A 248,526-nucleotide genomic window follows, 5' to 3' on the forward strand; every position below is an offset into this window, starting at 1 on the left:
TGCCAGATATTAGGTGCTGAAGGGAAGGGAATTCAGACTTTGGCATTTCAACATGCTGTGCCAACACTTTGTTCTCATTATTATAGACTTTTTAGAATAAACAATGCCTGATGAAAGGTTCTTAGTTGGAACCATAACAGTTGTATTATTGCACTAAACAGGAGGCTAGACTTGATGACTTAAATGGTGTCTTCCAAACCCTTCATGCTTTGAAATTAAGATGTGAACAATTGTTTTGCCACTTTAATAGGCTTCAGGAAACTGAGCAAAACTCAATCCATGCACAGAAATGTATAAATTCCAACAAAATTATCTGTATTCAGACCAAATTGCTTTATTGCTCACCCTCATAATATTTTATGTACAGGAAAGAAACAATGCTCTATTTAAATTAGAACTTTAAATACTAAGAATAATTTAGTATCACAATTTCCCAAATCCAAACTATAGATTAAGGCAATATATTGTTGATTTTAAAACTTATTTTAAATATTTTTTCCCAAAAGTTCATCTTCTCATAAAAAACATCGAAAAGCAATTCAACCAGTTGTGGAAGTAGTTTCCATTTATCCACAGATAAACCACCTAAAGGGAAAAGGGAAAAAATATAAGAAACTGTTTACCATTTATCTATATACTACTAAAACTCTCAATCCTGTAAGCTTTAATTGGAGGAAGAAGTGCAGCACAAGGCAACAATTTCTGAACCATTTGAGATACAGCAAATGGGTTAACTTACAGAATGCATCCCCAATCCAGGACCCATAACTCCCATGGAATTAAATATGGCAATTTTTATAAAACATTTTATAACATAAAATTGACTATAAAAGAGTTTATGACATTACAAAATGTCATAAAATATTTACTGTGCTGATGTTTGACTGTGCTATACAGTTCAACATGGGCTATTTTCAAGACAGAAAGATCTGTCAATGTATACCAACTTTTCCAGTGAAGGCAATACATTAGAAGTTCTGTCATTGTTGAAGCCATTGAGGAACCTTGTAATGAAATATTTCTGAAAGGATAACCCAAAAGGTCACCAATTCTCTAGTAATAATTATAGTTAACTAGGACAGTGGTGGCAAACCTTTTAGAGACCGAGTTCCCAAACGGCAACCCAAAACACACTTATGCATCACCAGGTGGGTGCAGCCTAGTGAACGTGGCTATGGTAGTCATGGCAGTGTGGGAGGCGTCACCACCTCGATGTTGCTCATGGGGGGGATGCCTGTGGGGGCCGGGCATGGTTGGGGGAGATCCAGGGGTCTCTGGTGGGTGGGACGGTGGGCAGGAGGCTCGTCCTGTGAGGTGAGGCAAGGCGAGGTGAGGCAGGGGGCAGGGCAGGGGTGCCATTTCCCCCCCCCTCCCACCACCATGCAGGGTAGGTTTGCCAGGCCCGCCCCCGCTCAGATGCTAACCTGGCTTTCAGCTGCATTCCATTTCTCTGTTTGCTTCTCAGCCTTCGCCGCTTGTGGGACTATCGGTTAAAAAAAAAGTTCCATCAGACTGACTTCTTGAGGTCTTGTGAGAAGTTAGAAAATTGCATGGATCTTTTTTTGTCCCACAAACACATGGCAAAGGCTGAGAAGCAAATGGAGAAACAGAATGCAGCTGAAAGCAGGTTAGTAAAAAAAACACTTGGGGGAGGTGGGGGCATCTGGGCAGGGGCAACCTACCCTGCGTGGCTTTGCAGATGTCTGGCAGGGAGAGGGAAGTAACTGGTCTACCACCATGCTAGCGCTTCTCCACCCCATGCACAGGCCCTGCCCCACTCTTCACATGGAGCGCACTGCTGTCGCTGCTCCCCCTACCCCGTGGCACCTTCTTTCCAGCTCCGACGCGCCACTTCCTCTGCCGCTAAAAGTTCAATCAAGAATTCCAACTTTTTTTTGCACATGGTAGCGGAGACCTAGGATTGGGGTGACGGCACACGTGCCCATAGAGAGGGCTCTGTGTGCCACCTGTGGCACGCGTGCCATAGGTTCGCCACCAGTGATCTAGGACTTAACAATAAAAAATAATAATTTGGACTATGTGTGTGAAAATTATTCCAATTAATTCTATTATGCAAGCCTTGATCTTAGAAGCAGTATACAAATGCTTGTAGCAGACAAAAATATATAAGCTGAACTATTTTCTAGATAGTAGAAAATATGTATTTCAAATTTCTTAGCAAAAAGATGGTAACAACTAAGGGAGCTGGACTAGAAGACCTCCAAGGTCCCTTCCAGTTCTATTATATTTTATTATAGAGGCCTGTCTTTATATTAAAAAAGATAACAGGAGATTGGTCCTGCAGTTCCTTCAACAGAGAAAGGAAAGTAGGAGTCCTCTGACAAGCCAAAAATCACAGTTAATTTCGGAAACGACTAGCACGCATGTGCGGGGGAACTTTACCTTTACCTTTATCAATTAGTTAGAGTTAAAATAGAACAAAGACCACAGAACACTGGGGACCTGCTTCACAAATAGATCCTACACGTTCGTTATTTTATTCCTTTAAGATTAATATATTTTCAGATTTTTCTAAATTCACAAATCAGCAGCAGGATGTGAATCCTATGGTGGGGTTACTACATGTTACTAGATATGTGTAGGACAATCAGTTATAAGGGTCTTTTCATTTTGTTGTTGATAGAAATTAAAATGAGAATACTCTGTTATTGGGAAATACATAGCTTTTAAGGAAATAACATTTTTGGAACATATCTCCTGCAGACAAAAAGTGACAAAGTTCATTGATTCTTAAACCCAGGTTATATCCCTAAAGTGTATATTAAAAGTGATTCAATCTGTGAGGATGCAGCCAATGTATCCTTGATAGTAACCTTCAATTCATACATGCATTATTAAGTAGAACGTGTATAATTAAAGTATAAAATTATACTACCCTCCAAAAATAACTTTTTGTCTTAGTAAGACTACTTGGTTCAAGTCCTATTTCCAAGTAGAAATAGAGCAGATAAAAGGAAAGGAGCTATTTCATCCATAAATTGGGATATTTATATCTGGAGAAATTAAAGAGTTTTAGGGGAAATAAGAAAGACTGCTAGAAAATACGATTAAGAAAAATTATTTCACTTTCACTGCAGCAAAACAAGGATGTTTTATTTTTTCAAACTAAATAAAATTTTCAAAACACATTTGAATGACAAATTGGAAACAGGAAAATGCAATAGGCATATTATAGATTATGCATGCTTCGCATCTCACAAAAATGTCTATATTCACAAATGCAGTGGTAATTGCTAGGAAATTTTTGATTAAGTCATGTTTTGATAAATTGCAATTTAGTTACCTACCTATGAAAGATTCCAATATATGAGTCATCTTGTTCATATCTTAAAGCCCAAAGCTCTCATGCACTCCTTGTGAGCTTCAATAAGATGGCCACAGTTTTCTTCTCCTTTTTCGATGATGCTGCAACACAACATTTCCCCTTTAAGTGATTTCACAAATTAAGTCCTCAACTAAGGCCTTCGACTTCAGTGTTGACTAGCTGTAATACTCCTATGTTACCAAGTTCTCCTCCTTCCCTTATCCAGGTCATTTAATATAGTCAGATCTTATTTGAATTGCTTTACTGGCAAATAAAAAACACTGGTGATTCTTTCCCCTTTCTTATTCAATCTGTATGCTGAAATAATCATGAGGAAGCTAAATCCTGAAGAAACAAAAATCAGAGTAAAGTTTGGAGGAAGAAATACCAACAATCTTCAATATGCTGATGATACAACTCTCAGAAACCAAAGAGGGTCAGGAACGTCTGATCAAGAAAATTAAAGAAGAAAGTGAGAATTTTGGTCTCTTTCTAAACATCAAAAAGACCAAGCTCATAACCACTACAAGGAATGGAAACTTCAAAATAGAAACTGATGATGAAGCGATAGAATGCGTGGAAAAAACACTTCATAGTCTATGTCAAGATAATGATTAGAATCAGCTTGTATAATGTGAGATGAATGATGCAATGTTAGGAATGACTCAGCAGGAGTCTTGTATCCCTTTAAGAGCTTGAGTATAAAAGGGAAGGCTTGGCAGTTTGCCAACAGTGCTGTTATGGACACTTGGAGGATGGCTCTCATCCTCCACATCCAGTCTCGCATCACTGGGGGGTCCTAAAAGGGCTGAAGAGTCACCCTGGAGGGGCGACCAGCAAGAAGGGGCTTTTGCAGAAATGCGGGGGAGCTGCAACTCTCCCGTTAACGCTTGCATTCCCTTCGAACCAGCGGATGAAAGACCAGCCATAGCAATATGGCCGGTCACTAGGTTGCAGACAGCTGAAGCCACACTTACCACCAGGCAACATTAAAGCAGCGTGGAAGAGACCATGTAAGATCAACCTCTCTTATACTCCAATCTTCTTCTTTCCACATAAAGAAGCTGCTTACTTTGCCCCCTGTGGAGAGGGAGGCAGGATTTCAACTGTCCCTTCAGAATCAGTGGCAACTGAACCTCCAGGGGTGATTTAAAAAGAAACGTTGAAAAATTGAACCTCAACTAGAACTTTATTCCTTTAAAAAAAACTCATGGACTAAAAGCTTTTGAGTATTTATTCTTTACTTCCTATCCTTATTTGAAAATTTGGCTCTGTTCTTCTAAAACAGAAGAAACAATTGAAAAGAGATTAACAGGCAGTTTCCCTAAAAGAAAAGAAACGAATTTTCCAAGTACTTGCAAGCTGATACTCTGAGAGAGAGAGAGAGAGACAGACAGACAGACAGACAGACTTGGCTGACACTTTAGAAAACAAGATAAGACTAACCTTGAACACCAGATGTGAGAGTCCACCATGGAAGAAATACAAAAACAAATTTATGCTATGATGAAAATAACCTGCCAAACTTATCAGTTCCTTTCCGCAGCCGGTGATGAAATAAGAGCTTTTGGAAAAAAACTAGAAAGGGTCTAGTTGTGACTATAACTAACAATTTATCAGGATAGAACATAACAGAAGAAATTGAACAATTAGAAGATTTAACTACTCAACAAGCACAGACAAGAGAAAATTTGGAGGAAAACCTGACAAAATGGATGGAGGAAAAATTTGTTACATAAAACAGAAGGAATTTGAAGATCAAAATGAGAAACAGATGGAAGAAAAAATAGACAGTCCAGGACAATTATGCCAAGAGGAGAAAATAATGAGAAGATTTAGTATCTTTATAAGACCCCTCAACCCTTCAAAAATAGAGATTGGAGGGTCACTTCAATATGATACTACAACACAAGAACTCTTTGATGACCCTGAAGCAAAGAAATGGAAAATGATATGGCAAAGGAAAAAAGCCAGAATAAGATTTAAGAAGAATGGATATATTTAAGAGGCCTGAAACGGAAAATATCTAAATAGACAGGATTGTACTAGGATTATGAGAAACTGTTTTGATATGCAGATAAAAATATTGGCTAATTAAAAAATTTCTATGTAAATTGAAATATTGAACTGTTTAAATGAAATTGATTAAAATGTTTTATGTTAGGAGTGATATAATGTAACTAATATACTTGGATGTAGTGACAAAAATAAAATTATAAGTCTAAGCATGAGAGAGCAGATATAAAGGAGAAAAGATGTATTAAATGTTGAAATGGGAGAAACTTTGGTTATTGAATTTACAGTATGTGGAAATTATAATGAAAATAAGAATATTATATTGTAATTAGCCTGTTGATATGGAAATGAGATAGATAGGGTGTGTATCTAGATTATTAGGAATTGGAGAGAATTGTAATAAAGGGAATTGGGGTCACCTAGAAATATGAAAATGAGAAACTTCAAATGCTTAACTTTAATATTAATGCAAATTAAAGCTGGGAAAATTTATAAGGTGATTGATGTCTTAAAGATGAAATGTTGAAATAAATAAAATATATGAAAATATTGACAAATGTAAGGAAATCATTAAATAATTGATAGATAAAATAAGAAGTATGTTAATTTAGATAATATGTATTAAAAGAAAAGAGAGGAAATATTGGCTACAATAAATTGGAGATTTGTAATAACATGTACCTGTATGAAATGGAACTATTGTAACCCAGACACCATGTTACTTTTCAAAGATATGTGTAATATTGGAAAATCAATAAAAAATTATATTAAGAAAAAAAGGGAAGTCTTGCTGGAGTCTTTCTCTCTAGTCCTTTCCTGTTATAACTGCTGTGTATTGAAGTTTGCTGAATGACCATGTGTATTATAGTTTGTTCCTAGTGTATATTTGTAGATAGTGTGTAATATAAACCACATTTAATACAAACCACTGTTTACTGTATTTACTCCTGGGTTACCACAGCGCAATAAGACTGTGCGTGCTCTGACAGTCTATGACTGAAGCCAAACATATTTTGTATGTATCTAAAGTGCCACAATAAATTTCAATAATAATGTGATTTTATTGCTTTCCAGGCAGTCTTTTCCAATAAATCATTTGTACTAGCACTGGTAAGGCTTCATTTTTAAATGTTTGAAAAGGGAGTTTAAAACATTTAACAATAGTCTTTCAAGTTTAGAAATAAGCTCCTTTATTTTCTGATATCACCATTTCTACCCAGGAAGAAATACACAAGTTCATTTAGAACAAGAAGCGGAACTATTTTTACGAGTTAATCGAGAAACAGCACACCTCTGCTGCTCCAGCAACGAGGGGCGCTTTCTCTTATCACGGAATAACTGGGACAAACGTTCTACTAGCCATTTCCCGACTTTGGTCCAGTCTAGAAGAAGCGCTTAAAAACACCCTGGGAAATAGACTTCTGAGGTTTGGCTAAGTTCTATACCATTTGCCGAGGCGCAAAACTGTCCATGGCGCCCTAAGCCTACGCATGTCACAGCGCGGTTCCTAATTTGCTCACGTGCCCTTTCTCCCGTAACCCCCGTTACCCACCAGGCGTCGCGCGCCTGCTTCGTCTCGGGGCAGGCACAACACGGCTTCAGCGAAGGCGGCGGCTTTTGCTCCGCCTGAGCTGGGGCTTGGAGACCCGCCGGATCACAGGAGGCTAGGTTCGACATCCCTTCTGCTTTGCGCATGCGCTCAAGCAGCCAGGACGCAGGCCCATGGGGAAGGACAGTTTCGTTCTCGGATTTCCGCCGTCGCCACTAGGTTACGGTACTCCCAGCTGTTTGTGACGTCACATGCGCCATGTTCTATATCGGGTCTTCAAACTCGGCCCTTTTATGACTCATGGACTTTAACAGCCACGCTGGCTGAGGAATTCTGGGAGTTGAAGTCCATCAGTCATAAAAGGACCGAGTACACCTGTTCTATATGCAAACCTTGTCTTGGAATAATCGAAGATCGAGCAGAGGATGTAGAAGTTTCTCAAGAAAATGCGGCGATGCTTCTTCTGATGGAGGACAACGAGGCATTTAAGACTACCGGCCGACTTTTTTTACTGCGGACTGTGTCTAATGGCCCCCGAAGTAGCCGAGCCGCAAATAAATCCTTTTAGTTTTGAGATCATTATTTTTTAATTTTAAGATCATTATTCCTTTTGATCTACAATATGAATTTTTTTACCGTTTTTCCCTACGTTTTTCCCCCTACATTCTCTAAGGAGCTGTCAACTAGGTCAGGTGGACTTTCGAACTACTGTATACTGTAGTTTTAAATAGTAGTTTCGTTGTTTATTTTGAATTCTTAAAATAAATGCTTTTATTGAGGCAATGCCCGTAAAGCTCTACTAGATGGCAGCAGAATGTTATAAGCAACGTCGGATGTGATCAGAACAGAGAAGGCAATCCCAGGACATAGGGGGTAAACAAAGAAAACAAAACATGAAAGACAATAAGTGGATACGTCCGTGAAGTTACAAAAGTCGACTAAAAGCAAATTCGTCCATCCACGCCCATAGATGTTATACAAATGGCTCATTAGATTGGAATTTATAATACCCGATGGCTTCTCTTCAGTTTTCCGGGTGACTAGTTTGAATTTTCGAGACAAATTTTCCCAAAAATATATTCTTAACGGAAATGCTCTTTTCCTAACTCGCCCAAATGTGAAAAAGAAGCCTTGTTGATAATGACGCATTTCTCCTTTTTTCTGCCCAAAGCGTCAAGAAAAGACACCAAGCAACATAGCGGCTGGGCGATTTGCACTCCAATTCCCGCTCTATGGTATCGCTCCAGGAAATGACATGGCGCCTTTTTAGTTCGGCTCTGTTGCTGTGGAAACCGTTGCTATGTGGACGGCGCCGACAACCATCCGAAGCGGCGGCTGAGACCAAGGTGGCCGCAAGATGAGTCAATCGGTGACCGTTGTTCGGCCGCTGGACCACAAAGGGATGCGGTATCGGAGGAAGATGGCTCCCAACCGGGCTTTTGATTTCCTTTATGGTAACCAAGGAGATGGGGCTTGCTTTTCTATAGCGGCCGGGAAAGTGAACTTTCGGGAATCGACTGGCTTGATTTGCAGGGCACACTGAGCCACAAACCAGCCAGCCAATTTTAGTCCAGTTTCTGAAGTAATTCTGTGGTTCAGTGTATTCTGGACTAAGAAAATTGGATTGGTCATCTTAAACTAAGTGTAGGTAAAAAGGTAAAGGTTCCCCCGCACATGAGTGCTAGTCGTTTCCAACTCTAGGGACCGGTGCTCAATGGAGAATTTCAAAGCCGAAGAGCCAGCACTTGTCCGAGGACGTCTCTGTGGTCATGTGGCCGGCATGACTAGACGCCAGAGGTGCACGGAACGCTGTTACCTTCCCACCGTAGTGGTCCCTATTTTTCTACTTGCATTTTTTACGTGCTTTCGAACTGCTAGGTTGGCAGAAGCTGGGACGAGTAACAGGCACTCACTCTGCTACGCGGCACTCGGGATTCTACCCGCCAAACTGCCGACCATCTGATAGACAAGCTCAGCGTCCTAACCCACTGAGCCACCACATCCCTAAGTATAGGTAAACACATCCTGAAATCAGCATCACTGATAATTGCTGGATATAAAATCCAGCTCAAGAGCATATAATCCCAATGGGAACCTGTACAATAGAGGAGAAAGGACAGTTGTGGTTTTGAATGGAAATAGGACCAGAATTAGTATGGACTTTTCAGCCCATCATAGGTATATGTATTCACAGTTACAACAGTACTGAAAAAAGTGTCTTATGACCAGTTTACACACTTATGACCATTGACATGGTCGTGTGATCAAAATTAGGGTGCTTGACAAGTGGCATGTATTTATGACAGATTGTCCTAGGGTCATGTTACCACTATTTGTAATCTTCCCCGCTGGCTTCAACAAGCAAAGTCAGTGAGGGGAGCCAGATTCACTTATTGCATTATTCACTTAGCTGTGGCACAAAAAGTCATAAAATGGAGCAAAACTCACTTAACTGTCCTGCTTAGCAATGAAAATTTGGGGCTCAATTGTGGTTGCAATTTTAGGACTATATGTAGTGTAATTGTTATAGACCATTCACACTAAAAATTAATCTATGTAATAGGTACTGATCATTATTTTGACTTTATATGATTGTTATGGATATCATAATTATAATTATCTTGATGGTGATGGTACTTCTTAAAAATGTTTTCATGACAAACTGAATCACAAATTTTTCATCCTAACATTCATTTGAAAATACCTAGAGTAATTTTAACTTGCTTTTTGTATGCATTGTTTACTGTTTCACTGAATGACTTGATTGCTTTTGCATTTCTCTACTCTACCTCATTTATAAAAAACAAATAAATATAAATAAAAGCTATTGAAAATTCCCAAAGTATCATCACAGTTAATTTCCCATACCCACTTCTTACATCAGAATTTATACCAGAGCATACAAGATAGTTTCACTCTTAAACTCGAAGCCCGATTAGAAAGGATGTAAGCTATGAATAAATAGATGCTTAACAGGATTGTTTAGCCTAATATATTTTGTAAAATTTATTAAAATGTTTCCATTTCTGTATATGTATTTTAGATCCATTGTATGAGGTATCAAGTGAGAAAGATCATGCACAGGCAAATGTCCAAGCTCATCTTATTCATGATGAAATGGTACGTGATTATAGTCTAAAACTATTTTTGAGAGTACTTGTATTTCTGTGAAAAATAACTTGCTGTTGCTAAGTATTTTGAAATCTATTTCACAGGAAATATAACTTTAAAAATAATGCATTAATTGTACCTATATCTACACATCATATAGATTGTTCCATAATTTCTTTTAATAATAGTTTGAGATGCTTATTATGAACAGAAATTTCCAAACTTTTTAGCACACAGAAATATAGGTAGTCCTCAACTTACAAGTTCATTAGTTCATTTACTGACCATTCGAAGTTACAATGGCACTGAAAAAAGTGATGAAGGGATTTTATTATGCTTAAGGTTGATGTTAGTAATATATATATATATATATATATATATATATATATATATATATATATATATATATATATATATATATATATATATATATATATATATATATATGTGCAAGCAGCTTTGTAGGTGCTTTATATTGGGAAATTAGTTATATAAAAGCAAATGTTTCGTGCTTTAGGTACAGGTGATTGCTTACATGAAAAGAGCATGGTGAGGGGAGGGGAAAAAGGAGTTATGTTGGAGCCTGGGTTGTTGTGTATGAGTCATCATCTAGGAATTATTTTTCTGTACCTTTTGGTTCCTAGTACCAAGACCAGATCTCTTTGTTCTGAAGGGGTACAAAAGATGGAAGACATCTTTCCTGGTTGTTGCCTTCATCTCTCTACCAGCCACAAAGAGAGATGTGGCCACCCAACTCTATTTTGATTAAAATAAAAGTTGTTTGCTTGCTGAAACCTTGGCTCAGGAGTTTCTTTTGGCTCTTTTAAATTCCTGAGTAATGCTGGGGCAATTGTGAGGCTAAGTGTAAAACCTTACAGTGACGTATGACCATTTTTCACACTTACGGCCGTTGCCACATCCCCATGGTCACATAATCAAAATTCAGACAGTTGGTAACTGACTCATATTTATGGTGGTTGCAGAGCCCTATGGTCATGTGATCATCTTTTGCAATCTTCTAACAAGCAAAGTCAATGGGGAAGCCAGATTCACTTAAAAACCGTGTTACTAACTTAACAACTGCAGTCATTAACAATTTTGGCATGAAAGGTCATAAAATGTGGCAAAATTCATTTAATTGTCTTGCTTAGCCACAGAAATTTTGGGCTAAGTTGTGATCATGTCAAGCTACCTGAATAGTGGAATATATATGTATAGCCAAGTTAAATAAAATACTATTCACTATCCATGACTAATGCAATTCTTCAATAATTTTTACACTGTATACAGTAAAGCAGAAAATTAAATTTGACAATTTTAAAGGTACTAATTAGTATAGGTTTAGCTTACTTATAATGTTTTACTAAAAATAAAATTCTGTTTCACAAGCTGTTATTTCTGTCTGGAAGGTATGGTAAATCCTATACTGGCAGTTGAATATTTTAGTTATTTCAACAGTCTAAGAATAAACAAGTTCCAAAAGAAAAAACCCCACAAAAAAGAGAGTCCAAGTCTTAATATTTTCTTCATATACATGACTTAAAACAGTAGATTCCTAAAAAGTTTGACAATTATGTAGAATTATATTTGTATTTGTATATCGTAATTATATTTGTATGAAAAACTAATTATAAACAAATACAGATATAATTCTTATGATAATTGTCAATTTTTTTAAGACTTTGCTTGTTTTAAGTCATTTATATGAAGAAAATATTAAGACTTGGCTCTCATTTTTGAAGATGCTGAAGACACTGTCACAGATAGGATTCATTGGAAGAAATTTGCTGCCTTAGGCGCTTCACGCAAAAGGAACCAATAATGATGATGAATTATATTTGTATTAATTTTGTATTTAAGCCTTAGATATAACATAATATTTAATGTTGCACTTCTGTCTTTTTTCATATAAAAAGAGAAAAGTACCAGAATTTAAAGCCATGTTTAGTAATTTGATTCACTATCCATCGTACTTTGTGCAATTAGAAGAAAAAAATCCTGTTCCTCCATTCATTGATCGAAGATGGAGAGGAAGGGCACAGCAATGCTTTGAGATTTTTCAGCAGCTTGTGGTGTAAGTGTCCTTATCTTTTATATTTTTAAACAAAGTCAATGATGATTCATTTGCAATTGTTGTAAGTATTCCTGTACAGTGACCCAGGATATTGTTAGCAGATGTTACAACCATGAAGTCTGCAGTTCAAACTTGCTTTGAGTTATGCAATCTCTGTTAAAGCATGAAAAGCAGATCCCATTGAGGAAAGCTATGTAAATGTGGTCCAGCTACAAAAGTTCCTAGTATAGTTTGAAAAAGCTTCACCCTTGTCACTTCAAGGTCTTGTTGATAGTTACCTACAGACGCCCCACTAACTTTTAAAAACAAGCATCATAAAAAATTAGAATGTTACATTTCTCTGAAATATCAGATTACTAATAATTTGTGTATATTATTATTCTTTATAGAACCCCACCTTCACTTCAGGTGCCCAGAATTGAATATGAAGATCCTGAAGTTAGTGGAAGGAATCGCTGGAAATATTTTGAAAGGTGGGAAGCATATAAACTAAATTTCAGTGACCAAATTAATAGCTATTGCCAAAATACTTCCCAAAGTACTTTAGAAATAAAGATTTTTTCCTAATTTCAATTACGCGCATGCACACACACCCAAGTACCCAAGTATTTATAGGTTCAGGAGCATCTTGATCAGATGCCTTGGTTAAAGATAAATATGACATGGTATAAATTACAAGAGTTATTTATTTATTTATTTTATTGGATTTATATACCACCCTTTCCCGAAGGACTCAGGGCGGTTTACGGGGTATTTAAAACAAGGAATACAAAAGTTAAAAACAATTTAAAAATTACATCAATCCCTGAAAAAATAAAAACCCCAATTAAAATTAAAATTCTCAGCCTGGGCCAGAGAGCTCAAAGAGCCAGGTCTTCAGGTCCCGGCGAAATGAACGGAGGTCGGGGGCAGTCCTAAGCTCCACAGGCAGCTGGTTCCACAGGGCAGGCGCACCCACTGAGAAGGCCCTCCCCCTGGGTGTTATCTGCCGGCAATGTTTTACCGGCGGCACCCTGAGAAGACCCTCCCTGTGGGAGCGAACTGGACGAAGGGAACGAGATGCTGGCAGCAGGTGTTCCCTCAGATATCCCGGACCCAAGCCATTTAGGGCTTTATAGGTCATCACCAGCACCTTGAATCTCACCCGGAGGGCAACCGGGAGCCAATGCAGCTCGCAGAGTAGAGGTGTTACATGGGAGTATCGGGAAACCCCCATCACAACTTGCGCGGCCGCATTCTGCACCAGCTGAAGCCTCCGAGTGGTCCTCAAGGGCAGCCCCATGTAGAGAGCGTTGCAGTAGTCTAAACGGGAGGTCACGAGCGCATGAGTGACTGTACGTAGGGTGTCTCTGTCCAGATAGGGCCGCAACTGGCGCACCAGGTGCGTAGTTCCATGTGTGTTGTAAGAAACAATAGTTTCAATAGTTTTTCAACTGTTGAAAATATATTAGTCTCAAACTTGTCAAGAATAAGTCAAAAAGTTTGCAAAATTTTGACGTGTATATATACACATACATACATACACACATGCACTCATAAAAAGATTAGTAGCATGTTTGAAATGAAAAAAACATATTTCTGTAATAGCTAAGGGAGACTAGTTATTATTTATTTATTTCTTAAGCAAACGTTTATCCAACCACAATCAAGCAACTCTCAGCAGTTTACAATATATATAAAACAAGAATTAAAATATCCATAGACAGGTTCAAATCAGTTAGTTATTGAAAAGTAATCAGTTAAGTAATATGTTGTTGCTGTTGAAATAAGAGTCCTGGGGTTATAAGTGAAGAAATATCCTTTTTGTTTAATTGGTTTATTCTTAATTTTGTTTTCATTTTTAGACCTTTCATCCCATTTGATAAGCCAATTCCACTGAATGTTGTTTATGCAATGTCAAAGTAAGTAATAAACCAATATTAGCTAATGTTTAATCACTGAAATGATAAGAGATTAGTTTTTCTAATAATTACATTAAAAAGCATAAAAACAGTTTAGGAAGGCACACACAGATCCCCCTCAATACCTGGGATGCTCATATGAACTACACATGTATTTATATGTCTCTATGTCCTTTGGCGGGTCGAATCCCGAGTGCCGCGTAGCAGAGTGAGCGCCTGTTACTCGTCCCAGCTTCTGCCCACCTAGCAGTTCGAAAGCACGTAAAAATGCAAGTAGAAAAATAGGGACCACTCCGGTGGGAAGGTAACAGCGTTCCGTGCGCCTTTGGCGTCTAGTCATGCCGGCCACATGACCACGGAGACGTCCTCGGACAAGCGCTGGCTCTTCGGCTTTGAAACGGAGATGAGCACCGGCCCCTAGAGTCGGAAACGACTAGCACGCGTGTGCGGGGGAACCTTTACCTTTACCTTTATGTCCTAGGTGGAAGATTGGGAAAATGAATGAATTGTGTGTGTGTTGTGTGTGTGTGTTGTGTGTGTGTGTGTGTGTTGCATTAAGTTAATAACAGAATCCAAGGGCAAAAAAATAATGAAAATAATTTATAAAAGGAAATAACAAGATTAAGGTGGTTTAGGAAGGATGAAATGTAATATTTTTGAACCCTTTAGTAACACTGTGGAATAACAATAATAAAAGAGCATACTATAATGTGACATAACTAAAATCTTATTTTAATCATATAGGAACTTTTGAAAGATGTTGCTTGATTCCTTGCATATTAGGTCAGAGCTACAGACTCATCTCTCCAAATCCAAGGACAAACCAGCCTATCTCAATTCACGAACCGTGGAAACACAAACAGATTATCGGGATGGTGAAGCTCAGACAGACCCCTATAGCCCTGAATACATAGTACCTTCAGGTTCAATACCTGAATTGTTAACTCTTGCCACGCTGACTTGGGGTGAGTTTAGGAACTGATGAATATATGAGGCACACAGGGTACAATGTTTTTATGTAATACAGTTAAGCTCCCATGACATGACCTTTCATACCTTTGGCTGTCAAAGAAGAAACAACCTTGTGTCTATTACAAGGGCACGTAGGACTTTTAGCAATTCCAATAGTCAGGGTGCTTTACAAAGTTCACTGACTTACTGTAATTTGTGTCAGGAGCTCCATCCCTATAATTATAAAATAAAGGGGTTTCATACCTAAATTGCATAGCAGAGAGCAAAGGAAGACAAGGGTAGAACAAAGAAATTAGGATCTTATTTCACTTAATCATATTATTAAAACATTACTGTGAACAATATTAGTTTTGTACACAACTCCTCTTTAAAAATTCTTCGTAGAGCAAAGTGAGATTATACTCTTCAATTACGCCCCAAGGTGTATTAGAACCAGATCAGAGGAATCAGCAGAATAAAAAATTCCAAGAGAATCTAAGGAAGTTGATTTGTTTAAATTTTAAGATACTGGAGAAGGGATATGATAGCACTTTTCAAACATGTGTAAAGAATAAAATAACAGTTTTGGATTATAGGAAGGTAGAGTCCAATTTTCATATTATGAAAAGCTTAGTAACAGTAAAAAAAGGTTTGACGGGGATTATCAAATGTGGTGGTAAATGGGTGGATGTGTTTCTTTGGATTCCAGCATTGAGGAAGAGATTGGATATGATGGCTTAAAATGGCCTCTTCTAATCATTTATTTTTCAAGGGGTAGTTTTAGCTTTAGAATTTTGCTAGAATTTAAAATAATATTTTGGCTCATGCCTTACAATCCTGTGTTCTGAGCCGACTGTCTGTTTATTGTTTCCTGTTCTTTCAAGGTCATGGCCTTCCAGCAACTCAGGCAGAAGTGGAAGTAATTGAACGAGCCCGGGAGAAACGAGCCTGGGAGGCCACTCTTCCACCGCTGAATGATGCTGCACACTTTGCAAAACGGAGGAAAATGATGGAGGAAATGGAGAGAAAGGAGTGGGCCTTTCGGGAGGAAGAAATAGAAGAGTAGGTAGCTTTTATCTTCCTGTGTCCTTACCCTCAACCTTTGGATCTGCAGACTTGGTAATGGGATAAAGCAATATCTGGAGGGAAGACTGTGTGTTATCTGAATGCTACTTGGCCCCAAATGTCACTCGGTTCAAATTTGGTTTCTTGGATTTCTGATGGCCCCTTATTGCTCTTTGACTGTATTCTGCTAAACTGAAACACTAATATATAATTAGAATAAAATATCAAACAGGCGATACTTATAATATGTGTAAGTTTCTGAATTTCTTAAAATTCTTCAAGTGAACACTTAAAAGTAAAACAAGAATTTTTGGCTGGTTATGAACTGTCCATATACAATTCCAGTTTAAATGTTATCCAAGGCCTCATGGTAGAATATGTTGCTAACTTACAACAAGAGCATTCTATAAGGATTTTGGGAGGTACACAAGGCTTTGCATTTTTTTAACCTCCCATTTTTAAATCTAAATTTCAGCAACTAAAATCCACAGTTTTCAAATGAATTTTTGTCAGTTTTCATGTCAGGGCTTTTCAGAAGTGGTTTGCCATTGTCTCCTCCCTAGCAGGTGAGAGCAAGTGATTGGTCCAAGGGTTATCTACCTGGCTCTGTACCTAAGATGGGACTAGAACTCATAACCTTCTGATTTATAGCCTCATATCTTAACCAGTACACTAGTTATTTCTCTTGGTTACTGGAAACAGAAATAAGCTTGATAGTCTATATTTGTAGGCCTGAAAATGAATTTGTCAGCTAATATGTGTCAATCAAAATCAAACCCAATAATGATTATGGAAAGTCCTCTTTTCATATACAATATTCACTGTTGAGATTGTATGTTATATTGTAACATAACAATTTATAAGATTAAACCCTTAGCATAAGAGAGATTTGTGTTAAGCTACAGTATATGCAGTCTGCTAATGGTGCATTATCCTGTCAGATGTTTACTGATCTGCCTTTGGGTTCTGCAGTCTCAGAAAACAGCTTTTTTAAAGTTTTTGGCAATACATGGTTGGTGCTAGATAGTACTCTAGCAATTTGTTGTAGACATCTAAATTATGTTATTGTTAATTTCTTATATGCTATTTCCAATACCAGGTTTAGTAGAACTTCATATAAAGTTCTCTTGAGAATCTACTTTATATCTTCTACATAAAGAACTCATGATTATTCCTTTTAATAGATAAGGGATATAATAATATTTATATTTATAACAAATGGACATATATTTGCTCTTTTGAAGACTGCAAGAAGTGAGACTAAACCTTCTAAAGGGCTTGCTGATGAAACGAGAAGAGAAGCACAATGAATTAAATGTCAGTTGCTTAGATACACACTGGTTTAAACTCATGCAAGAGAAAGAAAAAAAAGTGAAAAAGATTCAACATGAACACATAAAAGGTATGGAACACAATTTTTACATAGTAAGTATACTCTCAATAGAGCTGAAATTCCTAGCAATAGAAGGCTTGTTGAGAAACAGAAAGAGAACACATACACCCCACACATCATTGAATAATTGACAGAGACTACGCATGCATTCATCTCTGGTAGTAACAACACTATTTACAAGTGTATTCCCTTGTCCTTTTGTTAGCTTTCACACCATTACTATGTAATTGAAAAGAGTCTGAACACCTACAAAACCAATGAATCTTCCAAAATAAAATGAGATTGCTTTTACATAAAGGATCTAAGACTAATCACGGTACTGATTGTTGAACACATCTTCAGCAATTAGCTGAATATTTTAATTTCTGTCGGTCAAGACATATAGATTGTGCCCAATATCCACAAAATAATTCCTAATTTCTGATCATAATTTTGAACCTATAGAAATATGATTGTGGATGCCAAGAAAAATTTTCATTGGCAAAAAGTCAAAGAATCTTGAAGTCTACAAATGTAGAGTCGTTTTTTTTGTTTCTGAGACTATTCTTCAACTAAATGGTTTAACACTAGGTATCTGCCAATTTATTCTCAGCACTAAATTAGTGTAAAAACTTCCAGTATAGATGCCTGGCATAGATTATATTAACACCTAAAGATCTGTAAGGACAATAATTGGTTAGAGCAGCAGTTCCCAATCTTTTCTATACCCCGCACACCTAGAACGCTTCTGATATATTCTTGCACCCCTTACAAAAGTTCTAAACGAATTATGCCTATACACTATAATTTTGAAACTTCTAAACCCAAGTTTTCACACCCCCTGGAATATCGTCTCGCACCCCTGGTTGGGAACCCCTGGATTACAGCTATCCATTTGGCCAGCATGATTTGATTCAAGCTTCAGAAAATTGATGCAACACAACATGGTTAGGGCTGCATCTTTAGAGTATAAATTCATTGTAGCTGATCATGTTTGTAATTGCCTGTTTATATTCTGCACATTCCTGCTCTGGGAAACTGGCTGCTAGCAAAAATGCAACAAGATGTTTCAGCATCCCATTCTTAGCAAATGGAAATAATAATAGCCAAATCCTAATCTTCAAGGAAATGAAGAGGTCAACTGATATATTTAAAATCAGTGTAATTTTATCTGCAATATATTTACAGCAAACAGAAGATTAATAGCCAAGGGAAAAAATGTGGAGGGAAAACTAGAGAGAAGAAATGTAATTAAGGAATACACTGAATATGAATCACAGCCTTATGCTCCATTATCAAGAATTGGCTACTTTCCAGATAATCACGCAGATCGTTATGTAGTGAAGAATTCCTTTCTCAACACCTATGAAGGTGAGTCAGGTTGAAATACATTCATTCATTCCAGGATCACTGTGTTACACAAAGCTGCATCCTGTGCACTAGTACTTTTGGAAGCTATGTTTCTCCATTAAAACGAATAGAGATACTCTTATGGATGAGAAAACTCCATTTATAAGGAGCCATCTTGGACAAAAGAGGTTAGTTCTCTTACATCAATGTTAAAACATATCTTCTAATCTCTATGTTCATCTTCCATTTTTCTTAGGATTACTTGAACTAGAAGCATTTCTTCCTAATTCCGTTACACAGCCCCAAACTGAAGCTCCAAAACCCAGAAGTTTAACCACAAAAGATGGATTCACTAAACGGTCTGCTAGACTAGAGATGGAATTAGCACAGGTTTACCAGGTATTTTATTCCTTCTGAGGCCATTTCAACTTTTGGTGCATGGCATCTGCAATATAAGTGGTCCTTTTGGTTTTGGGAATGTAATTTAAGTTATAGTAAGAAGTCAAGAACAATTACAGATTCAAAATATGCCAAATTGTTATTTATTCCTAGTTTTCAGAGTTATATTGTCTCCTTCTCTCCTTCTGTTTTCATTTCTAGTTCATACAGTCCTTTAAAGGGGGAAAGAATATTATTTTTTCTCCAGGTTCTCTCCTCCAAATTCCTTTTTATTAGATTGTAAAAATATAGGAATTTTCAAGGATCAGAAATTTTCTATAAATATAGTAAAATGTATGAACAATTTTATTTACTATGAACAAAGTACATAGTAAATAAGAAAATAATGTTGGGGTCAATTAGATATGGACTTATTTTTTATATTATACAACTTTTCCAGATACTGCAAGACAGGAAATATCATATTAAGGAGCCACGAAAGCCACTACGTTTTCTTCAGAGGTTATCAAAGATTTTGGCTCACCCACCCACTCCAGAACTGGAAATACCTTCATTAGTAGGTGCAGTTTTGACTGTTCTTAACAGTTTAGCTTAGTTCTAAAAACATTTATAAATGGAAGCTATTAATGCACAAGGATGCAAGTTAGAAGAACATAGATGAGATCATCATCAGGTTTCACATCAGGTATAAATTGAGACTGATAAGGAAGGATTAAAAACCAATAGCACAGGTGAGGTGGGGGAGGGGGTGTTCAAGTACAAAGAGAGGTCACAACCTGAAAAGATGACAGTAGTAATTAGGAGAAGGAAGCCAGAGAGTAGGCATTTCTCATGCCATAAAGAGGATGTTCAAATCAAAAAAGCTGGGTTGGTCCTTGGTTGCCTTAGTCCAAAAGGGAGTTGCAGCCCACCAAGAGTCAGATAATAGAATCCCAAAATCAGTGGGCTTCCAAATGAAATCTAGTTTGTTATATTTATGCTTCTTTTATTGCTGCCTCTTTTTCTTCCCAATGTCATGGTTCCGACAGATGAAACTCTTCAAAAGAACTTCAAGGCAGAATCTTTTATTTGAGAAACAAAGTATCGGCACTACATAGTTGAAACCAGAAACTAAATTCCCCTCCCCTGGATACAAAGTAACAAAGTGCAATTCCCTCTTCCAATAAACAGTCATAAATCACATTCCCCACAGTCATAAATCACATTCTCCAATTAGCTTGAAGCGCGGGCTTTCTCCCCAGCCCTCCAGCCTGCCAAAACACTATCAGCTCTGGGTCCAATGTCCTTGGGTTCCCATGACTAAGTTATTATTGTTATGACGAGCTGGACTCTCATCCCTATTCCCCCTCCCAGCATCAACTAATTGTAAAAGCAATAGAGAAAATGGCTGCATTTCCATCTGTTGTCAAAGCAAGAACATCCGATGTTAGCAGTGTTGACATCCGGCCCCCTTTACAAAAAGGACTAATCCTATAATGCAGACAAAATCATAGGTTAAGGGTTGCCTCTAGGTTTGTTAGGGTGTTTCTTGTAGAATCTATTAATGAGTCTTGTCAGCTTTTAGGATTTAGGATTTATTAAATTTATATGCCGCCCTTCTCCCCAAGGACTCAGGGCGGCTCACAACAATAAAAATTAAGAGACATAAAATACAAAAATTAAAAAAAATTAAACAATGAATATAAGAAATACGGGACAATTTACACAATAAAAACCAAATTAAAAAACCATGGTCAGTCCAGGCCTGCTTGTTGGAACAACCATGTCTTCAGGACACGGTGGAAGGATCGAAGGTCAGGGGCCGTCCACAGCTCCGGAGGCAGTTCATTCCAGAGGGTCGGCGTGCCCACAGAGAAGGCTGTCCCCCTGGGGGTCACCAGCTGGCATTGCCTGGCCGACGGAACCCTGAGGAGGCCGACTCTGTGGGAGCGAACTGGGCGATGGGAGGTTGACATTGGCAGCAGGTGGTCTCGCAAGTACCCCGAGCCTAAGCCATGTAGGTCTTTAAAGGTAATTACCAGCACCTTGAATCACACCCAGAGGGGAACTGGAAGCCAATGCAGCTCGCGCAGGAGTGGTGTAACATGGGAGTATCGAGATACTCCCATAAGCACCCGCTTAGCTTTTACATTGCTAGATTTCACCCAGGTGACTTCAGACAATGGATACCCCTTCCATTGCACTAAGTACTGCAATTTCCCTTTAAAAATTCTAGAATCAAGAATACACTTCACTTCATAATGACTCTGTCCTTCTACTACAAGAGGTCCAGGTACCTTCTTACGGGGAGGTCTTAAGGTGGAATCCCAAAAAGGTTTCAGCAGGCTACAATGAAATACAGGGTGAACTTTCCATAAGAGCCTGGGAAGTTTTAGTTCTACCGTGACCGGGTTAATAATCTTTGCAATGGGGAAGGGTCCTAAGTACTTCGGTCCTAGCTTCTTACTAGGTAACTTAAGCCACAAATATTTTGTGGATAAATAAACCTTTTCCCCACCTTGGAATGTCATTTGATGAGCCCTTTTTTGATCTGCCTGTTTTTTATATGTCTCGGAAACCTTTTCCAAAGCAGTTTTCGTGGTTTTCCAGACTTCTTCCCACCCCCTCACCCATTGATCAAGAGTTTGGGAAGTGGAGGGTCCCTGAGGATATTCAGGTATTGGGCTGAGTTCTTTCCCTGTGGCCACTTTAAAAGATGTGAAGCCGGTGCTGCTGGGAACATTGTAAGCCACCTCTGCAAAAGGGAGGAGATAAGTCCAGTTCGTGCTGTATAGCAAGATGTCATCAAGATACACCAAAACCCCTTTGTATAAATGGTCATGTAGTACCTGATTAATCAGCTGCATGAAGACAGCTGAAGCCCCCTGTAGTCCAAATGGCATGACTTCAAATTGGTAGCTCCCCATGGGACAGTTAAAAAGCAGTCTTCCACTCATCTCCCTCCTTTATCCTCACTTGGTAATATGCCTCTCTCAAGTCCAAATTAGTGAAGACACTCCCCTTTGCCAGGCGGCTTAGTAAGTCCTTCAGGAGGGAGAGGGGGTATTTGTTTTCCACGCTCACAGCGTTCAGTCCTTTATAGCAGGGCTTTTCAACCTTTTCACAGATTGTACCACTTTTAGGACATGACGATATTTCAGTACCACCAGTGCTTAGCAAGTTGTCAAAAACTAGATGACTAAAAAAGGGAGGGGGATTTTGAGTTTTACTGATTAGATTCATTTGTTGTTATAGAAATGGCTAGTTTATAATATTATGGAAAAGTAAAAAGTTGAGGTTCAATGTTAATGCTTCCTTATACTGCAACAGAGGAAGTCTGTTTTTCCCCCTCCCTTTTCCCTCCCCACTGTATCCTACTATTTGCTTTTGCATTTTTGTATTTTATTCTATAATCTAATAAAATATTACAAACTGTAGAAAAAAAGTAAAAAAGTACCGGTTTTAAAACAGAATATATCTATGTTTATTAATATGCACCACTACCAGCTAGCTCAGAGGTCTTCAAACTTGCATTTTTAAGTTGTGGACTTCAACTCCCAGAATTTCTCAGCCATCTTGGTGGAGCAGTGGGCTAATGCCTCCTTAAGTAATACCAGCTGCCTGCAATTAGTGCAGGTTCGCATCCCACCAGGCTCAAGGTTGACTCAGCCTTCCATCCTTCCGAGGTAGGTAAAATGAGGACCCAGATGGTTGGGGGCAATTAAGCTGACTTTGTAATAATGCCGCTTGGGGGGTGTATGAAAGCCCTAATAAGCAGGCATATACATAGAATGAAGGCTACTGCTAAGCTTGTAAGCCGCCCTGAGTCTTCGGAGAAGGGCGGGATATAAATGGAATTAAAATAAATAAAAATAAAATAAATTAGGAATTCTGGGAGTTGAAATCCACAGGTCTTAAAGTTGCTAAGTTTGTAGACCCCTGAGCTAGCTGGTCGGCCCTTCTTAGTTCTTCTCCTCCACAGTGTAGTAAGAATGCACCCCCTCAATCCCTTCCCTGTATCCTTAAAGACACAGGAATCAAGTGCAAAGCAAGAAAGGCTCACAAAATAAACACATAAACTCCAGGTTTGTTTTTTTCTTTAAACTGCATCCAGGGTGTCACAATGTTGTAGTCCCAGACTGAAATGCTCCAGCAATTGCAAAAAAAATTAGCTTTAAAATTAAACCTGTTTATCTTCAAAGAAAACTTTTTAAAAGCCATACACAGACTCAAGATAACGGGTGTAAAACTAATTACATTTGTTTAAAGGGATTAAGCCTATGGAAGTCAACACTCTGGATTCATTGCTAGCCTAAAATACAGACTAAAATATTCCAATAACCAAAGCACACAAAGGACCCTCTGAATTACAAAACGCTGTAAAAACTGTACAAAAATCCTTATGGTAACCCAATCAAGCTGCCAGCTGATCCAGAACTAAATAAAGCCACCTCCTTTCTGACATGCTGGCTTTTCATTTCATCAGCGCTGTTTGCATTCTCCTGGCTGGAGAAAATGAAACAGGACCTTTTCTTCCAGCAACAGCTGCTGCTTCTCTGTCCCTGTTTCCTCCCTGCTGGCTGACCTCTCCTTCTCTTTCCCTGTTGTCTTTTTTCTCCCTTTTCTGCCCAAACCATTTCCTTTTATAGTCTCTCTTCTGCTCCCCGCCCCTTTTCTTTAGTTCATCTCCAGCTCCAAGCTGCTTCCGGAAGCACCAATCAGCTGGAGCCAATCAGCTGGAGCCCTGCCGACTCCTGGGGCTTCTGCCGAGCCTAGACAGTCCTGTAGCTGCAGCTGCCTCTCCCTCAGGTTTGGCTCGCTTCAGCTCATTCCCCTCCCCTGCTACACTTGGCTAGCAGTCGCTTACCACCTGCCATGTGGCAAAGTACCACAGGTGGTACGTGTAGCACCGGTTCAAAAGCCCTGCTATAGATAACCTCACAGTCCTCATTCCCTTCTCCACCAGATAAATGGCTTCCATTTGTCTAACCAGGCTAGCCCTAGGATCACAGCCTCAGTCATTTTTGGAGCCACCATGAAAGGAATGAACGTCCAATGCTCACCTATTTCTAAGCGTAGGGGTTCAGTTAATTGCATGATTAAAATTCCTCCCATTAGGAAGCCATCGCTCAAACTTCACGGGTTTGGAGAGCAGCCTTGCTCATATGCCCATTTTCAGGGCAAGTGGCAAACTAATAACGCACCTGAGTCCACCAACACTTTAAGATCTACCTGTGCCCCTGTCTTAGGGATTATGAGTTTGGCAGGTAGAGAAAAAGGCGGAACGGGTCGACTCATCATCGGGTCATTTTCTCTTTCGTCATTGCTGTCGTAAGAGGGTAGAGCAGCAGCAGGTCCAGCTTGGGCCTCGGCACTCTCCTGCGTGGGGGATGTGACTTGGGCAACGGGTTCCTGCGTGATCCAGTGGATTTCTCTTTCGCTGGCTGCTGGGCTGGTTTCTTCCTTGCTGGTGGTCCCGGTCTATTCTGCTGTTGAGGGTAAGGGACTGGGCAACTCGCTGCTCAAATGTCCCTGTTGTCCACATCTGAAGCATTTAATCGGTGGACCTGCAGATGGCTTTTCAGTAGTCATGGCGGTTGGAGACTTTTGGGGGGATGGCCGTTTGGGTTGATCTGGCCTCGGCCCAGCTTCTTGCAGTGGGGGATTCTTATAGCAGGCAAGCTGGATATCCAGTCTTACTGCTGCCTGGTACCATTCTTCCAACTGATTTGGGACTGCATAATAGACACAAGCCTGGAGAGGTGGTTGTCCAATCCCTCCTTGAAGTGATGACCTAGAGATTGCTTGGGCCACCTCTCTATTCGGCCAGCTGTCTTGCGAAACGCATGTATTCCAGTGCAGTTGTGCCAGCTTGTCATATCTTATGGACTTGCTCCTCCACTTTGAGGGCAATCCTCGAATCTTGCTCTCAGTCCTAGGAGGAAGAGATGGAGGCCCCCAATTCAGGTGCTTGCTTGTTGTATAAATTGTTCAGCCACTCGGATGCTTCCCTTTCCAAGTTGGACGCAACCATGTTGACCATAGCGGCTGGGTTCGGGTAGAAATAGGCACAGCGTTTCATGTGGGAACGCACCTGGTTGAGGAAGAAGATCAGTTTCTCTGAGTCTCCATCAAAAGTTGCTCTGAGGGGTGGAGCCATCAGCGGTTGCTGTGCTCCCCAGGGAGCCTGTATTTCCAGTGGTTGCTGGCCTCCCCACTGTGGATGTTGCACCCCCAATGGTTGCTGGCCTCCCTATGATGGCTGCTCCATCCCCAGTTGCTGCATGCCACCCAGTGGTTGTTGCAAGTTCAGGGGCTGTTGCCACCCCCATGGCTGTTGCTGTGCTGCCAGCAGCTGTGGCATCCCCAATTGCTGTATGACTCCCAATGGTCTCAGTGGCTGCTGAAATGGCACCTCCCAGTGTTTGCTGCATGTTTGGGGGCTGTTGCCACCCCCACTGCTGCTGACCTACAGGCGGATGTGGTATCCCCAGCTGTTGTAGCCCCCTCTGCGGCCCCGGCGGTGGTTGTTGCAGGATCCCCAGTGGTTGCAGGCCCTTCACTGGTTGCTGCACATTCAGAGACGGCCAGTCCCACTGCTGCTGCTTCACCCCTAACAGTTGCTGGCCTTCCCATGGTGGCGGCTGCATCATCCCCGGTTGCTGCAAGGCCCCATCTGCTGCTGCACGTTTGGGGGCTGCGGCCAGCCCCACAGCTTTTGCTGTACCTCCAGAGGCTTTTGGCCTCCCAGCTGTGGAGGCTGCAGCATCCCCCATTGCTGTATGGGCCTCGGGCTGGGCACGTTGATCTGGGCTTCGGCTGTCCCGGTGACAGCTTGGGCTCTTGTCTCGCCGGTGGCAATCTGGGCTTTTGGAGGGGCGACGACTGGAGCTGTCTCTCTCCATGGGGCTGCAGGCCATGGTAGGTGGCTTCATTGACAGGGAATCTGCTTGACCTACACAGGTGGGGCTGGTGCTTCCCCTCGGCATGAGCTGATGGCTGCCTCACCAATCATCATGATTGCTTGCGTATGGAGAATGAGAAGGTTGTTCCCCACTTTTCATCTCTATCTCCTCAAATCTTTCCACCAACTTCTCCACTGATTGACTACGGACTGCAGAAGGTACTTCCACTCATCAGAGTCCTCAGCGGTAGTCAATTTCGTGGCTCTCCACCAGTCTAGGGAACGCGACTTGCGGGAAGCCCCTCTTTGCAGCTCGACCTCGTTCTCCTTCGAAGCACTTGATTGTGGCAAGGCTGTCTCGAGGTGTCTGGAGTCTCCACTGGGCAAGATCCATTCCAATGACCAGATCAGCTGTCCTTTCGGCTTGGGCCTTGCCCCCATCTGGGAGACCCGAAAAGGATCCTTCTCCACCAGCGTGCTGGCCTGTACTCCCTCCCCTGAAGTAGTAGCCACTGCCAGGGTGCTGGTTCCAGGCCTGCAACAAAGATGATTATAGGTCTGGAGACTAAAACATATAGGGAACGGTTGTTGGAATTGGGTATGTGTAGTTTAATAAAGAGAAGGGTGAGGGGTGACATGATAGCAGTGTTCCAATATGTCAGGGGCTGCCACAAAGAAGAGGGAGCCAAGCTGTTCTCCAAAGCACCTGAAAACAGGACAAGAAGCAACAGATGGAAACTAGTCAAGGAGAGAAGCAACCTAGAACTAAGGAGAAACTTCCTGACAGTTAGAACAACTAACCAGTGGAACAACCTGCCTCCAGAAGTGGTGAATGCTCCAACACTGGAAGTTTTTAAGAAGAGACTGGCCAGCCATTTGTCCAAAATGGTATAGGGTTTCCTGCCTGAGCAGGGGGTTGGACTAGATGACCTCCAAGGTCCCTTCCAACTTCTTCTTCTTCTTCTTCTTCTTCTTCTTCTTCTTATTATTATTATTATTATTATTATTATTATTATTATTATTATTATTATTATTATTATTCATTTCTAACTATCTCCTGTGAACTAAAACCAAATCTCATCTTCCCCTGGATTCTGCCATTCCCAAGGGGGGAGAGGGAACAGGCATGGGGCTTTATGGCTTTCACTTCCTCCATTAAACATAACCTTTGTTTATTCCGCCTGTCTGCTATCCATCACAATATAATCAATTGCTATCTTACTAGGCATTCCCTCTCAACTTATGGGCAACTAGAAAAGGGGGTGGGGTGGGGGAGAAATACAAGGTTTGTTTCTCCAAATGAAGTGTGAGGAGCGGTGGAAATGATCATGCTGCAAACGTACTGTTATCTCTCCTTTCCCACGATGGACTTACCACCTGGAGATTGGCTGATCTGGAACTGACCGAATGAACTGTGGGGTGGGGTTTGCTTGGGGACACTTTAAAAATATCAATCTATGAGGGAATTCCTCAGATCCTGTCTATTATGCCTTCTATCTCCTATTTCTTAATAAAAATTCCTGTTTGGAAAAACTTGTCTCCAAGAGTCCTATTTTCTTAAGATGTGGGTTGAGGTGGGTTCTGACAATTCCATTCTTGTATTACCAATTAAGGATGTAAAAATGAAGAGGTGGGGATATGGTATGATTATATCTTAGAGTTGTATTTTTACTTAAGAACATCAGCCTTCAATTTCCTTTTATTCCCTATTACAGCCAGGGTTTTTTGTTCTTTTGCTGAGGGCACCTTGTTTATCTACTGGGGGGGGTCTCTTTACAAATCACTCTACCTGATAGCCAGCCATCTTCTACTACCACACAAGGAAGCCAGCTTTCATTCTAGGAGTGTGCTGTTTGCTGCAACCAGCATGTTTGGCCTTATGATTTAACTGGAACATTGAGACAGTACATTGAGCCAATTAGGATTGCAGTTTAATGAGAGGCAGCAAATCAGCAAACAGCAGCTGATAAGATTTGCTTGTTTTGACTTACTAGAGGATCTGATAGTTGATTGGCCCACATCTCCTCCTGATCTGCTTCTTTAGCTTATTACTCTTAATTTTATTGCTTTTCTTTATGTCATTATTGTTTGAATTTCCACCTTCATTTGGATACACTAATTGTTTCTTTTCATATCTTATACCTGTAAGAATATGGGCAGCATACTGTAGCCAGAAACAATAAGCAAATTTAATGAAATATACCAAGTAATTTATCCAGAATCAGACAGGTCATAACCCTTGAAAACAGAAGTTTTAGCTTATTGCCATATTTCCCAAGGCTTTTGTTTTCTTTTACAGATAGATGAAGAGAGAGAATTGGCTATAACTATACTACAGAAATTAATACGAGGCAGAGCTATACAAAACATGGTAAGTTTTGTTTTGTGGCATCCATTAACTTGATGATTCTGTCACTATTTGTGTCTGTCTCCCAACTGTTTATATTAAATGATTTCAACAAGAAAAAAATTCACATCTGTATCCTAATCCATATGAATCATGTCCTTCCAATTGTTTTGAAGGCACTATAAACTATAGTAGGGTGTTTATGTCAACTAACATATCTCATGAAACTATATCTTATATATCCCCTATCTTCCCACAACATAACAAGAACTGTGTAAGAACATTATTCAAACCAGTACAAATGTATTGCAACCAGCCAGAATCCCAGAAAAAGGAAAATGATCACCTATATAATATCTTCCAACAAAATGGATACCCACTTTATCAAAAAGTGCCTAACCACTCAAACCCTACAGCCCAACCAAACTAGCTATGAAAAAATAACACTACCATATATCCAAAACATCTCAGAAACAACCAATAGACTTACAACCACTTGGCATTACCATAGCACACAAAGCAATTAATTAGGAGCCTTGGTGGAGCAGTGGGCTAATGCCTCCTTAAGTAACACCAGCTGCCTGCAATTGGTGCAGGTTCGCATCCCACCAGGCTCAAGGTTGACTCAGCCTTCCATCCTTCCGAGGTAGGTAAAATGAGGACCCAGATTGTTGGGGGCAATAAGCTGACTTTGTAATAATGGCGCTTGGGGGGGCCCAAAAGCCCTAATAAGCAGGCATATACATAGAATGAAGGCTATTGCTAAGCTTGTAAGCCGCCCTGAGTCTTCGGAGAAGGGCGGGATATAAATGGGATTAAAATAAAAAAAAATTAAAGCTCTCCAAAATATCTTAAGTAAATCAAATGGCCCAGTAGCCCAAGAAGAAAAAAACAAGTCATCTACAACATACAGTGTAAGAGTTGACAGTGACTATAACAACCACTGACACAATGAAACTGTTTAACCTCACAACACACGGACAGATTCAGTCTTCGGAGAAGGGAGGGATATAAATGGAATTAAAATAAATAAAATAAATAAAACTATAGTTTCAACTGGGAAACTGGACATCCTATACCAAACTAAATCCAAAAGAAATGCCTGAAAACATGGCATTCAGACAAATCAGGTATCAATGAACACATAGACATAAACCACATTTATATACCATTCAAAAGAGACAATAAAAAAAGCTAAGAAAGAAACAAAAAGACCAGAACACATCCTCTCAAACAAACAACATCCAGATAAGCAAGGATGAGCACTAGACAATCAAGCAGTAAACCCTAATCAGGAATTATCAAAGAGAAAACCATACTCCTACCCAATGCTTTTTTTGTAAAAGAAAAAGGTGCCGGAACTCACACATGTCATACAACCTGACTTGCCTAACCTACAAGGTTCCATCCAAAAAAGGTGCCGGAACTCCATTCTGAGCATTCTATGAGAAAAAAAGCCCTGCTCCTACCAATACTGGCAGGCAAGCTACTATATGTAAGCAGACAGCAAATCCACACACTCTAGCACTGATGAGGTTACCTAGCCAGGTAATAAAATATCTGCAAGCAAACAACTAAGCTCAAAGAATACCAAGGATTCCTTATTCAACCCTGAGCTACTTATGTTCCCTTCTATTGCAGCCATATTTTATACCACGGGTGTCGAACTCACCTCGTGACTTTTTTGCATTGCCGGAGTTGGGGTGGGCACGGCCTCCGTATGATGCAACTGGCCCATGGGCTGGCAGTTTGACACCCCTGTTTTATACTATTCAAATTCTAAATTGGGTCCAAACTTACAAAACTACAGAGGTAAATAATGATTTAACATTGTTAGTCTGTTTTAATTCCTTTTTCTTTTGTATTCCAAACTCTGTAGTAGCTTAAGGAGCAAAGAAGCAGGTATAAATGTTTTTTTTAGTTCAGTTACCATGACAAATCTTTACATTTTCATTTCTTTTTTTAAACAAGTTTTATTAGATTTTCAATTTACAACCTATATATTTAGAAAGCATCATGATACCTAGGCAGTCATCAATTGAATAACAGAGTTTTCAGTACATAGATCGGGTTCCATTATCATAACCTTCTCTATTTCCCTCAACATTCAATACAAAGTATTTAAACTAACAAATTTCTAGGAATAGCATGGTCAATTAAAGAAGATTTTGTCAATCCAATTTCAGTGAAGTATATCTATATCCTGTTACTAAATTTTATCTAATTTTGATGTTAATTATAGTATCCAAGTTTAACCTTTAATATCCCAAATAGTATTCACAACCCAAAATTCCCTTATTTTATTACACCAAAGATTGTATTATCTAACATACACCCAATAGTTAAATAGCTAGCTTCTACCTAATAAACATTGTTTGTTTCATATCCTAATACATCACAAGTTACCAATTGGAGAGCCTATATTTATCAATCTATTTCTACTTATACATAAACAAAATTTTAACATCAAACATAGAATCTATAAGCCAAATATCCATTATGTCAATATATAAATTTGTAATATTTGGAATAAGCCTAATAAGTACTTAAACACATTTTAATTCTATCTCATGTATATTTTCTATTTCAGATTCTAATAAGTCACTAATTACTAACAAAATGACCTATAATAATTCTCTAGGAATTCATTTTTAAACCTAACTCTAGGTTTCTTTTTTTGCCAGTCGGGTTTCCAGACCAAGGGCTTTAAATTGCCAAGTAGGTCTTCCTTTGCTCGCATGCATATTATTTGCACCAGAGGAGGCCATCCAACCATCAGCAATGTACAAAGGTTGGACCATTTATAGTCATTATATTGTTGCCATGTTAGTTCCACTCTCCTTATTTGCTCTAGCAACTCTGTCTGCAGTTCAGTCTGGGTTCTTCTTCCATCTGGATTGATCTGTTTTAAGTAGAAAATCTTATCCAGTTTTATAGTTAGTAGTTGACTGTCCAGGCTTTCCACAGGTTTTCTTTGTTGGTCTTCGGCGTCCTCTATGTTGGCATCACTATCTTGCATGTAGTGTACTTCTGAAGTTATAGGCTCTTTAGAAAGGGTCAAAGGTTGAGTATTAAGTTTTTCCCTAGTTTGTTGTTGGTTTTTAGGATTGTCTTTCATAGTAGTAATACCTTGTATTTTAAAAATTGTAGGTTCTTTGAGTAAAGTCAGGTTTTGGATATTAGTTTTTTCAGTACTTTGTTGTTGTTGCTTATATTCCTCTGTCTCAATAGTAGTATCTTCCAATTTTGTTATATTCTGAAGTGTAAATTCTTTAATTGCAGTCTGGGTTTCAGTTTGTGAATTAAAGTTGTCATGTAAATTATTTAATCTGGAGATAGACATCTTAGTGACTTTATAGATTGTTTCAAGTATAAGGTTATAATCAAGCGAGGTTTGTGGCTGATCCTTCTCCATTTTGTAGTAATTATAAATAGTCCTTAGGGTTAGGGTATTTTTCAAACGAAAATCAGTATGTGTCCACCTCCACAAGTCTAAGCCAAATTCATCTCCAGCTGTTTCAGGTTTTTATCTTAATACCAAGGTCAGTCCAAAATGTGAGCAAGCTTGTTTGCCAATAGTATTCACTTGCTGTAACAGACGTGGCCACTAGATGTCCCCAGAGTTCTTCAAATCCTTTTCAGACGGAGGCTTTTTAATTTTTTCTTTTTTCTTTTTTGTCCCCCTTTTCAGACTAATAGGTAGAATAGTCCATTTCTGTAAATATAGGAACTTTGGGCCAAAAGTAGAAAGGCGGTAAGTCCAATTAATCAGTATCATTTAGTTCAAGGCTTTTTCTTTTCTCTCCCAATGTAGATAGAGGCTGCCATTAAGGAGGTGGGGGGAAAATCCCTTCCCTCTCTCCTCACAACGGGAAACAAATTCAAAAAGCTTTTAGCAGAAAAAGTAGGCAATTAGGAAAAGAAGAAGGCAATTCTCACCCAGTTTTCAAGTGCTTTGTTGTGATTTTACTTTGGCAGGAAACGGTTAAACAATGGGCCATGGGAATGGCCAATCCTTTCTTCATCGGTTTGGAGAGTTGCTCCAAGCTGACGGGAGGGCCACCACCCTTCTACCGCCAACTGGAGAGACATCTCCCCCACTTGTCACCCCTCCAGGGTGACTTTCGGCCCCTTTACAGGGCCCCCCCCATGAAGAAATCCAGGCGATGCGAGGAACGATTCCTCGTACGTCTGGCCATGTCGTGATCCGGAACCGGAAGCCAGATTTTCATTTCTGATCATGGTTTGTTGGCCAGTAATATGCTCTGATTTATCCACAATAAACTTGGATAGATGTTGAAGGAAATAAAATAGTTTTGGAGGCAAAAACAAAGATATAAAAGCAACAACTGAAAACTATGTTTATTAGACAAAAAAGCAAGGTAATCAAATATGTAATGAGAAAGCCAGTATGATTGTATTGGAGCTCTCTGGTAAGGTTATACTTAGGACAAGAAGAAGGTGAAAAAAAGGGAAATATGGTACAAACCATATAAAGCTACACTGAATGAAGAATTAATTCAAAAAATTTAGAAGTTTGTCAAGGAATGGTTAACTAACGAGCTTCTTTGACTAAATAGGAAATTCATGGAAGGAGTAAGTATACATTCAACCTGGTGTAAAGAAAACATGATTTAAAAGAATACAGCCCTGAGGCACTTCACAAAATGGGCATTTCCATCACATGCAGGACAGTCTGCAAGCCATAGGAGCATATAATTTAAGATGTCCTAAAGCTATTTCAGAAGGCAGAAGACTTTGGGTCCATTCATAATCTCCCAGTTCAGTTTATTCCCATAGCAACCCAAAAGTGTAACTTATTCCTACAGGATTGCTATTGGAATAAACTGAAGAGAATAGTATAGTAAGCAGCCTTGAGCTGGTGGAGAAAAGATAGGGTATAAAACTTAAAAAATATAACAAATAAGCAAGCAAAGCTGGCAACTTCTTTTTGTTTAACCTTTGCAGTCTAAAGTACTTTAATGTCCAGATAATTTATTTATTTATTTATTTATTTATTAGTTTTTATAAACCGCCCTTCTCCCGAGGGACTCGGGGCGGTGTACAGAGGAAGGGAAGGTATACAGACCGAACAATAAAATAATAAGAAACACTAATGCACACAAACTGGGACCCCAATTAACGCTATCATGCCAGGCCAGCCTGCTGGAACAAAAAAGTTTTTAAGTCGCGACGGAAGGTACGGAGGTCAGGGGCCATCCGGATTTCGGTAGGTAAGGTGTTCCAGAGGGCTGGCGCACCCACTGAGAATGCCCTCCCCCTGGGGGCCACCAGCCGACATTCCTTGAGCGGTGGCACCCTGAGGAGGCCCTCTCTGTGGGAGCGCACAGGACGGTGGGGTGCTGACATCGGCAGAAGGTGCTCCCGTAGGTAGTCCGGACCCATGCCATGTAGGGCTTTGAATGTCATTGTTAGCACCTTGAACTTCACACGGAAGGCAACCGGAAGCCAGTGCAGCGCACGGAGGAGAGGTGTGATATGGGAGTATCGGGAGGCTCCCAAGAGTGTCCGTGCCGCCGCACTTTGCACCAGTTGAAGCTTCCGAGTGGATCTCAAGGGCAGCCCCATGTAGAGAGCGTTACAATAGTCTAGGCGAGATGTCACAAGGGCATGGGTGACTGTACGTAAGGAATCCAGGTCTAGATAAGGCCGTAGTTGGCGAACTAGTCGAACCCGGGAGAAGGCCCCCTTGGTCACAGCTCCAATGTGGTCTTCCAGGGAGATCTGCGAGTCTAGGAGGACACCCAGGTTGCGGGCCCTATCAGCCGGGGGAAGTAACTTGTCCCCAATGTTAAGCAGTGGGACGTTCTGACTCTCCTGGCTTGCCGGTACGTACAGCCATTCAGTCTTGTCCGGGTTCAGTTGAAGCCTGTTTCTCCCCATCCATTCCCGGACCGCTTTCAGGCAGCGGGACATCACGTCTAGGGCATCACTGATATTGTTAGGAGTTGAGATAAAAAGCTGGGTGTCATCAGCATACTGATGGTACCCTACTCCAAAACTGCGAATGATCTCACCCAGCGGTTTCATGTAGATGTTGAACAGGAGAGGCGAGAGGACCGACCCCTGAGGGACTCCGCAAGCGAGAGGCCTCGGGGTCGACCTCTGTCCCCCTGTCAGCACCGACTGCGAGCGACCCTGGAGAAAGGAGGAGAACCAACGTAGAACCGTGCCTCCCACTCCCAGTCCCCTGAGGCGTCGCAGCAAGATACCATGGTCGATGGTATCGAAAGCCGCCGAGAGGTCTAATAAGACTAGGACAGAGGAATGGCCCCTGTCCCGGGCTCTCCAGAGATCATTCATCAGAGCGACCAATGCCGTCTCCGTGCTGTAGCCCGGCCTGAAACCCGATTGGTACGGGTCTAGATAAACCGCTTCATCCAGGATCTGAGGAAGTTGGTGCGCCACCACGCTCTCAACAGCCTTCGCAAGGAAGCGAAGATTGGAGACTGGACGAAAGTTATTCAAAGAGGATGGGTCCAAGGTGGGCTTCTTGAGGAGAGGTCTCACCACCGCCTCCTTCAAGGCGGTGGGGAAGTGACCCTCACTCAGAGAAGCAGAGATGACCGCTAGGAACCAGCCTCGTGTCGCCTCTCGAGCTGTATAGGCCAGCCAGGAAGGGCACGGGTCCAGTAAGCATGTGGAGGAGCTCAACCTTCTCATAATCCTGTCCACTTCCTTAGGAGTTACAGGATCAAATTCTTCCCAGATGACGTCGACAAGACTGTCCATGTCTTGTTCTTCCATCTCAGCCCAGTTGGAGTCCAGACCAGTTCGAATCCGAGCGATTTTATCCAGCAGATATTGACCAAATTCCTCGGCTCGACCCTGCAAGGGTTCCTCCCTCACCTCTTGGTTTAATAGGGAGCGAGTCACCCTGAACAAGGCAGCCGGGCGATTATCTGCGGACGCGATGAGGGTGGAAAAGTAGTTGGATTTTGCCACCCTTATCGCAGCGAGATAAGACCTGGTGAGGATTCTTAGTCGCAATCGGTCGGATTCGGATCGACTGGACCTCCAACGGCTCTCTAGGCCCCGTCTCCGACGCTTCATCTCCCGGAGCTCCTCGGTGAACCATGGGGCTCGCTGGGATCTGCGCCGGGTCAGAGGCCGCAAGGGTACAACTCGGTCCAGAGCCTCCGTGGCTGCCTTTTCCCAGGCATCCACTAAGGCTTCTGCCGAGCTGTGAGCAGGGGGTGCATGCGAGTCCCTAAGCGCTGCCTGGAACTTATCAGGGTCCATTAGGCGCCTAGGGCGGTACCATCTGACTGGCACCGTGCACCCACGGTGGGGGGTGGCAAGGGGGAAGTCTAGCCGCAGGAGGTGGTGATCGGTCCATGACAGGGGCGTAATAGTTGTGGCACCCCCACCGACATCATCACGCCACCGTCCAGACAAGAACACCAAGTCTGGGTTGTGGCCTCTCTCATGAGTCGGCCCAGAAATTATTTGCAGCAGGTCCATGGCCGTCATGGAAGCCATGAACTCCCGAGCCAGTTCGGACGATCCTCCCAGGGACGGTAGATTAAAGTCGCCCAAGACCATGAGTCTTGGGAATTCAACCACCAACCCTGAGAGGACATCGAGTAGCTCGGGTAGGGCCGCCGCTGCACGATTAGGTGGTAGGTACGCCAGCAGCAGACCCAACTGCGCCCCTGGGCCGAATCTCAGTAGGAGAGACTCACACCCGACCATCTGAGGGACGGTGGTCTCTCGCGGGCTAAGGGATTCCCTGATGATAACTGCCACTCCCCCGCCCCTCCCATGAGCCCGGGGCTGGTGCAGTACCTGGAAACCTGGCGGGCAGAGGTCTACCAGAGGAACACCCCCCTCTGGGCCCAGCCAGGTTTCCGTGATGCAGGCCAGGTCCGCATGCTCACTCTCCACTAGGTCACGAATGAGGTGAGCTTTGTTAGCTGCGGACCTTGCATTCAGGTAGACCAGCCTTAGCATGGGAGGGTGCGCACCTTTGCTCCCGGGTCCTCCGGGGGAGAACAGAGGGTCGGAGCGTCTCACCGCCTGTACAGAGCGGAGATGACACTCCCGGTGACGATACGGCCCTCTGTCTGTGCACCTTCTGCCATTCCCCACCATCCTAGGGATGGGACGTTTGTCAGTACGCCACTGGGTGTTATCGGCGACTGGTCCTCGTTGTACGCCGTCGCGAACGGCCGTGGGCCTGGCATGCGTTATGGTGGCTGGAAGGCGTGCCTTTCCCGCACAACCATAGTCTCCTCCCTCCCCCCTCCCTAACCCCACAAAAAACTTAACTAAGAACTTAATCAGGGGCCTCTTGTTGGGCTTATAATCCTTGTTTAACAACCACAATTTTGAATGGCAACTTCTTTGCTTAGCGCTCATATTGCTAAACAAAAATTGCATAATTGTGATGAGCTTAAAACCTCACTACCCCTTCAGTTATTAAGCAAAGCATCATCATCATTAAGTGAAAGGCCACATGACCATGACTTACAATTTTACTTCTGCCTTCTTTATTAACTCTGTTTATCACAAGCTAGTTGTGAAGCGCACAAATACCAATTACTTGACTACAGGGTGTTTCTATGTTCATAAATGCAAAACTTTTTTACATCATTATTATTTTGAACAGTCACTAAATGAGGCAGTTGGTAAGTATGCTTTCTCCACTTTTGCGGTATAAACAAGAGTCTTAATTAATGCCTGTTAATTCATCCAATATGAAGAGCTAACTTTAAAAGTATGCATGATTATTTGTTGAGCATATGGCTTTCTTTCTCAATACAGATTGATAAATTGAAGGTGAAACAAATTAAAGTGTATTTTAAAATTTTGACACACACATGGCAGCATATTTACTTCAGAGCTGCTTCAGAGCTTTTTTATGTACCGTATATGGATTCCTCATTAAAGGAGCTGCCCATTAGGCAGCAATAAGAAAAAAAGTCATTTGTTGTAGTTGCTTTCTTTTCTTTCCAGCTCATAAGATATATGATGGAACATATGTATTTCTATACATTTCTGGAGTAGTCACATGCTGCATGAACAATTTAAATTCACTGCAAGCAACATATTCTGCTTCTTTCATTCATTTTATTTTTGTTTCTACCAGTACCACAGCTGCAAAACTGTAGCAGTAAGACTTTCACAGGTGTTGAGGGAAAATACCCAAAGCTACTCTTCTGTGGTTAGATTCTATCTATCCTGGGTATTCTGACATAAAATAGAAACCATATGAATAAGTTGCTCTATTTTATATATTTATGTGTGTTTTTATTGTCATTTCCTATGTAGATATGCTATAAAAATATTTCATTATAAATATTTGTTTAAAAATTAAGAAACAAATTTGGAAGTTGCCATTCACTGTGACTATCTTAAATCAACCATGTCCTTGGATTTGTCAATATTAAAACAGATGTTTGAAGGAAAGGAAAAGCGTCTAGAATTGATTTATGAGTTACGCACTACACATGCACTTCAGGAAGATGGACAGTTGTTGAAGAAGGCTGAAAAACAAGTGACTTTGGCCTTACAACGGCAGCGGGATTTGCATGAACATAAGGTTTGGTTATAAATGGAGGAAATTGATTTTATAGTAATTTATTTTTTGCAAAATATGTGTAACAGAAGCTGATGATGGTAACTTCCCATCTAGGGAAGAATACAGTATTCAGAGCAGAGTTTTCAACCAATTTCAGTCTTTGCTGTTAATTAGAATAGTTAGAAGGCTGTGATGAGTGTTAGGAAAGTTCATTCCTATAGTACTTTTATAATTTTACGTTCCTGGGAAATCACTTGTTTTGTTCAGTCAAAAGTGAAATACTAAAAATTAATAAATATACTAATGTTCTTCAACATCGTTATGCAAATGAAAGAGCAAGCACCTATGAAATACTTATAAAAACCACAACTAAAACTGAACTAACATTAAAATTTTAAAAAATGAAGCTAATGGTTAAACATATCAGAATGAGTCTCCAATTATTTTTCTTTGTAGTTGGATAAATAATGATTGCTGAGAACTCATTAGAGAACATAGAGCATTACTATCAAATTCTCTATGTTGTACCAGTATCTGATTTTTCTTGGTATATTATTCAGCACTTCTGAGGAAAACTTTGGAAGCCAATTGTTATATGTGAAAATATGTAAAGACTTGTATCATTCAGGAAAGCCTGGTTATTTTCATAATATCAGAAATAATATAATTTCAGTCCCCCCTCAGGGTTTGATTCTGGTGTCAGATTCTAGGCTTGGACATCAATCAATCTCATTAAAGATGATCTTGATGGAGTTATGACTCACACTTTAGTATAATGCAGAGGTTGTTTTAAACATTAGCCCTGAAAGGTACATATAATTGTTGAAATGATAAATACAGTACATTAAATAGAAAAAGGAATGAAATATTCCCGTACTCCCTTAGATGTCTATCATGGAAAAGCATTTGGCTCGTGTAGAAGGAAGAGTCCTTGCAAATATGTTGGATTTCCTCTCTAAAGAACTGATTCGACTACAGGATGAGCGGAGAATCCATGCTTTTGCTATGTTAGCAGAAAGGCAACGCCGAATGCGGGAAGCAGAGGAAAGTGGACGTCGACAGGTAGAGGAGAGACGCAGACGTGAAGAGGATGAGATCTTTAGACAGGCAAGTGTGGGAAATACTATTAAATAAGCTCAAGGAGGTTTAAGCTAGGTCTTGGCACAATTGCATTTGTTCAGATTACCTCAACAATATGCCTTAAACCTTTGTCCAATATGTGCAGAGGTAATATTTCTGTGAAGAAGGAGGAAGTAAAAGTGCCGAAAGTGGACATAGCTTACAACTGAAGTAGTATTGTATTATCATCTTCATCTCACATCATCCAGTTTTCCACTAAGTCCTTCTTTAGCCTCCTCATTGGAGGATTAAATCTGGATCATGCTCTGCATTTAATCACAATAGTGCTGGGGTAATTCAGAGAAGCTGATTAAAGTACAATTATTCATTTACAAATGAACGATAGGAAACATTACACCAGTAAGATCAATATGGAGGACTTACTTCATTTAGAGACATGGGAGTTGTCAATGGGTTAGTGTGGAATGGAGGCCATCTGGGAAGACCTCTTGGCTAGGCTGGGAAGGCAAAAAATATCCCCAAAGTGACAATCTTCAAGAACTTAACTCATATTGAACATGTTGGAGATGCAACAGTGTTGTACATTTTAAACAACTTTGCAAACTAGGTCTAGAAGCATTCATTAAAAGAATATTGAAAGGAACAGGAGTCTGATCTGGTAAATTATGTTATCCAAGCATACTATAAAAAGTAAGTGAATGAAGCAAGATAATTCCAAAGAAAAAGAATAGTGAAAAATGAGCCAAATAATAAATTATTCCCAAGATAAATATGCTTATACCAGTGGGGAAAAATAGTCTGATTTGGGTTTTTTTTTCAGGTTGTTAAAGTACACCAAAAAACAGTTGATTCTTATCTAGAAGATGTTATCTTGAACAGCATGGAGAGTACAGCTGAAGAACAATCTAGGGAAGAGATTCAAAGAATGGCTGTAGAAATCAATAATATTGCTTATGAAATGGAAACACGGTATGGGCTCCTGAGGAAATAGCAGCATTCATAAAGTGAACATAACAAAAGTGGTTACAGTACTATAAAGACTGATCTTCTTCTGGCCTAGAGCCCACTAATTGCATATAATAAGATAGTTTTTATAATACACAAAGTGAATGTTTTGCAATTTTTTTCTGTTTCTGTGTGTACAGTATGGGTATTCCAAACAAAATACCTCTGAATTTCAGACTCTTTGGGAAGTCTCTCTTTTCTGAACTTTCAAAGTCTGTTCTATTAACTCATGATTTGTGATTTGAGGTTAAGAGGATATCACATATACATTTTTAAAGTAATCTTCCCTCTCTCTTCATAGAAAAAAAAGAATGCAATTCAGTTTTTTCCATTTTCCTACAGCAATATTTTTTCTAATCATTTTTATACTTGTGCATGGAGATGAGATGTCACTGATCCTGAATTAGGATTGAAATAAATGTGGACCAAAGAGCATTTCTTTTTTTACCTGCATTATTTGAACAGATGGTGAGGTCTCATTGATTGGTATATGAATAACTAATGCTCTTGGTATGAAAGAGAAAAGAACAAAATGCCAAAAATGTAATCATTTTCATTTATCTGATTTTTTTCCCCTATAGCCAGAGTAATCTACAGTCTGAAGAGATTGTGGCAGAGTTAGTTTATAGCTTCCTGATCCCTGAAGTGAGAAAAATGACCATTAAGGAAAAAGGTGAAAAAAAGAGTGCCATGTTTACCTCTTGTGTTAATTTGTATTCTGGCTGCTTTGTTCAAGTATTCAGCTATGCAATGCTTTATCTATTGAACAATTCATTCAGTACATCATCAGTAAACCTGCAGCAAATAATGGGTAACTTTATAATATGGGTAACTTGGTATAATATGTTGTCCAAAATAAACTTAGCAAAGACAATAGAATCTATTGGATTCAGTCTGCCAATAATTGTGTAATGGGATTTATAACTTAACATTGTAGGGGTTTTTTTTATCTCTGCAATTGCACAACCAGGCTCTGTGCCAATACAAAGCACAAATCATTTGGATCATTCTAAAACTGAGTTTTTTCAGAGGGGCCTATTGTCACATCCTCTCTGTTAAGTATGGCAGTTAGATTCTCTTCCTGCTCATCATTTCTAAGCAGTCTCATGAAAACTGAATAAACTAATTGCAGAGAATTATAGAATAAAACCCAATGTGGATGAGCTTCTGTGTCTTAACATGCAGGATTCCTACCTTCAAGGTTTCAGAGTTTGAATTTTGGATTTCTTCCTCCCCACTTTTCAAGTCACTGGTTCTGTAACTTCTTGATGCCCAATCTAGAATGTTCTGTAATCTCCCTTATTTATTCTTTTTTTTCTGGCACAAAAAATCTGATCTTTTCAGCCTTATGCTGACCGCACATGAATAAAAATGGTAATCCCTGCTGTTTCTCTCAAATTTTCAAAACTAAAACTTTGAAACAGTAGTCAAGAAACTGATGATACAAGAAGGCAGATATAGGGCAGATAGACTAGAGTTGAGGAAAAACACAGGGAATTACTTGAAAAACCACAGTTAACAACAGATAACGTATCCCTCTGAGCTTCACATATGTACATAATGGAAAAAGTAAATTCTGGTTAAAGAAGACAGCAGCATCTATGCAAACCAACACCTTCGTGAAGCAAGAAATGAAATTTTCTACTGGTAGTCCAAAAAAGAAAAAGTACTTCCAAGTACTAGTGTGCAGCATATTTCTTGATTGCTTGTTCCTCTACTGTTGATGGTTGATCGTAAAAGCTAGACACTTCAATATCTTCATTGTCAATTTTAAGGTTGGTTGTTCTATCTGTTGTCATTACTTTGGTCATCTATATTTAATTTTAATCCCATTTTTTCACTTTGCTTTTTGATATTTAGTACTAGGGCTGGCATATCCCTTGACTTTAAAACCATGCTCATGTTCTTCCAACTCAGCTTCCAATATACAGTGTATTTGCATATAGGTTGAGTAACTACAGTAAGGGCAGAGAATACTGTCTTGACGCTCTCCTTTGCCAACCTGGAACTGTTTCACCATGTTTTGTCTATATTCGTGCTTCCTGACCTACATATAAGTTTCTCATGAGGACAATGAGATATTCTGAGATTCCCATTTTTCTGAACAATTTCCACAGTTTGATATGATCAATACAATCGAAGGCTTTTCTGTGATCAATGAAGTACCTACTAACTTCTTTTTGATATTCTTTGACTTTCTCAAATCATTTCCTTTAGTAGGAGAGTAACTAGAAATGACAAAGGTCTTCCCATCTGACCTAATTTTGAAGAAATGAATGGCAATGTATTTTTTCTTCCAGGTAGAGATGGTTCCTCCTATTTTACTGTTTGCAACAATAATGATATAATAATAACACCACCCTCTAAGATACACATTTGTAGGGATGGTATGATTCATAGAATCATAGAATCCTGGGGCTGGAAGGGACTTTGGAAGTCTTCTAGTCCAACCCAACCCTCTGTCCAAATAAGGAGTCCTTATTCCATCCCAGACAAATGGTTATCCAGTCTTTTCTTGAAAAACCTCCTGCAGTGGAGCACCCACAACTTCAGATAGCAAGCTGTTCCATTGGTTAATTGTTCTCACTGCCAGTAAATTTCTCCTTACTTTCAGGTTAGATCTCCCTTTGATAAATTTTCACCCATTGCTTCTTGTCCTGCCCTCAGGTGCTATGTAGAATGGATCATCCCCCCTCTTCTTTATGACAGCCCCTCAAGTGTTGGAAGACTGATGTTAGGTCTCAGGCTAAACATGCCTAGTTCCCTTAACTATTCCATCATACTATTTAGCCTCCAGACCCCTTATCTTTGTTGTTCATCTTTGTACTCTTTCTAGTACCTCAGCATCTGTTTTGTATTGTGGCCAGAATGCAATATTTCAAATGTGATGTTATTAGTGCAGTACAGAGTGCTGTTATCATTTGTTATAATCTTGATGGTATCCCTCTCTACTTTTTTGGCAGCTGCAGCACGCTGCCGACTCATACTTAAGTGGTGGTCCACTAGGACAGCTAAATCACTCTCACAGGCACTACTGTTGAGCCAAGTGCCACCTATTTTGTATTTGTGCATTTGGGTTTTCCTGCCTAAGTGCAAGGACCTTGGAAAGCATTAAGTTATGAAGCTAACTTTGATTTTCTTTGGTCCTAGGTGCTGACCTCCATCTTGAGGAAATAATTGTAATTCCATGCATTGGCAATTAGCTTTTAGTGATACTTGTTTACTCCATTTTGCATGCTTATCTCACTATTATATTCTATCTTTCAGATACCTTGGCTTGTGGCTCAATATAGAGAAATAATTTCTACTTTGTTAAGGGCCTGTTGGGACTTGTTTGATGAGAAAGAGTTCAGTCTCTTTCCCAGTTATGTCACATCTCTTGTAGTAGGAGAATGATTGGCACACCCTAAAAGGTTGGGTTTGTACACTATTAGAACCCCATATCACATTGAAATAGCTTTAGTTACAGTCCTGTGCTTTGGAAGACTGTTGTCTTCATATGTGCATTTCAATGGAGAGGGGAGGAAAAATGGGGGACTGAACTTTCCCAACCCATTGTTGGTCTCTCTCTCTCTTTTCATTCTTTTTCTCAAAACAGTGAGGCAGGCTCAGAGAAAGCATATTCACGCTGCTCATCAGATTATCCATGGAAACACAGAGACAGCAGTAGAACAGCTCTTTTCCCCAGGGTTTCAACAGGCAATCAGTGTAGCTGTTCCTCAGATTGGATTGCTTTCTGTTACACCTACTGGTCAAGATATTGCTGAGCCACCAGACAGTCAAAGCCAGCAAGATAAAATGCCTGAAGACAGCCATTGAATCTGCCAAGCCTCCTGAACAATGAAGCAAATATATGGTACATTTATACCAAGGTTCTTTCTTGCATTGCCTCCTTGAGGATACTACACTGTGTATCTAGCAAATGAATGCCTGTTAGTCAGCAACATTGTCAATAAACTACTGCTGCTTTAACTCTGAAATAGATGCAGTTTGATTATATGTGTGTAATTCTACAAGAAAATGTTTTGGGAAGAAGCAAATCTGGCTCCCACACTTGGGGCACAGGGATGGGAAAAGCTTCATTCTGATAGAGGTGGCTTGAATCATGTTCTCATGGGCTGAAAGAACCTGAACAGTTCTTCAGTGATGATTCTATGCTCCAGCCACTAGGATCTTGGAAATCAACCCATTGGATACCATATGTGCCATTCCCCCTGGGCAGACAACTGTATTTGTAAAATAAATAGGCGAACATAAATATTCTCAAGAAGGCAAAACCTGCATGATATTTAAATCAACTCACATATTCTTTTATTTTTAAAATTTCAGCAAGTATTCTGCCACTTTTAACTTAATTTTGAATGCTTTGCACAAGCAAATAGCTGAGACTCTTTAGGCTAAGTAAGTCTGCAGTTGGCAAAAAGAAAGAAATGAGCATACAAATCCTACTATGCCATCTTTAGGGAATGGCACTGGGCACATAAAATAATGCTCTGTCCTATGTGTAGTGGAGTCAGGGCTTTAATATTAATACAGTGAGGACAGTTGTAATGGTGCATCCTTAGTTTGACCAATAGAGATCATGGAACAGCTAAACATTTCAGAGACATTCCAAAGAAAAAGCAATGCTTCTGTTTTGAGGAGAGAAACTTTTGATCTGTTAAGCTTTCCAATGTTTTCATGCAAATGCAAATTTCATTTCAGTAGCCTGCAATTTTAGAAAATAAATATTTCTGTAAAGTTGCTAACAGCCAGCAATCATGGCAATCCTCATAAATTAATAAATAATATTGCATTCCTTATTGAAACAAACAGGAATAAATGCAAGATGTTGAAGGCTAATTTTGAAAGCATGTGAATTTGACACTACAGAGTAGTTCTTGACTTACCAGCCACAATGGACCCTGGAATTTTGGTCATAAGTCATTGCAGTTGTAAGTCAACCCACACACATGAGCACTTTGCTCAATGAGTACAATCCCACCACTCCTGATTGTAGTTGTTAAGCAGTTGCATGGGTCATTAAGTGGATGCCTCAGGGTGGTGGAAGTTGTGGGAAGCCTGGCACAGGCCACATACAAGCTGTGGTATGTGCTTTGGTGTGATGCAAAACCACAGCCACCTGCATTGCACTAGTCATTGGAGGTAGCAGTGAGCCTGGGCCTAAAGTACAGGAGACACCCAGGACACCAGTCCAAGAGTTAAAAGCATGAATCCACCAGTGCTCCTCCACCAGACTTCCAAAAGGTCAGGGTCAGGGCCAATCTAACTTCAGTTGCCAGGCACTGTCACAAAAAAGCTTCTTCTAGATCCCATCACATGACATTTCTTTATGGATGGAATGGGGAGCTGTAATTACAAATGGAATTAAAATTAAATTAATTGGGAGGAAGTAGCCCTCAAATAACCCAGCTCCATGCCATATAGGGCTTTATAGCTCATTATCAGTATCTTGAATTAAACCCAGAAGCAAACTGGCAACCAATGCAGAGGTGTAATGTGCATTGATCCAGGGTCACACATAACTTTTTACCCCAGGAGGATTTGCAGCTTTCCAGCTACTTTTCAAGGCAGTCCATGTAGAGCACAAATTCAGAAATCCATATGGGAAACTGGGGCATGAGTGACTGAGCATAGAGCCTTATGATCCAGGATTGATGTTACCACCAAAGGCCTTCCTACTCATGACTGATAGCTGTCCATCAAGCAAGAATAGTGAATCAAAAGAAACATTCAGATTATACATAGGACATCCACCACCAAACATGTTAAGTTTCCAGAACCTGAAAGCCCCCAAACCCAAAGCCACTCAATTTTGCCAAGGTTGTGCTGAGGACTGACGTTCCCCACCCAAACCACCACAGCCTCCAAATCCAGAGACAGTACATTGGTTTATTTGCCAGGGATAAACATGTATTCAGCATATGGATGGTACCTTACTCCATGTTGTCAGATGACAACAGAGAGAATACAGAACTTCATGGGATCCCACAAAGTAGAGGCCCAGGGAAGGACCTTTTGCCCCCAAACAACACTGACTGCAACTGACCCCAGAGGAAGGAAGAAAACCAGCACAGCCAACGCCACCCATCCCTAACCTTGCAGTCCATCCAGAAGGATACCATGATTAATGTCATTGAAGGCCACTAGGAAGTCAAGAAGAGCAACAATGGAAACACTACCCCATCAGTCTCCCTCCAAAGATAAAAAAAACATAACCAATGAGCACTACTCAGAAATTCAAATGAATGAACTTGACAATAGTCTAGCGAACAAAGTACAATATCTTTATTAAAAGAGGTGGAAGAACAAATAAAAATAGTTGGTATTTATCACAGCTCATTCAACTTAGGGGAAAAATTGGATGATGCTTTCCAAAACCCAACTGCAGATCTTTGAAAGAGGCTTGTAGGGGGCTTTAATTAAGTTGATATCTATTAGAGCAGGGGTCCCCCAACCCCTGGTCCATGGTCTGCAGCATGTCAGCAACCGGTCCGCACAAACACAAAGCCCCATCCGTGGGATGCAGGCAGCACACAAAACCATGCACCTCCAGTCCACGGAAAAGCCTCTCCACGGAACCGGTCCCTGATGCCCAAAAGGTTGGGGACCTCTGTATTAGAAGACATCACTAAAAAACATGGTTCTCATATCTTGATGTTAAATTTCTCCTTAAGAGACTGGAGGATATTATAATTAATGGAATGGAATGGAATGGAAAGGAACAGAATGGAATTAGGAATGGGAATAGAATAGGAATAGAGCTGGAAGGGACCTTGGAGGTCTTCTACTTCAGCCCCCTGCTCAAGCAGGAGAACCTACCATCTCAGACAAGTGACTGTCCAGTCTCTTCTTAAAAACCTGCATTGATGGAGTGCCCACGATTTCTGAGGGCAAGCTGTTCCACTGATTAATTGTCCTCATTGTTAGGAACTTTTGCCTTAATTCCAGGTTGCTTCTCTCTTTGATCAGTTTCCAGCCATTGTATCTTGTCCTGCCCTCTGGTGCTTTGGAGAATAATTTGACCCCCTCTTCTTATACAGTATTACAAATACTGGAATACTGCTATCATGTCACCTCTATTTCTTTTCTTTAGACTAGCCAAACTCAAGTTCTGCAGCCGTTCTTAATATGCTTTAGTCTCCAGGCCTTGGATCATCCTAGTTGCTCTTCTCTAAACTTTTCCCAAACTTTCAACATTTTTTTTGTAGTATGGTGACCAAAATTGGTTGCAGTATTCCAGGTGTGGTCTCAATAGGGTTTTATAATGTGGTACTAATACTTTGTGTGATCTTGATTCTATGCCTCTGTTTATGCAACCCAGGATTGTATTATTTATTTATTTATTTATTGATGGGATTTATATCCCGCCCTATCTCCCGAAGGACTCAGGGCGGCTAACAACAAAACATGTAATAAGTACAGAAATTAAGATAAAAATGAAATTAAAATCATCTGTGCAATAAATTAAAATTAAAAACTAAAAATAAATTAAAAATTGTAAATATAATTAATTAAAATGCCTGTCAGTCCAGGTCAGCCTGGTGGAAAAGGAGCGTTTTGAGGCCGCAGCGAAAGGATTGGAGATTTTGGGCCATCCGAAGCTCAGGGGGGAGCTGATTCCATAGGGCTGGTGCTCCCACAGAGAAGGCCCTCCCCCTGGGGGTTGCCAGCCGACATTGCCTAGCTGACGGTACCCTGAGGAGGCCTTCTCTGTGTGAGCGTACTGGGCGATGGGAATTTGTTCCCGGCAGCAGATGGTCCTGCAAGTAACCCGGGCCTAAGCCATGTAGGGCTTTAAAGGTAAGTACCAGCACCTTAAATCTCACCCAGAGGGCAACCGGTAGCCAATGCAGCTCACGCAGGAGGGGTGTAATATGGTAGTATCGGGGTGCTCCCATCACAACTCGTGCAGCTGCAGCCTCCGGGTGGTCTTCAAGGGCAGCCCCATGTAGAGAGCATTACAGTAGTCTATAAGGGAGGTAACGAGTGCGTGGGTGACTGTACGTAGGGCATCTCGGTCCAGAAAGGGGCGCAATTGCTATATTAGGCGAATCTGGGCAAATGCCCCCCTAGCCACAACTCCAATATGATCTTCAAAACTGAGTCGTGAATCTAGGAGGACGCCCAGATTGCGTGCTCTATCAATGGGAGGTAACATCTCTCCTCCTATAGTCAAAGATGGAACCTCTTGGACTAAACGAGATGACGGTATGTAGAGCCACTCAGTCTTGGCCGGGTTGAGTCGAAGCCTGTTTTTTCCCATCCAAATCTGTACTGCTTCCAGGCAACAGGACATCACATTGAGGGCATCACTGGGTTGGTTCGGGGTGGAGATGAATAGCTGGGTATCATCAGCATATTGATGATATTTCACCCCGAAGCCACGGATAATCTCTCCCAGCGGCTTCATATAGATGTTGAACAGGAGGGGCGAGAGCACCGATCCCTGAGGCACTCCACAACTAAGAGGCCTAGGGCTTGACCTCTGCCCCCCTGCTAACACCGTCTGCGAACGGTCCGAGAGGTAGGAGGAGAACCACTGCAGAACGGTGCCTCCCACTCCCAACCCCTCAAGACGACGCAGTAAGATACCGTGGTTGATGGTATCAAAAGCCGCTGAGAGATCTAATAGGACCAGGACAGAGGAATAACCTCTATCTCGGGCCCGCCAGAGATCATTTACCAGTGCGACCAATGCCGTCTCCGTGCTATACCCGGGTCTGAAACCCGATTGGTACGGATCCAGATATTCAGCTTCCTCCAGGTTCAAAGGGAGCTGTCGTGCCACCACGCTCTCAACGACCTTCGCAAGAAAGCGAAGGTTGGAGACAGGACGGAAGTTGTTTAAAATAGCTGGATCCAATGCCGGTTTCTTGAGGAGGGGCCTTACCACCGCCTCTTTCAAGGGAAGTACCCCTCACTCAGTGAGGCATTGATAACTGCTAGGAGCCAGCCTCATGTAACCTCCCGAGATGCATAGACTAGCCAGGAGGGACACGGGTCCAACAAACATGTGGCGGCACTTAGTTTCCCCATGATCTTGTCCACTTCATCCGGAGTCACAGGATCGAACTCTTCCCAAATGTTCTCGGCCAAATTCATCGTTTTCCTCTCGTCAGATACTGCCCAGTCAGAGTCCAGACCAGCCCGAATCTGAGCAATTTTGTCCACCAGATATTTACTAAATTACTCAGCCCGTCCTTTTTTGGCTGCTGCTGCATATTGCTGGCTCATAGTCAAGTGATCGTCCTCTAGGACCCCAAGGTCCTCCTCACAGTTACTGTTTTTTGAGCCAGGTCTCACCTAATTTGTACTTATACCTTTGATTTTTCCTGCCTAGGTGTAAAACCTTGCTTTTCTGCACATTAAATTTCATGTTGTTGGATATTCCAGTTTGTCAAGATCTTTTTGAATCCTGAGCTTATGTTCTGGGGTGTTGGCTATTCCTGCCAGTTTAGTGTCATCTGTAAATCTGATGAGTTCCCCTTCTATTCCCTCGTCTAAGTCATTGATGAAGATATTGAAGCCTAAGATGGAGCCTTAAGCCAGGGCTTTTCAACCAGTGGTATGGGTACCACCTGTGGTACATTGGCACCTGGCAGGTGGTACGCGACCATCCTAGAAAAGTAGCGGGGGAGGAGAATGAGCTGAACCGGTGGCAGCACCACACAAGCCTGAGCGTGAGATGGCTGGAGCTGCAGGGCTGTCAGAACTCATTGGAAGCACCAGGATCAGTCCTAGGCTCCAGCTGGAACTCAGCGCTGATCCTGGCACTTCTGCTGAGCCCAGACGAAGCGCCGATCAGCTGGAATGTTGCAGCATCTCCAGGGTCTTGTGATTTACATTCAGATGCTTGGCAACTGATTCATATTTATGATGGTCATAGTGTCCCAGGGTCATGTGAAGTGACCAGAACCTGTTGCAACCACCCAGCAGACATGGGTAATAAAAACCAAACACCCCCACCCCACCCCCGCTGCCAATCCTCAACAAAAATGCTCACAACAATGAAAACCTCGGACAGAAGGAAGAGCACCGCCAGGCAGGCAGGCAGGTGTCTTGCTCAGCTGTGGCTTGGGGGGCACTTTTTTCAGTGCCATTGTAACTTTGAACAGTCACTAGGCGAACTGTTGTAAGTCAAGGACTACCTGTACTTCATCACTTTTTTCCTTTATTTATTTTTTTGGTCATCAAGTTTTTAACACCTTGCTAGGTGACTGGTGGTACTCGGATGTTGCCATATCCTAAAAGTGGTACAATGGGTGAAAAGGTTGAAAAGCCCTGCCTTAGGGTACCCCTCTGCTTACTTTTCTCCATGTGGATGTAATACCACTGAGGACTACTTGTTGAGTACAGTTTGTCAGCCAGCTACAGATCCATCTGGTGGTGATTTTATCTATTCCAGGGCTTTTCAACCTTTTCTCAGATTGTACCACTTTTAGGACATGACAGTATTTGAGTACCACCAGTGCTTAGCAAGATGTCAAAAACTTGATGACTGAAAAAAGGGGGGTGGATTTGGGGTTTTACTGATTAGATTCATTTGTTGTAGTAGAAATGGCTAGTTTATAATATTATGGAAAAGTAAAAAGCTGAGGTTCAATGTTAATACTTCCTTCTACTGCAACAGATGAAATCTGCTCTTTTTCTCTTCTCCTCCCTTCCCCCCTTTTTCCTCCCCACTGTATCCTACTATTTGTTTTTGTATTTTTGCATTTTATTCTATAATCTAAGAAAATATTAGAAACTGTATAAAAAAGTACCGGTTTTAAAATCTCCGGTGGCTGTTCCTTTGTTGAATCACTTTTCCTTTGCACTGACAAATTATGACAAATTTATCCATGTTTATTAACATGCACCACTACCAGCTAGCTCAGGGGTCTTCAAACTTGGCACTTTTACGTCTTGTGGACTTCAACTCCAGAATTCCTCAGCCATCATGACTGGTTGAGGAATTCTGGGAGTTGAAGTCTACAGGTCTTAAAGTTGCTAAGTTTGTAGACCCCTGAGCTAGCTGGTTGGCCCTTCTTTCTGTCTCCCTCTCCTCTTCTTCCTCCCTGCCTTCTGAGCTCTCTTCCACAGTGTAATAAGAATGCACCCCCCCTCCCCCAGTTCCTTCCCTATACCCTTAAATACACAGGAATCAAGTGCAAAGCAAGAAAAGCTCAGAAAAGCCTCCCAGAATAAAGAAAGACTAAACTCGGGTGTTTTTTTCCTTTAAGCTGCCTCAGGAGTGTCTCAATTTAAACAATGTAGCAAAGGCTGGGCAGTTGCAAAAAGTGATAACCTTAAATTAAGCCTGTTTACCTACAAAGAAAACTTGATAAAAGCCATAGACAAACTCAAGATAAGGGGATAAAACTAATTAGCTCCAGCTCCAGCTGCCTCTTCCTCAGGCTTGGGTCACTTCAGCTCATTCCCCTCCCCCACTACACTTCTCTAGGATGGTCATGTACCACCTGCCACATGCCAAAGTACCACAGGTGGTACACATACCACCGGTTGAAAAGCCATGATCTATTCCACCTTTTTCTAGCTTACCAAGCAGTAGATTGGGGTCTACTTTGTTGAATGCCTTACTGAAATCTATGTATACTATGTCCACAGCATTTCACTAGTCTACTAATTTGGTCATTTCATCAAAGAATGAAATAAGATTGGTTTGGCTTGATCTGTTTTTGACAAACCTGTGCTGGCTACTAGTTGTAACTTTGCTTCCAGTTGTTCGCAGATCTGTTTTTTTAATTATCTTTTCCAGGATCTTCCCAGGTATTGATGTTAGACTGATTGGTATGTAGTGTCCTGGGTCTGGTTTTTTCCTTTCTTGAAGATGGGGACCACATCAGCCCTTTTCCAATCCTCAAGTACTTTCCCAGTGCTCCAAGATTTTTGAAAGATATGGTGCAATGGTTCTGAGATAATATCTGCCAACTCCCTCAGAACTCTGGGATGTAATCTGTCAGGTCCTGGTGATTTATATTCATCAAGGTCAGACAGGTGTTCTCTTACCATTTTCTTAATTATTTTAATTTTTGTTTCTAGTTTGTCTTTTGCAGTATTTTTGTGGTATGTTGTACTATAATTTCTTTTGTGTGAAGACTGATGCAAAGAATGAGTTAAGCAGCTCTGCTTTCTCCCTATTGCTTGTTACTTCCTTGCCATGTTCTCTCTTTACTGGACCTACAATTTCCTTAATTTTTTTCTTGTTATTAATATGTTGGAAGAAGCTTTATTATCCATGATTTCTTTTGCAAGTCTTTGTTCACTCTGAGCCTTTGCTTTCCTGACTTCGTCTTTGCATGTTCTGGCTGTTTGTTGATAATCAGCCTTAGTGTCAGAATCCATTTATATTTCATTTCTAGCTCCCTTTCTGTGCAACCCCAAATCTCACCCCCCTTACTGGATTCTGCCATTCCCAAGGAGGAAAGAGAAGACAAGGGAGTTTATTGCCTCATCTCTTTCTGTTAGATGTAATTTTTTGTTTATTCAGCCTGCCTGTTGGCCATCGCAAAAAGACCAATGAAAGGAACTCTCTCCCTCTGAACTTCGAACAACTAAGAAAGGGGGTGGGGAGAATTCTGGCTCTTGTCAATGAAAGGAATCCTCTCCCTCTCTGATTAACGAGCAAACAAGAAATGTGGTGGTGGGAATTCTGGCTTGTACCTACGGATGTAATGTGAAGGGGAGGAAGTAATTGTGTTGGCAAATGTTCTGATGGTTCTCCCTTTCCCATGAGGGGTTTGACACCTGAGACTTGACTGATCCGGTACTGACCAAATAGGCTGAGGGGTGGGGTTTTGCTTGGGGACACTTTAAAAATATTGATCTGTGAGACAGTTTTCAGATCCTGTCTATTATATCTCTGTCATCTATGTCTTAGTAAAAGTTCCTGCTTGGACAATCTTGTCTCCAAGAGTTTTTCTTTCCTAAGATGTGGATTGGAGTAGGTTCTGACATTAGACAGGATCTGTATTAAGAGTCAACCTGGAAGGAAGAACCTTACCGGGGGACTTTGCAAAAAGTACAATATTGAACAATGAGGTAAGGAAGGAGGGAAGCCCCATGGAAAGGGAAAGCTCACCAACTATCGGAACCTGAAGCATCGTATTCTTCTGGGGAAGAGGTGGTGGAGACGCACAACCGCAAACCACGGTGGTCGATGGGCGTTGGAAGGAAAAATGAGTGGGAAAAGGCATAGAAGAAAGTGACCCTGAGGCAGGGCGGCCACCAACCGGAATGGAAGCAACAGATGGAGAGCTCCCTGTGCGTCAGCGAAGAGGACAGGAGTTATGCACTACATGCAGAGTGGATCCTAGAGATAGCTATTGACCTGATGAAGAAAACCCTTAGCTCGCTAAGAGAGGAGAAACCTGAATACCGCAGCAGCACCTGGGGCTGCAGCTGGAGAGAAAGGGGGGGATCTTACTTACATGCCCTTCATGGCTGGTTTATTCGGCTCGGGAGGGAACACAAAGCTGGCTTCAGGCAGTGATATCTGCTTCCTTGAATGAAGGTTGTTTCCCCTCCGTCTTGAAGGAAGCGGTGGTGAGACCTCTCCTCAAGAAACCTACCTTGGACCCAGCTGTATTAAACAACTTTCGTCCGGTCTGCAACCTTCGCTTTCTTGCTAAGGTTGTTGAGAGTGTGGTGGCGCATCAGCTCCCTTCGGTCCTGGAGGAAACTGACTATCTGTACCTGTACCAATCGGGTTTCAGGCCCGGGCACAGCACGGAGACAGCATTGGTCGCCCTGGTGAATGATCTCTGGAGGGCTCGGGACAGAGGTTGTTCCTCTGTCCTAGTCCTATTAGACCTCTCAGCAGCTTTTGATACCATTGACCATGGTATCTTGCTGCAGCGTCTCAGAAGATTGGGAGTGGGAGGCACGGTTCTTCAGTGGTTCTCCTCCTACCTCCTGGGACGTTCGCAGTCGGTGTTGGCAGGGGGACAGAGATTGACATCGAGGCCTCTCGTTTGTGGAGTTCCTCAGGGGTCGGTCCTCTCGCCTCTCCTGTTCAACATCTATATGAAACCTCTGGGTGAGATCATTCGTGGCTTTGGAGCTTTTCATTTCAACCCCAAACCACCCCAGTGATGCCCTCGACGTGATGTCCCGTTGCCTGTAGGCAGTCCGGGTCTGCATGGGGAGGAACAGGCTTCGGCTCAACCCTGACAAGACAGAGTGGCTGTACGTGCCAGCATCTCAGGAAACTCAGATCATTCCATCTCTCACTATGGGAGGTGAGTTATTACCTCCCGTAGGTAGAGCTTGCAACTTGGGAGTTCTCCTAGATTCACAGCTTTCTTTAGAAGATCATATATTAACTGTGACTAGGGGAGCCTTCGCCCAATTGCGCCTGGTGTGCCAGTTACAGCCCTATCTAGACCGTAATGCCTTGCGTACAGTCACTCATGTGCACGTGACCTCTCGGTTAGACTACTGCAACACTCTCTACATGGGGCTGCCCTTGAGGACCACTCGGAGGCCGCGCAAGTTGTGATGGGGGTTTCCCGATACTCCCATGTAACACCTACTCCGTGAGCTGCATTGGCTTCCGGTTGCCCTCCGGGTGAGATTCAAGGTGCTGGTGATGACCTATAAAGCCCTGAATGGCTTGGGTCCGGGATATTTGAGGGAACACCTGCTGCCAGCATCAAGTTCCCTTCGTCCAGTGCGCTCGCACAGGGAAGGTCTTCTCAGGGTGCCGCCGGTAAAAGATTGCTGGCGGATAACACCCAGGGGGAGGGGTGTGCCTGCCCTCTGGAACCAGCTGCCCGTGGAGCTCAGGACTGCCCCTGACCTGAGGCTTTCTGAGAGGGTTAGGGTTAGGGTTAAGCTAATCCCCCTCTTAAAGTCAATATAGACCTGTTATCTTTGAACCAGGCATCAGTCTCTAACTTCTCCTTTAGTTCCTTTAACTATTGATCATCAGGACCCGCAGGGGGTCTCTCTGTGTGTGATCTGGTTGTTATTTCAGATGTGGCAAAGGAATAATGGAGTTAATCACTTCCTTTCTGTTGCTTTTAAACTGGGGCATTCTGGACAAGGCATCTGCCAGAAAGTTTTTGCCCCCAGGAATATATTTTAAGGTGAAATTAAAACGGTTGAAGTATTGAGCCCATTGCCTGGGGGATAATTTACGAGAGGTTTTGAGAGCCTCCAGGTTTTTGTGATCAGTCCACACCTCAAAAGGTAATTTCCCCCCCTCCAAGAAATGACACCATGTCAGCAATGGCCAACGAACTGCAAAAGTCTCTTTCTCCCAAACCACCCACCTCCTCTCAGTCTCAGATAATTTCTGGGAAGTGTAAGCACAAGGTTGTAATTCTCCCATGATTTTTTTGTAACAGAATAGCACCCATGGCCACGTCACTTGCATCACCTTGAATGATGAATTGCTGCCCAGGGTCAGGGTATTTAAGGATTGGTTCGGCTGCAAAGAGTCTCTTTAGGTTTTCGAGTGCCCCCTGGCATTCAAATGATCATAGCAATGGCTGACAAGGTTGGGGTTCCCTCCCCTCTTTGTCTTTTTTGAGAACGTCAGTGATTGGTATGGTCAACCTTGCAAAAGAAGGAATAGATTGATGATAAAAGTTGGCAAACACTAAAAAGCTTTGAAGCTGCTTATGAGTGTGTGGGGGTTGCCATTCCAAAACTGCTTTGACTTTGGCAGGATCCATTTCTATTCCCTCATTCGAAATCCAATATCCCAGGTAGTCAATCTGTGCCTGGTGAAATTTGCATTTTGACAGTTTTACATACAGTTTTGCTTTCAACAGTTTTTTTCAATACATCACAGACTAATTTGATGTGCTCATCTATGGTTTCAGCGTAGATAAGGATGTCATCAAGATAAACTAAAACCCATTTGTATAAATGATCATGGAGCACTTGATTTATCAGCTGCATGAATATAGCAGGGGCCCCTTGCAGTCCAAAAGGCATCACTTTAAATTGGAAACTCCCCAAAGGGCAATTAAAGGAGGTTTTCCATTCATCCCCCTCCCTAATCCGGATCCAATAATAAGGTTCTTTTAAATCCAGCTTGGTAAACTTTTTTCCTTTTGCCAGGTGGACTAACATGTCTTTCATCAGGGGGAAGGGGTACATATTTTTCATACTGACAGTGTTGAGAGATTTAAAATCAATGCACAATCTAAGAGAGCTTGGCTCAGATGCCCAGTTTCAGTACAGTGGGAAGATTTATTAGCCATCGAGAACACCCCAAGTCTTATTAGGAAGCTCAAGGTTATGCGAGCTCCGGTTTTGAGCGCTACTATTCTGGTGGGAATGGCAAAGGGGGGAATGGGTTGACTCACCATGAGGTCTTCCTTGCCTTCGTCACTGTCATACAGTTCCAGCATCTGTTGCACCTCGGCTTGGGGCTTGGCTTCAAGCTCACCGGGAGGGGAGTTTTTGACATCCGGACCTTGGCATGCCCAGTTGGTTCTCTCTCCCCCCACCTCTGGGAGCCCACTGGTTTTGCGGCAGCAACTGGCACACTCCTAGGTTGAGGGTGAGGAGCGGGGCACTCCACAGCTCAATGACCCATCTGACCGCACCAGTAGCACTTGATTGGAGCCTGGCTTGTACTTGGGAGAGGGTGGTGGTGGCAGAGGCTTGGGGACGTCAGCCATAGAGGCGTTTCCCTTGGCTGTGTGGTGGCCTGACTTCATTGGTGTTTGACTTTTTGGGACGATCCAATTCAACGTCTAGCACCATTGCCATATGGTAACACTCATGTAACAGATTAGGGAAACCTTGAATCATGCAGGCTTGAAGTAAGTTGCAATCTAGCCCTTGTTTGAAGTAATTGATTAGTGATCACTCAGGCCACTGTCCCAATCAATTAGCAATTTTCCTGAATTCACGGACGTACTCCTTTGTGGGGCGACCTCTCTGCCTCAGGCGGTGGATTTCTTTCTTGGCCATCAGAACTTGGGACTCATCTTCAAACTGACTCCTCAGTTGCTCCATGAATAGGTTAATGTCATTCAATTAAGGAGCCCCCTCATCATGGAGGTTGGTCACCGAGTCAGCAGCTTCCCCCTCCAAATTTGCTGCCACAGCATTCATCATCATATCCCCATCAGGTAGGCATAAGTGTAGTGATCCAAATGAACCCACACCTGATTTAGGAAGGTTAGCTTTTCAGGACCCCCATCAAGTGGGCTCGATGGGAGGTGGCTCAAATCTTGGCAGGGCCATTTGCGCCTGCTGTTGATTCTGGCGACCTTCTCCTTCAGCTGTTCAAGCAAGCTGTGGACTGCTGATTGAAATCTCCATTCTCTGGAGTCGTCCCATCCCATCAAGCCCTTTCCTTTCTTTCCATCCGCAGATGAAGAACCCTGGGATGGTAGCAATCAAAGCTCCCCTCCAGCAGTTACAGGACTGCTCCTGCGCTAAGGGGCAGCCTTGGCTTGGAAGAGGTCCACTAAGGCTGTACCAGTTTCCCAGGCTGGATTAACCTGGTTTTCTGCCAAGCCCCTGCCAGTGACACCTCCTCAGTGGCTAGAGTGCCAGGCTGCGTTTCGACAGCCAGAGTCCCGTTGCCGCTAGCAATGATTTCAACTTTCTCCTCCACCTCGAGTTTTCACCAGGTCTTTACCACTCTCCCAAAAGTGAGTGGGTAGGTGGCCAGGGCCCAGCACCCCGAGAAACAAAGTTTTATGAGACTTGGTTTAATGTCAAAATTCTGATTGACAAATAAAACAGAACTCCAAGGCTTGCAAATTCTTTAAAGAACATGTTAATTGATACAGAATATTGGTACATCAAAAGTGAAACCAAGTCTGAAGAGATGCATAACAATTCCCCAATACAAAGTTAAGAAATCTCATCCCCAAAACTGTGCAAGCAATTACGTTTCCCCACTCAACTTTTTGGTGGGCTTTTCATGAAATGCCCAGCCTGCAGTCTCAGGAGCAGCCAATGACCTTGGTTCCCATGAGAGAAAGTCTGAGAAAGTCTATTTTGTCTAGCGCAACACCTCCATGCTATCTGGCAAGTAGGAAAAAGATGGCTGCAACCATGCTCATTCTAAAGTTGACACCAGGCACTTTAAACCAGAAAAGGAAACTGTTTTCTATTTTCTCTGACTAAAAATGGATGGGTTATTTCATTTTAACATTGGTCCTCAGATAGCCCTTTCTTCATTCTTAAATGGATTTCATTTGTTGAGGAATACAGGACAGGTCAGATAGCATACAGCTTTCTTCTCTTCTTGCTACTCTTTTTCAGTAACTGCTTTGTAGATTACATTCTGGTTTTCTTTATTCAAGCCAGCCATGTGCTTCAGCAGCCAGAAGAGGTCCAACTGCATGTTTAGAAAACATGCTAAAAGGCAATCCTTTCAGTCTTTTCTTTAGATCCTTCAAATTCTGGAAAGTCCCTTTTCCTGAATCCTTGAACATCATCTGGAATCTCTCTAAGATTATGCCACATTTAGTCATTTATTCCCAACAAGAAGCAGCAGAATTTTAACTACATTTAGTCTCTTTATATCTCCTTTGAGTCTAAACATTCTTAGGGTTCCTGATTAGCCCAGCAATACATTCATAGCATCTCACTGTTGATACTATGTATGTTTCATCAAGGCCATAGAAGATTTGAGGCAATAATAACTATTGTAGTGCTTACTCTGAACGATTCCTTGTCAACCTGAGCTATCTTTTATGGAGATCCTCTTCAAAATCTTAACTAATGCTAGATTCTAGGATCCTTTAGAAATATAGTGCTGGATTTAGGGCATTTGCCAAATACTGAAGTGACTCCAACTCTCATGGATTGCAGGCAATCTAAGAATTTAGACCCAAGGATATTATGTTCTCTGTATTGCTAAATACCTATGTTGAAATATTTATGCTCTATTCCTGAGGGATTACTACTAGATGTTGAAATATTTATGCTCTATTCCTGAGGGATTACTACTAGGTAATCTAAACATCCTTCTCTAACTTGAGCTTCTTGTGAACTTGAATTCTCACAATTCTCTGGACAGAATGGCATTGCTGAGAGTTCTGGGTCTGGGTGCACACATCTGAAAAGGTATCTGGGACTCGGGACTTCCCGTTTAATGTCATTTCTCAGGAGCCATTGCTGAAGCCATGCCAATGTACTTTGTCCTTTGCTCACTGAATTCATGGACAATCTCTGGACTGGAAAATCTGCCTTTGAAATTCAGACCTGGTTGTGACACATACCTTTTGCTCAAACTGTATGAATATGATCCTGACATGATTTCTGACTTGAAATTGATTGATAGGATATACTAGCTATGAACAGGCTACTTGACAGTTTTGCTACTCTTGTACCAGGACATTATTCCTCTTGTGGACAACCGTTATGTAGTATGCGGCTTGTCCTGTTTTCTACTTTAAAATTTGCAATAAAACACATTCAACAAGCTATTTCAATAGGACGTAACAAAATTAAGGTCTTACAAAAGAGAACCATTTCCAGATGACAGTTTAGAAAATAAAAACTAATTCAAATCACATGACTGGGATTGTGCAAAATTTTGAAATATTCAGAAGTTAGGATGTCTGCAGCATCAGAGGACTAGCATAGCATATTTTCCATATTCTAAATCTGACAACAGCCCCCATATTTTTATAGCTGTACCTACCCAGCCTTCCAGGATTAACACTTAAGGCTGGTTAAGACTGACAAGAAGATGGCAGAGATCCTAGAGCATAGGTAGCGAGTGTATTTATAGGCATAATTTCAGGTGGAGGAGCTTATGTAAGATGGTGTCCTATTTGTTTAGTAGAATAGCTATATTGCCCATTTGTTCCACATCTGAGTGGCTACAGTGCAATAATCCAAGGAAGAATTGATAAAACCAGTGAAGAGTGGGATGCTCTGGTTCAGGATGAATCAATTTTACACACACGTGCACAGACACACAATTCTACTGTATAACTATTGATATTGTATTAACTATATCTTTTTAAAAGAACCTAGAAATCAATTGGACTGCAGCAGAGGATAAATGTAACTAATAAGACTTTTTTCTTCGTCATATTCTTTAGCATAGCCTTTTTTTTCCTGTGTTTGTCCTTGGGGTCCCAAGAATTGTTCTGTAAGTTCTGATTTGGTTTGTTTCGCAGCATCAGCATCCATACATCATACGTTTACTATGATTTTGAGAGAAAAAGGAAGATTTTAATAGCTTGAAACAAATAGCATGCAGCAATTTTAACAGAACGTTTTTTATTCTATGAATAAGCAAGCTGCTTAAAAGTTTAGAAAAAAGTTGATATTCTTAGCATCCACATAATTTTATTCAATTCACTAAAATACATTTTAAATTAAAGGAGTTGCTCCAGGAGTGAATGACATTCCTATGATCTCCATTAGTTACTGGCATGTGCTGCAATCTCTAAAGATAGTCTGCATTAGTGGCATCTTCAGTTCAGGAGTTGAAAGTCTCATTTTGGCATGGATCCCTTTCAGAGCCTGGTAAAACCTATGGACTTCTTAGAAACATGTTTTTAAATTCATATAAAGTAAAAGGGCAAAATAAAATGCATAAATCAAACATATTATAAAAGAAACCAATCAACACTGACTTAAAAGGCATGTGTATGTACATATTGGTAATTTCAGAAGATATTTTAATGAAAAGAATCAAATAATGCATACGTACACTTTTAGAATAAGATCAGAACTGGGCCATCAATCTACAAAGCAAGTTTGTAGTTTAATGGATTCATCTTGGCCAAGTGGATCAGCAGACTTGACATTTGTATTTTACCATGTAGTAGTACCATGTAGTAGTATCATGATGTAGTAGAAAGTATTATAACAAACCAGGTACTTCTGGTCTGGGCAGTGTGGAGAGTCAGGTTTGCTAAGAGAGAAATGCAAGGATCTATTAAGAAAAAAAAGGAAATTGACACAGAACTGGAATCAGTTAATGTTAACAGCAGAAAGGAAGCATAAGGTAGTGAATAACAGCAAAGAATTCATAGGAAAAAATGGGAAGTATGCAACAGTGGTCAGACGTGTGGAAAGGACTTAGTTTAATAGGATTTAAGGTATATTCCTGACTAGATTTCAGATTCCATTCATAAATTAGGCCCTGATCACCCCTTAAGTTCATTAACTGATTGCACAATTAACATGTTGCAAGCAACCTTGGCGAGATAATCTAATTTCCAAAAGAACAAATAAAATTGCATGATAGTCACCAGTTTAGCCATGCTCTTTACCAACATTGATGAAATTGTACTTATTCTCGATGATAGTTACTATAGATTAAAACACTTCTCTGCTCTAGAAAATAAGCATTGGGAAGAATGTGTATGCACACGTATACACACACACACTTGCAGTCAAGATGTGAAACTAAGAAAATATAGTGGAAAAGGGTCTCACATGAAAACCAGGACACAGAAAGGGAGGGGGAAGACAACATATCTAAGTAAGTTAGGAGAAATTAGAACAAGATAAATCATTTTAGGAGAAGCAAAATTTAAAAAAATGCAGCAAATATGCTATAGAAAAGCAGAGTGGGAGAGGAGGAGAGAAAACAATGAAGGATGTTTTTACTTCTGGCTCCAATCCATTTAGCTCACTGAAGCAGATGGCAGGAATCTGAAAATGAGGTTTTTATGCTTGTTTCAGTCAACTTCCTATACGTTCCAATCCCATTTTGTCCTACTCCAGCTAGCAAGTGCTTGTATAGTCAATAACAAATGAAGAATCTCTGGCAATATATTGGGTTTTTTTTATTGAAGCAGTAGTCACATGATAGTGCATCTAGCTTCCTAGAATATTGACAGAACAGATTTGAGTGGTCATCTGACCTAAATTTTTGCTTGTGCAAATAAACATCACATTTGATAATATATTATCAAGGACAAAAGATCGGTGCTGTTCCAGGAAAGGGTGCCTGATACGATAGGGTGCCCTCTTAGAACCAACACCTGATCTAAAGAATGCTTTAGAAAAGCCCTTAAGCCCACCCGCTGGGTGAAGAGATCAGTAGAGGCTATGATTTCCATGAAAGGCTTCCCTTCTTTCCCCACCAAAACAAACACAACACAGGACCTGTTTTGGCTTCTAATAACATCATCACTTAAAGAAAAGATGCCAATTCCTTGTCCTTTTATTATTATATTCTAACCCACCTTCTGAGTGGAGAAGAGGGACAGGTCTAGAAAAGAGGCCATAGCAAAGAGTGCAGGGTAATGGATAGGAAATATTTTGAAATGAAGACCACACACTGTAATTTTTAAATTTCATGACCAGGCTAACCTACATTTTATTTAATGCAAATTACAGTACCAGTTAACTATTTCCAAACCAAGTCACACAGAACATAATGTATTTACAAAGGAGCTGAAGGGAGGAGATAAAATAATGAACATTAAGCATACATACCACAAAAAAGTTTATACTTAAAATGAAAAAGTAATCAGTCACAGAGGCATTCAAGTAGTAATAACGTTATACATGTTTTGCTTCTTTGAATCAAGACAGCTTTGCGTGTGTATGCAACAGTTTGTATACAACCCACAGTCCATTATATATATATTTAGAACTCTGCTTTTAAGATGAAAGTGATCACGCTAATTGTGTGTACAAGCCCAAGTGATCAGCAACATAGTAACAAATGCAAATTTTACAAGCAAGCACATTATTTATATATATAAATGGTTTTTTGTATTTTTTCCCAAAAAACCAAGAACAAACAACACTAGAAAGAGACATATCTCAAGCTAACCCTTTAGGTACCAGTCATTTTGCTTTTATTGCCTTGTTGCAAAATGAAGCAAGGAATTAGTTCCTGTAGAAATATTAGGAATTAAAAGGAGTTCTGATGAGCACATCTGAAAAATATCAGTCATGGGCTAGACAACAAACTGTGCTTTTTATTACTGGCTTTGATCTCTAGAGGCTAAGATATTTAATGGAGAAAAATGCCGATAACATCTTTAATTAGGGGTTGTTTCAAATTAACACTAATTACAGACATCAACTATTTCTTGGCTTATTCATAGAAGGAAGCTTGTTCAAGCACCAGTTAGATGACATTAAAATAATATGTTTAAAAAATCCATAACATTGTTTGAAAGGACATACTTCAAAATTAAGATTACTAGTGCCTTTTTTCTGATTTTCAGTCAATGACACGGAGAATATCATTAATGCCATTTTAGGATTATGCACAACTGCAACACAGACAAAGGATAGATTGAGAGACTATACGGTACTTCATTTAAAAACAAAACATAAAATTTAAATTCCAAGTGGAATATCAGAAACAAAATATTTTCACTGACTTTTATGTCACCAGAAAAATGGCATCCTCTGTCTTACTGGAATGAACAGAAGATGGTTACAAAAAACTTTAAAAAAAGCAACCTTTGGTTTGATAAAAAGTTCCGCATTTTGTCATTAAAGAAAACCTCATGTAGAATATTAACAAGTTGAATATATATGAGCAGAGTTTTAAAAGCAAGGCCCTTGTGCTGAGCACAAAAATTAATGTTCATAAAAAAAATTGGCAAGTAAATGAGAACAGAGGTGCTAATCTATGGTATTAGACAGTTAATATCACAATTTTCTTTCTGTCCAAAAAGGCTTACAAGATTTTTAGATCTAAAATATACAGGTGTATGTATGTGATCCCATTACTTCCCTCCCCAGTTACAGCTGCTTACTTATTTTACAATCTCCAATTCTGTCTCTGAATAAGCAACATGACCAAGCAAAAGCTCTAAGCAGCAGTGATCCAACAAGACCTACCGAACAACATATTGGGCAAGAATCTGTAAAAGATAAACCTGTCATTTTGGATACCAAGGTGTTATCTATATAATGATACCAGTTATAGTGGGCATATGTTTAAAATAAGTGTGCAAAAATACTGGGAAAATGGTGGCTATCCAGATATTGTTGAGCTGTAACTCGTTGGTATCAATTCAGCAGGATGAACACAGCCATGGATGTTTGGACACATTTTCTTTTAACGCTGCTACTGACCATGAAATGGCTGAAAAAAGGGAAGCATATCTGCACATATGAGGCATCTGTTACAAAAAGGAAGAAAAAAAATCATGGAAGCAAAGGCACTCCAAACTATATAGATACACTATACATTGCTAGAGTTATTGTTACAATAATACAGGCCAGTTATCTACTGTACATAGTTAGAACTATATGGCTTTAAAAAGCTTGTCTACATTTTGTCTGATTATTAAAACAAATTAACTGCCCTGAATGGTAACATTTATTCATTAATAACAGTTCCTGTGTCCACGTATTTACATATAAAGCAATACAACTTAAAAGTTTAAGAACTAATGTACAAACTTGAATTTGGTGAGGAGCTTTTGTCAGTTTATTTACAAAAAATGAAACTGAAACACCTGGATCTAGATTTATATAAAATTTTGCTTGCAGTTCTGCCATGATCCTTAGGAAAAAAATCAGGATCCTAGTTTTTTTATATATATATACACAGAGAGAGACACACATATTAAAAAAAGTGTTAAAGCTTTTAATTTTTCTCTCCTATTATTTAAACCAATGAAAATAATACAAAACCTCCTAAGATCTCCTCTTCCTGAATTCAGACCACAAAATGGAGCTTTGACTATGATGGCCGCATGCTCAACGTGGAAGATGCCAGTGGGCTCAAGCCATGCAGCAAAAGAGTCTTCCAGGCCTCTCACCCATTGTGGATTCTTTTCTAGTTCTCTAGCTTTAGTTTTTGAAAGACAGCTTCCTGACTTGTGGCTCTTAAAAACAGTTTACATTGTGATGCGTATGGTCTTTAAAGTCATCTGATTTTTTTTAGAGAAGCCACCATTCCTTTCTGGGCATGCCCCATTCTCCATTTGAGACTCTACTTCTCTTCCCCCAATGACTTCACACCTAAGAAATGAACATAAACTACTTGCTCTCCTTGGTCCAAATCTAATTTCAAAAGGTTCACCAATGAAAGATATTGCAAGGAAAAGCAAATCTGATGTAAAGCTAAATAAGTACAGCTATCAATTCAAAGAGGAAGCTAGTCACAAGAATCCATTAGTGCTTTATGCATTAGTAATGGCATTCTTTCTCAAACTGTTCAAGGCATATTGCTTTCATGTCACAGAGACCTTTGGCCACAATTTAATTATCTAGAACAAAGATGTAGCAAACAGGCATTTCTGCTTCTAGATGTAAAAAATAATAGTGCTATATATATGCATGAATGCTTGTGTGCACATATAAAACACAAAATATATACATACACACATACTTGACACCTGGAGCAAGTGAACCTTTTTTCTACAGATTAATATTCTCCATTGTGACAAAAGCAACTTCTGAAAACCAGTAAACAAAGGTTAGAAAAAGAAGAGGCTGAAAAAGGTGAATTTAAATATAAATCAGGATTTAATTCTACCCGTTAAATAAATCTATCAACTTAAAAGCCCTGTATGCTATGAAAGTAGTATGTCCATTCACATTATATCCTTGCATCTTTCCCCCCAGTGTTCTTTCTCAAGAACAGAATCAATTTAGAATCAAAAGGAATGAAAAGACTGCAGGAGGATTTTTGTATTTTCTGGCATGCAGGAACATGTACACCTAACTCCCATCTACTGAGGTGTGGGTATAGATTAGTCAGGCTTTCTTCTATGTTTTCCAGACTTTTTTTTTAAAATAACCAACTCCTAAAACATTGGGATAGGTACATTCAAGCCAATAGTATAATGTCTGCAGAATTCTTCAGAGGGAAATGAAAATTTAAGGTGATTTGTTCCTTATTATGTCAAGCTTTTTTCCCCACACTGTTAACTTCCCCGCTCTCCTTCCTAGTTCCCTTTAGCAACTCAGCATAGTGTAGCACCTCATCTTGTTCTTCCTCCTCACCCAATATGAAGACATTTAATTCCAGCAAATAATACTCAAGATGAGCAACTTCTGTTAAACTCCTAACCAAATTCAAGTTGTGCACTACACCAAAAACTGAAAATCACTTAAAAATACAAGGCTTCAGCAGAATGAGGGGTTTCTTCCTTTCCTTTTTTTCTGATGATAGCAGTGATTGTTGGAGGGCATCAGATACGATTCCTGATTCTAAAGTACACAACAGCAATTATCTGAAATTAGAAGATTGTCATGGGAAGAGAAATTGGTGTTCTAAGAATCCATTTCCCTTTTCCCACCCCACTTATTCCCCTGCCCCAAACAGCCTGCAGAGTAAGTATACAATGAAACTGGTTTTTACAAGGTTAAATAAGAACAACAATTTTTAAAAATCCAACACTATAATGAACAGTTTTTCCCCTTCTTTTTACATTTTCTTTCCAAACGTGACCAGTATTGCTGAGTAAGACTCAAAATTACTGGTGATTGTTCCTGTACAAGTTGCTGCTTGAGATCATTTCAGGTGGAGTTGGAAGCTGATGTTGAAGCTACATTATTGATCTGAACTCGATCACCTGCACTGGCATCTGCAAATATAAGGAAAAAAATATGAAAGAGCTGGTTACATGTCAATAATATAAACTTTTATGGACAAGCTTCTTTTCTGCCTTTTGACTCAGGAGGAATAAATGAACTCAGGAAAGACCCAACTTGTCATCTAGAAATGGTGTATTACAGAGGGAATGGCATCGTTGGCATCAGAAGTTATAGTTCAGAATGTTTTTCATCTGCTATTGGACATGCTCCACACATTTTCTTTATTAAAGAGTAATAACAATGTTTAACATTGGGCTGGAGGCCAGTATGACAAAACTAGCAAAGTAACTACCATGATTATCTCTGTAAAGTTTTTATATAATTTAATTTAATTCTACGAATGAACTTAATATTGTCAAATGTAGAGGGAGAAATATTAGATATTAGAAACTTTCCTACCTTTTTTCCAACTCCTTTTTTGGAATTGGTATTACAGACAACTACTAAATAAGGAAAATTATTCAGCAAGAGGGAAGAGGCATGGTCCTGTTTCTCTGTGACAAGGCAATTTTTCAAAAGGCTCACAATGATTTTTTTAAACAAAGAGTTGAAAAAGGAAAATCTATTTGAGAAACCATTAGAAGATAAACCAAAAATAATAATCAAATAGATGCCGCATATTAACCAAATAAAGTACCAGAGAAATGGTCACCAACAGTAACTTCCCCCTATGTTCATTAATTGTCTAAAGTAGATAATGAATAAGAGAGTAAAGAGGGTTTTAACAATCTGGCTAGCTGCTGGTCTGCTTGCCATCTGTGGAAAAACTGAAAAGGTAATCAACAAACTCAAGACACAAGTAAATTATACTGATTTGCATTGGGCTTTTAGTTTATTTCGAAGACCATATAGGAGCCGTGATCAGGGGGGCTTTTGCCCAGCTCCGTCTGGTGTGCCAGTTGCGGCCCTATCTGGACCGAGATGCCCTACGCACAGTCACCCATGCGCTCGTGACCTCCCGGCTAGACTACTGCAACACTCTCTACATGGGGCTGCCCTTGAGGACCACGCGGAGGCTTCAACTGGTGCAGAATGCAGCCGCGCGAGTTGTTATGGGAGTTTCCCGATACTCCCGTGTAACACCTCTTCTCCGTGAGCTGCATTGGCTTCCGGTTGCCCTCCGGGTGAGATTCAAGGTGCTGGTAATGACCTATAAAGCTCTGAATGGCTTGGGTCCGGATTATCTAAGGGAACACCTGCTGCTGGCATCAAGTTCCCATCGTCCTGTGCGCTCCCACAGGGAGGGCCTTCTCAGGGTGCCGACGGTTAAGGAGTGCCGGTGGGTGATCCCCAGGGGGAGGGCATTCTCTGTGGGCGCGCCTGCCCTTTGGAATGATTTACCGGTGGAACTTCAGACTGCCCCCGATCTGCGTACATTTCGCCGGGATCTGAAAACTTGGTTTTTTGATCTATCAGGCCTGGACTGAAGGGGTTTTAGCTTTTAATATTGTTTTAATTGTTGGGCTTATGTAATTTAATCTATTTTAATTTATACTATTTTTATATCATATTTTATGTTGCCCTGTAAACCGCCCTGAGTCCTTCGGGAATAGGGCGGTATAAAATTTTAATTAATTAATTAAATAAATAAATAAAATAAATACTATGATAGTGAAACCACTTGAGACACCTTGATGGATTACCTCTGCTAGAGCTAGATACAGAGGACAAAGTGTTTATCCATTTTCTCCTCAATGAGTTTCAATACCAGTTGAATCAACAGCTTCACTAGCCCATTGTTTCTGGGCTCAATTCAGAGTTGCTTTTGGACTTCACAATCCTAAATGGCACTTAATATAATTGGATTTATATATTTTTTCTTGGAATTTGGGGACCCAAAAAGTTCCTATTCTTACTGGGATCTGCTATTTTATTTTTCTTGGAAAAAAGAACTTGAATTGGATAAGAACCTAGCCGGAGATCTGAAAAAGACTCTAAATGCTATCAGGGACATCTTGTGGTGAAGCTTGGTACAGCAATTTATTATTTCTGACAAAGAGACTTACTCACAGCCCAGACCTGACCTTGGTTTTATTTATGAGAGATTTAATGTTGAGAGAGCAGCTGGGCAGTGAAATTGGTCTCTAGGTGAACATTTACTGACTCTTGTTTAATAAATAGCCTTCACTAGAAAGACCATTTATAACTATGTCAGAAATGGAGAAGGGTCAACAAAAAATCTTGGGTATGTTAAAATCCTTACTTGAAAGTATTCTTGCAAACACCAAGAAACTCAAAGCTAACCTGAAAGACAAAGGTGCCAGCCTAGATCTACAAAACAAAGCCTTGATTGCAACTAAAGAACTAACAATTCAAAAAACAACAGGAGTGGAAGAAGTGAATACCAAGACAGAGGGCTTTAAAGATCAACAAGTACAGTTTACTGAAAATCCAGACAACAAAATAACAACTTCAAAACTGGAAATGATTTTCTACACAAACCAGAAGAAATCTGAGAAAGAAGACGACCAGACTGAATTGAAGTCAACTATATCAGAACAAATACGGGGATCTGGGTTACCAGGGCAACAACCTAATGATTGTAAATGGACCAGATCTTTCAGAAAATTGGCAATTAGATTGTCTCCTTCAATCCAAGTAACATATACAAGAATGAAGGGAGATCTATTCGATGATTTAAAAGCATTGGTATGGAAGCCTGGTTGGCAAAAGAAGAAACCTAGAATTAGGTTGAAAAACTGGGGCCTTTTGATTTACTAGAGAGGACCCTAAACTGTTAATTAGTGGGCTAAAGGGAAAATTTGAGACAAGGAGAAATTTGATTATTAGATTTAGAATAGTTGGAAAATAGTAAAAAAATAAGGGATTAATCTGTCTAATACTTAGATTTACAAGGGAAATGTAAACTAATTATTAGGAAATAGGTTTGAATTATTGATTAGCCCAGATAATATAGATGATGGATTTGAACTAACAAAGCATACTCTATTACTAAGGTGGTGATGTATTAGGGGAGAAATAGAAAATGTTTACAAAATAGAATAAGAATATATTTAAGTAACTAATATGTGTATTTTAGACATTATAATTTGCATGAAGTGAGATAAAGGAAATTTGGGTTACCTGAAAGTCAAATACTATGGATATTAAAGGTTAAACTGGAATACTGTAATTAATAATTAGGTAAAACTTAATAACAGGATATGGATTGTTCATTGAGATTTATTAAGATATGTATAAGCAAAAATGTATTCATAAATGCAATAATGAAGTTTTTACTGAGTTTGATACAATTAGAAATTTACTAGCTTAAATATGAAATAGCAAATGTTAAGGGAAACAGAGAAGAAATATTTGATGATGTAACCCGAGATATGTGTAAATTTTTTGGATTGCTAAAGGGAGACTAATATAGCTATTTCAAACTTATTTGTTCTCATCAGTCAGCCACACCCTTCTGAGATTCAAACCTGGGCTGATTGCACATTAGGCAATTCTTAGCTAACAAAGTGAGAAAGAGCCTGTGGCCTAAGGGTTAGAACAATTGCGGTGGCTCAGTGGGTTGGGACGCTGAGCTTGTCGATCAGAAGGTCGGCAGTTTGGCAGGTCAAATCCCGAGTGCCGCGTAACAGAGTGAGCGCCTGTTACTTGTCCCAGCTTCTGCCAACCTAGCACTTCGAAAGCATGTAAAAATGCAAGTAGAAAAATAGGGACAACTACAGTGGGAAGGTAACAGTGTTCCGTGCGCCTTTGGTGTCTAGTCATGCCGGCCACATGACCACGGAGACGTCCTCGGACAAGCGCTGGCTTTGAAACGGAGATGAGCACCGGCCCCTAGAGTTGGAAATGACTAGCACTTTTTTTCTCATTGAATGCTCAGAACGGCGTTCCGGAACCTTTTTTTTTTTTGCAAAAAAACAACAACAAACAAACAACCCAGCTCCCTTATTGGTTTTCCTAAGCCTATTGCAGGGCTAGCAATCTTGGCTCTTTTTTATGACTCATGGACTTCAACTCCCAGAAATCCTGAGCCAGCCATGCTGAGGGGAAAGAGAAAGGTTTCCAAGCTGAGTCATACTGGCTCAGGAATTCTGGGAGTTGAAGTCCTTGAGTCATAAAAGAGCCTGCACTAGAGGAGGACATTAAAATTATTTACAGGAGTACTTCTTTAGGAACTAAACTTTTAGAATCTAAAACAGCTAATTCAGAAAAGCCAACAGGAAATAACCTCACATTTTTCATCTGCTTCTGTCTTTTGGAAGGTAAAATTAGATAACAAAATAATCTATTTCTTATGTTAACATCTCTGCAATGAAATCAAAGGTAAAAGGAAAGAAATGAGAAACATTTTTCTCAATGTAATATGTCTAATTTAGCTGATTCTAGAAAAAAATAGTATCTTTTGTACCCTCTTGAAAACTATTTTGAATCTAAACAATTCTTAAGAATGAACTATTCTTAATTTGGACTTTACTTTTACTGTTTGGACTGTTGTGTGTTTTGAAAAATAGATTATTTAGAATCTAGTTATGTTGCACTTCAGTCTTTAAATAATTAACCTAGTATATACATAACAATATATGATGTTTTCCCTGGTGAGCTTAACATCAATAACAACATTTATTTAAAAAGCTAAAATAATTTCTGGGGGTATTATCTGTATAGTAAAATTTTGGACAAGCAGTGATCATGTTACATATGTGCATAAGTGTAGTCAGTAGCATATGCCTTTTTAAAAATATCAAACATGCAAAGAAACAAAAATAAGTCCAAAATATCTGTATTACATCCAGAAATGCCAACTTTGCAACCAATATTTCTCATCCATAACTATGGCACCCTAAGGATACCTGCATACATGCAAATGTATCTCTGGGATCAGTAACGCAACAGGGATTGCTTTTTCCTTCCAGTAACATATACCTAAAACCAGTTTATTGCATTTGGCAATTGTACTAAAAAAATCTCATTCAATTTGAAATCAAGTGAAAAATTGATTTAAATTATTTTATTAAAACAAATTAACGGCAATTCTTTTATAAAAAGTTGCCTCAAACAAAATGAGTTTGACATGCCTGCTCTAGATAGTTGAATGCTCCAAAATAAATTCTAGACCAGGCCTGTACATGCAGCTTACCAAGCACCCTTGGACAGAGCAGACTTTTTTTTTAAAGTAATAAAATCACCACCACTGCCCTGAAAGTCATGTTGCCTAGTGCCTCCATGGCTTACCATGACCACAAGCTCCAACACTGTAGATGCTCCTCTAGTCACCAAATCATTGATTAGTCCACTAGCATTCCTTTGCAGACCACAAAGATTTTTAATTTATCAGTGTGGGCCTTTCCTTTCTACAAAATAATAATAATAATAATAATAATAATAATAATAATAATAATAATAATAATAATAATAATAATAATAAGAAGAAGAAGAAGAAGAAGAAGAAGAAGAAGAAGAAGAAGAAGAAGAAGAAGAAGAAGAAGAAGAAGAAGAAGAAGAGTTAAAAGGGATCTTGGAGTTCATCTAGTCCAACCCCCTGCTCAGGCAGGAAACCCTATACCATTTCAGACAAATGGCTGGCCAGTCTCTTCTTAAAAACCTCCAGTGTTGGAGCATTCACCACTTCTGGAGGCAGGTTGTTCCACTAGTTAGTTGTTCTAACTGTCAGGAAGTTTCTCCTTAGTTCTAGGTTGCTTCTCTCCTTGTCTAGATTCCATCCATTGCTTCTTGTCCTGCTTTCAGGTGCTATGGAGAACAGCTTGGCTCCCTCTTCTTTGTGGCAGCCCCTGAGATATTGGAACACTGCTATCATGTCACCCCTCACCCTTCTCTTCATTAAACTACACATACCCAATTCCAGCAACCGTTCCCTATATGTTTTAGCCTCCAGTCCCCCAATCATCTTTGTTGCTCTTCTTTGTACTCTTTCTAGAGTCTCGACATCTTTTTTACATCGTGGTGACCAAAACTGGATGCAATATTCCAGGTGTGGCCTTACCAAGGCATTGTAAAGTGGTATTAGTACTTCACGTGATCTTGATTCTATCCCTCTGTTAATGCAGCCTAGCACTGTGTTGGCTTTTTTGGCAGCTGCAGCACACTGCTGGCTCATATTTAAGTGATTGTCCACTAGGACTCCGAGATCTCTCTCACAGTTACTACTATTGAGCAAGGTACCACCTATACTATACCTGTGCCTTTGATTTTTCCTGCCTAAATGTAGAACCTTACTTTTTTCACAATTGAATTTCATTTTGTTAGATAGTGCCCAGTGTTTGATCGAGTCTGTCCCGATCCTCCTGTATCTTAAGCCTATCTTCTGGAGTATTGCCTATTCCTGCCAGCTTGGTGTTGTCTGCAAATTTGATGAGTTCCCCGTCTATCCCCTCATCCAAATCGTTGATGAAAATGTTGAAGAGCAGCACAGACCTCTTCTGGATTTTCCTCTTGCCTTTCCGAGTTAACTCCTTGGTCTGTCATTGAGCAAGAATTGACTTTGTAGGGAAGCATATTATCATTTGATGTATATTTAACATATGTTCTACCTTTATTTACCAATTATATAATATTTGTATGCAATCCACGTGGCGAGGTTTGGGGAAACTTACAATAGAAAAAATATATTTTTAAAATCATAACATTAAAACATCGGCTGGCCCGCACCGCCTCCGCTGCCCGCATTGCGCAGCCCCGCCATATAGCAGCCCCGCCAGCTCTGGTCCCACGGAGGGGAGCCCGCCGCCAACACTCTTCACACCTGTGACTGCAGCAGCACCGCCTCCCCACCACCGCCAAGATGAGAGTTCCAGCACCTTTTTTTAAGAATATATATATATATATATATATATATATATATATATATATATATATATATATATATATGGATCCTTGGTTTTTCGGGTTTTTCCCCGCGTAGAACTAAAGGTGTAGGCGCAACGTTTCGACGGAATCCCATCCGTCATCATCAGGCTTTAGCTTCCTTCTTCTGGGAGAAGCATGTGGCTGTTTGTTCCTCTTTTTTAAACTGCCAGAGGGGGTGTGTTCTGTGGAGGTGTGCTCTGATTGGGTAGGGGACCAAGTGTGTTCTGATTGGGTGGGAGTGTGTTTTGAATGGAGGGTGTGTTCTGATTGGGTGGGGGGGTGTTCTGAGTGGATGGGCTGGTCTCAGCTGCCAGCTCCAGACCTGAGCTGGTGAGTTGTGCTGCTTTTGTTCGGCTTCGTGTTTGTGGTGGTGCCATGTTTTTATAGTGGGTGTCAGTTTGCTTATTGTGTGGTTTGGAGGGGTTTAAAGTGGCTGATGTTGCAGCTGTAGTTAGGTTTCTGTTTTGTGGTTGTGTGTCTTTATCGTGGTGGGTTCGGATTTGCTTTTTGAATGGTTGTGTGGTGGTGATGTCATGTGATGTTATCATGAGTTTGGGTCTGGTATCATTCTTGGTGGTTGGGCCTCGTCTGTCAATCAAGGCGGGTTTCCAAATGGCTGGTAGACGAGAGGTATCATCTCGTTTATTCATGCTGTGGGGGCGTTTTTCTATCTCAATGGCTTCTCTGATTATTCTGTTGTTAAAATGTTCAATTTTGGCGATAGTTTTGGTTTTTTTAAAATCAATTTCATGTCCCGTGGCTTCAAAGTGTTGGACCAGGGATGAAGTTTGTTCTCCCTTTCTGAGTGAGTTTTTGTGCTCTTCAATGCGTGCACTTATTCTTCTGTTGGTCTGTCCGATGTATGTGGTGGGGCAGGTGGTGCATGGGATTTCGTATACTCCTTGGTTTTCTAACCCAATTATGTCCTTGGGGTTTCTTAGGATGGTGGATATTTTTCTGTCTGTGTAGAATGCTGTTTTGATGTTGTGTTTTTGGAGGACCTTGCTGATTCTGTCTGTGGTCCCTTTTAAGTATGGGAGGAGGGCTTTGCCATTTTCTTGTTCTCTGTCTTGGGTTTTTGTGGGTGTCTCTCTTCGGATTAAGTTGGTGATCGTGTTTCTTTGGAATCCATTGGCTGTTAGTACATTAGTGAGAGTGTGTAGTTCAGTTTTTAGGTGTTGTTCGTCAGCTAGGTGTTTTGTTCTGGAGATGAGTGTCTTGGCTACGGAGTTGATCTGTGCTGGGTGGTGGTGTGAGAGTGCGTTCAGATAGCGGTTTGTGTGTGTTTTTTTATGGTAGATAGTGTGTCCTAGGGAGCCGTTGGATTTCTTGTAGACTAAGACATCAAGGAAGGGAAGTTGATTGTTAGCTTCTGTTTCCATGGTGAATTGTATTTTGGGGTGTAGGCTATTGAGGTGTATGAGGAAGTCATCCAGTTTTTCTTTGCCGTGTGGCCAGATTACGAAGGTGTCATCTACGTATCTGAGCCAGAGTTTGGGTTTGTGGTTGGATTTTTCTAGAGCGAGGGTTTCAAAGTGTTCCATGTAGAGGTTTGCGATGACAGGTGAGAGGGGTGATCCCATGGGTGCTCCTTCCATTTGTTTGTATCTTTGTCCATTGTAGATGAAGTATGTGTTAGATAGGCAGTGGTTGGTCAGATCTAGGATGTGTTTTGGGGGGTTGTATTTATTTAGGATAGCTGTCAAGGCTTCTTTGATTGGCACTTGGGTGAAGAGGGATACAACATCGAAGCTCACAAGTAGGTCACAGGGCTGTAAGTTTAGTTTTCTTATGATCTCTATGAATTGGAATGAGTTTTGTACGTGTGAGGTGATGGAATTTGCATAAGGCTGTAGTTGTTTGGCAAGAAATTTGGCTAGATTTTGTAGAGGTGAGCCTATGGAGCTGACTATGGGTCTGAGTGGGGTTCCTTCTTTGTGTATCTTGGGCAGACCATAGAGCTTAGGACATCTGGATGATTTTTCTCTGGGAATGATTGTTTTCTGGATCTCTTCACTGATGGGGGTGGCTTTTATTTTTTATTTTGTGGTTTTTTCCAGGTAGGTGGTGGGATCTGTCTTGAGGAGTTTGTATGTGGAGTCTCGGAGTAGGTTGGATAATTTGGTATGGTAGTCAGATGAGTTCATTACCACCGTGGCGTTGCCTTTGTCTGCTGGCAGAATGATTATGCTGGTGTCATTTTTTAGGTTAAGTAGTGCTGTCTGTTCCTCTTTGGGTAAGTTGCTTTTGGGTGGTTTGCTGGTGCAGAGGATGTTGGTAACTTCGAGTCTGATTTTGTTGGCGTCATCAGGGTTAATTTTGGTCAGGCTGGATTCAACTCCGCATATAATGGTTTCCGTGGGAATGTGTTTGGGAGCGACTGCAAAATTAAATCCTTTAGACAGGACGTTGGTTTCAGCTTTGGTGAGAATCCTATCTGAGATGTTGTGCACAGTTTGTTTCATGTGTTGCTGTGGGAGAGGAGGGGTTTGTTTCTGGCGTTCCTTTAGTCTTCGGAGTTTATTGGTGTGTGTGTCTGTTTTGTAGGCAGTCTCTGTTTCAGCTCTCCAGATGGCGATTTGTTTGAATTTGTCCCAAAGTGTGGGGTGGATCTTGTTGCTGAGTTTGAGGTGAAGTGTGAGGAGGTCTCTGTTGATTCGGTCCAGGAGGAATCTTTTTGTGTGTAGTTCGTTTCTGATTAGGGCCAGTTCTGTTCTTATCAGGATGCGTTTGATGGCTGCAGAGTTGGAGTGGAATTTCAATTGGAAGGATGTGGGGATTAAATTTTGATCTCGGCAGTTGCATAGGAATGTGAGGTCACACAGAATGGAAGCTCTTCGTACTTCAAGTTTTTCGTAGGTCTTGGTTAGCTGGTAGATTTCCTCCCCGTAGAGGTAAGATATTTGTTTTCTGAGGTTTTCGCGGGTGCCTGTATGTGGATCCTTGGTTTTTCGGGTTTTTCCCCGCGTAGAACTAAAGGTGTAGGCGCAACGTTTCGACGGAATCCCATCCGTCATCATCAGGCTTTAGCTTCCTTCTTCTGGGAGAAGCATGTGGCTGTTTGTTCCTCTTTTTTAAACTGCCAGAGGGGGTGTGTTCTGTGGAGGTGTGCTCTGATTGGGTAGGGGACCAAGTGTGTTCTGATTGGGTGGGAGTGTGTTTTGAATGGAGGGTGTGTTCTGATTGGGTGGGGGGGTGTTCTGAGTGGATGGGCTGGTCTCAGCTGCCAGCTCCAGACCTGAGCTGGTGAGTTGTGCTGCTTTTGTTCGGCTTCGTGTTTGTGGTGGTGCCATGTTTTTATAGTGGGTGTCAGTTTGCTTATTGTGTGGTTTGGAGGGGTTTAAAGTGGCTGATGTTGCAGCTGTAGTTAGGTTTCTGTTTTGTGGTTGTGTGTCTTTATCGTGGTGGGTTCGGATTTGCTTTTTGAATGGTTGTGTGGTGGTGATGTCATGTGATGTTATCATGAGTTTGGGTCTGGTATCATTCTTGGTGGTTGGGCCTTGTCTGTCAATCAAGGCGGGTTTCCAAATGGCTGGTAGACGAGAGGTATCATCTCGTTTATTCATGCTGTGGGGGCGTTTTTCTATCTCAATGGCTTCTCTGATTATTCTGTTGTTAAAATGTTCAATTTTGGCGATAGTTTTGGTTTTTTTTTAAATCAATTTCATGTCCCGTGGCTTCAAAGTGTTGGACCAGGGATGAAGTTTGTTCTCCCTTTCTGAGTGAGTTTTTGTGCTCTTCAATGCGTGCACTTATTCTTCTGTTGGTCTGTCCGATGTATGTGGTGGGGCAGGTGGTGCATGGGATTTCGTATACTCCTTGGTTTTCTAACCCAATTATGTCCTTGGGGTTTCTTAGGATGGTGGATATTTTTCTGTCTGTGTAGAATGCTGTTTTGATGTTGTGTTTTTGGAGGACCTTGCTGATCCTGTCTGTGGTCCCTTTTAAGTATGGGAGGAGGGCTTTGCCATTTTCTTGTTCTCTGTCTTGGGTTTTTGTGGGTGTCTCTCTTCGGATTAAGTTGGTGATCGTGTTTCTTTGGAATCCATTGGCTGTTAGTACATTAGTGAGAATGTGTAGTTCAGTTTTTAGGTGTTGTTCGTCAGCTAGGTGTTTTGTTCTGGAGATGAGTGTCTTGGCTACGGAGTTGATCTGTGCTGGGTGGTGGTGTGAGAGTGCGTTCAGATAGCGGTTTGTGTGTGTTTTTTTATGGTAGATAGTGTGTCCTAGGGAGCCGTTGGATTTCTTGTAGACTAAGACATCAAGGAAGGGAAGTTGATTGTTAGCTTCTGTTTCCATGGTGAATTGTATTTTGGGGTGTAGGCTATTGAGGTGTATGAAACCCAAGTGCCAATCAAAGAAGCCTTGACAGCTATCCTAAATAAATACAACCCCCCAAAACACATCCTAGATCTGACCAACCACTGCCTATCTAACACATACTTCATCTACAATGGACAAAGATACAAACAAATGGAAGGAGCACCCATGGGATCACCCCTCTCACCTGTCATCGCAAACCTCTACATGGAACACTTTGAAACCCTCGCTCTAGAAAAATCCAACCACAAACCCAAGCTCAGATACGTAGATGACACCTTCGTAATCTGGCCACACGGCAAAGAAAAACTGGATGACTTCCTCATACACCTCAATAGCCTACACCCCAAAATACAATTCACCATGGAAACAGAAGCTAACAATCAACTTCCCTTCCTTGATGTCTTAGTCTACAAGAAATCCAACGGCTCCCTAGGACACACTATCTACCATAAAAAAAACACACACAAACCGCTATCTGAACGCACTCTCACACCACCACCCAGCACAGATCAACTCCGTAGCCAAGACACTCATCTCCAGAACAAAACACCTAGCTGACGAACAACACCTAAAAACTGAACTACACACTCTCACTAATGTACTAACAGCCAATGGATTCCAAAGAAACACGATCACCAACTTAATCCGAAGAGAGACACCCACAAAAACCCAAGACAGAGAACAAGAAAATGGCAAAGCCCTCCTCCCATACTTAAAAGGGACCACAGACAGAATCAGCAAGGTCCTCCAAAAACACAACATCAAAACAGCATTCTACACAGACAGAAAAATATCCACCATCCTAAGAAACCCCAAGGACATAATTGGGTTAGAAAACCAAGGAGTATACGAAATCCCATGCACCACCTGCCCCACCACATACATCGGACAGACCAACAGAAGAATAAGTGCACGCATTGAAGAGCACAAAAACTCACTCAGAAAGGGAGAACAAACTTCATCCCTGGTCCAACACTTTGAAGCCACGGGACATGAAATTGATTTTAAAAAAACCAAAACTATCGCCAAAATTGAACATTTTAACAACAGAATAATCAGAGAAGCCATTGAGATAGAAAAACACCCCCACAGCATGAATAAACGAGATGATACCTCTCGTCTACCAGCCATTTGGAAACCCGCCTTGATTGACAGACGAGGCCCAACCACCAAGAATGATACCAGACCCAAACTCATGATAACATCACATGACATCACCACCACACAACCATTCAAAAAGCAAATCCGAACCCACCACGATAGACACACAACCACAAAACAGAAACCTAACTACAGCTGCAACATCAGCCACTTTAAACCCCTCCAAACCACACAATAAGCAAACTGACACCCACTATAAAAACATGGCACCACCACAAACACGAAGCCGAACAAAAGCAGCACAACTCACCAGCTCAGGTAGCTGGCAGCTGAGACCAGCCCATCCACTCAGAACACCCCCCCACCCAATCAGAACACACTCTCCATTCAAAACACACTCCCACCCAATCAGAACACACTTGGTCCCCTACCCAATCAGAGCACACCTCCACAGAACACACCCCCTCTGGCAGTTTAAAAAAGAGGAACAAACAGCCACATGCTTCTCCCAGAAGAAGGAAGCTAAAGCCTGATGATGACGGATGGGATTCCGTCGAAACGTTGCGCCTACACCTTTAGTTCTACGCGGGGAAAAACCCGAAAAACCAAGGATCCACATACAGGCACCCGCGAAAACCTCAGAAAACAAATATATATATATATATATATATATATATATATATATATATATATATATATATATATATATATATATATATATATATATATATATATATATATATATATATATATATATATATATATGTGTGTGTGTGTGTGTGTGTGTGTGTGTGTGTGTGTGTGTGTGTGTGTGTGTGTGTGTGTGTGTGTGTGTGTTTCAACTGTTAACTATTTTAGATTACCTTGCTAGGCCCCAAACATGGAGCCTATCTTGAAGGCCATCGAACAGGCTGTAGTCACACTGGACAGTTCATATATTTGTGTAAATTACTAACAAAGAATTTAAAGGGAAACTGAGATGCATTTCTAACTCTTTAGTCTGACTGATGAAGACTAAAGAGTTAGAAATGCATCTGTTTCCCTTTAAATTATTTGTAAGTAATTTACACACACACACACACACACACACATATATATATAGATAGATAGATAGAGAGAGAGAGAGAGAGAGAGAGAGAGAGAGAGAGAGAGAGAAGAGAGAGAGAGAGAGAGAGAGAGAGAAGTGGTTTGCCGATGCCTTTTCCCAGATATGCTATTTGCCTTTTAGATTAATTCATTCAAGATAAATTGCCTTTATACTGTTTATACTGTTAAAACAATATGACTATGCAGGCCCCTCCGTTCTTTTTGCTCCCATTCCAAGTCTCACTGATGATTTTCCTTAGGCTATAAAGAAGCCAGTGGGAGATCTGTTCTTTCACACTGGCAATTTCTGTTAATGTAGCCTGGCCATAAAGTACAATTAGCTCATCTGGTTGTGTTTCCTGTCTGGTCTACCTGGGAAAGCTGGCAGCTCCTCAGACTGGATGACGCTAAACATGTTACTGAGAACAGCTGAAAATTTTTCAGAATACTAATAAGAGTTTGTCAGCTCTGCCTGGTTTGGCTTGACACCTCACAGGCATCCTGCCATCAAACAGAAGGGAGAAGAAGGATGTAAAGGAGAAGGATGAAGGATGAAAGGGTAACAAAGTTTTGTGTGTTCATGATAGGCTATCAGGAGGGGGGGGAAATGACAGGTGACAAGGATCAGAGCAGCCAGATCCTGTTTGTACCAGCATCCCTTACACTGAGAAATATGCAGATTACCCCACCAATACTTCAAATTTCTGAAAACATCTTGGTGAGTTCCAGTTGGCTGGAAACAGACTGGTCATGGGGGGAGGGATGGGCTGGGGCCAAACCTACACTTTTTTTCAACTTAGTGAGCATGTAGATTTCAGAGCTGGCTTGACTTTACTATAACCAACATCCTTAGTAAAAGGATCCTTTGCTTTAACCAAATGGAGTCAAAGGCTTTTCTTTCCTAAGGGATTGGATTGGGGCAGACCTGACATTAAGCCAGCTCCGCAGTTGTGGACAACCCGGAGAGGAAACTGCCTCTACCATGGGGACCATGCAAATGATGTCGGCTCAAGGAACCAACCAGGAATGGAATGGAACAGAATAGAATCTGGAAGAGACCTTGGAGGTCTTGTAGTCCAACCCCTTACTCAAGCAAGAGAACATATACCATCTCAAACAAGTGACTGTCCAGTCTCTTCTTAAAAATTTCCAGTGATGGAGCGCCCACAATTTCTGGGGGTAAGTTGTTCCATTGGTTGACTGTCCTCACTATCAGTAAGTTTCTCCTTAAGTTCCAGGTTGCTTCTCTCTTTGATCAGTTTCCAACCATTGTTTCTCGTCCTTCCATCTGGTGCTTTGGTGAAGAACCTGGCCCCCTCTGCCTTGTGGCTGCCCCTCAGATACTGGAGTACTGCTATCATGTCTCCCCTATTTCTTCTTTTCTTTAGACTAGCCAAACCCAAGTCCTGTAGCCATTCTTCGTATGTTTTAGTCCCCAAGCCTTTGATCATCTTAGTTGCTCTTCTCTGAGAGCAACTAAGAGAGCAAGGCCTGGGGGAGAAGCATCTTCGAAATCCCCTCCTGGAGGGCTGGATCTATCCAGAGTGCTGGGAGAGGATGACCCATCTAGACCTCGATGGTCGGGAAAAAGAATGGAAAGAGAAATGCATGGGAGTAACATTCACCCATGGGGACCATGGCAGCTGCTGGCGAGAGACCCGAGTGGAGCTGCAGGAACTGGAGAAAGAAACGAGCGCAGACGAACTGGTGTGAGAGGACTAGATGCTGGAGCACGCCATAAGGTTCCTGGGGTGGGTTTTCGGTAGTCTCAAGGTTCGAGAAGTCCTAGCCCGAGCGGCACATCCTGCTGACCAGCCATCTCCAGCCATGGCAAGCAAGGGGGCAACTACCTCTGCCAGCTCAGCAGTGAGCCCCTTGGCAATCACAACTGTCCCAATGCCTGGCCCTGCAGCCTAGTCTGCACTGGCTGCAGGAGCACACCAGCAACACAGAGAGGGCACAAGACACCAGCCCTGGAATAAAGTTCAACAGAGACACTGAGCAATTGGGTTTCTTCCTGGCACAAGTTTGGACATACATGCAAGAATATGGTCCAGAAACAGCCACCAAAGGGGCTAAGGTGCTGTGCATGACCATGGTGTTAGAGGGGGCCATAGTTGAATGGATGGTTATCCTCCACAACAATGATACCCTGGAGCTGAGAAACCGCTTCGTGGCTGCACTTCAGAAGGGCTTCAAAGACTCCTTAGCTGATCGCAAAGCCAAAGATTGCATAAAGGGCGCAGGGAGCTGGCCAAGGGCACCCAGGAATTTCGCGACCTGCTTGCCAACCGACTAGCCAGAAGACATCTTTTTTATTTATTTTATTTTATTTATTTTAATCCCATTTATATCCCGCCCTTCTCCGAAGACTCAGGGCGGCTTACAATCTAAGCACAAATTAAATGTGCTTAGCAATAGCCTTCATTCTATGTATATGCCTGCTTATTAGGGCTTTCGCCCCCCCCCAAGCGGCATTATTACAAAGTCAGCTTAATTGCCCCCAACAATCTGGGTCCTCATTTTACCTACCTCGGAAGGATGGAAAGCTGAGTCAACCTTGAGCCTGGTGGGATGCGAACCTGCAATAATTGCAGGCAGCTGGTGTTACTTAAGGAGGCATTAGCCCACTGCTCCACCAAGGCTCTTGATCAGATGCTTCTGAGATGGGCTAAGTGATGAGGTCTACAACACCTGTATTTCCAGAGGTGTATTCCCTCCCCAACCTCTGTGGCTGGTATATCCTAGCAAAGATAGTGGAAATCAACCTGGTTTGATCCAAATACCGGCTGAGCCTTGGAATCGCGATGGGTGAAAAGAAAGAGGTCTCAAAATATGCACCTATGAGCAAAGCCCACTGAAAAATACACTGGCTGCTTCAGGTGTGGGAAGGAATTGCTGACTGCCGAGCTGCACACCCAGCCCAGAAGGCAACTCAGGGTCCTACCCAAAAAACAGTGTATACCCAGAAAACAGTGTAATCACAATAGCGAGCCCAAAACCACTCTGAAGGGTGTAGAAGTCGTGGAATTCACCTCATCTCCCAAAGATGGCTGGAGACCCGGTGGGTAGTCTGGTGGAAAGCGAGTCAGACTTTGACAATGATCCCTTGATTAGTTGCCTGGTCAACCCAGTGACCATCCCTACAGAACTGGTGGTTCAATTCTTGGAGTGAAAAGGGAGCCTAGTAGTCCTCCTGGACTTGGGGTGGACCAGATGCCTGGTCAACCCTGCCCTGGTCAAGAAACTCGGCATGAGACTCAAACAGTGCCCATAGCTTTTTGCCAGCTGGGATGGCTCAGTGGCGGGGTGGGTGGGTTTCCTGGCGATACTTGTTACCAAACCAATAGAGATGAGGATGAATGCACAAACAGAGACCCTGAGCTTCACTTTCCTGGAATGGAAAGGCTCCTTGTATTAGGACTGGCTTGGCTCCAGAAATGGAACCTCTATGTGAACTGGAGGAGAGGGCTGCTAAATATCTGGCTTGCTGGCTGTGAAGAGGGAGGGGGAAAGGGCTATCAAAAACCTATGCCAAACCTGCAGTAGGTGAAACCGAAAAGTGAGGTGGGAGTAGCTGCCAAAGTTCGCTCCCAGGGTGACCCTTGCATCCCCAAGGAGCCCTTTGACTTACAGGGCATCTTCAGTGAGAAGGGGTCAGACGTGCTCCTACCCCACCAACTGTTCCATCGAAATCCTACTGGAGGCCAAACTACCCAAACCTAAACTGTATTCCATGACCCCTAGGGAACTGGAGGAATTGTGGACTTTTATAGAGAAAAACCTGAACTGTGGATTCAACCAACCCGCCAGACTGCTCCGACACTCTTTAGGGAAAAGAAGGATGGTCTCTTCGTCTATGAGTGTCTTATTGTGGGCTCAATGTGGTGTGTGTGGAAAAAGTTTACCCACTCCCCCTCAAGAAGGACATGCTAGCCCAGGGGTCCCCAACTTGTGAGCCATGGCCCACTACCGAGCCATGGCCTATTGGCCACTGGGCCACATGAAAGGCTGGCCAGTGCACATGTACATGCACTTACCCTCCCACTCGCACCGAGTGTTGCATAGGTGCTAGCGCTGCCGTTTGAGGCGCTCACAGCCCCGTTAGCACATGCCTGCGTAAAGGTGTCTGCCAATCCCTTTTCCACTTGGCTGCCAACCCAAAAGGTTGGGGAGCTCTGTGCTAAGGCCAAGGGAAAGGTCTTCACCGAGTTGGATTTGTGGGAGACATACTACCGAGTGAGGATCAAAGCAGGGAATGAGTGGGAAACAGCTTGCCAGTTAGGATGCTTCCAGTTCCAGGTCCTCCCTTTTGGACTGCAAGGGGCCCCTGCTGCTGCTAATAAAAGTGCTGCATGAACACCTGTATAAGGGAGTGTTAGTTTAACAATGGATGACATTTTAATTTATACTGAGACAATGGCAGAACACGAAAAACTACTCAGAGCCTGCTCACGAAGCTTCGAGCAGCCAAACTGCCAAACTGTCCAAATGCGAATTCCACCATCGTAAAATTGACTATCTGCACTACTGCATCTCCCACGAGGGGATAGAAATGGACCCCGAATCATAATATAATCTACGTTTATATTATGATGCTTGTTGTCTGGTACGGTTAAAAGATTGGATATGTCAGTACCCATTTCTTTGATGTGTGTGTGTGGGGCTTTTCCTATTCCTTTTCTTTTCCTCTCTGGGTTCTGCCAAACTCCTGGGGGGAGGAGGGGAGGCTTTTGGGGGATTGTATGTGTAATGGCCTTTCGCTTTAATGCTACAATGTAACCTCTCCCCTCCCTCTATCTGCTTGCTCTTTGAACTATTCTCCCCTTGATGTCAATCTGGGGTGAGAAAGGAATGTGCCTTCAGCCATCTGGCTTATCTCTTGTTGCGTAAAGGAAAGTGCGAAGACCTAACATTTTCATAGCCTTGGGAAAGGAGTCTTATCAGCCTCGTTTCCACAGCGGACTTAATACCTGGGAACTGACCGGATGAACTATTGGGGTGGGGTTTGCTTTTTGCTCCTTTAATCTATTGATTTGAGTGGGAAACCCTCAGATCCTGCCTTCTATGCCTGCTGTCAACTTCACCTAATAAAAGTTCCTTTTGGAATGGAATTGTTCCAAGTGTCCTGCTTTCCTGGGATGAGGTTTTGAAGCGGGTCCTTACAGGATAACTTTAACAAATCCAAGGCTATTAGACCTTGAAGATTTTGATTTAAGACATGGGTGACATGTCTATCTGTGGTATGACAAAGTAAAAGTTAACCCTGGTTTTAAGATTGCATGTATATGATGGAATTGCATGTATGTGTTGGAAGTATAAAAGTTTAGCTGATAAAGTGCCACTTTAGCGATCATCTCATGAACCACTACATAGAACAGAGATGATTTCAAAATGTAAATGGATGACATATTGAGAGTTATTGATATTTGAAAAAGAGGGATTTAAGATAAAGACAAGAGAACAACTAATAAGTAAAGGAGTTGGTTGTGACTGGTTTAATTATTAGAATTTTTGAAAGATTTACATTTGACTAAAAAGTTTTCTTTTCATAGGAAACTAAATCTGAATTGGATGTAATTTATGTTCTGGAGATAACCACTTGATTTCTAAAGTATATGAAATATTACTTAATATGAACCTAAAAGATGAATATGTTAGAGTGTATGGTAAAATGGGTATAATATAATGCTAGAAAAATGGGGGAATATATGGGTGAAATGGACTAAAATTCACATTAATAACACATTAGCACTTAGACATATACCACTTCACAGTGCTTTGCAGCCCTTTCTAAGTGGTTTACAGAGCCAGCCTACTGTCCCCAGCAATCTGGGTCCTCATTTTACCTATCTTGGAAGGATGGAAGGCTGAGTCAACCTTGAGCCAGTGAGAATCAAACTGCCGAACTGCTGGCATCCAGGAGTCAGCAAAAGTAGCCTGCAGTACTGCATTCTAACCACTGCACTACCATGGCTAATTAAATTATAGTATGAAAGAAAACTTTTACAGAATGATGTATCATTGGTGCTTGACCCCAGATAGACTAGTGAAAATGTATAAAGGGATTTCTAATAAGTGCTGGAAATGTAATCAAAATCCAGGTTGATTTTATCTTATGTGGTAGTCTTGAAAATATGTGAAAACATACTGGATAAACATAACAATGACAATGCAAAAATATTTAAGATACAAATATTAATAAATCCTGAAGCTTTTCTTTAGGTATGATGGATAAGCCAATTGAAAAACAACTTGGGGTACTATTGCTTCACATTGTGACAGCTGCGAGAATTGTACTTGCCAAACACTGGAAAGAAAAAGAGATGCTGACTGCTGAAGAATGGATTTTGAAATTGACAAAGGTGACAAATTTTGCAGAGATGGCAAAATTAAACTAATCTTCAAATCCCTCTGTTAATCATATTAATGTTCAAGTTCAATTTGAAATCAACAGAACCTGCAAGCAAGATAATTTGCCTGTGGTTTGTGACTAGAATGGTCTCAGGCACAAGGAACCAGGATACCGTGAGCTGATCAAAGTTACTTCATTTGTTGCACGCCTATTTATGAGAATATTGTGAGACTGACTGCATTCTCATGGGAACAGTCAGATAAAGCTTCAGGGATTCTAAGGAAGGTAAGATTTGCTGCTATTTCCTTCTATGCAAGGACTCTAAGCTTAGCCCCCTCTTCACACCTTCCCCCACTCTAGATGGAGATTCCACTATAAATGCTGAAGTTTTAAGGAGGAATCTATACTTAGGCCACGAAGCATGAAAACGGATTATCAGTTTCTGCCAATCCAATTGCTTCTTTATTGCTAATACATTCTTCAAACAATCTATTCTATATAAATGGACATCTCCAAATGGAGCATGAGAAAATAAAATTAGGTTTAATTGGTACAAGAGTTGGAAGAGCTCAGTTACAACACCAAAATATGACTAAGAACACAACATGACTAGGAACAAATCACAAACTGTTCATATCAAGTTCCCAGTAAAGCAGAAGAACAAAGAACAAAGTTTACATGATTATAATCTTGAGCATATGACCTACCATTTTAAAAAGAACATCAGGAATCGCTTTGAAGTCCTGAGGGATGAATTTGAGAAAAAGACTGCCAAAAACCAAGAAACAAAAAAAAAAAAACCAAAACAAAACTGGATACTATAACATAGACTAACCGGGCTGGAATGAACCTTGGAGGTCCTAGTGCAACCCCAGCTCGAGGAGATCTTCTACCATTCCAGATAAGTAATTATCAAATCTCTTCTTGAAAACCTATAGTGATGGAATGCCCACAAAGTCTGAAGACAGGCTGTTCCACTGATTAATTGATCTCACTATCAGGAAATTTCTCCTTAGTTCTAGATTGGATCTCTCTTTAATGATCTTCCATCCATTACTTCTTGCCCTGCCCTTAGGTGCTTTGGAGTACAGGTTGTGCCCCTCTTCTCTGTGACAGCCCCTCAAGTACTGGAAAACAGCTCTCATGTCACCCCTAATCCTTCTCTTTTGATAGGCTAAACATGCTTACCGTACTTCTCTTAACCATTTATCGTATGGTTTAGCCTCCAGACCCTTTATCATCTTTGTTGTTCTTTTCTGTACTCTTTCTAGGACCTCAGCATCTTTTTTGTATTATGGCAACCAGAACTGGATACAGTATTCCAAGTGTGACCTCACTGCACGCATAGAGTGATCTTTATATTATTCCTCTGTTGATACAGCTTAGGACAGCACTAGCTTTTGGGGCAATTGCAGTACACTTCTGGCTCATACTTAGGTGGTCCACTAGGACCTTGATACCTCTCACAGTTACTACTATTGAGCCACGTACCACCTATTCTATACCTATGCATTTGATTTTTCCTGTCTAAGTGTAGGACTGTACTTTTTTCACCACTGAACTAAAACTTTTTGAATAGGGCCAATGCTCAAGTTGTCAAGATCCTTCTGAATCTTAAATCTTCTAAAGTGTTAGCAATTCTCCCTGGCTAGATGGCTGCAAATTTGATGTGTTCCCCTTCTATCCACTCCTCTAGATTGTTTATGAAGATGTTCAAGAGTACTGGGCCTAAGATAGAGATCTGAGATATCCCAATGTATGCTTCCCTCCATGTAGATGTAGTTCCATTGAGGACCTCACATTCAGTGCGACTGGTCAGCCAGTTGCAAATCCATCTGATGGTGATGCTATCTACATTTTTCTATCTTATCAAGTAGTAGGTTGTGGTCTACTTTGTCAAATGGCTTACTGAAGTTTAAGTAAACACAGCATTTCCCCACTAATTTATTAAAAAGAAACAATGGATATTGCTAGAAATAGACAAAAAGCAAAAAATAAGGATGGTTTCAGGAAGAAACTTAACAAAGGGTTTCAAGAGAGGTTTGAAATGACAAGAACTATTACTATGACATTTCTAAAGACATTGTAGATGGAGACAGACTTGGAAAAATAATGAGTTTTTCAAAATATCTCTGAACTCAGAAGGAAGTTGCAACCTCAAATTAAATACCCTCAAGAGGGAAAGAGTATACTGAAATTCTGTACACACACCCACAGAGAGGGGGGGGGAGAGAGAGAGATGGGAACTGGGAGAGAGAGTGAGGTTGACACTGTGCAAATGTCCTTCACTTAAATCAAAATTATGCACTAGTCTCATCATCATCATCATCATCATCATCATCGCTCTTGAAAGGAGTTAAAATAAAAAAGTCCTGCAGCTATGAGTGAGTGACAAAGTACTAAGCATAAATACACTGGGAGTTGTAGTCAGGGACCTGCACACAAGCAACTCAGGTCTAATAGCCACTTTTCACTGACCAAAGCAGCACTGAAACCAGTACCTGCCTAGGTGAGTTAGCAGTCTTCTTTAGGAATGCACTGCTCACCTCCACAGTATGAGGAAGGGACTGGAATAGCTGCCCCAAACTTTGCCTGCTTTACTGCATCCTGGTCAGTTCACCACAACTAGTGGGGATCCCATCTTGGAGGTTGAACAAACATCAAAAAAACACAAGGTGATACCTCTCACCATTGTCATTTGAACATGTTTGTGCTTTTGGACAACCCTATAAGAGGCAGACTAGGAGAACAGCTTTAGTTGCCAGAGTTTGCAAGATACAGTGAGGGAAAACATTATTTGATCCCCTGCTGATTTTGTACGTTTGCCCACAGACAAAGAAATGATCAGTCTATAATTTTAATGGTAGGTTTATTTTAACAGTGAGAGACAGAATAACAAAAAAAAATTCCAGAAAAACGAATGTCCAAAAAGTTGTAAGTTGATTTGCATTTTAATGAGTGAAATAAGTATTTGACCCCTTCGCAAAGCATGACTTAGTACTTAGTGGCAAAACCCTTGTTGGCAATCAGAGGTTAGACGTTTCTTGTAGTTGGCCACCAGGTTTGCACACATTTCAGGTGGGATTTTGTCCCTCTCTTCTTTGCAGATCCTCTCCAAGTCATTAAGGTTCTTCAGCCACTCCTTTGTTGCCTTGGCCATGTGTTTTGGATCACTGCCATGCTGGAATACCCATCCACAACCCATTTTCAATGCACTGGCTGAGGGAAGAGGTTCTCACCCAAGATTTGACAGCCCGTCCATCGCCCCTTTGATGGAGTGAAGTTGTACAGTCCCCTCAGCAGAAAAACACCCCCAAAGCATAATGTTTCCACCTCCATGTTCGACAATGGGGATGGTGTTTCTTGGGGTCATAGGCAGCATTCCTCCTCCTCCTAACATGGCGAGTTGGGTTAATGCCAAAGTGCTTGATTTTGGTCTCATCTGACCACAACACTTTCACCCAGTTCTCCTCTGAATCGTTCAGATGTTCATTGGCAAACTTCAGATGGGCCTGTATATGTGCTTTCTTGAACAGGGGGACCTAGTGGGCACTGCAGGATTTCAGTCCTTCATGGCGTAGTGTGTTACCAAATGTTTTCTTGGTGATTATGGTCCTAGCTGCCTTGAGTTCATTTACAAGATTCTCCTGTGTAGTTCAGGGCTGATTCCTCACCATTCTCATTGAAACTTCATGAGGTGAGATCTTGCACGGAGCCCCAGACTGAGGGAGATTGACAGTTATTTGTGTTTCTTCCATTTGCGAATAACCGCACCAACTGTTGTCATCTTCTCACCAAGCTCCTTGGTGACAGTCTTGTAGCCCATTCCAGCCTTGTATTGTCTTGTCCCTGACATCCTTGGACAGCTCTTTGGTCTTGACCATGGTGGAGAGTTTGGAATCTGATTGATTGATTGATTGATCGATTGCTTCTGTGGGCAGGTGTCTTTTATATAGGTAACAAACTGAGATTAGGAGCACTCCCTTTAAGAGAGTGCTCCTAATCTCAGCTCATTACCTGTATAAAAGCCACCTGGAAGCCAAAAATCTTGCTGATTGATAGGGGATCAAATACTTATTTCACTCATTAAAATGCAAATCAATTTATAATTTTGTTGAAATGCGTTTTTCTGGGTTTTGTTGTTGTTGTTATTCTGTCTCTCATTGTTAAAATAAACCTACCATTAAAATTATAGACTGATCATTTCTTTGTTTGTGGGCGAATGTACAAAAGCAGAAGGGGTCAAATAATTTTTCCCCTCACTGTACAATGAGGCCCTGAGTGAGACTTTTCTTCTCAACAAATGTCAGCTGGCTGGAACTGAAGGTGGATACACTTTTTTCTGGAGCAGACATGGCAGTGATGAGTGTCGTGATGCTGGAGCTGGGGTGGAAGTGGTTGATAGAACTCATTTTGTTTGGAAACATTGTTTGGAAACATTGCAGTTACCATTATAGCTAACCTGATCAGTGCCTGTGTATCTCACAATGACCAACCCTGAGACAAAAGACAGATTCTATGAAGAATTAGATGACTTGTTTGCAGTTTGCTGGGCAACTTTAATGCAATAGTAGATATGCTTCTGCAGCTTGGCAGGGAGTCCTTGTGAGACATGGAGTGAGCAAGTGTAACGGTAATGGTCTACTCCTAGTGAAGACCTGAGCAGCCCACAACCTCATCACCAATAACCACTTTCTGTTTGCCTACCAGTAACCCGATCTCCTGGATGCACCTCCACTCTAAGCTTGGCATCTTACTGATTATATCATTGTCAGGAGAAAAGGAAGCCAAGATTTCAGAGAAACTAAGGTCCTGGTGCTGACTGTTGGACTGGTCCCAGACTAATTGTCTCCAAAATGAAGCTCCACATCAGACACAAAAGATAACCAAAAGGAAGGAAGGCCATTGAAAGAATTAATGTGATTAGGTGGAAAAACCCCAGCATGGCTTCAGCACTAGCTGAAGACTTAGTAACTGAGCTTGCTGACCTACATCTTGCTAGCTGTATAAGTCTAGAGCAGAGGTCTTCAAACTCAGCCCTTTTATGACTCATGGACTTCAACTCCCAGAATTCCTCAGCCAGTGTGCCTGGCTGAGGAATTCTGGGAGTTGAAGTCCATGAGTCATAAAAGGGCCGAGTTTGAAGACCCCTGGTCTAGAGCTATCAGTGCAATAACTCTACTTGTTTGCCCAATATGTGCCAGGATATTCCATGCCCAAATTGGCTTGACCGATTATCATTGGACACACCACACTTAATTTTAATGTAACCAATGGTGCTAAGGTCCTCATCTATGATGCTGGACAAACAATGCTAAATCTGCATGTAATTTTCTAAAACTTTACGTTAGAGATTTGTGATAAACCTGTAAAATGTATTGATTCTAGATTTAATAATGGTAACAACACTGGGATGGTCAGCATTTGTGTCATTGAAAATTGTGAGTGGTGTGCACACCAAGAAAAAATATGGTAGATATAAATATAATCTCACCTGAGGCTGCTGGAGTATTGGTAGGAGTTGAAACAGCAGCTTGATTTCGAGCATGAGCAGGTATGAGGATTGAAGCCAGAGATGGATTGCTTGACAATTCTAGAAGGAAGTTGAAGAAAGATCATTTGTAACAAAGCACAATTCGATTACCTAATTTAGTAGACATCCTGATGAAGCCAAGAAAGTAAGGACGCTCTATGAAAAGTTCTATGATAATCATTACTGCCATGAAAGAATAGAGGAAGGTTAAATCCCACCAGTGCTCCCAAACACCATGCTGTGAAGTATTTGGGAAGGACAAAAGCATGCCAATATTGTTTTTAACAAAAAAATACTTTGCCTTTTTCTATTAAAATTGTAGATCATGTGCCACAATCTTTTTTCTCAAAAAACTAAAACAGACAGTCCATCATAAGCAAGAGACTAAAAATGTCCCCAGAGCCAGTTTGGTGTAGTGGTTAAGGCATCAGGCTAGAAAGAGAGACTCTGAGTTCTAGTCCCACTTTAGGCACAAAGCCAACTAGGTGACCTTGGGCCAGTCACTCTCTCTCAACGCTAAAAAAGAGGCAATTGCAAACCACCTCTGAAAAATCTTGCAAAGAAAATTGTAGCAATTTGTCCAGGCAGTTTCCAAGATTCAGAGATGGTTCAAGGGGAGGGGAAAGAATGTCAGTCAGAAATATTATTTAAAATAATAATAAATTATTGGCAACAATATAAAAGTAAAGAAGTTCAAATTATTTTGGTTTGCCCTTGCTTAGTTATTATTACAAATATCTTAGTGAAGTTATGAAAAAGAGAAGTTAGCTCCTCACGACCACATGGGTAAGTCCATATTGTTTCTTGGTAACAATACAAAGGTGCTTAGCCATCATCTTCTTCTTGCATACTTACTTTTTTACTTGCCTGCAGCCCAGGCTTTTACTCATAGATTCCCAGTTTTAATCCTGCTTAAACTTTCTTGAGATCAGTCAAGACTGGCTACCATGTTCTCTGACAACAGTGACAAGATTAACTTCCTCTATCCTGTATAACTGCATCCACACAATTCTCAAGGCAGTTTCCAGAAATGGTTTGCCACTGCCATTTTCTAGGATTTTTTTTTCCAATTTTACTACTCTACCCAGTTAGATGGCATTTCAAGGTAATTTGCTATGTAGAGTGGGTTAAAATGCAAGGGTTTGGGGAGGTTAAAAAAATCAGACCAAGACAAATCATTTCAGACTTTTTTCCACCTTTACTATATAGCATATAAGCTGTACAATTAAACTGAAAAACAAACCAAAATCTTTTAGCCTTTGCATGTAGAATCAAGCTTAGAGTTCTGGAAGACCTTCTCAATGACTGAAATTATCTATGCATTTGCCTCAGAATTGTACATGAACAGAAATGTCTTCTGTTGTTGACTAGTAATTAAAAAATGCTGTCAACTTTTTTTTATAACATTAGGATCACATATTATGATAATCAGCTTACAATATCTCTTAAAGAACTTAAAGGAAAAATGTTGCTTTACAAAAATTCTTTAAATGTGAAAGCAACAGAATCAAGCATCTTATAAAAGCTTTGCAGCAGATCTGATGCACCTTTTCACATTTTCTCAGCTGGAAGCAGCTCATTAAATTTTAATACTTGTGTTTTTGTATTTTTACTTTTTTCATTAAAAAATTACTGTTATTACTATTAAACAATGGTCCTCAAAAATCACTTTTAAAAACTTTGGTTTGTTCCATTTGTCTGTGTGTTGTCAGTAATTTCTTTCAGTGTTGCAAGATGCAACTTATTCACCCTCTATATTCTAACTTATTCAAAATAAATAATTATTCCCTGACCATGTTTTCATCAGTCTCAAGCTGCAATCATACTTCTTCATGTTCTCTGGAACTCCAGTGAAACTAAATCCTTCTTGTTAGGGAAGACAGGGAAATGGAACATTTTTATCATTTCTTTGCTATCCATAAGAACAGGAACATCTATAGACCAACACCTTTTCTTTTATTTGAATATATCATCTCTGCAAATATGAGCTAAGTGTGTATACCCTGCCTTAGTGATCTTTCATCCTTCCTCTTCTTATATATTCTTATGTGTCATGTTCATTTTTAAATAATTACTAGGCATTCTATGTAGTCAGTTGGCTTGTTCTGGTATCTGTTTTTTTTATTGGAAGTGCTTTTAAATGTGCCTTCCACTCCTGCTTTGCTAAGGATCCCAATCATCTTTGCTAAGGATCCCAATCATCCCAATCATTCTCCTGCAATACTTCAATATAGTCCAGTCAAGGAGGCTTGGTCAGGTTGTATTTTTCTTTATATAGAGAGTTCAAAGCTCATCTTTTTTTTCCCATACTCCGGATAGTAGCATATAAACAAGCTTACTGCTAAGCTTGTAAGCCGCCCTGAGTCTTCAGAGAAGGGCGGGATATAAATGGAATTAAAATAAAATAAATAAAAATAAACAGCAAGACTGCTGCGGAATGTCAGATACCTCCTCATAAGCTACTTTCTGAACACTTAGACTTGGAAGATTGATGCCAGCTCTATAAGGTAGACCAGAGTAAGAAACTGACGTCCTGTAGCTCTAAAGCCACTTTTATTAGCAGAGCTACAGTAACAGAATCATCCAAGTTTGAATGTGGTTCCCTTCCTCTTATCTTCCTGTGAATTGATTGGTAGGGGATGCTACCTCAGTCATTTCCCCACAGCTCAACCACCTTCTTGGTTTGGGTTCATTTATCTGATTGTTGCCTTGGCAACAGATCTTTCCTCTATCATTCAAAGCCACACTCTATACTCAATACATTTGGGCAGACACAATGGTTGCCTCCAAATATCTGAAAGGCAGTCTCATGGAGAAGGTAGAGTGTTCCATATTTTCCAAATGGCAGAGAGTACTAATATCTCTAATTAATTATAACGAAGGTGGCCTGCAATACTGCTCACTTTATAGATTAATCACAATTGCATACTTTCAGAGGTATAAAAAACAAAAATGATTTTATAATTGTATTTGAGTGGACTTGCCTAACAAATAATAAAAAAGAACTGCTCAAAGAAGTCGCAACTATCTGCATGTATTTATTTATTTGCATCCCTCCCTTTATTCTTTTTACAAACAACTCAAGGCAACAAACATATCCAACACACTTTCTTCCTCCAACAACCCTGTGACAGGAGTTACACTGAGAGAGAGTGGCCTAAGATCATGTAGCTGGATTTCATGGCTAAGGCAGGACTAAGACTCATAGCCTCCTGGTTTCTAGCCTGGTGTCTTAATCACTACACTAGACCAAACTGGGTCTTTCATGTTGCAGATCGAAGATGATAATGGTTCATCTTTGAATCCAGCTGATTAAATTCTATCACGAAGAACAAGCTGCTTTATTACTAACACTTGGCATCTCCTCTTGAAGTTTTTGGGGGAAAAATCGATCTGGAGAGCCACTGATAAGCTGCATGGATAATTCTGACAGAGACAGATCAATGATCTGACTTAGCATGGTAGCTTCTTAAAAAGCAGCTGTGCTGTTCAAGTGCTATTGGACCATGTACAAAAAAAATACTCCACAATTTCATGGGACAATAAAGAAAAATTGCTCAGAGTGAAGAATTACTTTCACTTTTTGTACAAGTAACTATTCTTCCAAATAGAAGTGCATTAATAATAGTAAAGACCTACAATTTTTGGCTAAGATCAAATGTAGAGGCAACTTATTCAAAGCTATATAGAACTTATGATTTTCCTACATTAATTAATGTAAGTCAGACATGTCAAACACAAGGCCCGGGGGCCGGATCTGGCCCGCAAAGTGGTTTCATGTGGCTCGCGAAGGCATCCTGGAAACAGTGAGGGAACGGCCCCCGCTGCCTTGGCCCCAGCCCAGAGACCCTCCTTCTGCCAGAGACCCCCAGATCTGTCCCACTCCTGCCCAGGCCCCCATAGGCACCCTTGATGAAAACGATGTAGAGCTGGCCACGCCTACCCAGTAGGCCATACGCACTCTAGCCACGCCCACCAAGTAGGCCATGCCCACCCTGGCCATACCCACCCGGCCCCCTGAGGGTAACCGCAATGCTAATGCGGCCCTCAATGAAATTGAGTTTGACACCCCTGATGTAAGTAATTAAAAAGTACTGCTTTTAGAAAAAGAAGTATTATTTTAACTATTAAATGTGCATGGGAAAAATAATCTGAAAAGTGGTGGTCTCCCTTATAGTACTTATAAGACACCAGTTTTAAAATGTGTGTGCATGATGTATAAATGCATAATCTGCATGATGTATATTTATTTGGTTACTTTGGAAGGAACTATTTTGTTCACGGGTCGGCAACTCGTGGCTTTGGAGCCGCATGCGGCTCTTTCAGCCTTCTCCTGCGGCTCCCAGTCATCCTCCGCCATTTGCACAGAGAGAGAGAGACAGACAGATAGACAGAGACAGGCACTTGCGCTTCTCTCTCTCTCTCTCTCTCTCTCTCTCTCTCTCTCTCTCTCTCTCTCTCTCTCTCTCTCTCTCTCTCTGTGTGTGTGTGTGTGTGTGTGTGTGTGTGTGTGTGTGTGTGTAAAAAAAGAGTGGCTTCATGCTGTTCTTCAAGAAGCTGACAAGCTTATTGGGCGGGGCTCCTGCCTTTGCTGCGTCTCCGCAGGAAGCAGCAGTAAGCAAGGCAGGAGAGCCAGCCCAGCCCAATAAGAATGTGTGTCAGCTTGTCCGAGAACAGCATGAAGCCAGCTTGCCAGGTGAGCAGAAGATTGGAGAGAGGGAGAGAGGGGGGTAGGGGAAGAGGGAGGGAGGGAGGGAAAGAGGGAGATCGAGGGAGAGAAAGATAGGGGTAGAGAGAACTCATGCACAGCAGCCTCTATTTCTTTTTAATTAAACTCTTCAATCAAGTTACCCTCCTTGCATGCGTGCGCGCAAGAGTTTTGTGGCTCCCATTGTTTTTTTTTCCCCTCTGGGGTCCAAGTGGCTCTTTGAGTGTTTAAGGTTGCCGACCTGATTTAATTGGTTACTTTACCTCTTCAGAAAGTTTGGGCTACAGACATGATTCCCAAAAATATGAAACATAATTAAGGATTTTATTTAACAATATTTAGCACTATTTGAAAATATATTTAATCCCACTGTGTGTATAAGCTTACTATTTTATATTTCAAATTTGACTATTTGGTATTCTAACTTATTCAAGTAATTATTATATTCATTGCTTAGTAAAAATTGCACTATGGACTATAAATTCATCTACATTCATATATTAATAATCAACTAGGAAATGACTTGCTAACTATGATAAGAGGTCTTAGATTATGGATTCAATTATACTTTACATCATCTTGCCTCCATCAAGAATGAACTGGCTACAAAGAGAGAGAGAGAGAGACAAACACACACACACAATTTGTAACTGTTTCCTTTTGTGTTTCCATCTATGCTGTGGAAAGAGTATTTTCTTTTGAAGCACCCAACACTTTATCCATCATTTCACCCTAACTTTACTTGATAGGATGCCATATGCTGGCATAATGTTTCCAAATTACCTTGAGTAGTAAAATTAAAGAGTGCAGGTTTCTCTCGACCACTTGGCAATTTGATGTTTGGGTCCCGTAATTCATCAAAGAAAGAATGTGCACATGCTTCCAGTGGAGTCAGGCGGGCAGTTGGGGTATATTCCAACAGGCGGCTACATAAAGCTATTGCTTCTGGTGGAGTGCGGGGTCGGAAGACCTATGGAAAAAAAAGAGGACAGGCTGACCATTTTGTTTTATACTTATTAACAAACTATGAGCCTAAACAATTAAGCACGTGTAGGTATTGTTTTGTTTTGTTTTTAAAAAGCTAACATCTTTACCAACTGGCAAAGGCAAAAATGCTTATTGCAAAGGAGCTATGTTGAATAAAGTTGAATTTACAAAATCCCTGTGGATATGACAGATATACAGCACCAAGCTGAAGAAATTTGGGAAGAAAGGAAATAATACCTTTAAAAACATAAATGATGCCACTAGGTTATGCAGATGGGCTGGAAAAGAGGAAAAAAGCAAGTGATGGGATATTTTGAGGATTGAGTGTTATATAATCCCATTTAAACCTGACAAAATCCAAAACATAGATTTGGATTTACCAAACTGCTAATTTGGTAATAGGGGTTTTAATCACCTGTCTGTGATGTTGTAGGTTCTCCTGCTTAAGTGGGAGACGGGACTAGAAGACCTCCAAGGTCCCTTCCAGCTCTATTCTATTCTATTCTATTCTATTCTATTCTATTCTATTCTATTCTATTCTATTCTATTCTATTCTCAACATGCAATCATCACTTTTGCACTGCATATTTTCTTGAATCTCCTTCAGGACTGCCTTAAATGTTAAACTTCCTGATAGTGAAAACAATTAATCAGTGGAATGGGTTGCCTCTATAGGTTGCATTCTAGTTCTAAACAGTTTTTTTAACCTATGTGGAAGGTCCTGGGAGGATAAACAATGGTTAAACCACTGGTCTGCAACCCGCGGCTCGAGCCGCATGCGGCTCTTTCAGCTGTCTCCTGTGGCTCCCAGTCCTCTGCCATGTGCAGTCCAAAAAAAAAAAAAAAGTGGGACTAAAAAAGTTCAACCAATCAATTCAAATATGCAGGGTAGGTGCATATTTCGCCTTGGCTCCACTATTGTCAAACCCTGTTCTGCGCATACGCGCATGTATGCACATGTGCACACATTTTTGCAGCTCCCAGTTTTTCCTTTTGTGAGGGAACCGGTTCTGAGTGGCTCTTTCACTGTTTCAGGTTGCTGACCCCTGGGTTAAACCCTTAGTGTATTGTATGATAAACTGACTTCACAGTTCCACAAAATGAATGCAATAGCATATAGACCACATGCAAAATCAAAAGCAGATCTGCATAAATACATTTTTGAAAGACACATTAACTTCAACCACAAGGAAAGTGCTTCAAAGATATTCTAATCTCTAATATAGACAGGGAGAGACTGAGCCTAATTTTATATACTATAAAAATGATGAATTTTTACAAAGCAATCAAAACTTATGAGTGAGAGTCCACACACCAGATTAAAACAGAACAGAATAGAATTTAGAGTAAATGAAAACCAAAAGAACCAAAATGCTTATCAATTTTTAACTACTATATAAAAATCCCAAACTAATGCTGAAGCAGCCGTGCATTTTTTGACAAGGCAACTTTGATGTAACAGAGTGATCGGATGATGAGAGGAGAGTACAACTCTTCCTACTCCAATTCGTCACTAGAACCACCTCTCACTCACCCATATATTTAAACACCCATCCCCATATAGCTCCTTTCTTCTAAATTGCACTGAAATCCAGTTTTTTATTTGTAGGAGTAAAGTGTGTGAAAGAGAAGATGCTCCCAAATCCATACACTAGGCAATTTCCCTCTGTAAATGGACCTGAAAAAGCAGGATTTGAAATCCTGTGAATATTGTTTCATCTCACTTAGCCTTGCCTTACCTTATAACTTAAGCCAGGAGAGTGATGAGGCACTCTCAGCTGTTCTCCTAATTCTTTCATTCCAAGAGCGGCAATTGCTTTATAGACCTGATAATTTTCAGATGAAAATAATATGAGGGGAACTATTGCAATAGCAGCTTCTGAATAGAAAACACAATACAGTAGTAATTGTGCTTGGGCACACATTTTGAAAGAAAGTGAATGGATAAAAGATTGAAAAATAGTCTTACATATGTAACAATATATATGATGAGATGAACAGTGGAGGTAGAATTTAAGAGCAAAGAAATCAATGCCATTGGTTCAAACTTTTCCTCCAGATATCTAATATGGGAACTATTTTGGATTTTTATTGTAAAATGTTTTAACTGATTCATTAGATGTGCATAATTTTATGATTCTTAGATAATTTTGATAGTTATATATTAAAATGACATGGGATATTAATGTCACATTATTATTATTTTAATAGCAATAGACTTATATACCACTCCATAGTGCTTTAGAGCATTCTCTGGGTGGTTTACAATGTCAGCATATTGCCCCCAACAATTTTGGTCCTTGTTTTACCGACCTCGGATGGATGGAAAGCTGAGTCAATCTTAAGCCCCATCAGGATTGAACTCCAGCCTGCAATACTGGATTCTAACTACTGTGCCACCAAAACTCCCGGTTATTAAAGAAAACACTGCTTCCTGCTTTACACTGTTTCCTTGTTTCAACTTGTTCTTAGGAAAGTTTTATTACTTTACTGTTATGGGCAAACACAAATACTACAGAACAAGGAAATGTAAAGTATTTTTCCACTACAAGCCCTGGGTGAATTGTATGATCTCTCTTTGAAACACAGAAGAGTATGTGGATTTGAGAATCTTCTACTGAGGATGCAATTGCTGCTTTTTGAAATCTCATCAAAAAGTGAAATTCGTATGCTTCAAATTCATGTTGGGAGTTTGTGTAGTAAGACTGACCTTTTTTTTCCTCAAGGGAAAACAAACTTCTTAGTCAGATAATTATTCTGAATGACATTTCAGTACATGATTACTACATTTTGTTCAATTTCCAAAAGTGAAACAAAACGAAAGGCAATGGATGTGATGGAAGCAAGGATGCTTTGTATGAGGACAGAAATGAATGGAAGAAGACTATGGAGAATTTTAGCTATATTCCCTTTTCTTACCTTATGCCATATTTTTTGGCATATTTCCATAGCTTTTTGTGATCTATACAATGTTCACTCATAAACACATTACACACATAGATTAGGTATTTCTGTCCCAATATGAAATTCCAAGTGCAATTCAATCTAATGATTACAGCCAAAGGGAATATTTGTAAAGAAACATACTTAATTTAGTATCCACCACATCTTTTAAAATATGATTCTTATCACCTCTAATTATGACAATTTGTAATTTGCTTTTATTTTGAGGGAGACAATTAATATAGCATTCATTAATAAGCTAATAGAAATTATTCTCATATTTCTCATGTTCTATTAATTAAAATTGAAGCAGCCAACATAATTGCAAGCACTATCAGGGAGTTATTTTTCTTTGAAAACTTGAAATGAGTCATGAGATGTTTGCATAAATGTTGAAAAATGTAAACATTACTTCTATTCCCAAACATCTAATTTTACAATAGGAAGAGAATATTAGCTGACTGCTCCTTGTAGTCTAATAACTTGGTGTAAACTTTTCAATCCTAATTTTGTTTTTGTTTCCCCAGCAATTAACCTGGTGATATGGAAAAAAATTATATACATACCCGTACTCCTGAGGTGAAATGTCCTGTTCCTGACGAGTCCTAAGGATGATAATGCAGTGAAATAATCCAAACAGGGGGAGTCAATCCAAAAGTATATAGTCCAGCAAGGAAAAATATATCCAATATTATAAGAAATCCAAAGTGATGGGGAAATATTAAATGTTTAATACAATTAGAACCTTTAAACATCAGCAAGTCCAAAAAATTAATAAAAATAATTTTGCGAAGCTGAGGCATAATATAGAAACATTTTACTTTAATGCATGTTCCAATGCCAGTGACTTTACTAAAAGGTAACAAAAATATGAAATCAAATGTCTGTGTAAAAGTAAAATTATATTGAATTTTCAAAACTAAGCTATAGATCTCCTCCCTATCTTGGAGAGAGATGGACACAGGAAGGAGCATGAGACATGCAATCATGCACAGACTCATTTATTCCTGTTTATTTATCCTAAAAGCACAAGCTGAAAAGTGTTCTGATATAACACTTCTAAGAGAGAGAATCATTAAGTTTCTCATTTCTAAGATGACCACTTTAAATGTCTATAAGCTACATCAGGCCACCGCGGATTATTCTTCATCTTGGATTGACTTCCCCGCCAATGGATTTTTTTAGCGTTTAGATTTTTAGCTGATATTTCATTAGGATGCTTCAGGAACTGGACATGACACTTCAGGAGTGATGGTAGGATCTAACTTACTTTCCCCTTTGTTGTGGTTTCCTCCCTTATACCCTCAGTCATTTATAAGTGCAGGGGATTTATGTTTTTCTTTTCTAAGAGCAACTGATGATGACAGAAAGACACTGCATTCTTTAACTCTTCCCACCTCAATCTGTTCTGATGCTTTATTCACCCACTAAGAACTACTTAACAACATTCAAACAACTAACATTAAAAGCAAGGGACTGTCACAGTTACAGATCAAGCAGTCAATAATACAGTTTGCCAACACTTAAGCACAATGGGGCTACCAAAACAAGGGATGTTTTCAGCATTCTATTGTGCATAGGTGTCAAAGGACATATTGCAAGGTTCACTGTTAGCTGTGAACTGCCCTCACTATTATGTTTTGAAGAGAATAGTTACTGTTTTTCATGTAGTTTTCAGTGAGGGAATTGCTTGCATAAATAATCCGCGGATTAGTTTTTAGTCTGCGGACTAAAACTTAGCACTTGGGTCTAAAAGCCGGCCCGTCTCAAGGAAATCTATTGAAATCTGAAGCAATCTTGACCAAGGAAAGGAAAAGCTGACAACACAAAGAATAATGCAAGTTGGCAGACTAACCTTTAGTATGCAGACTAAATACGGCCAAATAAATGCACAGGAAAGCCACAAGCAGAAAACTAAAGTGACACATGTGAATGCTGACTAGAACTATATGATTTTAATTCTTAGTAAATTATAATTTACTATAATCATAGATAGTATTTTAATTAATTTGCTCAGCTTACTTATTAATATAGTATGTTAAATGACATAAAACGCCATGCTGGAAAAAACCCTATCATGAATGTTGCCATGGAATATACTTCTGTTGAATGTTCCAACTTTCTCCAGGATATGCCATTTCATTTTCCTCTGCAGCCATATAGGAGTTACCATTTTGTAGCCCCTAAACATGTTCAATTTGCATTGCACTGTTATGGAGAGGAGAGTTCTATCCCTCCTCATTTATGTTCTATTTCTGCCTAGTTATTCTCATTCCCATATTGATATCTTTCATATTTGTATTTAATACATTAAACCTAGTACTGTTTGTAGGATTTTTTGCCCATCCCTTCTTTTAGCTAAAGATTCTTTTTATAGTTCTCAAAACCTTAAGATTTGATAATAGTAGTAGCATCTTCTTATTTTATGGAAAAATTTAAAAGATCATAATAAGGTTTCAACCTGAAATAATGGTTACTCCCATTTATTTTAAAAAATCTATCATAATAATTGTCCATTAAAATTTATGAATTATATATATTCATGATTTTATTTGGACAGGATTTAACACTGTGTAGTATCTTGGAGGCAAAGTATTAGTGAACATTTATACCATTTTTAAGGTGGCACATTTTCCAAGTTCAATATAAATTTCTACAACTTTGTCCCACATGCTGTACCACCTACCAATTATGGGCCCAGCACACTGGAGTACAATTATTATGGAATTTTACTTGGTTATAATAAAAAAAACGTATTCAGCAATAACACTGTACAAATGCTTTTTGAGTGAAACAGGACTTCTAGAACTACTCATTAAAGGCATGAAACAGTTATAGCCACTCAAAGGTTGTTCTTTGAAACACTGCTGGAAAATCCTAGCTGCTGTTCTGTGCTGTTGTAGTGGTGAAATGTAGTTAACTGAGACTATGAATGAGGCTACAATATGATACTGAGAAATTTTGCTTTTTTGGACAAATGTCGCCTATTCAAGTGCAATATGAAAGAATACAGCAGCTATATACCTCAACAGTCTTAACATAGAAGAGAAAAAGGAGAGAGGCAATGAATCAAGTCAAGGATTAAAGCACAATGCTACATAATTCTGCATGAATCCGATCCTTCTGATAATGGAACTGTGTTGCATTCAGAAAGTGGTTGAGAATTCTAATTTTCGTTTATATAGTGACATTTTTAAACCATGAGTTCAAAAAGTGCCAAAACAGGATTAGCTAAAGGAATTTCTTTTATCTTAAAAAAGTTTTATTGGGGGGGGGGTTCAATATGATTTTAACAAAAAAGGACATGTGGAAAAATGCACTATGTATTTATTAAAAAGAAGCCAAAATGGGAATTTTTAAGAATTTTAAAGAATTTCTACTGAATTCTTATAGAAAACCATATATACTTATTTTTCAGAGAATAGCTTCATAAAGTTATTGGCAGCCTAATCCTAAATTCATTTTACAATATCTTGATCCTGCTATTATTATATGACATCATTTACTTCATATATTAATTAGTGTTGACATACATTTTAAGTCTTTTCAGGCAATCGTATCTCATTCTATATTTTTTCTTTAAACTACTCTATATTCTAATATGCACTGCATATAATAAATAAGGTGCTGAATTTTAAATAAATAAATTAAAATAACTGAAAATCAATTATTATAAACTCTTGAATTGGCTACTTGTTGATATAAAAACCCTTGCAAACTCTTCAAAACTAATTTGACTCATTTATTTTTCTTGGGTTTTTCCTATGTTATGTACAAGTAAAACTCTGAAAATTTGAATATCGTACATAAGTTTATTTCAGTAATGCAACTTAAAAGGGGAAACTAATATATGATAGACTCATTACATGCAAAGCAATATAGTTCAAGCCGTGATTTGTCATAATTGTGATGATTATGGCGTACAGCTCATGAAAACCCCAAATCCACAATCTCAAAAAATTAGAATATTACATGCAATCAATAAAACAAGGAGTGTACATACAATATCGGACCTCTGACAAGTATAAGCATGCATATGTTATCAGTACTTGGTTTGGGCCCCTTTTGCAGCAATTACTGCCTCAATGCTGCGTGGCATGGAAGCTATCAGCCTGTGGCACTGCTGAGGTGTTATGGAAGACCAGGATGCTTCAATAGTGGCCTTCAGCTCTTCTGCATTGTTCGGTCTCATGTCTCTCATATTTCTCTTGGCAATGCCCCATAGATTCTCTATGGGGTTCAGGTTAGGCGAGTTTGCTGGCCAATCAAGCACAGTAATCCCACGGTCATTGAACCAGGTTTTGGTGCTTTTGGCAGTGTGGGCAGGTGCCAGGTCCTGCTGGAAAATGAAGTCAGCATCCCCATAAAGCTCGTCTGTGGAAGGAAGCATGAAGTGCTCCAAAAATCTCCTGGTAGACGGCTGCGTTGACCCTGGACTTAATGAAGCACAGTGGACCAACACCAGCAGATGACATGGCTCCCCAAATCAACACAGACTGTGGAAACTTCACACTGGACTTCAAGCATCTTGCAGTGTGTGCCTCTCCATTCTTCCTCCAGACTCTGGGTCCTTGGTTTCCAAATGAGATGCAAAAGTTGCTCCCATCAGAAAAGAGGACTTTGGACCACTGAGCAACAGACCAGGTCTGTTTTTCTTTAGCCCAGGTAAGTCGCTTCTGACGTTGTTTGTTGTTCAGGAGCAGCTGAAGCCCATGTCCAGGATCTGTCTGTGTGTGGTGGCTCTTGATGCACTGACTCCAGCCTCAGTCCACTTTTTGTGAAAGTCCCTAGCACTTTTGAATGGCGTTTTCATGATAATCCTCTCCAGGATGCAGTCATCCCTGCTGCTTGTGCACCTTTTTCTTCCACACTTTTCCCTTCCACATAACTTTCTATTAATGTGCTTTGATACAGCACTTTGGGAACATCCAACTTCTTTTGCAATTACCTTTTGCAATTATGGAGGGTGTTAATGATGGTTTTCTGCACAACTGTCAGGTCAGCAGTCTTCCCCATGATTGTGATTCCTACTGAACCAGACTGAGAGACCATATAAAGGCTCAGGAACCCTTTGCAGGTCTTATGGCTTAATTAGCTGATTAGAGTGGGACACTTTGAGCCTAGAATATTGCACCTTTTCACAATATTCTAATTTTCTGAGATTGTGGATTTGGTGTTTTCATGAGCTGTACACCATAATCATCACAATTATGACAAATCACGGCTTGAACTATTTTGCTTTGCATGTAATGAGTCTATCTCATATATTAGTTTCCCCTTTTAAGTTGCATTACTGAAATAAATGAACTTTTGCACGATATTCTAATTTTTCAAGTTTCACCTGTATTTTTTTTCAGTTTGCTCTAACATAATTGTTCACTATATTCATCAGAACAGAACACTAATTCCTCCCATTAAAAATTGGAACTCAAATGTCCAATAAAAAAGGAATGCGTTATTAATCTGTTGTGTACATTTTTTTTCTTAACCATAACAAGCAAAATGAAGAAAACTGTTGCGAATCAAGCTAAAACTCTGGTAGAGCACAAAACATATTAAGCTCCCTTGGATCAAAAAACGAAGATACGTAAGAATAAAATCTTACCACAACTTGCTTTCCATCGAGAAATCAAGCGTCAAACCCATGGATGGTAGTGAGAAGAAAATAAATAACATGTTACAGGTCCCATTTGTGGGCTTTTAATAAAAGCCTTTGAATATTGTCCAAGGAGCATTGAGTTTTACTTATAATAAACTATCTTGTGAAAATAGAGATGCCAATGGAATGGAGCCAAGAACAGTGACACAAAAACAGTGCAAAATAGCATAGTTTTGACTGCTGAAAACAGCTTCATGAAAAATTATTCCTGCTTAGCAAAATGAATTGCTTTATTCTGAAAAACTTGTCTCTTGTTTTCTGGCAAATCAGAGAGGAAAAGGCTATATCTTCTGCCATATACAGATGCAAACACATGAACCAAAAATTGTATTTTTTAGTCAGACTTAAATGTTTGTTATGCAAAAGGGGTTCCTTGCTCTCTTCATGGCTGAAACCATAGAAATAATCTCAGTCTGGCATTTGCAAATCTTTTCAGGTTGCAGAATCTATTCGTTTTCTTAAAAAAAACACCATAAAATCCTATTGCCTGTTTCTCAGAGTGATGAATCATCATGAGCACAACTGCCTTACCTGGGGAGAGTGGGCATCTGAGTATCAACTGCTAAACCCTGTTCTTTCCAATGACAAATTGCACTCAAGTGGTTTTTTAAAAATTGTCATTAGTCTCTCATTCAGCTCTGTCAAATTTGTTCAGTTAATTAATTCAGTGTAGGCACTGCCTGACTTCAACTGACTAGATGGTTCACAATAAATTTACATGCACATGCACACACACACATATGTAAAGCAGACCTGCAATGCTGAAGTGAAATGTGATAACCAGTTTAGATTCCACTTTATATTCCACGATAAACCTCCCACAGGAAGGTGGGAAATCATATAGCTTTTTGAAATGTGAATTAACTCCAAACTAATCCATGAAAATTTGGGACATATTCATAAATACTATCAGAGAACAAATAAAACCATATAAAAATTCTAAAAGATCACCCTCGTTCTGAAGAACATTTATGGCCTCTGAACCTTCATCTTGTTAGGTTTTGGTTAGGACTGTAAGAAAACAACTTCCAATTGGTAAAGTATATATATGGTACTGCAGAACATAAGGACAGAAATGTCTGATAAATTATTTTTAAAAAGTTTGCAACTATATTTGTATTAGGCAAAGCACCTTCAAGAATTCATAACTGTTATCCATGCAGTATTGTTTCTTTTGGCTAAAACTCCTTGCTATCATTATTGTGTAATGTAAATATTAATATAATACACAAATACATCTATCACTTATGACTGTATATATTTCAAATATTAAAAACATAATTTTAACTATTTAATATACAGTTGTATATATTAATAATACTTGCAAATGTTTGAATTTAAAATCTGTAGTTTTTCTCTAGGGCCAAGCTCAATTAAGCTGACTTTGTAATAATGCCGCTTGGTGTGTGTGTGAAAGCCCTAATAAGCAGGCATATACATAGAATGAAGGCTACTGCTAAGCTTGTAAGCCGCCCTGAGTCTTCGGAGAAGGGCGGGATATAAATGGAATTAAAATAATAAATAATAAATAATTATTGTTTCTGTTGTTTCTAGGAAAATATAACACAGTGACAAATACACTAGTAACCACTGCAGAAAGGAGCTAGTAAAGTATTAAATGGTGCAACTGGACTTCAAAGGAGTAAAGTAATTTTACTTTGTTAATATTTGGATTTAATTTTATGAATGTATATATAATTTTAAATTTGTATATATATATATATACACTTTATAGATAATAATTTTAGAGGTGTTTTTTTTAAAAAATTGAATTTCTTTCATCCTCCCAAGTTAAGTCAGACAAAGTTACCGTGCTACGTCTCTGCATGTTACAGGACCTGGCCTTCCTTTTTAACATTATACCCAAAAGTCATCTTCTTTACAACCTTCAAGATTAGCTTTTATCAGGTACTCCACAGTTGTCCTTAAATTCAATTTACCCTATCATTTCCCAAATATACCAAAATTTTTGCATTAGCACCATATAAAAAGCTCTTATAATTCTTAAGTTTAAAAAATCATATTGGTCTGAAGATGAACAAGCATATATTTTTCTTCCTTCCTATGGATAAAGAGGTTACCAGGAATGGATCCAAACCAACATTCTGATTACATGTTTGTTATCTTAGAGCAATGCTGGGCAGTTTCCCCCAATATGGGCTCATATTTAACTAATTTTTCTTTGGCTCCAAAGGCTGCAGGAGACATGTTAGTGGCATGGCAAATTCTACCTACCATTTATTAACTCAAAGCCTTTTAAAAATATTTTTGAGGGGAAGGAGCTCTTCAAATAAATAAATTTATTAAACATACCAGAGAATTAAGCACACTTTAGTCTGAGCATTTTATAATGGAGGCAATCACACTACCAAAAGTTTGTCGTTTTGGTATTGTTTAAAAAAGTTTTTTATACAAGTCTATATATTCCCATGCTTCTTACTGAAGTTTATGCTGTGACTTTTCTTTAGCTTTGTTTAGAGAGTTTGCAAGTATACTTAAAATATGATAATCTTAAATGAGGAGTCTTAGAGAAGAGTCTTAGAAAAGAATCACCAGTCTTTGAAAGGAAATCTGGTGTACAGAAGGAAAGGCATGATCTAGTAAATAGCATGGAAAATTCCAAAAGGAACAATTCTTTCTATATGATTTAAAATAGTAACTGAGAAGCAGAGTTAGGGAGATGTGAAAGAAAACAGTGAAATCAACAAAATGTCTTGATTTCCAAAGCGGGACTAATTTCTAATACTAGCATATAAGCTAGTCCAAGCGCTTAACATGAAATGAACTCATTTATCAGCAAAGGAACAAATCAGGAGTAAGAGGACTGGTTCGAGTATATGTCTGATTCAGAATGCTGTCTCATAAAAAGAAGTTTCTATTTGCAATATTCCATCTTCTGCCCAGAACACTTCAGTATACTACAGCTTCACATTTTTCTGTAGACTAGTCTATAGTCTTCTACAGAGCACTATGTAGAAGAACATTCTTTTCCAATCACTAAAAATCAATTAATAAAAGGTGTATGAATGTGTTTTAGTTCAGACTGGCTGCAATATCATGTCTTAGGGTTCTGAGTTCTAGCAACTCAAAATAGAAATGTTAGAATACTGGCAAGATCTTTTTGGGATTCAGAAATATTGCTTCCAAACTATTAGATCAACAAAATAAGCTCTTCTATTCTATCTGTTCCTTTCAACAGACTACACACCACAGAGCTCTGTCCACATTGATCATTGAAATAGAAATAAAATGAGCAAGAATGAACTTTCACAGCTAGTGATCAATGGCTGCAGTGTTTTTTCACCTAGTTGATTATTCTCATATCATCCTATAGCTTCAACAATCTTTATACTATATCCCTTGCCAGCAAGTAAACTTTGTTACAATTGCAAGGTATCTGCAAATATGAGTCTACAATTGGACAAAAAGCTACTGTAAAAGCGCAAACATCACCTATCAGGAAGAACCCTGTGCGAAAGGGAAGGCCTGGCCCGATTTTTCAACAAGAGAGAAACAAACTTCATAAATATTGCTTTCTCATTCTTGTAAAAAAGAGCAGTCTGATTTAACTGTTATGGAAGAAAGAGAACTTTGTATTATACTTTTGAATGGAGATAAAACTGATAAGTTGCATGGACATGTAAATAGTTCTGGTTTCTTTTTAAATTGTTCAACTGTAAACTTTTGTAAACCTTTGGACCATAATTTTACCCTAAAATACATGTTTAACCTCTGAGGAGTATAGGGAGGGTGGAATCTTCAATATTTTCATTTTTAGGAAGAGTTTGGAAACATTATGAAACAGAAATGGGCTTAAAATTGTAACTTTATTATTTTTGCAAAACATCAAATCTTAGCAATGAAGATTTGATTTCTAAAATAGAAATGGAGTGTAACCACAGTCTGTGGACTGGCCATCTTGCTCCATTCCATTCCATTTTGATTGCCACTTAGTATAGTTTAGCTTCACTGGACCCTTATTTTATTTGGAGGCCAGAAATTGTGCCTTCTGGTTCCCTTCAACCCGCCCCCCCCTTTTTTCCCCCTTCAAACTGTGCTATCTTGGTAAAGATGTCAATACTTTCTCACTGTTTCTTACTAAATGATCTTGTTTTGGCCACAATCTGTTTGGCACTCTTTAGAAGTGATCCTGTTCAAAAAAGACCTACACTGAAAGCGTTTTTAAAATAACTTAAGCAAAAGGCATTTTCTATGCAGAAGCATTCTGCTATTTCCCTCTCCTTCAATATGTATAGCAGCATACCCATCCCAAACTGCCATCAGTAATTCTCATAAAAATCTTCTAAATAGCTGTATGGAAATATGGAGGATTACAGATGAGAAGAAAAATCTGTGCATGTTTCAGTCATATCAACGAAAATATTACTCTGAATATAAATAATTAGATTAGCAATTTGTAGGACTATTACATAATATAGTGTGATGGTTCTGTTTATTGCTTTTGAAAATAAATATACAGACCTCAGTGTTGAATATTCCCCGCCACACATACAAACACCACCATTTTTCAAACAGACTCACCTTAGTCCATGGATGTGCTTTAATCTGAGGAAATTTAAATTCTGTGTAGTTTGGATTCATTTCTCTAATTTGTTCTCTTGTGGGAGTTCCAAGGACCTGGAAAATAAAAAGGATGAAATATTAAACATTTCTTCAAGAAAGGGATCACTACCCTTAACACACAGTAAATCTACTGCAAAAATACAAATGTATAGATCTCTATCCAGGATGATATGCATTTTAGTTTCCTTGAGCCTGTGTGAAATATCAGAATTTTTTGGCGCAAAACAAAAGGCAAAACTGGTTTTCAAGGTAAACCAAACCAACTAACCAGTCAAACAAAGAAACAAAAAACACAGTAATCTTAAGTCATATTCAGACTTATACAGTACTGGTGAACTTTTAAGTTGCTATATGCGGATTCACAGACTTGGATTTTGTGCCTGCATAGAGCCTGTTCAAAAACTTTTATTGCTAACCGATTTTCTGACAGAAATCCTTCCATTGCCCATATCACATATGATAAGGAAAAAGGCAGAGAAAACATCCAGTCCCAAGTGGAATGTGTTGGAAAGGATATCTGGATGAAAGGTATTTTATCCCAATAAAGGTTAAGGAACAGTCGATCCTGGTGCAATCCATATAACTCTCCCTCTTGGCAAGCTAATATCATAGCTATTGAAAGTGTGGTATTTGCAAAGATGAATGTGAGCGTTAGCCACCAGTCTGAAAAGCTCTGACACTCGTATGAGATCATAAAAAATTAAGTTTTTAAATTTTAAACTGAACAACGGGGACAGTGAGATAATTGACACAGAACATTCCTGTCTCCGGCAATCTAAAAATTATAGGGTTATCAGTGCATGTAACATAGATATGCGTGTGGACAAATATACCAACCTTGCTGTCAAGCAAAATCAAGCTTTTAATATTGAGTGCCACACAAAGTGCACTAATCAAACAGGTGGTAAGAAAATTGGGGAACTCAGGCATCACACAGGTTATGTAGAAAGTAAACACAGGATTAGTCATAAAGGATTCAATTGTCTATACATCAACACACAGAGCATGAGCATCAAACAGGGTGAATTAGAAATTCAGGTAATGAGGGCAGATATGAAACCCATATATGGAACACACAGCTAGAGGGATTTAAATTATTTAAAAGAAACAGACCAAATAAAAGAGGAGGTGGAGTTGCTCTCTATATAAGAAATAACTACATCTCTACAGAAATAGAGCACAACAATGTTGAAAACTGTCTTGAATGCATTTGGGTCAATATAAAAGGTGGGGGGGGGAGAAATGACATTGCCATAGGTGTATACTATAAGCCACCCAACCAAACAGAGGTAATAGATGAACTTTTTGCTAGTCAGTTAACTAAGGTATGTAGGAAGCACATCACAATAGTAACCAGGACTTTAATTACCCTGACATCAACTGGTAGACAAACTCTGCACCAAGTGGAAGATCAAACAGATTCCTGACAAATCTAGCAGACAAGTTTGTCTCCCCAAAAGTAGAGAAGAGAACTAGGAGATCAGCCATATTGGACTTAATTCTCACTAACAGAGATGAAATGATAGAAGGTGTTGAAACCACAGGAACCTTGGGGGGGAGTGACCATGCAATATTGGAATTCAACATTATGCAAGCACAAGCAATAGAACACAGTCAAACTAGAGTCTTGGACTTTAAGAGAGCTAATTTCAACAAACTTAGAGAGCTTTGGAAGGATTCCATAGATGAGAATCCTCAAAGGGAAAACAACCCAAGAAGCTTGGAAAATTTTGAAAAGTGAGATTATAAAAGCCCAGTCTACCACAATACCAAAGAAGAAGAAAAATAACAGCTCTCAAAAGAAACCAGCATGGCTGCATAAAGAACACTCTGATAAATTGAAAGACAAAAAGGACAAGTATAAAAAAGTGCAAAGAGGGGCACATAACTAAGGCAGAATATCAGCAAATAGCCCAAGCCTGCAAAGATGAAGTGAGGAAAGCTAACGCTCAGAATGAATTAAGGCTTGCAACAAAAGTAAAAAAAAAAGCTTCTTTCAACATGTAAAACACAAGAAAAAAGTTAAGGAAATGATTGGTCCATTAGTGGGAGAAAGTGGCAAGAAGGTGACAAGCAACAGGGAGAAATCAGAATTACTCAACTCATTTTTTGCATCCGTATTTACACTAAGGTAAAAATAGTCCAACCTATCAAAAACAGTATTGTAAAAAACAGATTAGAAATACAAGTTAAGATAGGCAAGAAAATGATAAGTGAGCACCTGTCTACCCCAGATGAGTTCCAATCACCAGGACCAGATGGACTACACCCCAAGGTTCTGAAGGAACTTGCAGATGTGATCTCAGAACCACTGAACTATATCTTTCAAAGATCCTGGAGCACTGGGGAATTACCAGAGGACTGGAAAAGAACTGAAGTAGTTCCCATCTTTAAAAGGGGGGAGGAATGGATCCAGGAAACTACAGACCTATCAGCCTGACCTCAATACCTGGATAAATCTTGGAAAAGATAATCAAGCAATGAATCAGTGAACACCTAGAGGCAAAGTCTTTACCAAACCCAACATGAGTTTGTCAAAAACAGATCATGCCAGATAAATCTTATTGCATTCTTTGACCAGGTGACAAAATTAGTGGACCAGAGGAATGCTGTGGATATAATATAATATAGACCACAACCTACTACTTGATAAGATAGAAAAATGTGGGTTAGATTGCATCACCACCAGATGGATTCATAGCTGGCTGACCGGCCGTACTCAGCGTGTGGTCCTCAATGGAACTGCATCTACATGGAGGGAAGTATGTAGTGGGGTGCCCCAGGGCTCTGTTCTGGGCCTAGTGCTCTTCAACATCTTCATCAATGATTTGGACGAGGGGATAGATGGGGAACTCATCAAATTTGCAGATGACACCAAGCTGGCAGGAATAGCCAACACTCCAGAAGATAGGCTTAAGATACAGAAGGATCTTGACAGACTTGAACACTGGGCGCTATCTAACAAAATGAAATTCAATGGTGAAAAAGTAAGGTTCTACATTTAGGCAAGAAAAACCAAATACACAGGTATAGTACTATAGGTGGTATCTTGCTCAATAGCAGCAACTGTGAGAGGGATCTTGAAGTCCTAGTGGACAATCACTTAAATATGAGCCAGCGGTATGCTGCAGCTGCCGAAAAAGCCAACACAGTGCTAGGCTACATTAACAGAGGGATAGAATCAAGATCATGTGAAGTGTTAATACCACTTTACAATGCCTTGGTAAGACCACACTTGGAATACTGCATCCAGTTTTGGTCACCAAGATGTAAAAAAAAGATGTTGAGACTCTAGAAAGAGTACAGAGAAGAGCAACAAAGATGATCAGGGGACTGGAGGCTAAAACATATAAGGAATGGTTGCTGGAATTGGGTATGTCTAGTCTAATGAAGAGAAGGACGAGGGATGACATGATAGCAGTGTTCCAATATCTAGGGGCTGCCACGAAGAAGAGGGAGTCAAGCTATTCTCCAAAGCACCTAACAGCAAGATAAGAAGCAACAGATGGAAACTAACCAGAGAGAAGCAATCCAGAACTAAGATTATAGGAATCCCATCTAAATTACTCCTAAGGAAAAATAGGACTGAATCCTCCAAAGAAGATCTAGGCATTATATCTGCCTCTGATGGAGGAATATTAACTTAGGATGCTTCAAAATGTGAGGATAATCATGTAAGCCCGTTGTAATAGTGTAGCAACCCATAGGTTCTATGGCGACCATTAGATAGGAAAGAGGCATATTTGCAAAGATTATCTTCTGCAGAGGGGGATCAGTAGAAGACCATGCGGAAACCAAGACAATCTTGCCTGATGTCTGGAAATATATTTTGCCCCTGCATTGAGAAACATAGTTATTTCCCCCCAAAATGCAAATAAGACAATCTTGGGCTACTCCAGACATATTTCTTGATTCTTACTGCTGAGTCATGGGAACTGCCAGAATAAAAACTGAATGTAAACACCAATGCTATTATCTGCAGACTGAAAGTAGGGTGACCACTTCATGTATACCAATCAACCACAGCATTGCCTAATACATTCCAGTTTGACTTTGGAGGATGTCCTCAAATGCTTGAATTAAATTTTCAGTTTGTTGATCCGCTATGGTGGATTTAATATAAAACAACTACTTTGGATGTGAAGGAATGAAAGTATACTTTTCTGTAACATGAAGCATTTTTTTTCCTGCAAGATCTTGGAGAAGAGGAGCCAAAACAGTTGGGAGGCATGCTGTGATAATATTCTACAGATAAAATCTATCAGCATATACTTGCTGAATATATAATTGGGATTAAAAACATACAGTTAAAAACAGCAATATTCTTTTGAGATTGGAATCGTAATAAAATTATTAATAATAGAGATCTATTTTGATAAACAAGGTTATTGTAACAATTCAGATCCCCTGGTTTGAAGAAGCATTCAGGTTTTCATCAACTTTCTAAAAGCCAGAAGGGAAAGGGCAGATTACACTTTGGATAAATCAGAAAGGGGAGGGAAGCACTGAAAAATACATTTATTGGGCCCCTAACGGTGCCAATCATTAACTGAGGGGATATGTAGTAAGCCTGCCCTGCTAGAACATATATCAAGGGACAGGGAAGAAGATGGTCTCACAGATACCAGGCTCTGAACATGAAGGGTTTTAAAGATAATAAGCAACATTTGAACTTATTTGTTAAATGTATAGGCTACCCTGTGTCACCCATCTCACTATCCAGAGTGACCCAGGGTGACTTACAATAGCATTAAAGCATAAATATAAACATTGGAATTAACAAGTAAATAAAAATTTAAAACCAAGAGTACAGACAGGATGGGGCTTCACTTTTGTCTCTCACTCAATCAGCCACCATAGCACATCCCCATCAGGACCTCAAGCCAACTGAGAGAACCAGGTTTTAAGGTCCTTCCAGGAGGCCATAAGGGTGGAAGTGGATTTCACCTCTGGAGGCAAGATGTTCCAGAGGGTGGGGGACACGGCAGAGAAGGTTATTCTCCTTGGCCCCACTAGCAGAAATTCCTCATCCAATGCAGTCTGAAGAAGGCCTCTTCTACTGGTGTGAGTCGGGCAGGCCTAACCAAGAGTTTCATTTGGACCCAAAAGCAAACTGGCAAGCAATGCAATTCATGTAACAGCAGTGTTACATGCACCACCCTAGGAGCCTCCAGAACTGCCCACACTGCTGCAATCTGATGGGGCATGAGTGACTGAGTGTTGGGTTTCACGATCCAGGAAAGGGTGCAATTGATATACAACACAAAGTTGCATGAAAATTCTCCCAGCCACAATTGCCACCTGCAGGAGTCATGAATCCTGAATTGCACCCAGAAGCCAAATAGCAACCAGTCCAATTCTTGGAATAAATGTATTTCATAGGTACTTTAAGGAACACTCATCACATGAGCTACTACTAGACCAGCTGCAGCTTCTAAATATTGAGTAGAAACTGAAAGTGTGTAAAGCCTAGGGCACTTCCACTTGAGGTCTACACTCAACCACTACTATCTGAAACTGTCCTTTCAGCAAGGAAGAGACCCATAATATCGGTAGTCCTCAACTTAGGACCGCTCATTTAACAACTGTTCAAAGCTACGATGGCCTTGGGAAAAATGATTTATGACCTGTACTTGCACTTATGACCACACCATCCCCATGGATACTGGATTGCAATTCAGATGCATGACAACCATCGCACATTTACAACCAGTTCCAGTGTTCTGAGATCACATGATCATGATCTGTGGCTTTTTGGCAGGTTTCTGGCAAAAACACCAATTGGGGATGTTGGATTTGTTTAATGACAATGTGATCTGCTTAACAACAAGTTATTTGCTTAATGACCACCATAAAATTGTCATAAAATCATGTCCAACTCAACTCATGCAATGATTAAAACGGAAATTACAATCCCAACTGTGGTCATAAGGACTGCCTGTAATACAGGACCTTCCCCCAACCATTAGAGATGGCCAAGAAAGAGACCATGATTGATGGTATTGACAGTGCTGAGGTAAGAGGAACCGGAAGAGCCACCTTACTGCTAAGCTTGTCCTACCAGAGACCATCAGTAAGTGCAATCAATGTTGTTTCTGTCTGAAACCAGGATGTTCATTTTGTCCAGAGTTCTCTGTAGTTGTAGCCCAACCACTTTCTTCACAAACTTCTGCAAACTGGGGGGGAGGGGAGGGACAGAGACAGGCTGATAATTGTCCAATGGGTCAAACAATGGCTTTATAAGCAAGAGGCATATCACTGCCTCCTTCAAAGATAGGAGGAATATTACTTCTTTCAAAGATATATTTACCACCACCCCAACCCAGCTACCTGTCACCTCCATGGAGGCCTTCATCAACCAAGGATACAGGTCCACAGTACAAGTGTTTGGGCTGATACTGCAGAGGGCTTTTCTTTTTACATACGATCATGTGAAAAAGCAAGTACACCCTCTTTGAGTTCTATGGTTTTCCATATCAGATATAGTTAAAATCATCTGGACCGTAGCAGTTCATAAAAGTAGGTAAATACAACCTCAGAGGAACAACACATAACATATTATAACGTATCCTTGTTTACTGTACAAAAAGAAAGCCAAAATGGAGAAACCATGTGTGGAAAAACTAAATACACTTATGATTCAGTAGCTTGCAGAACCAACTTTAGCAGTAATAACTTGAAGTAATTATCAGTCTCTCACATTTGAGGAATTCTGGCCCACTCTTCTTTACAATACTGCTTCAGTTCATTGAAGTTTGTGAGATTTGTTTACACAAAGCTCTCTTGAGGTACCGCCACAGCATTTCATTTGGGCTGAGATCTGGACTTTGACTGGGCCATTGCAACATTGATTCTTTTTCAGGCATTCTGTTGTAGATTCACTGGCGTCCTTCGGATCATTGTCCTGTTACGTGACCCAATGTCAGCTAAGCTTTAGTTGTCGGACAGGTGACTTTACATTTGACTCTAGAATATTTTGGTATACAGAGGAGTTCATGGTCAATACAAGGTGCCCAGGTCCCATGGCTGCAAAACAAGCCCAAATCATCACCCCTCTACCACAGAGCTCGACATTTGGTATGAGATGTTTGGTTTTCACCAAACATGGTACTATGTACAGGAAGTCCTTGACTTATGACCACAATTGAGCCCAAAATTTCTGTTGCTAAGTGAGACATTTGTTAAGTGAATTTAGCCCCATTTTAATGACCTTTCTTGCCAATGTTGTTAAATGAATCACTGCAGTTATTGACTTAGTGACACGGTTGCTAAGTAAATTTAGTTTCACCATTGACTTTGCTTGTCAGAAGATTGCAAAACAAGGATTCTGGTTTGCACGCACAGCGCTTGCGGATGTGCAAGAACAGCTCGGGGCGACCACCGCAAGGAGGCCCTCCCTGTGATCACAGAAGGGCGGCAGCCCTCCACTCAAATCCAGAGCAGCTCCTTTGGCCCGAAGAAGAGATCGGCCATTAAGATGGCCGATCATTAAGCCATTCCCTGCCGAAAGCCCAAAGCACCATCTAGCACAACGAAGCAATCTGGAGGACCTGGGTGAGACCTTACCTCTTTTATTCCCCTAACTACTTTCCTGTGGGACTTTTCTGAAAATTTCCTCCCCCTATTTTGAAAGACCGGCGACTACATACTTGGGGAATAAATTTTAAAGCCTTAAAAGAAATCAAATGGCTAACCTAAAAAATTAAGCAACCTTATTTATTCCTATTAAAAAGCTTTTATTTTTGTGGGGATCTACCACCCTATTTTCTGCTTAAGCTGTGAATTAAGGGGAAAAATGGACTACCGGTAATTGAATAAAAGCTTCGTATTTGATGACATCTTGTGGTGAAACTTGGTATAGAAAGTAAACCTTTTTTTTTATTGTGAGAGCTGACTGAATAACAGAGCTGTCCTTGACATTATCTTCAAAGATAAGAATTGGGAACACCTGGCACTGAAAACAATCTTTAGGAATACTGGAGGTGGACAATCATTGACTCTTATTAAAAACAGCCTCCATGAAAGACCTATCTGTAAACATCAACGAAATGAAGGAATATATTCCACCACTTAACTACAAACTGATACTTGACACAATCTTGGCAATGACTGAGCAAATCAAATCCAAACTGCAAGATAAATCTAACAGCTTAAAGCTACCAAATCAAACTTTGACCTTAAATGATGAATCGACAATCCAAAAACAAACAGTAGAAATGGAAACTAACATTAAAATAGCAGACTCTAAAGTACAACAAATACAATTTACAGAGACCTTGAAGCCCAAACCTCGACTTCAACTATAAAACCTACAACTCAAAAAACAATAGTACCTGAAGAAAGCAACATCAAGAGGGAAGATATTAAAGGTCTTTAAATACAGTACGTTGAGGACCCAGCCAATCAAATGATAACCATAACACCAGTTACTACTTCCTACTTAAGCCAGATGGAATTGGAAGAAGAAAAAGACCAGACTGAACGAATAACAATTATATTACACCAAACATCGAAAATTGAGCTATTAAAGCAACACTTCAATGATTACAAAGGGGACACTTTTTTGGCAAAACTGATATTTGGATGGTCTCGCTGGATTCAAACAATGTGTGTAGGAAGAAAGGGAGACACATCTGAGAATTTAAAGGTGCAAATATGGTAGCCTGATTGGCACAAAAGGAAGGCAAGAGTTAGACTTAAAAAAATAGACTTGTCTTTTTCTTGTGATTTGTAAGGATAGAGCTTAAAAAATTTCTTTTAATGCGCTAAGGGGAATCTTATATTTTATATTTGATTTTATATTTAGGTTATATATTTTTAAGGGAAAACAAAATTAAGCTATTAGGACATAACTCTGAATTAATTATAGAATCTGGAATGATATAATAAGACATTATTTTAATAATTGATGAACTATTAAGATGACATAGAATATATTTGTTGTAATCATACAGATATTAACTCATTTTATATTTAACTTTTAGGTATCTAAGGGAAAGGAAAGTTGGCTATTAGAATTGATTTATATTATAGAATTTGGAAGGATATAACAAAAGATATTTTTCTAATAATTGGTGAACTATTAACATGACAAATAGAATTTACTTGTAAAAAATAAGAATGTATTGAAATGAACAATGTAAGTTCTGTAGACAGGATAATTACTTTTTAATGAAATAGGGAAATGTGGGTTACCCAAAAATTAAGCTTTCTTTTATATATCATAGGCTATTCTAGAATATACTACTGCAATTAGGTAAAACTTGAAAACAGGACATGGATATGTATAAGTGAAAATATACTGAAAATTCTTCTAATTGATTATGTTACAATTAGAAATGTATTAATTTGATTACGTTATAACTAAGGGAATCGGAGAGGAAATCTTTGTTGATGCAACTTGAGCTATTTACAAATAATTTGTTATTTGCTATTGTTTACTTCTGATTACCCAACCACCGTATTGCTTCACAAATACCTGAATGTAAAATTAAAAAATTAATAAAACGTGTACAAAAAGATTGCAAAACATGCTCATGTGATCATGGGATACTGCAACCATCATAAATGTGTTAGTTTCTAAGTGTCTGAATTTTGATCACATGGCCATGGGGATGCCGCAACAGTCATAGGTGTGAAAAATGTCATAAGTCACTTTTTCAGTGCCATTGTAACTTGAATGGTCCCCAAACAAACTGTTGTAAGTCAAGAACTTACCTGTATTATGGCCAAACATCTCCACTTTGGTCTCATGTGTCCAAAGGACAGTGTTCCAGAAGTCTTGTGATTTGTTCAGATGCAACTTTGCAAACCCAAGCCGTGCTGCCATGATCTTTTTACAGAGAAGAAGCTTTCTCCTGGCAACCCTTCCAAACAAACCATACTTGTTCACAATTGTACTGTGAACATTAACATTTAACATGCTAACTGAGGCCTGTAGAGTCTGAGATGTAAGTCTTGGATTTTTTTGTAATTTCTCTGAGCATTGCACCATCTGACTTTGGGATGAATTTGCTGGACCATACACTCCTGGGAAGATTGGCAACTGTCTTGAATGTTTTCCACTTGTAAATAATCTTCCTCACTGTAGAATGATGGACTCTAAATTGTTTGGAAATGGCTTTACAACCCTTCCCAGATTGATGGGCAGCAACAATTGCTTTTCTAAGATCATTGCTGATGCCTTTACTCTTTGGCATTTTGTTAGCACACAACTCAGTGCTGGAGACTCTTAAAACATAGGCTTTATAGAGGTAGTCACACTTGCTGATAATCAGTTTATCAAGGGCACTTGATTAGTAGCATTTAGCTAATTTACTTAGCCTCTTCATATCTAGGGAAGCAGTAAGGGTATACTTGGTTATTCACACATGGTTTCTCCATTTTGATTTTCTTTTTGTAAAATAAATGATAACATAGTGCCATGGTGGCAAACCTACAGTATAGCACATGTGCCACAGGCGGCACGCAAAGCCATTTCTGTGGGCAGGCGTGCAGCTGCTGCTGCCAGCAGCTTGCGCAGGTCCATTAGGCTTCTGCTGCCTAGAGCAGCAGCCCCGCCCAACACAAAGGAGGCGAAGCAGCCGGCTAGCAAGCCCCGCAGAGGTGCACGCCCATGCCCAGCTGGCCACCCCGAGTGGAGAAAGCCAGATCTCCATCAGCGTCATAGCCACCCAGGCCCAGCAGAGACGGGGGGGGGGGACACACACACAATCCTAGTTGGGACTGGGGGGGGGCATGGCACCAAGGGGATCCGGCTTTCCCTGCTTAGGGTGGCCTTTGGCTTGCTGGGCGTGGGCGTGCTCTACCACCTCTACACGACGCTTGCTAGCTGGCCATTTTGCCTCCTTTGTGCTGGGCAGGCCAGGCCTTCAGGTGGCGGCGGCAGCCTAATGGACCTGTGGACTACGGCACGAATCCGCCTCCTGTGCACCTCACCTTGTGCTCCTCTCCTTCAGCACCCGTGCGCCCACAGCCCAACCAGGGGGACCCCAGCCGTCCATGCCATGCCACCCCGGAGCCCCACCAGCACAGCAGCAGTCGCTTCTCGCAAGCCGGCTGGGAGCTCGCCCACCACCCGGCCCGCCACGGGCATGGAGTCCCAGTGCGAATACTTCATGTATTTCCTGGCTGTGCCTTTCTCAGCTCGTGAGGTGCTCCTCGGGGAGCCACGCCCCTTGCCCTGGAGGAGCCATCTCTATCTGGGGGAGATGGTCTGCTTCCTAGTGGTCCTGAGCTGCTGCTCGGGAGCCGGTGGCGCTGTCTGGCTGCCCTGGAGGGAACTGACAGGCTTGCTCTTGGCGCTGACCAGCATCAGCCCGGTGGCGTCAGATATGAGCCCCCGCTCGGTGAAGCAGCAGAGGAGGATGCGGCTGGAGCTGCAGAGGCAGCTGCCAATGGAAGCATGTTCCGGGAGTGCTGGGCGCTACTGACCCACCCTGGGAACGACGGCAGTGGCTGTCCCCCCCCCCCCCCCGAGGAGCCATCGTATCCATTAACGAAGTCATCTTTCCATTGACCATTTCTCTGGACAGGCTGACCCCCAGCACCGTCAAAGCCAAAATTGTGGTGACCATCTGGAGACGCAACCAAGAGAGAGACAACATCTGAGAGCGTGGCTACCTCAGCATCTTGCAGGATCAGGCTCCTTCTCAGATCTTCCGCAAAGAGCAGGACTCCTTCAAGGGAGGAGGCAGGTGGTGCAGCTTCTCCGTGCACGAGACTGGGATTTTTTTGCCGCTATTGGATTTTCGCTACCAGACTTTAACTTGATGCAGAAAGGGAAGGATATGCATTCTGCATCAACTTTTAAGAAGTTTTAAGAAGTTAAAGAGTCTGGCAGAGAAAATCCTTTCCCCCCACCTTGCCTCTGGTCGGCGCCGCCAGCAGCTTGCTCAGGTCCATTAGACTGCCACCGCCAAGAAGAATAGTGAGTTTTTGTGCCCAGCCGGCAAGGAGTAGGTCAGGGGATGGTGGCTGGCTAGGGAGAGGGAAATCATGGCTGTTTGGAGGGGGGGATTTGCCAAGCCTCAGGGCGGCGGTATTGGTAGCTCCCCCACCCGGCCCATTTCCCCAGCTCTGTTACTCTTTGCAAGCCTGCCTAGCCCGCATCAGCCTTGCTCTCCACAGCGCACTGCAGTTGATCCGAGGCATGGAGAGCAAGGCTGATGGGTGAGCACATAGCAACACTGACTCTGCTGTTTTGGGTGGTGCTTCTGATCAGTTCCAGCATGCCATGGAGAGCCTGGCTGATACAGGCAAGGCAGGAGCGCGCACAGAGACTCTGCTTTTTTCCTTTGACAGCGATGGGGTTAGGGTTGCTGCAGCTGATCAGAATCACGCCAAAAACAGCAGTCTGTGTGCACGTTTGCTATGCACTCACCCGTCAGCCATGCTCTCCATGCCTCGGATCAGCTGCACAGCTGCGCTGTGCAGAGCAAGGCTGACGTGGGCTAGGCAGGCTTGCAAACAGACTCCGCTTTTTTCAGCGGGGCTTCAGTGCCTGGCCAGCTCAGACAATTTCCCTCTTTCTTTTCCCCATTCCTCCTCCTCCTCCTTTGACAGTGATGGGGTTTGGGGGAGTTGCTACCGGTAACAGAGCCGGGGAAATGGGCCAGGTGGGGGGAGCTGCCAATGCTGCTACCCTGAGGCTTGGCAGATTCCCCCCCAAGCAGCTATGATTTCCCCCTCCCTAGCCAGCCAGCCACCATCCCCTGACCTACTTCTTGCCTGGCCGGCCGGCTGGCACAAACCCTCACCACTCGTCTCCTCAGCGGCAGCACCCTAATGGACCTGAGCATGCTGCTGGCAGCACTCGCCCGAGGCACAGAGGGGAGGGGGAGGGGAAAGCAGGCAGTGCAGCGGCTTGGGTACTTTGGCTCCGTTCAAGTTGAAAGCGAAGGCCCAGCAGTGGGATTGCTCTCAATAAGAGCTGGGTGTGTTGCTCGCTCATGTGCTTATTGAGAGCAATCCTGCTGCTGCACCTCCACTTTCTTCAACTCAGATGGAGCCGAGGAGCCGCTGGTGGCCACTTGAGTGGGGAGGATGAGCTTTGCTACTGCTGCTGGGCCACACCTGGGCTACGCCCTGCCGCTGCCTCCCAAACTCCACCTTCGCTACTGGGTGTGAGCAGCAGTAGGGTGCTCTGTCCTGGGGGGAAAGCAGCGGCAGCCTAACCTTAATCCCCACCCTGCCTCCTTCCTTGCCACGCCTCACTCTGCAGGATGAGCCTCCTGCCCACCGCCCCACCTGCCAGAGACCCCCTGGATCTCCCCCAACCCTGCCCGGCCCCCACAGGCATCCCTCCCCAGGAACAACATCGAGGTGGCCACGCCCACCCAGTGGACCACGCCCACCCGGCAATACATAAGTGGGTTTTGGGTTGCAGTTTGGGCACTTGGTCTCTAAAAGGTTCGCCATCACTGACATAGTGTAATATGTCATGTGATGTTAGTCATCTGAAGTTGTATTTACCTACTTTTAAGAACTGCTAAGGACCAGATGATTTTTTACTATGTCCTGATATATAAAATCATAGGACTCAGAGGGTGTACTTACTTTTTATCATAACTGTAAATTCTTTTTTTGTGATGTAGATATGTAGGCTACAAGATGCCTGCTTGACCTTTATTCTTGCTTATCAGCCAGAAAGCCCCACAGTTAAGGGGTGGGTGGGTAATCAATGCTTACTTAAGGGTGGGATGTGTTCTATCTGCTTAAAGCAAGCAGTTAAAATGTTTTTAATTAAAAAAATCCTCCCTGGATCAAGGTGATTTCTGTAAGTCAGTCTCAAATAGTTCATTCTTGGACTTCTGGAGAACTGGATAGAATGGTCAACTAAAGTTGCCTCCACAAAAAGGAGAATTAACAACTGCAAAAAAGAAAGAGCTAGTGAGCAGACCAATTCTTTAGAACCTCCCCAAGACAAGGAGAGGAGACTGCTCACAGGTATTCTAAATAGCTGTTCCTTGTGAAGAGATCACAAAACAGCAGTCTCTCGACTGTTTTGAGTACTGAAAACAATAGGAATAGCCATCTTGCTCACAACCACGATCAGCATCTTTCAAAGGACACTACGTATGCCAATTTCATTTTCTAATTACATTCGGAAATTGTTAATTACTTTTAAATTATTAGAAACCTTTTGATTGACAAGTCTGAAAATGTCATGTGAGTTTTCTTTCAATCCTTCATGAAAAGAAAATTTAAATCAATTTAAAGGTTACTTTATGGTGTATTTGTACCTGTACTAGAGAAAGTTTAAAGTCATTTTTTGTATGTTTTTCTTTCTTCTCTCTTGTCATTTTTTATTTTTTGTTAATTTGTATTTTATCTTTCTTTGAAACTTTCAGTTGGTTTAAAAAATATTTTTAAGAATTTAAAAAGTTTGAAATAAACAGCAAAAAGAGGAGTAAGGCTTTGATCCTAGATAGCCATAAACTTGGAAATCTGGATTAAGGTTCCAGATAACTCTGGAATAAAATTTGGGAATTAATTATACAGAACCCTTCCCATTGCAAGTAGATTTGTTTCAGCTTTCACAAGACAAATATAAGCAATTTCTAAAACTGGACACTAGAGGGAACAAAGGTTTGTAGTTAATGGAGAAAAATACACAATTAACAACTAATTAGCTAGGAGCAGTAAAATGACTTGTCATTTTAAATATTGAAGGAAACTTTTGAAAAATGGAATTAGAAGTTACTGTCCATGATGGCAATAGTGATGTTTGTTTATATGGATAGACTGCATCCAATAGACGTTTTGTACGAAATGGCAAATAAGGGGGTCTCGGAAGCTTCACCTGTCAGCCCCTGCCTTTTGGCCGTCCCGCAGGCGGCGGATCTTCCAAGAGATTCCCCTCCCCCGTTGCCATTTGTGCAGGGATCCGGAGGCGTCCGTGCCGATGCATGGGGATCCGCCTGCCCGGGGCTCGGCGGCAGCAGAGGCGGTGGTTCCTTTTGCTGCGCCATGTCAGAGGGGGCACCATTTACCCCTCCCCTCCCTCATGGCGATGCAGCACCTTCAGTCTCCAGATTCTGCCGCAACGTCGCCTCCGCCGCCCTTCTCTCTGCTGCCTGGCCCAATCGAAGAGGAGCTGAAGGCAGCAGCTACGCCAGCCTCCGACTCCTTCTCTCCGCTGCCTGGCCCGAATGAAGAGGAGCCGAAGGCAGCAGCTACGCCAGCCACTACCGCCCTTCTCTCCACTGCCTGGCCCGAACGAAGAGGAGCCAAAGGCAGCAGCTATGCCAACCTCCACTGCCCCCTTCTCTCAACTGCCTGGCCCGAATGAAGAGGAGCCGAAGGCAGCAGCTATGCCAGTCTCCGCCCCCCTCTTCTCTCCGCTGCCTGGCCCGAACGAAGAGGAGCCGAAGGCAGCAGCTGCGCCAGCCTCCACCGCCCCCTTCTCTTTGCGAGTGCACTAGGCCGCCCCAACAGCCTCCACCGCCGCTGGATCAATTGCCCAGCCCTTGAGGCCCGCTGCTGCTATGGGGGCCGGCACGGGAATTTGTTTCTGCAGGGGAGGCAGAGGCTGACAGAGATCCAGCGGACCTCCAGCGTCTCTCTCGCCACCGCCTCCACTGCTACTCTCGTCGGCTTCTGCTACGGCCGAACCCGGGCAGCCTCCTCCACCCCCAGCAGTGGTATCCGGGGCTTCTCCGGTTTCATCGGAACCAAGCAGCAAGAGGAAAAGTTAGCAGTAGCAGCACTACCAGGAGCGGTTTCAATTGTCCCCTTCATTGCCAAGCATTCCTATGGAAATTAATGGAGGTGCCGCAGCTGGCCTTTTGAGTGAATGAGAGCGAGAGAGAAGCATTTTCAAGTGAAGTGTTAGTGAGTAGAGGGAGAAGGAAGCTTTTTTAAGCACAGTGTGAGTGAATGAGAGAGCGAGAGAGAAGCTTTTTCAAACAAAACGTGAGTGTATGACAGCGGAGGGGGCAGGGCAGGTGCATGTCTCGCCTTAGGCTCCACTCTTCAGTCAAACCCTGTTCTGTGCATGCACACATTTTTTTGTAGCTCCCAGTTTTTCCTTTTGTGAAGGAACTGGTTCCAAGTGGCTCTTTCACTGTTTCAGGTTGCCGACCCCTGGTGTAGCCAAATAAAGTTGGAGTGCTTAAATGTAAAACCAATATGCTCAAGTGAAGGCTCTTAGCAGATAACAACACACTACGTGAATGTGGAGAGAGAAAGAACCCGGCCCATCTGTTGGTATGTCGGCTACTTGTTGTTAGTTGCGAAGTTGTGTCCAACCCATTGCGACCCCATGGACAACGTTCCTCCAGGCCTTCCTGTCCTCTACCATCTTCTGGAGTCCATTTAAGCTCACACCTACTGCTTCAGTGACTCCATCCAGCCACCTCATTCTCTGTCGTACCCTTCTTCTCTTGCCCTCAATCTTTCCCAGCATTACGCTCTTCTCCAGTGAGTCCTTCCTTCTCATTAGGTGGCCAAAGTATTTGAGTTTCAACTTCAGGATCTGGCCTTCTAAAGAGCAATCAGGGTTGATCTCCTCTAGGACTGACTGGTTTGAACATGGTCCAACTTTCACAGCCATACATTGCAAATGGGAAAACCATGGCCTTGTCTACACAGACTTTTGTTGGCAGGGTGATGTCTCTGCTTTTTAGTATGCTGTCTAGATTTGCCATTGCTTTCCTCCCTAGGAGCAAGCGTCTTTTAATTTCTTGGCTGCAGTCCCCATCTGTGGTGATCTTGGAGTCCAGGAAAATAAAATCTGTCACTACCTCCATTTCTTCCCCATCTATTTACCAGGAATTGAGAGGGCTGGATGACATGATCTTGGTTTTCTTAATGTTGAGTTTCAAGCCCACTTCTGCACTCTCCTCCTTCATCCACATCAAGAGGCTCTTTAGTTCCTCTTCACTTTCTGCCATTAGAGTGGTATTATCTGCATTTCTTAAGTTGTTGATATTTCTCCCGGCAATCTTAATTCCAACTTTTGATTCATCTAGCCCTGCCTTTCTCATGATGTGCTCTGTAATATAAGTTAAATAGGCAGGGTGACAGTATACAGCCTTGCTGGACTCCTTTCCCAATTTTGAACCAATCAGTGGTTCCGTGTCCAGTTCTTACTGTTGCTTCTTGACCCGCATATAGGTTTCTCAAGAGACAAATAAGATGGTCTGGTACTCCCATCTCTTTAAAAACCTGCCACAATTTGTTGTGATCCATATAATCAAAGGCTTTAGCATAGTCAATGAAGCAGAAGTAGATGTTTTTCTGGAACTCCCTAGCTTTCTCCATGATCCAGTGTATGTTGGCAATTTGATCTCTAGTTCCTCTACCTCTTCAAAATCCTGCCTGTACGTCTGGTAGTTCTGTCAGCTACTACAGTACCAGAAACATGGTAACAATAATGACTTATTTTTGGCCAACAACAAAGCTAAGAAAGTGGCTTCAATCTGCCAGTTTAAAGTTTAATGTAGACAAAGAAAAAGAACTGAACTTTGGCTGGATTGTTCTATGCTGTTAGTAGGCTGGTCCTAACAGATATAGCCCTCAAGGCCAGAAAGCTAAGATGAGGTGTTTAGAGAAAGAATGATCATGGGTGCTGTATCCAACATGGAGGGGCAAATACGCTAATTCAAATGGACAAATTCTCAAAACACTTGAATGATGAAACTTCAAAAGACTGTTCTGGTCATTGTAGCTGAAAACAAATTTAAGATTAGTGGGCACTGCACTGCATAAAGGAAAGGACTTCCCCATCTCCAAATCTATTGTCTCTAGAAGATTCCAAAGGCTCAGGTAGGTACATAATCTCTTTACGTATGAATCAAAAGATCACATAATAGAAACACTGTGAATATAGGTAAGAAATGGTAACCAGGTTAGAATAAAATTTTCTTTAATTTAAGAAATTTTCAACTTTTTACTTTTTGATTGCTTTGTTTGTTGGTTTTTTGCCTTGAGCAATCTTCTAGTATATGGAAATTAACTTCCCCATCTTTGGAAAATCAGTTAAGATACCAGGATCGCAGTTGATTATCTCCACAATATCTGCTCCTTATTTTAAAAGGCATCGAACTTAATTTTAACTAGAAAGAGAAATTAGATAAGTTTGTTCTATATTTTAAAATAATGTTCAGATAATAAAAACCCTCTTACCTTAATTATTTCCACCAACTGATCTACACCACTATCTCCTGGAAAAATTGGTTGTCCTAATAATAATTCTGCCAACACACAACCTGCTGACCAAACATCTGGAGAGAAAGGCGGAGAAATAGAAAACATAGAGGAAATTTATAAGAATTGCATATCCAATTATGTCTATATCTACATCACAAACATAAGTAAATTTATACTCAAGGAAGAAGATAGCATATACATAAATCAATTATTGTTTTTCACCTTTTAAGTTCATTCTGTTAGTGAAGCAATAAGCAATCTGCTGCACATGCAGCATTTAGGGCCTTTATATTCCAATACTCTCATTTCTGCAATTAGTATATTGCTATTTAGTTCATTTTCAAAGATATGTCCTGCCTTTTTCACCCACAACAACCTTTGAGGGAGGTTGGGCTCATAAAGAGTGCTGGCTTAAAGTCATACAATGAATACTCATAACCAGAAGGGTGGATTCCAATTTGGCGCTCCCCATTCCTAGTCCAATATCTTACACTGCATTATATGGGCCATACATGATTAGAGCTTTTAAAAAATAAGAAGAGCTAATCTAAATTAGAACTAAAGATATATAACAGAACAGAATAACAGAGTTGGAAGGGACCTTGAAGGTCTTCGTCCAACCCCCTGCTGAGGCAGGAAACTCTATACCATTTGAAACAAATGGCTGTCCAATCTCTTCTTAAAAAGTTCCAGTGCTGGAGCATCCACAACCTCTGGAGGCAAGTCGTTCCACTGATTAATTGTTCCAACTGTCAGGAAATTTCTCCTTAGTTCTAGGTTGCTTCTCTTTGATTAGTTTCCATCCATTGCTTCTTGTCCTGCCTTCATGTGCTCTGGAGGATAGGATAGGATAGGATAGGATAGGATAGGATAGGATAGGATAGGATAGGATAGGATAGGATAGGATAGGATAGGACAGGACAGGACAGGACAGAATAGAATCTGGAAGGGACCTTGAAGATCTTCTAGTCCAGCCCCCTGCTCAAGCAGGAGAACCTATACCATCTCAGACAGGTGAATGACTATAGTCTCTTATTAAAAATCTCCAGTAATGGAGCGCCCACAATTTCTGGTGGTAAGCTGTTCCACTGGTTGACTGTCCTCACTATCAGGAAGTTTCTCCTTAAGTTCCAGGTTGCTTCTCTCTTTGATCAGTTTCCAACCATTGTTTCTCGTCCTTCCATCTGGTGCTTTGGTGAAGAACCTGGCCCCCTCTGCCTTGTGGCAGCTCCTCAGATACTGGAACACTGCTATCACATCTCCCCTATTTCTTCTTTTCTTTAGACTAGCCAAACCCAAGTCTTGTAGCCGTTCTACATATGTTTTAGTCCGCAGGCCTTTGATCATCTTAGTTGCTCTTCTCTGAGAGCAACTAAGAGAGCAAGGCCTGGGGGAGAAGCATCTTTGAAATCCCCTCCTGGAGGGCTGGATCTACCCAGAGTGCTGGGAGAGGATGACCCATCTAGACCTTGATGGTCAGGAAAAAGAATGGAGATCATGGCAGGTGCTGGTGAGAGACCCGAGTGGAGCTGCAGGAACTGGAGAAAGAAATGAGTGCAGACGAACCGGATGAGAGGACTAAATGCTGGAGCAAGCCATAAGGTTCCTGGGGTGGGCTTTTGGTAGTCTCAAGGTTCAAGAAGTCCTAGCCCGGGCAACAAGGGATGAATTTCAAAGAAAAAATATTTTAACTTGTATTTTAAAATGGAAATAGACTTAAAGGACAAATAATTTTAAAATGTATTGTAAATTTAATAAAAACATGGCTTGCGAGGGAATCAATTTGAAACATGGTTTGCATTATTCATTGCCTGAACCAACTTTGAGTAACAGCAATATTAAAATTAAGAAAATGACAGATAAGTCATATCCAAACTGCAAGTATTGTATTCGTAAATACAATGTACTATTTTTACAAAAAACAAAAACAAAACACCAGTTGGAATATCCATTAGTACTCATCAACTAGTCCAGAAACTGAGATCTTGCTGGCCACTATTCTACAGCCCCACAGATTATTTCAATATATTTAGTATACACTCATTGATTTTTGGTAGGGAATTTTTCTATTTATTTTTTAAATAATAATAACAAAAATAAGCTTTGTAAGCTTCTAGAGTGTTAGTAGTGGTAGCATCTAGCCAAATACATCTGATCTTGGAGAGATAAGCAGGATCAGACCTGATTAATACCAGGAATCCAAAGCTGGATTGTAGTTTGAGAAAAAAAAATGCAATGCCAAACTCCATATGGATTGTTACCAAGAAATGTATATTCTTATCCTAAGAATCAAATTTTACTCAAGGTACATTTTTAAAACTTTCAAGTTGTCTTAACAAACCTGCTTTATTCGAAACAAGATAAAACTCCAATCCCTTTAAAAATATGAAAATCCATTTCTTCTTGTGACTTGTCACTACCTTGCTCTTCTGCAATTCCTTGGAAGCAAAACAGTATTTTTGTCAAGACACTACTGCCCTTAGTAGCTTTCTGACATGTAGGCAGATTTTGTTTGCAACTTGGTTACAAGCTCTGGTGGGAACTTTATCTATTGAAAATTCTCCCAAAGAAAGATACCTCACTCGAGATTAGTTAATAATATCTTATCATGAAGCAGAAACAATCTAGTTTCACATCTGCCTTGGAAATGGATTATGATTGGTTGATGATCATTATCTTCCTTCACACAGGCTTGGATACCTGAAAAGAAACCCAATCTTGTTTCATGCAACATTTAAACGATCTAAAACACTAGTGTTTCCTGAATGGTACATAAAACCAGGTTCTTTACCTCCTAAAATGTAGAGGTTATATTTATAGATCAAGGAGTCCAGTTGGGAGTCTGCTACATTTCTTTTGAGGACTCTAGAGAGCCATGGTAGATCATATATAAGAGGCTTTAGTAAGCAAACAAAACAGGAAATTACCAACTGAATGGATTTCCTCTATTTTCTTCCATTCCTTAATGAGAAGAAATATGTTTATGTAATGCCGCATGTAACCTTTTGTTCTCCATTCAATATACTGATCACTTCAGTTTAAAAGTGAAAAAACAAATACATACCTATACTAGAAGTATAATCTGTGGCTCCAAAAATTAACTCTGGTGCTCTGTAATATCGAGAGCAGATGTAAGAGACATTAGGCTCTCCACGAACTAGCTGCTTTGCACTGTAAATGGAATTATAATATAAAACAGTGTTCAGTATTCAAAATATATAATTTTCAGTAAAATAATATTTAAAGGAGTATACATGATTCTTCTAAAATTTAAAAAAAACAGAAATGGCATTTATCATAAATGCAAGTATTTAAGATAAATATAAAAATGCAAATTTATTTAGCATTAATACTTAAGATTTATGATAGATAAACCATTTTATCATTCAATGTTAATGAGCCAGATACTCTAGTTAAGTGAAATTTAGTGCAAGTAGGATAAAGCAACATGAACTATGTCTGCAGGTAACATCAAAAATTCAGAAATATTTTCTTCAAATCTCCCTGGATAAAATATAAATTCTTAATACAAAATCTAACTCTTCACATATTAGTAGCACAAATCTATCACTTTTCCAGGAAATATTTGTTAATTGATCCCAAAGGATCAGACATATTTATTTTAAAAAAATATTTTAAAATATAAAGAGTAAGCATAAAGACCCTGCTGAAGATGTATATACTGAATAATCCAATTAATTTTTTAATCAATGAACAAAATGAACAAAAATATTATCCTAAAGGAAAACAAGGATATATTTCATATTTAAAATAAAGTATAAAATGAAGTGTTAAGGTCAGGGAAGGCTTTGGGGGAACAGCATGAGCCAGGAAGGGTGTGCAGGGGTTCTTTGTCCCTCCCTTCTTTCCCCCTTCTCTTCTCCTTCCAGCAGACAGGTAAGTTGCTGCTGCTGGGTGGGGGAGAGAGTGAGGCTGCTGGGTGGGGGAGAAAGAGTGAGTAAGAATGGCTGGGAAATTGATTGTTGAAAACGATTGCAGCAGCAGCAGCCCACAGCAATGAAGCAGGGCTAGCTAGCTTTCCCACATTTCATTCCCTTGGAAGTCATTAGTCCTGCATTTTTTGATACATTCTATAAATTAGCCTATTTGAGATACCCTAGTTAAAAACATTGTTACCCTCTGATGCATCCTTTCACCTAGTTAAAGGACATGACAAGAGTTTTTATGGTATACAGATATCACCAGCCAATACAAGTCTGCCATTCTGGTTTTGTGCCATTTGCCGCAAATTCCAATCCTCATACAGACATAAATACAACAGACATAAATACAACAACTAGCCCCATCAACTGCAAATAAATTAAAGGAAATTCAAAACTCCAAGTATCCTGTTCACTCAACTCAAACTAAAATATCTGGAATTCTTTCAAATCTATCTAAAATATATTTATATCACTTAAATATCAAGTCTTTGTTGCCTAATGTAAAACACAAATATTCTGCTAAGTCACTTCAGAAAAGAACAAAACTACTTCTAGACATCCGACTCCTAAGATAAGCTAGTTTTGAGTACAGCTAACAAAGGTCCACTTAAGTCTCCTAATGCCCTTAAGGTATCATCTTCAAAGAAACTTTGGTAAAAAAAAGTTCCTCTAGAGACATGTAACTAAGTTGAAAAAAACAATTATCTGTTACAAATTGGAGCTGGGTGGCCAATAAATGTAAACAAACAAAGTAAGAGAATCTAAAATTAAGCATTAATACTGCATTCCCGTCACCAGCACTTGTGCCTCATAAAACAATGCTCGACTCGCATGTAATCTGTATCCACATAACCAAACCCGGTCTCCCCATCACTTCCAGCTTCCCTCATTAGAATAGTAGTTAAGCCAGCTCCTTGCCGTTTTATGGGACCACTTCTACTCATTCTTATCCAAATCTACTTGATCTGCCATCTAGCCTATCTTACTCTCCTGAACTATGAGATACTGTCCCTCAAACAGCTCCTTTGGAAGTGGCAAAGCATATTATTTTCTGACCATAGTGCCTTTGCATTCCAGACATAGTGCCTTTGCATTCCAGAATTCAGCAGAATTCAGCCAAGAGATGATTTCTCTGTAACTCAGATAGCCCATTCCAACTTTTACAACTCATGCATATCAGCATTAGACATCAACTCTAATTGATTGCCAGATTGCATCTTATACCCTATTCTGGGCTACACCAGGAGCCCTTCTCAATCAGATGAGTTTTGATTTCTAACCAGTCTACATTTGGAATATATTCAGCTGTCATTCCAAACAAAATGTTCCTATTTTTACAACTCTACAATGTGACAGACAGTGTCTTCTCTACAACATGGTAGCATCTTCCTTCAGGAAATATGAGAACCAAGTTGATGACTTGGCTAACTTATTTCCCTTCTCACTATCTGCACACCAAGTCTGAAATGTATTAAGAAACATAATTTTCTCAATTTCATCCAAACTTCAAGCAACTACATCGAGTCCAATAATGTATACCTTTCTGTTTATTGTTTTGGAATTAAAATGAAAAATAAAATAAAAATGATACAGTAATAAAGTAAATACTCTGCATATACATTAACTTTGGATAAGTTTAATTTTATCTAATTAATAAAAAGATGTTAAAAAATAAGATTTTTATTTGTCCTGATTTTATTATATACCAAGGAATAATTATTTATAGGTATTTTATTATATCTGCCATAGAGAAGGATAGAAGGTAATATGTTATCTCTCACTCTAAGGAATTCTTTCTAAACGAATTGCAGTTTTTCAGGAGTTCATGGTGATGAACTCTTTCTCTCTGGAGAAAGAGAGTATGCCCATCTTTATTGCAATTAATATAAAGAACTCTAAAAATAACATATAACATCAATCCTCCAAAGATTTCCAAGCAAAACAAGCAAGTTCTATACTAAATTATTATCAATTAATCAAATACTTCATTATAGTCAATGACCAAATATAGGTATGATTCAGTTACAATATTACAGGGGGAAAGGGGAATGGGATAAAGGTAGCTGAAAAATTATACAAAGCAGAAGAGAAATAGTAAGTAACAACTGGAATACTGGAGCATATTTAAATTATGAGACAGCAAAAACTGTAATCAATATTTAACTATTAAATAGTTCTGAAGCTAAATTGGTACATAAATTCTAGGTGAGTATTAAAATATTAAAATACAATTAAAAATATGGCGATAGAATGTAAAATGTATAATAATAAAATTCTATCTTGAATATTTTGGGCATAATTGATGATGCTTACTTAATACCTACTTGGTTGTGTATTATAATCGGACTATATCGGGTTATAGTATTGGAGGAGAGAAAGAGAAAAGAAAAAAAATAATAATCCAAGGATGCTGAGCTATCAAGTTGACTGAAGTTAACTGTTACCTAGTTTTAACTGCTGTAATAATAAATGTAACTATGGCGTGGGTGATGTCACAATATTAGTCTGAAAGGAGGAAGTGGGTATGCAAACCATACATTCTCCCCAACATAATTATTGGACACAATCAAGATACAACAAGGAGAGATTCCACCTATTACTGGGTTTTGGGGAAGATGTATCAACTGACCCCCACATGTGGTTTTCCCCACTTGATATGTTGTGGTGGAAGAATCTAGAGCATGGATTGAAGAGACTCTGAGGCTATGGAGGAGAAAGTCCAATGAACAGTCTGGATCTAAGCACCACAGAGTTTTATAGGTAACGATCTGCCCCTTGTATTTGCTTTCGTCTGCCTGCAAATAGGTTTCCACAGTTTGCATTAGTTGAAAATTTCATTTTACACATTTATCCATATTTAACTTTTTTAGGGGAAAATATGTCTTACTAAGAACATGTTGGTTATCCTATGAAAAAATGCAAAAAGAAATGCTTTCTTTTTTGCATAAGAAACAGCAGTTATGCACATCTCTGATAATTAACAATCCAGAATAAGGCTACAACATAAAATTTTCCTCTATTCTGTCATTCAGAATTAATTTAATCCAGAAGGCGACATGGTTTACACTGCTTTTCAATATTTAATCCAGCCATTCCAAACACCATGAATAGGGCCATGAATTAAAAATTTCTTGACATCTGCTGGGAGCCATAATCTCCCAAACACATAACTTTGAATCATAGAATATGACATTGGGAAGGCTCCATGGAATTCCATCTGGTCTGCCATGAAACCCTCAAAACCATCTGGGGAGTCTGCAAGCAACTTATCCCTTTCAACGTTTCCTAAAGATCCTGGTAATATTGAACCTGGGCTATTGAACAGGACTCTTAAGGCTCAGTAAGTGCAGAAAAGACAATGGTTTACCATCATATGCAGTCTAGGATGAGCTTTTACCAGTGCTCAGTCAAATTCTCTTTGGGTGTTCTGCCATGGCATTCTAAACCACTTTTCAATGGCATTATCTCTTTCAGTTCCTCAGAAAACCAGATCAGCCTATCATTTTGCTAAATAAGTGCTGTCTTGTTGTAAACGTATATAACATATCTTCAGATAATACATTTAATTATCTTTCTCCTAGAAAACATGGCACAATCTTTAATCTGCCTTTTTTACTGGCAAAGTAAGGGTAGCAAAGCATGTCTGCAACATACCTTGGATAGGGTTAGGGTTAGCTTTGATAAAAAGTTGAATTCAGGAAATCCATTGGACCTAAACTTATTCTTATGGAATGGAATGGCCTTGTAGCTTGGACTATGCTAAATATCTGAAATCCTGATTAATCTTTCTTTGGCTTTATCTATTTATGGTTCAGAGATTTCAAACAAAGCTTTACAAGGAGAACAAATTTAACACAATAGCATCTGGACTGGAGCAGCTTCGGCAGCCTTGAAGTCGGCTGTGGACCCTTGGATGGACCACCTGGCACCTAAGATTAACTGGAGGGCGCCGTTCGCAGCTACGTGGATCCCTCTGCTCCTGACTGCTACTCTGGCTTTTCGGCTTGTAAATGGCCGCGGACCATCTTTTCCCAGAGTTTGCTGTTGGGTGCAGTTTTGGTGTGGAAGTTATGGGGGAGGCTTTTTGTCGCCTTCTTTCCCCCAAACGATGATGGAGATTTGACTGCTTGAAGCTGAACATTTAACATCTATGACTGACTTCCCGTTGCCCTAGGGATGGGTTCAGCGTGTTTGATTATCTCTGCTGCGTTACTGCTCAAGATGGGTTTGTACTTGATGCTGGTTGATGCTGGTTAGAGGCTGGAACAGGATTTGGGATGTTTTGACTTTTTCCTGTTCGTGACCTCCCTGTGATATTCTGGAACATGTGATATTCTGGAATGAGCCTGGGACAGGACCGTGGTGAGAGGATGGCCCTGGACTGGCTACTAACCCCCTGCTGGTGTGAGAGACTAGCAGAGGAGATTTCTGTTCACCCAGCAATGCTGCCCTTATCCATCCCAGGCTGGATCTCGTGGCTAGGTGAGAGGACAGTTATGGGCTCTTGTCTGGACCGGCTCAGGTGAGAGCAGAGCCGGATCAGCGGATTACTGGATGAAGACATGTTCCGGATTAAATGTTTTACCATCTTAATTAACACTTTAACATCTTATTAACATCTGTCCCCATTTGTGAATAACGGCTTACACGGACATGATTATTATTTTATGGCTCGACTACAATACTCTAGATCGGACTTGTACGCCCTCAGGGGGGTTTTCCCCTCCTGGATACGACCAGCCTCCTTTTCTATCATTTCCCTTGATGACGGGCCCAATTGTTGGGACCCCGAGAGGTGGCTGGGCTTAACTAGGGGCCTCTGGTGGAGACGCATTAAGAGGCCCCTGATACATTTTTAGCTGGGTATTTTAAAGGGTTAGGGAAGGGGATAGTAGGATGGAGAGGGAATTTTTAATTAGTACTCAGTCTGGACCTATGAGGGGTCCCGGCGGGATAGGGTTGAGGGTAGAGGCTGCTGGTTCTGTGTGTACTGGGGTGGGGCTTCAAATCCCCACGACGATAGGGAATGGCAGCAGATGTGTGCACGGAGGGCTGTATCGACATCCGGGATCGCGCCCCCACTGCTTGCGAGCAGTGACGCGCTCCGACCCTCCAATTAGCACCCTTTTGCCCGGGGGTGAGGGTGATCAGGCCCCTGAGCTCAGGCTGGTTTACCTTAATGCCAGGTCCGTTGTTAATAAGGCTCCCCTCGTTCGAGACTTGATCGAGGAGGAATGCGCGGATCTGGCATGCATTACAGAAACCTGGTTGGGCTCGGAGGGAGGGGTCCCTCTGACCGAGTTATGCCCCCCAGGTTTCCGTGTGCTACACCAGCCACGGGCTCAGGGTAGGGGCAGCGGGGTGGCGGTGGTTATCAGGGAGACTTTATGTCCGCGGGAGACCACCATTGTCCAGATTGGTGGGAGTGAGTCCCTCCTCCTGAGATGTGGTTCTCGGGTTCAGATGAGCTTGTTGCTTACATACCTGGCGCCCAGCTGTGTGGCAACAGCTCTGCCAGAGCTGCTCGACACCCTCTCAGGGTTGGCGGTGGAGTTCCCCAGGCTCATAGTGCTGGGTGACTTCAACCTGCCTTCCCTGGGAGGGTCATCGGAGCTAGCCCGGCAGTTCATGGCCTCCATGACGGCCATGGACCTGACTCAGGTAATTCAAGGCCCGACTCATGTGGGGGGTCACACTCTCGACCTGGTGTTTCTGTCTGGACAGTGCTTGGATGATTTGGGAGGGGGTTTACCGGTTGTTACTCCCGTCATGGTCCGACCATCATCTCCTGCAGCTGGTCTTCCGTTATGCCACCCCCCGCTGCTGGGCGGCGGAACCAACTAGATGGTTCCGCCCCAAGCGCCTAATGGACCCTGAACGGTTCCAGATGGCGCTTGGGTCTATACCTATCGCCCTCACTCACAGCCCAGCTGATGCCTTGGTGGATGCCTGGGAAAGGGCGGCCACTGAGGCACTCAACTGTGTTGTACCCTTGCGACCTCTGACCCGGCACAGATCCCGTTAGGCTCCATGGTTTTCTGTGGAGCTCCGGGAGATGAAACGTCGGAGATGGGGTCTAGAGAGTGGTTGGAGGTCCAGCCGTTCCGAATCTGTCCGACTGCAGTTAAGAACCTTTATAAGGTCTTATCTTGCTGCGATGAGGACGGCGAGGGCTAATTACTTCGCCGCCCTCATCGCATCTGCAGATAATCGCCCGGCCACCCTGTTTAGGGTCCCTTGCAGGGACGGGCCGAGGAGTTTAGTCATCATCTGACGGACAAAATCACTCAGATCCGGGCCGGTTTGGACTCTGACTGGGCGGAGGAATCGGACGGTCTTGAGCATGTTATCTGGACTGAGTTCGATCCTGTTTCCCCTGATGATGTGGACAGGATCATGGGGAGGCTGAGCTCCACCAGTTGTTTGTTGGATCCGTGCCCCTCCTGGCTGGTTTATGCAGCTCGGGAGGGGACACGAGGCTGGTTCCAGGCAGTAATAACTGCTTCTTTGAAGGAGGGTGTCTTCCCCGCCGCCTTGAAGGAGGCGGTGGTGAGACCCCTCCTCAAAAAGCCTGCCCTGGACCCGGCTGTTTTAAATAACTATCGTCCAGTCTCCAACCTTCGCTTTCTGGCGAAGGTTGTTGAGAGCGTGGTGGTGCATCAGCTTCCTCTGTTCCTGGAGGAAACTGATTATCTGGACCCGTACCAATCGGGTTTCAGGCCCGGGCACAGCACGGAGATGGCATTGGTCGGGCTGGTGAATGACCTCTGGCGGGCTCGGGACAGGGGTTGCTCCTCTGTCCTAGTCCTATTAGATCTCTCAGCGGCTTTCGATACCATCGACCATGGTATCCTACTGCGGCGTCTCAGGGGGATGGGAGTGGGAGGCACCGTTTTACGGTGGTTCTCCTATCTCCTGGGCCGCTCACAGTCGGTGTTGACAGGAGGGCAGAGATCCACCCCGAGGCCTCTCGTTTGTGGAGTTCCTCAGGGGTCGGTTCTCTCGCCCCTCCTGTTCAACATCTATATGAAGCCGCTGGGCGAGGTCATTCGTGGTTTCGGGGTGGGGTATCATCAGTACACTGATGATACCCAACTTTTTTTCTCCACCCCGAACCAACCCAGCGATGCCCTCGCCGTGATGTCCCGTTGCCTGGAGGTGGTCCAGGTCTGGATGGGGAGAAACAGGCTTCGTCTCAATCCTACCAAGACTGAGTGGCTGTGCATATCGGCATCTCGGGCTAACCAAACTATTCCACCTTTAATGATGGGGGGTGAGGTGTTACCCCCCGTTGATAGGGCTTGCAACTTGGGCGTCCTCCTGGACTCACGGCTGAATTTTGAAGATCATATAGGAGCCGTGACCAGGGGGGCTTTTGCCCAGGTTCACCTGGTGCGCCAGTTGCGACCCTACCTGGACCGAGATGCCCTATGCACAGTCACTCATGCGCTCGTGACCTCCCGTTTAGACTACTGCAACGCTCTCTACATGGGGCTGCCCTTGAGGACCACTCAGAGGCTTCAACTGGTGCAGAATGCGGCCGCGCGAGTTGTGATGGGGGTTTCCCGATACTCCCATGTAACACCTCTACTCCGCGAGCTGCATTGGCTTCCGGTTGCCCTCCGGGTGAGATTCAAGCTGCTGGTGATGACCTATAAAGCCCTGAATGGCTTGGGTCTGGGATATTTGAGGGAACACCTGCTGCCAGCATCAAGTTCCCTTCGTCCAGTGCGCTCACACAGGGAGGACCTTGTCTGTGGGTGCGCCTGCCCTCTGCAACCAGCTGCCCGTGGAGCTCAGGACTGCCCCTGACCTGCGTTCATTTCGCCGGGACCTGAAGACTTGGCTCTTTGAGCTCTCCGGCCCAGGCTGAGAATTTTTAACTGGGGTTTTTATTTTCAGGGATAATTTAATCTTTTTAATTGTCTTTTAACTTTTGTATTTTGTATTGGTGTGATTTTAAAATGCCCTGTAAACCGCCCTGAGTCCTTCGGGAAAGGGCGGTATATAAATCTAATAAAATTAAAAATTAAATTAAATTAAATTAAATTAATTAATTAAATCTATGAGCTCTGGCTCCTTTCTGGCATAATATAATTATTTTGTTTTTTTGCTGTTGGGAGATAAATTAGATAAAGAAGACTGATTACAGCTATTCTCAGCCATTAAACAGCTTGGATTCCAGCAAAGGTGGATTTGATTGAAGTAATTCTATACAGAACACACTATGTTCTTTCAAAAGATTAGTAAAATTTGTTCCAATATACTTTTTTTTTTAAAAAAATCTTGTTCATACAAAGCTTTTAGCATGTATTGCTAATTAACATGGTCCTAAGGAAGAGATAAATATACAAAGTTCTTTATGATCCTGATGAAAAGTCCTGAAAATATTTACCTTCCAAAATCACAAAGTTTTAGAACAGCTGTGTCAGGGTCCAACAAAAGATTTTGTGGTTTTATATCCCGATGACATATTCCAAAGGAATGGATATAAGCTAAACTTCGGAATAATTGATACATATACAACTGTAACATAAAAAGCAAATATTATGATAATACTTTCCATATCAAAACACTGGCAAATAGTAATTTTTATAAGATTTTTATAATACTTGAAATACTATCTCAATAAGCATTTTTTCTTTATAACATACACATTTACTCATCTTACAAAACATTTTTTCACATTTCTTTTGCTACAGCAGGTATAGTTCAGATGTTCTTCAACTGCAACTTCCAGTAAGCCACAACAAGCATGGCTAATTGTAAAAAATGCTGCATTAGGGAAATCAAAGCAGTTAGGTGCATAGAAATTATCATAATGATACAAAAATATAAAAGTTATCTAAACTCCCATCATTAATATGTTTTTCTCACATTGGACAAAATCTATTTATTATAACACAACCTTATTTGTAGAATATTAAGAACATGTCTTTATATTATTCTATATAAAAGTACTTCATATAAGTCAGGGCTTTTCAACCAGTGGTACAGGTACCATCTGTGGTACATTGGCACCTGGCATGTGGTACGCGACCATCCTAAGTGGTAGCGGGGGAGGGGAATAAGCTGAACCGGTGGCAGCACCACACAAGCCTGAGCAAGAGATGGCTGGAGCTGCAGGGCTGCCAGGGCTCAGTGGAAGCACCAGGATCAGTGCCAGGCTCCAGCTGGAGCTCAGTGCTGATCCTGGTGCTTCTGCTGAACCCAGAAGAAGCGCAGATCAGCTGGAATGTTGCAGCATCTCCAGGGTCTTGTGATTTACAATCAGATGCTTGGCAACTGATTCATATTTATGGCAGTCACAGTGTCCCAGGGTCATGTGAAGTGACCAAAACCTGCTGCAACCACCCAGCAGATGGGGGAATAAAAACCAACCCCCATCCCACCCCCACTGCCACTCCTCAACAGAAATGCTCACAACAATGAAAACCTCAGACAGGAGGAAGAGTGCCGTCAGGCAGGCAGGCAAGGGTCTTGCTCGGCTGTGGCTTGGGGGGCACTTTTTTCAGCGCCATCGTAACTTCAAACAGTCACTAAGTGAACTGTTGTAAGTCGAGGACTACCTGTACTTCATCACTTTTTTCTTTTTTTTTTTTTGGTCATCAAGTTTTTGACACCTTGGTAGGCGACTGGTGGTACTCGGATGTTGCCATATCCTAAAAGTGGTACAATGGGTGAAAAGGTTGAAAAGCCCTGATATAAGTCGTCCCCTTTGGAAAAAGCTAGCTAAATTTACCTGAAATGCAATCAAAAGGAACTTGGAATGTCTTATTCAGTGCAAACATAAAATAAATTATGGGTCTCCTGTTTGTTGGAATATTTTCAAACAGAAGCTTAATAGCCATTACCAAAAATAATTTAGCACACTTGTACAACTCCTCCATTCTATGATGTATTAGGGAGGGAGGGAGGGAGGGAGGGAAGGGAGGGAGGGAGGAAGGAAGGAAGAAAGGAAAGAAGGAAGGAAGTTCTCATGAAGAGAGGGGTTAACACTGGGCAGTTAAAAATTAAGTGGGAACTAAGCTAGTCACTTAGCAAGGGGAGAAGTGGAAACGGAAAGCCCCTGCAAAAAGTTTGGAAGTATTAGAATGTTCTGAGCACAAAGGGCTCTGTCTCCATAAAAATATAACTCATGTATATAAATCATAAAGATCACTATTAAAAAGGAGTGAATAGTCTAGTAAATAGCATCAAAAGCCATTAAATGGTCCAAGAAAAAAAGGCCCAGCATCTTTCAATCCAGGAGTAAAGGAGCACATATCAGGACGCAATGAAGCAAGCAAGGATTGCAAGAGTGATGAGAGAAATTACAGAGAATTTCGACATAAGAAAAGGCGCAAGACAAGGATGTCCACTATCTTCATTTTTATTTATTTTAACTTTGGAAGTTTTAAATAGAAATATTAGACAAGACCCAGAAATTAAAGGAATAGAAATAAAAGGTGAAATTTATAAATTGCAAGCATTTGCAGATGACTTGCATTCATCCTAGAGGAACTTTTAGAGATGATTCCTAAATTATAGGAAAAGATAGAACAGTTAGCAGGACTGAAGATAAACAGAGAAAAAAATAAAGTTATAGTTAAAAATCTTACAGGTAAAACAAAAAAAGTCAGAAAACATAGAATTACAAATAGTCAAAAAAGTTAAATACTTGGGAATATACCTGACAGCAAGATGTTGAACAATAAAAGATAACTATATAAAATTACTGAATCAAATAAAACTTGACTTAGAAAAATGGAAAAACTTGTAATTGTCAATCTTAGGAAGTATTGATATGGTGAAAATGATTATATTACCAAAAATATTGTTTTTATTTCAAATGATACCTAAAAAATTGGAGAATTTTTTTAAGACTTAAATTCTCTAATTTTAAAATTTATTTGGCAAGAAAAGAAAGATAGAATTAAACTGAAAATTTTACAAGAAGCTAAGGAAAATGGAGGTTTTGGCTTGCAATAATGGGTTTTATATTATCAAGCACCAGTACTAACATGGGTAAAAGAATGGATAAATAAATAAAAAGTTGTTGTATTTGGAGGGACATGACTTACAACTCAGTTGGCACACTTTCCTATGGTATGGGAAAAATAAAATTCATAAATATTTTCAAAACCACTATATTAGAAATTCATTATTACTAACATGGGAAAAAATAAAATGTAAAATATACTTGAAAATTCCAGGATGGCTTTCAGCAATGGAAGCATTTGTACATACAAATTTAGTCAAATATGGACATATATTCTAAACTCTGAAGGGAATTTAAAATCTAAACAAGAGATGGAAAATCAGGGTACTGATCTATCGTGGTGGGCATATTTAGAAATGCAAGTGAAATATGATAAAGATGTTACAAGTGTACGGATTTTATAAAGTAGACCTTGTTTGTTTAGATATTATTAACCTCTAATGAGAAACTAATTAAGAAAATGTTAATTTTTTATTGAATTTGAAAATGGAAAATGAACAAGTAAAAGAAACAATGATAACATGGGCAAAGAATTTTGGATACAATATAGACTTGGAGAAATGGCAAAACTTGTGGGAAAGAAATTATAAATTGACAACGTCAACCTCTTACAAAGAAAACTTATATAAAATGTTTTATAGATGGGACTTGCTACCCGCAAGTCAGATAGATGTTGGAAATGTAATCACAAGTTAGGTACCAATTACCATATATGGTGGACCTGTGTTAAAGCAAAGAAATAATGGACAAAACAAAAACAGAATACTTTCAAATTTGGGACTTATTTTATCAATGGCTGGAAAAAAGAATAAGGGATTAGAAATTCAATTTGTATTAGTGAATGATAAACTCAGACAATACATTTGTTGAATAAGTACTTTTGAATTGTAATAAAAAATCAATAAAAAATTATAAAAAAAGAGATGGTGACCCTTTGAGAGCTGAATGCAACAAAATTTCATTTTAATGTATGCAGATTCATATACCTTTAAAGTGACAATAAAATTATTATTTTATTCTAAATAGAGCCCCAAGTTCCACAAATCTTTCAGAAGGTGAAAAGTCAATCACCCACGGTCAGCATCAATACCAATAAAACAAATTGCAAAATGGAAAGAAGAAAAACAAAAGAAAGGGAAACAACAAGCTCCCCAGAGAACTTCGGATGGCCCCAGATCTCCGGTCCTTTTGTCGCGACCTAAAGACATACCTTTTCCAACTGGCCGACCTGGACTGAAGATGGGGTTTTAATATTGTTCTAATTTTATTGGTTTTAGTAAATAATCAATGGGGCTTTGTAAATTTAATCTTTTCTAATATTTGTATTTACTGTTTTTATTGTTGTTTTATTGTTGTTAGCCGCCCTGAGTCCTTCGGGAGATAGGGCGGCATATAAGTCCCATAATTATTATTATCCATTACGGAAGTGGTGGATATTCTGCTAATAGGGACTAAGGAGAAATAATAGGAGTTACAACGTTAGAGCATACGGACTCCAAAGATAAAAGGATGGCCTTCCTACTAAGTAAATTCACTTCCAAAACTTTCTGAGTGGTACAAATACAGACAAATAACATAACCAAGAATTACCAAGTTTTCAATTCTTTTCACTTACCTTCACAAATATCATGGGGAGTGTCTGTTTGGCTCTACTATAATGCCTTGCCACTCTGTATACTGTCTCAGGAACATAGTCCAACACCAAATTAAGATATACCTCATCTTTCTGGAAAGGAGAAAAAGCAAGAAAATAAGAAAAACAATAATAAGGTATCATAACATTCATTACTATTATAGCGTAGTATGGTTTTTCAAGCACTTATAGAAATTTTTAAAAACGTTTTGTTAAAATTTGTTATCTGATAAATGCAAATTTTACTTATGCAAATAAGGTTATATAAGGAATGCAGTGAAATTCAATCCTATCCTATTTCAACACCAAATTATCATATAGTTTTTTATTTGAAACAGAGGTATAGAGATATGAACATTATGAAGTAATCTCATCTACTACATTAAAGGGAAAGAATAAAAAAAGAGGGAAAGTGACCAAAGAGCTCATGAGGAACTAAATACTGAAATATATTATAAGTGTGTTAACCCCCCCCCAACATTTTAAACATTCAAAATGTAACCTAAAACAGATTCTATCTCCTGAAGGTACACTTACCTTTTGACCTATAGCAGGGGTATCAAATTCGTCACGTGACATTGTGAGTTTGACACTCCTGACCTATAGTGTCATGATGTAACATTTACTTAACTATTAAGAGGAGGTCTGCTACTAGTTAGAATATCTCTTTCTCTTTATCCACTTTAATCAGCTTCTTTCTCAAAGCACAAAGATTAATGTATGAGAAATATATGTGTTGCTTTCAACTACATGTTTGTTCCACCAAAACGAGCCAGACTGCAAATATTGCTTCAAATATCCTGTCTTCTATGGGTTTTTTTTATAAATATGTCAAAGTATTGATTTAACAGCTAGCCAGCTTATGTAATGTAAGATGTAATAATGGAAATGACTCAGCAGGGTCTGTGTTTCTTTAAGAGCCTTTGAATAAAGGGAAGGCTCTGCTGATGTGTTCTTGCATACATTTATTACACATGTTAGGTCATGCAAGTTACATTACACGTTAGGTCATGCAAGTGCTGCAAAGGATGCCAGACCTAGCGGAAGGACTACACATTAAGCCAGGAGTGAAACTGCTGGCTCATGGGCCAGATGCACCATGCCAAAACCAAGCCCACCCCATTGCCAGCAATGGAAAAGAAGTCGCAATACGTCACAACATATCATGTGATGTTGCAAGTTTGATACCCCTGCATTAAGCAATGCAACACATATTTTGATTGCACTATTTGTAAGGAGTCAAAAGTCCAGAGTGTATCCTGTAGGTAAGAAAAGCTCAAGGCAAACAAACAGAGTTTTGCAGTTAATATATGCTAATTTAATTGGTCTTATAGTGCCCTCTCTAGAAGGGACTAGGTACATACTAGTCTTAGTAGGTGACTACACCAGATATGGGTTTTGCTATTTATTAAAGAGCAAAACAGAAATTCTGCAACAGTTCAAGCAATGGGTGAACTGTGTAGAGCATAGATATGGCCATAAAATATACCAGCTGCAAACAGACAGGGGAACAGAGTTCATGTCTGACAATTTCCAAAGGTGGCTGAGGAACTTAGGCATAAGGCATAGAAGTACGAATCTGTACTCACCAGCAGAAAATGGAGTGGCTGAATGGAGGAATGGCGTATTACAAACTATGAAAGACTCACTGCTGACAGATGCAGGAATGACTAAACCGTACTGGGGGGACACCATGAAAACAGCCAACTAGCTAGTAAACAGGGTGTGGAGCGTTACTATAAATGAAACTCCATATTACCTGTTATATGGAAGGAAACCTTCACTGGCTCATCTAAGGACATTTGGCAGTTATGGTTTGGTGCTATTCCCAAAAGCACCAGAAGGAAGGGACAGAAAAAGGCCAGGAAATTTAGGTTTGTTGGATAAGAGCGAGGTTACAAAGAATATAGATTCACAGATGGAACAAAGAAGGTTGTGATTTCAAGGTCTGCTAGTTTTGCAGAACGAAACAATTGGGACAGGGTGTATGCTAACACCGAAGTGTTCATGCCAACACATAGCACCAGTTCTCAGGAAGGAGAGACTACACAAAGCCCAATGAAGGAAGAACAGAATAACAGATTAGAAATAGTAGAATTAGAAGATGATAGACCTGAGGTAAAGAGAGAAGTCACAGGGGTTGAGTTTCCGGTGACGTCAGTGAAGGATAGACCCGGGGGAATGATTCTCCTCTCCCGGGTCCGATTTTTGCCTGCCGGTGGGTCCAACTGGACTGAAAGTCGTCCCAGACAGGTGGTTATCAAGGGGTGACGCTTTGAAGACCGCGGGTCGGCGGTAGCCGGCTCACTGGATCCACAGAAGCCCTTGGAATCAGCAAGAGAAAAGGCTGACTGCATTTATGCAGTCCGCCATTACCAGCTATTCATTAGAGATGAAGAATCTTTTGAAAAGTTTTTTATTAGTTTTTATAAGGTTAAAGAAGAGGGTAAGGGAATGGGGGTTTGAGATAGGGTAGGGGAAAGGTTGGGGAAGAGGGTTCAATATTTGGCAAACAGCATATTGTCTGGGTAAATATACATAAAGGTAAAGGTAAAGGTTCCCCCGCACATGCGTGCTAGTCGTTTCCAACTCTAGGGGCCGGTGCTCATCTCCGTTTCAAAGCCAAAGAGCCAGCGCTTGTCTGAGGACATCTCCGTGGTCATGTGACCGGCATGACTAGACGCCAAAGGTGCACGGAACGCTGTTACCTTCCCACCATAGTGGTCCCTATTTTTCTACTTGCATTTTTACGTGCTTTTGAACTGCTAGGTTGGCAGAAGCTGGGACGAGTAGCAGGCGCTCACTCTGCTACACGGCACTCGGGATTCGACCTGCCAAACTGCCGATCTTCTGATCAACAAGCTGAGCGTCCTAACCCACTGAGCCACCGTGTCCCTAAATATACATAAATAAAGGTAATAAACGTAGTAATAACAATGATAGGTATAATAGATTATCAAAAATATTAAATTTTCAATGTATGGTATCATTCTTACTCAAATAAATTCAAAATTGCATATCACATTCCCTTCTCTCTAACTCGCTTATCTAGCCATTGATAGAATTTATTCCAAGTTCTATAGTAAACTGAAAGTTCTTTTTCTTTAGTGTCTAAAGTTATTCTATCCATTTCTGCACAATCCAATATTTTCTTAATTAATACTTCTTCAGTCAGTGACTTTTCATTTTTCCAATATTGGGCATACATAATTCTTGCTGCTGTCAATACATGTAACATCAAGTATCCACTCTCCTTGTCATAGTTGGGGCCTATCATTCCAAAGAGAAACAATTCTGGTTTAAATTCTATTTGTTTTTTAATCATCTTCTCCAATCATAAATGTATCTTAAGCCAAAACCTTTTTGCTTTAGGACATGACCACCACATATGGTAATAAGTACCTGGTCTTCGATTACATTTCCAACAAACATTTGAAGTATTTTTAAACATTTTAGCTAGTCTCACTGGTGTCATGTGCCATCTATAAAACATTTTATACAAATTTACTTTATATGATACAGCTTTGGATAATCTAATATTTCTGTCCCATAGCTTTTCCCATTCTTCAAGCTCTATAGTATGTCCAACATTTTTGCCCATATTATCATTGTTTCTTTAACTTGTTCCTCCTCCATCTTTATGTTAAGCAGTAATCTATAGAGGTTTTTAATCAACTTTTCATCTGTTTTTAGCAATGTAAGATCAAGTTCTGTCTGTTCCTTATAGAGCCCTGTTGTTTTCACATCTTTTTCATATCTTGATTGGATTTGTAAATATGGCCACCATGATAGGTTGTTGTAAGTCTTGTCTAGATTTCAATCTTCCTTCATTGTCCAATAAGTCTTCATATGTTACAAGTTTATCATAGTTAATTAAGTTTGGGCAAGCAAAGGCTTCCATTGTTGAAAGCCATTCAGGTATCTTAGTATAATTTTTTTTATTTTTTCCCACTCCAAGAGAAGTGCATTTCTTATAGCATGGTTCTGAAAGTATCTATGCTGTTTATTCTTTCCATACCACAGAAAGGCATGCCAGCCAATCTGCAGGTCATGCCCCTCTAGGTATAGTAATCTTTTCTCTCTAAGTGTTATCCATTCTTTAATCTACGTTAAGATAGCTGCTTGGTAATATAATTTCCAGTCTGGGAGTCCAAGTCCTCCCCTTTCTCTAACGTCCTATAGCAATTTCACTTTAATTCGTGCTTTTTTCCCTTGCCAAACAAATTTCAATATTATGGTATTCAGTTCATCAAAAAAGGCTTTTTCTAATTTTACCAGAATGGTTTGAAATAAAAAAAGTATTTTCGGTAAGATATTCATTTTAATTGTAGCTATTCTCCCCAATATTGACAGAGATTTTTCTACTTTTCTAAGTCCAATTTTATTTGTTTTAATAATTTTGTATAGTTGTCCTCTTTTACTGTTATACATCTTGCTGTTAAATAAATTCCCAAGTATTTAACTTTTTTTAACTATTTGAAGATTTATTTTTCTTGCAAGTTGCGTTTTCTGTTTTTCTGGCTCATATTTAAGTGATTGTCCACTAGGACTCCAAGATCCCTCTCACAGTTGCTACTATTGAGCAAGGTACCCCCTATATTATACCTGTACATTTGGTTTTTCTTGCCTAAATGTGGAACCTTACTTTTTCCACCATTGAATTTCATTTTGTTAGATAGCACCCAGTGTTCAAGTCTGTCCAGATCCTCCTGTATCTTAAGGCCTGTCTTCTGGAGTGTTGGCTATTCCTGCCAGCTTGGTGTCGTTTGCAAATTTGATGAGTTCCCCATTTATCCCTTCGTCCAAATCGTCGATGAAGATGTTGAAGAGCACTGGGCCCAGAACAGAGCCCTGGGGCACCCCACTACATACTTCCCTCCATGTACTTCCCACTACATATTTCCCTCCTGTACTAATTTAATTCCATTTTATTCTTTTTTGTACTGTTTTAATTGCCCTGTGAACTGCCCTGAGTCCTTCGGGAATAGGGCGGTATATAAATTCAACTAATAATAAATAAATAAATAAATAAATAAATAGATGCAGTTCCATTGAGGACCACACACTGAGTACGGCCTGTCAGCCAGCTACGAATCCATCTGGTGGTGATGCTGTCTAACCTGCATTTTTCTATCTTATGAAGTAAAAGGTTGTGATCTACTTTATCAAATGCCTTACTGAAGTCCAAGTAAATTATATCCACAGCATTCCTCTGGTCCACTAATTTTGTCACTTTATCAAAGAATGCAATAAGATTTGTCTGGCATGATCTGTTTTTGACAAACCCATGTTGGCTTTTAGTAATGACTTTGTTTGCCTCTAGGTGCTCGCTGATTTGTTGTTTGATTATCTTTTCCAGACTCCTCCCAGGTATTGAGGTCAGGCTGATAGGTCTGTAATTTCCTGGATCCATTTTTTTTTCTTTTTTGAAGATGGGAACATCAGCTCTTTTCCAATCCTCTGGTAGTTTCTCAGTGCTCCAGGATCTTTGAAAAATATAGTTCAGTGGTGTTCTTCCAGTATAAAGACCAAGTCATCCATGAATGCTTGCAATTTATATGTTTCACCCTTTATCTCCAGTCCTTTGATCTCAGAGTCTTGTCTAATATTTCTGTTCAATACTTCCAAGGTTAATATGAATAGCAATGGGGATAAAGGACAACCTTGTCTTGTGTCCTTTTTAATATCAAGGTTTTCTGTGTAGTCTCCATTTACAATTATTCTAGCAGTCTGTTTATCATAAATTGCATAAATCGCATTCATAAAATTTTCCCCAAAATCCATTTCCAGAAGTTGCTGAAACATAAATTGCCAATTTAAGTTATCAAACGCCTTTTGTGCATCAAGAAATATCAAAGCCATCTGTTTGCCTGGATGGGCTTCACAATAGTCTAGAACGTCCAAGATTGTTCTTAAATTGTTTTTTATCTTTTAGGCAGAAAGCCTTTTTGATCTGTGTGTATAAATTCAATCAAAAATTTCTTAATTCTTTCTGCCATTATCAAGGCAAAAATTTTATAGTCTACATCTAGCAATGAAATTGGTCTGTAATTTTTTAAATGTATCAAATCTGTATCTTCTTTGGGTATTAAAGTGATATTAGCTTCAGTCCATGTCTTTGGTATTTTGGTTTTTAGGAGAGTTTCATTACAAAGTTCTTTCAGGATCGGAGTAAGCACATCTTGTAACGCAGTGTAATATTTTGTAGGTAGTCCATCTGGCCCTGGAGTCTTGTCCTTTTTTTGCCTTTTTATAGCTTCTATAGTCTCCATCATTGTTATTGGTTCGTTCAATATATTTCGAATATTCTGAGGAATTTTTGGTAAATTTGCTTTTATTAAATACTGGTCTACTTTTTCCTTAGAGATTTCCTTTGCTTTATAAAGTGTCTCATAATATTCTTTCACAATTTTTTTCATTACATCGTTTTGAAACTGTATTTCTCCTTTTGTATCCTGGAGTTTCTTTATTATTTTCTTTTTTTTTTTTGCCTTTCTCAATCTATATGCTAGCCACCTTCCTGGCTTGTTAGCATTTTCAAAGAAATTCTGTTTAACCCGTTTAATCTTTTGAGCCATTAATTCTGTCTCAGCTAAGTTTAATTTGTGCTTTATTATTTCCATTTGTTTCTTGAGTATTACTTTATCTGGATCTATTTGTAATTCTAATTCTAGTTTTCTAAGTTCCTCCCTCAACTTTAATTGTAGTTGTTTCTTTTCTTTGTTCTTCTTAGCAATATACGTTATGGCCAGGCCTCTAAAATATGCTTTGGCAGTGTCCCCAACATTTTGAAGTGATGTTTCTTCCTTCTTGTTTATTTTAAAGAAAAATTCCATTTCTTTTATTGCTAGTTGCAGGAATTCTTTGTCCTTCAGTATTGATGTATTTAGAGACCATCTAGGTTTCTTCTTAATTCCTTTCCAGATCATTTTTATTGGATTGTGGTCTGCCCAGTCATTGGTTTCAATTTCAATTTCTTGAATCATCAGTTTCAAGTCCAACAACATCTATATCATATCAATTCTTGACCATGATTTGTGTCTATTTGAGTAAAATGTATACTGTAGTTTCTCTGGGGGGGTTTCTCGCCATATATCTAGAATACTAAATTCTTCTATCATTTTTGAAAATGCTTTAGGTAGTAAATTTCCTCCTTTCTGTCCTTGTTTAGCACTTTTATAGTCCAAAGTTCTATCCACTATTGGATTAAAGTCTCCCATTATACAAAAGTTTTGGTAGTTTGAGTCTAATATTTTCTTATATAGTTCAAGATAAAATTGTTCTTGTTTGTCATTAGGTGCATATATTCCAATCATTAATATCTGCTTTTGGTCCATCATTATTTCAACCATTAAAATTCTCCCCTCATCATCTGCATAAATTTGTTTAGGCATCATCTTTTCTTTGATATAAAAAGCTACTCTTCTTTTCTTTTGAGATGATGTTGCAAAGTAAAGTTTGCTGATTTTTGGTTGTTCTAAAATTTTGGTATGTTGCCTCCTAATATGGGTTTCTTGAAGACAAATTATATCCATTTTTAATTTTTGTAAGTGTGTAAAATTTTTCCTCCTTTTGGAGGGGGAGGGACGAAGAATCTTAAAGCGGCAGCAAACAGCTGATCTGGGTGAGAATACCGTATATACTTGAGTATAAGCCGACTCGAATATAAGCCAAGACCCCTAATTTTACCCCCCCAAAATGGAAAAAGTTAGTGACTCGAGTATAAGCCGAGGCTGGGAAATGCAGCAGCTCACCTTATGCTCCTCTCCAGAGATCTTCCCTCAGCAGCAGCCGGCAAAGTAGCTCGCACGCGAAACAAGCCTGGCAGAGGAGCTGGAGCAGCGAGCAGAGGTGCCCGGCCCAGATCCTGCAAGGCCCGGCCGAGATGCGCCCCCAGCAGCGGAGCTGCTCCGGCTCCTCTGCCGGGCTTGTTTTGCATGTGAGCTACTTTGCCTGACGCTGAGAAGACCCGCTTGGGCACTCGGGTTGGTGTCAGTCTCCTCAGGCCCTTCTCATTTCCAGGAACGTCAAGCGCGCTTGGCTCCCCACCCCCACGGCAGGGCAGGGCAGGGCAGAGACTTGCTCGCCCTTCTGACGGCCCTGAAGAGAAACGAAGGGCTTGCAAACTCCCCGCGAGAAGCTGGGCGAAGTGCGCGGCTGGGCGAGTGTGTGCCTGCGCGCGCGCGTATTTACGAAAGAAACGCTCCGAGAGTTCTTCTTTCTCCGCCCCCTTGGGGGGAACTCTAGCGACTGCTGTAGCCGCACTTCTCAGCTCCGAAAATAGGGATTTCTACTCTCTCTCTCTCCCCTCCCCACCCCGCATTCTCCTGCCTCTTCGATTGCGACAATAAAAGGGTGAAGGGTGCGCTGGTTTCTTCCTCCTTCCTCCCCCCCTCCCCTCCCCTCCCTGATTGTCAGGTGTGGCTTCGACTTTAGTTTTTGCCTACGGTGCTAGGGAGTTGCCAGTGGTGGGATCGTTTTCGGAGTTGCGTGCTTGGCCCAGAGGTGCAAACAAAATGTTTGGAAAAAGGGGGGTGAGGTGGGGTGGGGTGGGGTGGGGTGGAGGAAGCAGTTTGCGAAGCAGCCGAAATGGGGGTATATAGAGGATGGGAGGTTCCCACCGAGAGAGCCAGCAGAGTTGTTGTCGAAGCGCGTCACACGCCTTTCCAACCACCAGAGAAGGGAGGAATAAGAAAGAAACACACACACACACACACACACACACACACACCAGGAAATCGAGAGCGCAGCCTTAAGTTAAAGGTGGCGGACGGCCCCGAGAAAAAAGGCTGCAAAACTCCAATCTTTTAAAGCGTGCGGTGTTGTTGTGTTTTTTTTTCCTCCCCCCAAAAGTGAACGGCAGCTTTCCGTACTAGTGTATTTGTACTGCCGCGAGTGACAACTGACAAAGCTTGCCGGTGTGATCTTGATTTTGGAACTGATGAAGTCTGTTAACTAATTGATTGGCACTCCGGTCGCTCATCGCCGTGAAACTAGACCTTGTTTTTGTTTTTTGTTTTTGTACTTTGGGCTGATCAAATGGAATAAATGGAATAAATAAAAACACTGGCATGTCAAGACACCAGCACAAAGACCAAGGTACAAGCAGCTCTCCTTCAGTCATTATTGAAACATTTGATCAGCCCAACTTCTTCTTATTATTATTATTAAATCTGTTTTTTAACCAAGCGTGACTTCACTGAGCTGAATAGTGCAGGGTTGCCTGCGTGTTTGCTTGTTCCGGGTAGAAAAAACGCTGTCGACCCCGGCATCTTTTGCGGGGAGGGGTGAGGTGGGGTGGGGTGGGGTGGAGGAAGCAGTTTGCGAAGCAGCCGAAATGGGGGTATATAGAGGATGGGAGGTTCCCACCGAGAGAGCCAGCAGAGTTGTTGTCGAAGCGCGTCACACGCCTTTCCAACCACCAGAGAAGGGAGGAATAAGAAAGAAACACACACACACACACACACGCACACCAGGAAATCGAGGAAGCTTGCGTAAGATCAGAAGGAGACACGATCGTGGGAAAGGCACCGAGCGTGCCGTGGAAAAAAAAGAAAGGGTGGACTTGGGCTCGGCTGGTTTCGCAACGGGAAATGGGAAATCCCCGCAAAAGATGCCGGGGTCGACAGCGTTTTTTCTTCAGCGTTTGCTTGTTCCGGGAAGGTGCCGCAGCACCGGCAGCCTTCCACTTTTGCCGCTTTTGTGTGTCTTTGTGTGTCTCCTTCCTCGGCAGCTTTGGAGATGGGCCACACAAACACGCACGCACACACAAAAGCGGCAAAAGCGGAAGGCTGCCGGTGCTGCGGCCGCCTCCGCCGCCGCCACTGCCTCCTCCACTTCTCCTTCCTCGGCAGCTTTGGAGATGGGCCACACACACACGCACACACACAAAAGCGGCAAAAGCGGAAGGCTGCCGGTGCTGCGGCCGCCTCCACCGCCGCTACTGCCTCCTCCACTTCTCCTTCCTCGGCAGCTTTGGAGATGGGCCACACACACACACGCACACACAAAAGCGGCAAAAGCGGAAGGCTGCTGGTGCTGCGGCCGCCTCCGCCGCCGCTACTGCCTCCTCCACTTCTCCTTCCTCGGCAGCTTTGGAGATGGGCCACACACACACGCACGCACACACAAAAGCGGCAAAAGCGGAAGGCTGCCGGTGCTGCGGCCGCCTCCGCTACTGCCTCCTCCACTTCTCCTTCCTCGGCAGCTTTGGAGATGGGCCACACACACACGCACGCACACACAAAAGCGGCAAAAGCGGAAGGCTGCCGGTGCTGCGGCCGCCTCCGCTACTGCCTCCTCCACTTCTCCTTCCTCGGCAGCTTTGGAGATGGGCCACACACACACACGCACACACAAAAGCGGCAAAAGCTGAAGGCTGCCGGTGCTGCGGCCGCCTCCGCCGCCGCCACTGCCTCCTCCACTTCTCCTTCCTCGGCAGCTTTGGAGATGGGCCACACACACACACACGCACACACAAAAGCGGCAAAAGCGGAAGGCTGCCGGTGCTGCGGCCACCTCCGCCGCCGCTACTGCCTCCTCCACTTCTCCTTCCTCGGCAGCTTTGGAGATGGGCCACACACACACACGCACACACAAAAGCGGCAAAAGCGGAAGGCTGCCGGTGCTGCGGCCGCCTCCGCCGCCGCCACTGCCTCCTCCACTTCTCCTTCCTCGGCAGCTTTGGAGATGGGCCACACACACACACGCACACACAAAAGCGGCAAAAGCGGAAGGCTGCTGGTGCTGCGGCTGCCTCCGCCGCCGCCACTGCCTCCTCCACTTCTCCTTCCTCGGCAGCTTTGGAGATGGGCCACACGCACACACAAAAGCGGCAAAAGCGGAAGGCTGCCGGTGCTGCGGCCGCCTCCGCCGCCGCTACTGCCTCCTCCACTTCTCCTTCCTCGGCAGCTTTGGAGATGGACCACACACACACGCACGCACACACAAAAGCGGCAAAAGCGGAAGGCTGCCGGTGCTGTGGCCGCCTCCGCCGCCGCCACTGCCTCCTCCACTTCTCCTTCCTCGGCAGCTTTGGAGATGGGCCACACACACACACGCACACACAAAAGCAGCAAAAGCGGAAGGCTGCCGGTGCTGCGGCTGCCTCCGCCGCCGCCACTGCCTCCTCCACTTCTCCTTCCTTGGCAGCTTTGGAGATGGGCCACACACACACACGCACACACAAAAGCGGCAAAAGCGGAAGGCTGCCGGTGCTGCGGCTGCCTCCGCCGCCGCCACTGCCTCCTCCACTTCTCCTTCCTCGGCAGCTTTGGAGATGGGCCACACGCACACACAAAAGCGGCAAAAGCGGAAGGCTGCCGGTGCTGCGGCCGCCTCCGCCGCCGCCACTGCCTCCTCCACTTCTCCTTCCTCGGCAGCTTTGCAGATGGGCCACAAACACACACGCACTCACAAAAGCGGCAAAAGCGGAAGGCTGCCGGTGCTGACAAAGCGGACAAGAGGGAAAGGAAGCGGACAAGAGGGAAAGGAAGCCCAGCGGCCGGACTGTGCTCCCGCCCTGCCTCTCCAAGGGCTCGCGCGCGTCCTAATGGCTTGCGCGTGGCCTCTCGTGAGGTTGCTGCCCCTCGTGAGCCCACTGGCTGACGCTGGCTCCGTCTCTCTCTCTCTCTCTCTCTCTTCCTTCCTCCCTCGGTCTCCCCCTCCCCCTTTTCCGGCTCAGCCCCACGTCACCAGGAGACCAAAACGGGGACATCATGGCAGAGCGGAGGAGACACAGGAAGCGGATCCAGGTACCGGGCTGGCTTATCTCCTCCCTCTTTTCGCAACCGCTCTGCGGGATGAGTTTCCCTTTTCCTTCTGGCCCACCCCCCTTCCCCCGCCCGGTCAACCGTCCCTCCCTCCTCCCCCTCCGCCTCCTCCGAGGCCGCCGCCAGTCAGCATCTCTCCTACCATTTTTGCGGCTTTTCCGCTCCCCCTTCCCCGCAGAGCCGGCTGCATCCAGCGCCTTCTTCCTCTGGAGGGAAGCACCGAAGCCTCGGCCGCGCGCAAGTCCTCGGTAAATTCTTTTTTTTTTTTTTGTTGACTGGAGTATAAGCCGAAGTGGAGTTTTTCAGCCCAAAAAGTGGGCTGAAAAATTCGGCTTATACTCAAGTATATACGGTACTTTCTCCTTTCTCACTAGAAGTGGATACCAGATTGGCAAATAGCTCTTTTACAGCTTGAGAGCGATGCCTTTACTTTTAGGGAGGGGGTGGAATTCTTTCTTCTTACCCCCCCCCAAACATAAGCAGCAGTTTAAGCTTTTTGGCAAATTAAAAACTTCTATATTCTAAAGCTGTCTGAGGCATAAGACAATTTGGGAAGCTCTTGCTCTTATAGATTTTTTTTGTGGTTGCTTTTTGTTTGGAAGTCACTACAATTTTTATTTTTAAAATCTTTTAAACTTTTACTTTTATTTTTACTGATTATTTACTTTTACTGATTATTTTTTTTTTTTTCAAATGTACTGGGAATGGACCTCTAGTGCTACCTTGTGATGAAATTAAGAACTACGTCCAGCTTCCCTTGACTGGAGCTTACTAAGATTAAAATTTTGGCTGTATGCCCAGACATTGCTTATCTGAAAGTCCTTGAAAATGTTGCTGCAGAAAAGACTGTCTTTTTGTTTTACGGGGCTTTACAAGATAATAAAATAGAATTTGGAGCCATCTGACTTCCCTGGATTACAAATAGTGTGTCTTGGAACTATAACAAGCTGCTTTAGAAGAATTGAAAATTAAGGAATTGCTTAGAACAGAATTTGGTGGATTATAATTTTAACACTTTTGTCCCTTTTTTTCCTTTTGGAGCATTTTCCCCCTCTTTTTCCCCCTTCTTTTTGCCCTGCTGCTATTTTTATTTTTTATTTTTCCTCCTTTTTTTCTATTGCAACTACTTTTTTGGATTGCCTCTCCTAACTAATACGAGCCTATTGGATTATAACATTTGGCCATTTTGGCTACCTGGTGGATTACAATATATGAAGTAAAGACAAAGATGTGTGTTTCAAATCTATCCAAACTGGGATAAAAAGGTTCCTCTGCTCCTGCCTCGACTTCTGCAAGTCCACGATACCAGAGATCAATTACGATACAGATTGGACACACCACTTAAAGCATCGGAGTTCTTCAACAATCATAGAGCACTTCTGCAAAGAGGTGATCCTGAACCCAAGTAATAAGAAGAAACTGCAGTTGAAGGAGCGGCTAATCAAACAGAGGAGGAAGAAGTCAAAAATACGTACTCAGAAGAAGGAACAAGACCAAGAGATCAGAGACAGATAAGATCTGTTTAATCAACAGATTAAACAGTCCAAACAGAATTTCTTTGAAAATGCTTATAAGCCAGGGAGATGGTTAGCATAGATTGAAAAAATAAAAAGAAAAAAGAATGATAAATAAGCTACAAGATTCAAAAGGAGAATTACAGTTCCAAAATGACGCAAAGAAAAAAATAATCAAAGATTATTATGAGACACTCTACAAGGCAGAAGAAATTTCTAAAGAAAAAATACAGCTGTACTTAAAAAAAGCAACTTGCCAAAAATTCCGGAGAATATTTAAAATATATTAAATGGAAAGACATCAATGATGGAGATCATAGAAGCCATAAAAAGGCAAAAAAAAGGATAGGACTCCGGGTTCAGATGGAATTCCCACAGAATTTTATACATCATTACAAGATATATTAAGTCCGACTTTGAAAAAGCTGTGTAATGAAATCCTTTTGGAGGCTAAAATACCAAACTCGTGGACTGAAGCTAACATTACCTTAATGCCTAAAGAAGACACTGATCTCACACAAATAAAAAATTATAGACCAATATCGCTATTAAATGTAGATTATAAAATTTTTGCTTCGACAATGGCAGAAAGAATTAAGAAATTCTTGACTGAATTTATACACACAGATCAAAAAGGCTTTTTACCTAAAAGACAGATAAAAAATAATTTAAGAATGATCCTTGATTTGCTAGAACAGTACGAAATCCATCCAGGGAAACAGATGGCACTAATATTCCTTGATGCACAAAAAGGATTTGATAATTTAAATTGGCAATTTATGTTCCAGCAGTTGGTGGAAATGGATTTTGGGAAAAACTTCATAAATGCTAGCCATACAATTTACCATAAATAAACTGCTAGAATAATTCTAAATGGAGACTATACAGAAAATTTTAACATTAAAAAAGGTACAAGACAGGGATGTCCATTATCCCCATTGCTATTTATATTAACATATTGAGTAGAAATATTAGACAAGATGCAGAAATTAAAGGATTGGAGATAAAAGATGAAAAATATAAATTACAAGCCTTTGCAGACGACTTGGTTTTTATATTGGAGGAGCCACTTGAAACAAGTACTAAATTGTTGGGAGAAAATAGAAAGCTTTGGAGAAGTGGCAGGTCTGAAAATATGAGAAAAGACTAAAGTATTGACAAAGAACTTAACAGATAAACAGAAAAGTCAACATACAAAAAAGACTAATCTGCAAATAGTTAAAAAAGTTAAGTACTTGCGAATCTATTTAACAGCAAGATGTGCAACACTAAAAGAAGATAACTATGAAAGATTGTTAAAACAAATAAAACTGGATTTGGAAAATTGGAAAAATCTCCGTCAATGTTAGGTAGAATAGCTACAGTGAAAATGAATATCTTACCGAAAATACACTTCTTATTCCAAATGATCCCTGTAAAATTGGGAAAAGGTTTTTTTTTTTGATGACTTGAATGCAACAATATTGAGATTTATCTGGCAAGGAAAAAAAGCACGAATTAAAGTGAAAATGTTACAAGAAGCCAGAGATAGTGGAGGATTTGGACTCCCGGACTGGAGACTATATTATCATGCAGCTATTTTAACATAGCTTAAGGAATGGATAACGCTTAGACAGTGCTTTTTTTGTAAAAGAAAAAGGTGCCGGAACTCACACATGTCATACAACCTGCCTTGCCCACCCTACAAGGTTCCATCCAAAAAAGTTGCCGGAACTCCATTCTGAGCATTCTATGAGAAAAAAAGCCCTGCGCTTAGAAATAAAAGACTATTGTACCTAGAGGGACATGACCTACAAATTGGTTGGCATGGAATAAAACACACAGATATTTTCAAAACCATTTTATAAGGAATGCACTTCTTTCAGAATGGGAAAGAATAAAAGAGAAAATTTATATTAAGTTACCTGAATGGCTTTCAACAATGGAAGCTTTAGCTTACCCAAATTTAATTAACTATGATAAAGTCGTGACTTATAAAGATATCTTGGATAATGAAGGAAAACTGAAAGATAGACAAGATTTACAACAACAAGGTATTGATCTAGCATGGTGGCCATATTTGCAAATTCAAACGAGATATGACAAAGATAAGTAAACAACGGGATTCTATAAAGAACAGAGAATTTAATCAAATATTGCTAAAAACAAATGAATAGTTGATTAAGAAACTTTATAAATTTCTGCTAAATTTAAAGATGGAAGAAGAACAAGTAAAAGAAACAATGATAACATGGGCAAAGAACTTTGGATATTCTTTAGATTTGGAAGATTGGAAAAAACTATGGGAAAGAAATATTGTTGTTGTTGTTGTTGTTAGTTGCGAAGTCGTATCTGACCCATTGCGACCCTATGGACAACGTTCCTCCAGGCCTTCCTGTCCTCTACCATCTTCTGGAGTCCATTTAAGCTCACACCTACTGCTTCAGTGACTCCATCCAGCCATCTCATTCTCTGTCGTCCCCTTCTTCTCTTGCCCTCAATCTTTCCCAGCATTAGGCTCTTCTCCAGTGAGTCCTTCCTTCTCATTAGGTGGCCAAAGTGAGTTTCAGCTTCAGGATCTGGCCTTCTAAAGAGCAGTCAGGGTTGATCTCTTCTATGACTGACCGGTTTGATCACCTTGCTGTCCAAGGGACTTGCAGGAGTCTTCTCCAGCACCAGAGTTTAAAGGCCTCAATTCTTTGGCGCTCAGCCTTTCTTATGGTCCAAATTTCACAGCCATACATTGCATAGCCTTGACTATACGCACTTTTGTTGACAGGGTGGTGTCTCTGCTTTTTAGTGTGCTGTCTAAATTTGCCATGGCTTTCCTCCCTAGGGGCAAGCGTCTTTTAATTTCTTGGCTGCAGTCCCCATCTGCGTTGATCTTGAAGCCCAGGAAAATAAAATCTGTCACTATTCTATTTCTATTTAATAGAAATATTAAATTAACTAAAGCAGTGCCATATAAGGAAAACTTTTACAAAATGTTTTATAGATGGCATATGACACCAGTAAGATTAGCGAAAATGTTTAAAAATACTTCAAGTAATTGTTGGAAATGTAAACAAAGACCTGGTACTTATTACCATATCTGGTGGACATGCCCTAAAGCAAAAATGTTTTGGGTTAAGATACAGTGGGACAAAAAAGTATTTAGTCAGCCACCAATTGTGCAAGTTCTCCCACTTAAAAAGATGAGAGAGGCATGTAATTTTCATCATAGGTATACCTCAACTATGAGAGACAAAATGGGGGGAAAGAATCCAGGAAATCACATTGTAGGATTTCTAACGAATTTATTTGCAAATTTTGGTGGAAAATAAATATTTGGTCAATAATAAAAGTTCATCTCAATACTTTGTTATATACGCTTTGTTGGCAATGACAGAGGTCAAATGTTTTCTGTAAGTCTTCACACTGTTGCTGGTATTTTGGCCCATTCCTCCATGCAGATCTCCTCTAGAGCAGTGATGTTTTGGGGCTGTCACTGGGCAACACGGACTTTCAACTCCCTCCAAAGGTTTTCTATGGGGTTGAGATCTGGAGACTGGCTAGGCCCCTCCAGCACCTTGAAATACTTCTTACGAAGCCACTCCTTTGTTGCCCGGGTGGTGTGTTTGGGATCATTGTCATGCTGAAAGACCCAGCCACGTTTCATCTTCAATGCCCTTGCTGATGGAAGGTTGTTTTCACTCAAAATCTCACGATACATGGCCCCATTCATTCTTTCCTTTACACGGATCAGTCGTCCTGGTCCCTTTGCAGAAAAACAGCCCCAAAGCATGATGTTTCCACCCCCATGCTTCACAGTAGGTATGGTGTTCTTTGGATGCAACTCAGCATTCTTTCTCCTCCAAACACGATGAGTTGAGTTTTTACCAAAAAGTTCTACTTTGGTTTCATCTGACCATATGACATTCTCCCAATCCTGTTCTGGATCATCCAAATGCTCTCTAGCAAACTTCAGACGGGCCCAGACATGTACTGGCTTAAGCAGGGGGACACGTCTGGCACTCAGGATTTGAGTCCCTGGCGGCGTAGTATGTTACTGATGGTAGCCTTTGTTACTTTGGTCCCAGCTCTCTGCAGGTCATTCACTAGGTCCCCCCGTGTGGTTCTGGGATTTTTGCTCACTGTTCTTGTGATCATTTTGACCCCATGGGGTGAGATCTTGCGTGGAGCCCCAGAACGAGGGAGATTATCAGTGGTCTTCTATGTCTTCCATTTTCTAATAATTGCTCCCACAGTTGATTTCTTCACACCAAGCTGCTTGCCTATTGCAAATTCAGTCTTCCCAGCATGGTGCAGGTCTACAATTTTGTTTCTGGTGTCCTTCGACAGCTCTTTGGTCTTGGCCATAGTGGAGTTTGGAGTGTGACTGTTTGAGGTTGTGGACTGGTGTCTTTTATACTGATAACAAGTTCAACCAGGTGCCATTCATACAGGTAACGACTGGAGGACAGAGGAGCCTCTTAAAGAAGAAGTTACAGTTCTGTGAGAGCCAGAAATCTTACTTGTTTGTAGGTGACCAAATACTTATTTTATCGAGGAATGTACAAATTAATTCATTAGAAATCCTACAATGTGATTTCCTGGATTCTTTCCCCCCATTTTGTCTCTCATAGTTGAGGTATACCTATGATGAAAATTACAGGCCTCTCTCATCTTTTTAAGTGGGAGAACTTGCACAATTGGTGGCTGACTAAATACTTTTTTGTCCCACTGTACATGTATGGTTGGAAAAGATGACTAAAAAACAGATAGAATTCAAACCAGAACTGTTTTTGTTAGGAATATTAGGAGCTAACTATGAGAAGGAGAGTGAATATTACATGTATTAACAGCAGCGAGAATTGTATTTGCCTAATATTGGAAAAATGAAAACTTACCAAATGAAGAAGTATTAATCAAGAAAATTGTAGAATGTGAAGAGAGATTATTAAATCTTGAGGGCCACGACTTGTTGTTTGGCTGGCATGCATATTTGTTGTATGATAAGAAGGTAGATAATGTGTTTAAAGTGCATATTTTAAGACAGGCATTGTTGAGAGTTTGGAAGAAGTATAGACATAAGCTAGATTGTAAGATACCATTGTGGGCAATCCCAAAACACGCAATAGAAAATATAAATGTTGGTTTTAAACATAATGTGACTACGTATAAGGAGATTTTAAGCCTGGAAAGAAATGTTTGGTGTCTGAAACCGTACAGCCTCTTGCGAGATGAGAAGATTATTCAAACTTGGTTTCAATATATCCAGCTACGGGCCAGGTGGAAAGAAGATCAGAAAACTGGTTTTACAATGACTGATGAAAATCTGATAAAGCAAATTAGAAATCAGGGTCCAGCACATATCAAACGGATATATCTTGCATTGATAGAAATTGACTCAGAAACAGAACTGGTTAAAGATTGTATGATAAAATGGGCTCAAAATATCCACGAAGTTATTACAATGGACACGTGGGAAAAGGTTTGGGTGAGGAACGTAAAATTTACACAAGCTCAAAATTTAAGAGAGAACTTTTATAAAATGTTTTATAGGTGGCATTTAGATCCTAAAAAGCTGGCAAGTATGTATCCGAATTATCAGCCCAAATGCTGGAGGTGCGGTGATGAAGATGCAACATATTTTCATATATGGTGGACTTGTAAAAAGGTTAAGGCTTTTTGGATAAAAATTTGGTGGAACATGCAGAAGATCTTCAAGCAGAAGATAAAGTTTTGTCCGCAATTCTTTTTGCTGGGTATAATTACAGAGGCTACTGTTGTGGACACTAAGTTGATGTTGAATTTAATTACAGCAGCAAGACTTCTAATAGGCCAGTATTGGAAGAAGGAGGAATTGCCGACTATAGAGGAATGGACTTTAAAGGTTTCTGACCTGGCAGAAATGGCAAAGATTTCGGCTTATTTGAAAGATCACTCGCAAGAACGCTATATTATGGAGTGGAAAAAATGGATTGAATATATCCAGAAGAAATATGGGACTAAAAAGTTTCATTTAGCATTTGAATAAATCTTCCTTTCTTTTTATATGTAATATTAATATTGTTTGTAGTTATCTTATATGAGCTAGAGAGCGATAGATTTAAGAGTTTATTGTTGTTAGCATATGGATGTTTATGATTGTTTTCTGTTTTTATACCCTGTACTTAGCTCTGGGAAGTCGGGGGGGGGGGGAAGGGGGTAGGGGTAGGGAGGGATAGGTAGGGGAGGGGGAGGGGGGATTGTTAAAGGGAAAATGTATTTTAAAACTTTTCAATAAAAAAAAAGAAAATTGTAGAATGTGCAGAAATGGATAGATTGACTTTAGAGATTAAAGAGAAAGAAGATTCAGTTTACTTCAGAACACAGGTCTGCAACCCGCGGCTCCGGAGCCGCATGCAGCTCTTTCAGCCATCTCCTGCGGCTCCCAGTCCTCTGCCATGTGCAGTCCAAAAAAAAAGTGGGACTAAAAAATTTAAACCAATCAATTCAAATATGCAGGGTAGGTGCATATCTTGCCTTGGCTCCATTCTTCAGTGAAACCCTGTTCTGCGCATGTGTGCATGTATGCGCATGCGCACGCATTTTTTGTGGCTCCCAGTTTTTCCTTTTGTGAGGGAACTGGTTCTGAGTGGCTCTTTCACTGTTTCAGGTTGCTGACCCCTGCTTTAGAACATGGGATAATTTCTATCAATGGTTAGGAAAACGAACTAGGGAGAAAGGAATGTAATATGTTATTTTAAATACATACCAGTTAGAAGAATGTTATACATTGATTAATTAATACTGTCTATGATAACTAATCATACTACTGTTCTTTATTACTATATTAATTATTGTTAGCTAAACATATGTACCCAGACAATATTCTGTTTGCTAAATATTGAAAATGTTACTGGAGGATAATCCCAAAGTTGATCCCAACCCTGTCCTAATGCTAACCCCGATCCCAATCCCACCCTAAATCCCAACCCCAACCTCGACCCTAATTTATTCCTAATCCTATAAAACCCAATAAAATGAGAGAGAGAGAGAGAGAGAGATCACAGAAACACACAAGCAGATGATACCAAGGAGGTCTGAAGGTAGCAATGAAAGCGTACCTCCTGATCGGTTCTCTTCAAGTCGGGTTAGAGTGTATAGTGGAAGGTATGAACCCCATAATTACCAAGGGATGTTATCACTGCCTAAAGTAGAACAGGACAAATGGAAGGAGGCTATGGACAGAGAAATGGAGTCTATGAATGTGCATCAGGTGTTTACCCTTATGAGATTAACAGAAGGACAAAAGGTCGTGGGGTGTAAATGGGTATATAAAAAGGTTTTACACAATAATGAACTAAAGTATAAGGCACAGTTAGTTGCGCAAGGATTTACATACAGAAAAAAATGTTCATTATGATGAAGTGTTTGCACCAACAGTAAGAGGTAAGACCATAAGGCCAGCATTAGCTTTAGCAGCTGCATGCAGTTATACCATATATCATTTTGATATTAATACTGCATATTTAAATGCTGAATTAAAGGAAGATATATATATGACACAAGCTCCAGGTTATGAAACTAAGCATCCTGGATATATATATAAATTGAATAAAGCCATATATGGGTTAAAACTGTCAGCAAGAAACTGGAATCAGTGTTTAGATGCTGCTCTCAAAGAGTCAGGTTTTAGAAGCAGCAAGGCAGATTCATGTTTGTACACTGCACAGTATAAGGGCGCAGAATATTTCCTATTAACTTATGTTGATGACTTGTGTTTTATTACTAAGAATCACTCCCAGGCTGACTCCTTTGTCAAGCAACTTGAAAAGAAGTTCCAATTAAAAAGCATGGGGGAAATAAAGAATTATCTAGGTGTGGAGATAAGAAAACCAAAACAGGGAGGATATGTGTTAAGCCAAACATATAAAATAAAACAGCTGTTAGGAAAGTATGATATGATAGGCTGTAATAGTGTATTAACTCCTATGACACCAAGCTTCCAGAATGATATAGCAGACGGCACAGAATGTGACCAATAAGTGTACCATTCAGCTGTAAGTAGCTTACTGTATTTATCCCAATGGTCAAGACTAGATATAGCCAATGCAGTTAGCATTTTGAGTCGGCACACTTCAGCACCCAAACAACAACACTGGTTAGCGACAAAAAGAATATTCATATATTTAAAAGGTACAATGAACCTAGGGCTAAGGATAAGGCCATCTGATAGCTTATCATTACAATGCTATGTAAACAGTGACTGGGCAAATGATATGCATGACAGAAAGTCAAACTCATGGTTTGTGATATTGTTTGCTGGCACTGTAAACAGATGGAAGTCCATAAAACAACCTTAAGCTGAATTTATAGCATTGTCTGAAGCATGTTCTGAATTAACCTGGTTATGTCCAATTACTAAGAGATGTACATATTGATGTAAAAGAAGCTGTGCCAATATTTGAGAAGAATGCCACATGTATAAAGATGGAAATGGAAGAACATATCGGAAGCAGAAGCAAACGTGTAGATATAAAATATTGTAACGTCAGGGAGACCGTAAAAGATAAACTGATGCTGTAACTTTATCAGTTTATCTTTTACGGTCTCCCTGACGTTACAATATTTTATATCTACACGTTTGCTTCTGCTTCCGATATGTTCTTCCATTTCCATCTTTATATTGTTTATATATTTATATTGCTGTATTGTTCCACTGACAATATAGCCAATTTGCAGGCAAGCATCAAGAGTATGTAAAAGCATTTTGGTTGACAGCTGTTTAACTTTAAATGGGAGGAGTGTCAAGGTATTAATTTCACAGCTAACAATCTTATGTGATGTAAGATGTAATAATGGGAATGACTCAGCAGGGTTTGTATCTTTTTAACAGCCTTTTTTATAAAGGGAAGGCTCTGCTGATGTGTTCTTCCGTTTCCTGCTGTAACTGTGGTTTGTTGCATTCTGCTGTATTAGTTCATGTATTTATATTATTCCTGGTGTATGATATTGTATGTAGCGTAAGATAAACCACCATTTACTATACATCATGTTTACTGTGTTTACTCCTGGGTTATCTTGCGCAATAAGATTGCATGCCCTGACAAAATACATGCTGCTTTTGTGTACGCATTATGTGTATGCATTCAGCCACCCCCTACTTTTGTTGTCAGATAATTAATTTTCAAACAGACAAGTGCTTTGTGTGTTGCTTGCATTTGTTCTACACATCTGTTGACATTCTAGAATATATTTTTTTCAACTTACCTTCTCTCCACTGGAGTAAAAGAAATAACGTAATCTGACAATGTTACAATGATCAAGCTTTCTCATGATTTGAAGCTCTCGATTCTAAAAAAAGAAAGGATATTATTTAAAAGGTCATTTTCTAAAATCTCATCACTTCATGATTTGCTATAAGGCTCATACATTTTGTCAGTCTGAAAAAAGATACAATATATTCTGCATTAACTTTTACTGAAATATTATGTAGTATGAAAATTTTAGTGCACTTAGACAATATGCTCAGTATTTTAAATCATTTAAAGTATATGTTAACAAAATAGGTTCAAATAAAATTAAAGCATCATACAAATTACCAGAAAAATTGGAAAGTTTAACCCAGTATTTCTCAATTCCTAAGAAAATATGTCTTAACAATATATTAATTCCTGCAAAGAATGCTTACAGAATCAAAAAGGTGATTATGTCTGTTAAATCCAACTTCCAGTCAATGCAGGAATCTAAATTAAAGCATCCATTCTAGCAAGATTGTCTAGCTACCTCATGAATCTGCAAATGGTACTCTATTATCATTTTTGGCAATTGCTTCTACATTAAGTTTCTTCCAACATTCAGCTGGAATCTGTCTTCTTTTATTCTGTGACTTACAGACTGAGATTATACAAAACAGGACTTTACTTCCTTTCTATACTGTATCTTTATATTTTGGGTAGCCTCTTCAATATTTTCTTATCAATAAGATCTAAAATTCCTCTTCATAAGAATTAGTTTCTAATTTCCTAATTATGGTTATAACTTCTCATCTCTGATCCTGCCCCAAGTTCTCTAAATCAGGGGTCCCCAAGCCCTGGTCCATGGATCAGTACCGGGCTGTGGCATGTCAGCAACCGGTCTGCACAAACAAGCAAAGCCCCATCTGCAGGATGCAGGCAGCAGACAAAACAGCACCCACTCCAATCCATGGAAAAACCTTTCTCCATGTAACCGATCCCTGGTCCCCAACTGCTCTAAATCCTTCTTAAAGAGTAGGATAAAGGACTGAAGACTATTTTTGAGATTGGAGTCTCACCAAAGTAGAATAAGATAGAATGACTGTTTCCCATGATTTTCAAATTATAATTTGTTCTGAAATCTAAATTTGTATCTGCCTTGTTTGAAGCCACATGACAATCCTACTATTCCAAAATCTTGTTCTCAAGTATCAGCCTTAGTATTCCCCAGGCTACAGATATGCATTTGATTTTTGTTTCCAAAGTCATGAACTCTGCAGTCATTTGTTAACTTTTATTATTACTTTCACTGCTATTTGATGCTATAAATATGTAAAGTGTGCAAGAAAGAAAAAAGCATATGCCATAGCGATCCATACCATATTTGCATTATATCCAAAAAAGCTCAGACCCTCCTGAAAAGAAAATACAAATACTACCGTGATAAAATTAAATATAATTTCCAATTGATAGTAGTCAAATATTACAATGCAATCCTGCTGCCCTTTACAGAAATTAATGAAACACTTAAGTAATTTACTGTAAACATTATACAAAGCAATAGGAAATAAAAATGAAATAAATTTTAATGAAGGAATATTTTTTTCAATGGTCAGTTTAACAGAGGGGGGAAATAAATAGGGGAAAAGAAGAAACAGAAAGGGGGAAGTATCATAAGGGCAAAAGAAGTTACATTTTGTAAGTCCCCCATACCAAAGTCAATATAGATATATTTTGTTAGGAGTGGAGCTGCCTCAATTGGTTTTTGCATTTGTCTTTGTAAATTATTCCTCATTATTTTAAGTTGCCCCTATTTGCTAGGACTGTTTCAGACTGCTTGAGGTTTTTCCCCCTTTCTTTTCTTTTTAGAATAGAATAGAATTGAGCTGGATGGGACCTTGGAGGTCTTCTAGTGCAGCCCACTGCTCAAGCAGGAGGACCTATACCATTCTCAGACAAGTCACTGTCTAGTCTCTTCTTACAAATCTCCAGTGATGGGAGTTTCCGGTGATGTCGCTGAAGGACAGATCCAGGGGAATGATTCTCCTCTTCCCGCGTCTGATTTTTGCCTGCCGGTGGGTCCAATTGGACTGAAAGTCGCCCCAGAGACATGGCTACCAAGGGGTGAAGCTTTGAACACCGTGGGCCGGCGGTAGCTGGCTTGCTGGATCCAAAGGAGCCCTCAGAATCAGCAGGAGAAAAGGCTGACCGCATTTATGCGGTCCGCCAATACCAGCTGTTCGTCGAAGACAAAGTATTTTAAAGCAGGAGCAAACAGATGATCTGGGTGAGAATACTTTCTCCTTTCTCACTAGAAGTGGATACCAGTTTGGCAAATAACTCTTTTACAGCTCGAGAGCAAAGCCTTTACTTTTAGGGAGGGGGTGGATTTTTTTCTTCTTACCCCCCCTCCTGAACTTAAGTGATGGTTTAAGCTTTTTGGCAAACAAAAAACTTTCTACATTGTAAAGCTGTCTGAGGCATAAGATAATTTGGGAAGCTTCTGCTCTTATAGATTTTTTGTGTTTGCTTTTTGTTTGAAAGCCACTACAACTTTTACTTTTTAAATCTCTTAAACTTTTTACTTTTTAACTTTTGATTTTTTAAAAAATGTGCTGGGAATGGACATCTAGTGCCATCTTGTGGTGAAATTGAGAATTGTGTCCAGCTTCCCTTGACTGGAGCTTACTTTGATTAAAATTTTGGCTATATGCTCAGACATTGCTTATTTGAACGTCCTTGAAAACTTTGCTGGAGAAAAAAAAAGACTTTTTTTTGTTTACCTGGTTTTACAAGATAGACTATAACCGTGGTGGCGAACCTATGGCATACGTGCCATAGGAGGCACGCAGAGCCGTCTCTGTTGGCACGCATGCCATTGCCACAAACAAGAGGGATGCAGGGGCAGGCTGCTCCCCTCCCCCATTCCATGCATGCGGAGTCCAGGAACAGCTGCAAGACCTGGGCGGGGTGAGAGAAACTTATAAAAGGAGCAGGTTTTGGTGTGAGTGAGTGAGCTGCCTTTGGAAGCAACTAGTGGTGGGTTTCAAATCATTTAATAACTGGTTCTCTGCCTCGCCTTCCCTCCATCTTGGTCAGGCTGGGCTGCTCGGGGGGGCGGCTGGGGGAGGGACAGGAGCTCCCGGTTGCAGAATTGCTGAAGGTCCCAGCTGGGAGGGCAAAAGGATACAGTGGGGGGGCTACAAGATTCTTGGACTTAGGTGAGTGCAGGAAGGTGGCTGGGAAAAGGTGAGATCCGCTTCCTCGTCGGGCTGCCAGTGAGCAGCCAAGGTGGCTCCAGACCCACGGCTGCCCCTCCACCTCCTCCTGCTTCCCTGCGTGGTTGGCTGGTTGAAGCAGCAGCAGCTGCTGCCCTTGTCGGAACTGTCGAGCCGATGGGGCCCAGGAAGGGCAAGGGCTTCCTTCTGGCCATCCCAGGGCCATCTCCGCCCACGCCAATGGGGCTCTGTGGCCAGTTCGCCATGATGCAAGACAGCCGGTAGGACAGCTATCTCCAAGCCAAGAGACAGATTCTTTGAAGTGTGCAGCAAGACACATACCTAATGGAATTTGAATGCGTGGAAGCTAAAAAGGCTATCCCGAAGTCTAGTGCATTGCTGAAATTGAACCCGTTCTTGGATAGTCATAACTTACTTCGAGTAGGAGGGCATCTAGATAAGGCTGAAATAGCTTCAAACATCAAGCACCCTATCATCCTTCCTGCCCATCAACATGTCACGCACCTGCTAGTCCAACACTATCACGAAACCGTCCATCATGAGGAAGGCACTTCACAGAAGGTGCTATCAGAGTGGTTGGTTTCTGGATCATGGGAGCCAAAAAGATGCATCATCACCATTTTGTACAATGCCTGCATTGCCATAAACAACGAGGTGCGACACAACACCAGTTGATACCTGACCTGCCACTCAAGCACCTTATTCCAGGACCGCCATTTACCAACGTAGGCCTAGATGTATTTGGGCCTTGGTCCGTGTCTGTTCGTCAGACCAGAGGTGGTCAAGCCAACACCAAACGTTGGGTCATTCTTTTCACGTGTCTTAGCATTTGAGCTGTTCACACTGAAGTCATTGAATCTATGGTCACTTCTTGCTTCATCAACGCTCTAAGAAGGTTTCAAGCCTAGAGAGGCCCAGTTAAAGTGCTTAGATCTGACCGTGGAACTAACTTTGTAGGAGCCTGCAAAGAACTGCAGATTGATGGAGGCATTCGCCCCAATTCAGAAATTGACAAATATCTAAGGGCCCATGCATCCCATATGAGAGGAGCATGGGAATGTATGATTGGCATAGCCCACAAAATCTTAATATTCCATGCTGGTGAAGACACCCACTCTGACACATGAGGTCCTCACTACCCTCATGGCAGAAGTAGCAGCTATCACCAATGCTCAACCTTTTGTTCCAGTTTCCTTGGATTCTGAAAATCCAACCATTCTCACCCCGGCCACCTTGCTATCCCAGAAGACAGGTGACTGGCCAGCACCATCAGGGAACTATGTTCCCAAAGATATGTATAAACAACAATGGAGACAAGTTCAACTGCTCACCAACACTTTCTGGAAGAGCTAGAAGCAAGAATACTTGTCTAGTCTTCAGGATCGCTGCAAATGGAAGACCAAAGAGCCTAACGTAGAAGAAGGAGATCTTGTCCTGCTGAGAGACAAGGACGCCCATCGGAACTCTTGGTCCATGGGACTTGTGCACCAAGTTCTATCCAGCTCTGATGGACTATTTCGTCAAGTTGAAGTCCACATCGCGAAGCCACAAGAGTCGGGTTGCGACTCACAGACTCTCATTAAAAGGCTTTACAACAGACCAATAACTGACCTGGTCCTGTTGCTGAAAAAGGTCGAACTTGAAGATTGAACCTCGAACTATGCATAATTGTGTCTACCTCGTAATTGCATTGTTTGATGCTGTGCTTTGTTTATCCTAGTTATTAGTTGGTTAATAGTGGAAATTTATAATTCCAGGTGGGGAGTGTGCTGTTACAGCATTTAGCATTTAAGGGGTTAAGAACTGTCTGCTTAAGAGATAGAGCAATTAGCATTTAAAGGGTTAAATTCTGTCTCCTTAAGAGATGGCCTCTGAGAAATGTAGTTTAGTTGTTGGTCAGTTCTATGTCTTATCTAGTCACTGGGAGGGACTTCAATGTTTATTACAGGATTTCTTGGCTACATGCCAAGGTTGTAAAAAGTCTTTTGTGTAACCAGCCACAAGCATGATATTCGCAATCACGCTTCGCTGATATGGTAATTATTCTCTTTTTACACTACGTGAATGGACATAATATGAAATGTGACTGATGTATCTACAGCAAACGTGAGTTACTGTTTAGAATTCCTGATCAGTAAATAAACACATCTGCCCACATTTCAGAATACTCCCGATGCATCATTAGCCTGTCATTTGCCCTGAGACTGGTCACCACTCTCAGGGCACTCTCCAAACTGTGAGGTTTGAGCAAGCCAATGGCTCCTTGATGGTATAGACTTTAGTCACGCAATTAACGGAACCCCTACACCTAGAAATAGGTGAGCACTGGGAGTTTATTCGCATCCTGGTGGCTCCAAAAATGACTGAGGCTGTGATCCTAGGATTAGCATGGTTGGACAAATGGAAGCTATTTATCTGGTGGGAGAAAGGAATGAGAACTGTGAGACTACCTATAGGGCCCAATTCCCCCCATTGATTCTACAGACATTACAGGAAAATTTAGCCCACCCAATGAGGCACATGGCTTCCTCACAGCTACCAGACGAGCCACTTATCCCCAATAAGTACCGAGACCTAGCAGAGGCATTCAGTGAGAAAGAATGTGATGCCCTGCCCCCTCAGAGACCCAATGATTGTGCTATCAAACTATTGCCAGGAGCCAAACACCCACGGCCAAAAGTGTACACTATGTCCCCCCTCAAAATGGAGATGCAGCGATATTTGAACAAAAACCTAGTGAGACGGTTCATTGAATGGGCCTAGTCTGCTGTGGGAGCCCTTCATCTTTGCGTAGATTATAAAGTTCTTAACACGGTGAGTGTGGAAAATAAATATCCCCTCCCCCTCCTGAAAGACTTACTAACCCACCTAGCTAAAGGAAGTGTCTTCACTAAAATAGACCTGAGAGAAGCTTACTACCGAGTGAGAATAAAAGAGAGAGACGAATGGAAAACTGCCTTCAACTGCCCCATGGGGAGCTATCAATTCAGACTCATGCCATTTGGGCTACAAGGGGCCCCAGCCATATTCGTGCAATTGATTAATGAGGTCCTACATGATCACCTATACAAAGGGGTTTTGGTGTATTTTGAAGACAATCCTAATATACAGCATGAATATGACTAATCAAATAAAGCTGGTGAGAGAAGTGCTAAAGAAACTGTTGAAGGCGCCAAACTTTATGTCAAGTTATCAAAATGTGAATTTCACCAGACCCAATTAGATTATCTTGGTTATAGAATTTCCAACAAGGGTATTGAAATGGACCCAGCTAAAGTGAAAACCATAACTGAATGGCAACCCCCAAGGACTCACAAACAGCTCCAGAGCTACCTAGTTTGCCAACTTCTACCATCAATTTATTCCCTCGTTTGCCAAGATTGCCCTACCCCTTACAGAACTACTCAAAACAGGTAAAGGAGGGGGGAAACGGCAACCAGGCCAACCACTAGCATGGACTATGAATTGCCAAACAACTTTTGAGAATTTAAAAAGACTATTTGCTGATGAACTGGTCATAAAGCACCCCTGCCCAGGGGAGCCCTTTGTAATTCAAGCCAATGCCAGTGACGTGGCAGTCAGGGCTGTACTGCTGCAAAAGAATAAAAATGGGATCCTACAACCCTGTGCCTACACCTCTAAGAAATTTACTGAAAGCAAGAATAGATGGGCAGTTTCAGAGAAGGAGGCCTTTGCAATTAGGTGGGGACTAATTAAACTGCCGACACTATCTAGAAGGGAGCAAGGTGCCTTTTGAAGTATGGACAGATCACAAAAATCTAGAGGCACTGAAAACTTCCCGCAAATTGTCCCCAAAGCAAGTGCGATGGGCACAGTACTTTAACCGTTTCAACTTCACTCTAAAGCACATACCGGGAGGAAAAAACTTCTTGGCTGATGCGCTATCCCAATTATCCCAGTACAAAAGCAAATGCGAAGAGGTCAACGAGGCAATTATCCCCAGTTCACAACCTGCAGCACAACTCACACCTCGCAGAACCCCTAATCCTGATGACCCTGGAGCAAAGGACTCCCATCTGCCCAACGACTGACTAAATTGTCCCTGAAACATTATCTACCGGCTGCATGGCGCCCCTAAGCGAATAATTTCAGATTGAGGAGTGCAGTTCACAACAAAATTTTGGAGGAGTTTTCTTAAATTAATTGGATCATCTCCAGGCTTATCATCTGCTTTTCATCCAGCTACCAATGGGGCTGCACAATCTGCTAACAAAATGGTGGAGCAATAACTCAGATGCTATGTTTCCTACCAACAGACAAACTGGACTGACTCCTCCCTTTCGCCGAGGTGGCTTACAATAATTCTGTTCACAGCAGCACAGGCTACCTGCCTTTCAGAGTAGCCAAAGGAAAAGAATTCAGCCCAATACCTGAATACCCTCAGGTGCCCTCCGCTTCCCAGACACTTGATCAATGGGTGAGTGGGTGAGAAGAAGTTTGGAGAAACATGAAAACATTGTTAAACAAGTCTTCCAAGACCTATAAAAAGCAGGCTGATAAAAAGAGGGCTCCCCAAAGAACATTCCAAGTTGGGGAAAGGGTTTATCTGTCGACTAAATATTTACTCCTCAAATTACCTAGCAAATTAGGACCAAAATTCTTGGGGCCTTTCCCCATCATAAGGATCATCAACCCCGTCACAGTAGAATTAAAACTGCCTAGGCTTTTAGGGAGAGTTCACCCTGTCTTCCATTGCAGCCTGCTGAAACCTTTTCAGGACTCCACCTTAAGACCTCCCCCCAAGAAGGCACCCAAGCCCCTCACTGTAGCAGGTCAGACTCACTATGAAGTGAAACATATTCTTGACTCTAGAATTTTTAAATGGAAATTGCAGTACCTAGTACAATGGAAGGGGTACTCGCTGTCTGAAGCTACTTGGGTGAAATCTAGCAATGTGAAGGCTGACCAACTCATCAAAAGGTTTCATGAGAAAAACCCAACAAACCGAGAGATAACCCCTAGCATATGCTTTTGTTTACATTACAGGATCTATCCTTTTTGTAAGGGGGGCCGGATGTCAACGCTGCAAACATTGGATGTTTTTGCTTTGACAATATATAGAGGCAGCCTTTTCCTTTAAATTACTTTGCTCTTAGAATTAGATGATGCTTGGGGGGGGGGGAGGAAGAATATTTCCTCCGGTTGTTTTTAATAAGATAAGAAATGGTGCATTACAGAACAGAAGGGGAGCTTTGCCCTTCAAACTGATTGGAGAATGTGATTTATGACTGCTAATTGGAGGAGGGAATTGTGCCAGATATTAGGTGCTGAAGGGAGGGGAATTCAAATCTTGGCATTCACCATGCTGTGCTGATGCTTTATTTTCACAATAAAAGACTTTTTGGGATAAAGTGTTTCATTAGTTGTTACCATGACAATAGCATACATTTCCTCCTGGAAAGTATTTGTCTTTTCTTGATATGTTTCTTCTGCAGACCTCTGGTGTTCCATGATAGCCAAAAATCAAAGTTTTCCTTTCTCAATAAGTATTTATAATCCAGGAAGGTCAATATTTTTTAATTTTATAGTTCTTGCTTTATAAAGGTAAAGGTTCCCCCCGCACATGCGTGCTAGTCGTTTCCAACTCTAGGGGCCGGTGCTCATCTCCGTTTCAAAGCCGAAGAGCCAGCAATTGTCCGAGGACGTCTCCGTCGTCATGTGGCCGGCATGACTAGATGCCAAAGGCGCATGGAACGCTGTTACCTTCCCACCGTAGTGGTCCCTATTTTTCTACTTGTATTTTTTTACGTGCTTTCGAACTGCTAAGTTTGCAGAAGCTGGGACGAGTATCAGGCGCTCACTCTGTTACACGGCAATCGGGATTTGACCCGCCAAACTGTCATTTGATCGACAAGCTCAGCGTCCTAACCAACTGAGCCACCATAGGGCCTAATTATTTTGGTTAGGTTTTCAGCCACATCTTTGATTTTTGCTCCAGGGAGACAACATAACTGCCTGGATTGTATGTCTGGTCTGCATATGGATAATTCCGTTCCTTTAAGGATAGTATCTCCTATTACCAACACTCACCTTCCTTTTTGGGGGGCTGTAGTCTGGGTGCTTTTGTTTATCTCTGGTGTTTTTGTTGATGTGACTTTTTTAGGGATATTTGAAGTGACTTTTTTAAGGGATATTTGAAGTTGTTTCTTTGCTAGACGTCTGCATGTTTTCTTTGAGGGGGAGGTTGTGGGTCTGCGTGTTCCCATTTAAGGGGAGAAATCGATTGCTCAGTTTTAGTGGGGCTGTTTCTGGTTGTGTTGGATTGGGCAGAAGGGGTTTGTTAGTTGTATGCTGCTTCTTTCTTTAAGTATTGTGTTTCCTTCTACATGTCACATACTTCCATTTTAACTCTTTAGAGCAGACATGTCAAACTCGCGACGTCACATGATGTCGCGGAACGTATCAGGAGTTTTGCCATTGCCGGCAATGGGGTGGGCGTGGCAGTTTGACACCTGCTTTACAGCTTAAAGTTCACACAAGTTTTAATCATTCAGTCATGCTATGCTATATTTCTCTGCATGTAATCAGCAAGGCAGCAAGTACAGGTAGTCCTTGATTTGTGACCACAATCAAGTCCAAAATTTATGTTGGTAAGTAAAACATTCGTTAAGTGAGTTTTGCCATATTTTAGGACCTTTCTTGTTAAGTGAATCACTGCAGTTGTTTAGTAACATGGCTATTAAGTGAATCTGGCTTCCCCATTGACTTTGCTTGTGAAAAGGTCACAAAAGGGCATCACCTGACTCCAGTACATTGCAACCATCATAAATATGAACCAGTTGCAAAGCCTCTGAATTTTGATCACGTGACCAAGATGATGCTGCAGTGGTGGTAAGTGTGAAAAACAGCCATAAGTCACTTTTTTCAGTGCCGTTGTATCTTTTGAACAATCACTAAATGAAATGTTGTAAGTCAAGGACTACCTATACAGTATATACTTTGGAACACTAGCTTTTTTCTGCTGGCTTGTACAGTCATTTCTGGAAGCATAAGTTAAATGCAACTGCTCAGTGGGGAATACTTTATTCAGAAACAAGGCAGGATGGAAATGGAAGAAGCTGCCACTCTTCATGTAACTTTCAGGGCTGTGAAGAAATACCAGAGGCCCTGTGTGGGTGGTTGGGAGCCAAAGCAGACAAACAGGTTATACTGGATCAACTTTTTACAATGACAGAACCTGCAGATGTACTGAATCAGTCATCACTTGTTTCTGACATCCAGGAGGGCAGAGAATTTCCTATATGTTTTAATTCCAATATGCTTCACATCTACTGTCTTGTCTTCTGGTTGTCTTTAATTTTAATGAAAGTTGCTTCCACTGTCACCTTCTGCTGAGAGCTGCCTTCCTTTGAAGTAATAAAGCCTTATTTATGCAGGGCTCCAATTGTTCAACATTTTCCATCAAGAACTATTATTTATTTATTTGATTTCACCACCATTACTTTGTAAGTAATTCAAAGTCCTGAATATACCTAATACTCTTTCCTCTTATTTTTCCCACAACTCTTGAGCTGAGAGTGAGTGACTGGGCCAAAGTCACGCAGCCAGCTTTCATGCCTAAGGCAGAACTATACCAGAACTCACAGTAACCTGGTTTCAGACCAGCACCTTAGCCACTACACCAAATTGGCTCTCTTCTGAAATGATTTTGAAGAGTCCTACTGTGGAAAATAATTGGAAGGAGCAAGGAAGTTTAAAAATAAAATGTAGATACATTTAGCATTATCATGTAATCATTAATTTGTTATTTTGTAATCATTATTTTATAATCAATTGCCTGAACAGATGCTTTATGTATATTGGGAAAAATACAAGCCTCAAGTGAGAGGAGTGGGGAAAAAGCAGTTATGGTGGAGCCTGGTGTGAGTCATCATCTAGGAATTGTTTTTCTGTACCTTTTGGTTCTTGGTACCACTACTTGGTCTGGAAGGTGTAGAAGATGGAAGACATCTTTCCTCTAAGACTGATAAGTGTAAGTACATATATGGTCTTAATAAACAGGATAGGAGGGGAGGGATCTTATTAGTTTAATGTAAGCAAACAGGGGCGGAAGGCTTGGAAACGACACCAGGAGGCATGCCCCATTGAGTTTGATGGCTTGGTCTCAAACTCCAAATGCCTTAGTCTTGGACTGACAACTGGCTTCATGTACCCAAGAGTGAGTTGCAGGGGAAAAGATGGGAAATATGGGAGAGATTAGAATTTATTTATTTATAATTGAATTTCTATACCGCCCTTCTCCCGAAGGACTTAGGGCGGTGTACAGGGCAGTAAAAGCTTTACATACAAAAGTTAAAATGAAATTAAATTAATTAAGCCCTAACAATAAATAATTAATAATACCCCAAACCCTTAAACCAGGCCAGCCTGTTCAAATAAATAGGTTTTCAGATCCCGGCGGAAAGAGCGAAGGTCGAGAGCCATCCGGAGGTCAACCGGTAATTGATTCCAAAGGGCTGGCGCGCCCACAGAGAATGCTCTCCCCCTGGGGGCCGCAAGCCGACACTTTCTGGCTGACGGCACCCTGAGGAGGCCCTCTCTGTGGGAGCGCACAGGACGAAGGGAAGATGACGCCAGCAGCAGGTGATCCCATAAGTAGTCCGGACCCATGCCATTTAGGGCTTTATAGGTAATCACCAGCACCTTGAATCTCACCCGGAGGGCAACTGGAAGCCAATGCAGCTCGTGGAGAAGAGGTGTTACATGGGAGTACCGGGAGACCCCCATCACAACTCGCACGGACGCATTCTGCACCAGCTGAAGCCTCCGAGTGGTCCTCAAGGGCAGCCCCATGTAGAGAGCATTGCAGTAGTCTATACGAGAGGTCACGAGTGCATGAGTGACTGTACGCAAGGCATCCCGGTCCAGATAGGGTCGCAACTGGCGCACCAGGCGAACCTGGGCAAAAGCCCCCCTGGTCACAGCTCCTACATGGTCTTCCAAACTGAGCTGTGAATCCAGGACACCCAAGTTGCGAGCCCTATCTACGGGGGGTAACACCTCACCCCCCATGGTTAAAGATGGAATAAACTGAATTTCCCGAGATGCCGAAACGTACAACCACTCAGTCTTGTCGGGATTGAGCCGAAGCCTGTTCCTCCCCATCCAGACCCGAATTACTGGCCTCAGTCACTGGGCAACTCTGTGCACAGACCTAGGTAAGTTTTCTGGGGTAAACCAGAGGGAAAAACTACCTAGGCAGTCGGGTGGAGGGCTGGGTAGGACTGTTTGAGATCTGTGAGAAGTGTTTGTGAGACATCCTGAGCACCCCAGGGGTGGCAAGACGAAGTGAGTGCGAACTCCTTGGTACCTTACTTCCATACCATTGCGAGAGGATTGGTGGGGAAGAGGAGAAAGTGGCTTGAAGTGAATCGTGGTCTCATTAGATTGGTCAGGACAAGAAAACAGGACGGTAAACCAGAATGGGTAATTCTAGTAATATTCCGGAAATGTGTGAAGAAAATTAGGAAAAATCCCAAACTGAATAGAGATAAAGAGAGTCCTTTGGGACTCTTATTAGGCAATTGGGGAAAACCACCCTATAATAAGACAATCACCAAACTTAAATTTGACTAAAGAAGATATGGTGAATTTATGTTGTTTTGTTTGGTGGGAGGATGAAAAAGTGGAATGGCTGCGAATAGGTACTAACAATTATTTCGCGTGCCAGAACTTGTATGAATATGTTAAACAAAAATCCTACAAGTCTCTTGGTAATGAGTTAGAATATGCATTAATTTGGAATCCTGATAAATGGATCGATGTGGTGGAAATTCTATCCACCATGCCGATAGAAGAAGAAGAAGAAGAAGAAGAAGAAGAAGAAGAAGAAGAAGAAGAAGAAGAAGAAGAAGAAGAAGAAGAAGAAGAAGAAGAAGAAGAAGAAGAGGTAGAGGAGCAGGAGGAGTTAAAAAGATCCTATTTACCCACCCACCCCTATATAATGTAGATCATTTCCCTCCACTTCCTGAAGCACCTACTGCACCAGTTAATCTGCCAGATATAGGGGCAGTAGAAGGAGAAGAGAGGGAAGATGTTCAAACAAAATTTAAAAATTTAACGAGAGAACTAGAGCAATGTAAAAAGGATATTGAAAACCTTCCATTTGTAAAAGATGAGTAAGTTCATACCTTCCCTTCAAAGGGAAGTACCAAATGGAGTAGATACTAATGGTAGGCCACGGCCCTACTCGTCCAGGAAAGTAAAAAATTAACATTTAGAGGAGCTCTTGTTGTTAGTACACCACATCAGGTCTGAACAATTTTACAACAAAAAGCGGGACAATGGTTAACTGACTCAAGAATTTTAAAATATGAGGCTATTCTATTAGAACAAAGTGATTTGGTGTTAACTATTGACCACAACTTAAATCCAGCTCAGTTTATGGCAACCAATGCACAAGTAGATCCAAATGGGGTGGAACATTATTGCACAGAAATAATACAGTTACAAAGATTAGACCTGATTTGGAGGAAATGCCATTGGAAAAGGGAGAATCCCTATTTATAGATGGTTCCTCCAGAATGGAAGGAGAAAATAGGAATGGATATGCTATAATCAATGGAAATACAAAGGAATTAATTGAGGCGGAAGGATTACCACTAAATTGGTCCACCCAAACTTGTGAACTGTATGCCTTAAACCAAGCTTTAAAACTGTTAGAGGGAAAAGTAGGTAACATATATACGGATACTCGTTATGCCTTTGGAGTGGTACATACATTTGGGGAAATTTGGCAGGAACGAGGAATGATAAATAGGAAAGGAAAGGAACTTCTACACGAAGAACTTATAAGAGAAATATTAAAAAATTTATTAATGCCTAAAATAATTACGGTAATACATGTAAGCGCTCATCAAAAAGGGAACACCTTTGAGGCAATAGGAAATCATACTGCACATGAGGAACCAAAAAGGGCAGGAGAAGAAGAAATAGAAATTTATTCATTAATACCAGAAATAAGAAAACTGGAGATAAATCCAGTGTTTACAGAAAAAGAGAAGTTAATTCAAATAGGAGGACAGGAAGGAGAAAGTGGAAAATGGTTCCTACCAGATGGAAGACAAATAATAAATAAACAAATAGCCAGGGAATTATTTATTTACATGAAGGAAGTCATTGGGGAGCACAAGTGTTAGTAGATTGTATACTAAAACAATACGCCTGTGTAGGAATCCCAGTGGCCTTGGGAATCTAAAGAGGTAGATATAACTGATGAAAATATTACCAGAAATTGGACTACCTTGGAAAAGGATAATCAGAAATGGGCATTGACCACATCCATAATAGGACATTATTGTTTCCAAAAGAATTGTTCTAAAAATCAAAAGGAAAGTGGTATTATGGTATGTGAAGGGGAAAGATCATATAATAAAACCCCGATCACTGACTGGGGAATAATGACGAATCTGAGTAAAAGAGGAAATCCTTTTAATGATACACTGTTAGAAGGGTATTGGACCAATGGAACAGGTCCATGGCCAGCTCCGAAAGGATATTATTGGATATGTGGTAAATTTGCATATACAATTTTACCTAAAAATGGTGCGGTTCATGGAAGACATATTTCCTCTAAGATTGATAAGTATGTACGTATATGGTCTTAATAAACAGGATAGAAGGGGAGGGATCTTATTAGTTTAATGTAAGCAAACATTAAACTAATGTTTAATGTATTCTGGTTAGGCGCTTCTGATAAGATTGTAACCTCCAAAACCTAAGCCAATGGGGCCATGGGGGAGGGAACGGGATGTCGCGATAGGGTGTATAAAATTAGGTGGCTCAACAGCGTGGCATACTGGTTATGCTGCTAGAGTCCACCACGCTTTGCAAACAGCTTTTTAAATTTTTGTTAACCAATAAACTCTTTTCGGATTGGAAAGTGTTTTAATTTTAAAGCTAACACTACTAATGTAACATTTACATGAGTCATAATACAGTATTCAAAATAGAAAATGAGAGAGTGGTAATGTATTTATAAGTCTTGGTTAAGGGATTAGTTTCTGATTTGATTATACATGCATGGAAAAATAGCTTCCATAAATTAAATTAAACATTGCCAAAATCCCATGAGATAGCTAACTATTGCAAGCTCTATTTTCATATGAGAATTCATGTGATTGTGGCTATTTTAAGAAAAATCCATAACTTAAAACAACAGATCCTTCCAGGTAATAGTTTTTTGGAGAGTAGTAGAAGCAAATGATATCAGCTATCTTGGACATGATAGTAAATAATGGGGAAGAGGTGGATGGAGACAGTAACCATCAAATGATGAAGCTGTGTGTCCTATCAGTATCAAATACTCATCTAGGACTTCAAGAAAATGGATTTTTATAAAAAAAATGGAGTATCTAAAAACAAAATACTAACAGCACAATTGCAAACAATTCAAATGAGAAAAAAAATCATGAACAGCACAACAAACCAATGTAGACAATTTGTGGAAGACTGTAGAAGACATTTCAAGACAAACTCTTATCCTTAAACTCTTGACTAATTTGCAGCATAATCAGACAGCTGGAATTTCAAAAGAGAACAATCAGCCTATTCCTGCTATGGAAACACTAATAAATGAAGTACTAATAAATGAAGTACTAACATCGCCAGAATGTTCAGAGAATGCCAAGAGTATCCCAGCTGCTCCTTTCCATATAGCTGACTGCAAACTTAATTTACGAAAGGAATTTTCAAGTTTTTTTTTATGTAGCCCTTTTGTCCTCAAAGCATTGCGAATAAATCCTTTCATGCTTCTGTGGATGTTTTTTCCCCTCCAGGAGCTTAATTTTCTGCTTTGGATGGTTGAAAAGTTCATTTGTTTATTTATTTATTTTCAGGATCTAATAGTTACTTTTGTACATGATTCTCACTAAAAAGAAGATAAAAGAATTTTCTATAACTTGAATTATTCTTTTAAACACATATTTTAATAAATGAACTAAAGAGAAACAAATTTTCCCTTTCTCCCTCACTGGAAATAACAATATTAGATTATTTTTAAAAGTATGACAGGCACTCTAATTTCTCTCTACGTATTCCACAGCAGATAGTCCAAAATGGCCAGTTTCAGTTTGAGCACAGTTTTATAAATGGCAGCCTCCCTCACCCACTTCTAAATGCAGCCAGGTGGCCACTATATGTGACACATGGTCCTACAGTTTTATGTAGCAGGGCTTTTATGCTTTCATTATGCTCCCCTCTCAGCTCAGGCCAAGGAGCACAAAAGTAGGATTACAGTATTTGCAAATGCTAGAGAAATTCTTCTAAAACCTAAGTAAATCATGACTTTAAAAAAAGTAAAATGATTACTAGAACTTTGGAACCACTTGTTCAAAAATGGCCTTGTTTTAAGCTTTGATTTGGCTTTGATTAAGCATTTTGTTTTAAAGTATGAAGATTGAAATTGTCAGTTTCAGATTTTTAAAGCTTGCACTTCTCCTTAGAGGAAACAAGCATACTACCTTTATTATGAGGAAGTTTTACTTATTCCCAGTGCTTTTTTTCTTTAAAAAAAAAAGGTGCCAGAACTCAGAGGTGCTGTCACTGGGAGCGATGCTGGTGTCTTGCTACGGCGTCACTGCCCATCCTTTGCACCCCCGCCCCTGCGACTCGAAGCCACATGCCGTGGGGATTCCCCTCCCCACAGCCGCTGTAGGGATACCTCTCCCCTTAGTTGCCATGCCGCGGTGCGTGCTGAGCCCCCACCCGGAGCTGCTCCAAACCCCGACCCAGAGCTGTAGCAGTGGTCTCTGGCGCCAAACAGCCTCTTTCCAACCACATCCAGAAAAATTTGTAACAAACATTGAAATTCTCAAGGCCATGTTTGGTATTTCCCAGCAATCTGTTACTGGAAAGAAAAAGCAATCCCTGCTGCGTTACTGATCCCAGAGAAGCATTTGCATGTATGCAGGTATCCTTAGGGTACCATAGTTATGGATGAGAAATATTGGTTGCAAAGTTGGCATTTCTGGATGTAATACAGATATTTTGGACTTATTTTTGTTTCTTTCCATGTTTGATATTTTTAAAAAGGCATATGCTACTGACTACACTTATGCACATATGTAACATCTTTTGAAAGATTGTGACTAAACAAAATTTTAATGTAGAGATACCACCAGAAATTATTTTAGCCTTTTTAATAAATGTTGTTGATGTTAAGCTCACCATGGAAAACATCATATATTGTTATGTATATACTAGGTTAATTATTTAAAGACTGAAGTGCAACATACCGTATTTTCTGGCGTTATGATGACTTTTTAACCCATGAAAATCACCTCAAACGTTGGGGGGTCGTCTTATACGCCCAGTTGTCTTATACGCCGGAAAATCAGCAGCTGGCGTCTGGCGGGAGCTGGCAGGGCAGTCCTGCGCACGCGCGCACTCCCCGGCTGCTCCTTAGCAGCTGGGGAGTGCGCGCGTGTGCAGGACTGCCCTGCCGGCTCCCGTCCGACGCTCTTCCCTCTTCAGGCAGCTGCTGCCTCAAGAGGGAAGAGCCAGCTTCCATCCGACGCTCTTCCCTCTTCAGGCAGCAGCTGCCTCAAGAGGGAAGAGCGTCGGACGGGGGCCGGCAGGGAAGTCCTGCGCGCGCGTGTGTGCAGGACTTCCCTGCCCGCTCCCGTCCGACGCTCTTCCCTCTTGAGGCAGCATCCCCGAGGACTCCTTAGGAGCCGGGGAGCGATGCTGCCTCAAGAGGGAAGAGTGTTGGGCGGGAGCCGGCAGGGCAGTCCTGCACACGCGCGCACTCCCCAGCTGCTAAGGAGCAGCCAGGGAGTGCGCGCGTGCGCAGGACTGCCCTGCCAGCTTCCGCCAGACGCCAGCCTGCCCTGCTTCCTCCACAGTGAGAGGGGAGGGCGTGCCTTCCCGGGCTCGCTGATTTTCCGGCGTATAAGACGAAAAATCTTGAAAATCTTCTCAAAAGTTGGGGGTCGTCTTATACGCCGGAAAATACGGTAACTACATTCTAAATAATCTATTTTTCAACACACACAACAGTCCAAACAGTAAACGTAAACTCCAAATTAAGAATATTTCATTCTTAAGAATTGTTTAAAGTGGTTTAGTTGTAATAGATGGTTATAGATTCAAAATAGTTTTCAAGAGTGTACAAAAGATACTATTTTTTCTAGCATCAGGTAAATTATACATATAACATTGAGAAAAATGTTTCTCATTTCTTTCCTGTTACCTTTATTGATTTCATTGCAGAGATGTTAACATAGGAAATAGATTATTTTGTTATCTAATTTTACCTTCCAAAAGACAGAAGCAGATGAAAAATATGAGGTTCTTTCCTGTTGGCTTTTTTGAATTAGCTGTTTTAGATTCTAAAAGTTTAGTTCCTAAAGAAGTAACCTTGTAAATAATTTTAATGTACTCCTCTAGTGCAGGGTAGGCAACTTTGGCTCTTTTATGACCTAAGGACTTCAACTCCCAGAATTCCTGAGCCAGCATGGCTCAGCTTGGAAACCTTTCTCTTTCCCCTCAGTGTGGCTGGCTCAGGATTTCTGGGAGTTGAAGTCCACGAGTCATTAAAAAGAGCCAAGATTGCCTACTCCTAAAGCCAATAGAGGGAGCTTTTTTTGCAAAAAAAAAAAAAAAAGGGTGCCGTAACACCATTCTGAGCATTCTATGAGAAAACAAGCCCTGCTTATTCCTTCTTTCTCTTTTTCCAAGTTACATGGGGCATGAATAAAAGGCAAGTCTTCTCAATAACAGTCTTTCCTTTATAGAACTCTTGCTTGAGAGAAGTACGTGCTACTCTTACCTTCATGGTTTTGCTTAAACAACTTAAAATGGTTTTATTTCATCGTACCTTTGCCTCAAGCTTAATGAGGGTTCATTTATTTTTTTCAATAAGAATGTTAAAGTATTAGTTGTTTGTAATGTTGCTATTTTATTTTTGATAGTACAGAATCAACTGTGAGTGGTCTCAAAATAAAAATAAAATAAGCTGAAGGAAAAGGCAAAATACCAAGGTCATTGGAAAAGAGCCATGCAGCAGCTGCAACTTAATTGAAGTTTGGAGAAGACTGGAACAATTTCATCTCTTTGGAAACTATTTCTGGCAACTATTGACATATGGAGGTTAGATGAACTAATACATTTTCTGTAGTTTGAAAAATACTAGATTAGAAGTTTGATCTTTGATAAGCAAGGACATCTGGTGGTCAAAAGCCGTAATACACAGAAAGCCTCAAATGGAAAACCTGAGAAAAATTACAGGCAGAAACACATGCCCTCGTTTCACATACATATTTACTTATAAAGATAGAAAGTTGGGCTGCAACAATACAAATAAAGACATGCAATTAAATTATTTTTACTTTGATGAAACTCTGTTTTGAGCTCTGTGTCCAGCTGCACTCCAACTTTAAGAACAATTTAGATAAATTCAAACAATTTCTGAGAAGGGCAGGTGGAACGATCAGAGGCCTAGACAATAAGTCCTACAAACAGTGATTGAAAGCTGGGCATTAGCACTAGAAACCAAGCTGAACAGAGATATGATAGTACATGTCAAGATGCAATATAGAACATCAAAACCTTTTATCTAATTTTGGAATGTAGGTCAAGGAATAATTTTTGCCTACATTCCTGCTGCAAATTTATTTTTTTACTGGAATAATAAAATATTATTGTTTTATTATCAGTATAATTAGAATATAGCATTAGGAGCTACACAATAAAAATTATCCTGATAAGAAGTTTCTCTTTTACAGGTTATGTTCAAGTGAATCTCAGATCTGACACTTTCATCTGGATCTCCTGACTCAGCAGAGGGTCAGGAATGTCTATGATAAATCTATGATAATGATCTCTTCAGACCATAATTATCAAGAATAATTTAGAATCATCATACATACATCTGATTTTTTATAAGTAATTATTTTCTACACTAAATTCAGTGGCTAAAAATCTTGTTCTAACTACATGGCTCTATGATGAGAATACGAAAAAAAACTAAGGGGAGAGGAATCTAAACTCCAGAGAGATAGTTTTTATCTCCATAAGATACATAAGATTTTAGCATAGGGGTGTCAAACTCACAGCCCCTGGGCCAGACGCATCATTGGGAAGCCACGGCCACCCCATTGCCGGTAATGGCGAAAAAGCTCCGAAACTTTGCGCAACATCATGTGACATTGCAAGCTTGACATGTCTGCTTTAGCAAATCTCTTTACATAGATAACACCTTCCCCAACATTGAAAAATTTCCTTAAATATGCTGAGCGCTGCACCCATTAAATATGTGATCACCCTTTTCTGAATCTATGAAACATCAGAACTGTCTAGGAAAAAATTCATTACAAATTTATCAGATATGTCTCTGGCCATCTTTTCCTGCATTACCAATCCCAGTAGTGAGTCCCAAAGGTGCTTTTTCAGGAGGCAACTGGAACTTCGCTTCTCACCCAAGGATGGTGGCGAATGGAAGGATTTATATTCCTTGCATGCTGGTCACTAGCATTTTTTTAGAGAGTTGTTGAGGTCATTTGGAGGTTCTCTGTGTCCTCAGGGTCACCTGAGTAGTGCAAATGTGTATGGAACCTTGGCTTGCAAGGTGTTTTCTGCACTGTGTCCCTTCACTGTTGAAGACAGGCGCACGCTGTTGGAGATGAGTCTGTGTTCTCTGCATCTCAAACGGAAGCACAAATGGTTCCTGTATGATATAGAAAACTTCCAAATGGCCTCAATGGCTCTGTAAAACATACATGTCAAACTCAAAGCCCATGGGTCAGATCAGGCCCATGATGTGTTTAGATCTGGCGCAAGGGGCTGCCCTCGAGATGGCAAGGGATTGGCCCCCTCAACTTCAGCCCACCTCAGCCTGGCCAGGCACTCTGCCTGGGCATGTGCACAGAGGGTGGTGAGAACGTGGGGGCTGGTGGTAGCTGGCAGCAGCTGCAGCTTGTTGGCCCTATGGTCACTCATTGGCCAGCAACAACTGCCATCTAGATGTGAGCTGGGGTGTCCAATAAGCCAGGGCTTTTCAACTGGTGGTACACGCACCACAGGTGGTACGCGAGTACCTCGCTGGTGGTACATGGTGTCGCCTTCCTCCCCCCCAGCCTCCCCGCCGGTCCTTCCCAGCTCACTTGCTGCCGGAAAACATGCTGCTTGGCGGCGGCCTGCAGAAACCTACCAAGGCGCGCAAACAGCGCAGATGCAGAGCAAGCCCCGCCTTCCCCTGGGACTCATTGTGCAGCAACTGTGTTGTCCTTCCCCCAGAAGCAAGTGCGAGCCTGAAGGGGACAGAGCCATCCACTCCCTTGGCAGGTAGGTGATTGTGTCCGTTCGTGTCCTTCTTTTCCTCCCCCCCCGGCGAGCTTGCAATACCCTTCACGGCCCTCACGTTGCCTGCCTCCCAGGGCTCAAGAGTTTCCCCCCTGTACTCTTCCCGATGTGCCCGGAGGGGAAAGCAAAGCGGCCAGATGGCAAGCGCCCTCCCCGCGGCAGCAGGTGGGAATTGAGGCACAGGTTTGTTTTCCTGATGCGCGCCAGGGCAGGCAAAGCCATCAGAATGTGGGTGTGGAGGGAAAAACGTGCCCACCTGACTCCCTCCCCCCCACTGTTGGCGATTCCATACAGCTGGCCTCGACCTCCGACAACTGAAACTCGTCAGCGGTCAGGGCCAGCCGTACGGAGACGCCAGCTGATCCGTATGGCTGGCCCTGACCTCCGCAAGTGGAAAGCGAGGGAGATTGCCAAAAGCACGAATTGGCGTGTGCTGAGAAACGCCGATCTCACGCTCCTGCAATTTCTCGCTCAGTTTCAGCTTGCTTTCTGCAAAAGAAAGCCGGGCCACAGGGCTGACTCTGCGGGTGCTGCTCTAGTGCGGAGAGGGGGAGGCTGGTCCCCGTTCGGCCCGCCAGCCCTGGGAGAGCCCTGCACGAGTGCCTTGCTGGCCGCTGAAACCTGGCTTTCAAGCAGGAGCGGCCTTGGCCGGCAGAGGGAGCAGCCACCACCGCCCACCCCGCTTTTCGCAAGCCCCGCTATGCCGTTGCCACCTGCTGCAGGCTTCCAGCAGTGGGAGGCTCCGGGACAAGGGCCTGGTGGGGGTGGAGTTGAGGCTGCTCCGGAAGGCCGCTTCTGTGGCAGTGGGGCATGCTGGTGCCCTGCGCTGCACTCCGTCTGCGGGGGCGGCCCTGGGAAAGGTGGAAGCGCAGCTGTGGTCCGGGACCATCACCCCCACCTTCACTACACTTGCCCACCTTGGGGCCGCACAGCCCAGCCACCCGCAACCCGCCTCGCCTCATGCCTGCCACGGCGGCACCACCAGCAGCAGCCCTGTCCAGCAGGAGCCCTGCCACCCCTCCACTCTCTTCCAGCGCGGGAAGCTCACAAGCCCAGAGGGGAAGCCGCTATTGCAGCCCGCCAGATGAAGCAGCCACTTTGGAGTGGCACCCACAAGCCTCACCCCCCGTCACCCTCCCATATCCACCATGAGCAACCTGGCTAAGATGAGCGAGCACAGCAGCAGCAGCCTCAAGGAGCAGGTAAATGTGGCCAGTTGCCCCCTCAGGGAAATGAGCACATGGCCATCAGCAGCCCTGTTGCCCTTTTGCTATCCCCTGGTGGTCTCCCATCCTATTGCTGAGGATGCTTTAGTTACAAAGCCAGGTCTCCTCGTATGGAGAGAGCACAGGCCTCCCTCTAACTCATGGACTTTGCGCTCCTGCACCCACCATAAGCAACCTGGTCCAGGAGAGTGAGCACAGCAGCAGCAGCCTCGAGAAGGTAAGAGCAGCTGGGCGCCCTCTCAGGGAAGTGCGGCTGGGCTAGGCAGGGCTGTGGAGTCCCGATGATGTGGGAGATCAAGGGCCAGGCTGGGCGCTTGACCTCCAATGCCCAGGGCTCCAGGCAGTCTGTGTCACCATCCAGGACCCCCCTGCATTGCCTGAGAGGGACAGTGAAGCTTCTCCAGTGAACCATGCCCTGGCACTCGCCCCAATCCCACCCCCCTCCACCGGAGACCCTCGGGTCCCCCCCAACTTGCACAGGCACCCCTGATGCGAGTGACATTGAGCTGGCCATGCCCACCCAGTGGGACATGCTCATCCCCGGCCAAGCCCACCCAGTGAGATATGCCCCTATCCCCCCAAGGGCACCGCAATGCTGATGCGACCTTGGCACTTTGCAATAAATAAGTAGGTTTTGGGTTGCGGTTTGGGCACTCAGTCTCTAAAAGGTTTGCCATCACTGATCTAGTGGTTAAGGCAGCAGGCTAAGAGTGGGAGATTGTGAGTCAAGTCCCACCTTGGCCATGAAAGACAGATGGGTGACTTGGGGCCATTCTCTCTCTCTCTCAACCCAACCCACCTCATAGAGTTGTTGTGGGGAAAATAAAAGGAGGAAAGTATGTTGGAAATGTTCACTTTCTTGAGTTATTTGTAAAAATTATAAAGACTGGAGTGGATACAAATAAAAAAATAAGTAATTGGTCAGTTTTAAGAACTACTGTTCTAAGCCAGGGATGGTGAACCTATGGCACGCGTGCCACAGCCAGCACGCGGAGCCGTTCCTGTTGGCACGCACGCCATCACCCAAGAGAGAAGCGGGGCCAGGATGCCCCGCCCCCTCTCCACGTGCTCCTGCACTCTTGCTCTCTTTCTCTCTGCACTAAGAGTCAGGGAGCACCTGCAAGAGCTGGGCAGATCTGGGCTGGATGGTGGAGGCAGCTGCAGCATGAGTCCAGGTAAGCCTCCAGAACGATTTTGCACCCCCCCCCAAACAGCCGATCAGGGCGGCAGAGGCCTTTTTGAAGCCTCTGGAGCTCGCATCCATGGCCGCGGGGCAATTGTGCGGTGCGCCAGCGGCCCGATCTGGGCTCCAGAGGCCTGCAAAAGACCTCTGCCCCATGGATCTAGGGCGCACAACGATTTTGCACCCTCCCTACTGCCGATCCAGGCTGCTGAGGCACCACAAAATTGCCCCACAGCCATGGATGCGAGCTCCAGAAGCTTCAAAACGGCCTCTACCACCTGGATCGGCAGTGGTGTGTTTGTGCAAAATCGCTGTGCAGCCCTAGATCCGTGGGGAAGAGGCCTTTTCCAAGCGGCAGCAAGGTGATCCATATGGGGGGCGGAAATGGTGGCGGCAGGACAATCCATACAGGGAAATGGCGGCAGCAGCAGGAGAATCCATAAGGGGAGGAACAGCGGTAGCGGCACGGCAATCCTTGTGATGGCTCGGCCAGGGCTTGGGGGACTGATGGGGCGCCAATCTTCCCTCCCCCCGCCATGGCAGGCTGCTACTCACTGCGCTGTGGGCCGCCAGGAGTCAAAGGCCGGCTGTGACCACCTCGCTCCTGGTCAAATCAAGCCAGCCACCTGGGCTATGGGGGCGGAAGGGGGTTCTGCTCTCTCAAAAGGCCAAGGCTGGGGCCGAGAGGAGGCATTTGCTGGTTCTTTGTCCCCGGCTGGAGGCAAAGATCCGCCCCATTTACTGGCTGTTTGCCTCCAGCAGGAGGCAAAGATCCACGCCGTGCTGAAACCAAACATTTGCCATGAGGCGGCTGTTTGCCTCTGACTGGAGGCAAACAGCTGCCTTGCGCATTACGGCAAATGTCTGGTTTGGCCTGGTGTGGTTGTGTGGCTCCGGCCGGAGGCGAAAAGCCGCCCTGTGCATTGCGGCAGACGGCCAGGTTCGGGTGCATAGCGGCCACTCACTTCCCTCTGTAGGAGAACAGCTGTCAGGCGTGTCATGGCAGAGGGTTGCTTTCGGGCACATAGCGGCCACTTGCCTCCCTCCAAATTGGCTCGGGGGGGGGGAAGCGAAATTGCTCTGCAGCCCTAGAGGAGCTGCGTAAAGCAGGTGTAGGGGAGGCCAGGCAGATTGTGGGCGCTGGCAGTGTTGGTGCGGAGGCTGATCGCATGCACGAGCGGTACAGCCATGCAGGGCAGAGGCAAACACAAGCCTGGCCGGCCACAAAGGAAATGGGCAAAAAAGGTGAGCAGTGCAACTCAAAAAAAAAAGAAGAAGAAGAAGAAGAAGAAGAGAGCACAGGAAAAGCGACGAGCCAAGCCAGGAAAGGAAAACCAGGATCTCCCCGAACAGCCGCAGAGGGAGAGAAATTCCTTTACATGTCTGAAGATCGGGAGGATTTTCTCTGCAGCAACCCACAAAGCCTGAGGCCGGGCTGAAGGAAGAGGCAGCGGCGCTTTCTCCCTTGGGATCATGCGATTGCATCCGGAGGAAGCGCAGGAGGGTCTCCCAGAGCCCAACCAGGGTCTCTCTAGCTGCAGAGAAGGGAACCAGAGCAGAGCAGAGCAGAGCCTCCTTCGTCCAGCCGACCATGGCTCAGAGCCTTCGACGCATGATTTCCATGCTGCACGCAACAGCGCACCTCACTCTTCCTGCGCCGAGTGAATGCCTTTTCCTTCCCCGGGAGCCTGGCCCTGGTGTCGGTTTGCTCCCCTCACCGAGCACCCGGCCAGGGAATGGGCTGGCCAAGCTGCCCTTCACCTGGAAAGGAGCCAGAGACAAGTCCTAGAGAAGGAAGCCACAGGACGGACTTCGCTCTTTCCACCATCCCTTAATCCCACCAGCAGGTCTTCGCCCTCCGCTCGTCGCTGCCAGCAGCTCCTCCCAAAGACGGCTGGAAGTTCTAATCCCTCCACAGAAGTTTCCCGCCCCTCCGCTGCCCGCCTTCTATGAGGGTGCTAGTTAAAGTTTGGAGAAGTTTTTTCCTCTGCTTTATTTTTTGGGGGGGGATTTACCAGGAACGGTGCGTTTCCCAAGGATCCCCAGAAGGGATCCCCTTCTTCAAAGGGAGCCCGTGAGTTTGGCTGTCCAGAGAGCGCCCCGTCCGATCCAAGCAAGCCCCTCCCAGCCCCGATCTCACTTCTTCCAAATCAAAGGATGCTTTCAGGGCATCCCTGCGCCAAAGAGGCCAACCTCACTTCTCTTGCCCTCCGCTTCAACACTCCACTCCTCCTGAACGGAGCCTTCCCGAAGTTCTCCCAGCATCGCTCTTCCCATATTCCTTGAACTCCTCACTCCACGCAGGCCTTTTATCTTACAACACCTCTGCTTCAGCCTACAAAGGGAGAAGCTGGGCGCACGCTCTCTTTTTTCTCCAAGCTTGGACAGGGAATATCCCTTTCAATGGTGGCCTCCTGACTCCGGTTAGTCGTCTTCTCTCTCTGCTCCAGCAGCTCAGCCTCCCCTGCCCAATAGCAGAACAGAATCCCCGCAATTGACTCCCACCCTACATTCCTATATCTCTCCCCGCCATCCCCGGCCATCTCTGCCCTTTGGGGGCTCTTCCCTTCGCCCCTAGACACCGGTCCACAGGAGACGGCTTCTCCCCATCCAAAGAAGGCTCCATGGTCTCATGGGAGCAGCGGCGGGGCAGGGGGAGGAGGACGCGTGTGTTTGCACTTCGGAGCAGGCAGGTGGGACATGGCCTCCATTTGCGCTTTGTAGAAGCTCGCGGGGGTGGGAGGGAGGAAGACGCATGCATTTGCACTGGAGGAGGCAGGTGGGACGTGGCCATCTGCGCTTTGCAGAAGCTTGCAGGGGGAGGAAGACACGCACGTTTGCACCAGAGGTTGCAGGTGGGACTTGGCCTCTATTTGCACTTTGCAGGAGCTTGTGGGGGTGGGGGGAGGACGAGCGCATTTGTACTTCAGAGGAGTCAGGTGGGATGTGGACTCCCTTTGCGCTTTGCAGAAGCTCATGGGGGCGGGGGGAGGACACGCGTGTTTGCACTTTGGAGAGAGGGAGAAGGAAGGAAGGAAGGAAGGAAGGAAGGAAGGAAGGAAGGAAGGAAGGAAGGAAGGAAGGAAGGAAGGAAGGAAGGAAGGAGACGGGGATGAGAAGGAGGGAGGCACATGACCCTGGGGATGCTGCAACAGTCATAAGTGAAAAATGGTCATAAGCCACTTTATTCAGTGCCTTTGTAACTTCAGTCATTAAGATAACTCTTGTAAATTGAGGACTACTGTACTTTATCACTTTTTTCCTTTTTTGGGAGGGGGTGGGTCATCAAGTTTTTGACACTTGCTAGGCGACTGGAAAAGCCCTGAGCTAGAGTACTCGGATTGCAGCTGCTTTCTTGCAGGTATGTGGAATGGCGTGGGACCCACAGGTTTTGCAAAATTAAGTGAGGAAGTTGGTTACAGCTTATTAGGAAAGATAAAATAGACAACCAAGAATGCTTCACTGACCATTCTTCGTACAGATTTTATATCAGTTGCATCTGCTAGTACAGGAAATCTGCTTCAGATTTCTGTTATTTTCAGCATCTGGTAAAATGAACGAGTACTTCTCCAACAACCTGTAAAATCTAAGACACTGTGCTTTCATTGTTTCATTCCCCCCTTATACAGTAGTGGCCAAAATTGTGGAAACCTTTTGGGAAAAGTGTATAGTAGAAATGCCACCTTTGGTTAAGTTTCCACCAATTTTTCCTCTAATTTCTTTATAACTGGAGCCTTGTTCACTTAATAATACTATTTTACATTGCTTTCTGGGCAACCAATCAACTCTTTACACCATTACTTTAATTTTATTACATTTTACAAGCTCACTAAATGAAAGAACACAAAAAAAACACAACCAACTTGATAGCAATCACATAACACTGACAAATGTCCTCCTCTCAGCTTCAGTACATGACAACAATAACTGAATCCTACTATGATCTGATTGGCTCATTCCCAGGATCATGCGTAAACTGAGCGCTACCACTTGTTTATTGGACCCATGTCCCTCCTGGCTGGTTTTGGCCACCTGGGAGGTGACAGGGGGCTGGCTCCAGGCAGTGGTCAACGCTTCTTTGACAGAGGGTGTCTTCCCCTCTGCCTTGAAAGAGGCGGTGGTGAGGCCCCTCCTCAAGAAGCCTGCTCTGGACCCGGCCTCGTTGAATAACTACCGTCCTGTCTCCAACCTTCGCTTTGTAGCGAAGGTTGTTGAGAGTGTGGTGGCGCGTTAGCTCCCGCAATTCCTGGAGGAAGCGGACTATCTGGACCCGTATCAGTCCAGTTTCAGACCTGGCTACAGCACGGAAATGGCATTGGTTGTTCTGTACCAGCCTACTACCGGCCCTGCAAATAAGGCAGGGACAACCCCTTTTACAAAAAGGCAAGAGGCTGGAACTAAGCCTGCCAAATTTATGGACACAAAAGCAAACAGAGCAAAAACAAGACACGAACCATGAAACAGGAGCTATTCAAACGGTTTCCTTCAGCAAACCAGCCCTCTATAGTCCATATAATAAGCTTTATTGATTTCCTTTTCTTCCAATAATATTCCCTTTCGCCAACCTTAAATTAATACAGTTCTTATTTAAATAAATGACAATTATATATAGACATTTTTCTCATTTTTCTGCAAATAATAAAAACATCAATATAAAGCTTCTTTTCACTGATCATCTTGATTGCCTCATCATAAATCCTGTTTACAAAATTCTTATTTAAATTTGTTTTCCCCACAATATTCAAAGTGTTCTTACTGGTTAAGATTTTCTCAAAATTAGTTACACTTAAGTATTTTTTTTCTTATACAAGTCATCCCACTTTTACATTTCTCGTATCTTAAAAGAAAAATAAGGAGGAAAAAAAGACAAAACAGAGAAAGCATTTCTTTTATATAAACCATCCCAACATTTTTATATTTCTCATGTAAAAAAACCAAACACAAAAGAAAAAAGAAAGAAGACATACTATGTTACTTGAGGGGTTCCTCCCTCTTAAACTAATCTTCACTTATATTCAAAATCTTTCTATTTCTTTAACCATATTCAAAATAATGTTTAATTTTTAAATACTCACTCTGGTAATTCCCACCATCTAATTTCTTAATTCTCACTTTAGACTTTTTTTTTGCCCAACATCTTTCCTGCTCAATATGCTTCAATGAATCAAAGAATCTTCCCATAATCTTATAAATGTTGTTGCAGGTCCAAAAGGCAAAACAGGTAAGATGTTTTTATAGGAAGGTTTCGCCCCTTCGTATTCATTGAAAATCTTTTCCTTTCTTTCTTTCTTTCTTTCTTTCTTTCTTTCTTTCTTTCTTTCTTTCTTTCTTTCTTTCTTTTCTTTATTATTTTTGTCTCTCAAGTTCTCGTAATTTTCCTGGCAAAATCCATTTTGCCAAATCTTTTTTTCTTGTCCTCAAACTTATTTTGTAATCTTTTCTATGTCCAGAGTTTCCTCTAAATATTTTCCATCTGGGTTGTCATACTTCCTTTTGTTAAATTCCATCTTGAAATCTCTGTCTAGTATTCAGTTGTCTGTTTTTTTCTGCTTACTCTCTATTTTTCTTTTCTGAGAATTTTTATGTTGTAAAGTTAAATTGGAGATGTTTCTCTTGAAAATTCACCGAGAACCCGTGGTCCTGGAGAGTCTTGATAGACAAAGCCAGGTCCAATTGAGCCGCCTGGACCGATAGGGACTGAATGAGAATGTCGTCCAGATAGCACTGTATGCATACTGGGACGGACCTCAAATGCACGGTCAGCTCCGCCAAGATCTTGGTAAACACTCTTGGGGCTGATGAAAGGCCGAATGGTAAGGCTCTGTACTGGAAATGGTGAGTTTTGTAGCAAAACCTGAGGAACTTCCGGTGGGCGGGAAGGATGGGAATGTGAAGGTATGTTTCCGTGAGGTCAATGGATGTCAGGAAGTCTCCCCTCCTGATGCTGGCCAAGATGGACTGTAGTGTTTGCATCTTGAACTTCTTGTATGCGAGATGAGCATTCAGCCCCTTTAGATCGAGTATTGCCCTCCATCCTCCAGACGTCTTCGGAACAACGAAGAGGATGGAATAGAACCCCCTTCCTAGCTGCCCATCCGGGACTGGTTCTATGCCCCTTATTTCTAAGAGGTGCTGAATAGCCTCTGACATGAGAGCCCTCCTGACAGCATTTTCTGACAGAGGACAAGGAATGAAGTGCTCTGGAGGGACGGACACGAATTCTAGGGACAGATCACTCCTGATAGTGTTGAGGACCCAAGCGTCTGTGGTGGTGGCTTCCCATTTTTGAACAAACGCCAGTCTGCCACCAATTGAGGAGACCGCCCTGAAGTCATTTAGACTTTCTGAAGGGACGGCCCCCTGTGCCTCGAAAGGGATGCTTTGCTTGGAATTGCGACCTGGGTCTGTCTCTGGTCCCCGGTCAGTCAAATTGACGGTCAGACCTGGGAGGGAAGGAACGGGAGGGCTGAGCAAACTCCGATCCTGATCTGACCAGAAAAATTGCCTGCGGATGTACGGGGTGACATCACCTTACGCTTGTCCTTGCTCTCCACCAAATAAGGTGTCAAGGCCTCCCCAAAAAGCTGACCATCACAGTAAGGGGCAACTGCCAAGCACCACTTGGATTTAACATCCGCTCGCCAATGTTTGAGCCACAGGAGTCTCCGAGCGGTAACATTGGAGGCTATGGCCCTAGAAGAGAAACTGGCGGCATGTAGGGATGCGTCCGCCATGTACTCCAAAGCAGCCACTAACTTGGCTAAGTCCTGGTGCATTCAGACTTCCTCCGGGGGTACTCTGGCCTGAAGTTGGCGGAGCCAGAGAAGGGAGGTTCTGGCAAAGAAAGAGGTGGATGTGGTTGCCCTCACCACCCATGCTGAGGTCTGGTGGGTCCTGCGGAAGGAAAGTTCAGATTTCCTGTCCTCCGGCTTCAAGGTCTCAGCCATATCTCCGGACACCATGGAGAAGGAGAAGAGTGGAGTCAGAGGTTCAACCACAGAAGGAACCTCTAGCACTTCCGATAAGGCCGGGTCAACATTAAAGAGCTTCTTGTCTGTCTCCCCTGGAGAGGGAAAAGTGCCAGGTGTTCCCCATTGCTTCTGTACCGTGTTGAGGAAGAGAGGGGGACAGGGGATGTGACGCTCAGTGACCACATGCTCTGAAAATACCAGCCTTGTGTCTTGGCTGGTGGACGGACCAGGATGGGGAACCTGGTCAGGACCAATCTTAGCAGTAGCGCTGGCCTTATGAAGCAGAGATTTAAAGAGTGCCGGATTGAATAGACCAACAAAGGGAGGAGGGTCCGGAGTAAGATCCTCATCCTCCGAGAGGGGCATTTCCATCGGGTCGTACTCCTCAGAAAAAGATACTCCGCTGCGAGGAGACCATGTGGGAGAAATAAGGTCAGAATATTCTGGTGCTCCCAACTGGGGGAGATAAGACGGTGTCACTGAGGCCACCGATTCAGGTGCATACCTCTGTTGACATTGTAAGGCCAATCTCTGGGTGACCGCCTGGGAAATCAAACTGCTCCGGCGACCACACTCCCTGCGCCTCTGAGGGCCAAAGACCGGCTGCTGTGGGCGTAAAGGTGGCCTCGGGCCTGGACTGAGTTGCTCTGGGGACTGGAGGCGTTAGTCGGATACCTGGTCCCTAGGTAAAGGAAACCATCTCCTCTTGCTCAGCCCTGGGAAGATAAGGTTGGTCATCATCATCCCCGTCCAGAGACCAGACCCTCTGGGAAGATGAGGGAGGAGCAAGCTGTGGCCCAAATACAGAGTCCTCTGCCAGAGGAGAAGAGACCTGTTCAGTGCCCATCGTGCCCTGTTTCTGGGCCTTGGCAAACTGTCTTTCTAAGGCCAGGCGCCTCCTGCTGGCCTCTTTTCTCTGCCGCCTTGGAGGACCTTTTGACAGAGATGGCCTTGGCCTTGAGCTTTCCAGCAGCCTCCATTTTGGAGGACTTACGCTTTGATTGCACAGGAGTGTTGGGGGTACCATGTGAAGCCTGAGGTGCGGTGTTGTCTGCCATCACAATCTGGAGATCTCTCAGTGGCATGCTGAGAGGGATCTCAAACAGAGGAGCAGAGTACTGATCTGAGGCTGTGTGCCACTCCCAGGGATCAATAAGTACTCTATGGCAATGGTGGCTGCAGGCCCAACTTAATGGACAACTGGCACACCTGCAAAGCTCCTAATGGAGCACAGGCCAAGTGTACTGTGGCGACAGATCACCTTGGTGATAACAGCCAGCTCACATGTGGAAACCTAGTGGTGACAAATCACCTCAGTGATAAACAGCCAGCTCACTGGTCCTAGTTGGTGGCAGCAAGGCCAAGAATGGCACGGCCAGCACACATCTTCTGTTGGAATGGACAATGAGACAGCTAGGTTGAGGCCTAGACCTACAGTTGAAGCCTCCTGTACTTGATCATCCACTTTGAAAGGTTTCGGGCAAGGCAAACAATGATTGTGCTACAGTCAGAAGGGATCTGAACTCAGAATCCTATGCAATGATTGTGAGAGGAGGAGCCTAAAAAAGGACCCCTGCAAACTGACCAGAGGCTCAGGGACCAACTTCCCTGAGCTGGAAGGCAAGGTAAGCACCTTTGAAGCCTGTGGTGTTTTTTTTGGGGGGGGGGGGGCTGAAATCTACCCCCCCTTCTCAAGCTAGCAAAGAGGGCTGCACAAGTTGGTAGTGAAAAAAGAGAAGCAACCTGTCCTTCCCCCTTAATTCAGGAGAGAAGGCAGGCAGTTCTGAGAGTCTTTGCGTGCCTCTGATGCTATCAGCACGCTGAAAAAGGCAGCTTAAAAAAGGCTTTCTGATGAAGAGCCTCCTCTTGGCCAGCTGCTGGTAAGCTGGAATTCAAAACAGCAGCCGCAACAAGCTTGCCACGAAAGAACAGCCTGGAGCTTCTGAGAGAAAGATAAGATCCTGAAAGAACTACAGCAAAAGCTATCTAATTGAGAAAAACTTCCCCACGGACTTACAACAGTGAAAACAGTTGAGACCTCCGAAGGCTGGAGCTCAATTAGAGCTACAAGCCAATTAGAGTTACAGCTGGAAGGAGAAAAGCAAAACTCCAATCCTAAAAAGAATGCTAATCCATGAAGGGGAAATACACACACACACATATATATACATATACATACACACACACATATATATGTATATGTATGTGTGTGTATATATGTATGTATGTGTATATACATATGTATGTATGTATGTGTGTGTGTGTGTGTGTGCGTGTGTGTGTGTATATATATATATATATATATATATATATATATATATATATATATATATATATACACACACACACACACACATATATATACATATATATATGTGTGTGTATACATATTTATATGTATATGTGTGTATACACACATGTGTGTATATATATGTATGCGTATATATATGTATATGTGTATATATGTGTGTATATGTGCGCGCGCGCGCGCACACACACACACACACACATATATATATATGCGGGTGGGTGGGTGTGTAAATATATGTATGTGTGTGTGTGTGTGTATATGTACTGTATGTGTGTGTGTATGTATATATGTACTGTATGTGTGTGTGTGTGTGTGTATATATATATATATAAATAATACATACATACATACACACGTATATATGTATATACGTATATAAATATATATGCACATGGATCCTTGGTTTTTCCCCGCGTAGAACTAAAGGTGTAGGCGCAACGTTTCGACGAAATCCCATCCGTCATCATCAGGCTAGTGGTTTCTGCTTCCTTCTTCTGGGAGAAGTATGTGGCTGTATGCACATATATATACATGTCTGTATATGTGTTTATGTATGTGTATATATGTGTGTGTATGTATGTGTATGTATATACATATATACATACATATATATACATATACACATATATGTATATGTGTATACAGATACATAGATTAGATAAGATACATACATACATACATACATACATACATACATACATACATACATATAGAGAGAAGGGGGGGACGCGGTGGCTCAGTGGGTTAGGATGCTGACCTTGTCGATGAGAAGGTCAGCAGTTTGGCGGGTTGAATCCCGAGTACCGGGTAACAGAATGAGCGCCTGTTACTCGTCCCTGCTTCTGCCAACCTAGCAGTTCGAAAGCAAGTAAAAATGCAAGTAGAAAAATAGGGACCACTACGGTAGGAAGGTAACAGCGTTCCGTGCACCTTTGGCGTCTAGTCATCAGAGCAAGGGCTGAATGATAAGGGAGTTAGTACATACACTTGTATGGCAGTTATAATGTTCATATTGTGGAATGTGGGTGTTATATCATTCGTTGTTGCTGAACTCCAATACCACAGCCACAGGTAGAAGGACCATACTGAGTAGATTGAGGGGAAATATAATCCAGCAAATATGATTGGGCAGATTCCCAATTCCTCTTAAGGCAACAATAAAAAAAGAATAAAACATAGTATTTTATTGAAATAAAAAATTCTGGACCAATGAGCCCTAGCAATAATCAGCAATAGTTAATAAAACAGGAAAGGCAAGTGGGTCCTTCTGAAGAATCCAGTTATCTTTCCAGGGTTTCTACAAGTCCATTTTTCAAGACAAAAATCACCAGTCCATAATTCGAGATGACTTCCAGTACCTTTGTTTGCATTCCCAGGTGATTAGCAGTCTATTTTCCCCCTTTCAATCCTTAGAACCTCCACTCTTCCCCCCACAAAAGGCCACATTCAATGGAGCCTCTCTGTCCCCTAAACAAAAAAACAAAAAAAGATTTTCCTATCCCTCCTCAGCCTGATATCTAGGAAGAAGGAAGCCCTCCCATTTGAAGCTTTCTAAACTTCCTTCATCTAGATTTGGAAAATAAACTGTGGCTGCCTTAATATTTACCCCAAACTAACCCAAATTGCAGAAATGTGGTTTTACAGCTGATCGGCTGTAGCTGCGCGTGCCGATCCTGCCCAGCTCACTTGCTCGCACTTCGCTGGAAAACATGCTGCTTGTTAATTTAGCAGAAGCACCAGGATCAGCGCCAGGCTACATCTGATCCGCGCTTCTGGGTAGCTCTGCAGAAGCGGGATCAGCTATAGCTGCGTGTGCTGATCCTGGGCTCTTGCCCAGCTCACTTGCTTGTGCTTCGCTGGAAAACATGCTGCTTGCTAATTTAGCAAAAACGCCAGGATCAGCGCCAGGCTCCAGCTGATCTGCACTTCTGGGCGGCTCCGCAGAAGCGTGGATCAGCTGTGGCTGCGCTCCTGGGCTCCTGCCCAGCTCACTTGCTCGCTAATTCAACCTTTGCCTGAAAATACGTGCTTGCTAAACACGCCACTTGCTTGCTTGCCCTTCCCCCCAAAACACGCCAGTTGTTCACTCACCCTTCCTCCAAAAACGGGCCGCTGTTACTCTGAAAACAGGCCGCTCATTCTGTCTCTCCTCATTGCTTCGGTAAGAAAAACCTCTTCTCTTCTCAGTCTGCCCCTTTTATACCTTCTCTTCTCTCCGCCCTCCTCCTCCTCTTCTTTTCTGAGGGCACCGGAAGCTCGAATTACCATGTCACCACGTACACAGATCCTGGAGATTCTGCCAAGCTCTGCAGCTCCAGCTCATCTCTTCCAGGTCTGTGCGGCTCCACTTTAACTAGTTCCCTCCCCCACTACAATTAGCTAGGGCTTGCGTACCACCAGCCGGGTGCTAAAGTACCACTGATGGTACACGTACCACCAGTTGTACTTTAGCACCCGGCTGGTGGTACGCAAGCGCTTTATGTTAGTACCGATGCTATGCTACTCAAATAAAGATTCTTTAAGGTAAACAATGCTAGAAGTTCTTTGAAGAGTTTCATCTGTCGGAATCATGACATATGGTGCATGTTAACTCCTGACTTGCCTATGATTCAATGTCACCCAGAGGGAGATTAAAACCCCCAAGGCCCAAGAAACCCTTGGGGATTCCACCACCAACCTAGCAACAGAATCTAGCAACTCAGGCAAGGATGTTGCTGCGAAACCAAGGCCAGTATAGCAATGTTTCCTAAAATCATCTTCAACCAGAGACTCGTATGCAACTAGGTACAGACTAGGCCCTATGAAAACATTAAGGTTTCCTGGATAACAACTACTGTATCTTCCTGTACTAGAGTGACAGTTGATGCCAGACTCCAAATCCAGATGGGCATATCTCTAAGGGGGGCAACCCTGCTGCATGCTCACCCAGGTCTGAGTTATACATGCCTGGTCAGCTGCCTCATCCATAATTAAGTTATGGATGAAGGTCTTTACATTCAGAAGGTCTGGCATTCAGAAGCAGCTGCTGGAGTCCAAGGCCACCAAGGATCCAATGACCTGGCTTCCAGGATGAATGTTGAAATCTGGAACACAGGGCAGGTTTTTAACGCTGGTCCTGATGCCCCTTTGCTCTACCCTCAACTTCCCACTATATCTTCCTCCTTGGTCACAACAACAATGGAACTACTTGCCCACTTCCCTTCCCAGTTTTTTTCTACCCATCTCAATGCCCACCTAGAACTGGGCAACATGCTCCATGCTCATATCTAATGCCACCCCAGGACAAACATCCACAAGTTGCCCCTACCTCTAACATTCAGCAATCTGGACAAAGGCCTACTGAAGTGGATCACCAGCATCTGCTCATCACACTTCACCAAAATCCCATCTGTCCCTATCTCTAGATTCCCAGTAAAATCAGGCCAAAAAGATTGTAGTTGAAGCTGGACTACTCTCCCAAGTTGTCTGATGTAACAGTTGGAAGGTAAAGCATTCCAATCTAACAACTATCGTTGAAGCAGCAGCTAGCAATGCCTAGGGAAGAATAGGCCAGCCATAGGACTCTGGATAATAACCAGAGCCTGTTATTAGCATTATTATGTGATAATAATGTCAATAACAGTAGATGTTATGCAACATCTAAATAAAACAATTATATGGATTGCCCCAGAGATCGAGACAGTATTCCAGATCTGTGTATGCTGTATCTCCCTATTTGAAAATTAGGACAATCAAAGCAACAGGCTTTAATCTGGAAAATGCTGAGATTATAATACAATTTATATTGCTATTTTAACTACCAAGATTCTGCTATTTTACTAATAGAACAGTTCTAACTTTAGTAAAATCATAAACAAAAAGGGTATACATTTTGGTGGAAGTAGGAATAGAATGATCTGAGGTTCATGAAGAATAAAACACTAAATAAACGTTTCTTCAGCGTGAAGGAATAAAATTGAAGGTTAAGATTCAGAGAAATACAATAAGGTTAATACTTCCTAACTTTTAATCAGTTTTAATCTCAAAGATCAGATTAATATATCCTAGGAACAATAATGTTTTTTGAATCTTTTTGTATTATCTCTAAGATATCTGGAGAATAAGTAAAGTACCAGATGGCAGAAAGAGGGCAATATCCATGGAGCACATCACTGAATGTGATACTTAGACCTGGAATATTCCATAGTAGATCACAAACTGAACAAATCTAAGCAACTTAACAACAATGTACAATTATTGTCAGTAAGGATTTGTCAAAAACAAATTAATCATATGAACTTTGTTCCACTGTTTTATACTTAATAAATTGCAGGAATTGTAGGAGTTCATCACATCACCTGACTTGTTAATTATAGATAGCATGCCATGACAATTAAGTGAATCAACAGTTAGCTCAAACTATCAAGCAGTCAATGGTTCCTTTAGGGAAGATCAAAGTTTGGTCCATGATGTATACTCTTGAACTCTTTTTAATGATTTGAATGAAGAAATAAAAGAAATGTTTTATCAAATTTTCTTGTGACACAAAATTGGGTGGGAGGGTAAGCTTATTATAATATACCAACAATGAACTGAAATGAGTAAAATGTCTAAAATATAAACTTCCAAATTTGGGTAAAGAAAATTAAAAGCTGTGGGAGACCTAGCTTAGTAGTAATATATATGAGAAGAATCTGGATGTCCTTGTCAACTACAAGTTAAACAAGAGCCAACAGCACTAAGGTATTACGAACAGGGCAAATGTCAACTTGGGAAGCATTAACAGGAATGCAGAATTCAGATCACAGGAAGTGATTGTTCTACTCTGCCTTATTCAAATTCCTATTTAAAGTCTACTCTGGGCACCACCATTAAAAAAATGAGAGTAGCAAACTGGAGCAAGTTCAGAAGACTACCAGGAAACTGAGAGATCAGTAAACAAACCTGATGAAGAACAGCCAAAGAATCTACCATGTGTAGCCTACAGAACAGGGGGCTCTAACCCCTGGTCCGCAGCATGTCAACAATCGGGCCGCACAAAGAAGCAAAGCCCCATCTGCGGGATGCAGGCAGCACACAAAACCACGCTTCCTCCGGTCCACAGAACCACATAACTGGTCTTCACATAACTGGTCCCTGGTGCCCAAAAGGTTGGGGACTTCTACTATAGAAAATACAACCGGAGATATGATAGCAATTTTCAATATGTTCAGAGGTTGTCACATAGAAGAGAAAGTGGGCATTCACTGTTGCCTCAAAAGGAAAGACAAAACCAATAGACTGAAAATACAAGGAAGTAAATTTAAGTTACATAGGAAGTTCCTGACTATATAAAATGTCAGTATGTGGAACAGGCTGCTGCTTAAAGTGTTGAGTTCTACTTTGCTAGAGCTCCTGAAAGAGAAGCTGAATGGTCATCTGTTAAAGATGATCTAATAGATCCTGCAATGAATGGAAAGTTAAAGACAATAAGATTTAAGATTCCTTACAATTTTATGGTTCTACACACAAAAATAACAGAGCAAGATTTAACCAAGACAAATACAAATTTCTTCAGTCAGGAAACAGAAATGAAAGGTTTTCTTGGGGGAGACCTGGCTTGGCAACAATACTTCTGAATAACAAACATTTGGGAACAAAGGAGTAAATACCCTTCAGGTATCTAAAACAATGTCATCGGAAGACACTCAAAATTTGTTCTGTACCATTCCAGATCAATAAATTTTAATTAAAGGAAGTCAAATACTGGCAGAATGTTAGGGAAATATATTCTAACAATAAAAGCAGTACAACGATGACAAGCTCCTCTTCACTGACTGTGTTTTAACAAAGAACAGAGACAATTCTGGAGATGCTTTCATTTGGAATTCTCCATATAGCATGACCTGTCCAGCTATATGTATATATGTAATTTCTTTTTATAATATTAAATTTAAGGAGACTTACTCAAAAATAACCAAGTATAAATTAATAAATCAACCGAACCTTAAATAACCAAATAATCAAACCTTAATTTTAAAAATATCATGCCAGATTGTTTTTTGAAAAATTAACTTCTGGGCTAAAAATTAACTTCACTATCTCAACATTTGTAGAATGAGATACAGAAATTCATGTACTTGAATAAAAATGCAATTTAAGTGCTACTTGGTGTTTGTAAACTAATAGCCATTCTAGCTGGATATAAACAAAGAACAGAAGTTTTTAAAAAGCCATTTATAAATAAAACCGTATGTAAAATTACAAATAGAGTAGTTTATTTTCATTGTGGTCTACTGAATAACAATTGGTTGAGTTATTTAGTGCATTGAGTTCTAAACCATGGTTTACAAAGTACAGTGGCTGAGGTTGTGCAGTACTTTAAACTTATACATATTAAATCACATTATAAATAGCTAGCTATTGTGGTCTATTGAATAATAATTGGTTGAGTTATTTAGTGCACTGAGTTCTAAACCATGCTTGTGCAATACTTAAAACTTATACATATTAAATCACATTACAAATAGCTAGCTATTTATATGTATAAGTTTCAAGTATTACACAATCTCACCCATTATACTTTGTAAACCATGGTTTAGAACTCAATGCACTAAATAACTCAACCAACTGTTATTCAATAGAGCATAATGAAAATAAACTGTGCTCTAGTGCAAAGCAAGAATTCTATAAAATAGTAACTGAACGCTTGTTGTAAAATTAATCTATTAAAATTATCCTATTAGTTTCCCTAAACAACCACATTCAGTTTTTTGGGGAAAATCCCTCATCTTTATGACTAAAATAAAAACAGTAAATCAGTCAATATTTCTTTTTCTTTATTTATTGTCCATCTATCAACTTATTAAAAATACATTATATTTCAGCACAAGATTTCTGTTTTGCACCAGACTATATTTGAAATATTGGAATGTCAATGTACATGATATATTCTTTGGAGAAAAATCAATCAGAAAGGAATGAAAGAGAAGGACAGAAGTTATTCTTAAGAATATTTTTTATCTCTTTACCTTAAATCTCTTGTCTTGCAAAACTTTTTTAATGGCAACCAGCTCTCCTGAGTCACAGAGTTTGGCTTGATAAACAACACCAAAAGATCCATTCCCGATCACTTTAGTGTCTGTATAACTAACTTCTTGAGGCCTATCTGGACCTTGTCCGGGACTTGCTACTACTGTAGTCACTTTGCTGCCATCTTTGTCTCCTGGAACAACAAGAAAAAGATGAGATACTGTTAAGACTATGCTGGAGGGGAAAAATTTGCAAGGCATAATTTAATATATTGGTCATATTAATGAGATAATATATTGGTCCTATCAATGATATAATAAGTCATTGGCCTCACTCGAGACCATGATGAGTCTACATACAGACAGGAGGCTGAACAACTGGTCCTGTGGTGCAGCCAGAACAATCTGGAGCTGAACACAGTTAAAAATGTAGATATGATAATGGATTTTAGGAGGAATTCTCCTATTCTACTACCTTTTACAATATTAGACAACACAGTATCAACAGACCTTCACGTTTCTGGGTTCTATAATCTCCCAGGACTTGAAATGGACACCTAATATTAGAACCATCATTAAAAAGGCACAACAAAGGATGTTTTTCCTGCATCAACTCAGAAAGCTCAGACTGCCCAAGGAGCTGCTGACATACTTCTACAGAGGAATTATTGAGTCTGCCATTTGTACTTCTTTAACTGTTTGGTTTGGTACAGCAGCCAAACAAGACAAGTACAGACTTCAACCAATAGTCAGGACTGCAGAAAAAACAACTGCAACCAGCTTGTCTTCCACTGAGAATCTATATACTGCATGACCAGAAAGAGGGCTGAGAAAATATCTACAGACCTTTCATATCCTGGATATAAACTGTTTCAATTCCTCGCCTTGGAACCCCGCTATAGGACATTGAATGCCAAAACAACTAGTCTTTTTCCCCATGCCATCACTCTGCTAAAGACTTAATTCCCACAGAACTATCTTATGCCTAAGGATATTTACCCATGTAGTAGGGCTGTATTACTATTATCCTTTTCATCTTTCCTATTACCTTCTCCTATTGGTATCTTATGATTATCATTTTGTTGTTTGTATGTACATGAGAATTTATGTACTGTAGACAAATTCCTTGTGCGTCCAACCACATTTGGCCATTACAAGAATATTCTATATTAATAAATATGTTATGAAAATAATATTTTAATGTCTATGAAAGAATGTTTAACCTTAGATACAAAAGGTATGCCCTGTAAAGTCCCCCAATTAAATCTTACCTCTGACCAATAGATTTACGTGACCTGCATTTAACAGATCACTGTTTCTTGCCACCATTAAAAATAGAAAACCAAACATTTTGACCTCATTAGCCACTGATTGTAAACTAACGGAGGACCAGATTGTTAATGTCCCATAGTAATTCACAGCTGATATCTAAGAGAAAGAATAACTAAGAAAAATGAATAATTAAAAGGGTATGTGCTTGTGAGATATGCACATGTAGGATGGGTCCAATTCTTGCATTCTATACAGTACTTGTCTTTAAAAAAACACATTCCTATTCCTCCACAAAGCTAGTCACTCCCACGTCATGTAATGCCACCAATTTTGCAACCCTCAACCCACACAAAATTTGTTATTCATTTATGTATATATGTTGAGAGTAAAATATAATACAAAAATACTGAATGTAACCCTTCCCTTTGCAAAGATTACCCATTCTCAGTGTAAAATTTAGATTCTCATAAAAAAGGAGAAAGTACAGTTCATAAGTAATGCAGTGACTCATTTATTCATTTACAAAACTTATGTGGCCACTTATTTTATGCATGGTAATGCTAGGCAGCTCATAACAACAGTCCAGAAAAACAAAAAGAAAAAATATAATTTTCTCCCAAAAGACATCATACTTACAACCACAGCACCGCAATATCCTCTCAACTCTACATTTGCTAAACTCATTTCCAACCTAGCCCAGTGCTTGGGTAAAAAGGCAGGACTTCACAACCTTCCCACAAGGTTAAAAGGGTAGAAGCCTCCTGAATTTCAGAGAAGCTATTTCAAAAAGGACAAGGGCATCCATGGAAAAGATGCACCTCCAAGGCATTGTCAGATGGCAACACTGGAGTATGCCTGAAGGAGACATGGTTCTGCAGAGAACCTGGTCTCATGCCGTTTATTTAATTTAATTTAATAATTTAATTTGTATACCGCCCTTCTCCCGAAGGACTCAGGGCGGTGAACAGGGCAATACATAATAAAAAACAGGATACAAAAATTAAAAAGTGATTAAACAACTATGCCCGTAGTAATTGATACATATTAAAAATTAAAACTAATTATAAAAAACCCAACCCTATCCCGTCAGACCAGGCCAGCTTGTTCAAAAAAGAAGGTTTTGAGATTGCGCCGGAAGGAGCGAAGGTCGGGGGCCATCCGGAGCTCGACCGGTAAGCGGTTCCATAGGTCTGGCGCGCCCACAGAGAACGCTCTCCCCCTGGGGGCCACCAATCGGCATTCTTTGATCGGAGGCACCCTGAGGAGGCCCTCTCTGTGGGAGCGCACTGGACGGAGGGAAGTTGACGCCGGCCGCAGGTGTTGCCGTAGGTAATCCGGACCCATGCCATGAAGGGCTTTGTAAGTCATCACTAACACCTTGAACCTTACCCGGAGAGCAACCGGTAGCCAATGCAGCTCGCGGAGCAAAGGTGTAACATGGGAGTATTGGGAAACCCCCAAGACAACTCGCGCGGCTGCATTCTGCACCAGTTGAAGTCTCCGGGTGGACCTCAAGGGCAGCCCCATGTAGAGAGCATTACAGTAGTCTAGACGAGAAGTCACGAGCGTATGAGTGACTGTACGCAAGGCATCCCGGTCTAGATAGGGCCTCAACTGGCTCACCAGGCGAACCAGGGCAAAGGCCCCCCTAGTCACAGCTCCAATATGCTCTTACAAAGAGAGCTGTGAATCTAGAAGGACCCCCAAGTTGCGAGCCCTATCTACGGGGGGTAATAGCTCACCCCATGGCCAGAGATGGAATAATTGGAATTTCCCGGGATGCCGGCACGAACAGCCACTCAGTCTTGTCAGGGTTGAGTCGAAGCCTGTTCCTCCCCATCCAGACCCGGACTGCCTCCAGGCAGCGGGACATCACGTCGAGGGCATCACTGGGGTGGTTTGGGGTCGAAATAAAAAGCTGGGTATCATCAGCATATTGATGATACCCAACTCCAAAGCCACGAATGATCTCACCCAGCGGCTTCCTGTAGATGTTGAACAGGAGAGGCGAGAGAACCGATCCCTGAGGAACTCCACAAATGAGAGGTCTCAAGGTCGATCTCTGCCCTCCTGCCAACACCGACTGCGAACGTCCCAGAAGGTAGGAGGAGAACCACTGGAGAACTGTGCCTCCCACTCCTAACCCCCTGAGACGTCGCAGCAGGATACCATGGTCGATGGTATCAAAAGCCGCTGAGAGATCTAAAAGGACTAGGACAGAGGAGCAACCCCTGTCCCGAGCCCGCCAGAGATCATTCACCAGCGCGACCAATGCCGTTTATGGCTTTAAAGCCACTTTAAATTGCACCTGGAAAGAACTGAAAGCCAATGCAGCTTGTGCAACAGCAATGTAACGTGGGAAAATCATGAAACACCCAGAATTGTGTGCATTGCTGCATGCTGGATAGTTGTAATGGCCAAGTGGTCTTTGAGGCCAGCCCCATGTAGAGCATATGACAGTAATCCAATAGAGGATGACTAAGGCATGAGCACTTGAGCAAGGCCTCCTGGTCCTGGTCATAGGAAAATCAGCACACAACAAAAACTTGTGCTTATCGCTATACCTTCATCTGATCCTTAAAGCAAACTATTTCCCAGCAACAAACCATAATCAGAAATCATAATTTGATCTCTAAATATAGGAAGCAACAATGAGTGATAAGGAGAACATCTTCAATGGCTGATTTACTTGTGTTGCTTTTTTCTACCAAAAGAGGCCTTCCTGCTGCTATCTGCCTGGCAACAGGAGAGAGTTCCCCATCCCACTAATTCCTGATCAGAACATCTCTTACAACAGAGTATCTAGTCTGTAGTTGTTTCAATAGCAGAAAGCTGTTGACCAGTAAAGCTGTGCGAATCTTTGGATTCAAAGACAAAAATTGCATTGCACATGACAGCTGCAGAAGGCTCTTGCAGATTTGCAATCTAAACTTACTTAACAACCATTAATTCCACAACCATTCAAAGTTATGGTGATGCTGAACGAATGGTAGTTGCGCCCAGTCTCCCAAGTTACATCTTTTGGAGTGCCCCTACAGTCACATGATACAAATTCAGGCATTTGGCAAACAGCCCTGGCACTTGCAACTGCAGAGGAGCTTCAAGTCCTCACACCCACCTATCTCCCTCCTCTCTGCCCCTTTGGGCACCCTGCATTCCACTGTCCTGCCCTCCGCTGCCCTGCACTCTGCTGCTCCCAACTGTCTTTGTTGTCTTCTTGCTCCCACTGCTGAAAAAAGCACTCCCAGCCTGGCCCTTCATGAGGCAGCTGCTTTCCCTGCAAGAGGCAAAGCCAGCAGAGTGCAGGTAGCTAAAAGGGCAAAAATGTGAGGGTGGAAGGGAATTAGTGAGAGGGGGAGTTGAAGAAGAGGTGAGCATGGAAGGCCAGGAAAGGCAGTTGCTGACCATGCCAGGCCTTCTTCTCACAGGTTGAACATAGCACTTTGCTTAGAGGGCTTTGGAAACAAGGCCTTGCATGGTCCGCAGCTGTCTCACAAAGGGCCAAAATTGCAAAAGTTGTCTGGGGGGGAGGGGGGGAGAGAACAAGGCCTTGGTAGTACAGGGCAGTGAGAGTACCCCACATACTGTACTGCAGAATACCATGCTGCTGGGCTGGGCTGGCTGCAGCTTAGCACCATACTGATAGGGTGGCTAGGGTGACTGTGAGACTAAGCTCACGCATGCCACTGTACAACATACCACGCAGCCTCCTGCTGCGATCGGTGGCACCAGCGCAATTGGCACGACAAGCCACATGGCATCCTGCTGCTAGCGGCAGCACCGGCATGATGAGCCACGTGACCTCCTGCCATGAGCAGCAGCACTGGTGCAATGAGTCATGCAGCCTCCTGGTGCAAGCAGCTATAGCGATGCAATACACGACATGGCGTGCTGCCACAAGTGGCCGCAGAAGAACTCAGGCAGCAGCATGACTGGTGTCGTCATGAGAGGCCTGGCTGCAGCAGTCCTAAGGTAAGCGGGTAAGACATCACCCGAAAATAAAACAAAAAAATATATAAGACCGGGTCTTATTTTTGGGGAAACACAATACTTCTTAAGAATGGCTACAGGAAAATTTGGGATTGAGCAGACCAGTTCCTTGGAACCACTATGGATAAGGAGACAGTTGGAGATAGCCCACATGCATTTTAGACAGAGAACAATTTCCAGATTCATTCTTCTTTTGGGGGTGTCAATATATCAACAATGAAACTTTGGCAGCTACGTGCCTCTTCATTTCAACTTGCCATTAGAGTAAGGAGGGGAGGCGTTGTTTTAAAATTGGTTAGATGGAGAAACAAAATCTCTACAATTCCACTGAAGACCGTGAAAGCCTGAAACCTTTCCAAGGACACTACAGTAGGTGTGGCGAGGAAGCAGACAGTTCCCATAACAATGTGAAATTGTTTACATGAACTACATGAGAGGGTAGGAGTTTGGCTTTATTGTTTAATTCTATTAATTGGTATCTGGGAACTTCAGAGTTAGTTTTGCTTTGACATGCCGTGTGTTCAATAAACAGTAACAATTTTGGAAACAGAATGAACCTAGAGTTTTATTTGAATTCTCGAGATGGATATTGACAGATTTGCTATCTTGCTCACAACTGTGTAGAGACTTTTAAAAGACACTAAGTTTGCAAACCTCACTTCATAATTATTTTCAGAAATTGCTTGTTGACTACATCTCAGCTATTCGAGACCACTGGAACGATGTTGAAAACACCAGGTGAGTCTACATTCAATCCTGAATGAAAATTTTAATCATAAATTAAAGAATGTAAATAATCTGAAATAAACAGCAAAAAACCTAAACAAGATTTTGATCTCTGAGATCAAAGATATAAATAGACTAAGAAGTCAGATAAAATTGGAATACTCAATTTTTACATTTATTACAGATTTTGAAATTAATTATAAATAATAAGCAACTTCTCATCAGAAATAGATTCTGTCTTGGTTTTTACAAGACAAAGCAAAGTTAAATAATTTCATGTTCAAAAACTGAACACTAGAGGGGACCAAAGATTTTAGGGAAAGATTTACAAACTTGTAAAATGTTGCAAAACCTTCTAACAATGAAAATACTAAAGGAGATTTCTGAAGACTGAAATCAGAAAATAGTAGTCATAGTATCAAGAATGTCAGTAATGATGTCTGCTTCTATGTCCAAAAGATATTACTGAAGAAACAAAAGATGTAGAGCAAATTTTAGCTGATAAGATAGAGATGGTATGAATAGTGGATTTACAACTGACAGCTAAGAGAATGTCTTAAAAAAGAATGCTTCGCATCTACAAAAGAAGGCTATAAAATTTAAAAGCAAAATACAAATGATAAACCAATAGAGTGACTGGGACTCAGGCTCCGACTCAATCCTGCCAAGACTGAGTGGCTGTGCGTACAGGCATCTCTAGTGAACCATTCTATTCCATCTTTAATGATGGGGGGTGAGGTGTTACCTCCTGTAGATAGGGCTTGCAACTTGGGTGTCCTCCTGGATTCGCGGCTCAGTTTTGAAGATCATATAGGAGCCGTGACCAGGCGGGCCTTTGCTCAGGTTCGCCTGGTGCGCCAGTTGCGGCCCTATCTGGACCGAGATGCCTTGCGCACAGTCACTCATGCGCTCGTGACCTCCCGGTTAGACTACTGCAATGCTCTCTACATGGGGCTGCCCTTGGGGACCACTCGGAGGCTTCAGCTGGTGCAGAATGCAGCCGCACGAGTTGTGATGGGGGCTTCCATGTAACACCTCTGCTCCGCAAGCTGCATTGGCTTCCAGTTGCCCTCTGGGTGAGATTCAAGGTGCTGGTGATGACCTATAAAGCCCTAAATGGCTTGGGTCCGGGATATCTGAGGGAACACCTGCTGCCGGCATCAAGTTCCCTTCATCCTGTGCGCTCCCACAGGGAGGGCCTTCTCAGGGTACTGCCGGCAAAAGATTGCCGGTGGGCAACACCCAGGGGGAGGGCCTTCTCCGTGGGTGCGCCTGCCCTTTGGAACCAGTTACTCGTAGAGCTCAGGACTGCCTCTGATTTTCGTTCGTTTCTCCGGGACCTGAAGACCTGGCTCTTTGAGCTTTCCGGCCAGGACTGAGAATTTAAATTTTTAACTTATTGTAATTGGGTTTTAATTAGAGTTACAAGGGTTTTATATTTTACTCAAGGGTAATTTAATTATTTTAATTGTTATTAACTTTTTTGTATTGAAGTGTTATTTTTAATTGCCTTGTGAACCGCCCTGAGTACTATGGGAGAAGGGCGGTATATAAGTTCAATCAATCAATCAATAATAAATAAATAAATATTTTTTTCCTACTGGATTTACAGAAGTGGCTTGTTAAAGTCTTGAAGAACTCTGTGGGATGGGACAAGGAAGAAATGAAGAGAAATCAAATCTTATGACAATATTTGAATTAACTAAAGCAGGGCTTTTCAACCTGTGGTACGCGTACCACCAGTGGTACTTTGTCACCTGGCAGGTGGTACGCAAAGTGGTAGCAAGGTGGAGAGGAATGAGTTGAACTGGAGGCAGCACTGCAGAAGCCCAAGAAAGATCCTCTGCAGAACCCTGACAGCCCTGCAGCTCCAGCTGTCTCTTCCTTGGGCTTCTGCAGTGCTGCCGCCAGTTCAACTCATTCCTCTCCACCCTGCTACCACTTTGCACAGGATCAGCACTGAGCTCCAGCTGATCGGCGGTTCCGGGAGAGGAGAGAATATAAAAGGGTTGGCCCGGCCCAGCCCCTGGGTGCACAAAGATGAGGCGAAGGCCCAACATTGCTGTTGACCGTCCCTGCTGACGCTGAGAAAGGAAAAAGGTAGGAGAATGCTTCCCTTTCCCCCAAGACGCCAGCACTCGCACGCTCACCGCCTTTTCTGTGCACCCCCAGGGCTGGAGCAGAGACGGAGAGATGGAGGGGGCTTGTTGTCTCCAGGGTTCCCCATGGATCTAAGGCTGAACACATTCCAGCTTTGATGGACCCCACTAGTAGATTAGCATCACACCTGCTCGCTGACCTCACCTCGAAGCCACCAGGCTTCCCTTTCATTGGGACCGCCTCTGCCTGCATGGGACAGCTATGGCTGGTGGCACCTCTCCCCCTCCCGTCATCCCTTCCTGAGCGCAGAGGAAGGAAAGAGAAGCAGGGGAGGAAGGAAGGAGCAAGCTGGGAAAGAGACTGCCTTCTGAGTGCTTTGCAGGTTCGTTTTGTTAAGTTGCCAGAGGCTCCGGGCAGGCAGCTTCCCATCTTGACCCCTTCCCCCCCCCCGTCATTGCCTCTGCCTGAAGGGCTTCTGCATGGCTCCAGCTCACCTCTCCCAGACTTGCACACGTGTGTGGGGGGCTCTCAGCTCACCTCTCCCAGACCCATGCACGTGTGTGGGGGGCTCTCACCTCTTGCAGCCCACGCTGTGAGGAGGAAAAGAACAGGAGAGGTAAGAGAAGCTGCGATGGGAGCTTCTTGCAGCCTTCCATGGGGCTGGGGGCGGGAGCTGAGGGGCGCAGTGCGTGATACGATCAGCAGCACGTTCAGAAAAAGAAACAAGGATTCCTAAAAAAAAGGTTTCAAACAGCCTGTTGCCACCTCTGCCCTAAGCCTCTGGCAGTTTTTTTTTAAAAGCAGGGGAAGGAAGGAAGGAAGGAAGGAAGGAAGGAAGGAAGGAAGGAAGGAAGGAAGGAAGGAAGGAAGGAAGGAAGGAAGGAAGGAAGGAAGGATACAGCTGAGCCACGCTTCTGCAGCCATAGCATGGCTTCTGAGCGTGACTCAGCTGTAGCTGCACACGCTGATCCTGCACTTCTGTCCAGCTCACTTGCTTGAGGAAAACATGTCGCTTGCTAAGTGAAGCCCCAGAATCAGTACCAGGCTACGCTACAGCTCATCCGCGCTTTGGCTGTATCAGCTGGAGCCCGCTGATCCTGGGGCTTCACTTACCAAGCAGCATGTTTTCCGCAAGTGAGCTGGGCAGGAGCCCAGGATCGGCGTGTGCAGCTACAGCTGAGCCACGCTTCTGCATCCAGAGCACGGCTTCTGAGCATGGCTCAGCTGTAGCTGCACACACCGATCCTGGGTGCTTCTTTTTCCGCAGCAGTGGAGCGTGGACGTCGCTTGGCGGAGACTTTGCGAGATGCTCCTTTACAGCAGGTTTCCCCTTCCGTTAGATATCAGAGGTCTGAAAGGCAAGCTGCACTTGGGCCGTAAAAGTAGAGGGTCCAAAGGGCGAGAGGGACGCAGCTCTCCGACTCTCTGTTTCAGGTTGAAACAATCTCGAAGGTGGGGACCTCTGCCTCTGCATGCACACAGGCAGGGCTGGGATGTTGCCTGGCTGCTCCGTGTAGTGAGAATGCACTGCTGCCTGCCAAAACCAGGCTGGGGTCTGGGCAGTGTAGCACAGAACAATGGAAGGGAGGGAGGGAAGGAAGGAAAGGACAAAGAGGGAAGGAAGGAAAATGAGGGAGGGAAGGAGGAAGGGACAAAGAGGGAAGGAAGGAAGGAAGGAAAGAAAGAAGGGACAATGGGAAAGAGAGGAAGGAAGGCACCCACCCGTCCCAGCCCCCTCCACCAGAGACCCACGGATTACCTCCACAGGCACCCCGCAACCTGAGTGATGAGCTGGCCACAAAGCCCCGGCCATTGACTTTGCTTGTCAAAAAGTTGCAAAAGGTGATCACATGATCCTGAGACACTGTGAACGTCATAAGTATGAATCAATTGCCAAACATCTGAATGTAAATCACATGATCCTGGGGATACTACAACAGTCGTAAGTATGAAAAATGGTCATGTCACTTTTTTCAGTGCCGTTGTAACTTCAAACAGTCACTAAGTGAATTGTTGTAAGTCGATGACTACCTGTACTTATCTTTTTTTGGGTCAAGTTTTTGACACCTTGCTGGGCGACTGGTGGTACTCGGATATTGCCTTATCCTAAAAGTGGTATAATGGGTGATAAGGTTGAAAAGCCCTGTCATAAACCATCCATGCAGTTTACGAGACAAAAGAATATTGGGTTGCAACTGCCTTCTTCCACAGTGTGTGTGTGTGTGTGTGTGTAAATTTTTTGGATTGCTAACAAAGAACTAAAGGGAGACTGATATGGCCATTTCAGACTCATTTGTTCTCATCAGTCAGCCATACCCTTCTGAGATTCGAACCTGGGCCGATTGCACATTAGGCAGTGTTTTAACCTCTAAGCCACAGGCTCTTTCTCGCTTTGTTAGCTGAGAGGCAAGGGAGATATGTGTTAAGTATTTGTTAAGTATTTGAGCTAACTAACTATATGGGGAATTCCTCTGCTGTCTTCCCATTCAAGTACAAACCAAGTAATCTTATCCAGTAGAAGTTAAAGACCTTTCTAACATTCAAGAGGTGAGACACTATAATTGACAAGGAATTAGAAAATGGTCTGAAAAATTATTTAATTAAAAGTGTAGACATCAGTAATATAAGATAAGCTGACAGTACCTTATGGCAGGGCCAAGCAGACCATATAAGTGTAACCTGGGTCTCAAACTCCTGTGGAATAAATGTATTAATCTATCAGCACAGAGTAGACGTCATCAAGATGGAATATTATGCTTCTAAATAAACTTGCCAATTCTATAACAACTGACAATAATCCAAATATTCAGAGGAAATTTTTGAACTTCTACTAGAACTTCTTCTAAGAGCTGTGGTGTCACAGTGGTTAGAATGTGGTACTGCAGGCTAACTCACTGCTCATTCCAGGAGTTCGATTCTGACTGGCTCAAGGTTGATTCAGCCTTCCACCCTTCTGAGATCAATAAAATGAGGACCCAGATTGTTGGGGGCAATATGCTGACTCTGTAAACCACTTAGAGAGGGCTGTAAAGCACTGTGAAGCAGTATATAAGTCTAAGTGCTATTGCTAATGCTATGGTGGCCACCAAAAACTAATCAAGATGAAACCTATCGCATTCCCTTATTTCTTTAATTGTATGAGAAAGGAAGTATATGAAGAGAGCCCCATCTTTGGTTCTCTACTTGTTACAATTATAAATATCAAGAGATATCTTTGACCATTAAATACTATAACAAATTAATTAAAAGCCATGAAGATTGAGTTTGTCTCTACTGCTTATTTTGAAGAGTTAATTTCTCCTTTAAACAGCATGTATAAGATGCCATTTGAGAAAGTGACAAAACTATCACATACCACAAGTAATCGCTTATCATGCTACAAAACTCACAGAGCTCAATTGCAAACGCACCATTGTATTTCCCCAATGATGATAAAAGAAAAAAAAACTTTTGAAAATCACAGCTACCTTCTGCTAGTTATACAAATAGATTTTCATAACTGAGACAGATAGTTGCATTCCTTGGAAAATACCTAGTAAAATGACTACAGTGATATCCATGCTGGAATGTCAAAATCAGCAAGATTGCAGACCAATTATGAAGCAACTCCACCCTTTTGTATGTACATCAACAATGAAACAGGACAAGAGTTCCATCAGGATAGTTTGTCTGCCACCTGATTTTACCTCCATATTAATGGGATGCAAGGCAACCACAATATCTTAATAATCAACAAAATTGGAGTTTTTGATTATCTAAGTCAGGGGTCGGCAACCTAAAAAAGAAAAAGAGCCACTGGGAACCGGTTCCATCACAAATTAAAAAAAGAGGGAGCCGCGTGCGTGTGTCCATGCACGCGCATGCGCAAAAAGGTTTTTTGCGCATGCGCGGACGCACGCGGCTGCCATTTTTTAAAAAATGAGATGGAACCGGTTCCCGGTTGCCCGATGGCGACGGCCCGTCTGCAAAGCTGCCGCTTTCGGCAGCTTTGCAGACGGGCCGTGGCAGCTTCCGCAAAGAGCGGCGCCCCTGCCCATTCCGAGAGGTGCGCGCGCACCTCTCCGAACGACCGGAGGTGCGCGCGTACCTCCGCGCGAATGGGCAGCGGTGCCGCTCTTTCAGGAAGCCCGCCGCGGCCCGTCTGTGAAGCTGCCGAAAGCGGCAGCTTAGCAAACGGGCTGCGGCAGCTTCCGCAAAGAGCGGCGCCCCTGCCCATTCCGAGAGGTGCGCGCGCACCTCTCCGAACGACCGGAGTTGCACGCGCACCTCCGTGCGAAGGGGCAGCGGCGCCGCTCTTTCAGGAAGCTGCCGAAAGCGAAGGGGCAGCGGCGCCGCTCTTTCAGGAAGCTGCCGAAAGCGGCAGCTTCCTGAAAGAGCGGCCCGCTGCCCGTTCGCGCGGAGGTACGCGCGCACCTCCCCAAAGGTTTGGGGAGGTGCGCGCGCACCTCCGGTCGTTCGGAGAGGTGCGCACGCACCTCTCGGAATGGGCAGGGGCGCCGCTCTTTGCGGAAGCTGCCGCGGGCCCGTCTGCTAAGCTGCCGCTTTCGGCAGCTTCACAGACGGGCCGCGGCGGGCTTCCTGAAAGAGCGGCACCGCTGCCCGTTCGCGCGGAGGTACGCGCGCACCTCCCCAAAGGTTTGGGGAGGTGCACGCGCACCTCCGGTCGTTCGGAGAGGTGCGCACGCACCTCTCGGAATGGGCAGGGGCGCCGCTCTTTGCGGAAGCTGCCGCGGCCCGTCTGCTAAGCTGCCGCTTTCGGCAGCTTCACAGACGGGCCACGGCGGGCTTCCTGAAAGAGCGGCACCGCTGCCCATTCGCGCGGAGGTACGCGCGCACCTCTCCAAAGGTTTGGGGAGGTGCGCGCGCACCTCCGCCCATTCGGGGAGGTGCGCGTGCACCTCTCCAAATGGGCGGTGCCACTCTCCATTTGGAGAGGTGCGCGCGCACCACTGCCCGTTGGAAGAGGTGCGCGCGCACCGGGCGGCTGGGAGCCGCAAGAGACGGCTCAAAGAGCCGCATGCGGCTCCGGAGCCGCAGGTTGCCGACCTGTGATCTAAGTCAATAGTCTTCAACTTCATTCCTATGTTTAATAAGATTTGATAGTTGGACAAATGCATTTGTCAGTAAACATAATGGAAGGGTTCAGTTATCTTTTCTTGTCAGTAAAGACAAAATGAAACGTTTGAAACTATTTTTTTTTAATGTTGGAAGCTTGAATAAAAGCTCTGCTTATTTTTTTAATGAATCTGGAAAAGAACAGGTACAAAGGAAAAATGCATAAATACAACAATAGCAACAGCACTTAGACTTATATACCACAATAGTGCTCTAATCTCTAAGTGGTTTATAGAGTCAGCATATTAGAGTAGAGTAGAATAGAATCTGGAACGGACCTTGGAGGTCTTCTAGTCCAGCCCCCCCACTCAAGCAGGAGGACCTATACCATCTCAGACAAGTGACTGTCTAGCAGCCTCTTCTTAAAAACCTCCAGTGATGAAGTGCCCATGATTTCTGAAGGCAAGCCGTTCCACTGGTTAATTGTCCTCACTGTCAGGAAGTTTCTCCTTAATTCCAGGTTGCTTCTCTCTTTGATCAGTTTCCAACCATTGTTTCTTGTCCTGAACTCTGGTGCTTTGGAGAATAATTTGACCCCCTCTTCTTTGTGGCAACCCCTCAAATACTGGAATACTGCTACTGCACACTGCTGGCTCATAATCAAGTGATCATCCACTAGGACTCCAAAGTTTCTCTCACAGTTACTGTTTTTGAGCCAGGTCTTACCTAATCTGTACTTATATCTTGATTTTTCCTTCCTAAATGTAAAACTTTACTTTTCTCCACATTAAAACTCATTTTGTTGGATGGGGCCGATTGTTCAAGTTTGTCAAGATCTTTTTGGATCCTGAGCTTATCTTCTGGGATGTTGGCTATTCCTGCCAGTTTAGTGTCATCTGCAAATTTGATGAGTTCCCCCTCTATTCCCTCATCTAAGTCATTAATGAAGAATACTGGGCCTAAGACAGAGCCTTGTGGTACCCCAATGCTTACTGTACTTCTCTCCGTATGGATGTAGTACCATTGAGGATTACTTGTTGAGTACCGTTTGTCAGACAGCTACAAATCCATCTGGTAGTGATGTTGTCTACTCTATTCCACCTTTTTCTTGCTTACCAAACAGTAGATTGCAAGATAAGATGAGATGAGATAACGCAAGGCAAGGTGAGGCAAGGCAAGGCAAGATAACCTTTATTGTCATTTTTTTACTGTGGGCACAATGGCACACATCAAAAATGAAATTTAGTTCTCCCCTCTCAAAGTGAAACACATACATGACACACACCTAAACATACTATATACAACATATGTATAGAACCACATTAACCCTTTTCCAATCATCAGGTACTTCCCCAGTTCTCCAGGATTTTTGAAAGATATGCCATAATGGTTCTGAGATAACATCTGCCAGAACCTTTAGAACTCTGGAATGAAATCTGTTGGGTCCCAGTGATTTATACTTGTCAAGGTCGGATAGGTGTTCTCTTACCATTTTCTTGCTTATTTTAATTTTGTTTTTAGTTTCTTTCGCAGTAGTTTTTTGGTATGTTATGCTATAATTTCATTTTGTGTGAAAAAAGAAATTATAGCACAACATACAAAAAAAATGCCCCCAACAATCTGGGTCCTCGTTTTACAGACCTCTGAAAGATAGAAGGCTGAGTTAACCTTGAGCCAGTGAGAATTGAACCCCTGGCAGTCAGCAGAATTAGCATACATACTGCATTCTAACCACTGCACCACCATGGCTCTGATTATTAACCAGAGATAATTTAAAAGACCAGGGCACCTGGCATCTTAGTCAAGTTCTCTACTAAAGCCTTTGCATGTCTGGTAATGCAGAGGAGGAGACTGACCCCCAGGTTGACACTCAAAGAAGCCTAAAAATGCAAGAAATTAATAATTGAAGATATATTTTATTTTTATTTTTTATTTTAATCCCATTTATATCCCGCCTTTCTCCGAAGACTCAGGGCGGCTTACAATCTAAGCACAAATCAATGTGCTTAGCAATAGCCTTCATTCTATGTATATGGCTGCTTATTAGGGCTTTGCCCCCCCCCAAGCGGCATTATTACAAAGTCAGCTTATTGCCCCCAACAATCTGGGTCCTCATTTTACCTACCTCGAAGGATGGAAGGCTGAGTCAACCTTGAGCCTGGTGGGATGCGAACCTGCACTAATTGCAGGCAGCTGGTGTTACTTAAGGAGGCATTAGCCCACTGCTCCACCAAGGCTCTATGCCAAAATTTGTTTGCTAACATTGCTTTACATTAATTCCTTGATCTAGTTCTGCCTTATTTTGTAAACTGTCCTCTTTCCATTTCTGCTTTTTTATTATGGACTCTGATATCTCTGAAGAATTCCACATGTACCATCAAGCTAAAAGGTTCTATTTCACTAAACTAACACGGACAAATAAAGATACTATAAACTCAGGCTGTTACAATCTAGTGTTTCAAATGTCATAGGAAATCATATGAAAAAAGGGATGTCTATAAGCTAATAAAGTACCTACCCATGGAAAGAAAGAAGTTTCTAAATAGATGCTATTATTTAAGTATCAATGAAAAAAATGTAAAGGTTCCTCATAAAGCACTAATTTCAAAATTACCTAACTTGGCAATTTAGACAGCCATTTCTTCAAGAGATAAATTTTACTTAGTAATTTTCTTTGGAAAATGTCACTCTGATACTTTTAACAATTTTTTTATTGTCTCTCCTGTTTTCTGTACGTTTCCTTCCATACTAGAACAGATAATACTAAGAACATTACTTATGTGTATTTATTTCTGCCAGCCTGTGGTCCCTGCCCTCAAGGGACCACTTGCAACCCTCACTGAACTGCCTGTGGACCACCACTGAACTACCCACTGAGCCCCCATTGAGCCACCCATGGCCCCTGCACACTCCCCCTCATCTGGGGAGTCCCACCTCTTCCCACTTAATGGGGACTCCCCAACACTTGAGAACTGCCCCCTCTTCCTACTTAATAACCCATACGTCCTAGGGTTACAATAGCAACCAGATTTCCCAAGATTGACGTCACTATATTATGCAGTTACATGACATTGCAGTTACAACTGCATTATTTAACAACAACAATCTCGGTCTCAAATGCTGTCATAAACCAAGGATTACTTGTACTGGAGTTCTTGGGTTACAACCACTCCATTCAGTGACCAACCTTGCAATTGTACTGAATAATGGGGACTTAACTAATCCTCAGAATTTTGATTATCACAGCATCCCTACAGTCACATGATTACGATTTCAAATATTCCTTGCAAGCTTGCCATAAACAAAGTCAATGGAGAAGCCAGCAGGAAGTCTGAAGTCAGGGTCACGTAAGATCCTTGCTTAATGATGCCAATCGGTTTTTTACTAACCTCCTTTCAGCTGCATTCCATTTCTCTATTTTCTTCTCAGCCTTTGCCACGCATTTATGGGACAAAAAAAAGGTTCCATGAGACTTTCTAACTTTTCGTGAGATCTCACGAGAAGTTAGAAAGTCTCATGGAACTTTTTCGTGAGATCTCACGAGAAGTTAGAAAGTCTCATGGAACTTTTTTTTCTTTTTTACTGATAGCCCCACAAACACGTGGCGAAGGCTGAGAAGCAAACGGAGAAATGGAATGCAGCTGAAAGCAGGTTAGTAAAAAAAATGCTTGGGGAAGGCAAGGGCATCTGGGCAGGGGCAGCAACCTTACCCTGCATGGTGGTGGGAGGGTTAATGGCGGGTGTGGTAGGCCCAGGGGCTACGCCAGGCAGAGGGGAGGCAGATTGCGAGTGCCGGCAGCGGTGGCAGCCAATTGCACATGCAAGTGGGACAGCCACGCAAGGCAGAGGCGTTGCCTGGGGACAGAGGGGAGGCCGGGCAGATTGCGGGTGCCGGCACCGTGTGCAGCTACAGCTGAGTCACACTCAGAAATGCTGATCCCAGGCTCCTGCCCAGCTCACTTGCTTGTGGAAAATGTGCTGCTTGCTAAGTGAAGCCCCAGGATCAGGGGGCTACCCAGCGCTGATCCTGGGGCTTCACTTAGCAAGTAGCATGTTTTCTGCAAGTGAGTTGCGCAGAAGCCCAGGATTGGCATGTGCAGCTACAGCTGAGCCACGTTTCTGCGCCCAGAGCGCGGCTTCCGAGCGCTGGGGGCTTCTGAGCGCCCCACACCAGCGGCTTCCGACCATCCCACGCAGGCAGCTTCTTCTTTGGTCAAGTTTTTGACACCTTGCTGGGCGACTGGTGGTACTTGGATATTGCCTTATCCTAAAAGTGGTACAATGGGTGAATACTTGAAAAGCTGCGACAGAGAAGAACGTATCAATTTAGTCTCCATAGCCCGAGAGTAGGATTAGAAGCAATGGGTAGAAGCTCATCGGAGGAGATCCAACCTAGAAATAAGAATGAATTTCCTGACAGTGAGAACAATTAATCAATGGAACAGCTCCCAGAGTTGTCTCCCAGAGTTGTGGAAACATCAGCATTGGAGGTTTACATGAAAAGATTGGACAACAATTTGTCCGAGACCTTATGATTCTATGACACTGTATTGTAAGGATACATTAAGAGAAACTTGTTGTAAGTCTGAAAGTACAAATCTCCCAACTTCTTTTACCCTCTTGTAATTCGTTCTCACATTCCATTATAGTAATGATGAAAATGTAAAATGATACACTTCATGCCAGCATTCATCAAAGAAACTTGTATAATGTATATATCAGGCTTACACGTAAAACGATTTCTTGATCCATAAATCTTAAAAATAAATTGAAAACAAGGACATGATAAAAGATGGATACCAAAAAGTATATCCAAAAAGACAGACAGCCTGGCCTAGTGGTTAAGGCACCAGGCTAAAATATGGAGACAATGAGATCCTACATTTATTATTTATTATTTATTAAATTTTTATACCGCCCTTCTCCCGAAGGACTCAGGGCGGTGTACAGGGCAATAAATATCAAAATGTAAATACAAAAGTTAAAAAAGAGATTAAAAAGAATTAAATAATTATGCCCAAGAATACAATACTAAAAATGTGTTAAGAACTTATTTAAATCCAACCCCAAACCCATCAGACCAGGCCAGATTGTTCAAATAGATAAGTTTTTAAATCACGCCGGAAGGAGCGCAGGTCGGGGGCCATCCGGAGCTCAACCGGAAGGCGGTTCCACAGGTCTGGCGCGCCCACAGAGAACGCCCTCCCCCTGGGGGCCACCAATCGACATTCTTTGATCGGAGGCACCCTGAGGAGGCCCTCTCTGTGGGAGCGCACTGGACAGAAGGAAGTTGATGCCGGCAGCAGGTGCTGCCGTAGGTAATCCGGACCCATGCCATGTAGGGCTTTGTAGGTCATAACCAGCACCTTGAATCTCAACCGGAGGGCAACCGGCAGCCAATGCAGCTCGCGGAGCAGAGGTGTAACATGGGAGTATCGGGAGACCCCCAACACAACTCGCACGGCTGCATTCTGCACCAGTTGAAGCCTCCGGGTGGTCAAGGGCAGCCCCATGTAGAGAGCGTTGCAGTAGTCCAAACGAGAGGTCACGAGCGCATGAGTGACTGTACGCAAGGCATCCCGGTCTAGATAGGGCCGCAACTGGCTCACCAGGCGAACCTGGGCGAAGGCCCCCCTAGTCACAGCTCCTATATGATCTTCTAAGGAGAGCCGTGAATCTAGAAGGACCCCCAAGTTGCGAGCCCTATCTACGGGGGGTAATAGCTCACCCCCCCATAGAAAGAGATGGAATATTCTGAATATCCTGAGATGCCGACACGTACAGCCACTCAGTCTTGTCAGGGTTGAGTCGAAGCCTGTTCCTCCCCATCCAGACCCGAACCGCCTCCAGGCAACGGGACATCACGTCGAGGGCATCACTGGGGTGGTTTGGGGTCGAAAGCTAGCTGGGTGACTTTGAGCCATTTGCTCGCTCTCTCAGCCCAACTTACCTCAATGGATTGTTGTTTGGGGAAAATAGGAGGAAGGAGTTATTGAGTTATTTATAAAAATAATAAAGGTGGGATTAAAATAAATAAAATCTATCACAAGAAAATTGATAAAGAAATGATGGTACAGAAATGGTACATTTCTCAGAGAGCACCAAGGACCCCATAACTTGAAATATTAAGTGAAAGTTTGAATCATGCTATGCTTCATTAATAAGCAAATGGTTACTAAATATACAGGAATTATGCTTTATATGATTTAAAAGCATTTATTTCAAAAGTGCATTCACCTCATTTTACCTAAAACCTGAGATACTCCATTTAACTGACTGTGAAACCACTAGTGCAGACATGTCAAACACAAGGCCCGGGGGCCAGATCCGGCCCGCGAAGTGGTTTCATGTGGCCCGCTAAGCCATCCTGGAAACCGTGAGGGAACGGCCCCCACTGTCTTCGCCCTGGCCCAGAGACCCTCCTTCTGCCAGAGACCCTCAGATCTGTCCCACTCCTGCCCAGGCCCCCATAGGCACCCTTGATGCGAACAATGTAGAGCTGGCCATGCCCATCCAGTAGGCCATATGCACTCTAGCCACGCCCACCCAGTAGGCCACGCCCACCCTGGCCATACCCACCCGGCCCCCTGAGGGCAACCGCAATGCTGATGCGGCCCTCAATGAAATTGAGTGCATAGCTATTTCACATTCCAAATTTACTGAGTTCATATGCTAACTGTAAAATGCACAATAGATTTTGGCAAATTTAAAATCAACAGCATGACCTCAGGTTGAGAAATGTGTGTGTGTGTGTGTGTGTGCGTGCATTTGTGAATGTGTGTATGTATAGATTTAGCTATCCCAGATTTTCTTTTAAAAATATTAACGGATATAACACAACTGTTCAAATTGCAAAAGAAACAAAGTTGAGATCAGGATAACCAATCTAATACTTCAAATAAGCCTTCTCCAACTCAAGACACACTTCCATCTCCAGAATTCCCTAACTGAAGCTGCCATTGCTAGTGCCCAAATTAGGAAAGGCCCAATTTTCTGGACTAAAAATTCCACAAACTACAGTAAGCAGAGCTAAGGGTTAATAGCCTAAAGCAGTCCCAATCTTTCTTGTTCCACAGACCAGTGGCAGCAGTGGCAGCGGGGAAGAAGGGATGGTTTCACATGCACAACCTAGCTCCCATGCTTGTACAAACAAAGCTTTACATGCTTGCCCATCACTTGAGCAGACTAATTCCCAACAGGCCACACAGACTGGTACTGGGCCGCAGACCAAGGGTTGGGGACACTGCTCTAATCTATCAGAAAAGGATGCAAACTTTATGTATTGATACCGGTCCGCTACCCTTTAAGAACCAGTCCACGCATGCAGTGGGCATATGAGTGGTTTCATTTGTGCATGCACGGGAGCTAGCTTATGTTGTTGGTGTTTAAATCTGTCAAAATCCAGCCTCGGGGTTGAGAGCCCTAGTCTAAAGCATGACTACTTTTAAGGCAAAACTGCCAGATTCTATTCTTTAACAAAAGATTCAATACATGCAAATTTTTACATTAAAATACATTATGTGTGTAAGATTTTATTGGATGCATCTGTTCCACTAATCAATTAAAAACACTGAATAAAATAGTATTGTAGACTAATTGGACGTATTTTATTTATCTTAAGACCTGTGGATATACAAACTAGAGTTGGCATTCTTCCATTTCTCACAAATGAGAAATGATGATGCACACTTTTACTTATCAAGTGTGCTAATTTCAAATGTATTGTTGTTGTTGTTAGTTGCGAAGTCGTGTCCCACCCATCGCGACCCCATGGACAATATTCCTCTAGGCCAGGGGTCGGCAACCTCGGCTCTTTTATGACTCGTGGACTTCAACTCCCAGAATTCCTGAGCCAGCAGCTGGCTCAGGAATTCTGGGAGTTGAAGTCCACGAGTCATAAAAGAGCCGAGGTTGCCGACCCCTGCTCTAGGCCTTCCTGTCCTCTACCATCTTCTGGAGTCCATTTAAGCTCACGCCTACTATTTCAGTGACTCCATCCAGCCACCTCATTTTCTGTCGTCCCCTTCTTCTCTTGCCCTCAATCTTTCCCAGCATTACGCTCTTCTCCAGTGAGTCCTTCCTTCTCATTAGGTGGCCAAAGTATAATCTGGCCTTCTAAAGAGCAGTCAGGGTTCATCTCCTCTAGGACTGACCGGTTTGATCACCTTGCAGTCCAAGCGACTCGCAGGAGTCTTCTCCAGCACCATAGTTCAAAGGCTTCAATTCTTTGGTGCTCAGCCTTTCTTATGGTCCAACTTTCACAGCCATACCTCGCAACTGGGAAGACCATAGCCTTGACTATACGCATTTTTGTTGGCAGGGCGATGTCTCTGCTTTTTAGCGTGCTGTCTAGATTTTCCATGGCTTTCCTCCCCAGAAGCAAGCGTCTTTTAACTACTTGGCTGCAGTCCCCATCTGCGGTGATCTTGAAGCCCAGGAAAATAAAATCTGTCACTACCTCCATTTCTTCCCCATTTGCCAGGAATTGAGAGGGCCGGATGCCATGATCTTAATGTTAAGGTTCAAGCCAACTTTTGCACTCTCCTTCTTCACCCACAACAAGAGGCTCTTTAGTTCCTCTTCACTTTCTGCCATTATCAAGTGTATTACTTATATTTAAATTTATTAATATTTCAATCAGTTAGTCAGGAATAATACATATTAGTGTTTCTCACTGAAAATGTATTTAAATGGGGTGAAACCCTACTATTAATATTTTTTCTTGAAATATTTTATGCTTATGAAAGAAACAGTATAATGGGCAGGTATAATATTGGATAACGTAAGTAAATACTGAATAATTTCCTTCATTATTAACAGCAATTGTTGTGGATATAGATTTAACAAAAATAAATATTTTATTGAAAACAAATTTAGATTCAGATTCTTTGCTTCATCACAGTTCAGAATTAAAATACTTGGTTACATTAAAATAAAAACTGCAAGTTATGTCAGAAAATTTATTCATCATTAAAGAATAAAGTGAGGCAGGAGAAAAATATCTCTATTCTACCCCAAGATAGCCAAGCTAGAATGATGGTGGAGAAAATTAAATATCCTCTTCCACCTAGATCAGGGCTTTGCAACTGGTGGTACGTGGTAGTGGGGAGGGACAGGAATGAGCTGAAGTGGTGGCAGCGTCACACAAGCCTTGAGGAAGAAACAGCTGGAACTGCAGGTCTGTCTGAGCTCAGCAGAAGCTCCAGGATCAGCACCGGGCTCCAGCTGATTGGCACTTCCAGAAGCAGTGTGTAGCTGGATGTGCACGGAAAAGGAAGGGGGGAGAGGAAAGGATATAAAAAGAGGCTTTGGCAGGAAAGTGCCAGTGAGGGGCTGCCCCCACCGCACCCCTTGGGCACGCACACAGGAGGCGGTGGCAAGCAGCTGGCGTCCCAGCTGACCACTCAGAAAGAAAAGAGGCCAGGCCAGGCCAACTGGGTGCTGATTTATCATCAAAGCCAGAATGTGGGGCGGCCCTGGAATCAGCAACGTACCGCCTCGCTGCCTCAGCCCCACTCCCGCCCCACCTCTTGGGCGCACGCATAGGAGGCAGCGAGCGCACTGGGCCCGGTGTCCCTAGGGACCGCATTCTGAGTGCTTTGCAGGTTCTTTTTTTTAAGCTGCCCAAGGCTCCGGACAAGAAGTTTCCCATTTTGACCCCTCCCCCCCCATGCCGTTGCTTCTGTGCCTGAAGGGCCTCTGCATGGCTCTTAGCTCACCTCTCCCAGATCCATGCATGTTTGTGTGTGTGTGTGTTTCTTTATGTGTGTGCATGGGGAGGGGGATCTTACTCCTTGCAGCCCCACACTATGACACTGGGGAAGAAAAGAACTGGAGAGACAAGAGAAGCTATGATGGGAGCTTCTTGCAGCCTTCCACAGGGCTGGGGACAGGAGCTGAGGGGGGCAGGGTGCGATGCGATCGGTGACATATTGAGAAGAGGAAACAAGTACTCCAAAAAAACCAGTTTTCATTAGCTTGCAGCCTGCCATTGCAGAAGGACTCTGTTGAGGGCGCAGGGCTGCAAGGGGTGAGAATTGCCTGCCTGCGTGTGTGCGCGCGCACACGTGCACAGGTCTGAGAGAGGTGAGGTGAGAGCCACACAGAGGCAACAACAGGGGGGTGGAGTCAAAATGGAAAGCCTCTACCCACCGCTGCCTGCCTGTTGCCACCTCTGCCCACAACCTCTGGCAGTTTTTTGTTTTTTTAAAAAAGCAGGGTAGGGAGGGAGAGGCAACTTGATTAGAAATGCTCCAGTTCAAAGGAGAAAACAATTTTGTGTTCTGTTGTCACAGACAGAACTTGGTTGGCAACTGGTATTGTTAACATTGGTATTCTTGAATTGTGAGCTCTTAGGAAAGTATCCCCTCCCTGTGTGTTGCTAACAGCCATTTCCAGTGGGGAAAACAGGACAAAGCAGAGTGGGGGAAAATATTTTCCTTTGCTATATTTCCACTCTCAGTTAGATCAAGGCAGGGCCCCACACGAGAGCCCTTTTAAGGATTATGTATTAATAGAAAAGCAACTAAGCTACCTCTGTTCCTAAATGCTAAAGCTGCTGCACATAAAAAATGGTCTGTGGATGCCCCAACTAAATGCAAGCACAGGATAAACTGAGCCTGGTTTTTCTCAATCTTTAAGTGGCCACAAACTACTAGCAAAAGTGGCATTTGATCACAAGGAAAGGAGGCATCGAGAAATGTTTCCCCCTTTTGCATTTGAGCATCCAAGAAGGGACAGGAAAGGAGAAAGAGAAAGAGTAAAGAAAAAGAAAAAGAAGAGAGCAAGTAAGGAAAAACAAGGAAAGAGGGGAAGGAAGAAAAAAGAAAAGAGAAGGAAAAGGGAAGGAAAAAAAGAAATGGGAAAAAGGAAGGAAGGGAGATTATGAGAGGGAGGGAGGAAGTTCTGCCTTAGAACTTGCCCACCACAGCCCTGCTGCCCTTTTGCCATCCCCTTGCCCCCTCCTCCTGGCCTATCCTGGTGGTCTCCCATCCTATCGCAAAGGATGCTTTGATTACAAAGCCGGGTCTCCTCACATAGAGAAGAAGTGGGCATCCCTCTGACCCATGCACTTTGCCCTCCTGCACCCACCATGAGCAACCTGGCCAAGGAGAGTGAGCACAGCAGCAGCAGCAACCTCAAGGAGGTAAGCGCAGCTGGGCACCCCCTCAGGGAAGTGGGGCTGGAGTGGGCCGAGCTGCAGGGTCTTGGTGCCTGGGAGCTCAAGGGCCGGGCTGAGAGCTTGCCCTCCAATGCCCGTCTGGGACTCCCCCAGGACTGTGAGGCTCCTCCGGTGGACCGTGCCCTGGTGCCCACCCCTTCCACTAGAGATCCCTAGATCCCCCACACAGCTCCCCGCACAGGCGCCCCCCGACCTGAGCGATGTTGAGCTGGCCACGCCCCCTGGCCATTGACTTTGTCAAAAGGTTGCAAAAGAGGACCACACGACCCTGGGACACTGTGACTATCAGAAATATGAATCAGTTGCCAAGCATCTGAATGTAAATCACAAGACCCTGGGGATGCTGCAACGGTCATAAGTATGAAAAATGGTCATAAGTCACATTTTTCAGTGCTGTTGTAACTTTAGTCACTAAGCGAACTGTTGTAAGTCAAGGACTACCTGTACTTTTATCACTTTTTTCCTCTTTTTTTGGTCATCAAATTTTTGACACCTTGGTAGATGACTGGTGGTACTCCAATATTGCCATATCCTAAAAGTGGTACAATCGGTGAAAAGGTTGAAAAGCCCTAACCTAGATTACTTCCTGAAAATATCCAGTGTACACATCCTGATCCAAATTAATTCCATAAAGAAACGTTAACTTTGCCTTGATACCATTATCAAAACTGTTTTTAGTATTGTAGCCAGTTAAAGAATAGCCAATCTTTTTTATGACCAAGTGCCACATTTTATATTTTCCATGCTGTAAGATATGTGATAATCACTAAGGATTGTGCAGAAATCACTCCTTGAGGTTTTTTCTTAGGTGATACTAAAAATGGGAGCATTATTCTAATAAGACACCTGTTTCATTGCACAGCTTTTTTGCAAGCTCTCTTTTTTAATGGGCCGAACTACATTGCTGTAACTGCAGTATCCCAATCTTGAAGGTCTCTGGATGCTATAGTGTATGTGACCCACTCTGATTCAAACATGTTTAAAAGAAGTGTGTGAATCAAAGCATTATGTCACAGTATGACTTGTTTGATTTTGGCGTCAGCATGAAAAATGAATTTATCCGTTATGGCTTAGTTCTGGATGCAAATCAGATACAATATTTTTTAAAAAAATCCTGATGTTGCAAATTGTAAATTCAGACATTATCTGACCTAGGTTTCAATTCTACCTATGATTCTCCAACCATAACACCCTTGAAATGTACTGATTTGAAATCCCAACATTCCCAAAAATGACAATTTTGGCTGGGAAATCCCTTAATCAGTCACCTCATGACTAAACAACTCTGGACTGAGAAAGGCTTATATATAGTACTGAGGGTCATATACTGACTGCATTCACAAGCTGCATAACTTACTACACATATGGATATTTAAGTCAATACGGACTGCTTCTGAATAGATTGGTTTTTATGGTAATTTCATTTGAAATAACAGTTACATACCACAAAACCTATGTCACGTTTCTTCATCATAACTGATAGAAAAAGGTACAATTGTACATTTTTGTGGTCAGCTTTAACTTTCTCCCATCAATAAACTGACTGAACCCTTTCAGAATTGCAAACTGATATACTGTGCTATTAAGGTGATGTAGGATGTAAAGTTTTGAGAAATAAACTAACTCCTCAAGGATTCTCATCTAATATTCACAATTGGCAAAATATACAATATTCTATGATTTAAAGATATCAAAGATTGTATGATTGTCAGCAGTGCTTTTAAAAATCTGAAATATTATCTAAATTTTAAATTAGGATTGGGTAGAATTTAATCTTTAATTTAAACATGTGTAACTTGTAATTCACCAAGTCAACAGTTTACCTGAGACTTCATAAACATGTTGTTGCTACTGCATGGAACTTCAACAACAAGGAGGTAGCTGTCACACATTTTAGTTATTGATTGTCAGGCTTGTAGATTTACATATTCTTTTAGGTTTTCTGGAAGTCAGCCTCTTCAAACAAAAATAAGATTTCTCAGGAAAATAAGGGAAGAATATTCAGTCACATTTTTTTCAGAAATAATAATCTTTAATAAAAAGTTCTAAGGCCATTTATTCTAATAAAATAGAATATCTAGAAGTATGTTGGTAATCACTGCATCGGATGGGAGAGCCACTCTCATAAAAAAGGAAGTAGCCTGTTTAAAGTTTTGTTGTACATCACTGCTTTGAAATAGAACTACAGACATAACACAGTATCTTTAAAAACAAGTTTTGTCTACTATCCTACCTTAATTTTTCTGAGACTAGGAAAAATAGAATTATATAAAGTTGTATTAGTAAAGTATTCAGTGCCATACCCATCGTGATTTCTACACTGAAAAGTTGATTTATTCATCACAAAATCCCAATTATTTGTCAAGTATGAAACAGAGAGATCTGAAAACATGTAAAACACAGCCTTCAACTTTGGAAAGTATTGTACCACCAATCAAATGAAAATTTATATTCTAGATGAAAAATCCTTAAAATGTACACAATAAACATTTTTTCTTATTTACCATACATGAAATAGAATGAGAGAACAATGCATCATTGCCTAATCATTTAAAAGCTTGTGACATGAATCAAATACATAGTTCCAGATACCTCTGCAAAATCCAATCTTAAAAATAGTACACAAAATGTGTACAGAATTATAAATCAAAATACACTAAACACATCTGCCACTTCTGTAAGATAAAAACCTCTAGCAACATACCATGCAATATAGATAAAATATACCGGAAGGCTTCCCTAGTTGGAAGCCGTAGGATAGGCCTAATCAAGATATGGGTGGAGGGGGGAAAAGAAAAAGCCGCCGAAAAGACATTACGGATCTGACAATTCTGAATATACGGACACCAAAAAATAAAATATTCTTAAAAAATATAAAAACCGTCCGCTTCCTTTTGGAACAGCTTACGTAAAAAGGACCTAGGATGGAAATCAATACTCACTGCTAACTTTCATGCTGCCAAAGGCTGAAGGCTGCTGCACCGGTTTGCAGCTTTCTGCAAAGGAGGTGGTCCTCGGGCGCCCTGACATGGTTTGTTAGCCGTTAGCTTTTCCTCCCTATCGGATCGACTTTCTCCTCCTCGGGTTTCTCTTCCTTTTATCCACTCCGTTTCGTCCTCTCACCGAAGAGAAGAAAAGCCGTGTGTGAAGATCCGGCCCCCCACCCTTAAAGGAGGGCGCCCGCCTTCAGTCTTGCCCAGCCCCTTTTCCACTCCGCTTTATCGTCAGCAGGCCACCATCCTCTTCGTTCCTATTACCGTAGCAGTGGCAGCGGCAGCTCCAGGGCTAGCGGCCGCCTCCGCCCAGCCCTACAATCCAGTCACTCCCCGCCCCTTTCTGATGCCAGGGGCAGGAAAGAGAAGCAGCGCCGCTCGGCTCTCCGATGCGACGCCTTTCTTCCTCGCTCGCTCGCTCGCTCGCTCGCCCGCCCGCCTTCCTTCCTTCCTAGCTAGCGAGTCAGTCACGTGAGAAGGCGACGGCCAGGAGAGGTTCTCTTTTTTTTTTTCCAACGGGGTGGGGGCGCTGGGGAGACAGAGTGAAGGAACGGACTATTTGCCGGCGGAGGAATATGACGCGAGGGATGGCGCGTCCGCCGGCCCAAAGGAATCTGACAGAGTGGCGGCCAAACCGCCGGGGCCGAATGAGGAGAGGCGGCGGGGGCAGGAAGGGCGCGGGGGAGGGGCGGCCTGAGGAGCGGGCTCCCGCCTTCCTGCCTACCTGCCTCGTCACTCCGTCTCTCGCTCGACAACGCGGGGGCCGACTGCCGCCGGAGTTCTCATAGCGCCCGCGGGGCGGGCAAAGCGCGTCCGGAGGGGCGGCTCAGGCGGGCGGCGCTGCAGTGCAGTTGGAGGGCGGCGGCGTGATCCATGGTGCGGCTGCTGCTGCTGAAAGCGGCAGAGCTTTCCGACTCAGCCGGCTGCGGCGTTGCAGGCGACGGGTCTCGCTTGGCCCCGCCTCCGCCACCCCTTCGCTCGGGTTCCTTTGTCCGCTACTCGCTTACGGGGCCGTCGCAGCTTCTCTCTCGGTTGCTGTTGATACGGCCACCAGGTTCTAGCGCCTTGCTCCGCTTACGCGCCCCTACGGACTACTCTTCGGGAATACGGAACCGACCGCCCCATTTCTCCGGACTCGGAAAGAGCCGCTGCGCTCTCGTCGGTATTACGCACGCGTTCCCCTCAAAGCAGAGCTACGCAGCCTTGCTAAGCGTCTCCCGTGGATGCCGAGCCGAACACCCGAACGGTTTCCGAGCCGAACACCTTCGGAGAAAAATCCAATCAGGAGAAAGTGAACTCACAAAGCCCTCCCTTCTAGCACTACATCGGGACCAATCGCCGCCGGTGGAAAGGAAGCATGCGCGCTATATAAGCAGCCAATGACAGAGGAGCTACGAAAAGAATCGGGTAGCGCATTCTTTCCTTTCTGGGATCCAATGAGAAACGTCGGGGCCTGAATTGTCACCGCGGCAGAACCAATGGAACTCACGGATACTTCCCACGGCATTTGGATGAACTCGGAGAGGAGGCTGATGCGGAATGGGCGGAGCTTCAACGGGAACTTCTTTGGGGCGCCAGAGCTCCTATTGGAGCGCCGGGGGCCTCCTCCGGTAAGCACTGCAGGCGGGACGGAGCTGCTCCGTCGCCCCGAAAGCACGGCTGTAACTGGCATTTTCTCTTGTTGGAATTTGCTGTGCTTTGATGGCCATATGTTGCCTGCTCCGGTGGGGAGGGAAACCGAGTGCAAATGTGTCGGTACCGCTTAGGGCAGGGGTCTTCAAACTTGGCCCTTTTATAACTTGTGGACTTCAACTCCCAGAATTCCTCAGCCAGCAAAGCTGGCTGAGGAATTCTGGGAGTTGAAGTCCACAAGTCATAAAAGGGCCAAGTTTGAAGACCCCTGGCTTAGGGGTCGTCGCCCTGCGCGCCGATAACCAAGTTAGTCTTAGTGGTGCCACGGTTTGAAGGAAGAAGGGAAGTTCCACCACGACTCCAGGTGGATCCGCTTAGCTAAGCAATTTGGTTTCCACGATTACTTGCACGATGCTGCCGAATAAGGAATGTGGACACTAGCTTTCCTATGGTTTACCTCCGCTTGCCTTCGAGGGTACGATGCCTCTAAATGTGAAATCACAAGTATTGATATATTAACTCTGGAAAAGACCGTACCAAATAGCTGCGCCGTCTAATCTAAGAAATCGTTTTGTGCATTGCCCAGAAACATCTCTTGCTAGGTCAGCATTAATTTGCCAAGAACAAATCTTGACAGGCTAACCTTATCTCATTTTTGATCCACAGCATGACATCTAAACAATACCTCAGAAGCTTAGATTAGTAAAATACATAATTATGGCTTTAATGATGTGACTACTGTTGTTGGCTGAAGACTCTTGAAGAGTTCATTAGTTCATCAAACTGAAAGGAGATATTAAATGGTATGCTGTAGGTTTCCGTTCCATTCACATTTTTATTAATTAGAGATGAAAGGATGTCAGTGAAAACACATAACGAAAAATTAAATGGGATAACGCTTGGAATTGTGGTTGACCAGAATTTGAATCGGTCAACAGTATAACATCACTGCAAATGAACTGTAATTATACTGCATTAATATAAATATAATTGCCAAATCATTGACCATATCATGCCTTGTAGAAATCTTTCTATATTCAGCATATCGGTAGTAGAATAAGTTTACAGAATGGCAATAAGGTTGATCAAGTGGTTGGAAACTAAGCTCTATAAGAAATGAGTTAAGGCACCAGGCTAGAAACATGGAGACAGTTGTAGTTCCACCTTAGGCATCAAAGTTGGCTGGTGACTTTGAACCAGTCACTCTCAGCCCAATTCACCTCCCACGCATGTTGGGAAAATAGGAGGAAGGAATATTGTCACTTTGAGTTACTTATAAAAATAATAAATAGGGTTTTTTTTAAAAAAAAATGCAAGTTTATGTAGTCCTAATTTAGTGACTGCCTCATTTAATGACCATTTGCAGTTACGATGGTGATGAAAAAATAACTTTGCAACCAGTTCTTGTATTTACAATCTTTACAGGTCTGTAAAGCAAAGGCAAGCTAAAGTAAGTCATATAGTTGCGGTTTCACCTAGCAACCACTTTGCTTAATAACTAAGTCGCAGTCCTAATTGTGGTCACTAAAGAGGATTACTTGTATTTAAAGGGAAACACCAAACCACAGATTAAGACCTCAACACCTATCACCTTCCTACAGAAACAACAACAAAATTTCATATCTTTCTAGAAATTTATGATGGGTATGTTAATTAAAACATTGTTCTCTTCTACAGCCTGATCCAAATAGCTAAGAAGGGGATTATTACATTGGAATAAAAGGATAATACAAGGGGCAGTGTAACAAGACATGAAACTGCTGTCCAGATAGCAGTAAATGAATAAATGGATAAACTTACTAAAAAGATTGGAAAGTATTATCTTGTAATCGCCAGCACTAGTGCCTATGGCAAACTAGAAGGTAAATTCTTCTTTAAAGTTACCAATTACTGTACTGTAAAAAAGAGATCGGGGACGCGGTGGCTCAGTGGGTTAGGACGCTGAGCTTGTCGATCAGAAGGTCGGCAGTTTGGCGGGTCGAATCCCGAGTGCTGCGTAACAGAGTGAGCACCTGTTACTCGTCCCAGCTTCTGCCAACCTAGCAGTTGGAAAGCACGTAAAAATGCAAGTAGAAAAATAGGGACCACTACGGTGGGAAGGTAACAGTGTTCCGTGCGCCTTTGGTGTCTAGTCATGCCAGCCACATGACCACGGAGATGTCCTCGGACAAGCGCTGGCTCTTCGGCTTTGAAACGGAGATGAGCACCGGCCCCTAGAGTCAGAAACGACTAGCACGCATGTGTGGGGGAACCTTTACCTTTACCTTTAAAAAAGAGATCAAATTTGATTCGATTAACCTTCATCTCCTACAATTAATTATTTCATTTTTTAAGTTGTGGGGTTATATATAAAATGATCTGCTAGAATCAGTTGGGATTCTTCAGCCATTGTTCCATTAAGTGATCCTCAAACAAGTCCTGATCATTGGTTTCAGACAAGATATGAAAGAAAATAAGAATTAACTTAAACCATTGATTCCATTTTCAAATTAATAATGTGAGGAACAGGTGATAATGAAAATGATGTATGGTTCTCTGTAAAGTCTTTCTGGGATGATAAAATCTGGCTTCAATTTTCAGAAGACCAGGATAACAAAATTGCTTCCCTTGTGGCCACTACCCTTGTGGTGCATCACTCTACTGAAAAACTTGAAATAGCCATGTTTGACTGTAGGGAAATTGCATACCAGTTCACGGTTGGAAGGTCATCAGTTGCTGGTATCAAGTAAGAAATTGTGAATGAAATGATGGAAGCTCTGAGAGTATCAGTCCAACCAATAGGACACATATTATAGAAAACATTAAGTCATACTTTTTAGACAAGGAAAATGCTTCTGCTATATTGCCCCAGTGGACAATAGATTTATAAGTACAGAAAGTGGTGCATGCAAACATGGAAGGTAAGAAGTTATTCAACCTTCCATGCACATGCAACAGATATCATCTTGAAGGAAATAACATTTATTTGATCTGAAGTTAATTTATCCTAGGTATTTTTTAAATACTAGGCTTAATTCTTCACATGTATTTTTCTTCACATGCAGGTAGTCCTCAACTTATAACTTAAGATTGGGATCAGAATTTCTGTTGTTAAGCGAGGTGTTAAGTGAGTTTAATCTGTTTTTAAAACCTTTTGGTGGCAGTATTGGTTCTGTAAAAGCTTTCAAAGGGTCTTCTCTGTTCATATGACTGGAGTATTTCCCATTCAGAAAAACTTTTACTAGTTCATATTCAATCAATTTGTATTTCTGAGATGCAACAACTTCCTTTAAACAAAAGAAATTTTCTATCAAATGGACAGTTTATTTTTATTAAAACACAAAAATAAACAATATACAGTTATGAAGGAAAAAACAAATAGTAGTTAAGGTGACTGAGTCTAGTCCCATATTAGCATGAAAAGCCAGCTGGGCGACTTTGTGTTGATCACTCTTCCTCAGCCCAACCTACCTCATATAATCTGGGAAGAATTCGACCCTGTGACTCCTGAAGATGTGGACAAGATCATGGGGAAGCTGAGCTCCACCACGTGTTTGTTGGACCCGTGTCCCTCCTGGCTGACTTATGCGGCCCGGGATGGGACACGAGGCTGGCTCCAGGCAGTGATTACTGCCTCTTTGAGTGAGGGTAGCTTTCCCGCCGCCTTGAAGGAGGCGGTGGTGAGACCCCTCCTCAAGAAGCCTGCCTTGGACCCAGCAATATTGAACAACTTTCGTCCGGTCTCCAACCTTCGCTTTCTGGCGAAGGTTGTTGAGAGCGTGGTGGCGCAACAGCTCCCTTTGTTCTTGGATGAAGCTGATTATCTAGACCCGTACCAATCGGGTTTCAGGCCCGGGTACAGCACGGAGACAGCATTGGTCGCGCTGGTGAATGATCTCTGGCGGGCTCGGGACAGGGGCTACTCCTCTGTCCTAGTCCTTTTAGACCTCTCAGCGGCTTTTGATACCATCGACCATGGTATCCTGCTGCGACGTCTCAGGGGGTTAGGAGTGGGAGGCACAGTTCTTCAGTGGTTCTCCTACCTTCTGGGACGCTCGCAGTCGGTGTTGGCAGGGGGGCAGAGATCGACCTTGAGACCTCTCATTTGTGGAGTTCCTCAGGGATCGGTTCTCTCGCCTCTCCTGTTCAACATCTATATGAAGCTGCTGGGTGAGATCATTCGTGGTTTTGGAGTTGGGTATCATCAATATGCTGATGATACCCAGCTTTTTATTTCGACCCCAAACCACCCCAGTGATGCCCTCGACGTGATGTCCCGCTGCCTGGAGGCGGTCCGGGTCTGGATGAGGAGGAACAGGCTTCGACTCAACCCTGACAAGACTGAGTGGCTGTTCGTGCCGGCATCCCGGGAAATTCCGATTATTCCATCTTTGGCCATGGGGGGTGAGCTATTACCCCCCATAGATAGGGCGCGCAACTTGGGGGTCCTTCTAGATTCACAGCTCTCTTTAGAAGAGCATATCGGAGCTGTGACTAGGGGGGCCTTTGCCCAGGTTCGCCTGGTGCGCTAGTTGCGACCCTATCTAGACCGGGATGCCTTGCGTACAGTCACTCATGCGCTTGTGACTTCTCGTCTAGACTACTGTAATGCTCTCTACATGGGGCTGCCCTTGAAGTCCACTCGGAGGCTCCAACTGGTGCAAAATGCAGCTGCGCGAGTTGTGCTGGGGGTCTCCCGATACTCCCATGCTACACCTTTGCTCCGCGAGCTGCATTGGCTGCCGGTTGCCCTCCAGGTGAGATTCAAGGTGTTAGTAATGATTTACAAAGCCCTACATGGCATGGGTCCGGATTACCTACGGCAACACCTGCGGCCGGCGTCAACTTCCCTCCGTCCAGTGCGCTCCCACAGAGAGGGCCTCCTCAGGGTGCCTCCGATCAAAGAATGCCGATTGGTGGCCCCCAGGGGGAGAGCGTTCTCTGTGGGCGCGCCAGACCTATGGAACCGCTTGCCGGTTGAGCTCCGGACGGCCCCCGACCTCCGCTCCTTCCGGCGCGACTTAAAAACATATCTATTCGAGCAGTTCTGACCTGGTCTGATGGGTTAGGGTTGGGGTTTTAATATGTTTTAATATTGTTTTAAACTGTGAGAGTCTTAGCTGTTGCTTATTTATTTTTTTATTTTACTTATTTTATTAAAACTGTAGAAGTTTTCAATTTAACTCATCACTATGGAAGACCAGGAACAGACTTTTACTATGGAAAAAATGCAAAAACAAATCTTTGCTATGATGAAAATAACTTGTCAAACTCACCAAATGCTTCTTACAGCCGGTGATGAAATAAGAGCTTTTGGAAAAAAATTAGAAAGCATCTTAGATAAGCAAACTCAAACTTTGACTACAACTAATAAACTATCTATACAGAATACAACAGAAAAAATTGAACAATCAAATATTCTGACAGAAGATCTAACCGCCCAACAAGTACAGATAAAACTCAGGAAAAAAATCTGACAAAATGGTTGGAGGAAAAAACCTGCTATATAAATCAGAAGGAATTCGAAGATCAAAACGCGAAACAGATGAAAGAAAAGATAAACAGTCCAGGACAACTACATCAAGAGGAGAAAATAAAGAGAAGATCTAGTAGTTCTGCCAGACCCCACAACCTTCCAAAAATGGTGATTGGATGGTCATCTCAATATGATACAATAATACAAGAATTCCCTCCAAGGATTTTAAGGGGAAGGAAGGACTATACATTTCTCGTGCATGAGCTTAAGCAAAGAGATATAAGGTTCAGATGGGAGATTCCAGATGGGCTGATGGTGATGCATGAAGGTAAAAGGTATCGGCTGATTACTGTGAAGCAAGCGCGTGATTTCTACAATAATGTCTTAAAAGCAACCCCATTAACACTTCTGGAAGCTGTAAAGGGATCTGGAGAAGGAGAACATCAAGAGGATGAAACAGAGGAAAATGGTGCTGGAGGAGATCAAGCTACAATTTCTTTGGATGATCCTAGAGAGCAAAGAGTAACGCGTGCTGCTTTAAAACGAGCAAAGAAAATAAAAGAACAAGATCAGCAAAAGTCTTCAGATTCTTCACAACGTACTCATAGCCAAGCAGTGGGAGGAGCACGGCCTAAAGAAGTTAGTCCTATCAAAGCTGTGGTCCAAGAGCTTTTGGAGGATATGCATGGCAACTAAATTTTTAACCTGGAATGTTAATGGACTAAATTCACCGCAGAAGAGGAAGAAAGTTTTTCAATATTTAAAACAATTTAAGATAGATGTTATATGTCTGCAAGAAACGCATATTAGAGTTTTGGATCAAAAGCACTTACTGAACTCGAGGCTGGGTACGCAATTTGTTGCTTCTGCAGAGAATAAGAAAAATGGAGTGGTTGTTTATGTTAAAAGTGCCTTAACAGCAGACTTAATTGAAGCAGATAAGCATGGAAGATATGTTATGATTGAGCTGTTGTTAGAAGGTAAAAAGACGCTTTTAGTTGGATTATATGCACCTAACCAACAACAAGCTGACTTTTTTAGCTTACTTCACACAAAGCTTACCCAGTTGGATTATAAATCTTTTATTTTTATGGGGGACTGGAATGGTGTTTTGGATGTACAGTTGGATAAGGCTGGAGCTTTTAAGCGCATTCCAAGTCATGCTAGACTGCCTAAATCTTTTTTTGAAATGAAGGATGACCTGGAATTGCGAGATATTTGGCGTGAGAGACACTTGCAGGAGAAGGATTATACTTTTTATTCTGACAGACACCAATCTTTTTCGAGGATTCATTTTATTTTGTTGACTAATGATTTTTTTTTGAGAACTAAAAAGGTGAAGATTTGTGCAAGAACTATCTCTGACCACAGTCCAGTTTGGTTGGAGATTGATAAGGAGAAAAGAGATAGCCGCTCGTGGCGCGTAAATGAGAATTTGTTTAGAAATCAGAGAAATGTGGAAGAATGCAAACAGCGGATGAAGGATTTTTTTGAGATTAATATGAATAAGGGTACCTCTATGGATATGGTTTGGGATGCTAGCAAGGCCTATATGAGAGGGGTGTTGATATATATGAATAATAGACATAGACGTGCAGTGGAAACTAGAAGGAAAGAACTGGAGAATGAAATAAAGGAAAAAGAAAAGGCTTTGATTTTGAACCCAGAGGATGTGAAGATCAAGGAGGCTATTAGACTGTTAAGAGGACAATTTGATAAATTAATGGCAGATCAAGGGGCGACCAATCTGCGGTTTGCTAGGCATAATACTTTTTGCAACGCTAATAAACCAGGCAGATGGTTAGCTTATAGACTGAGGAAAAAACAAAGGGCCTCTAATATAGATAAGATTGAGTATAAAGGAAGGGTTGTGTTTCAACAGAATCTTATTAAGGATGCTTTTGTGGATTTTTATTCGAAATTATATACTAAAGAGGAAATTAATGCAAAAGATATTGATATATACTTGGAGAATGCTAGCATCCCGGTTCTTACGCAAGTACAAAAAGAGGGGATTAATCAACTGATTACAGAAGAAGAAATTTTTACAGCAATTAAGGAACTGAAGGTGGATAAAGCACCAGGCACGGATGGCTTGACTGCGGCCTATTATAAAAATTTACAATTAGAGATGATAAAGCCGTTAAAGGAACTGTTCCAGACAATCCAGAGGGGGGGAAAGGTGCCACCGTCTTGGAGAACAGCTTTTATCTCTTTGATTCCTAAGGAAGACCAGGATGCTACTCAAGTTAAAAATTACAGACCGATATCGCTTTTAAATACAGATTATAAGATATTTGCTAAGGTTTTGGCTAATAGACTGATGAGGGTTCTGCAACAGGTGATTCATGGGGATCAAACGGGGTTTATTAGTGGTAGGCAAATGAAAAATAATGTGAGACATATAGTTGATGTGTTAGAGTTTTTGGAAAGGCACAACCAGATCTCTGCAGTGCTAATCTTTTTAGATGCTGAAAAGGCCTTTGATCAATTGAATTGGCAATTTTTGTTGAAAGTTTTAGATAAAATGGATTTTGGGGAAAAAATTTTACAACCGATTAGGGCATTATATCAAAAACAAACTGCCCGAATCATAGTTAACAATAGCCTGACAGCAGCATGTAATATTGAGAAGGGCACAAGGCAAGGGTGTCCGTTATCGCCCTTGTTATTTGTGTTAACATTAGAGATATTATTGGTTAAGATTCGGAATTCGGAAAAAATTAAGGGGATACAAGTTGGAGATCAGGACTATAGATTGAGAGCATTTGCAGATGATCTGGTTGTTACAGTGACCCAGCCAGAGAACTCTGTTGTGGACCTGATGGACCTAATAACACAATATGGGAAGGTTTCTGGATTTAAAGTAAATACACAGAAAACTAAAATTTTGGTTAGAAATATGACAGTTTCACAGAAGGCTCTCTTAGAAGGATTAACTGGATTTGAGATTGTTAAAAGGGTTAAATATTTGGGGGTGATTTTGTCGCCCTCTAATACAAAGCTATATAAAAATAATTATGAAAAACTATGGGGGAAAATTCAAAAAGAATTGGAGAGTTGGGAAAAATTGCAATTGTCTTTGTTGGGACGGATTGCAGCAGTGAAAATGAATGTCCTGCCCAAATTTTTATTTTTATTTCAAATGATACCGATTCTTAAGAAAGATTCTAACTTGGAGGAATGGCAGCGTGGTATCAATAAATTTGTGTGGGCAGGGAAAAAGCCACGAGTTAAACTTAAGATTATGCAGGATACTCGTGAGAGAGGTGGCCTTAAATTGCCTAATTTTAAATTATATTATGAAGCTGCTGCATTAGTAGGAATAAGCGATTGGATTAATTTGACGCAACCGAGGTTATTAAATCTTGAGGGCCATGATTTGTTGTTTGGCTGGCATGCATATTTGTTGTATGATAAGAAGGTAGATACTGTGTTTAGGATGCATATTTTAAGACAGGCATTGCTGAGAGTTTGGAAGAAGTATAGACATAAGTTAAGCAGCAAGATACCATTGTGGGCAATTCCAAAACACGCAATAGAAAATATACATGCTGGTTTCAAACATGATGTGACTATGTACAAGGAAATTTTAAGCTTGGAAAGGAATGTTTGGTGTTTGAAATCATATAGCCTCTTGCGAGAAGAGAAGGTTGTTCAAACTTGGTTTCAATATATTCAGTTACGGGCCAGGTGGAAAGAAGACCAGAAAAATGGATTTGCAATGACTGATGAAAATTTGATAAAGCAAATTAGAAATCAGGGACCAGCACATATCAAACGGATATATCTTGCATTGATAGAGATTGATTCAGAAACAGAGCTTGTTAAGGATTGTATGATAAAATGGGCCCAAAACATTCAGGAAGTTATTACAATGGACACGTGGGAAAAGATTTGGGTGAGGAATGTAAAATTTACTCAAGCTCAAAATCTAAGAGAGAACTTTTACAAAATGTTTTATAGATGGCATTTAGATCCTAAAAAGCTTGCAAGTATGTATCCGAATTACCAGCCTAAATGTTGGAGGTGTGGTGATGAAGATGCAACATATTTTCACATATGGTGGACATGTAAGAAGGTTAAGGTTTTTTGGATAAAAGTCTGGTGGAATATGCAGAAGATTTTTAAACGGAGGATAAAGTTTTGTCCGCAATTTTTTTTGTTGGGAATAATTGTCGACGCTACAGTTGTGGACTCCAAGTTGATGTTGAACTTAGTTACGGCAGCAAGACTTTTGATAGGTCAATATTGGAAGAAAGAGGAACTGCCGACCATAGAAGAGTGGACTTTAAAGGTTTCCGACCTGGCAGAGATGGGGAAGATTTCGGCCTATTTGAAAGATCATTCGCAAGAACGTTATATTATGGAATGGAGAAAATGGATTGAGTTTATCCAGAACAAGTATAGGGTTAAGAAGTTTTATGTAGCATTCGAATAAGTCTTCTTTCGTTTTTTTTTCTCTTTTTCTCTTTTAGTTTTTTATATATATTTAATATTGCTAAGGTTTGTTTTATCCTATATAGGCTAGAGAGTGATGGATTTTAGAATTTATAGTTGTTAGTATATGGTTGTTTATGATTGCTTTTTTATATATATATACCTTGTATTTAGCTCTGGGAAGTCGAGGGGGGAGGAGGGAGGGAGGAGGGAGGGGGAAGGGGGGCTTTTTAAAGGAAAACTGTATTTTAAAACTTTTCAATAAAAAAAAAGAATTCTTTGATGATCCTGAAGCAAGGACGCCGAAGATGACTTGGCAAAGGAAAAAAAGCCAGAATAAGACTGAAGAAGAATGGAGTGTGAACATATTTAGGAGGTTTAAAATAGAATATATTTAAGTAGACAAGACCTGTATTTTGAATATGAGATATTTTTATGATGTGAAGGTAAAGAAAAATGTTGGCTAATGAAAACCTAGATGTATGAATGTCAATAGTTAAACTGAAATATTGAGTTGTTTATAAAGGATAGATAAAGGTGATTAAGATATATGTATGAGTGATGTAACGTAATTAATATGTATGGATGTAGTGATAAGACGATATGAGAAAGTGGACATGAAGAGAGAGGATGTATTAAATGCTGAAATGGGAGAAATCTTGGTTATTGAATCTACAATATTTGGAAATTATAATGAAAATAAGAATATTACACTGTATTACTAATCTGTTGATATGGAAGTGAGATAAGATATGTATCTGGAATATTAGATGTTGGGAATTGTGACAAAGGGATTTGAGGTCACTCAAAAATTTGGAAATGGTAAATATTAAAATTAATGCAAAATTAAAGCTGGGAAAATTTATAAGGTTATTGATCGTCCAAAAGATGGAATATCAAAATAAATAAGATATATAAAATCATTGATAAATGTAAGAAAACTACTAAGTAGCTGAAGGATGGAATAAGAAGTATATTAATTTAGATAAGAGACAGTATGTATTAAAGGAAAAAAGAGGAAATATTGGCTATAATAGTTGGAGATTTGTATTAATACATATTTGTATGTAATGGAATTATTGTAACCCAGACACCACATTGTTTTTCAAAAATATAATTGTAACACTGGAAAGTTAATAAAAAGGTGTATTTAAAAAAAGGATTCCTAGCAGAGAACACCTAGGGATGGTATGATTATGTATCACAATTAACTTGGGAACCCAGATGACTAATCTTCCGCTAAAATATATGTAGATACACCATTATTTTCCCTCTGTTCTGCAGATGTCAGATTAGAGAACTCTTATTATCATCAATTGCTCCAAGTAGCAACACAGCTAAAAGGTAAGAGAATTTATAATTCACTAATGCAATTTGGAAAGTATGCTGAGTAAAAATAATTACACACAAATAGTCTGAGTTGGCCAAGTAATCCCTTCCACACAGGTATATATGTGCAAAGAGAAAAAGGAGACCATGTCACTATCTCTATGTCACCCTTCCATGGTGCTAAACAGACTTCAGATTATAATTATATTTTATATAGCCAAATCACATTGATGACTCATCCTCAGCTTACAAGAAGTTACTACTTCAAGACACTTTTCACAACCAAACTAGATATTCCCTACCTGTGCCTGGATTTTTGTTTCCTAAGTGAGGAACACTGCACTTTCCTCTGTTAAATTTCATTTTGTTGCTTTCAGTGTATTTCT

The 248,526-nt window shown here is 41.8% G+C and overlaps 3 protein-coding genes across 11 annotated transcripts; 1 reads left to right on the forward strand and 2 right to left on the reverse strand.

The window, feature by feature from the left end:
• Positions 1–309: 309 nt before the first annotated feature.
• COX17 (cytochrome c oxidase copper chaperone COX17) lies at positions 310–7,061 on the reverse strand. The gene is made up of 3 exons (XM_083351223.1): positions 6,894–7,061; positions 3,309–3,426; positions 310–585 (listed from the first exon to the last, which is right to left on the reverse strand). Exons 1-2 carry the CDS (start codon positions 7,034–7,036, stop codon positions 3,342–3,344), a joined length of 228 nt encoding a protein of 75 aa, XP_083207349.1. The 5' UTR covers positions 7,037–7,061; the 3' UTR covers positions 310–585; positions 3,309–3,341.
• Positions 7,062–7,531: 470 nt separating this feature from the next.
• Positions 7,532–43,938, forward strand: CFAP91 (cilia and flagella associated protein 91). Of its 3 annotated transcripts, none has more exons than XM_083356227.1 (17): positions 7,532–8,344; positions 9,934–10,010; positions 11,918–12,075; positions 12,465–12,548; positions 13,920–13,976; positions 14,760–14,941; positions 15,812–15,989; positions 17,237–17,394; positions 18,553–18,735; positions 18,971–19,113; positions 19,553–19,669; positions 28,296–28,367; positions 37,762–37,908; positions 38,773–38,994; positions 39,788–39,936; positions 40,554–40,645; positions 43,240–43,780. In XM_083356227.1, the coding sequence occupies exons 1-17, from the start codon at positions 8,248–8,250 to the stop codon at positions 43,263–43,265; spliced, it is 2,142 nt and encodes a 713-aa protein (XP_083212353.1). In that variant the 5' UTR covers positions 7,532–8,247; the 3' UTR covers positions 43,266–43,780. The 3 variants fall into 3 exon arrangements, 2 of the variants coding, with proteins under 2 accessions (XP_083212353.1, XP_083212352.1); XR_014491718.1 differs by having other exon boundaries at positions 7,533–8,344; positions 40,558–40,645; positions 43,571–43,661; XM_083356226.1 differs by having other exon boundaries at positions 7,536–8,344; positions 43,571–43,938.
• An 18,274-nt stretch (positions 43,939–62,212) lies between these two features.
• Positions 62,213–236,889, reverse strand: GSK3B (glycogen synthase kinase 3 beta). Of its 7 annotated transcripts, none has more exons than XR_014491719.1 (14): positions 235,234–236,889; positions 207,967–208,160; positions 167,761–167,844; positions 145,242–145,352; positions 141,041–141,171; positions 131,766–131,872; positions 128,678–128,775; positions 110,507–110,602; positions 100,872–100,910; positions 99,102–99,188; positions 97,159–97,345; positions 91,629–91,727; positions 66,279–66,434; positions 62,213–66,080 (listed from the first exon to the last, which is right to left on the reverse strand). XR_014491719.1 is itself a non-coding variant. In XM_083356232.1 (14 exons), the coding sequence occupies exons 4-14, from the start codon at positions 167,824–167,826 to the stop codon at positions 66,367–66,369; spliced, it is 1,089 nt and encodes a 362-aa protein (XP_083212358.1). In that variant the 5' UTR covers positions 167,827–167,844; positions 207,967–208,160; positions 234,115–234,247; positions 235,234–235,268; the 3' UTR covers positions 62,213–66,366. The 7 variants fall into 7 exon arrangements, 6 of the variants coding, with proteins under 6 accessions (XP_083212358.1, XP_083212354.1, XP_083212355.1 ...); XM_083356232.1 differs by adding an exon at positions 234,115–234,247 and having other exon boundaries at positions 62,213–66,434; positions 235,234–235,268; XM_083356228.1 differs by having other exon boundaries at positions 62,213–66,434.
• Positions 236,890–248,526: the final 11,637 nt, after the last annotated feature.

The sequence above is a fragment of the Vipera ursinii genome, assembly GCF_947247035.1.
Source record: "Vipera ursinii genome assembly, chromosome: 2".
Lineage (NCBI taxonomy): Eukaryota > Metazoa > Chordata > Lepidosauria > Squamata > Viperidae > Vipera > Vipera ursinii.

What these genes read in the sequence shown, in the direction of transcription:
- COX17 (XM_083351223.1), bottom strand. Translation starts at nt 7,036, where the DNA reads ATGCGCAAAGCAGAAGGGATGTCGAACCTAGCCTCCTGTGATCCGGCG. An exon ending in AAGCAGGCGCGCGACGCCTG is followed by an intron (nt 3,427 to 6,893) that starts GTGGGTAACGGG and finishes GTTGTGTTGCAG; the next exon opens with CATCATCGAAAAAGGAGAAG.
- CFAP91 (XM_083356226.1), top strand. Translation starts at nt 8,248, where the DNA reads ATGAGTCAATCGGTGACCGTTGTTCGGCCGCTGGACCACAAAGGGATG. An exon ending in ATCTTATTCATGATGAAATG is followed by an intron (nt 10,011 to 11,917) that starts GTACGTGATTAT and finishes TCATATAAAAAG; the next exon opens with AGAAAAGTACCAGAATTTAA. An exon ending in AACTGGAAATACCTTCATTA is followed by an intron (nt 19,670 to 28,295) that starts GTAGGTGCAGTT and finishes TTTCTTTTACAG; the next exon opens with ATAGATGAAGAGAGAGAATT.
- GSK3B (XM_083356228.1), bottom strand. Translation starts at nt 235,321, where the DNA reads ATGTCAGGGCGCCCGAGGACCACCTCCTTTGCAGAAAGCTGCAAACCG. An exon ending in CTCCTGGCTTAAGTTATAAG is followed by an intron (nt 97,346 to 99,101) that starts GTAAGGCAAGGC and finishes TTTTTTCCATAG; the next exon opens with GTCTTCCGACCCCGCACTCC. An exon ending in CTTTAATTTTACTACTCAAG is followed by an intron (nt 91,728 to 97,158) that starts GTAATTTGGAAA and finishes ACTTCCTTCTAG; the next exon opens with AATTGTCAAGCAATCCATCT.